Source organism: Ceratotherium simum, chromosome 8 (assembly GCF_057802395.1).
Source record: "Ceratotherium simum simum isolate JZ-2026a chromosome 8, ASM5780239v1, whole genome shotgun sequence".
NCBI lineage: Eukaryota > Metazoa > Chordata > Mammalia > Perissodactyla > Rhinocerotidae > Ceratotherium > Ceratotherium simum.
In genome coordinates, this window is record NC_141907.1 from 71,268,519 (window position 1) to 71,556,876 (window position 288,358).

The 288,358-nt window shown below is 40.0% G+C and overlaps 3 protein-coding genes across 11 annotated transcripts; 2 read left to right on the forward strand and 1 right to left on the reverse strand.

Moving 5' to 3' along the window:
• Positions 1 to 13,927: 13,927 nt before the first annotated feature.
• On the forward strand, positions 13,928 to 196,032 carry AFF1 (ALF transcription elongation factor 1). Of its 7 annotated transcripts, none has more exons than XM_014787869.2 (21): positions 13,929 to 14,167; positions 26,669 to 26,742; positions 106,979 to 107,099; positions 107,712 to 108,635; positions 139,873 to 139,917; positions 144,861 to 144,947; positions 145,974 to 146,010; positions 149,339 to 149,390; positions 160,426 to 160,480; positions 160,605 to 160,642; positions 162,736 to 162,892; positions 169,372 to 170,307; positions 180,389 to 180,492; positions 181,496 to 181,736; positions 182,681 to 182,772; positions 182,978 to 183,038; positions 185,182 to 185,318; positions 185,913 to 185,984; positions 186,445 to 186,582; positions 189,063 to 189,286; positions 190,579 to 196,032. In XM_014787869.2, the coding sequence occupies exons 2-21, from the start codon at positions 26,705 to 26,707 to the stop codon at positions 190,698 to 190,700; spliced, it is 3,681 nt and encodes a 1,226-aa protein (XP_014643355.1). In that variant the 5' UTR covers positions 13,929 to 14,167; positions 26,669 to 26,704; the 3' UTR covers positions 190,701 to 196,032. The 7 variants fall into 7 exon arrangements, with proteins under 7 accessions (XP_087290681.1, XP_014643355.1, XP_014643356.1 ...); XM_014787870.2 differs by having other exon boundaries at positions 139,876 to 139,917; XM_087434554.1 differs by lacking the exon at positions 13,929 to 14,167 and adding an exon at positions 24,738 to 24,939.
• Positions 196,033 to 214,370: 18,338 nt separating this feature from the next.
• KLHL8 (kelch like family member 8) lies at positions 214,371 to 267,794 on the reverse strand. 2 transcript variants are annotated; one of them, XM_087434558.1, is made up of 10 exons: positions 267,653 to 267,794; positions 245,953 to 246,221; positions 236,528 to 237,076; positions 234,060 to 234,246; positions 229,208 to 229,351; positions 227,865 to 227,976; positions 221,113 to 221,281; positions 220,738 to 220,897; positions 217,765 to 217,966; positions 214,371 to 217,532 (listed from the first exon to the last, which is right to left on the reverse strand). In XM_087434558.1, exons 2-10 carry the CDS (start codon positions 246,163 to 246,165, stop codon positions 217,409 to 217,411), a joined length of 1,860 nt encoding a protein of 619 aa, XP_087290684.1. In that variant the 5' UTR covers positions 246,166 to 246,221; positions 267,653 to 267,794; the 3' UTR covers positions 214,371 to 217,408. The 2 variants fall into 2 exon arrangements, with proteins under 2 accessions (XP_087290684.1, XP_087290685.1); XM_087434559.1 differs by lacking the exon at positions 236,528 to 237,076.
• LOC147916497 (uncharacterized) lies at positions 267,353 to 275,764 on the forward strand. Of its 2 annotated transcripts, XR_015552943.1 has the most exons (3): positions 267,353 to 268,143; positions 270,271 to 270,476; positions 272,266 to 275,764. XR_015552943.1 is itself a non-coding variant. In XM_087434560.1 (2 exons), coding segments are annotated over exons 1-2 (675 nt in total). In that variant the 5' UTR covers positions 267,353 to 267,470; the 3' UTR covers positions 270,273 to 271,927. The 2 variants fall into 2 exon arrangements, 1 of the variants encoding a protein (XP_087290686.1); XM_087434560.1 differs by lacking the exon at positions 272,266 to 275,764 and having other exon boundaries at positions 270,271 to 271,927.
• Positions 275,765 to 288,358: the final 12,594 nt, after the last annotated feature.

Below are 288,358 nucleotides of genomic sequence, written 5' to 3' on the forward strand. Positions count from 1 at the left end.
TGATGTCAAACAACCTCTTTCCCTAGACGCCCAGTGCTTACTCCACGGGCCCATGAACAAAATAGTCATGGCAGGGATGGAGGCTAGCCATGGACTCAATAACATGGACTTTTCCTTATCAAAGCTGACCTGGTTAATACTATTGCTGAATGCCTTATCTGCCAACAGCAGAGACCAGCACTGGCGTCTCGATAAGGCACCATTGCCCAGGGTGATCAGCAGCCATCTGGTAGCAGGTTGATTACATTGGAACTCTTCCATTGTTGAGAGTGCAGGAAATCTTCCTCATTAGAATAGACACATATTCTGGGTATAGATACCTTCCCTACCCATTATAATTCTGCCAGGACCTCCATCAATAGACTCAGAGAGTGCCTTATCCTCCATCATGGTATTCCACACAGCACTGCTTCTGGCCAAGAAACTCATGTCATAGCAGTAGAAAAGCAGCAGTGAACCTATGCCCATAGAACTAACTGGTCTTCCACCTACTCCAGCATCTAGAAGTGTCCGCTCCAACTGAAAGACGGAATTGTTTACTGAAAACTCAGTTACGGTGCCAGATGTGAGACAACACCTATAAAGACAGGATTCTGTCTTGCAAGATGCAGCACATGCTTTGAATCAGAGATCCTTATATAGTGCTACCTCCTCCACAACCAGAACACATGGATTCAGGAATCAAGGGGTGTAAGTGGCTCCTCTCACTGTTATATCAAATAACCCACTCACAAAGTTTTTGCTTCTCAGCCTGGCAACTCTGAGATTTGCTGCTTTAAAGGTTTTTGTTCCCAAGAGAGGACACAACAATGTATGCACTAAATTCGAAGATGGGGCTGTCACCTGCCATCTTGGATTTCTTATGTCACAAACCAACAGGCAGTAAAAGTGGTCTCTCTACTACTAGAGTGAGAGTAGAGATCCCAGCTACCAAGGGGGAACTTAGATTGCTGCTAACCCATGAGTACAAACGGGACTACATCTGGAACCAGAGCATGTTCTGGAGCATCTCTTAGTACTTCCATGCCCAATAGTAAGTGTTAATAGAAAACCATAACCAAAAAGGGGCAGGGATATCGAGGACTCAGATGTTTCAAGAATGAAGGTTTAGGTCACTTCACTAGGAAACTGACCAGCGGACCTTCTAGCTGAGAGCAAAGGAAATATGGAATAAGCAGTGGAAGAATCGAGTCATAAATATTAGCTATGGCCTCAGGACCAGTTACTAAAACAAGAACTGTAGTCGCTTATGTATTTTCTCTTTGCTTGTTACATGTGTGCTTATTTGTAAATATTAACCATTTTCTTCTTTTTCCCATTCCTATTTCATATACAAGTTGTTGTAGGTTAACTTTACAATGTAGTATTTAGTCTTTAGGTAACAGAATATTTAGTAGAATTGTGACTGAATTTGAGAAGCAATTAATATAGCTGGTATTAAAGTACAATTTTTTAATTTTAATTTTTTTAACTGAGGTAAGATATGCATAACATAACATTTACCACTTTTACCATTTTTAAGCATACAGTTCAGTGGCATTAAGCACATTCACATTGTTGTGCAACTGTCACCACCATCCATCCCCAGAACTTTTACATCTTCTCAAACTGATACTCTGTATCCATTAAATAACAACTCCCCATTCCTCTTCCCCCCAGGCCCTGGCAACCACCATTCTGCTTTCCAGCTCTATGACTTTGACTACTCTAGGACTGGCTTATTTAAGATGTAATTTTTTTTTTTAATTAAGATCATAACTCTCGGGGCCGGCCCCGTGGCTTAGCGGTTAAGTGCGCGCGCTCCGCTGCTGGCGGCCTGGGTTCGGATCCCTGGCGCACACCGACACACCGCTTCTCCGGCCATGCTGAGGCCGCGTCCCACATACAGCAACTAGAAGCATGTGCAACTATGACATACAACTATCTACCCGGGCTTTGGGGGAAAAAAAAAAAGGAGGAGGATTGGCAATAGATGTTAGCTCAGAGCCCGTCTTCCTCAGCAAAAAGAGGAGGATTAGCATGGATGTTAGCTCAGGGCTGATCTTCCTCACACACACAAAAAAAGACTTAAAAAAAAAAAAAAGATCATAACTCTCATACAAATATAAATGAATACGTGTCAGAGGTTTTATTTACCTCATTAATTAATGAGGAAACCAGTAAGATGCTACAACTAGATCAAAGGAGAATTCAAATAACTACACATGTATAGCTAACAAGAAATGCTAGAATGAATTTACAAAATGATACAAAATGGTCTAACCACAGGGAAATAATCAATTATATTACACGGGACACAATTCATTTCCATGTCTATGGGCTAAAATCATTTGCCTTATTATTAGTTTCTACAACTTACAGAACTGTAAAATAACCCGAAAACAATGACAGGAAAAGATTACCAGGAAGTGTGCTCAAGGCAGAATATTCGATAACTGTAGACATAGAACATGGATGAATATTGACAACATAGCACTGAGTAAAAAAAAATGAGAGAGGACTATGCCGGTTATCAATTTATTGCTTTTTCAGCTCCAAAGCCACCTGGAGCTGGACCCTGTGAACAATTTTCATTTGCCAGCTGGTACACCATTAGACCTTATCAGCAGAGGGCACTGGAGGGACACTGCAAGGCATAGCAGAGGCGGTGGCTACCCTTCCTAGATCTTCCTGTTCCTATGATGTCTCCTATGGAGACCAGGGGGGCTCACTCTCCAGAAGATTTCACCACCCTAGTGGGTAGCTTCCAGCTGACCATCCCTGGCCTGCGGGCTTCACCCCAGCTCTGGGTACAGCACTCCAGTGAACTCCTCTGTCATCTAGTGGGCTGCAGCCTCACCTGTCCAAGGAGGTCGGAATCTCAGCCTTGGGGGTGGGGCCTGTTCCAAGTTTGTTGCTCCCTTGGGTATCCTCCCTTAGCCTTCGAGGTGGCAGTGCTGCTTACGTTCGCTATTCTATGGAGTCATCGTTTATCTCTCTTAATAGTTAACCACCTTTTATTAGGTCATAACTGTTACATTAAATTTTCCCTGATAATTATTGGTGTGGTTTCTGTGTCCTGACTGATACAACCATAACCTAATTAATTTTCTCCCTGTTTACTTCTTAAACTTGTCACATCCATATTATGACCCTAAAAGAGAAATATGTATTAGCATGCTCTCCTGTCCCTTTCATTTCCTCCGAAAGCACTCATCATATTAATAATATCTAGGATTTTAATTCTATATTGAAATGGATATATTTCCTCTTTCTCTTTTCTTTGGTCCTAGTTGCTTCTTTCTTTTTTAAGGCTAAACAAACTTTACTTAAATATATGATACCCTTATTTCTGATATCTCTTAAAGCACATCTGGATTTTAAATTTTTCTTCTCATTTCTGTACTTCCTCAAAAATGTTTTCAATGTGGGTCTTTGTGTGGCAAATTTTCTGGGAACTTGTATGCCTGAAGCTGAATATCACTTTGAATATCACCATGCCTGTATATTTGAATGACACTTTGGCTGAACATAAGACGCTAGGCTCAAGTTTTTTTCAGGACTTATGTATTACTCCTTTGTCTTCCTGCAGCCATTGTGCTGTTGAGAAGTCTAATATTAATATGGTTCTGGTTCCTTTGTAGATCACATGTTGTTTCTTCGGGTGGTTTCAGACTTTTTATCTCTGGTACTCTTAAATTTCATCATAACTTGTCTAGGTCTGATTTTTCCTTATCTCTTCTCTTTGGCACTTTATGATCTGAAATCATTCATCTTTGATTAGCTATGAGAAATTTAACTTTATTATTTCTTCAAATATATCCTCCTCTTCTTATTCTTTTTTTTTTTTTTCCTGAAGAAGATTCACCCTGAGCTAACATTTGTTCCAATCTTCTTCTATTTTGTATGTGGGTCACCACCACAGCATGGCTGCCGACAAGTGGTGTAGCTCAGAGCCCAGGATCCGAACCTGGGCCGCTGAAATGGAGTGTGCCAAACTTAACCACTAGGCCACAGGGCTGGCCCCTTCCTTATTCTTTTTAATTTCATCTTTTTAGACACTTCTTACATAGATGCTAGCACTTCTACTTCTATCCTCCATATCTCTTTGCTATGTTTTATTCATTATCATTTCCTGCTAGATTTTCCATCTGTTCCATGCGAGTTTCTAGAGGAGAGGTCAGCAAACTACAGCCCATGGGTCAAATCCAGCTTGCCACATGTTTTTGTCAATAAAGTTCTATTGGAATAGCTATACTCATTCATTTATGTACTGTCTCTGGCTGCTTTTGTGCTACAATGGCAGAGTTGAGTAGTTGCAACAGAGACCATGTGACCCACAAAACTTAAAATATTTACTCTCTGGTCCTTTATGGAAAAAGTCTGCCAATCCCTACTCTAGAAGATAGGAACAATTTTGTCCTTCTTTCTATCTTGAGAGCCTAGAATGTACCTTGCCAAGGTTTGTTGAATGAATAAATAAATAAATGAGATTTGAAGGACAGATATTTCAAAAGGTAGAACTGAGAGATATTATTTCGAAAGGTGGAAATAGAGCAGTCTAGCTAAAGGGAACAGAAACAGTATAAGTAAAGACATAGAAGTGAAAGTCAACGGCAGATTTCTAGCAGAGAAAAATGTTTAACAAAAGTGAAGCCAAAAAGACTGATTTAGAACTATTCTGGGAAGTCATAAGTCTAGAATGGGGAGTTGATGCTTAATTCTCTTTGCAATTGTCAGATATGTCACATGACCAGAGATATGCTTAAGGAGGACTCATCTGCCAGCACTGTGGAGGACAGACCAGAGAGAGAATAGACGAGAGGGAGGGAGAACAGTTCAGAGGCTACCATAACAGTGAAATGACAAGGAGCTGACAGGATGGTGATAGTAAGCCTGGAGAGACAAGGCAGCTTGAGACAAAGATACTCTTCAGAGTCACAGACTTGGTCTCCATCCCCCTCTACAATCTCCCAACTGTGTGATATGAGGCAAGTTGCTCAATCTTTCTGAGTCTCAGTTTCTTCACCTGTAAAACATGGTGATTCAGTGAGGATCTGGTTAAGAAAAGAACACTCATGGGGCCAGCCTGTTGGCGCAGCAGTTAAGTTCGAGCATTCCGCTTTGGCCGCCTGGGGTTTGCCGGTTCGGATCCTGGGCGCGGACCTACTCACCAATCATCAAGCCATGCTGAGGCAGCGTCCCACAAAGAGCAACTAGAGGGATGTACAACTATGACATACAACTATCTACTGGGGCTTTGGGGAGAAAAAAGGAAAAAAGGAGGAAGATTGGCAACAGATGTTAGTTCAGGGCCAATCTTCCTCAGAAAAAAGGAAAAGAAAAGAACACTCATGTCAGAGAACTCAATAGAGAGAATTTAATAAGGGAACTGGTTAAAAGGTATAGACTGAAGAACTGAAAGACCAAATAGGGGAAGGTGGGGCTACCCAGGGATTAAGCACCACAGGAACCAATGGCCACCCCCTAAGGCTGGGATAAGGAAGGACATAGCATTACCAGAGACCAGGAGGCAGAGCCACTCATCAGGACCTGCGGGAGCTAGAGCTACGGAGGAGGTGCAGCCGGGGGTCAGAGCCCTTGCCCACAGCAGAGAGAGAAGAGACACACCCTGGGGTCTTCTCTCTTCCTGCCCTTCAATCTCCTCCCGGTCCCATCCATTGGCCAAAACTAGCCAGAAGGCAGCTTCCCAGCAAAGAAGCTGAGAGAGGTGGTTTGCGAGAATCAACCCCTTGAGAGTCACAGCAGAGAAGAGGAAGAGCGGGGACTGGATTTGAGGGAAGCAAGCTAATGTTTGGCACACACAGGTATATCCTTGGGGTTTCAGTGAATATACCTCAGTTGAGATTACACACTGGGCTACCATATAGCATACAATCAGTAAATGGTAAACGTTATTTTTTTTTAATTGATGTCTTAATAGTTTATAACTGTGAAATTTTGGTTGTACATTATTGTTTGTCAGTCACCATATACATGCCTCCCTTCACCCTTGTGCCCACCTCCCAACCCCCTAGCCCCTGGTAACCACTATACAGTTCTCTCTGCCTGTGTGTTGGTTTATATTCCACATATGAGTGAAATCATACTGTGTTTGTCTTTCTCTCTCTGGCTTATTTCACTTAACATAATACTCTCTAGGTCCCTCCATGTTGTTGCAAGTGGGACGATTTTGTCTTTTTTTTTAATGGCTGAGTAGTATTCCATTGTATATATATACCACATCTTCTTGATCCAATCATCAGTCGAGGGACCCTAGGGTCGCTTCCACTTCTTGGCTAGAGTGAATAATGCTGCAATGAGCATAGGGGTGCATAAGCCTCTTTGGATTGTTGATTTCAGGTTCGTTGGATAGATTCCCAGTAGTGGGATAGCTGGATCATAGGGTATTTCTATTTTTAATTTTTTGAGGAATCTCCATACTGTTTTCCATAGAGGCCGCTCCAGTTTGCATTCCCACCAGCTGTGTATGAGGGTTCCCATTTCTTCACATCCTCTCCAACATTTGTTGTGTTTTGTCTTGGTGATTATAGCCATTCTAGCAGGTGTAAGGTAATATCTTAACGTACTTTTGATTTGCATTTCCCTGATGATTAGTGATGTTGAACATCTTTTCATATGCCTATTGGCCATCTGTATATCTTCCTTGGGAAAGTATCTGTTCATATCCTCTGCCCATTTTTTGATTGTGTTGTTTGTTTTATTGTTGTTCAGTTGTGTGAGTTCTTTATATATTATGGAGATTAATCCCTTGTCCGATATATGATTTGCAAATATTTTCTCCCAGCTGGTGGGTTGTCTATTCATTTTGTAATTTTACTTATTTATTTTTTTCCCCCAAAGCCCCAGTAGATAGTTGTATGTCATAGCTGCACATCCTTCTAGTTGCTGTATGTGGGACGCGGCCTCAGCACGGCCAGAGAAGTGGTGCGTCGGTGCACGCCTGGGATCCAAACCCAGGCCGCCAGCAGCAGAGCGCGTGCACTTAACCGCTAAGCCACGGGGCCGGCCCTGTCTATTCATTTTGATCCTAGTTTCATTTGCCTTGTGGAAGCTCTTTAATCTGATGAAGTCCCACTTGTTTCTTTTTTATTTAGTTTCCCTTGTCTGTGTAGACACAGTATCCGAAAAGATTCCTTTATGACCAATGTCAAATAGTGTACTGCCTATGTTTTCTTCTAGGAGTTTTATAGTTTCAGGTCTCACCTTCAGGTCTTTGATCTATTTTGAGTTAATTTTTGTGAATGGTGAAAGCAGATGGTCTACTTTCATTCTTTCACATGTGGCTGTCCAAGTTTTCCAGCACCATTTATTGAAGAGACTTTCCTTTCTCCATTCTATGTTCTTAACTCCTTTGTCAAAGATTAGCTGTCCATAGATGTGTGGTTTTATTTCTGAGCTTTCAATTTTGTTCCGTTAATCTGTGTGTCTGTTTTTGTACCAGTACCATGCTGTTTTGATTACTATTGCTTTGTAGTATGTTTTGAAGTCAGGGGTTGTGATGCCTCCAGCTTTGCTCTTTTTTCTCAGGATTGCTTTAGCTATCCGGGGTCTTTTTTGCCCCATATGAATTTTAGTATTCTTTGTTCTATTTCCGTGAAGAATGTCCTTCGGATTCTGATTGGGATTGCATTGAATCTGTACATTGCTTTAGGTAACATAGACATTTTAACTATGTTTATTCTTCTAATCCATGTGCATGGGATATCTTTCCATTTCTTTATGTCATCATCGATTTCTTTCAACAATGTCTTATAGTTTTCACTGTATAGGTCTTTCACCTCCTCTGTTAAATTTATTCCTAGATAGTTTATTCTTTTTGTTGCGGTTGTAAATGGGATTATCTTTTTGAGTTCTCTTTCTGTTAGTTATTAGCATACAGAAATGCAACTGATTTTTCTAAGTTGATTTTGTACCCTGCAACTTTGCCATAGTTGTTGATTATTTCTAATAGTTTTCCAATGGATTCTTTAGGGTTTTCTGTATATAGAATCATGTCATCTGCAAATAGTGAGAGTTTCACTTCTTCGCTGACTATTTGGATTCCTTTTACTCCTTTTTCTTGCCTAATTGCTCTGGCCAAAACCTCCAGTACTATGTTGAATAAGAGTGGCAAGAGAACAAGACCCTTGTCTTGTTCTTCTTCTCAGAGGAATGGCTTTCAGACTTTCCCTGTTGAGTATGATGTTGGCTGTGGGTTTGTCATATATGGCCTTTATTATGTTGGTACTTTCCTTCTAGACCCATTTTGTTGAGAGTGGTAAATGTTATTTTTTTTTCATATCCTTTCTTACATCTTTATTGACATCTTTTACCATTCTTTCCCTAATTTCAGACATTCTGAAGTATTTCTAGTCTCTAAAATTCACCATGAACTCTATCACTTTGGGACTTGTGCATATTTAGCCCCCTCTGCCCACACAGCATTGCGCCTTCCCGTGATCACACACATTTTCACCAACTCCCTGTTTTCCTTTATGGTTCATCTTAGGTTCCACCTCTGACAGAACACCTTCCCTGAGTCCATCAATGTTTTTAAGATGTCCCTATCTGTGCTCTGATAGTGTCCTATGCATGCCTCTATCATAGCACTAAGCAGACTATATGATACTCATCTGTTGTTTCTTTTAACTCTGTATTAGTTTTCTGTTGCTGCATAAAAAATTACCACAAGCCTAGCAGCACCCATTTATTACCTCACCATTTCTGTAAATCATAAGGCCAGCACTCTACCTGGGTCCTCTGCTCAGGATCTCACCAGGCTGAAATCAAGGTGTTGGCTAGCGGTATCCTCATCTGGAGGCTTGACTAGGGGTAGATCCATTTCCAAGTTCCCTTGGCAGAATTCATTTCCTTGCAGTTGTATGACTGAGGTTCTTATTTTTCGGCCAGCTGGTGGCCAAGGACCACTCTCAGCTCCTTGTTATATGGCCCTCCCACAATGTGGTAATTTGTTCCTTCAAGGCCAACAGGAGAGTATCTGCTGTAGCTTCAAATCTATCTGACTTCTTCCTCCTTTTACCCCCAGATCCTCTTTCTAAAAAGAGCTCAGCTGATTAGGTCAGGCTCACCCACACTCAAGGAGAGGAAATTAAATAGCAAATACACACCAGGAACGGGAATCTTGGGGGCCATCTTAAAATTCTGCCTTCCACATTCTCCTCCTAGATGTGAACTCTCCAACGACAAGGCCAATCTCTTATTTGTCTTTATATCCCCAGAATTGAACAGAATTAGTACCTGACAGTAGCTATTCAATGAAAGAATGAATAAATAAAACAAAAAAGGGAAGGAAACTTGTAGAGGAGGGAGATATTTAAAAGGAAAGCTAAATATGACTTGATAGGGAGAGAAGTCAAGATGGCAGTGTAGGCGGACTGTGAACTCACCTCTTCCCACCGACATGGCCAATTTACAACTACTCTTGGAAAAATATGACTTGGTAGGTAATGGATATTTGAACTTGAATCCTGGGTCTATAACGGTATCATTAACGAAAGTTGGAAACCAAGTAGGAGGAATTGGGCCGGGTGGGTTGTGGAAGAATGGATGGACAGAGTGAAAAATTATGAGTTTCATATCAGATATGCTAAGTTTGTTTTGCCTATGGGGCAACCATGTGGAAATTTCCTGTAAACAAATGAGGGTGATGGTCTGGAACTTACAAGAGAGATAGGTGCTGAGGTGAAACGTAGTATTATTTTCTTGAAGCTGTGCCCATCGTTTTTAGGGTACTCTTACCCCCAGTCCTGCTCCCACTGGGCACCATACTCTGGCTCTTATTTTCTGGCTCTGCCTATTATTTCTTTCCCTTTCCCACTTCCCAATGATTTGGTTTTCCCATAATCACTCAGCTTTCTTTATCTTCTTATTTAACCCTCCAGATGTAACTGTTAGAATGAAAACCCAGGGGCCGGCCCGGTGGCGCAAGCGGTTGGGTGCGCGCGCTCTGCTGCAGCGGCCCGGGGTTCGCTGGGTCAGATCCCGGGTGCGCACCGACGCACTGCTTGGCAAGCCATGCTGTGGCAGCGTCCCATATAAAGTGGAGGAAGATGGGCACAGATGTTAGCCCAGGGCCTGTCTTCCTCAGCAAAAAAAGAGGAGGATTGGCGGATGTTAGCACAGGGCTGATCTCCTCACAAAAAAAAAAAAAAAAAAAAAAAAAAAAAGAATGAAAACCCATTGCCAACTCCCTTGGGCCTGCTGATGGGAATTTAACTATAAAGACATTAGTTGGGATACTCAGACTACTCTAATTCTGTGTATAGTGGTAAGAATGTGACCTTGGAAGAGCTGAGTTCAAATACTGCCTCTGCTCTTTACTTGCTGTAACATCGTGATGGAGATGAGTGATCTCTCTGAGCTATTCTGTCTTTATCCATGAACCAGAGATTTACACACATTTTCAAGGGGATTAAATAAAATTATGTGTGCAAAATGTTTGATAAATTGTAGAAACTCAGTTAAATCCCTACATTAATTTTTTTAGAGAAAAATATGGACATTGTGCTCATATTCTTTTGCTCCACATTCACTGGGATTTTTCCAAATTGCTATTTGAAATATAAAATTGATTTAACAATAATATTGCATGACTACAAAAATCAGAATCCCCACTGGGATTGGGAAGTAGCATATAGTATAAAGAGTAAAAACTTGTATGCAATATGAAACTCATATTGTACTTATTAGAAAAAGTGATGTCAGGTCACTAGGAACCATGTTTTCTGCAAAGTTTTCATGATAGAATCAAGACAGTTATTTTCATTATAATAATTGTGCACCTAGTTCTTCTGGCAGCAAAAGACAGCAGGTTTACATCTGCATTTCTACCTCCCAGGTAGAGACATAAAGCTAGGAATTTCCACCTCTGCCTACAATGTATGCCCAGGTCTCAGTAACACTTTCTTCCATGGCCTCAGGGATTATGACTGCAGCCTTACTGTGTCCTATTCATTTTTGTATGGCAGCCACAGTAGTCTTTCTCAAATGCAACCTGATCAAATCAATCTCCTACCACTTGCAGTAGGTGGGAAAGGAAAACTTCCTAGCCAACAGTTTTGGGTTGACCTTTTCTGTCTTATTTCTTATTACCGTCCCTATTAATCTTCGCCCCGAGGTCCTACTCCCTGTCTTTGTTTGTGTTCTTTTTAGGGAACCGGCTCTTCCTCCACTTCATTTTACCTGGCTTAGGCTAACCCTTCCTCCTCACTCCTCAGTGTCACCCTCTCCACATCGCCACCCTCCCCCAACTCTGGGTTGGTTGTTTTCTTTCACAAGTGTATGTTCAGCTCTCAGTTTGGTTAGGATTTATTTACATTTTGAAGAAATTAAAACTGTTTGAAATATACGTACAGTAATTTTTAAGTAACATAATTGAAACTGCTGGTTTAAAATGCTTGGGTCTTGCTGCAGAGCTTAGGAGTACTTGAGGCTGGCCAAGCAAACAGCTGTTTGCGTTGTGACGCTGGCACATTCCCCACCAGCCTCCATCTTCACATTGCGCTCCCGCCCCGTGTAGGGTTCAGGTGTCTGAGAAGACAGCCTACGAGATTCTGTGAGTCTTGGGGGGGTTCCCTTGTTTGTCTCTAAATTTTAAGTAAAATCATGGCTGAAAATTGTCACATAACATCCCAGGAGTTCTCACATGAAGAGGTAGCTAAAAAAGTACCATCACTGTATTATACAAGGGAAAAATATTTTTCCAGTTCTGTTGAAAAAAAGATCACTGATGTATGTCAGAGACATGCTTCACCTTAGCAGAAACATCATCAGAAATATATGTGACTAGGTTGTCAAGATTAAGAAAGTGCTAGAATTTCATTGAGTGTAAAAATGTAACTTAAGAATTCCTGTAACGAAGAAAGATACAGGAAAGTGTAGCTAATAAAGCTAAATATTTGCATCACTACTATATAATTACTTTTCTTTTGTTTATGGTATAAACTTAAAACAATTAGATCTAGTATACTCACTGTTTAAAATAGCCTGCTTATTAACTACTTATTTAATGTGACCTGAAGAAAAGGCAGAAAGTCAACTTAAAAAAAAAAACTCACTGGAAGGACTACCCTGCTTTTTGTTTATTTATTATGAGAAAATTAATTTTGATTTGTGGTTTTACATAACCTATCACCTTTCAGGAAATTAACTAATAGGAGTGTGCATTGGAATGCTTATTTACTCGCTTGTTTCTGCTAGTATTGGAATCTCAGGAAAACAGGAGGTGTGTCTTTGTCATTGATATGGCCCATCACCTGGCACTTTGCCTTAAGAATATTCATATAAATGGGATGAGCTACATCATCTTCAACAAAATAACTCTGCAAAATTACATCCCTCAGCTCCAAAAGCAAGAAAATAAAATTATCAAACTTCTACTGTCAACATTATTTACTAAGTTGACTACACTTTGAAGGTATTAGGAGATATTAAGGGATGAGGAAAAAGAACACAACAAAGGAAAAAGTTGTAGATAGGAGTGGTAAAAACTTTCAAATTATAAACATTGCTATGCTTATATATATTTTACAATGAAATATACTAGTTTCATAACAAAAAGGTTAAAATATCTGTTATGATAAGAATAGATGTCAGTCTTTATTAGAAACCTCTAAGTGCACAAACACCCACCTGTCAGGGGAGATTCCAGTCCCACCCGCTCAGGGAGGACCTCCAAAGCTTTCCTCTAGAGGCAGATTTCATCAGGGATACCTTCATTATTTTAGCTGTTAGGGTAAATCAAATCAACATCACGATGGGAGCCTAGGGAGTGGGGAGAAGTGTTATATTTTGGAAAACAATCTATGGGAAATTAAATCAAGTCGCTAAGGGTTTAATTTGGAAATGCAAATATCTACGGATTAGGTTTTCAGTCAAACACTGTTCATGTGGACAATGAAGGAGTCATGAGAAGCAAAGCAAAAGCCACACACACAAAAAAAGGAAAGAACAGGGCACTGGAGGGGTTATTTTCATACATAATATTAATTTACTTTGTATTACATTTGAGTAAGGTGATTTTCTTCATCCAAATAATTTCATCCACTTTAAACCATTAAGATATTGGGGAAAAAAAACCATCTGAGCCATTTGATGTAATCTTTCTGCATCTCTTGCAGGGAGGGAGGTGAACTGCGGCAAAGACGACAGTTTGATCCTTTCCTTGATATGTTCCCAGTGGGCATCGGGTAGCAACTTCAGTAGACATTACACTTTCCCTTCTTCGGTTGAGTCTGTTTACCGAAGCCCCTACACCCATTAGAACTTTTTGGGGTTGGGCTGGTGAAGAGCAAGAACCCGGAGGCTGGATTCAAGAGACCCGGTTTCCCATGCCATTTTGTAGCTTGTGACATTGGGCACAATACTTATTTTCAGTTCTTTGGTTTCATTATTTGGAAAATGACAACAATAATATATCCGTTTTATAAGGCTGTGAAGATGAGATGGGCCTGTGTGTGTAAAGCCCTTTATAAACTGTAAAACCCTCCCCAGATGTTAGTTATTATCTCCTCTAATGGGAGCAGAGTCTTTTTCAATTGTAGAGAAGACTGCAAAAAGGCTCCTTGACACTTTTAGTCAGAACTTGACCCTGAGCTTAATCTTGCTGTAAAGCGAAAGGGTTCTCGTGCCCCACACCAGCCCGGGGCAGGGTCACCCACGCTGCCGGTGCGGTCACTACCGTATCCATCCTCAGCTGCATTTCCCCCGCGATCCTCCCACCAGTCTCCCGGGGAGAGCTGCGACCTTTCTTGCCATTTGGGTGGCGCCAGCTAGAGGGCGTGGGCCGGGAAGAGCAGGGTACCGTGGCCAGGAGAGGGGGGGTCTTGGTCGGAGCTGGGCGGCGAGGGGCGTGGCCTCCCAAGGAGGGCGTGGCCTCGCTGCCCGGGCGTTCTGGGGCGGCGGGCGCGCGGAGCCTGCGAGCCAGCGAGCGGACGGGCGCGCGCGGCCCCTGCGCACTCGGCCGCCGCCTGTGCGCGTCGCGAGCACAGTTGCACTGTCGCCTCCACACCTCTGGAGGCGAGTGCCAGCGAGTCCCCGCGGAGCCCGGGAGGACGCGCTCCCCTGCGCTCTCCGCACCCGCGCCCCTTCCCCACCGCAACAGGTCGGGGGAGGGCGGAGGCGGCGAGGGCGTACGACCCGGACTGGAGGACGAAGGGTCCGGAAGGTAAGCAGAGCCCTGCGCCCCCCGCGCTAGGGTCAGCCTGGCCCCGCACGCCGCAGCCGCTGACTTCTGGGAAGCCCAGGCTCTCCCCGCCTCGCCGCTGGCTTCCCAGCACGCTGACTCAAGTCGCTGGCGTTCCCACTTTTCCGGTGGGAACCTTCGGGGAGAACCGGCGAACGAGACGCAGAGCTCGCACCGCCCTTACTTGCAAATCCGCGGCAGGTAGCGTCTAGAAAAACTGGGGAGGGGAACACAGGAGGAGACCCATCCTCCTCCGCCGCCACTCTCACCCCTCAACATCAAACATTTGCCGGTGCGCCCCGCGTCTTGTGGAAAGGTGTTCCGTTGTTGGAACCTGGTCCCCGGGTTGCGTAATAGACTAGTCCCAGAAGTTTCTCGGGAGGTAAAAACGGGGCTTTTCTCTCCTCCACACCCTCCCCCTCCTCCCGGCATTGTCACCCCTCCCCCACGCGTCTAGTGGAGAGAGATTAGTGGTTCCAATCCCATCTAAACGGGATTGAGAGGGAGGCGTGTGTCGGTGGTCCGCAGTCTCCAGAGAGGGAGGGGAAAAGTTGGAGGCACCTTCTGAGACTTGCTCCTGGGGCAGAGGGAGACGGCGTCTGCAGAACATGGGACTGGTTAATTTTCCTTGATAATAATTTTTTCCTCGGGTGTCGGATCCTCTGTGACTGCTGCATGCGAGCACTCCGACCTTGCGAGCGCCGGGGTGGGCGAATTAAAAGGGAGAGGAATTGGAGGGTTGTATGAATTGTACCTACCCTTAACGTAATGGTAGTTAAATTAATGAAACTGCGAGGGACCTTCGAGGGTCTTGGTACTTTCCTACTGGGTTTGTCTTCTAGGAGTTTCTACACACACACACACACACACACACTCCATATTGTTATGCAAATTGTCCCAGGAAGACCCTTGGCTTTGGAGGTGGAGATGTGTCCGAAATCTTCCGGGAGCTAATCTCTGGGCGGCGGGGTGGTGGGGGAGGGGTGGGGGGGGTGGGCCGGGGGAGGCCTTGTAGACAGTGTTTTGTTTTGTTTTATTAAAGGTTGGATGGGGTAATTTTAAACCTTTTTGGGGCATGTTGGAGGCTGGAGTGGGGGGTATGACATACCATCGAGGAACCAGACAGATTTAAAACCTTCAAAGTGACACCGTAGATTAAGGCGAAAACCCCGTGTTCCCTGGGACCGTTGCAAAGTGAGAACAACTCAGTAGTTGAGGCACAGAAACATCAGGCAAGAAAGCGGCCTGAGAGGTGTGGGGATTTTGCTTGTGCAAGATTATTTCAGAGCAAGGTCATGCGGCGTTCGTAGGAGACAGGCGGCAGTGGGATGCCTCTCCGGGACCTACTTGGCGTCAGACTTCGAGTGGAGACAGAAGGCATGAAAAAGAAAAAGACCTTTGGACTCGGAATCTAATTCTGCTCAGAGGTTTAAGAATACCTAGGCATGGCCCTGTTTCACTGTTTACTTCCTCTGTCTAATGTATTTCCTTAGTTTGCCTTTCATCTTTAGTGGATAGGATTCCTTGAGTGGGTATTCTGGAAATAATTCACAAGAGATTTGAAAAATTCTGGATGGTTTGCCTGGTTTCATTTAAAGGTGTTGTCTCTTGCGGGTGTCAGAAAGTATTGTATTGGACGATCAATATGCAGAAAAGGAATGGAGAAAACTAAAGGATAATGACCCAAGAGAATGAAGGAAGACGAGGAGAGCAAGAAAAGAGATAAGTAGTACTTAAAACGAGGAAAACCAGTTTGAATCAGCTAACTTAGGAGAGAGGGAACCAAGGAAAAGATTTGGGAAAGATTTGGTCACTTTAAGACAAAGAAGTATTGAAGAATGGGACACAAGGCTTTGAAAAAAATGAGTTTAGATACTGGGGACTTTTTTCCCACTTTCTTTTCTTTTTCTAAATTTAACTCACAGGGATGGTGAGGCTGAGGGTGTGGGACTTGCAGGTATGAGACTGTGAAGTCTATGCTTTCCGCTTGCCAGAAGAAAATGAACTATTACATATCAGAGTTAATATGTCTTATTCACTGTAGCAATTGAATTTCTGTAGTGTCTTTGGCATTTGTCATTTGCTTAACTCTTCAACTGTGTAAAAATAAAATTTTGAAGAATGACAGTGTGTTAAATTAGAAAATAAAGATCATCCAGAGACTGAGAATTTATGGCAAGAATAAAGCCCAGATGATTTTAAACATTGCTTTCTCTTACAAGAATATGCATGGATTTTTTTGCCACCAGAAGTCACTGTTTCACTGTGGGGTTTTAAGACAATAAGCCATTAAGACTACATCAAAACTGGCTGTCTCTTCTGTTTCCTCACTGGTTTAACTGAATTTTGCAAGGAGTTGGTTGAGCCAAAAGTTACTTTTTTATTGACTGATACTTGCCTAATTGGGTTTTGGATTAAATTAGGAAGAGGACTGTTCAGTTAAAAAAATATATCTGAGTTGCATCTTTATTAGGAACCTCTATAAATCACTGTAGCCAGTTGAAGTTATAAATTGCCTTGGGAGTTGAAAAGATGGGTTAAAAAATTAAGCTTGGAAAAGGCCAACTTGTTTTCAATATATATATATATTTTTTGAGGAAGATCAGCCCTGAGCGAACATCTGATGCTAATCCTCCTCTTTTTGCTGAGGAAGATTGGCCCTGAGCTAACATCCGTGCCCATCCTCCTCTACCTTATATGGGACGCTGCCTCAGTATGGCTCAACAAGCAGTGTGTCGATGCGTGCCCGGGATCCGAACCGGTGAACCCTGGGCCACCGCAGCGGAGCTCGAGCACCTAACTGCTTGCGCCACCGGGCTGGCCCCTGAATATTTTTTAAAAAACGAATGAAAGGAGTTTTATACTCAACTCTGTAATTTGTGCTCTTTTCAGCAAACAAATTTGCATATCCTTTATGAATTTAGCTGACTGTTAAAATTCCAAATCTTGAGATGGCCTTATGCTTTCACTTTTTAAAAAGTAGAGCTAATTTATATACAGATATTTGGATCAGTGTAAGACAAACACAGGGGACAGTATACCCTGCAGATGTCTCTTGAGGAATGGCGACATAGCTGGGATAGTCTCCTTACTTTTAAAGCCCTCCACTGAAAGCTGTCCTTCAGCTTGAATTCACTTGCTATCTTAGATGTGTCTATTGAAGGTAAAAGCCCAACATTCCCCTATTTCAAGACTCTAGACCATTAACTAATTTTTCAGGAAATCGAGAAAGTTATGTTGGAGAGAGCACAAACTAAGGAACTGCATTTACCATAAATATACAAAATTTTGTCAATAGATTATATTTTACTTATTAAATTATAAATTCAACAATGGTTTCTGTTCCCAGGTGATATTTAATTGGCACTGGTTTTCTAGCAGTCTTTCTGTTTTTATACACAGTAGTAGCTTATTTAATATTTGCTGAATTGAATCTCAGATTTTATTAAAATAAATTACATAAACTCTGTAATCTATTTATTGAAATTCTACCATAGTGCAGAAGTAAATATGAAATATGTAGTTCTTTGTAGGTGTACATCCTTTATTCCTGCCTGTGTTTATATGTGCACAGCACATCACTGTAGACTCAAAACCATGAGGCTCTAAGGCCATCAGTGTTGCTAATAAGAGTTTTTGTCTTATGCCTTAGGGCAGAACTCTTCCAACAGTGTTCTCCAGGGGAAGACAATCAGCTGATTTTCTTAAATTATCTGGCCCATTTTCAACATGACTAAGGATTTCTTGTTTGAGTGACTTTTTCCTATTAAAAGACTGAGATTATTGTGACAAGTGGAGCCCAGAGGTATCAATTACATCATTAATATAATACCTCATATTCATTCCTAATACCGCATAAGTATTGAGCATCTTCTATGTGCCAGACAATACCCTAAGCATTAGAGAAACTGTGATAACATCATGATCAAGAAAGAGAATGCGTCCGTGCAGGGGGAGTTTACATTCTCCTAGCACAAAAGCTGTTTGCCAATGGCTTTCACATGACATATCATTTAAGCCTAATTGCAACTCTGAAGTTGGAGTTCATTTTCCATTTTAAAATCAGGAAATTGAGTTGAAGAAGTTAAGTGACTTGACTCTGTGACTCAAAACCGGTGCCCTTTCTGCTGTGGTACACTCTGTTGGCTGTGTTGATATGTGGTTTCCTGTTTTTCAAGAATTACAGCTTGACTAAAATATAAATAGTGTTTCTTCTTGGCTAAGTAATTCTTTCTGATCATTTTGGGAATAAAAAAGCAGGTATTTTCATTTGGCATTCTGGATATATATTTGTGACTCCAAAGGAAAATATTATGCAGACCTATTAAGCAGACATGTGATGTTTATTTGCACCAGATAAAGATCCTTACCTTCCTAAAAATGAAGTGCAAGGGTTTAGGAACCATCTCTCTTAGTGCTTGAAATCTGTTATGCAAGTTATGAAAAGTCGGTTTACATCCCTATGTAAATCAGGATGTACCCATACCATTTCCTTCAGTCTTACAGATTCAGTGAATATATGCAGTATAGCAGTGGTTTTTCAAACTTAGAGTAAGCATCAGAATCTCCTGGAAGGCTAGTTAAAACACAGATGTGTCGTGTCTGTCCCCCCCACCCCCAAAGTTTCTGATTCAGTAGGTCTGCGGTAATGCCCAAGAATTTGCATTTATGACGTGTTTGCAGGTGATATTCGTGCTGCTAGTTTGGGAACTACTCTTTGAAAACTACTGGAGTATAGCAGAGAATTTAAAAGCATGGTTTCTGAGCCAGACAGGTTGGGCTTGAATCTTGGGATATGCCACCTACTAGCTGTCAGACCTTAGGCGAATTACTTAACTTCTTGTCAAGAACTCTGAAGGTTCTGAGATTTTACCCTACTTTCAAGCTAACAAGGTAACCTGCCACAGTGTCATGGACTCCTGGGAATGACTTTATTACTCATAATAATAGCTGTAGCCACAGTATCAACATTTTCTTACACTGGTTCCCTAAACCCCAGTTTGCAAAGGGAGATGTGGGGAGAACCAGGTGACACCTGCAAATACAGTGGGTTGCATTACAGGAGAGGAATCCTGAGCTTAGGGAATTCTAATCTTTTATAATGGGCAGTAAGCATGCCTGCCCTTTGCTCTAGAAGGAGATGCTACCTCTGTTTTCCAAGGCTGTTGTCTATACAAGCATCCTTAAAGATTGTATAGAACAAAGGCAGTTGGTGCCTTTGCTTGTATGACATGCAGGAGTGCCATAGACCCATGGAGAATTGGCTCCCAACACTTTCCATTCCCTTATAAAATGGAGTTAACAATATAGTAGTATCTCCCTTACTGGGTAGTTGAGTAGATTGAAGGTACTAAGATTTGGCGAGTTCTTGGAGCAGAGCAAAATAAGTGCTGCATAAATATTTCCAATTCTTACTCCTGAAGGAAAAAATTATGTTTTTTTTAATGGTAATTATTGCTTTATGATATGGAATAATTGCTTTACTGAGTATCCCTAACTTTGAGTTCCAAGAAACTGCTTTAATGGATCTGAATTCTAAAATGGAGATAATGCGTTGTATATTTTATCAGACCATGGGGAATGAGGCAGAAACATTTACTACCAATATTTATGTGCTTTCTCATTTGTTCTGCCTCCTTATGGTTACACAGAGTCATGTGACTAATTCTGTCCATTGGGCTGTCTGTGGGAGTAACGTATATTTCTGGGCTGAAGCATTTAAGTGGCTCTTATGAGACCCTCGAACTCCCTCTTACTACAGTAAACTCTGAAGCCATGAGCTTCTAACAGCTTGGGTTTCTCGATGTGGAGAAAAGCCTTCTGCCCTCCTCCCTACCCCAACACACCAATATGCAATGGACATAAAGAATGAGCACGTATCAAGCTGCTGAGATTTGGGGATTAATTTGCCACTATTGCATAACCTAGACCATCCTCACTGTATTCCAGTACCTATAATACCTGCCTACTGTGAGAAAGTTGACGATAATTTTAAAATATAGGCTCTAGGGGGGTTGGCCCAGTGGCGTAGTGGTTAAGTTCCTGCACTCTGCTTTGGCGGCCTGGGGTTCGCAGGTTCAGATCCCGGGTGCAGACCTACACACTGCTCATCAGCCATGCTGTGGCAGCGTCCCACATGCAAAGTGGAGGAGGATTGGCACAGATATTAGCTCAGGGACAATCTTCCTCATAAAAATATATATATATATGTATATAGGCTCTGGGGATATATATGTAAAGCTAGACATGGAGCTTGCATTGCATTGAGGGAATATAAGCAATTAACGTTTATTTCTTTATTTAGCGTAAGTTAATTTCAGATAGTGGTAAGTACTATGAAGAGATAAATGTGGTCAACCCTGTTACTTTCCTACCCAATGCCCATTCCCGTTTTTTTGTTGCTAAGAGAACCTTAATGTGTGGGACTACACTGTGCCCGACCTGCAGTGATAGATCATGTTTGTTCCCAGCCAATGATGACAATGTGTATCCTGATTTGCCTGCCTCCCCTGTAGCTTGAGGAGGCCATGTGACCTAGCTCTGGTGTTTTGATAGCCAAGGTTTGGGGAAGGATTTTCCTTCCCTGACAAAAGGAGATAGGCATGGCTGGCATAGCCACACTTTCCTCCTCTCATCTTCTTCCTGCCTTGAATGTAGATGAGATGTCTGGTTGTGGCAGCAACCTTTTTGTCTTATGAGATGACAAGCATAAAGACAACATGCTAAATATGGCAGAACAGAAAGAGCCAGAGTTCCTGATGGCCTCATTGAACAGCTACAACTATACCAGTTGCCACACTCTTCTAGACTTGCTCTAGGAGAAACATAAACCGCTGTTAATTAAGCAATTGTCACTTGCAGCTAGACACATTCCTAACCAATATAGAGTATAATGGAATAGAGTGGGTTGGTTGGAGCGTGTGGTTGAGGGCACAGCAGTGCTGTATTAGCTGTGGTGATCAGGGAAGGCCTCTCTGAGAACATATCATTGAGCTGAGACGTGAATGATGAGAAGGAGCCAATAGGATGGGGAATGTGGTATCCCAAGGGTTTGGGGTAGCCCAAGGATTTGAAGTGGAGAAGAGATAATTGGGGAAATTATGTTCCGTTATGAATTTCTAAGCTCGTGGTCTCCATATGGCATTGGAAAGCTAAAGGAACTGCCAGTGATCATTTTGGGCAAATGCAACATCGGTTGGGGCCCTGCTATCATTATGATCTGCTTGGGAGATTACAGTCCAGAGTTCTGGAGAATTCAGATGAAAACAGAGTATATGACGCATGACTCACCCCCAACCCGTTGCCTGTTACCAAGAGACTGTTACTCCTGGAGGCTATGTGTGGGGAAGGGGAAGGGAAGTAGATCTGACCTGGGACGACTGACCAGTCTGGCCTCTGGGCAGAGTCATATTCCTCATATTCGCCTTTGGAAACTGGGTCATGGTCATGGGGCTCTGAGACCTGCTTAGCCCTGCTCGTCCAGTTGAAAAGCGTCTCTAATGCACGGATTCTCCTGAGCGTGTGCTTTGATTGGCAGAAAAATAACCAGAACAACTACTGCCATTTATTGAGTGCTTACCATAAGCCAGGCATTGTGCTAAAAATATTACAAACATTATTTTATTTAACCCTAAAACAACCCCAGGAAGCCTCATGCTACTGAAGAGAAAGCTGAGACTTTAGAAAAGAACAGTAGTTTTCTTGAGGTCATGTAGCTGGTAGGTTGCAAAGGAGGGCTTTTAGCCAGCATGTCGTAAAGATTCCTAAGAGTAGGTTCCCCGGAACGTGCTAGGTTTTGGAAGCACTTAATGACCTAAAGCAGAATATTTGAAAAAATCCTGGGGCTGGCCCTGTGGCTTAGTGGTTAAGTGTGTGTGCTCCACTGCTGGCGGCCCGGGTTTGGATCCTGGGCGCACACCGACGCACCGCTTCTCCGGCCATGCTGAGGCGGCGTCCCACATACAGCAACTAGAAGGACGTGCAACTATGACATACAACTATCTACTGGGGCTTTGGGGGAAAATAAATAAATAAATAAATAAAATTATAAAAAAAAAAAGAAAAAATCCTGAATCATATTTTGTATGCCTCCTTCCTCTTTTTCTTTCCTTGTAATTATATATGTATATAGTGTGAGTGCCTGTAAAACTGAAAAAAAATTTTTTTTTTTACTTGATTTGTTTTACCTGCTATTTTGGGGAGAAAAGCAGTTTGATATACACGACATTTTTATTTCTGAATAAATTTGCATTGCAAGAGGCTGGAAGGACTATAGAAGGGTCACCTAAATATACTTGGCACAGTGCATTCATAAATGAACCATAGTCTATTTCACTTACATAAAATTTAAGATAGACATTGCTGACTTAACCAACAAGAGCAGCTGTGTATTAAATGCCTATGATGTGTCAGTGTGCTAAGCATTTTAGCTAGATTATAATTCACCCTTCTCAGTAACTCTGTAAACTAGGCTATTTTCCATTTTACAGATGGCAGTACTGAGGTTGGCAGGGTTTAATTTGCACAAAGTGATCACCTTCTCACTTGACCCTGTTCTCTTTCTGCTACTCCATTATTAAATACAGCCCAATTGGTATCTTCCTGGCTTTTTTTAATGGGAGGATTTTATTTTTTATTATTTATTTTTTTTTTTTAAAGATTTTATTTATTTTATTTTTTTCCCCCAAAGCCCCAGTAGATAGTTGTATGTCATAGCTGCACATCCTTCTAGTTGCTGTATGTGGGACTCGGCCTCAGGATGGACGGAGAAGTGGTGCCTCGATGCACACCCGGGATCCGAACCCGGGTCACCAGCATCGTAGCGCGTGCACTTAACCACCAAGCCACAGGGCCGGCCCTTATGGGAGGATTTTAAACTGCCCTCCTCCCATTTATTATTCCATTTTGTCCTTATCATCTAGTGAAAATAATATAAAAATGTATGAAAACTTCAGGAAGACCTGATTTCAATATTTATAGGCAGGTACATTCCCCCCCAACATCCACATTTAAAGAAAAAAATGTTTACACAGGTAATAAAGGATTCATAGCATACAGAATAAGGGGTGAAAGTGCCCCTTTCCAGAGAAGCCACCAGTAACAGTTGGGTATATGTGCGTGCTCACGCGTGTGTTATGCATAAATATAAAAATAAAACGTTTTCTTTTTAAACAAATTGGCTCATGTACATTTTGTTCAGCATCTTGTGTGGATGAACCTATTCTTTTTGATGTTACATTGTATCTCACTATGATGTATCATAATTGATTTAGCCATTTTTATGTTGGTATGTATTAGGTTGTTACCAGTTTTATTATAAACAATATTTTATTGCATATCTCCTTGTACACATGTGACTATATTTTTAAGAATGATTCTTTGAAGGAGAGATTAACTGCAGCATATACTAATTTCCTTTCCTCGCAGTGGTTTAAGATAATAATTACCTGACTACTGTAGACTTTCATTCTGACCTAACCTAACCTTGTATCTGAGCTGTATGGCTGCTCCAGACAGCTAGGCAAATCATACATACATCAGCACCTAAATAGCCTTTCATGGACTGATTTGGTCTTTTCTGTGAGACATAACTGAGATAACAGTCAATAATCTGGCAGTGCAGCCTCCTTGCCCCTGCCTCTGTGGAAGAGATCGTGCCTCCCAGCAAATTTAAAAATTCGAGTTGTACAGACTTGTCCCTGGCTGCGCCCAGGGGCCAGATCCCTCAGAGAATATGTCACTCTCCGTTAGTACTCCACACACGCACCAACCCATGCCAGAAGCCAGTGGTGAGATCCAGGGGTTCAGCTGACTTCTTCAGTCTTGGACTTGGCAGTCTCTAGGACCATTTTTTAAAAAACAGGCATTTTTTTCTGAGCAATTTTAGGTCCACAGCAAAATTGAGCTGAAGGTACAGAGATTTCGCATAGACCTCCTTGCTCTCACACATGCACAGCTTCTGCCATAATCAACACCTCCCACTAGAGTGGTTCATTTGTTACAAATGATGAACCTACATTGACACATCATTATCCACCAAAGTTTTAGAACCATTTTTCACTATAGATCTACGTGGCTTGCTCCTCCTCACTTGCTTTATTTATTTATTTTTTTGTGAGGAAGATCGGTCCTGAGCTAACATCCATGCCAATCCTCCTGTTTTTGCTGGGGAAGACTGGCCCTGGGCTAACATCCGTGCCCATCTTCCTCCACTTTATATGGGACGCCGCCACAGCATGGCCTGACAAGCGGTGCGTCGGTGCGTGCCCAGGATCAGAAGCTGGGCCACCAGCAGCGGAGCGTGTGCACACTTAACCCCTGTGCCACGGGGCCAGCCCCGACTCCTCACTTCCTTTAAATCTTTGCTCAAATGTTACATTTTCTGGCCACCCTGTGTAAAATTGCAACACCGTACCTTATTTTCTCTCTTGAACTTTATACTTTTGCTTTGTTTTCTTTATAGCATCTTTTTTTTTTTTTTGGTGTGGAAGATTGACCCTAAGCTGACATCTGTGCCAATCCTTCTCTGTTTTTGTGTGTTTTTGTGTGTGCGATGCTGCCACAGCATGGCTTGATGAGTGGTGTATAGGTCTGCACCTGAGATCCGAACCTGCGAACCCTGGGCCGATGAAGCAGAGTGTGCGCACTTAACCGCTATGCCACCGGGGCGGCCCCTATAGCACCTTTTAATGTCTAACATCTATATATTATGTTTCATCTTTGCTTACCTCCTGTGGTTTGTAAGCTCAGTCATGGTAAGAGTCTGTTTCCTTCACTCTTATTCTCAGTACCTGTCTTAGAGTAGATGCTCAGGAAAAATTGTTGGCTCGGTGAGTAAATGAACAAATGAATGAACTCAGGACCACTCTCTCAAGGTTGGCCTCCTCCCTCACTGCCCCTCACTCTCCAGCAACCAGCCCTAGGAGTGGGGCATCTTCATTGGGAGGGTCGTGTGGGAGACTGCCATCACAGACGCTTCAGAAGCCTTTACAGTGTTAGGAAGATTCATGTCCAAACGAATGCCTATGCTTTATTGATCACTTACTGTGTGCCGGCCCTGCCTGTCAAGAGAGAGAAAGTGAGAGAGCAGCAAAAGCTGGGGAGGAGAAGAAAGAGGGTAGGGGGAAAGAGAGAGAAAATAATGGGGGCGGGGGTGTAGGGGAGAGGGAGGGGGAAAGGAACAGGGAGAAAGAGGAACAAAAGTGTGTTTGAGAGCGAGTAAGGGAGAGGGATGATTGTCATTTGAGTTTAGGGAGTTGAGGAAACTTGCTGGGCCACTATAGTTGGCCGGAGGAGTGTCCAACTTCAAAGCACATTTGACCCAGAAAAACTTAGCTCTACTAGCGTGAGGTTAATTAGAATATTTGCAGCATCCATGTTGGCATTCTTTCAGGGGAGGAGATGGAGTGACAAATAATATCTACTAGTATGGAAACATTGTAGTCAGCAATTTTAACTTGATGGAGGGTGACATAAAAGGCCTTATCAGGAGTCAGAGTAGAGCTGAAGGACTGTATTCAGTGTTTCAGCCTTAGCCAACAGTATAACAGTTAGCCTCTTAGACATAGCAGGCAAGCTAAAATTGCTACAGATTTAATGTAGGGTTTCCATTTGTATCAAATAGTTTGTTAAATCTTTACTGATATAATTTAGTAACATACTCTTTGCCTTAAGGATGTTTGAAAAAATAGAAACTATTTAAAGCAAGTTAGGATAAGTGCAGTAAATTTACAAATACATACAAGAAAGGGAAAAGGAAACAGCTGTTGATAGTGTTAACCACAGAGAGGCTGTTTCTAGACATACACAAGATAGGACCAAGGCCATCTGCCCAGGTTGGATAACAACTTTTTTTTTTAATGCAGTACTGTTATGAGAGAATGCTCAAGAATTCCTTTGGAGATTAAGTACCTTTTAAAAGTAGAAGTAAAATCTTAAGATTGACTCTTTGTGGGCCCACTTTTTTGTTGTGTTGAATTCTTATGTGAAAATCAATGTTGGTTTCCCTTCTCGTGCATATTCTTTCTCTCTTTTGATTCTTGTGAGTATGCTGACACAACCTGTTATCTCAGGCAAATTACTTAAAACTGAGTTTTAGTCTTCTTATCTATTAGTGGAGTCGGGTATCAGGATATGGAGTATTAGTATCTACCTTGCAAGTTTATTGTAATGTTTACATGAAATGTCAGGAGTTAACACAATGCTTGGCACAAAGTAGACACTGGGGAAATGTTATTTCCTTTCTTTCTCCTCATGATAAACTTGTGCACATTTTTTTCTTGCTGAAATGGTTTTGAGTAGCAGCCTCAAAATTAGAAGAATTTGGCCCTTGATATAAGTCAGCTGGATTGTTCATGCAACTTGGGAGTTGGTGAAGAACCATTCTCTAATACAAATGAGAACTTTGAATTCTGTCTCCAATAAGATTTCTTACAGATCATGCATACCTATAAGTTTATTTATGGGTTTATGTTTCTCTTTCAGATGAATAGACTTGTCACTTTCCACTGACTGGCAGCAATGGCGTTTACTGAAAGAGTCAACAGCAGTGGCAACAGGTAACCACGAAATCCATGATTCAAAGATGACGATATTTAATTTTATAATCTGTTTTTCAAAGAATAAGTTTGGTCCTTTTGGTTTTTGCAACTTATAAACTCTCTGGTGGAGGAAAATGTGAAAATTTCAGTTGTCTCTACATGAAGTCAGATCCATTAGACTGGCTACATATTTTCTTTAAATCTAGTACTCTCTGAGTCTCAACTCATTTCTTTAAAATGTGGATGTCATATTAGATCGGCATCCTAATTCTGTGTTCAAGAAAATGGTCCATATTGCACTGATTTGGGAAAATGTGCACATATTCAGCATGTGCTGGAACAAATGTCATGGTGAAATCCACCTTATCATGAGAGCCTTGAAGGAGGGAATTCTGTCAGTTACATTTTACGACTTTCACATGTCTCCCTCCAACTTGGCACACATAGGTAACTGCCTTCTTGCATATGCTACATGATCATTGTTGGTTGAGGGGAGCATGTTAACATTCTGAAGCAGTTATTAAGAATAACTCATTTGATATCCAGAAGGAATTCTTTTTTTTTTTAATTTTGTTTATTTATTTTTTTCCCCCAAAGCCCCAGTAGATAGTTGTATGTCATAGCTGCACATCCTTTTAGTTGCTGTATGTGGGACACGGCCTCAGCATGGCCAGAGAAGCGGTGTGTCGGTGCGCACCCGGGATCCGAACCCGGGCTGCCAGCAGCGGAGCGTGCGCACTTAACCGCTAAGCCACTGGGCCGGCCCCAGAAGGAATTCTTAACATCACTGATCAGTTTTTATTTATATTATTAGATATTTAAAAACATATTAAACTATGAGATATGTAGACTCACACTTAACTAATATTTATTGAGTAATAGAGGATGGTGCCTGTAATTCTGGACCATTCTGGATACTTCCTTACTTCCTCCCCCTTTCTGGTTCATTCAGGAAACTCTTCCTCTATTCCAGGTGGTCCTGGTGGTGCTCTTGTTAAACTTGGTACACTCTCCTCCCCCACAGAGGAAGACCTGTGACCCAGGCTGCAACAGTCCACATTCTGCTAGAGCCTGGGGGGAAACTAGTCCTCTGTCTTTAGGCTTGCTCATAATGTTCGGTTACACATAAGTTTTAAATTTTTATGTAGTTAACTGTCTTGTCCTTAATGGGTTCTGGTTTTGATTGTGCTTAGAAAGGTCTTTCCTACTCCAAGATTGTGAAAATAATATCATGTGCTCTCCGCTGGCTCTTGAATGGTTTTATTTTTTTGCATTTAAATAAGAACTTGTATGCTGGTGGCCTATGGGACAGATCTGGTCAACAGATGGGTTTTGTTTGGCCCCTCACAGTGTTCTAAAAAATATATATCTGCCAATGTTTTTTGTATAACAATCTAGACTTCCATCTACTCTTGAAAAATTTCAAATTGAACAACATTGGGCTTGCATTGCCGTATAGCAACACTTTGATAGAATTGAATAGCTACTGCTCTTTTAGACAAGGCCTGAGCTTTCTAATTCAGAACTTCCCAAGTGGTATGCCATCAGTACTCTTCAGGTTTTCCGCGATGTTGATCCCTCAGCCCACAGGTCAACCAGAACTCCCACCTGATTTCCTCCCGCAGACATCTGCTTTGTCAGCTTGCCCCAGAGAGACTTGATATAAAAAAAGTGAGGAAAGCACGAATGCTTTCCAGTTCTCTACGGCTCCCACACAGCTGGATTCACACGTTTAGTTAGCTGCTCAGCCCTCTTAACTTGTGACCCATTTTAGATCTTTGACTTTTTCGTATTTTGGTCCATCTGTAATTAATTTTAGTGCAAAGTAGGTGTTTTAAATTTCCATAATTAATGAGAAAATAAAAAAGTCCGGGGGATGTTGGGGAGCCATCTTTTTTTTTTTTTTTTTTTTGTGAGGAGATCAGCCCTGTGCTAACATCCGCCAATCCTCCTCTTTTTTTTGCTGAGGAATACTGGCCCTGGGCTAACATCCGTGCCCATCCTCCTCCACTTTATATGGGACGCCGCCACAGCATGGCTTGCCACGCAGTGCGTCGGTGAGCACCCGGGATCCGAACCGGTGAACCCCGGGCCGCCGCAGTGGAGCGCACGCACTTAACCACTTGCGCCACCGGGCCGGCCCTGAGCCATCTTTTTTAAAAAGCAAAAGGCTAGCCAATTGTTTCAACATAATTTATTAAATCATCTATCTTTTCTCCACTGATTTGAGTGCCTTGCCTAAATTCCATCATGTTCTTGAGTCTATTGTTGAACTCTTTTTGTCCCATTGATTGTCTCTCCTGGCAGTGGTGCCATACTGTTTCACTGTATTTTTATAAGATCTTAATATTCAGGCAGATTCTTTGTCATTACTTTTCATTTTTAGAATTTTCACATCTGATCACATTTCCTTGTGTACTCTGAAGTCATTTGTCATTTTCTAGAAAAATTATTGTTGGCATTTTGATTGAGGTCCCTTTGAATTCATCAATTAGGGAGAGTTGAATTCTATAGAATGTTAAGAGTGGGTCTTCCTACAAAAAGAGTCTAAATAGATCAGATTGGTGAAAATTTAAGATTTTTGTGGAGGTATGATTTTTCAAAAAGTTCTAGTTATTGTATCTAGTATAATTTCTGGTAGAAGAAGATAGCATTATCAGTGGAAAGATTAAAAAGATACTTTGTATTCTGTTATTTATTTACATGTTTCCTGTTGTTGCTAATTATTAAGTTAGGATTGGTAACTGCCCTTTGTAGTTACATTCTAGCAATTACAGAACTCTTTTTATTCTTTGTTACATTTATCTTTCCAGCTCCTCACCTCCCTGGTGTGCTCCTTTTAATTTTAATACCCAGTCTAAGTGATAAGCTAGGGGAAATCCTACATGGAGCTCTATTTTTGATATATATCAATAGCTCACTTGTTAAAATGTTTAATCATGATAGGTATTTAATCTTTTAGTAGTACAGAAAAAAACACCAAACTCATGTGGAACTGATCCAGGACTAGCGCATATTTTAAAGGAAACAGATGTGTATTTCATCTGCTGCTCGAATCTCACACAAAATAGAAGTCTGGTGTGAACCGTTACTTTGCTTGGGGCTATCAGAAGTCGTGATCCTGGACAGAATATTCATGTAATGTGTAATGACAATTTTTGTTTTAGTTCTTATAAATAATAGGCTTATTCTGTGATTTCCAGATTTATCAGCATTAGACACTGAATGCTGAATCTGAGCTCCCTTACATTTCCCTCCGCCTTCCTTCCCCTCCCCTCCCCTTTCTTTTTGTTCTTTCTAAAAATTGTTATTGGAGTATAACAAACTGAAAAGGGCAGACATTATTAGTACAGTTCAGTGCATTTTTACAAAGGGAACACACTTGTGTAACCGATCAAGCGACAATACCAGCTCTCCAGAAGCCCCCTCCTGTCTCCTTTCAGCCACTACCTCCCTCAAAGGGCACCACTATTCTGCCTTCTACCACCATGAATTTGTTTGCCTGCTTTTGAATTTTATTTAGATATAATCATATAGTATCCTCTTAAGTTTTCTTTTCAGTTTTGATGTTTATGTTATTTTTATTTCTTCTATTTCATACATTTAAATATCTTTAACATTCAAATATCTTTATAATTATGTATTTTATATTAATATACTATACTGGTTATATATTATAGTCAATATTAAATATTTTCTATTTTTTTATCAGCTTTCCATAGTCTAATATGATAACATAATTATCCTTTTTTTTTTAAAGATTTTTTTTCCCCCCAAAGCCCCACTAGATAGTTGTATGTCATAGTTGCACATCCTTCTAGTTGCTGTATGTGGGACTCGGCCTCAGCGTGGCCGGAGAAGCAGCGTGTCGGTGCGAGCCTGGGATCCGAACCCGGGCCGCCAGTAGTGGAGCGGGAGCACTTAACCGGGGCTGGCCCACTAACATAATTATCCTTACTCTTTCTTCCACTTCTCTCTCTCCTACCCTCCAGCTGTTAGCTCTACTTTCAGTTTTAGATTGTCCAGATTGGTAGCACATTTTATTTTATAATTATCTGTGCCCTTGCAAGCTTTGTATTTAAATTGATAATAAAAGTTGAAAAACCAATAAGCATTATTTACATTATTTTGATTGGGAAACAGAATAGTGTTTAGGGTTTCATTTCTCCTCTGTAGGTTCAAAGCCACCCAAGTACCACTTGAAAGAGAAGATTCATATTGATCAGGACAAATGAACTCTTATGTTTAGCTGTGTAAATTGATCAAATTCATACCACATTTTAAATTGCTTCATCTTTGAATGTTTTTAGTTTTTCTGGAGTTTTTATTTTTTTTTTAAAGATTTTATTTATTTTATTTTTTCCCCCCAAAGCCCCAGTGGATAGTTGTATGTCGTAGCTGCACATCCTTCTAGTTGCTGTATGCGGGACTCGGCCTCAGGATGAACGGAGAAGTGGTGCCTCGATGCGCACCCGGGATCCGAACCCGGGCCACCAGCATCGCAGCGCGCGCACTTAACCACCAAGCCACAGGGCCGGCCCTGGAGTTTTTAATTACCTTTCTTTTTCCTTGTTGAAAAAGAGAACACACCTTTTTGCCATTTCAGATTTTATTTATTTATTTATTTTCCCCCCAAAGACCCAGTAGATAGTTGTGTGTCATAGCCTCACATCCTTCTAGTTGCTGTATGTGGGACACGGCCTCAGCACGGCCGGAGAAGCGGTGCGTCGGTGCGCGCCCGGGATCCAGGCCCAGGCCGCCAGCAGCGGAGCGCGCGCACTTAACCGCTAAGCCACGGGGCCGGCCCTGCCATTTCAATAACATGTTCCGCTTCTTACTCTATGGTATCTGTTGCTTGAAATCTCTCATTTTCTTCTTGGAATCCTGAAACTAAAATTAATTTTTACAAAGTGTGTGCTGAATTACATTCCTCTGAAATTGGGCCCAGGTAAGTGAAGCCAGAGAATAGAGGTGGGATACATTCTCGTAAAATTTTACTTGATTAGGGGAAAACATTATGATATAAAAAGGAAAGAAATTTTATTTTGGGCCGCATTACCAGATTTGTGGGACATATGAGTTTATTGTTTTCTGCCGTTAAGGGGGGGTTACTTATAAATGTTTTAGGAGATCTGCTGATATGGTTTTCAATATTTGGGAAGATTTGAGGGGTTGAATTTTGTGAACCCTGAATCATAATACTGTAGTCCTGGAAGCTTTCCTTCCCCAGGAGAGTCTGAATAACGTTACCTCTTCTAATTGAGAAGAGTCCTCAATTAGTGAGGAAGCTACAAGGTGTTAAGCTGATTAACACCTATTATATAGACAGATTTTCTTTGTGTGAGTGAATCAGGGGCCCAACTTCCAGATGCTTACTAGAGAGATTGATGGCTGTAGGACGTGTTTTCCTGAAACAGCAATTGGCCTGGGCATTGTAAATAATCCACACCTGTAATTGTGAACCAGGGAAACAGGGAGGTTTCCTGTATTTCCCAAGCAAGTCGTTTTAGGCCTGATTTACAAGTGCAATAATGTTTCTTATACAGAGCTCATTGTTTCCCTTTATTTTAGAAAGTTGTTCCTAACTGTTAAGTGTGTATCACTGTCATATGTAGTTTAAGATGAGTCACTCAGTTTGATGGGTTTAGAGGCGTGTGGTTTCAGCCTTATCCCAGACCTGTGGAAATCTTTTTCAGAATTAGTTATTTCCCAAAGGGACAGTTAAATTTTAGGGGAAAAAAGACTAAATTGTATAAATATTGAGTAATTTCACCAGTAAAATCCAGTTGACCTATTATTACCTGTGTGATACAGTGAGCTTGAGTGTGGCGGCAGCTTGTGTTTAGATCTCTGACACTTTGGTGATCCTTGAGCAAATTGCTCAGCTTTTAAAGGCTCATTAAAATGGGGATAAGGAGAATAATGCATGTAAAAGTGCTTATCATAGTGTCTGGTACATCATAAATCCTCCGTCAATGATTAATACCACCACTCTGGTGATGATGGTAGGATGTGGGGTTCAGGGGAGTCGGTAGCTTCCTTAGTTCTACTTTGAAGGGAAAGGCTTTGTTTCGAGGCAGCTTTCTGGGGGGAAGGGATTCCTTTGTGAGGTGCTCCAGGAGAAGCATCCATAGGAAGGAGAAAGATAGAGGAAACAGACCTTTAAAAACAACACACAAGCATGTTTATTTGCAGGGCATATGGATACATTTACAAGTTTTACTGTGTGGTCTGTTATACATTGAATATTGGCTATGGGGTTATCCTAAGTCAGGCACAAAGTATAAGAAAACACTGCTGTGTAGTATTTTCATTTCTACAAGTCGCATAGTCTTTAAAAAAAAAACTTTATTGAGGTATAATTTACATGCCATTTTAAGTGTACAATTTAATGATTTTTAGTAAATTTACTGTTATGCAACCATCTCTATAATCCAGTTTCAGAGTTACACTCCCAATAGATGCAGCTGACCATTTACAGTTAATCCCATTCCTACCCCAGACCCCAGGCAACCATTAATCTGCTTAATACTTTTGCTTGTTCTGGATATTTTGTATAAATGCCATCACATAATATGTGTTTTTTCTGGTTTTTTTTTGTGACTGGCTTCTTTCACTTAGCATAAAGTTTTTAAGATTCATCCGTGTTGTAGCATGTATTTCAATATTTCGTTCCTTTTTGTTGCCAAATAATGTTCCTTTGTATGGATATGCCAGTGTTTTGTTTACTGTTCACCAATTGATGGACGTTTGGGTTGTATCCACTTTTTGGCTATTATAAATAATGTTGCACTTGTGTTTTCATTTCTTTTGGGTAGATATTTAGGAGTGGAATTGCTTTCTTGTAAGGCAGATTTATGTTTGGAGTCATCTTCAGATTATTCTAAGTTCATAAATCAGTGTGCTTATGGGTCTGTTTCACAATCATTTGCATATGGTTTTTCTCTTTGCCTTCAGCCCTGAACTCTCTCCTAATGCTGAGTGGGAAGAGAATGAATTGATATTTATTTAGTGCCTTTAGCATAATGGATACTAGTCCAGGCAGTTGGCGTTATATCATTTTAGGGGAGACTTTGGTCCATGGTGGTGGATAAGAGGGACATTGAGTTGAATTGTTTAGGATTACATCTTCTTTGTAGGGATATAAATTTTATACTATCCTGATTTGGGGAAGACCCTTTTTCTTCTTTTTGGAGGACTGCAGTTATAACAGTCGTTTTCTTCTGAAGCTGTAGCAGTCGGCCTTCTTTGGAGTCTGTGGAACAGGGTTAGGAAGAAGAGAATTGCCGTTCCAGTTTCCTCTGTGTTTTCAGAAGCCTGGAGGACATTATTTCGGAATCTGAGTCTTGTTTTCTGTATCTCATGATAACCCTGTAGATTAGATGGCAGTCGGCCTCAGTGTACTGGAGGAAGCAAAGGCCTGGAGAAGTTAACAGCTGAGTGTGGGACTCAGACTGTAGGGAATGCTGGGGTAACTAGCTTGTGTGGGTCAGGAAGATTTTTAATTTCTACACTAAGGAACATTTAACGTGTGAGGTACTGTGCAGTTTCGTTTCTGCTTTTGACCAGCATGTTCTGACGCCTTCATCAGATGATGCCTTTTTCATAACCTGCAGTGCAGAGTGCCACCATTTTTGTTGCTTTTGTTTAAAAATGATTTTATAATTGTAGACATTGGATTGTATATGTTTACATAGGTAAGATGTTAATAGATATAGTTAAGTGAACAGGTCTTATTAAAACTGTTGAAAACACGAAGTGGTCCAGGACTTCTTGTTAAGGGGAAGAGGGAGTCTAAAGGGAGAGAGAAAGAGAGAAATCTTATGCATCGTAGCAGCAACAAAGAATTAATATTGGCCCTGATAACCTAATTTAGTATAGACTTAATCATAGTTCTTGCTTACTCTTTCTCCTTTTCTCTTCTTCACTTTAAAAGAAAATTTTTATCATAGAAATATTCAGACATTAGTAGAGACATTCACACATTAGTAGAAATAGAGATAATATTTCATTAACTTTCATACCCTTTCCCCTGATTAAATATTTCTCAGTATTTTGCCACAATTTTATTTTTTTATTTTTATTTATTTGTTCCCCCAAAGCCCCAGTAGATAGTTGTATGTCATAGCTGCACATCCTTCTAGTTGCTGCATGTGGGACGCAGCCTCAGCATGGCCAGAGAAGCGGTGCGTCCGTGCACACCCGGGATCCAAACCCGGGCCGCCAGCAGCGGAGTGCATGCACTCAACCACTAAGCCACGGGGCTGGCCCTGCTACAATTTTAAAAATCTATCCTTTCTCTCTTTTTTCTTTGCTGGAATGTTTTAAAGCAAATCCCAGGTGTTGTTTTCTTCACTCCTGCCTACCTTATGTGCATCTCTTTCAAAAAATATGGATATTTCCCTACATAACTGCACACCAGTCTCATACCTAATAAAATTAACATTTTGGATTGATCTAATAACTAGCCCATATCCAAACTGTCCAGATGGTTTAAAAATGTCTATTAAAGTTCTTTATATCGTGATTCAAGCAAACCAAAATGCATACATTACATTAGGTTTTGTCTCTCGAGTCTTAATCTAGAAACCTTACCCTACTTATTTTGGAGGTGGGGGAGGGTTGACTGGTTAAGGAAGCTGAGTTGAATGTATGTCCTGCTTTGGGGATTTGTCTGTTTGCTTCCTCTTAATGTGTTTCACTTGTTGCTATATACCAGTGGTTCCCAACCAGGAATAATTTTACCCCCTGGAGGGGGGCACATTTGACAAAGTCGGAGAGATTTTTAGTTGTTATAATCTAGTGAGTGGAGGCCAGGAGTGCTGTTAAACATCCTACAATGCACAGGATGGCCCCCGCCACGAGGAATTTTCTGGCTCCAAATGCCAGTAGTGCTGAGGCTGAGGATCTCTGTGGTTCTCTCTCAGGTATTTCCTGTAGAGTGGAAGTTAGCTCTAAAGCCCGTTAGAGTCAAGAGAAGTCCTTTTGCTAAAAATAGTTTGATAGTCCAAGAGAGTGGGAATTGTCCCATGATTTGATCTGGGTGCAGGTTACAAGGGTATGTCACTTTGTGAAAATGCATGTGTGAGCTGTGCACTTTTAAAATGCATGTTATCTTCTAATTTTTAAAATTTACTTGAAAAATCTTCCTAGTCCTTCTGTGTCCTTCCTCTTTTTGACTACCACCTTGGATTCTTAGATATGTGAAGAAATCTTTAAATCTTCCTCCTTTTAAAACTTCCTTAATACTCAGTTTCTTTCGATGTAAGCGTCTGGTAAAGATGGGGGAAAACGGGTTTCTTGTGACCTAATTACTGGGAAGGCTGAATGTCTGTTATGGCCAGTCAGTGGGCTGGTATATTCCTAGCTCTGGAGAGTACCCGGAAGAGAGAGAACACCTAAACAATAAGTAATGTTAGGCCTCTTGGGCTTGCTGTGAAAACTTAAAGGAGAAAGAAAGCAAGTCCTTCCAGATGGAATGGCTTCAAGAGAGAAGGTCACCTTTCATGAGCAGTGGGATTTGGGAAAGGGGCATTTTGAGCAGAAAGAACCAGCAAAGGTTGGGAATGTACTAGGGGTGTGCTGAGAACCCTTCCTGGAAAGTTGTCTTAAAGCCAGCGTCTCTACCCATCTCTGATAAATCATTGGAAGGAAAGGCAATGAATTTTTTCTGACAGTTGGTTCTTACTGGGGGCCAGGGCTTCGTTTGCAAATGAAAGGACGGCTGTTGGAGTAGTTGAAATCACAATGGGCCCTGACTCTTTTCACATCAAAGTGTAAAAGAATCTCCAGGGGTGATAAATGGGGGCTGCAGGACTCATTACTTGTAAACAAAGCAGAGGGATGACCCCTAAATTTTTTTTAATTAAAAGAAAACAGGGTTTCCTAGTGGTGAGCATGGGGCTGCTCTTCGTTTGAATTTTGACTGCTCGCGATGGAGAAGATCTTTGTTAAGGTTACAAGGAGATGGGCTCGGTTACCCCGGCTTTGCCCTGACTCCCAAATACTGGATAAATGTGCTCGGCCTGGGCCAGCCCCGCGGGTCTTCCTTCTGGTTGAGAATTGGAGGTCTCGGGGTTCAGCTGTGGTTTGTTGCAGTAAGGGGGAACAGGGCAGGATTTTTGAGCCTGTTCCTCTGGGGGACTGAGGGCTTACACTCCTTTCAAGAGAAAAACTCTCTTACTCCTGTGCAGCGCAGAAAGAGGTCAGCTTTAAAGTCAATTCTTAGAACTTTGTAAAGAAGTCCAAAGGCTATTTTCAAGTTTATGTTTAAAGTTAGTATTCCTTTTACTTGTGTAATACAGGGCTTTGCATATGATCAAAACCTTTAACCCAAATTATGGTATTTGAACACTTTATGTTCAATGTTTATGTTGAAAGCAGCACTGTTAAAACGCTAGTATTAATGCTAAGAATCGAGCATTTTGTGGAACCAAGGCTTGGAAATTGCTCTCTAAATTCCACCCTGTGGGTGAAGGTCCACCTTCAGTAAACTCCTTTCCTGTGTACCCAGCTCCCCATCAGGCTTATCTCTTGCTGTTTTTTTCACTTGGCTCCTTTGCTGCAGTCGGTCCAGGCCCTAACCAGATTTTAAACAACTAGAGGTCAGAGACGTCCCTTTGTAACCCGAGTGAAACTAGTAGGTGCTAGGCACCGAAGAATTCTAATGTATTTACTGACTTTCCAAATGTTTGGTAATCACCTTCTGAGTGTGTCTTCCAAACAAATTGTAGGACTTGAGAAAGGAGGAGAGGTCACAGCTGGAGGGGAGCATGTCCCTTGTTGGTGGGTAGAGAGAAGCCATCCTTCTGCAGACGTGTTTTCAACTATAGATAAGAGAGTATGTAAGGCCTTCCATTCCCCTGTGATACTGGAATGGTGAGAATGTGGGAGACACTCCTGGTTATCACTGCTTTGGTGAGTTCAGATGCTAACAGCAGCTAATATTTAATGAGCACAGTGACCAGATTTTGTGCTAATAAGTATTTGATAGACGTAATTTCATATCAGTCTCACAGCTCCCTATGAAGCTGTGTTTTACAGATGAAAAAAGTGAAGGGAAGGTTAACTGACTCATCAGTGGCAGATGTTCAGGTTACCTTCCTTCTGTCACCAGACGCCCAAGTCCTTAACCCCCATTCTGCATTGTCTCCGCAGACGCCGGAGGCGGGGAGACACTTTCTGAGCTCTGGTTTAAAACTCTGAGGCTCAGGCCCGAGATCCTCGGGCTGACTGTTCTTTCCTGACATCATAAAGGACGGAGTATTAGATAAAAGGTTGATCCTGGGAGATTGCTGGAGCATGGCTCCAGTGGTCAAAGTAACACGCGTCCTTCCTAGTGAAGGAACAAAGCTGGTGTCTTTACATTGTGGTGTGGAAGGTGGGGTGAGGACAAGAAAGGAAGGGAGGGGGACAGGGGCAACTGATGAGCGATGGCAGGAAAAAGATGAATTAAGTTAAAAATCAAGGGATGGAGGTGGTGGCCATCCTGAGATGTTAGAATCTCCCCGGTTTGCCCCCATCAGAGCTGTTTTCATCCTCGAAGTGAGATGACGCGTGCTCTCGCAGAGAGCGCTTCACCGTCTGCAGAGCATTGCACAGATGTCAGGTGGTGGCCTTGTTAATAAATCGAGCTCTCCAGGGTTAGAAGTTGTAGTTCTCATTTTGCATTATCTTTCAACATCCGACAGAAACTTACTTTCCTCCAGTGAGCACTTGACTGAGATATGAAATCGTCCTTCATTTAAGAATGGAGGTGTTGGTTTCCAAATGGGGCAGAGTGTTTATTTTTATTTTATTTTATTTTTTTAGGGGGGGAGGAAGATCGGCCCTAAGCTAATGTCTGCCAATCCTCCTCTTTTTTTGGCTGAGGAAGACTGGCCCTGGGCTAACATCCATGCCCATCTTCCTCCACTTTTATATGGGATGCCTGCCACAGCATGGCCTGACAGGCGGTGCATCGGTGTGTGCCTGGGATCCGAACCGGCAAACCCCCGGCCGCTGCAGCGGAGCGCGCGCTCTTAACCGCTTGCGCCACCGGGCCCGCCCCTGGGACAGAGTGTTTAATAAATGAGGTGTTCAAATGGGACAGAGTGTTTAATAAATATATCTTGTCTAAAAAATATATTTAAAAAAGTATGTGTTCCTCAGTTTGTGAAGGACAAAGAGTTGAGAGCAAAGGCAGTGGATGGAGTGCGATGGGAGGATGTTTGGGACAGTTGTTAATATCATTGTTACTTTCCCTTTCTGTCCTCTTGTCCTCTGCCTGCAGTAGTTACTCGGTGAGGAGAACACTCCTCGCCGGCTCACTGAGACCCTGCTGTTACGTTTCCACCTGGAGAGGCCGCCTGCTTTCCCGGGAAAGAAGAGTGCTTTGAAGTCAGTGAGACCTGGGCTTGAATTCTAGTGTCAGATTGTGTAATGCTGGGCGACTGACTTTTCTCTCCAAACTCTGCTTCCTTCATCTGTAAAAGAGTAATAATGAGACTTACATGAGATCATGTAATTTTTTTTTTTTAAAACCCAGCAGAGTGCCTGTACTGAGTTGGGATTTAATAAATGTTACTTTCTTCCCTTTCTGTTGACTGCCTTTGATAATTTTAGTGTTCAGGGCCTGGAGAATTTGAGCTCTGTGATGTTCCTAAAGCTCCTCAGAGGTTTAAACACTGGGCTCCGTGGGGCAGTGTGAGGGAAGTTGCCCTCCTGTACTCTGGGACCCTGTCTGTGAGTAGGGTCTGCACTGTGTGAACTGTTTCGTCAAATGTTCCTACCGACTGTGGGCTCAGGTGATTATGAGACAGATTTTTGTTTGTTATGGAATTTATATTATTAAGAGTATATTATTGGGGCCAGCCCGGTAGTGTAGCGGGTAGGTTTGCGCACTGCAGTTCGGATCCTGGGTGCGGACCTACTCACCGCTCATCAAGCCATGCTGAGGCGGCATCCCACATAGAGCAACTAGAGGGATGTGCAACTATGACATACGACTATCTGCTGGGGCTTTGGGGAGAAAAAAGGAAAAAAGAAGGAAGACTGGTAACAGATGTTAGGGCCAATCTTCCTCAAAAAAAAAAGTATATTATTAAGTTATTACTAATTATATAGTGTTATATTATTGCTCTTAATAATATACTAATATTATTGAGAATATAATTGGATAATTTAAAATAGTTTGTGACACTATGCATTCATTTCTTAATAAAATCCTTATTTCATATTTCCTATCAAAATATTACATTAAGATACAGTTTAGAGTATACATCAAGATGTGTGTGCCTAACTGTGTAGAGAAAGTCGATATTTAATTGATAATACTTTTTACACTTTTATTTTAAGTAAATAAGAAATCATGTATTTCCCTCGTTAGTTTGATTTTAAATGGAGGGTCTTCTCTGTTCTCATGATAATCCAAGATTTGCTCCTTCATTCAGCAAAGACTTGCAGAGAGCCTTGATGTCACAAGAGTCTACGAGGAACCAGGGGAGAGGGTGGGGAGGGAAGGAAGTGGGGAGGAAGTAGATTAGTCTGGGAGGAGCTCATACTGGAGCTTGTATTCTAGTTACCATGTGAAGATATTACCATCAAGTGGTTTTCATCTAATTCTTTAAACTTTTTTCAAAGTTTATTCACAGTCCACTGTTGTATTTTAACATCATAGGGATTTATAAGGTAGGTAGGCTTAAAGAGGTTGAATGGTTTCCTCAGGATCCCAGAGTTAATAATAAAACTGTCCTCTCAACCTGGAATGAGTTTTCTCTCACTTTCCCAGCCTCCAGGCACAACATGCACCACGGCCCCCCGCCCCCCCCACCAAGGCTATCAAAATCTCATCCTTCAAGGTGCAGCTGAAATACCACCTCTTTTAAAACTCTGATCCCCTGAGAAGTTCATTGCTCTTTTTGTGCACTCCCATCTTTGCCTTTACCTCTGTGCCGAATTTCAATTAATGCCTGTTTCTTCCAAATTCACCCTTCAGTACCTGCTCTGCTGTCCTGGACTCAAGCATTTGTCCTTTACAGTGAGCATGGTGTTAAACTTGGTCAGTAGAGGGCACTGGAGGGACATTGCTCGAGTTAGGTTGCTTCTCTTCCTGGTTGTGGTCACTGCTTTTTCTTACTCCTGCACAGTCTGTCAGTGCGAGCATGCACACGGGTGTGTGTGTGTGTGTATGTGTACACATCCAGTGGTGCTAGCCCTAGCCAGGCGCCGCAGAGCCGGCAGTCTCTTGGCGACTTCGCACGCCTTGCCTGGGTCCTCTCAGTGCAGACGCTGGCACACTCCAGGCTCACACTGACAGAGGCGCCCAGCTCCCTCTCTGCACCTGCCATCAGCCTTGCCTCATCTCCACCCCAGGGACCGTTTCCTGCTGCTCAGCAGTGTGGACCATTCCAGTGACCTTCTCTGCCATCCAGTGGGCTGCAACCAGACCCTCACCAGGGACATCTCAATTTCAGTTTTGGGGAGGGCCTCCTCTTCAAAGTTTGTCCTTCCGTGGGTACCCTCTCTCAGCCCAAGGTACCCGTCAGAGTTCTCTTTATGTCTTTATAGTTATTTCCCAACATAGTTTAATAGTTTTTATATTAAACTTCTGTTCACAGTACTGTGTGGTTTCCCTCTCCTCATTAGACTCAGACTTATAAGACCTCGAGTGCTTATTTCCCTCAGTCTTAGTGTTACTTCACACATCTGTGTAAATTGTAAACTTCTTTTGCACCAGAGGCCTGTTTAGTCCTTCAGCATTATCTCTGTGCTTTACAAATAACTGGTGATGAATGAGTGATTGAGTTTGCTGCTGTTGTAGTTATGGCTGTCAGAGAGAGAGGAGGATGGAGGATGGTTATAATGGGTATTTATTTGCCCTTTCTTGGAAAAACTACCCAAAGTTCTTACTGTATTACTAATGGGTTAACTCATTAGTTAGGGTTTCTGTGAAATCGTGTAACTGTTGAGGCAATTACTTGTTGACCCAACTGTTGAAAACTACATTTTAAGGCTTGTATGTAAGGTCTTCAGAATTGCATAAACAGGGATTTACTGTTACTTATTTGTCTTCATTGACTTTTTAAAAACAAATTGCTTTTGGGCCAGCCCCGTGGCTTAGCGGTTAAGTGCGCGCACTCCGCTGCTGGCGGCCCGGGTTTGGATCCCGGGCACGCACGGACACACCGCTTCTCCGGCCATGCTGGGGCCGCGTCCCACATACAGCAACTACAAGGATGTGCAGCTATGACATACAACTATCCACTGGGGCTTTGGGGGAAAAATAAATAAATAAATAAAATTAAAAAAAAAAAAAAACAAATTGCTTTAAAGTACAGCAAGCTTTATAGCTAATGGTGCTTAAAAATCACCTGTATTTCACTTCTCAGGCTGCAGGCTGTTTGTCAATGTCATCTCGCAGTAGCATTTTTGTCTGTTTTAGCCGGGGTGTTAGGCTTGGCTTAATGTTCAGGGTCTGCATACACACTTGCTAAGCCTTTTCTTTCACCAGCCGATGAGCAAAAGAGGGCGAGTGGAGGGTATAGCCCACCGAAGAAAAAAATTTTTTTCTTCGTTTGGCATTCTAATCCTGTATCTAGGAAAGCAACATGGCCAGATAAGCAGGAATATTGCCTGTATTTTGAAGGTAGGTGCTCCATTATGGCTTATAGAAAGGAAATATTGATACTTGGTATCATTGAGTCTATTTTTTTTATTTTATTTATTTTATTTTATTATTTTTTTTGTGAGGAAGATCAGCCCTGAGCTAACATCCGTGCTAATCCTCCTCTTTTTGCTGAGGAAGACTGGCTCTGAGCTAACATCTACTGCCAATCCTCCTCCTCCCCCCCCGCCCAAAGCCCCAGTAGATAATTGTATGTCATAGTTACACATCCTTCTAGTTGCTGTATGTGGGACGCAGCCTCAGCATGGCCAGAGAAGCGGTGCGTCTGTGCACGCCGGGGATCTGAACCCGGGCCGCCAGCAGCGGAGCATGCGCACTTAACCGCTAAGCCACGGGGCCGGCCCTCATTATGAGTCTAAAGGGCATTTTTAATCCTTAAGAGTGGTTTGGTTCAGCCGGTCTGCTGGTTGACCCTTTAAGATGTGTGGATTTCAGCTCGTGGGTGTTTGCATATGCCTTCCCTTCTCCCAGGCCCGGGTCTTCTCCAGCAGTGTTTGTCTGTCATTGCCCCGTTCTCTGCACCCCTCCCCCACTCCACTCAGATGACCTTTCACACTAAAGCAAGATTTCTCTTCTTTATGAAGATAGGATACATTAAAATCCCTAATTTGAAAAATTAGAGGGTAATTATTTGTGTGAAGAAAATTTTATTGTTTCTTTTCAAAAGAATTCACACCTGGCATCCTTTGAATCAGGGAGTATGTGTGGTTTTTTGAAATATCGTCCCAGGTGAGTGTGCTGTGTCCTCCCCACCTCCCCTGGGTGACAGTCTATAATAAGATAATCTGAGAAGTATGTGCAGTTTCTCTGGAATATGTATGACCTGAGCAGAGGTGCTCACTGTATTCTTTTACGCTTCATCAAATGCTCAGCACCTCCTGTGTGCAGAGTGCTGCCCAGGAAGAAGGACACGGTGTGGGCATTCCTTCCCTCCTTGCTGTTGCCCTCTTTTTTTTCTTTTTTCTTTTTTTTTTTTGTGAGGAAGATCAGCCCTGAGCTAACATCCACGCCAATCCTCCTCTTTTTGCTGAGGAAGACCGGCCCTGGGCTAACATCTATTGCCAATCCTCCTCCTTTTTTTTTTTTCCCCTTTTTCTCCCCAAAGCCCCAGTAGATAGTTGTATGTCATAGTTGCATATCCTTCTAGTTGCTGTATGTGGGATGTGGCCTCAGCATGGCTGGATAAGTGGTGCGTCGGTGCGCGCCCGGGATCCGAACCCAGGCCGCCAGCAGCGAGCGCGTGCACTCAACCGCCAAGCCGGCACCGCTGTTGCCCTCTCTGGGACACTCGTCCTGGCTCAGATGCTCCTCACCGTTCTGATGGGCCCCTCCGCCTTCACATGCAACTTCCTTATCTCCTACTTGATTAAAGTTGTCATTCCTCAAACCTTTGTCCTTGACTTGCTTCCTTCTTATACCACAAATTTCCTCTGTAGGGTCTCTCATTATGGCTTCACCACCCCCGATAGGTAACTCCTACATCTGGATTTCTAAGCCGGAACTGCTTCTGGAGTGCCATCCTTTCCCCCTGCACATTCCTCCACCCCTCTAAATGTAAGTCGTTGTCTCCCTATCCTAACTGCGTTGTTGCTGCTCTTCTGTTCCTCAACAGGAGAAGCCCCATCATGCCCAGGGGATGTCCTGTGTGTTCATTTTGCTCCTCTACTTTAAAAACATCCGGGGCTCCCTGTCATCCACAATTTAGATTGGATTCCCTTACGGTAGCATTCAAGGCTTCCGTGCCCTGGGTCTCAGTGTTTTCTTCAAGCCTCATCTCCCATCACTCCTGTCCTTCCATAAGCCCTGGTGCTGAGCTGTACAGAAGTTCTCACAATTCCGTCTTTCAAATCCCGTGCCTTGGCGTATGCTATGCCTTCCTCCCACCTCTGCTTTTGTCCATTCCTTCATCTGTAAGTGCTATCGGGGAAGTACAGGGCTTTACAGGTGCTCAGGAAGGGCACCTAAATGCAGATTTGGGGAATAATTAGGGAAGACTTCTTGGAGGAAGAGGTGGCTAGGCATAAAATTAATGTATGTCTACGAGTTAATGAATTGAAAAAAATTGGATGGTGGAATGGGGAGAAGAAAAATGTAATCCAGGTGAAAGGAAACGTACTTGTGAAGATTTGGGTTAAAAAACAAAACAAAACAGGGCCAGTTTGAGGAAGTGAATGAACTTTAGTATAGCTGGAGTATAGAGCACCAGGCCAGGAAATGATCTGGTGGGCCATGCCAAGAACTTGGACTTTATATTTAGGGGAATGGGAAGCCACCCAAGAATGTTAAGGAGATTAATGGTTGACACAGTTGACATGATTTTAGAAGGTCATTTGTCAAATGGAGAATGGAGTATAATGGGGCAGAAGTGGAAGCAGAAAACCAGTTGGGGGACTGTTAAATAGTCCATGGGAGAGCTGGAAAGAACTGAATGGATTCTGGATAATTTTGGAGAAATAGCAAAAAAGGATTTGTAGGTAGGTTGGATGTAAGGACTGTATAAAACAGAAGCATCAGGAACAATTCCTAATCATTTGGCTTGGTTATTGGGAGATACTGTTGTCAAGATGGGGAAGGCTGAAGGTGGTATAAGTTCTTTTTGGGAGAGTTTTAGGTTTGAGATACCTATAAAAATCCTTGCAAGTGAAGATGCCAAGTGGGTAGTAGGTTATCTAAGAATGGAGCTCATTGGGGAAGGTCTGGGCTTAAGATACACATTTATTCAGTAGAAATTGAATCACAATTGTACATGAGATTTCCGTAGGAGAGTGAGAAGATGTGACAGTGCCTAGGAAGAGGAAACCAAGTAGCAACGAAGTAGCAAGAAGTGTCAAGGAGATGGAGAAGGCACTGCCAAAGAAGAGGGAGGAAAACCAGGAGAGTGTTATCTTGGGGACCAGGAGAGGAGAGCCTAGGGAGGTGTGTCCAGTGTCAAATGCTGTTCAGCTACTGGTTAAGTCACCTCTGCTGTGCAACTTCCCCTCTCACCTTTAGGCAGGCCTGGTCCCCTGCCTCTCAAAGATACAGTGTTTTATTACGGCATTTGTTTCTTAATTTGCTTTTATGTTTCTCTTCCTTACAAGATTCTGCCACTGGACAGCTGATTAAGAGCTGTCATCTTTGTGTCTCCAAGGGCTGGCCTGGACTTAGAAGATATTCAATAAATTAATAAACTTAAAGGTGTATGAGAATTCGCCTCTACCATCAAGAAATGCTTATGTCCTCTTAAGTGATTGCCTGATTTTTGTCTCTGGGTTTAGGATGTGTTTTTAAATATATCAGCCTCCCTTCGTAGCCTGTTGTAGAATTTTCTGCGCTCACAATGGCAGAAGTGTGACGTTTGACTGGTTCTTCTGATGGGCCAAGACCTCAGGAACACTTGTGACCTTCCCCAGGGGGCTTACGCTAAGGGAGTATGGGAAATGGCAGCTCTTGTGAAGATGAGCTGGTCAGTGGGTGGTGGTAAGCTGAGGAAAAGATTTATGAGCAATGTCCTGTTCTGGGATCACTGCTGGGGACAGAGGAGGGGAGATACGCTGCATAAATCACGAAGGCAGCTCAGGAAATAAGTCTGCCATAGGAGGGTCTCACGGGCCCTTTATGGACATCTTTTGCATAACACATGGGTGAAGGAGAATCCATAGGTGGTACGCTTCTTAGTCTATGTGAGGGTTAGCAGTGGGTTGAGGTAATCCATCTCTCAGAAGGGGAAGAAAAGGAGCAGGAGAGAGAAATTGCACATGGGCCCCAGAATCATCTGTAGTTTTATAGATGCTTGCTGAATTGTGAAGAATAAAAGAGAGTGAAGGGCCATTTGGTGGGGAGGGAAGATGGTGTTTCTTGGTCTCCCGTCTCTCGTGGTACTGTCTGCGTGGAGTGCCTCCCTAGGCCTTCTGTAATCTGCATCACTTCTGCTCTAGGTCAGGAGTTGTAGGTGAGATCCTAATATCTTGGCGAGAGGGTGCTTTATTCGACCTGAGTTTGTTTTTTGTTTTTGGTCTTTTCAAATGAAAGACACTTGAATCGGTCCATTGATAGGGGATTGGATTCTACATTAGGACATACCTACAAAATAGAAAATTAAAAAGCTATTAAAAAGAATAAGATAATTCCATGGCATGATATGGTGTACAAATTGCAGAATAGAATCAAAGGTCTGATCCTATTGTTATGGCGAGGAATGCAGAGCCCTAGCTATCTAGACAAACGTATGCATAAAATGGGTCTGAAAGGATGTGTCCCGACCCTTGCAATATTAATTTTCTTGGGAATAGAATTATTTAAGCTGCTTAGTAGGATGACTTTTATTTTTTTAATTTATACTCTTAAGGGTAATATTTTTTCATGATGTACATATATTAATTTTATAGTTAGATTTATGATATTCAGATGAAAACATTTTCTAGAATATTATTTGAAAAACTGAAGGCATGGTCCCTCATTATGCTGCTTCCTTAAGAAAATTAAAATGTTGCTCATTCGCTTATTCAGCTAATAAATGTTTGTGTTCCTACTGCATTCCAGGCATTGGTCTATGCAGTGAAGATATAGCAGCAAATAAAACCAACATGATCCCTCTTTCCTGGAGCTTACTTATGTCCAGGGTAGGGGTAGGCAAAGAGTGAACATGTACTATGTCAGGGTTATAACACCCCCTGGTTGGTGGGGGTAAACTGTGTCAGGTGTATGAGGGAAAGGTGTGCTGTTTTATATCCAGTCATGAGGAAAGGCCTCTCTGGTAAGGTATTATCTGATCAGAGACCTGAAGGAGTATAAGCTGGACAGATGATTGGAGCTGGGGGTGGAGATAACTTTTCAGGCAGGAGGAGCATGTGCAAAGGCCCTGAGGCAGTGTGTGCTTTGAGTGTTAGAGAAATAGCAAGGCAGCCAGTGAGACTGGAGCAGTGATGGAGGGGGAGTGGTTGGGATGAGGTCTGAGAAGGCTGGCAGGAGGCCAGTTTATGGAAAGTCTTGCAGGCCACTAGAAAGTTATTGGAGTGAGACAGAAAGCCATTAGAGGGTTTTGACCAGAGGAGTAGCACTACCTGAATGTCTTTTTAACAGGGTCACTCGGGAAGCTTTGTGGAGTTGACGCTGTGGTGGGCATAAACAAGAGCAGTGGAGGGGAAGCTGGCTGCAGTGGTTGGGGATTGTCCTTCCCTCTCATTTCACACACACAGGAAGTCAGAGGTTTGGCACAGGAATATAAAACATTACAGAGTAGGGACCAGGTCGTGAGTTTTCCTGGTTGTCACTTTACTCTGTAATATAGATAAGGATATCTGATCTGGGAATTTCCATTTTCTAGTATGTTATTAGGCATGTTATTTTTGATAAATCTCTGATGAATTATTGTGAACATGGCCCATGATGCTGTATAGCGTGTCCAGGGGTTCTGGCGTCAGTCCTCTTCTTACCTGAAGATGATGCTTCTGATCTATGACATTTGCTAAAATTCTGGGTCAGAGTGTGAGTTAGGGTCACCTTTCCCAGGACAGGGTTTGGATGCCCCCACACAGTCAGTTCTGTGTTGCCGGCAGGTATGAAGCAGTGGCTTAGCTTACCTGGGAACCACCTGTGCCTGTGTGCGCGTTCATATAAGGTACCCTTGTCTATCGTGAGGCTAGTGAATTAACGAGTACACTTCATCAGAAGCATGTCAAGGGTCCCCTGTGTTTAAAGCACTGTGCTGTCTTCTCTGAGAGCTGTAATATAAATGGCAATACCATGCCTTTAAGGAGTTTACAATCTGTTGGGTACAAAAGGCGCAAGCACCGGTGTTATCACCGAGTTGCAGGATGATGTGGATGTGCAGAGGGGGTGGAGAGGAATTATGAGTGGGGGTGGAAAAGGCGTCGTGGAGGAGGTAGAGCTGGAACTGGGTGTTGAAATTTGGAGAGGAGCAGAAAAGGCACTTCATGCTTAAGGGACAGCCAGAGGGGTGACATGGAAGGCAGTGGGTTTAGGGGGTGGTCTGTTACAGCTGGATTAAAGTGTTTTCAAGAGGAGAAGAAGAGGGAGGCAGTGAGTGCAGGGACCATTCCATATAAGCCTGAACTGTTAAGAGTTCAGTACAACAGCCACTGGCCACGTGTGGCTGTCGAGCACTTGAAATGTGGCTGGTCTGAATTGAGATGTCTTGGAAAGATGCAGTTAGACACAGATTTCAAAGACTTGGTCTGGAGAAAAAATACCTTGTCATTAACTTTATATCGATTACAAGTTAAACAAGGAAAATATGTTTTGGATATATGGGTTTTAAATAAAACATTGTTAAAGTGTATTGCACTGGCTTCTTTTTACCTTTTTAATGTGGCTACTGGCAAATACAAAATTACATGTGTAGGGGCCGGCCCTGTGGCGTAGCAGTTAAGTGCACGCGCTCCGCTGATGGTGGCCTGGGGTTCGGATCCCGGGCTCACACCAACGCACCGCTTGTCAGGCCGTGCTGTGGCGGCGTCCCGTATAAAGTGGAGGAAGATAGGCACAGATGTTAGCCCAGGTCCAGTCTTCCTCAGCACAAAGAGGAGGATTGGCAGATGTTAGCTCAGGGCCGATCTTCCTCACACACACACAAAATTACACGTGTAGCCCCCATTATATTGCTTTTGGTCATAGCTGACCTAGGCTAGGCCTGGGAGCCCTAGAAGAGGGAGTGAGAGCAAGGCGAATGGGAAGAAGGAACGGATGGAAGAAGACTGGGAGCTGAGAACCTCAGGATTGACACTAGGTGGTGGGAGGGTCCAAGACTCCCCGGAGGCTTTGGTCTGATGTCGCAATCAACCTGAAGGAGTGCACGGCTGCACGGAGGCGTCGGAGGGCGGAGGTCAGTGATGATTTCATCGTGGGTCTGTTGATCACAGGCTGTGCTTTAGGGAGGTTAATTTGGCAGCAGAATGTGGAGCTGGCAGAGGCTGGAGGTGAGGAAACCAGTTAGGTTGGGTCTCATGCCCATCACACCTGGCTGCCGAGCCTCCTGGAGGGGGCAGGGTGAAAGCACGATGCCCTATGGAAATAACCTGCAGAATTGTCTGGTCGTTTATGCTGAATTTTACGTTGGGCTTCCCAATTCTGCCTCAAATGATCCCTTTTTCTTTTTTTCTTGAATTACCACACTTTTATAGTAGGCTGAAAAGGATACCAATTATGGTGTGGCCAAAAAAATTTTAATGCAAATATATAGCAACTTCTCTTTTTTCTTATTATTTCTGGAAGCAGATTGATTTGGTAAAGAGAAAGGAAGTATCCAAATAACAGATTTGCTGAGCTTCTTTCCTAGAATCAGAACGATGATGAAAGTTGTTTTGATGAAAGCCCTCCGTTTTGAGAGTTGTTTTCATTCATTTATTCAGCAAGTATTTACTGAACATTGACTGGGTCGGGTGGAACATTAAAATCTGTTATCAGAGATGATCAAGATAAAGGTCCCTGTCTGTTTAACCAGGGAGATAGGCACACAGAGAAATTATAGGCATGCAGAGAAATTATGAAACTGTGTGATAAATGCTCTAACGGAAATGTCAGTAAAGTGTCGCAGGATCAGAGAAGGCGGTGACATGTCCTGCATAAGATCTTTCTGGTGAGAACCTGGTTGTTCTGATTCATTTTCACTTTATTTTGGGGCCTTAGGGGTCATACTATCTTGCTTGAAGCAATTTTGTGGCAGAATTCGACTTGTCTAAGTTTAGTCCCACTTAAGCTTTTGCGTTTGTGTAAATGCGCTGATTTATATTAAATATATTCTTCTTGTGGCTGTTCTACCATTATGATTTTGGTTACTGTGAAGTTGCTTTTCTTCAAAGATTTTAAGTGCAGATGAAGGTATTAGACAGGAAATGCTGTCAAGAATTGCTAATTTTTGATTTCCTGTGGATAATATTTCCTCTAATTAACAGTATTCATATAAAGTATCTTAAAGGCTAATAATGTGAAACCATGGGAAAGCACTTAATATACACGTAAAAGAAAAAGCTGGACGTAATGTTTCGGGCATGTAAGTTAAGTTCAGGAAAGAACTTTGATGACTAGCTTAAAAAGGGGGGTCATGATGCAAAGAACAAGCTGTCAGGTTGTGGTCTAGGAGATTCTGCTGATCTTTCTGGTCTCAGATTCCAGGCCCCCTCTCTTTCCCTTTTGTTTGTGAATGCTGTTAACGGCACTGCCTGGATTTTTAAGGCTCCAGTTCCTTGTACCTCCAGCTAACTGCTGCCTCTCCAGCCCCCTCTGTCTGCCAGAATCATCTTACTAAAACCACAACTGCTTAATAAACTCTGCTAGACCGTTGCTGCCTAAAGAAAAACACTGCAAGTCTCTTTGCAGCCTGGTGTGCACACGATCGTTAGTGCTTTCCCACTTCTCTCTTGGGCTCCATGTAGTGCAAATCAGGTTTTCACTGTTTTCCCCCAAAAGCCACATCTTCTGTTGCCTCTGTGTGTCTGACCATTATGGTCCCAGGCATGGAATGGTCTTTCAACGCTACGTTGTTTTCCTGGGGAAATCCTGTTTATCCCACCTTAACCTTTATTTGGTTTCAATTCAACAAACATTTATTGAGGTCTTCTGTGCACTGTGTGTTGGGGATACAAACCTCATTAAGACAGTCTTTTTCTCCAGGAGCTAATAGTATAAGGAGGCAGGTATACGAATATGCCTATGTAGTAAAGTCAGGTGTTGAAAATATAATGATGAAACGCACAGTGATGCTTCCTGCCCCCACGAAGCATGTGTTGTTCTAGTGGGGGAGACAGAAATCCAGCTGTAGAAACTGATCTGTGAGAAGTACTGTGAGAGGGAAAAACTCCTTTGATCTGAGAAAGCAAGTAACTTGGGAGAGTAGGAAAATCAATTTAGATAAGAAAGGAGGGTCAGGACTGGCCTCTCTGAGGAGGTGACATTTTAAAAACGACGTTTAAACAAGTAATTACAGTAAAGCATAATGAAGGTTAAATATGGTAGGGTAAGTCAGTATAGGACGCCTCTGTAGAAATGTAAAGGCAAATGAATAGTTACAGTACAGTGTGATAAATTCAGTGAGAGAGGGATGTAACAGAACGATACTTTGCTAGTGGGAAGGACACACAAATAAAGTTTCTGTTGCCGTGCAGTGGAGGGGTTGGGTGGGGGGTGGCTGGAGGGCTTTCCATGCAGCAGAAGCACAGAGGTTTAAAACAATTTGAATTGTGTTCACAGAGTTGAAAGTAGTTTGATGTTGCTTGAAGTTTTGTAGTGCAAGGAGCCCAGAGGCAGGAAATGAGGCTGAGAAGTGGGTGGTTAAGAAGGGGACTCTGGAGCCAGAACTGGGCTCAGATCTCAGCCCCTGACATTCCCATGCCCGATATCTAGGACAAAGTTTAAGAAAAAAAACAACAACTTTCTGTGCCTCAGTTTCCTCGTCTGTAGAACTGAGCTGATGATAGCACCAACCTCATCAGGTTATTGTAAGGATTAAACAAATTAACACTTACAAAATGCCTGGAACAGCATCTAGCACATAGCAGGTACCCTGAAACTGCAGGTGGTGGTGGTTGTGAACTTTGTATCGCGTGGAGGTAAGCTTTGACCTACTGCAGACCGGTGAAGGAGTATTTGTAGTGGAATGACTGGATCATGCTTCCTTTTTTTCAAATATCACTTTAGAGTGAGTGTGAGAGTGAGTGTTGGAGGGGGGGCTGGAATTTTATTTTTATAGATTCTCTGACCTTACCTCTTCTCCTTAGTCCCTGCATGTACTTGTTCCTTCACTCGTGTTCCCACATGATTTTATCTCCACGGTGGCATTTTCCCATTGTATTTTATAGTTTGTGTTTCTCACACTAGACTGAATTCCCTCAGGGTGTTGAGGACTATGGGTTACTCATCTTTGCATGCCAGGGCCAAGAATAGTACCTCACACTGGCACATACTGGGCACTTGACAAGTGTTTGTTGAATTTATTTGAAAGGCTTACTAGGGAGTTGCCCCAACTTATAATTCAGGAGAAAGGTCCTCCCATGGAAAAGTCTGGGCATGTTGCTATGGGAAGTGTTTTCATTCCTTCATACACCAAGTATTTATTGAGTGCCTACTGCACATGGTGCTGTGGGGGATGTGAAGATGAATCAGCCGTGGACTCTGCCCTGGGTTGTGTTGACTCTCAAAGTCTTAATTGTGGGTGGAAGGGAAAAAGGTGCCTGTGCTGATAGGTTTCATGAGAAATAAGTTATAAAGTGGTCTAGTTGTATTGGGGTTTTTGTTTAGATGTGTAATTACTTCGATCAAAGAATCTCAGAATTATTTTTTTAATGCTGTCTCCTTGGTGGTAGTTTGTTTCTTGTTGTTACATTTCATTTTTATATCAGGACAGAATCTGTCTAGTAAATTGCACAGTATAAAGTTTCATAGTAATCCTGCTTGTTTCTCAGATTTTAATTCTGAGTAGAAATGACTCCGCCCATGTGGGAGGGGGGATATATCCTTGTCCTTGCACAAAATGCCTTCCTGGGCTCTTTGTTCTTGGACGACTTTTTTCTTGGACTTACTCCATAATCACTGTTGGGTATTATGTTTGATTAGAGGTACCTAGTTACAGGTTTTTATTGCAGCTGTAGCTTTAAGCTTTTGGTTGTATCCATCTCTGCTTTTCTCACCGTAGTTCTCTGGCACCTGTGGCCTACCCCACCACCCTTTTTTTTTTTTCCTTTTAAATAGAAAAGGCAGGCTTGTTCTGTTGTGACCATTTATAACTCTTTGCTCAAATCAATTCTAAAGCTCAGAACATCCTTTCTCTTTTGGCTCAATGAACTACTCCTTATTGAAAGTTTGCCTCAGATACTCTCAACTTCAGTGGTCTTCAGACTAGTGGGACTCCTGTTGAACACTTCATCCTTGGCATTCCCACAGCCCTTTGCCCGCCACTGTTAGCACACCAGGGGCAAGTCCTGGTACACCAAACCCCTGGAATGTGTGTTGATTAGGTGAACTGATACGAATAACGCCCATGGTGGGGTTGGGGGGGAGGAGGGTATTTAAATTACTCAGATTTTTAAGGGATGTGTTTAACAGTTCTTTTTTATCTTTGTGAGAAGTTTATTTGAAAACTCTTACTCTAAAATATCAAACTTGTCAAAGCAGTTACATTTTTTTAAATGTCCCTTGAATATGAAAAGATGCTCATTCATGCCTAATAAGAGATGCAAATGAAAACAGCACTAAGCCATCATATCTTGTCTATCAGGGTGGTAAAAATCAAAAGTTTGACAACATGTTTTGTTGATAAGACTGTAGGGGGAAAAGTACTGTACTTTCATACATAGCTGGTGGGAATGCAAAATGGTATAACCGTATGAGGGGAATTTGGCAGTAGGTAGCAAAATTACATTTACATTTACTCTTGGATACAGCTAGCTCACTTCTAGGAATTTATCCCCAAGATACACTGGCAAAAATATGAAAAAGACATCTACAGGTTTATTCATTACAGATTATGTGTAATAGCAAAAGACTGGAAATAATCCATATATCAGTAGGGAGTGAATTTTTTTTTTTTTTTTTTTTTTGTGAGAAAGATCAGCCCTGAGCTAACATCCATGCCAATCCTCTTTTTGCTGAGGAAGACTGGCCCTGGGCTAACATTTGTGCCCATCTTCCTCCACTTTGTATGGGATGCCACCACAGCATGGCCTGACAAGAGATGTGTTGGTGCGCCGGGGATCCGAACCTGGGCACCAGCAGCGGGGCGCGTGCACTTAACCGCTGCGCAATGTGGCCGGCCCCCAGGGAGTCAGTTTAAAAAAAAAACAAAACCCTGGTACTTCAACACAAAGGAACATTTTACAACTGTCAAAGGAAATGAGGATTCTATTTTCTACTATTGTGTGATCTCTAAGATATATTATTTTAAAAAGTAAGGTACATGGGGGGGCCCCCATGCCTTAGCGGTTAAGTGCACGCGCTCCGCTGCTGGTGGCCCAAGTTCGGATCCCGGGCGCGCACCGACGCACAGCTTCTCCGGCCATGCTGAGGCCGCGTGCCACGTACAGCAAATAGAAGGATGTGCAACTATGACATACAACTATCTACGGGGGCTTTGGGGGAAAAAAATAGAGAAATAAAAATTATTAAAAAAAAAAGTAAGGTACAGAGTAGTATGTATAATTATGCTATCTTCTATTAAGTAAGAGAAGAAGAATATGAAAACATATACCTATTTGCTTATATTAAAAGAATAAGTAATAGAAGTATAAACCGAAAACTGATGGGGGGACAAAAATAGAAGCTCTGTTTTCCTGAACATACCTTCCTTTGTGGCTCACTTCGGAAATATTAAATGTTATACACAATTATAAAACAAAATTAAATCAAAATTGGGGAGGGGAAAACCACCCCTTGAAAATGGAAAGCAACCATGAACAAATGAGTTTAATAGAGTCAAGTTGGTGGTTTATCTTTACTGAGAGGAATTATAGTTGGTCCTTATTTTGCACAGTTCCAATACACACAAATTTCAGTTATTGTGGTTTAAATAACACCAGTCCCCCAACACAGTTTTCAAATTTCAGTTAGCACAGCAGTTTAATAAAGTACAAACTTTGCTGCTAGCTCATGACTCCACGAATCACCATATAAATAATGGATGGCATCGTCATCAGTGACCAATCCTGTCACTTCTTTTAAAGCCTGTTGGTGATTGATCGCTGACTTGGTCATTTAGTTCATGCAAAGATAGCAAAGCATGTAGTTGTGTTGCTTCCCTGTCTCCCAATGATAATCTCATGTGACGTTTCACATAAATGGGTACTTGAAAGAGGGAACTGGCCAGCAAAGATGAAAGTGCAGGAAAGAAACAAAAAGTGACAGCACTGCACTGGAAGTGAAATTCTAATGGAGTATAAATGAAGTTATAGAAGAACTAGCAGACTGTGGGAATGTGCAGCCAGAGGAACACAGTGAAGGTGAACTTACTGATGTACATAAGGAAAGTGGTCGTGATGAAAAGGATGAAGATGTCCGAGAGGACCTGGTGCCTCAAGAACACCTCACGTGGGGCCAGCCCGGTGGCGCAAGCGGTTAAGTGCGAGCGCTCCGCTGCGGCGGCCCAGGGTCGCGGGTTTGGATCCCAGGCGCGCACCGACGCACTGCTTGGCAAGCCATGTTGTGGCGGCATCCCATATAAAGTGGAGGAAGATGGGCACGGATGTTAGCCCAGGGCCAGTCTTCCTCAGCAAAAAAAAAAAGGGAGGATTGGCATGGATGTTAGCACAGGGCTGATCTCACAAAAAAAAACAAAAAAAAGAACACCTCAGGTTAAAGGAACTCTCAGAGATATTTCACATTGAAAGAGTGAAGGATAAAATGTTGAAAGTTGATCCATACTTAGAAAGGAGTATGATAGTTTGTCAAGGCATAGGAAAGATATTCACTTCGTGTTGTAAGTTGGAGATGAAAAGAAGGCAGGCACTGTTCAAAGAACTCTTAAGAAGTTTTTTTTTTTAACAAAGATATAAAACCCTTTAATTCTCAATGCGTCTAATGTTTTGAATCACAGCATATTAAATAAATATTAGTTTTACTAATCTGTTCACTTCCCTATGAACTTATAACTATGTATTTGTATATGTGTTATTTATATAAAAATTATATATAACATAATGTATAACATGTTATTTATGTTATATATATAAAAGTTATATGTTATATAAGTTATATAAACTTCTAAATTATAAGCTTTTAGTGTTTGGAGAAAAATTTGTAAAGGCCATGGAACACTTGTAATTTTCCCCACTGATTATTAAGATTGTTTTGCACAGTTTCAGCCTGCACAGGCCTTTTTATGGTCCTGGACTACTCTGCCAAGTGAGGATTATATGTATTTCAAGTGACTCTCAAAAGAACAGTCATTTGATTGTACATTTGTGTGATATATCTTAAAGATAAAAAGAATGACTAAGAAACCTTAAACTGTTCTCAGCAAACACGTTAGCAATGATATAAGGAGTATTATTATTATTATTTTGTTAGGAACAAAATTTTCAGTGTAAGAGAAAAGAAATACAAACAAAATCAAAGAGGTTAAGCAAAAAAACTATAATTTTAATTTAATTGAAAATTTCAATGGAAACTAATGAAGTTTATTATCCTTTTGAAAATTTCATTTCCTTCTATCTTCATAAAAATGGCCAAGCCAGCAGCAGGGCATTCTCCCAGGCCTCGAAGTGTGGATTTTACATACCATTTCCCACTAAAAGCAATGAGGGTTCTTTGGAGTAAAGATCCATTCTAGGTCTGGGTCTGGAAATTTACGAGGTGTGCTAGAAAGTCTCATCATGACCGGAAGGCAAAAGCACTGTCCACGACTGTTGGGGTGATAGCAGAAAGTCTCCGGAAGCCGACTGGAAGGGTCTCGCACTGGCCAGAGGTCAGTCAGTGAGAGCATAAAAGAATGAAAACTGCAATGGATTAAAACACGTCAAATATGTTTAAATCCATGGGTTTAAAATGATACTACCAACAGAATCCATTAGTCACTTTGGAGTATGGTCGGGAACCAACCCATAATTGTAAAAAATGAAAATAAGGGAAAGGAAGAAGCATTTATCCTAGTTTCATAAACAAACTGGGTAATCAAATAGTTGACGAGGAAAAGTTATCTACAGGAAAAAAATAGCAAGTGAAGAGTGATAGCATTGGAATATTATTCCAACATTTGCATGCTCAAACTGGTTGGGCAGTGGCTACCAGTAGCTGTTAATACCATAGGTTAAAAGGTGGTGAGAAACTTTTTAATGGGGTGGTTTAGAGTGTCTGATAATACCTGTTTCCATTATTTAATATTACGATTTTTAAAATCCTGATGTGATTAAATGGGATACAGACAAACCACCTATGAAACAGTCTTTCCAAAAGTTTGGGGAGGAATCTGATCAAGCCAGGTTATAGGAAATACAGTGGACTGAGAAACATATTCAAGGACATTTCCTGTGTGCTGTCACCAAAATCCATAATGTGAGAACTCTACGGAAAATCATCTTTTTATTTTCAACAAATCTCAAGAAAAAAGAATATATAGATTATCAAAAAACCTGAGAGACATATCAACCCTGTGATGGAAGGATCCTGTTTGGGTCTGAGCACACAAATTAAATTTGGAGACTAACAGGATATTTGAGGCTATTAAAGGAAAATTTTATTAATATTAAATAATTAGTCATTATATTAATGGAAGAGTTTTAGATGGGATAATAGCATTGTGGTTATGTTTTTAAAAAATCTTCGTCTTAAAGTCTATTTAAACCTGCAAAACCCTGGTACTAGAATTTCTTACCTGTAATGTAGGGAAGAGGATTGGATGTCTTTTCTGTTTTCTCTCTGCTGTTATGTAATAGCCACTCCCTCTTGTTTTTCTTCTCAGAACCTTATACTATTACACGCAAACAGTGGTGTTGCTTGTGGACAAGGCTTTATTTAATCAGCGCACCTCGGGGGCAGGAACTCCAGGGCTCAGGCCGAATGGCCTGATTGACCCAAGGAAGGTGCTTTGTGCTTTTTTCCTGGCCATTTGCCCCCTCCCTAGCAGGGTCTGAATGCAGCAGTTCTGCACCTTGAGTCAGGGGTCCAACAGGGGCTTGAGAGCAAACAATTTATAGATGGGGCTGAGTCAGACTTGGCTGAGAGCCAGCCCTGTGTGTGGAAGTCCTCATTCCTCAGGAGGTGATAACTAACTAACACCTGTGTGGAAACCAGAGGCAATAACCATTGTATAGTAGTAATGATTTAACACTTCTTTAAGTCTGTATAAGTTGTACAAGACAGTAGGACCCCTTCAGGGGAAGCCGCAGGCACCCCTGCTTTGGTGATATGCAAAGAGCTTGGTTAGCTGTTGACATCAAAGAGGTGTGAAGAAAACACAAGGCCACAAGATCCATCCCCAGAGAGCTGTCCGCAGAGCTTGGGTACAACACAGCTGCCTGAAACCCCTGGTCCCTCAAGAGCAGTTTCAGACTGCCTGCAGAGAGGCCATCCCTGAGCAACACTGCTAGCCACCAACGGTGAGTAAGGAGAGTGCAAGGAGGTGCTTGCCAAAGATGTCTTGGGTAACAGGCTGTAGATATCATCAGCGTTTAACGAAAAACTAGGGCTTAAGTATTGCATGTAGGCAACGTGAGGCTGTCCAAACGGCGGCTCCCCCAGGAACTTGATTTAACTCTGAGAATAAAGGTTTGAGTGTTAGGAAAATTGTTTGGGTAGAAAATTGTTTTTTGTTTCTTTATTATTTTATCTTGGTCTCTCAGCTGTGATCTACATATTTGAGGTTATTGGAAGTATGTAACCTACACATATGGCCCCCTGCAACTATACATTTGTTAAAGGAGAAAGAGAGGAGAGGGAGGGAGGAGAGAGAAATGCTGTTAGTTGACACTGTTTCAGCCAACTTAGTTCTTATTCTAAAATCACTTTCTATTCATAAAGTGATGGTCCTAGATGACAGCACCATCAAGAACTGTATTGCTATTCCCCTTCAGACTCAGTAACGTTGACTTACAGCTCTGCATACTTCCTACCACCATCTTCTTTCAAGGATGGGAGTGGGCGTTTCTTAACTATACCTTTAGTGTGACTTGTTAATCAGATAAACGGTGGGAGACTTCCGTGTCCATGGTACCTGAAACATCAGGTAAAGACAGGACTGGAGTGCCGTGTTTACTTCAAATTGCTTTTCTATATTCTTTTCTTTAGTCATTGAGATATGGTAGATGCTCTGGTCCCAGACAGTGAATTTCTTTTTTTTTTTTTTCTTTTTTTGTGAGGAAGATCAGCCCTGAGCTAACATCCGTGCTAATCCTCCTCTTTTTGCTGAGGAAGACTGGCTCTGAGCTAACATCTATTGCTAATTCTCCTCCTTTTTTTGTTCCCCAAAGCCCCAGTAGATAGTTGTATGTCATAGTTGCACATCCTTCTAGTTGGACAGTGAATTTCTTTCAACCCCAAATACCCCTAGAGAAAACCAGACCAACCAACCATGATAATAAATCACTATTTGCCTTTTGCAGAAGCTGTCTAGCTGAGCTCAAAAGTGATGTCAAATTTGGGAGTGCTCTGATGAAACATCACTAGATATCAGGAAAAATGATTTTCTAAAAGACTGTAAAAGTGATCCTATGACTGTTTCCTGGAGAGTATAAGAGTAGCTTCTCCAGAGAGGCTGGGTGGCATCGTGAGCAAGAGCGAGGACCCTGGAGCTGGGGTGTTGGGGTCATGGCTCAGCCCCACCACTCACAGCTGCATGACTTCCAGAAAATTACCCAACTTCTTGGGCCTCACTGATCTGTAAAGCAGGGATGATGATGCTGTACTCAGCTCAGTGGCTTGTGCTGGGAGTTAATACAGGCAAAGCACTTAGTGTGGGGCCAGGTATGTTGTGGGTGTTCAGCAGACATTTGTAATTCATATCACTAACAAAATTGTTCTCAGCACCTTGTTTGCCATTGTGCCCAGACTTTGGTATCTAAGACTGCTACTGAACATCTCAGCACGTGTACTGAGGGAATATTATCGTATTTGGGGGAAAATCATCTTTCTGGAAATTTCCAAGTGGAAGTGTAGGGGCCCACTAAATTGTTAAGCATTTTAAGGGATGGTGGCCAGCCAGCCTTGAGGTGTTAAGGGCACTAACGAGTCTGTCAGCTGGGAGCAGAGTTCCCAGCTGAGAGTTCTCACCTTGACCAGTTCGAATTGGATGAGTTCTAATTGGATTAGCGGGGAGCCCCCTCCTTTCTGAGAACATAGGCAACACAGTGAACTAAAACTTCTGTAATTTTCTTAAATGAATCCTTAAACATAATGCTTGAAACTAATTATTTAATTAGCTCAATAACTTATAGATCCTTGATCATGAAAAGGTTTAATTGGTTATTAGTCAACTTTTTGTTCTTTAGATTTGTTATATTTTCAAGATATTTAGGACTTAGAAAATGGAGTAACCTTTTCTCTAAGTGCTTAGAATACACATATTTTTAAAAAATCTCCTATAAGGTTGCACAGGGCTTTGGATATACTAGGGACTTAAAAAATGTTGATTTGATTTTGTTTTAATCTTCCTGTTTTGCATGTGATCTACGTAGGAGGCAGAGCTTGTAACAAATAAACCTCAAAGTAAACACCCCTAACTTTCTGGAGGAGATCTGCAGTCTTCCAGTGGAATGTAAAACTTGTACCCCAAATTAGGTTTTCAATTGGTTTGATTCAGACATTTGCAAAGAATAAAAACAGCACATTTAGGACAGGTCTGGATATCACAGAAAAGGTCAGTAGTTGATGTAACCTCTTTTATGTGGGGGGAGATCAGATCTTAGTGTAGTTTATAAGCTGCAATTTACTGATCATTGTGGCTTGTCTATGTACGTAATTTTTTTTTTCTCTCTCACAAAAGCAAAAAACAGCCCTGCAAAGACGGGGAAATACCTCCTTTCTTCCAGTTCTTAAATCCTTGTCCTTTTCTTATATATATTCAGGAAAATGTGAGGGTAGTTTGAAGGGATGGAACAGCTCCCAACACAGAGGACTGCACCAAAACGTTGTTTTGAGATTCATGTTTTAGACTGAATGTTGGGGGAATATTGGCCACTTGTGTTTGAGAGTTTAAGGAATTCTTAAATGTTCAGTATTTTATAATGCAGTGCTTCTCAGGCTTTAGTGAGCATGTGAATCACCTAGGAATTTTGTTAAAATGGAGATTCTGATTTGGTGGATCTGGAGTGGAACCTAAGGTTCTGCATTTCTAACAAGCATCCCACGTAGGGCTGTGGCTGCAGCTGCTCGCTTGGAGTGACAAGGCTTAAAAACATTCTCAGAGCTTCTCAAACTTGGCTGCACATTAAATCACCTGAGGACATTTTAAAAATACTGATGCATGGGTCCCACCTCCAGAGATTAATTGGCGTGGGGTGTGGCCTGAGTGTCAGGAATTTATAAATTTCCCCAGGTAATTCTCATGTGTAGCCAAGGTTGGGAGCCGCTGCTCGGTCTGAAGGATCTGAATTGTTTTTCATTAGTTCACATCCATGGGGAAGTACATGTCTTCAAAGTGATGTCCTCTGTGTTGTGTGTGTGTGTTAAATTATTATTGTTTTCTATTATTTTTCCCTTCTCCTTTGGATTCCATGTTTTGAAAGAGTCCCTCTACTAAACAAACTACATTTAAACAATTTTGGTTGTTTTCCTATTTCTAAACCAGACCGCATGCAGTTATCAGTTAGACTTCCTGATCAGCATGAGCTAACTGGTGTGACCACACTGAGTTGGCATAAGCACCAGAAAGGCCTAACGCAGAGTCCTTCACACACTTTCCATGGGCAAATATGTGATTTCCTTTGGACTTTTTGAAATGTTGAAAATAGTTCACTGTGTTCCACTCGCTTCATTTGTGGACCCAGGTCAGAGTCCAATGATTACGTAATGAAAGATCTCCTCAGATTGTGCTCATTTGAGGGCAGAGCTCTCCTTGAATTCATGTGTAGGAGGAAATCTCACCAGCTGCAATTCTAGAGTTCTTCACAGTTCTCTGTGTCAATAATTATCTTTATTATTTCTTGGTTGCCCTTCTGCTCAGACAAGCAAACATTCCCCTTAATCCCACCCAACCTCATGACTTGATACACATGAGAGCTAGGAGCTTGTGCTGGGTAAAGAGTGAAAGTTAGGGTATCAGAGAAGGCTTCTGAGAAGAGCTGCATTGGTTGGGATTTGAATAATGGTATGGGGTCTCCATCTGGAGAAAAGGGGAAAGGGCATTCCAACAAAGGGAAAATACTCTGTGCAAAGATTGGTGGCATGAGAGAAGTGTCTGGCTGGAGGGCATTTGTGGTGATGGGGTGGGAGGGGATGGAGGGAGGTTGGTGGAGAAGGCGGTGACTGAAGTTGGGCCAAATGGGGAAGTGTGTTAGATACCTCTGTAGGAAGTTTAGTCTTCATCCTGGAGGCAGCAGGGAATGCACATTTTCTTTTTTTTTGTAAGAGAGTAACATCTGATGTGTATTTTAGGAATGATATATTCTATAATCTGGCAGTAGTGTTGAAGGGTGAGTGGGGAGAGAGAGTTGGCAGAGAAATAATTTTTATTAAGCTGTTGAAAAAGCATGATGATATATGAACAAGAACCTGGACTAAGAGAATGTTAGGGGTTCTAGAAAGAATGGAAGACTTTATTTTTAAGTTCCGTAAGGAACTAGATGATGGAAGTATCAGCTATGAACTGGTACAATATTGACTCTACATAGAATTTGGTAAGTTAAGGATGTATACTGTTAGCCCCAGAGTAGTGGTTTCTAAACTTTATTGTAAAACAGAATCACCTGGAGGGCTTGTTTTTTTTTTTTTAAGATTTTATTTATTTAATTTTTTGCCCCCAAAGCCCCAGTAGATAGTTGTATGCCATAGCTGCACACCCTTCTAGTTGCTGTATGTGGGACTCGGCCTCAGGATGGACAGAGAAGTGGTGCCTCGATGCGCATCCGGGATCCGAACCCGGGCCGCCAGCATCTCAGCGCACTTAACCACCAAGCCACAGGGCCAGCCCTGGAGGGCTTGTTGAAACTCTAATTCTTGGACCTCATCTACACTTTCTGATTCTGTAGGTTTGGGTGGGGCCTAAAAATTTGCAAAATAATAAAGGAGCAACGGAGGAACCCAAAGGGACAAATGGAAGACAGATAGCAAGCTGGTAGAACTTAAACCCAACCATATCAATAATTAAAATAAATGACTAAACATGTCAATTACAAGGCAGAGATCCAGCGGACTGGGTTTTATCCAGCCCAACAATCTGCTTACAATAGATGCATTTTAAATACAAAAACCTGCATAGGTATAAGGGAAAAGGATAGAACAAGATACACCATCTAACAGAAGTGTAAGAAAGCTGGACGGCTGTATCAGAATCAAGAGGGCAGAGGTAGAACCAATGGATGAGGCCTGCAGGGAAGCCAGTTTTAGCTCTGTGGAGCGCAGAACTTTCCGTGCTCATTGCTGGCCAGCAGTGGAAGTAATTACAACAGATGTGCCGGGCAATATGCAAACAGGCCTGTCTAGGGAAAGAGCCTTCTTGCATGAAGTGGATTAGATGATTATAGTTTATTTTTTATAATAATTGTGATTTTCTTTTTCATTATGACTATGAAAGCAGTGTGTGTTCATTTTATAACATTTAGAAAATTTTTAAATGGCCAGAATTAGATGAGTCATTTGATACTTCCATCCAAGAATATCTACAGCTAGCATTGTGGTGCAGAGACCCAGTCAATCTTTTTATTATGCATATTTCAGTTTTGATGAAGTGCGTTCATAACAAATGCATTGTATTGCAACTGCTTTCTTTTAAACCTTATATTATAATATTTTTCCATGTCATTAAATATTTTTGTAAAACAGGGGGTTGAAAACATATTCAACCAAGGGGGAGAAAAGGCAATTAGAGACTAGTTGTATAAATTCAAAAAAATAGAGAGCATTTCAAGTGAAGATCTCCCCACCTCCGCACCCCTGCCCTTTCACTGTCTCAAGAGACCTCTGGGATTTGGGTGGTGATAACATGTGGAGAAAGAGCCAGGAAAAGGAGTGAGTGACTGATCTTTGGTTTGGGTGACTGGTAACTGGTGGATAGCGAAGGGACCAAGGGGAGAGGGGTGGATTGGAGTTGGGTCAGTCAGATTAATTCTGGCCCTATTGAGGTTGAGTTGCTGGGGGTCACTGCCTGGGGCCATTTCTCAGGCTGACTTTGTCTCTTTCCCTCACCTGCTTGCCTTTCCTTTTTAAAGGCATCACTACCTCGCCTTGCACACTCATTATTGTGCACATGTACTGGTTTTTGCTAGTCAAAAACTTAAGGAGGCAGATCTTATTTTAAGAGGTTTATAAAGATAATGGAATTTTTAGTTTTATGTTACCCATGTCCGTCTTGATCTGCTAATTGGAAGCCCTCTTTGAATTCTGCCTTCTGCTGATATTCCCAAGAATGGAACCAGCTAAAGCCCTCCTCCCCAGTCCTTTCCCATCCCTTCTTTGGTGAAGGAGACATTGTCTCCTTTCTCTATGGAGAGACTGCCCTTTGCAGACCCGAGCAGCAGCTCAAGCTAAATGGTGGGTGTCTCTTGGCATCTCTAGGGTGACATGCTTTTCATTAAGTGAATGATCCATTTTGGACAACCTCCCAAGTGCCGTTTTATACCCAGGAAAGTGTTTTTGGGCAGTTGGAGGGAGGGACTTGGAGTTGTGGAGAGAGGTTTGGGCTGGAGTTACACTTTTGGAGAGTCACTGATGATACTGTCTAAGACAGTGTACAGATAGATAAGTTTTCTAGCATTTTATGTTACATCCTGGATGTGTGAGCAGGAAGAATTATAAAATAAAATGTGTTGCCCTCGAAATAGAGCCGTGTCCTAAAAGTCCCCGATGGAGGTCTTCAAGGAAGGTAGTTACTGGCATCTCCAAGGAAGCAGACTGCTCTTTGTTTAGAAAGTTCAGCTGTGATGGCAGTAGCATTTAAGAAGAGGAGATTGATAAGCGGGAGAAATGGCTGATTCTAGAACTGGGGTAGAGAAAATAGAAGATGAGTCTGGAACATGTAGTACCAGAAAGTAAGGAAGTGCTCAGAAGACTCAAGGATGGGAGTAAGTCAAAGGGACAAGGAGCTAACCTGAAAGAGCTCCCAATGGCGAAGGCTGGAACAATTTGAGCAACAAAATAAATCATGTAATATTGGATTATAACCCAAAGTATAAAATAAATATCCATGAGTTCATACTGGTATAAATAAATGATTGACTAAATTAGTAAGTGGAGAAGCAGCAAAGCTTTCTTACAGAAGAATTTAAAATAATATGTATAGATAGTACCGCCATGCAGAAGGTGGAGTGTAAATCCCTCGCTCCCTCCTCCGAAAGGAAAAACATGAGACAAACCCAGATGGGGGGACATTCTACAGGATACCTGGCCTAAACTCAAAACTGTCACGGTCATGAAAAACAAGGAAAAACTGAGAAACTGTCACAGATAGAGTGCAATGTGTGGTGCCCTGGATTGGATCTTGGAACAGAAGAGGACATTGATGGAAAAACTGGTGAAATCAAAATAAAGTCTTGAGTTTAGTTCATAGCAATATACCAGTGTTGATTTCTCAGTTTTGACAAATGACCAATGGTACTATAAGATGTGAAAATGGGGAAACTGGCTGGGGAGGTATATGGGAATTCTTTACAACTTTTCTGTAAATCTAAAAATATTCCAAAATAAAAAGACTATTAAAAAAATGTATGTGTGTGTGTTTGGATGGGGGCTGGGGGGAATCTTGAGCTTATCTGTAGGCTGAGAATAAGTAATTGATATGGATGGGCAGGGGTATTGGGGAGGGTAAGGAGGGATGTTTTATCAATGCACAAATAGAAGATGATATAGAAAAGTGTAGACCAGAAGTAGAGAAAAAAGCATTCATTCAGTGAAGAGGTGAAGTTGGCAGTAGTCTTTAAACATCTTTGCTTGTGTACCCCCCACCAAAATGTTGAAAAACTGCAAGTCTTCATTCTCAGACCTATCAATTGAGTGGCTTCAGAGAAAATCTGGCTCTTGATGGCCTGATCCATCTCTTTTTGTAGCTGGATAGGAAAGGCCTAGAGCCTTGCTACAGGTCGATTACCTGGATGTCTTTAATGAGGAGTCACTGAAGAATATTTCTTGATTTGAGTTCAGGGACTTCCTTTTACATAGAACTGTTCCTTTGGGGCCTCGGAGGTATTTACATCCTGGAGCAATGTAACTTTTTAAGATTGATTTGGGATAGGTGAGAGGCCTGCTTTTCTTGTTCAAGTAGCAAAAAGCAAGTGAGAAGTGAAAGGAAAGCCTGAATCCTGGTTTTAGGAAAGAGGGCATTTGGAAATTAAGGACCTGGAAATAGATTTACAAAACCTTTGCTGTCATACCTCTTGAGAATATCCGTGTACCTCTGTTGGAAGACCATGGTAGAGGATCTAAAGTGGTGTGGAGTAAAGCTCTGGAACAGTGCCTGGGGAAGTAGAGAACTTCCTCAGGATCAGTGAGAGGAGGATGCTTTGTGTTGAGGTCACAGCTGATGGGGGAGCCACTTAATTTCCAGCAATGCTTATTACCTTGGTTTCTCTGCTGTCTCTGTCCTCCGAGGACTCCTTATCTTTTTTCTCCTCCTCTGTTTCTCCTCTTTTCCTGTGTCTGATTTATTTGAGATCTTCCAGTGGCAACTGTGAGCACCCTTCAGTGGACTTAAACAACAGTCCATTGAAATGAAGTAGCAATTCTTAGTGAGGAGATTTGACCTACATAACTTTTAGACCAAAAAAGCTATTAAAGAGTAGAATCATTGAATGACCATTGTGGTACAAATGCATACATTGAATGAGGTATTTTATGGTTCTGATTAAGACAACCTGTTTACTTTTCTTTTTTTTTTAATTTAAACTTAGGTATCTTAGAAAGATTTTGCCTTCTATGAAACACTTGCAAGATTGTTCTGTTTTCAGTCTTGGATAACAATACTGGTGCACATTTGTGATTGTACTTAAGATGTGTTATGTCCTATAGTGTTGCCGCTACATGTGTGCAAGTGTCATTTATAAAGCTTATTAATTTAAAGAGCTAATAAAAAGGTACTCCTGTGATTCAAGAACCCATTTCAGATAGTAAAATAGTCTGTCCCACTCGCCTTATAAATTCTGCCCTATTTATTAAATTGTGTATCTTGCTTTTTTGGTTTTAGCTTACTTGGTCATCATAGGATTAATGAATTCGGGAAATGTAGAACTGATTAGCATATTCTCACTGTACTGAGAAAGATGTTATTTTGTTGTATTCATGATGTTTTGCTGTCATGTAACATCTTTCCATTATTTTCATTAGAAATTCTTCACTGTCCTAGGCAATTGCTAAGACAGCCCTAAGTTTCTTAAGGGGCAGTAAAGACTGACAAGGATCGTATTCCTTATTTGTAAGATAAATTGGGTCTATTAGCTGGTCCAGTTCGAGCATACTCTGGGGCCAGGGATTCTTCACCTGAAGTCTACAGGGCCTCAGGGGCTCCCTAAGTGGGCTTCAGGGGATCATGAACCACATCAAAGTATAACAAATGTTGTATGCATGGGCCTATATCCTCAAGTTTCATCAGAACGCCAAAGAATTCTGTGCCCCCAAAAGGTTAAGAATGTCTTTTTGTTCAGTTTCACTGCTGAACAAGACTGTGGGTCAGATACAATGATGTTTTCAAAACACTTGAAAATAATAACACCCATGTTTGTATTGTGGTACTTCGTCAGCCACATACAGTATCCAATTCCAGAGTAATTTCTCCCGCACTTTCCTCTAGTATTTTTAGATCTGTTACAAATCTAGTGTAATCCCACTTCTGTTTCAAATTACCCTCACTAATTTACATTATAAACGATCTTGAGAGCCCAGGGAATCTCAGGTATAGTCCTGATCTGCTGTTGATTCCATATTTCCTTTTGGGTCAACATTTGCTGTATTCTTTTATTTCCTCATCTTTAAATAGTGTCAGAACAATTAACACAGTTCACAGAGGAAAAATGTAATTTTGATATTAATGACGTTACATTTCTAGCTTGTGGTAAATGGAAAATTTGTGAGTAAATGTTACTATTATGAAATATTGTTTCAGCTTACTTGTTTAAAGCATAAGTGGCATAGTTGGTATTTAGAACAAAAGAGATCAACTTGTTTAAAGCATAAATGGCATAGTTGATATTTAGAACAAAAGAGAGAAATGGGGGGAAATGGCAAGCAAAAAATTGTTGAGAATAAACTTCTGCCTTATACATTGTTTCCTTGAAGGTTTATCACTCTACTATTGCAAAAGAATATATGTATGCGATGATTTTTATTGTTTGGTAGAGATCTCTTATGAATGAAAATAAATGCTGTCCAACCATGATCCTTAGAGTGATTGAGGGATTATAAACCGATAGTGAATCAAAATCTCTTAACTTTATTTACTAAATATGTATGATCTAGGTAAGTGGTTCTCACATATAAGCAGACAAGTACTAGCTGGAGAGTTTGTTGCAGTGCATATCCCTGGGACCTCACCCCTCAGGATTTTGATTTCAGTAGTTCTGGAGTCTGTGTTTTTAACATATGCCCCAGGTGATTTGACCACATTTTGCCAACACTATCTAGGTGCTAAGAGGTTACATGGGAATAGCTATAATATAATAATATTACCTTTAACATAAGAGAAGCCTTGATGAGTGTGGAGAGGTGAGGGAGACATGGAAGTATTAGCAGATGACATGGAATAATTTTGCACCCCAAAATTATTGAGGACCCCATTTTTGTATATGTGGATTTTATCTATTGATACTTGCTGTATTAAAAATTAAAATTGAGATATTTAAAATATTAAATTCTTTGAAATAATAATAAACCCATTACTTGTTAACTGAAATAACATTTTTATTAAAACCTATTTCCAAAATAAAAAGATTAGTAAGAAGAGTGGCACTATTTTACATTTATGCAAATGTCTTTAATGTCTAGCCTAAGAGAAGACAGCTGGATTCTCATATTTGCTTTTGTATTCAATCTGTTGCAGTGTTGTTTTGGTTGAAGTCTATGAAGAAGATCCGGCCTCACACAGAAAAGGGAGGAGTATTTTAATACCTTCTTTGATATTATACCAAAACTCCACAAGTCATCGTTTCCTAAAAGTTAGTTACAATGTGAGATCTGAAATCATATCATTGACCTTTTTTTTTTTTAACTTTGATACATTGAAATCCATTGGTCTGTCTTGCACTTTCAATGGATCTTTTAGCCATGCATGATTTTATACCATTTAGAAAATATTGGTCACTAAGTTAGGCAGATCTCCTAAAATTACATTCATTACTGTCCTTATCTCATTTGGAAAAAAGTCTTTGAGTATTGGGAAACTGTCAAGCTCACAGTGGCAGATGTAAAGTTTTCCAAAATGCTTGAAAGCTCAAATTTTATCATTGGCAGTAAATACTATCCATTGTTTTCCTTGAAGAAACAGACTTACTTTGTTCACTTTTGAGAAAATGTCTGCCAAATACCCAAGTCAGAATAACCACAGTTCAATTGTTCTTTCAAGTAAAAATGGTAGTCCATGAAAAAACAGCTGGTTCAGCTTGCAACTCAATTACACAGTGCTCTTCTAGACAGCCTTTGTACTTCCCTCTGCAGGAGCAGAGTGCTTCATGTGTACTTCCCATTTTGTGACAAAAACATCAAAATGACCTGTATTCAAGGGTCAAGATTTAATAAAAGTAGTAATTCCTACTGCTTGCTTCATCAAGGACATTCATAAAGGAAACTGGCTTTTTTTTTTTTTAACTGCTAATGTGTGGTGGTGAAGAATGCAGTGACTGCTAGTTCCATTTGCTGTCACTGCCTTGATTAGTGCTAAGGCGCCAGCAGTTTTCCCACAACTGCTTTTACACCATCAGTGCGAATGTCAGCACAGTGAAAAAGACAAATAACGTCTTTGTGTTATTCTAAAAATAGTTTTGACCTCTGAGAAGGTCTAGGAACTCCCAGGAGTCCACTGCACTTTGGGAACCGCTGATAGAGATGCAGTGGGCCTTCCTTCCACTCCACTCTCCCAGCATTGTATTTTTCATGCAAAGGTCAACGGGTCTGTATGCCATGGCTTCTTAGCAATCGTCTGGAGTATCTCTCTGTGAGATGGGCAACACTGTCATGGTTCTAGGTAGAATGGGGAGTCCACAGGGCAGGCATTCATTCAGCATTCATTTAAGGGTTTCCAGCTGGTCCCCATGAGATGCTGAAGCACAATCTCCCTCCATCTCTGTCCATCGAACTGTCTTCCTGCTTAGCCTTAGGCACAGTTTAAGTGTAAATGCCTCCCCTACTCCCCTTAGTAGGACGCGATTTCGTTTGTACTTCTTATAGTTTACTGTATTATTGGTCTGCCTCCTCAGTAATTTTAAAAATACGTCAGCTCCTTAATTACTTCTTCAAGGACCAAAATGAGTTACTGTTTTCTTTGTAATCTGAATGTTGTCCAAAAAAGGGACGGCGTTTTGTAAATATTTTTCTCGATGTGATGAATCAAAACTGAAAGCGAACAAAGTAAAACAAGTGTGCCTCAGTCGCACATTTCCTGACTGCAAGCATTGGAATGATCAAAAGGAGCGAACGGTTTAGTGCTGTGGTTTTTATGCCTTGCTCACTGCGGCCTCTCGGGGCCCAGCATTCAACAGTCACGTTGGAGCTGGAGTTCCGAGCGGCCGGGTACTGTGTGTTCCGGCGGTGTGCGTTTGTACATTGTTAAAACCTGGCAAGAGAGCACCAGCCGGGAGCCTGCAGGCGGGGCTCGGCCGCGAGCGAACGCGCCGGGCCGCCTCGGCGCTCGGGCCCGAGCCAGGGGCCCCCACCCGGCGCAGCCTGCAGCTCTGCCGGCCGAGCGCCGTGCCCATTTAAGGAGGCGGACCGTACCACCAGAACTTTCTTGACAGGGGGTGTTCGGGCGAACTCGGACAACTTGAAGTGAGCCTAAGGACGATTTCCTTTCCCTGCTAACGCGGGGCCGAGTTCTAGAGGCGCTCGGTGGGGCTGTGCGCAGGTGGGCTGTGGGTGCGGGCCCCGTCGATTTCCCTTCTCCGAAATCGCCCCGGGGGGTCTCGCTCGCTCAGAACTTGGACGCGACGGTCCGGGCCGGTCCAAAGTGTAATTCGCCTGCAGAGGCCCGGGTGCCCGGATGTCCATCAGGATTAGCGCGAGCCAATACGGTCGGAGCGCGAGGCTGCGCTGAGGACGCCCGGGCTGGGGAGCAGGTAGTCCCGTCGCGCCGGGAGTCGCGCTGGGGAACCGTCCCCGCCCGGCCCCGGCCAATGGTGAGCGCGGCGCCGGCGGGAGGGCCGCGGGGTGAAGGCTCTCATGGACTGAAGACCTGGAGCTCCACAGAGTGAATTATGGCAGCCCAGTCAAGGTAAGCCAGGCACCGAGAGAAACTTTTAAAATCTCTTAGAGGCTCGGGGACTGGAATGTTGCGGGGTGGGGTGAGGAGGGTTGGGGTGCTGCGACGAAGACGGGCAGGAAGCAGCTTTGTCATTGCTTTCTCATCATTCCTGGTGCTGTGCTACATTATTGAATGTCAGATACAAAACAGTTTGAAGAACATACCAGTTTCTGCGGAGTAGAGGAGAGGGATTGAGTTCAAGATTCAAATTAAATCTCCTCTTCCAAAAATAGTTATTTTCAGAGAGAGTAAATTGATTTAACTTGTCTGCCTTTGCCCACATTTTCATTTAGTTTCTTTATGCACCACCCTTTGGTTCCCCTGATTTTGTTTTTTGGTTTTTTTTTTCCTAATGTCTTGAGCAGAATTTTAGAAATCGATTGATGTAAAACAGTTTGCCTTGGAGAAGGTGGTTGAGAATTGGCCTGGTGATAAAATGTACGGTTCCACATAAAACGGCACAGCTTGCGTGAATCTGCTGAGTAGGCAGAGACCGGGAGTGTACCAGGTTGAAGGGGAGAGGATAATGAACTGCAGTTGCTGTCAGAGAGACACTGTTGTGAGAGCCTCAAGCTCTGACTGTCCGTAGTTTCATACCTTTTTTTGTAATGAGCGTTCAAGAGCGATGACAAGGAATTGGTGATTATTATAAGATTCAAACTTGTGTCTGATTTTATTTTAGTTGACAGCAGTTGGAGTTAAGGGAAACTTAGTTCTTTTTAAACTTTGTTTTACTAGAAAGCAGTTTGGTGTTACATAGTTAAAATAACAGGAGGGCTCTTCAAGTTGGTATTTGATGTAGTGTAGTGATTTGGGGACGTCTTAGAAGGCTAAGTGTATTTCAAGTCTGAAGACCCAGATGGATCACTGAGAGAAATAGATACTTTAATGTTGAAGTTTGGGCTAGATAAGACTTTGAAATTTTTTCCTAAGAGATAGAATTTTCTAGGGAGAAGAAGAACTTCTTTATATAGAGCACCTTCTAGGTGCTACCTGCTTTGTATATTTGTTTAATTCTCGAAGCTCAGTGGTTTATCCCCTGCCCTGTTCATTGGTTGTTCTAAGAAAGGGGTTCTTAACTTGGGGCCAAGTAGTAGGAAAACTTGGATGAAAAAAAAAGTTGCATCTTTATTTTTGCTAACCATTAGTGAAATTTAACTGCCAAAAGGGTCCATGGCCTAAAACCTTAGATTAAGATATCTTGATCAAAGAAATAAATACTCTCTAACTGAGCTCAATAATATAAAGCTGGGATTTGAACTCAGGTGTGAGTGACTTCAATGCCTGAACTCTTACACTAATTAAGAATAAAATGAGATAATAGCTAAATTAGACACTGCTGTGTGCCAGGCACAGCAACTGTAATTGGATTACCTCTTTGACTCTTCTCAGTCACCTAAATAGGTAGGTACTTTTATTTTTTGTATTCTTTAAGGAAACTGAGGCCCAGCCAGTCTGTTTCTTGCCTGAAGTCACACAGGTAAAGCAATGCCTGATGCCTGGGCTGCTCTGCAGCATTTCCTTGCTTCTAGGCTGCCTCTTTAATGTTGAGGCGAGGTGTTAAAAGGGAGCTGCAAAGCCTCAGTATAAGTGTACAAAGAGCAGTTTCTGCTAAAAGTTCTTTGCTACAAGATGAAAAAGTCTGAGTTATCAGTGTGGTAGTTCAACATGCCAGTAATTGAAATAGGGGGACTGTACATATTCTGCTCTTCTCTTTGGCCTTCCTACATGCCCTTGAACTAGGAACAAAACCGCAAGGCCATGAGGTCTGTTGTTTTCTTAGCCTGCATAATGGAAGTATATCTCACAAGTTGTTAATGTCCATTTTCTTCAGTTGCATCTGGAATGCAGTCTAAGCTCACTTAGACATTGTGTTGTGTGGGAGAGTAGGTACCCTTTGAGATTCAAAGAGAACATATGGAGAAGATGGCAGATATTTTTGAATTTCAGGGAGACTTCAAAGCTAGGCTAAGTTGCCCCGACTAGTGCTAAGAGAAACTGAACCATCACTCGTGATGTATAATCTGGGGTGGTAAAATCTTGCTCTTGTGCCACATGCAGTATCTGTTTTGAAACAATTAATTTAGATTGTTGGACTGATTGGACCTAACCCCAGTAGTTTAGTTGTATACTGTTTAAATAATTTGATTTTTTTAGTAGAAGAGGTAGGTGGAACTTAGGTGAAACTGAATTTTGTAGCACTGATAGTGCGTGAGCTGAGCATGGCACTTTTATTATGTGGCATTGCTATAGGGTAATATTCTTCATTTGACATTGATGGGTGGTGTATGACTAATTTTTCTTGTGAATAGGCTAGGCAGTGTACTCCTTCTCTATAGTCAGCTCCTTAAGACAAGATATTGTCTCACATTGTTAAGTATCCCCTGCATAAGATAGAAGTACTCTGAATGAGGCAGGGACTACCAGAGTATTTCTTTGCTTGTGAACTTTTGTAAATTGAGGTTGTATATTCCTCTCTCTCATTTTAAAACCTAAAAGTAGGAGATTGATTATTTTGTTTTGCTTTGTGGTTGATTTCTTCTGCTAGAAATGGAAGACATTTATTGAAAAGGTCAATTGCCTAAGTTTTAAAAATTAGATTTTGGGTCGGTATTTTGAAAACGTTGAATATTGAGTTTGAGTTATCCGAGTTGTGGAGAAAGGCAGTCACTTAGAAATGCAGCATCAGTTAACGCAGGACATATGCTGTGGTCCGCCCTCAGATTAGTGTGTGCTTTCTTTGGAACCTATAAACACAACAGATACTGTGACTATACTTCCTTGTGGGAACTGTAACAAACTTGCTTTCTTTACAGATCATGGCTTGAGTTTCCAAATTCTGATCTAAAGCACATGGAGACTATGCTTTTATAGAAGTATACAACCTGGCATGCCTGCCCTCTTTTGAGAACTAGTAAGCCTATGATGGATAGAGGTGGGCATGGAATCCCAACAGTTTGTAGACCTATCCTTTTCTATGAGGATTAGCTTGCTTTATATTGAGGAGTGTGTTGATGGATAAAGTAGAAAGGAGGGCTTTGTCTGGTTCCCTGTCTCCACTAACCCCTTTATTGAAGCAATCCCTGAATTCTAGAAAGGACTATATACATACCTTCAACTACCGTCAGGGATTAACCTGTTTGAAAATGCACCTTGTGCTACCGGAGAAACCCTGGCCCACCCCCACCCTGGGGGGAAGGGGTGTAAGAATGAGAGTGGGGGAGTTGAACTTGCTTCTTTAGGAGAGTAACATCTGGTGGCTGAGCACATCTCAAATGTAAGCACTTTCAGACAAACTGCAAAAGGAAATTAGGTTTAGTCAACTCTCCCACAGTTATTTGTTTGAATTTGACTAAAGTTAATGTTAATGAAGTTTGAAAAAAAAAATAAAACATAGATTGTTCACAAGTTTATGATGATGCCAGTTTTTGGTGGATCCCTTTGACTCTGGTGAGGGAAGTTTTTCCACTGCAAAAATCAGTGCTCTTAAACTGGTACAGAACCAGTTTTGCTCTTTCCTGTGCCCCCACTTCTAATTTATAAGCTACTGATTACCTTGGAAGAAAATTCATGAAAGTAAAGAAGCTCTGATTAAATATGAGCAGATATCAAAGAAGAATGCTGTGGTATTTTGGAAAGTGCAGTTCAAGGAAGTGATTTCAAGAGGGAAATAATTTATGCAATATTTTGACCCAGTGAATGTCTTTATTTTTTCCCTTGTGACACCGTTGTAAACAGTGTCCTTGACAGAAGAGAAACACAGACAGGTCTCTCAAGTGATTTCCTTCTAGTTCATCCTGACAGCCCAGCTGAACTTCCTGACTCACAGACCAGAGCTTCTTCCATGATAAAGACGGAAGCAGGAGTGAGTCATTTTTTTTTGGTCAGCTGGTTTATGGGGATGTTCCTTGGCAAAATTAATGCAAGTGATCTCTTGGGATTTAGGGGATTCTATACCATACCATGAAAAAGTATTCAATAGCTGGTTCTATTATACTCTTTTGAAAATGAAATTTAGCAAATGCTGCATTTAAGCAGTTTAAATGTCAAATATACTCAGTAATGAAAAAGTGTTATCTTAATCATGGATAAGAGAGAAATCTACTCTCTCATCTTGGTACTGTCAATTTATTTGCTTTGAACATCCAAATCTATGTATTACCTAATAGCTATAAAATGGAGGAATTATAAAGCTGATTAGCTTCATTACTGCTTTGAGGCAAAACGTACAATTTGATTGCTTCTAAATATATAAACTTAGTTTTCTATTAGGAAATTTCTCCATTTCATTTATTTTCCAAGATGGGCAAATAAACTTAATTCTAAAATCTCCTGTCTTCTGAAAGGGAAAGTCCTGTATGTGAGATGTAGCAAGAAGGACTACGAGCAATAGTGTGTTCTGATTTTCCCTCCGTACTGCTTGGAAATACAGCCTGCACCTTCAGGACAAAGTTTCTTGGCCCAGAAGTACAAACATAGCAAGCTTGGGTATCATAATCTCTTTGTTGTGGTTCAGTTACATTTTATTGATACAGGGTGGGTGCATAACTTTTATAACTTAAGTGATTACCTATTTTTTTTTACTTAAGTGAAAAAAAATTGGGGAGAAAGCTAAGGTTGTAGTATTTTAACTCTGCTTCAGATTGTCCTTAATTCATTTTATTATGAATATAATGTATTCATTTGCTTAAAATAATACAGTAAGTAGAATGCACAATAATGTGTTGCTCAAATGTAAGTGTATCAAGTGAAGTTTAGCTTTAGACTTCAGGGGGGAAAATGAGATTTATAACTTTTGGTGTTAATGCCCTGGAGACGCAAAAGTAAAAATTAACTTTAATACCATCCAAGTGCTGACTTTTTGTGTCTTGGCAGTGATCAGTGTTGAGAATCCTTCCCCTGTGCAAACTGTTCCCTTTTCCTCTCTGTCCACAGTGAGTTAAAGCTTAACCTGATGGCCACAAAGCCAGCAGACTTGATATCCTCCAAGTCTTTGCTCTGGTGAACATCTGTTGTTTTCTTGTGTTGGTTTATTGGCTTTGTTTTTAATTTAACCAGGTTGAACTCCAATCAGATTCTTAAGGCTGTTACTCAAAGCAGTAATTTGATGTCAGATTTAATATATTAAGAGGAAATCCCAATAGTGACATCTTGTCAAAAGGAACCTAAGCAAACAGCAGGGGGAACATACACTGTATTTCTGTTGACAAGTAAGTTGTCTTTATTAGGTATTAGGTGTTATATTTCAGAAGGGCACCCACAGTTTGACCACATCCTAAAAGTACTAAGAGTTGTTCTTCCTTCATAATGGCTCATATGATGATGACTACTTGGAGACCTGTAGGCCACATGATCCTTTGTTTGGGTGGGCTGGGCAGAGTTAAGGATGTGACTCTTGAGTCACTGGCTTGCCTTTATTTTACCCAAAAGAATCTTGCCTTTCCTTTCAGTATTGCTTACTGCTGGATTGGCAATTAAATAAAAGAATATTTTAGGGGCAATATGGTCAAATTAAGTTCAAGGTTCTCAAACTTGATTAGGTAGATGCAAGAATCACCATGAGTGCTTGTTAGCAGGCAGATTCTGCTCCCCCTCCTACCAGAGATTCTGATTGGCAAGTCCAGGGTGGAGCTTGGGTGGAGGCCTGCTGGCTCTGAGGCTGGAGGCCCATCTACCACCCTTTGTGAAATGTGGTGTGTGTGAGAGAGATATATCATGTAAACTATATTGTGCAATGCAATTACAGTTTGATTTAACATATACTCATATATACACACGTTTTTTCCCCCTTTTATTGAAATAGATAAGAGGTTGGTAGAGAAGGTAGATATCTACCTCTATACCTCTATAAATTTATGTATCTATTACAAACTATATTAGTTGAAATGTCCAGATGCACCTATATTTAAAAAATAAAAGGAAAAGGAAGGTCAAGCGGTAATACCCAATGTTTGATCATGCGGCACTTTCCCAAGAGTTGTTTCTTCTTAAGGACCTGGATATTTAATTTACACTTTCCTATCCACGCTGGGCTCCCTCCCAAAACTGCTAACTCCCCACACACACCTCTGTTTATCAGATGACAGTTGTTTTTGTTCCCAGGGAAAAGTTACAACTGTGAATTGGTCAGTTATACCCAAACTTGATGAAACTGAAATGAAAGTGTGTCTTGTTTTGTTTTTTTAAAAGCATTGTCTAGGTGTACTGTTGTTGAACAAATAATATTCAACAAAAAAATTTAAATGGGACTCCTACTGGGAAGTAAATGTTAAAATTATAGCAGATGTCAGTTCCCGTAGCAAAATTCAGGAAACACTTTCTGGTATGTGGGTGTTGTAACTTTTCAGTTCTTGGAACTTTCCTTCAGGAAACTGTCCTGTCAAAAGCAGAGCAGTGGATGAAATATGAAGCACAATTCACAAGCTATGTTGTGCAGTGTAATTAAATTTTGATTTGGTGCATATGTTTTTGTGGTTGTGCTAGAGCTGAGACTATCATGTGACTTTCATCCTGGATAATGTGCATCTGGATAACTTGTTAAATTGCTTCTCCCCCACCCCATTCTCGCTGCTTTAAAAATACAGGTGTATCTGATTTACTCTGAATTTATGGAAAGTATTATAAAATTAACCAGTTCCTATTGTTTTGTATGAAAGTATGAAAACTGTTTCCTACCCAGCCTTGCAGAAATTATGTATTTTTGACTCGTGATTGACAAATTAGTGTTTTACCTTAGACAGTTCTAAGTAAGATGGCCTGGCTAGTAAGTTGGTAGCTTTAGCTACCAAAACACTGGTAAAAATTTGAGTCCATGATATTATGGTTTTTTTTAAGGAAAACAGAACCTCTCACTGAGTTAATATATTGTTTTAAATAGTTTTTTTTTTAATTGGTTAAAAAGGGATATTTATTGGTACAAAGTTCTGGACAGTAACACATAGCTAAAGTTCTCGTTTTATGTTTTTTCAAGTAACTGACATAGCAATTGCACTTCTAGGAGTTATGTTTTTCTGTTATTCTTTTGTGGTCTGTGTATCTCCCTTTCTCCCTCAGTGCCCTTTTAGAGTTAGACCATACTTCTCCTAACTCTCCATTGAAAAAAAGCTGTGTAAATGTAAACTATGTACCACATGGAAGAAATTAGCAGCAACATTTACTAACTTCCATAGAAAAAGGATAGAATGAAACCCTGTTTGTTACATTTGTTTCAAAATGAAGTTCTGCTACCTGAAAATGTTGGAAAGAATAAACGGATTAGTGTTGTCCACTTGTCATGTCCCTTGGTTTTAGCAAAATTCAAAGTAAACCAATTAAACTTAGTTTTTGTTTTTAAATGGGAGCTGTGCCCAGAAGACAAAATGCCCTAGATTGGAAGTTATAAAAGATTGAGTATGATAATTTCTATCATTTTGCTGATAGTGTGGTGCTTTTTGTTTTAAGCGTCATGACAGAGGCGTATTCTTACAAACATCCTCAAATTTTTGTTTTAACAGTCATGTTTTTCTAAGGATAAAGTGAAAATCATTAGGTTTACTTAATTTGTTAAAAATTATGCTTAAAAGTTTAATTTGTAGGCTTTTAAAAAATCATGACACTTGGTCATAGATAACACTCGGTCTCTTCCTGAGGTCCCCTATATTGTGTGGTAACGCCCTTTAGGTGTTGGTATTGTCTGTGGTTGTAAAGAGAGGAGAAGCTTCACTCCTGCTTGGTCTTTTGGGAGCTTGGGAAGTGCCTTTTCTTTGGCAAGGGGAGAGGGGAAGTAGTTAGCTTTAAGCGAGGTACCTTCACTATCACCTGGATCTTTTATCTCCTATGTTATTTCTCATTTTATGAATGTTTCTTGCCAGCTTACTTTTTTTTTCTTTACAACTTTGAGGTATAGTTTACATTTCATAAAAGTCACTTGCTTCAAGTGTACAATTCAGTGATTTTTTAGTTACTTTACCGAGTGATGCAACCATCACCATAAATCAGTTTGAGAACATTTTATCCCCTCAGTGGGATCCCTCATGCCCATTTATAGGTAATCCCTGTTCCCAGCCCCATGCAACCATTAATCTACTTTCGCTCTGTTGGTGGGTACTTCATGTGCATGGAGTCTTGTGATTTCTTGCATCTGGCTTTTTTGACTCACATAATTTTTTGAGGTTCATCTGTGGTATAGCTGTGTCAGTAGCTCTGTCTTTTTAATTGCTGAATGGTATTCCATTGCCTGGATATAATAGACTGGTCATTTCCAGTGTGTTTTGGGGGAGGGAGATGAGGGGCTATTATAAATAATGCTGCTGTGAATATTTGCATGCAAGTCTTTGTGTAGACATATATTTTCGTTTTTCTTGGTTAGAGACCTAGGAGTGGAATTGCTGGGTCCTAAAATAATTTTATGCTTAACTTTTTGAGAAACCACCAAACTGTTTTCCAAACTATGCCTAGCCTAGCCCATGTTTAAACTGATCTAATTCAGTCAATTTCTTGCAAGTTATTTGCTATCTCCATAGTCAGCTGGGCTATGAAAATAGTAGTTCTGAGCTCTGATCAATTTTGCATTTGATTATTAGAAGATAATGTGATGTTTTAAATTTATATATGACTTAAAAAACACAACTCTTTTTTTTTTCTTGTAGAGAATCCTTTATAGTATTTCTTAAAGTGGTTTGGTTTTTTGAGGAAGAGACTTGTATCAAGGAATGTTTAAAGAAAACCAAATTAAAATTTAAAGTATCGGTGCATGCTGTTGTCAAAATAGCAAACAAAACTTCCAACCCACTATTCATAAACCCCTCAAATAGCAAAAATATATTAAATATAAATGCTTTATTTCATAACTGCAAAATGGCCCTAGAAATTATTTCAGTGTGCTTTTTTAATAAAAACATTCAGGCAAAAATTAGCTGTTCTCATTCACTACAGCCTCACATGCAGAGATATGTTATCTAAGTAAAGCTTCTGGAAATTATCAATAAAACTTGGGTCCTGCTGGGGGAAGGTAGTGACCATGTGCCTTCAATTGGTGATGTGTTCCAAATTTCAGGAAAAGATAGATCTATTTTATGAACAAAAATATTTCATGAGAGGCTGGCCCAGTGGCTAGTGGTTAAGTTTACGTGCTCCGCTTTGGCAGCCTGGGGTTCACAGGTTTGGATCCCGGGCACGGACCTACACACCATTCATTAAGCCATGTTGTGGCAGCATCCCACATACAAAAAACAGAGAAAGATTGGCACAGCTGTTGGCTCAGGGTCAATCTTCCTCAAGCAAAAAGGGGAAGATTGTCTCTGAGCTAACATCTGTTGCCAATCTTCTTCACACACAAAAAACATGAAATGCTCTGAAATTATCTTTAGGTGCACGTGTGATGGCAGTGAAAACAAATTGTCTTTTCAGCATTCTGTTGCTATTCTGTAAAAAAGCCATGAGGCCCTGGTTAGTTGTCCCCTACATGGCTGTCTTTAATGAGTCTGCCTGGTGTGCTTTCAGCTGGGGGCCTCAGTGTGTCATGGCATGTTATTGGAATTCACTGTTTCTGGGTATTAATTTACTGACTTAAAGATTATATTAGTATTAACAGCTTTATTACTGTGGCCAATTCACATGCATGAACAGTGCTTTTAATATTTGTTATCTGTAACATGTATTGATGAATGCCTCATTTCTCACTAAGGGCCTGCCACAGTGTGTGCAGAGCTCTAAGCTGGTTCAGACAGATACAATGTCTCCCTCCCCACAAGGAGAGGAGCTCATAGTTTGGTGGGGAGACAGACAGAAAATAAGCAAACAAATTGGCCAATAACACAACTGCAGACTGTGTTAAGTGGTATGACAGAAAAACAAATGGGGTGCCAGGACAGAGAATAATGGAGTCTGGGGAACTTGGTTTCACGGGGACCATGAGGACCTCTGAGGAAGTTGACCTGAGGTGGAGAAAAAGCAAGTTATGACATGTTAGAATTTATTGTCCTTTCAGAATGTGCATGGAAATAAGTGATGATGGTGCGAAGGATAGCATTTTTAAGCAGGGCAAATATGGTTTTAGGAAATAACCATCATGTGGTAGTTTCTCAAAATAAAAATTTAATTGTTTTTGTGGATTAATTCTACCAAAACCCAGCCCCCCCCCCCTTTTTTTGTAATTTTAATGGAGGCCAAATGATTTATATAACAGTATAACTTGAACTTTTAAAATAGAGGCTATATTTTCTAAGAGTTGGCCTTAATTGGTGCATAAATATAAACAAATTAAACATGTGGAAAAGAGATTTGAGAGGACATTTTTCTTAGTTTGGAAGCCATCAAAAAAGGGATGTGATAGAATTAGAGAAGTCCCAGCTCCAAGAGTACAGTCTTAGGGAAGTGAAGATTTAGAGTAAAGAGGATATGTAGCCTGGCTATTAAATACTAAGGTTAATTTACAAAGCAACCTTTCATGTGTGTGAAAGGCTGCAATGGGAAGTGGGGTAAGAAAGATGGCGCCCATCTCTGCCAAAAACAGATCTTGAAGAAATGAATAATTTATATATGTTAAGAGATTTAAGCAAAGCCCAGGAATGAACTTCTCACTGAGGATAATTAAACATGAAAACACAGTAGAAGGTGGTGTCTTTTTAGTAGTATATTTAGAAATAGAAAACAGATAATCTTCTACCTTGGATATTTTAGGAAGTAACAGATGGTTTAAGTAATTTTTTCTCAAGGGATTCTGTGACTTCCTGAAAAAATGTGCTCACAACAAACTACTACAGGAACTGAAAGTTCATATCCTCTGTGTGCATCACAGCTATATTTGATTACATCAAGTTGCTTCAAGGATCCTACATTCAGTGTCACCTCATCTCTTTTGTACCGCTGTTTCACAGTTATTTTCAGATAAATGTATTTAGGTGTAGAACTTGTGTGGCATAATATACGATAATTTTATGAATGTATTGTGAACGTAGAAAAGGAAGGTATATTCTTTATTTTCAGGGTCCAGAGTTAAATGTGAATTTGTACATTAGGCCTATCTTACATTATTTCTTCATTCTTATTTTTGTCCATTCTGTTGTGGACTGAGAGATGAATAAAGTCTCATACAATTAATGAGTTTCTTATTTCTCCTAGTATCTTCTGAAGTTTTTGCTTTACAAATGTTGATGCGGTGCTTTTGATGCTTACATGTTCATAATTAGGTCTTTTAAATTGCCCCCCCTTATTATTAAGGTATTAGTTTCTTATATATTCTTCCAGAAGGTTTCTTTGAGTATTGGTGATTTTTTTTGTTTTTTAAAGATATGTCTTTACACTCTTTATCCATGTGGATTTTATTTTGGTTTAAGGAGTAAGGAGGAAGGTTCCAGAGTCCCCCCACCTCCTCCCCCAAAACTAGTCATTCTGTTCTCTCTCTATTCAAGAGCCATCATCAAACTCAATCCCTCTACCTATATAATGTATTTTTTGTGTGTGTGTGTGTGTGAGGAAGATCAGCCCTGAGCTAACATCCATGAGAATCCTCCTCTTTTTGCTGAGGAAGATTGGCCCTGGGCTAACATCCATGCCCATCTTCCTCTACTTTATGTGGAACGCTGCCACAGCATGGCCTGACAAGTGGTGCGTCGGTGCGCGCCCAGATCCGAACCTGGGCCGCCAGCAGCGGAGCGCGAGCACTTAACCCCTACACCACAGGGCGGGCCCCTATATAATGTGTTTTAACATGTCATAGAGCTAATCTCCCTCCTTTACTCTTCCATGCTTTCATAATCTCCATGGATATTTTCTCATGTATACTTTTCAAGATCAACTTGAGTATGTTGTCAAAAAAGTGGTTGTGGCCTTTTAATAGAATGACTTCCTAACAAAGTTATAAAACCCTACCCTGTTTTTCAGAAGTATTAAAGTTTTAAAGAGGATTACTGTGTTTTTTGTAGATGTTCATGGGATGGAATAGGGTAAGTCAGAGTGCCAGGGACTCCTGAAGCGCTAGCCAGACACCTCGCATTTATCTTGGATACGTTGGGGAAATCCTGTTTGCCTCAGTGTCTCCAGGAAGAAGTGAAAGTGTACATTTGCTCTTGTCATAAATGTATTATTAATATAACTCTCTGAGTGGAATCATATTTCTGTAGGTGATTTACGTCTGGCTTTGGGCAGAAGGAGCATTTTGCAGTCTCTGTGTCATTGTGGATAGTATCTCATTTTCTAGCAGATTTTTTCTTCATTCACTTTCCTTTGACCATAATAGATACAATCTAGGCTCTTTTAAATCTTTTTGTGGTTCAGTAAAACAAAAGTAACAATATATTAAAGTTGTCATTAAAATGAAAGAGACACATCTTCCTTAATCTCAACAACTTGATCAAGCAAACATTTTCCTTTTGTTCCTTTTCAGCTTTTTCTTTACACATTAAATATTTTTACATAGTTGAATCATTCTTTATGTATTTTTTTTTTTTTTTTGTGAGGAAGATCAGCCCTGAGCTAACATCTGTGCCGATCCTCCTCTTTTTGCTGAGGAAGACCGGCTCTGAGCTAAAATCTATTGCCAATCCTCCTCCTTTTTTTTCCCCTTTTTCTCCCCAAAGCCCCAGTAGATAGTCGTATGTCATAATTGCACATCCTTCTAGTTGCTGTATGTGGGACGCGGCCTCAGCATGGCCGGAGAAGCGGGTGCGTCGGTGTGCGCCCGGGATCTGAACCCGGGCCGCCAGTAGCGGAGCACACGCACTTAACTGCTAAGCCACAGGGCCGGCCCCTTTATATATGTTCGATAAGTGATTTAGTCAACATATAAAGGAAAAGAAGAGGAGGTTGGGATTACTTGAGACTATTGTGATTTTTGACGTTGTCATTTTCTCTTAAATTGGAAGAGGAACTGATAAGACTTTCAGATCTTTTATGCTTAGAAATGCCATGCTAAGAATACATTTTTATTTATTTATTTATTTTTAAAGATTTTATTTATTTATTTTTTTTCCCCCCAAAACCCCAGTAGATAGTTGTATGTCACAGCTGCACATCCTTCTAGTTGCTGTATGTGGGACACGGCCTCAGTATGGCCGGAGAAGCGGTGCGTCAGTGCACGCCCGGGATCCGAACCCAGGCCGCCAGCAGCAGAGCGCATGCACTTAACCGCTAAGCCATGGGGCCGGCCCAAGAATACATTTTTAAAAGCCAAAAATATAGCCCAGTTAATATTGCCTTAAAGCAAGGTGTTATTTTACACATTGTGCTTGGAGCCAAGGTAGTAATGGAGATATAACACACTGCCACTTAGGTTTAATAGATGTTACTGTCTGTTTGTGGTGCTTGTTATGGAAACTACACTGAACACCATATTTATGAGCTTCACTCATTCGTGTTTATTTATAAGATTGTCATAGTCGAAGAAGAGCTGGTATAGCCCACAAACTCCTCATAATTGAAGACCCCCTTAGTGTTTTTTCTTTTCTATTCACACATGCAGGTATATGAACATGCATGCTCACACAGAACCCAAACATTGCCTTAGTAGGAAAAGTTGGAATTGTACATGCAGACTGAAGTCATTTTTAACTGTGCTTTTAAAAACTAGTTTAAAATTAGTTGGTGAAAAATTGCAATTTTTTTTTTTTTTTTTTTGGTTTTTGCTATCAGTCTCATTTTATTTTTTTATTTTTATTTTTTTAAAGATTTTATTGATTTTATTTTTTTCCCCCCAAAGCCCCAGTAGATAGTTGTATGTCATAGCTGCACATCCTTCTAGTTGCTGTATGTGGGACTCGGCCTCAGGATGGACGGAGAAGCGGTGCCTCGATGCGCACCCAGGATCCGAACCCGGGCCACCAGCATCGCAGCGCGCGCACTTAACCACCAAGCCACAGGGCCGGCCCATCATTTTAAAGTTGATAATGAAATAAACAGATTTTTGGCAATTGTCATTAACTTTGTAAATGATAATCTAATTTATATTTAAATTATCAGAAATAGAAAATTCAGGCACTTATATTTTTATAGCATTCCTTTAAAAATTGTGTCCAAACTGTTAGGACACCAATAGCCACTGAAATTATTCATTTATTTGAGAAAACATTTCTGCTTTAATTAGAAAATGATTTTTTTCACTATATTTTCATAGTTAAGCTGGTAAGAGTGGGTGGTTATTTCAATAGGTGTTGAGAATTTAAAAAAAAAAAGCATGGATGGTTTTCTACTTATTAACTGCTTTTCTTCCAAAAACGGGGTTTGGAGCATAGAAAATATTTTGCAGAAGCAGTGATGAAAATCATGTGATGAAGATTAGGCTCTAGGCTGAACCTAGAATGCTTCTTACTTATGGTGCCAAAATGTCAAACATTTGGAACAATAATGGAAAACAGTGTAGTTGATGAAACAAAGCGTACAAACTATGCTCGAATAAGATGGTTTATCCTACACTTAGGTTAGTTTTTTCTGGTGGAAGGGAGGAATGGTCTGAGGGATCTTTAGGTTTAATAGGAGGAGAATGTGGAAAAAATGAATTCTTTCGGGGAGTATTTCTGTTGGTAAACTTGAGCAGTTTGAAGGACAGAGGCTTTCTGTATAATTTTGACATCTGATAATAGCAATCATTTATTGAGCATTCTGTTGTGTTCTGAGCCCCAAGCCAGGAACTTGGCATATTTGATATCATTGACTCTATAAGGCAGAGATTATCACTCCCATTGTACAGATGAAGACACTGAGGCCCATGGAGATTGACTGACTGACCAAGGTTACACGGCCAGCAAGTGACAGCTGACCTACAGCCTCTACTAATGTACTCCAGACTTTCATGCAGATGTCTTCTTTGTCCTTGGTACAGTTATCCTTATGGTCTGTGCTCCTTGCTTTACTACTGGAGCAAAGGCAGGATGGGGAAAATGAAACATGAATATGTGCGTCTGTCTGTCTTTTAACTGAACTGTGACTGTGAAACAGGAAAAGGGAATGAGAGTAGGGAAATGTGGTATGTGTAAAATTCCTCTCAGAGTGAAGAAATGTGCAGAAGAAATGTGAGGCCAGTGTTTCCTAATGCCCAGCACTGGGAAGGGCCTTTTCTCCACAACTTGGTTACCACATGGGGAGTTAGGGTGAGGCCATGCAACTATTTGAAGGTGTAGGGTATTTGGAACTCAGGGAACTCCTGTGATATTCGGAAAGAGAGAACTTTCTTGGATAAGTGATGTGAAATCCCTTTTACCCTGCATCCTCCTTCAGGATGCCATTTTCTTAAAAGAAATTCATTTTGGAATGAAATGGACATCCTTCTTCTGCCTCTTCCTTTTTAGTATGACATGCATACACCCCTTTTCCTCTGCTACAGGACACACCTCACCTTTTCATGCCATCCTTGGATTCTCCTTTTCTCTGCTGTTCTCTTACCCTGTTCCATATGCTGTAAGTTTTAGGGACCATTGTCTTGTTTCATATTGAATTATCTTACTTTCTCCTTGAGGGGGAGGAGAGAGTGGAGGAGCATAGAAAGCATGGGTGTGGGGGGAGGGCACGGACCGATGACTGTGCTGCTTTGCCCAGCACGTGGACTCCAGCCGTATATATTCTTACAGCAGTTCTAAACCTTTGGCACAATTATCTCCATTTTAGAGAAAAGGAAACTAGAGCTTAGCGAGTTTGTGACTTACCCTGTTGGCCATGGCTAGTAGTGACAGCCTTGAAGCTGCCAGCTATTAGGAAAGATTTCCCATGTCTGTTTTCTACCTGCTCCGTTGTAGTGGCTGCTGTCTCAGTAGAAAAGTAACACAGTAACTTGGGAATATTGCTCATTCTCTGCAGCAGTGGTTCTCAACATGGGGGAGGAGGGGAAAGAGGAGGGTATTTTAGCATCACCCCACCCCACCTCCCGAGGGGGATATTTGGCAATGTCTGGAAACACGTTTGATTGTCACGGCTGGGAGGAGGGTGTGCTGCCATCATCTAAGATAGAGGCCAGGGATCCTGCTAAACATCCTGTAAGGCACACGGGACAGTCCCCATCACAAAGAACTGTTTGGCTCAAAATGTCAATAGTGCTGTGGTTGAGATCCTGCGCTCTACAGGTTCCTCCTGGTTCATAGGTGCGGGGGTATCTGTGCTTCAGAGACCATCTGTACATTGTAATCAGACTCCAGCTCACTCAGTGCTGGCCCCAGATATGAGTTATTTAACCTGTTTATTTAGGACACAATGTGTGCAAGACACTGCTGGGTATTATGTGGATTACAGAGCCCTATAGAAAAGGGAGAAGGGGTCAGAATTCTCATAGAAGTTAAGAAAATGGAAGAAACGCGTGGTGATGAGGAAAGGATTTGTTGAAGCAGAGGGGACATGGGGTAGGCAAAGGCTTGGATGTCTACAAGCTGTGACTTTGGAAACTAAAGCTGAGTGGGGTAGATGAAAAGCACAGCATTCTTTTTAGGGCTGGAGGTGAATCTGGGGGACATTTTCAGACTTCTCCTTTCTTACCCACTTGAGTGCTCTCTGTTTACTGTGCACTTGGACCGTCATTAGCTCACTTAATCCTCATATGAATCTTAGGGAACTGGTACTGTTACTGTCACCACCCCTTTGTAATGGCTGGTGTAACTGAGACTCAGGTTAAGTGACCTGCCCAAAGGATCACATCCAGGAAGTGTCAGAGCAGGTTTAATAAACCCTTCACTAACTCCAGAGATGTGCTCTTAACCAGCTTACTATGCCGCTAACCAGAGTGTCCCGTCCTGTCCTGTCATGTGTTGCTCTGCCGCCTCTCTGCCTTCCCCCAGTTCAACAAAGCCATGGTGGGAGATGACAAACAGCGGTGTCCATTTGGGGATCGTGAGTGGCCATCCGGTTGCTCTGTAGCAGGAGGTGATGGAGAGGTCAGAGGTGAGGAGGGCCCATTAGCAGAGAACTACGGCGAGCCTTCTAAAGGAGCAGGGAAAGAATTCTGAGTGACATGGGGCCTCAGTGTATGTGGCAGGGAAGAGGTTGATTGCAGCAGCATTTTGAACTAACTCAAGGGAGAAAACACGCAGAAAGGGAGATTGGTAGGTATACGGCAACCACCTATTGTATTACAGATTTACTTGTGTAAAATACATTTCTAAAATCTAGGCCTTTTGTATCTTAGATATCAGATGTAACTCAAACCGGGGAAAACAGATCTGTAGAAACAGGCCCTCCTTAAAGCCCAAAGCTTTCTGGCTTGGTAATTTTGTAGGGAAGGACTTGCAGGAGAAATACTTTGAAATATGAAGAAGGAAATGTGATTCTAGTGGTTCCTTTATAGGCACTAAATCAGTACAGGAAGAAATAAGACAAGAATCAGAGATTAATTTTCCAAAACCTCACCAACAACCTAGTTCTCAAATAGGGAAAAGCAACAAATTTTTTTTAAAGATGAAGATTGGGGTAGGGAGGAGGGAAAGGTGAATTAAGTCTTCAAAGTGACTGCTACTGAGATTGAAAGCTTTCCAGATGGGGATCTGAAACTGACTGCTGCAAATGTATGTATTTCTCTACTGGAACACTTGCTTGTACTTTCTCAATAGAGCAAAAAGCAGAAGCCCGAGCATGATTTTAAAGGAGTGAGGTAAGGTTTTGCTTAGTTGTGCACGCACAGATAACAGTCGTGCAGCATGCACACATACGCTCAAGCTGTTTCAGTTCTGCCAACAGGTGTAATCATGTGTCTCACGAGTTCAGGACCATTCTTGAGTTCCTTTCCTTCCAAAGATCCGCTATACTGTTTGATAGATGAATTTGTGCTTCCAAGTTATTCCTTTCTGATAAAATTTTCGATTTAACCAGAAGTCTCTAGATGTGTCTGTTGGAAAGATGTGGGAGCTCCTACTGTGTGGCAGCCTCTCAGATCCTACCATATTTACTAGTTTATTCTTATGGTTATTTTTCCTAACATAGCATTATGAAAATTTTTGCCCATTCAGAAAAGTTGAAAGAATTTCACAGTAAAAAGCCTCATTCTCAGATTATACTAATGCTTTGTTATGCTTGTGTTACCATCTATCTATTCATCTCTTCATTGCTGTATCTATCTATTAATCTGTCTTGTATGCTGCTTCTTTTTTTGTGTGTGTGTGAGGAAGACCGGCCCTGAGCTAACATCTATTGCCAATCCTCCTCCTTTTTTTCCCCCTTTTTCTCCCCAAAGCCCCAGTAGGTAGTTGTATGTCATAGTTGCACATCCTTCTAGTTGCTGTATGTGGGATGCGGCCTCAGCATGGCCGGAGAAGCGGTGCGTCGGTGCGTACCCGGGATCCGAACCCGGGCCGCCAGTAGCAGAGCGTGCGCACTCAACCGCTAGGCCACGGGGCCGGCCCCTATGCTTCTTATGATAAGTTGCAGATACGTATCAGTGTACTTTCCCCTACATACTTCAGTTTGTGTGTCATTTAAGTTAAGTAATTATTTACGGGTTTCTTTTCTTTTGCCGTAAATTTGGTAGGCAATGCAATGAACCAACCTTAAGTGTACTGGTGCGTTTTGACAGTGCAAACATCTATGTAGCCCAAACCCCTACTAAGATATAGAACTATTTTTAGGGTTATTTTCTGGTTGTATATGTGGGAAGATGATTAGAAGATGAGTAAATATACACATTCCTGTTTTATTTTTCTTCCTTTCAAGGTGGCATTTCTTTTTCTTTAACTTTTATTGTAGGATGAGTTGTATATGCTTGATAATATCTCATTTTGTAGAGATTATTTAGGTAATTTCTTGAGGTCTCAGACCAAAACGCTTGGATTCAGGTACATTTTCCTTTACTTAGATTGTCTCTCGCTGAGAATTCTCCTAGATTGCTTTATTGAGTTTCTGGGATTTTTGACACTCCTAAGATATATTGAACATTGTTTTAAAAATGACTTTTCCCAAGACTGTCACAAACAAAATTTCTTATGTGTCTATGACTAGGGATGTGGTGACTGCTTTTTTTACAGGGTGCTTTGAACACTGAGCCTGACTCCAAAATCATTAAAGATAAATTTTTTCGAACTAGCCCTTCCCCCAGTGAAGACACTGGTGGGAAGTAGATACCCCTGTGCATTCTTTAAGACTTCCCTGTTTTTCTCTCTTTTTTTGTTGTTGTTGTTGGGAAAGATTTGCCCTGAGCTAACATCTGTTGCCAATCTTCCTCTCTTTTTTCCCCCCTCCCCAAAGCCCCAGTGTATGGTTGTATATCCTAGTTGTAAGTCCTTCTAGTTCTTCTATGTGGGCAGCCGCCACAGCATGGCTACTGACAGGTGGGTGATGTGGTTCCGTGCCCAGGAACCGAACCCAGGCTGCTGAAGCAGACCGCACTGAACTTTAATTGCTAGGCCATCAGGGCAGGCTCAAGACTTCCCTATTGTTGAGTAACAGTAAAAAGCATGTGATGGAATGTAACTAAACTCCCCCCTGCTACTGGAAGAGTGCGTATATTAGAGGGATGCTGGGATGCTGGGGTCGTGTTCCAGGGTTATGCGGTGGAAGTTGCGGGTAGGGAGGTGGCGTGTCTCTCTGGAAGAGGTGGACTTAGTTGAGGTCAATCATCCTGCATGGCGGCGCTCAGGGCTCTCAGAGCCTCCCTTTTGGTCCAGAAAGAGAGAAGTCTGGGGGTAATGGAATGTCCTCCCAAGTAACCTGGCAGTGGATCTCTAGAACCAGGGGCCCCAAGCTAGAGTTGGGCAAGTTGTAATTTGTCAGTCAAATTATCTGGTTGCTTGTCACCTGTTTATTTTTATTCTTTTATCTTCCAGCTTTTGGTAGAGCCTAATGTAATTGTTCCAGCCATTTCTCAGCTATTTTATTGTAAGGAAATATGAGTCTATGATTGGGCCAGAGTTGTAAGGGAAGCAGCATTCCCCCTGAGGGCAGAGGCGGGTAGCAGCCTTAATTAGTGAGAGATCCCCTAGAAGGTTTTAACTTCAAAGGAATAAGACATAAAAATATGTAAGAGGTTCACTCTACCTCCATTTGAAGATCTTAGTTTAATTTTGTCAAGGCTGTCGATCTGTTTCCTTATACTGTCAACCTGACAGATGTCCTTTTATTTAAATAAAGATATTCAGATCTAGTGGTGCTTCTCCTATGAGACTTGTCAAGAACCAGGACATTTGAGGAACAGTAAGTTCTGACCTTTAATAGCAGCCACTGGCTTAATTCTTCATATTTTCCAAAAACCACACCCGCCTGCTGGAGTAGATAGCTCAGGGAAGTTGGATGGACACACTGTGCCTTGGGAGTTTTTTTAATCCCAGAGCTTCCCCTAATGTTTTCTTCTGCCCTGCCATCTCCCTCATAGCCTGTCTTTTTCCATTTATTTCATCCTAAAATTATAAAGAATTGTAGTGTGAAGGCCATTATTCCATTTAAGATGCAGCTGGAACTAGTGACTGGAATGGTTTTTATGCCTCGTAATCTCCCCAACTTCCACCGACGCACTTTTTACAGCATTTTTCAGGTTGTTGACCATTAGGCCAGGCAAGGTACTGCAGATGGGGAAACCGAGTCCTAGAAAGATTGGATCACATCGTGCAGTGAGTGGCACTAGGGCCCGAGGGCTGCCAGCACAGAAAAGTGGCACACTTTTCACCACCACTTTATGCTAATCTTTTGGAATTAGAGAGTAAGGCGTTAAAATTAGATAATTAGAGATAAGAATGGAGATTTTTCATCTTTTCCCCTCAAGTCAGAAAAGCTGATAAGAGAGAAATTGGGTGTTACTGAAAGACTTGTATATTGCAGAATTATTTCAGAAGCAGTCTGCATGCCACTCCTTTAAAATGAAACATCTCAAGATGAATTTAAAAATTCACACTTTATTTTTGTTAACAATTTAGGGTCTAGTCCGGGGGTTGACCAACCTTTTCTTGTAAAGGGCCAGATGGTAAATATTTTAGGCTTTGCCACCTGTGTGGTCTTGGTTGCAATGACTTTGCAGCTCCTCACCTCTGCTGTTCTAGGATCAAAGCAGCCATAGACAATTGTAAACAAATGGGCAAGGCTGTGTTCCAATAAATCTTTATTTATAAAAACAGGCAGCTGGGCCATAGTTTGCCAACCCCTGGACTAGTCCATCTTTTTGTTTCTGCTAACTTTGTGTAATGCACAATTTTAGGTTGAAATTTAAGCATTGATCAATGTTAAATAGGAATGTTTTAAAAATCTTTCCCTCTTTGCCACTGGTAGCCTTATTCTCCTTTAACTTATTTTACTCACAGGTCTGAAATTTCTGGGCTAATAAGCGTGTCAGGAAATTAGTGAACAGTTTGGGGTGGGGATGTTTAACTAAATGTTCCTTTTAAATTTGCTACCGAACTTTTTAAAATCATAGAATTTTGACTGCTGACTCGGCAAACAGAGTGACACATGGAGGTCTTGAAAACAGTGTCAAGTCATTTGAATTGGGAGGTCAGGCCAGACTTTGCACAGCAAGGCTCGTGTAATGAGTGGGCTGGTGCTCTGTGGCCCGAGACTGTGCTCTCTGGGGAAAGGAGGAGGAAAGGGGGCCTGGGAGGAGGGATCAGTTTTGCTTTTGTGATCGTCTGGGCCATAGTTAAGTCCATTTGTGTTCTAAACTTGGACATCCTCACTCTGCTCTTTCCTAAAATTGACAGTTTTCCCTGTGCACAGTAATTAAAGATCATTGCTTCAGGCAGAGGAAAGCCTACAGGCCATTATCATTATCAGGGGATTGCTGCCCTAAAAGATCACTGAGGCACTAGGCCAGCCTGTGCAGTGGATGGCTGCAAAAGGCTGTCATCCCCACAAATTATTGAGGGTTCTCTTGACCCTTCCTATGGGAGAGTTGGAGCTGGGGAAGGTGGTGAGATGGTTGCAGATCCCATGGCAAGTGATCACTCCTCCACAACTTCAGTGCTTGCTTAGCAGGGGCCTGGGGGCCCCTTCCTCCTTCCAAACTTCTGTTCGGCTGTCAAGCTCAGATGGCACCACTCTTAATTAAATCATCCCAGGCTCCTCCTTTTAGACTTGATTTTTCTCCTCATTCTTTAGCACTTGTAACCAATCTCTACAATCACTCTTAGCGGTTCCCCCCTTTTTCTATCTCTCCCACTAGATTGTGAAATCCTTGCTTCTTTTATCCTTAGGGCTAGCACATAGGAGAGAATCAATATTTACTGGAAACAAATAGATTTTCCTGTTTTCATTCTGTGAGGCTTAAGATCTTGAATTGACTACAGAAAACCATAGGTAAGTGCAGTACTGATATTAAATAACCTTAAGGAGCATAAATAATATTTAAAATGCAGTCTGAAGAAAATATTTTATGATCAGAGGCCTTGTATAATATAAATTATCACAATGTATTTGGTAGTTTTGAATGTTTGCTTATTGTTTCCTTACAATAGATATGTTAGCCTCTGCTTTTCAAAGAGAGTTAAAAATGAAAAATTTTAAAGCATTATAAAGGACAATCTCTAAAAATCCTGAAATGTACTTCTTTTATTTCTTTTTAAATTGGACTCTCAGGTTCTAGTTTACTGACATTGAAGAAGGTGGAGAGATGCTTTAATACATTTGATAAATTCCCTTTGTTTTTATGCAAGTACACTGCCTGTTGGCAGTGATGGGAAAAAGATGATATATTCTGCATATAAATGTTTATGGTTGGGCCAAAATCCAGCCCAAAGAATCCTGACAAGCTTTGTAGGACTCATAACATTGCTTAGCAGAGGTCAAAATGAAGGGAGACTTCTCCAGAAAAACAATGACTTACTGTTTAGCTTTAAGGAGGTGCCAATTATAGCGGGTGGTTGGAGGTGAGCTGGGGTTATGATGAAAATGAGAATATTTAGAAACATGTAATTGTTGCTTGTTGCCATATAAAATACCAATACACATTTCCTGCTTTCTTCTATAATAATCTCCCTGTTCTTCCTACTTGAAATGTTTGTGGAATGGAATGGAATAGAATAATGAGACTGCCTCTAGTTTTTATGACATTAAGCTTTCTTTCTGTGGAAACAAGTGTGACGTGCAATTAACCACAAGGAGAGAGAACACTGTAAGTCAAGATGTAAAGAAAAAAACTGCTGATGATTCTGTAAAAATGTTTATATGAACACTTCATTCTTACATTTTTGTTGTCTGTTTTGTGTAATGTGCAGATAAGATTAGACATCTTTGTGTTTTTATGTCCATGTGTTTGGTAGAGCCTGAAAAAAACCTTTTCAGTTGTTAGAAAGTTTCTCTCTTTGTATGTGTGTGTCCACAGCAGGCTGTTTCACTAGATGTAAAAGATAATTGGCCGTGGTTTCTACTAGAAGTTGTGTGTTGATTGGAGAATGGAAGATCTTTGAATTTAGCTTTAGATATTCTCTTCCAGAATGAGCCTCACTATATGGATAGAGGAGGAGCCCCACATTGTTCAACAACTGAAAAATGTGTGGATGAGTCTCTATGTGCTCATTTAAAGAATCAGTGTTTTCTACTATTTTCTTCCTTGGGAAATCACTTGCATCTTGCCAGTTTCCTTATTATCCCATTGTTCCCCACTCTTCTTATCAATACACAGACATTGCTTTTCCTTTCATTTTCCAAGTGTAAGCCTTTTCCTGTTGCTTTTTGCCATTGGTGAGTGAGTCTGAATGCTGCGCATTTGTTCTGGCTGAAGCTGTGTTTGGTACATTGGCCCAGTTTCAAACGGTTCTTCTTATCGTATGTGGTGCAATTGGTTCTCTGGAATGTGTGTGTTAGAAGTTCATCCGTTGGGAGGGACTCTTCCTTTTGGAATGGTAAATCCTGCACAGTTTTCCAAACTGTTCTATAGAATGTAATTCATTCAATTTGGTGTATATTGGGAATTATCTGGTGCTTAAGCTGTTAGTGACAGAAAATAATCCACTTAGTATGTTTGATCTCTTATAATTGTGGAGTTAGTCTCTTAAAACAAAACAAAAACTTGCTCCTGAATCATTTCTTAAGAGAAGAGTTGCTTTTTTTAATCCCCTTAGGGACATTTCAGCAGTCTCATGAGACAGGAGATGTATTTGGAAATGATTTGTTTTTCTCTTGCTTTCTGTGTGGTACTTGAAAATTTGATGTATTAATCAGTTATTTAGAGGATGCTGTCCATAACTGCCTAGTTTTTAAAAAATTACATACTACCTTTTGAAAATGCTTCTGTTAACTTCAAATTGTATGATTTATTTTTTAAAGAAACCACTACTTGAGTCTCTCTGCGTCTGTGTGCAGAATTCCATCCATTCAACCCATGTCCGTTTTATCCTAATGGGTAGTGCTGGGTACACAGTGAGCAGGACGGGAGGAAAGGTGACTGACCTGTAGCATCCATTCTTTGTGGCAGTGAGTGTGGGGAGCCAGTCATATTACACAGATAAATGAGTAGAGAAGATAATTTTAGATACTAATAAAAAGAGATAAAGCAGGGTGAAGTGCTAGAGAGCTCTTGCTGGTGGGGCCAAGTGACCATTTAGATCTGGGATCTCACTGAGGAGCTGATAATTAACCTGAGATGTTAGTGACAGCAGAGAGCCCATCGCCCTCAAACGAGGGACAGAGCATCCAGACACGGGGAACAGCCACACACAGCTCGACCTGTTCCGGGCATGAAAACGCCAGTGTGGTTAGTATTTGAGGAAGGGCAGGGGGCGGGGAATACATCTGGGAGTTAGCGATTACGAGGAAGTGTAGTGGGGATGGAGCCTCATAGGCCTGGCTTCTGCATTTTAATCTTGAAGACTAAGGGAAGCCTATGGACTTGCAGTGGTGGAAGGAGCCACATAATCTGATTTGCTTTTTGTTTTATTTTTTTTTTATTTTTTAATTTTTTTTGTGAGGAAGATTAGCCCTGAGCTAACATTCACGCCAGTCCTCCTCTTTTTGCTAAGGAAGAGTGGCCCTGAGCTAACATCCGTGCTGATCTTCCTCCACTTTACGTGGGACGCAGCCACAGCGTGGCCTGACAAGCGGTGCGTTGGTGCGTGCCCAGGATCAGAACCTGGGCCGCCAGCAGCGGAGTGTGCACACTTAACCCCTACACCACAGGGCCAGCCCCCTGATTTGCATTTTTAAATTCTCTCTCTGGATCTTATGTTTTCTTTGTTTTTCCCACGATGCATTTACAGCAGTACGGGGAGATTTTTCATTGTGGGATTTTTGTTGTTGGAGTTTTAGTCCTAGAGGCTGAATTGTTCTGAATCTTGTTGATTTAAAATTAAATGTGTATTTGCTATATATTTTACCCAAACATTGTTTTCTTTCTTTTTTTTGGCGGGGGGGGGGTGTAGTACACTTGGACTTGGATGACTGATTGATAAGTATAGTAAACTGAAGAATAAAAGCTGTAACATTAACTGATAAACATATGGTGTTGCCTGAGGCAGCCTTCATGGCTGATCTAGGAAAGAGTGATGTCAGCTTCCTTCTAGGTTTGAGTCATTTGATGGGTACAACAGTCTGGTAAAATCGGTTTTAGGTATCAGACAATGAATCATATTTTGTCATCAAATAGTAAACAAGACTGGCAGAATTCAGCAGAATTCTGGAATGTTTGAAATTGAGTAATGTTTGAATACAATCATTTCAGTCAAAGACGTATATTAAGCATTACTTTTTTTTTTTTTTTTTGGTGGGGAAGATCAGCCCTGAGCTAACATCCATGCCAATCCTCCTCTTTTTTTGCTGAGGAAGACTGGCCCTGAGCTAACATCTATTGCCAATACTCCTCCTTTTTCTTTTTCCCTTTTTCTCCCCAAAACCCCAGTAGATAGTTGTATGTCATAGTTGCCCATCCTTCTAGTTGCTGTATGTGGGACGTGGCCTCAGCGTGGCCAGACAAGTGGTGCGTCGGTGCGCGCCCAGGATCCTAACCCGGGCCTCCAGTAGCGGAGCGAGCACACTTAACCGCTGAGCCACTGGGCCGGCCCTAAGCGTTACTTTTTGCTAAACACTGTGCTCTCAGGAATAGTCCTTGCCCTTAAGGAGCTCACAGTCTCATAAGGAAGATTTGTAGGCACATATACAGTCCATCTCGTTTTTGTAAATGTAAACATGGACAGATTTGCAGGAACAGATGTATTCCAGAGAAAGAAAGCAATTCACAGCAGGGGATGAGAGGTGAGAGTGGAGGTCTCGGCTGGAGGCAGTGATGTTTCCAAGGCTTTGAAAGTCATGGTAGGAGTTCATTAGGGAACTGGTAGAGAGAAGGGCTGTGCTTTCCCAGAGCCTCCCATTTCCTTGTGCTCAGAGGATCTGGAGGTGAGGCACTGGGCAGAAAGAGTCTTAATCCATGAGAGTTGAGGGGTAAGTGGAGGGTGGTAAAGGGCGTGGCTTGGCATACCTATCCAGCAGCTTCTATCCTGTGGGCAGCAGGGGGCTCAGAAAGGTTGTAAATAGGTGAATAACAAGATCAGATTCATGATTTTTAGGAAGATCAGAGAGGCAGCTGTGTGGAGCTAGAGAGCCCAGAATGAGGAACCTGTTGGGGCTGTGCTCCAAGTGAGAAGTGAGGAAGTACACACAACACTTCATTTGAATTTGGATGCTTAATAGATTAATGCCCAAAACATTTTTTTTTTAAGTTGAATATGAGTTAAGTGAGGCAAGCATTAAAAAAAACAGAACTTGAAGCTTACTTGTCTACATTCTTTCTTTGTGATTGAGGATTTTTAAAATTTTTGGCTGTAATGGAACAGACTTTCGCCAGCCTCATTATTTTTTAGGTATGTGATGTGGTCCTTCATGGTCAGGTGAGTGTGTAAGAAGAATGGCATAGTAATGAGGCCAGTGCTCTGGTTGATCCTAGTACAGACCAGACTTGCAGGGGAAGAGCCGACAGCGTCTGCCCGTGTTTCTCATGGGTGCCAAATGAGCAGTGCCAACAAGGCAGGCGGTCAGAGGAGGCTCTGATCACCAGGGACCTTTACAGCTAGAGGGGAGACATAAATAACTAGTCAGGTGGCAGATTTATCTCTAGTGAGCCTGTTGCCGTTATAGGGGGTAATTTCTGCATGTCCTTTCAATTAACTGCAGGTAAGTCAGCATTTTAGGGAACTGTCAGCATATTAGGGAACACTTCTCAGAGACTGAGTTTTCTGGAAATTTGTCAGTAACATTACTATGTTCTCATTTCATGTAACAGTAAAAAAATATATATTTTATTAACCCCTAGCTGTAGATTACCAAATCTTCAAGTTTGGGAGCGATTTCTTTTCACTGGTGTGGTTTGTGTAATTGTGCCATGATGGCCTTGCTCAGTCAGTGCTAGGTTTTTATTTTTAAAGCGTGTCTGGAAGGCAGGGGACTTGGCATGCTGCACATGGGAATACATTAGTTCATCTGTCTCCTTTCCCCTTAACCCACTTCTGTGGAAGCTGTATATCCCCACCCACACAGTTTCCCCCACTCCTCTTTTAAAACCAGTTAAGGAGGAAGACAAGTTCTTGTGCTTTTCCATCTATAGGGTAAAAAATGCCTCTAAAAATATACTTATATGATCTGTTAAGAGAAACAAAACGGGTTATAGCGAGACTGCTCCAGTTAAATACAGCAGCTGCTGGTGTTTGGACTTGGGAACAGAGTCTCTAATGCACTACGTTATGCAGAGGGGTCTGTCATTACTTTTTAGTAACCATCTAAGACTAAGTTCAGGGCTCCAACTCAGCTTTCAGAGATTCCAATGGGAGTTATTGCCAAAACGATCAGTACCTCACTTTCTTTACCCCTATCTTGATGTTATGTGTATATGAGGCTATTTCTTTTGTTTTTAATCAGAACTTTTAACTACGTAAATGTGAATACTTTCTTGTTGTGAAAGGAATGTTAAAATGCTCCTTAAACCACACTATCATCTGCCTCCTCCACCCTAATCTGGTGCTCCTTCATGCTAGTTTTGCAATGTGTATCCTTTCAGACCTTTGCTACATATTAACATGCATGCAGAAGTACCTGGCAGATTCATTTTGAAAGGTAAATTAACGTGTCTCTCATTAGAACTGAAGAGACTGAGGTTTTATTCAAGTTTGCCTAGGTAGAGGCTGTTTCAATGTAAAAGTCATAGTATGCCTTTCAGGTATGTAAGGTATCTTACAGATTGATTTAATTTTGCAAAATGGAGTCACATACAACTATTTCAGTGTAATAATGAGTCTGAGTGTTCTATGGCAAGCAGAAGTGAGTAGCAGAGAGAGCTGTTACTTTGAGATGATCCCTTGAGAATTCCTCCAGGAAAACAACTGGCACCTAATGCTGTTTTGTCATTTCACTTGGCTATTTTTTATATAAATCAGATTGAAAGATTTTGTTTTAGGATTAAGTCTCTGATTTTTTTCTTCATATTTATTATGTTAGGTGGTGGGGGGAGATATTGAGGGTGAAAACCTTGGAAGGTTTCGCTGAGTGATTTTTATTTTGAGAAAACCTGTTGCGAATTCTTTCATATACATAAAGTGGGGAGGGAAAAATTCTCCATTCCTTGAAGCAGCATTTATTCTGCCTTTAAACGTGGAGCCACTTTGATTTCTCATGCTTAAATTGTATTTATGAGTGATATAGTTTAATGACCAACATAATTTTGTGCTTTGAAGTATAGTGACATTTTTTCATGAAGCCAATGTGTAAAAACTGTTTCCTGGATGTTAGATTGCAGGAATAGAAGAACGTGGAAACAAAGGGCCAGAGGATGGCCTTAAGAAGTCAATAGAGGTGGCTTCCAAAATAAAAAAGTCGCACAATGAGTAGGAACCCAAGCCTGCTGTCCTTTTGCCTCCGTGACTTTGTGACACGTATATCACCCTGAGCCAGGGTTGCCCAACTTCTGTGGACAGACTTCACTTGTGATTTTTATGTTCTGTGCTCTCCTTTATATATTCAAATCGGAAGGGCATAGTGCTTCTAAAACAGTATAAAGACTTGTTCTTTTGCAGAATTAACGTACACTGTTGATTTTAGGATTTTCCCTTTCCTTCCCGCCAAATATCTTTTCTGTGCCTACGAAGATAAACACACAGGAGAAAGTACACTCTATCCTCTAAGGGAGAATTAAACTTTTAAACGTGAGCTCTAGAGAGAGTAGGTCCCATCTATCACAGGAAGGTCTGTGTGAAGTGACCAGTCAAGGGTGATAAATGGGTAGTCAGCTGTGCACAGTGAGCCCCGTGGGCTGAGAGTTGCCATGGAAGCGCCGAATGGCATTCAGTGATCCTGCATGACTAACCTAGATTAGCAGCAGGGCCCGTGGGCTCCAGCCTGGAAGAAGGTGCTTACAGGCAGATGAGAGCAGAGCCAGCCCGCTGTCCCACATCTCACGCCCAGCTTGGGCCTTCCTATTACTGCCTTTCCTCCTTCCACCTATGCTCTTTCCTTTTTCAGTGCAAGGAGCAGAGAAAAAGGGGGATCACTCGCGCTAATCCTTACAGAGCTGTGACTTCTTCATTTTATCACAATGTTTTAACACATCCAGCCATGCCTCCTGACAGGCCCCAGCAGGGGGCTGACTAAGTGACTGCATTCAGGGGCTGAAGGGGCGGCTCTGAATTCCGCAGGAGTGTCACCAGCTCTCTCAAAGTGAGAGCATCCTGGCATGTTTTAGATTTCCAGGTTTCCTTCAGGCTGCTGTGCTGTCGAGTGGTGGCACTCTGTCGGTGAAAACGTCTGTGGCGCAGTGTACCTCAGTAACGGCTTGTGTTCTGCAGGGCGAGTCTCACATGTCACTGCTCTCTCACAGTCTGCTGGAAACTGGAGCCTGTGGTTTCCCCCGTTGGTCTTTCTAGTTCACTTAATTTAAAAAAAAAATGCGGTGGAGGAGGTGGTTTGATGCATTCTGCAGAGATCGTCTTGATGCGTCAGTGTTGAACCTTGCAGATGGTGGACAGTAGTATATGATCCAAAAGCAAGAACTTGCTTACTGAAAGTGAAATTATTCCCTATCTAAAAATATTTTTGCAAACTTCTAGGAGAATTAACTCACAGATGTCTGCCGGGTGGTCAGACTTTGCACCCTCCCCCCAGGGGCACTGCAGCACGTGGACTTGTTTTTGTATGCAGTCAGCTGCTTCAAATCACCATGTGACTTGATGTTTTTTCTCCTCAGGGCTGACCAGAAAGCTGGCACTGAGGCCCTGGAAACATGGCCCAGGTCAGCTGGCCAGACGTTAATGGGAGCAGAGCCCGATATTGGGCATATAATGGCTACTTGGGTGCAAGTTTATTTACTGCCTGTCCTTGAAAGAAATTAATGTGAAGAGCCCCATAGCACATTAGAGATGACTTGTGAATCCAGAGATTACTATGGGGTCAATGACCTCAAATCTGTAAATTTTAAAAAGGCTCTAAAATAAGAATTGTAGCACAGTTTTTATAACTTGAAGAACAACTTCATGCTGTCAGCCATCCGCTCTAAAAGGGCCCTCTGTTAGGTCCTTAGGCAAGGACAGACCTGTGTGGATACATTTAACCAAATATATGTTTTATGGCTCTGAGATTGCTCCGCTGTCAGGGATAACCTGAATTGTCGATGTGTACCTCTTTGAGACTAAGGAATTATGAGCGATTATAGATTAACGCACTTGAGTACGCCTTCTTTGTCACTGCCCTGTTGAACACAGCCTGAAAGCTTTGCTAGCAGAACCGTGATTCAGAGCACAAGCTTTGGTGTCAGGCAGACCTGCGTTTGAATTTTCAGATCTACCGTTTATTACCAAGTTAATCTCTGCGCCTTATTTTATTTTATTTTATTTTTTTGTGAGGAAGATCAGCCCTGTGCTAACATCTGCCAATCCTCCTCTTTTTTTGCTGAGAAAGACTGGCCCTGGGCTAACACCCGTGCCCATCTTCCTCCACTTTATATGGGACGCTGCCACAGCACGGCTTGCCCAAGCGGTGTGTCGGTGCGCGCCCGGGATCCAAACCGGTGAACCCCGGGCCACTGCAGCAGAGCGCACGCACTTGACTGCTTGCGCCACCGGGCCGGCCCCTGAGCCTTATTTTTTTTTAACCTGGAAAATGGGTTTAATAATCCCCCTCTCACAGAATTGTTGTGAAAATTAAATAGGAGACTGATGGGATGTCCCTAAATCAGTGCTGACTGAATAACAGATGCCAAGTGGAGGAGTCCTTGGCCCACTGCTGCTGCTGTCATCATTGCTATTGTTTTTGGTAAACCTAAAGTGATCCGTACAGCCTAAAAAGAATACTCCTCAGAACCACCTAGAAACTTGTTAAACATGCAAATCTCAGGCCCCACATCAGAACTAATGGACCAGAAACTCTGGGGGTGGGTTTCTGCAATCTGTGTTTTTAACAAGTCCTCCAGGTGGTTCTGATGCTCACTGAATTTTGAGAACGTCTTATCTAATGCAAGTGCTGTGTAGAAATCAGTGAAGGAGAACTTGTAACTTGATCCTTTGTGGAACAGTGAGAAAGTCTGACCAGGCTGTTAGGATGAGCGAGAATGCGTTTTTCCCTCTACCCCAGAGAAAAAAAGGCCACGTTTAATTAAATGAAGTGGGAGTCAACTTATAATTATTCAAAGGTAATTCCAGAGTTTGTGAATCATGTAGGACATTTACTAAAATCCCCTCATTGAAAATTCTTCCATCCACTCTCTCCTTGCCTGCATTTTGGTTTAAAAACAGTGATGTGTAAGAGGCTGAACATTGGTTTACTCGTGCTGCTAATTGTGTTAATGTTTTTTAAATTTACGTTTCCCTTGATTTCCAAGTGGAACCAAGAAAAAGAAAATATTCATGAAAAAATTTGCGTAGGAACTTTAAGAAACCGTTCCTTAAGCCATTGCAAACTTGAAGTAAGTAAAAGCCAGATAAACCAGAAAGCTACCCAGTACGGCTGGCAAAACCCTGTTAGTTGCAAGAAGATAAACAATTCAGATGAATGAGGGCTCACAGCCTCCCTGTGTAGTACTGGGAACCGAGGACCTGTCACTTCCTTTCTTTTCTGCCTTTCTCTGCCTGGCCCAGGAGCTTTGGTGTGTGAGACCCAAGAGGGAGTTGCCAACAGACAGCGTGGGTGAGTTTCAAAGTCTAGACCTCATAAAACTCATCCTACCAGTGACATACATGATGTCATGATGTCTTTCCTCACCTCACTATTTTTTGATTGTTCAGTTGAAGGGTGATGGTGAATAAGAAAAAAATATGTTCAAAGTTTGTCTCAAAGTTAGTAACATATGTCTGCCAATAAACTCTTGGTGTGGATTTAAAAAATTTTTTTTGAACTAATGAAGTAAGACCTTAATTAACCAGAATCCTTAATTTAATAGGATTTCCTCCCCATGGGAGGCACCTTGATTTTTGAATCACATAGCGATAAGCCAGCATTAGGAATTTAGTAAGATTCTGTTCTTATTTCTGTAGCAGTTTCTATTATTTTGGAATGAAAATCTCGAAGCAAGGTAAAACCTAACAGATGCTGAAGTAAGGCTGAGCTGACCGATTTGGAAATACTTCAGTCATTTTAAACCAGGGTGGCTTTTCTTAAAGACGTGGGTGGAGTTGACAAGGACATGAAGTGAGGACCCCCAGCTGCCTGAGAGCTGAGAGGCTGCCTCTCACACCCTTCACTTTTCAATCCGGGACTCAGAATCTTGCTATTTGGGGTTCCCTTTTCTGAGACAAAGGTAGCAATTACTCAGAAGTGGGCAGAACTCTGCCTTATAAAGCTGAGCCAAAGGCTATGAACATCACTGAAAGCAAATGAAGATACAGGGCCTCCACTGTTGTAACTAGCGGAATCAGAAAAGGGAGAGCTTCCTTCCTAGCGAGAAGAGCCAGGGAGTGCCCTCGGGAACCGCCTTCCCTCTGTGAGGTGAGGTGTGGGTGCCTGTACCAGGAGGCTCTGGAAAAGAGGAGCTTGGGAGTTCGAGTTGCTCAGAGGAGGGGTTGCATGCCCCACCTCTCCCTACAGACAAAGTGGCTGTAAAGCAAGTTTGAAGGAGGAAAGTAGTTAGTTCCTGATCAACCCTCTTACTTGGCTCCCATGGTTGTATGTTAATGTTATGTGATTTTTTTTTTTTTGAGCCAACAAGAGGAATTAATTACCAAAATCCTAAAATAATTGAAAAGAATTCTTGAGTGGTCATCAAGTCCATCGTGCTACTGTCAACCAGAAGGCAATCTAACTGTCCGAAACGTGTGCAATATTAAAGATGACTCCATAGCCAGTTCCTGGGTTAGTTTTTTTCCTCAACTTTTCGGTGTGTTGACTAACATAAATTGTTCACTTAAAATCTGATACTGAGATATCTATCATCAGGAAGAGTTTTTGATGCGATGGTCTAAGCAGGTAATTCTTTCCCACGTCCTAGTGAATTCAACCAGGTAGCCTCGCCTCCCCACTACCATTAGATTGAAAGCCTATGGAAATAGCAGAAGGTCATTTTTTTGAATGGTTAATTTTTTAAATGGTTTTTGCATATGTCTTCCAGAGTTAATTTTTTAAAAAAAATTACAAGTAAGTTTAAAAATATATACTATAAGCTTAGTAGCTGTTTTTTAATTTAAAAATATTTAATGATTAGCTTCTGTGCAAAGTACCATGCTTTAGCACCAGGAGAGAGATGAATATGAGAGGTTCTATTATGATGGAGTTCACGTTCTGGGGGAAAGGGAGAAGGAGGGAGAACCAGTCAGTAAGTTAAGTCAGCACGCACTTTGTGGCTTTGAGGAAGCCTTTAGAGTGGGTGACACTGGAATCACTGCAGAGATTTGCTGGTGACTGAAAATTGGGGAGGGGGTGTGTGGTTGAAAGAGAGGCAGAGGAAATTTGTGTGATTAGAGTGAAAACATCAAAGTCCAGGATATTGCTGAGGAGCGGGGAGTAGTCTGGTATGACTGGAATATAGAGGGTGGTTTGCAGGAGAATCATACTTCATAGGTAAGCTGGGCCTGGAAAAATTGGGTATCTTTCACTAAAAGGGGGTTCTAGGCTGGGGATTAGAGCAAGAGGCTGCCCTTTACAGGGTATGTTTGGGGAATGTACGTGACTGTAAAGTAGCATGCGTGTGGCAGGACTGCAGGGAGACGGTGGGATAATTTCTAGAGTAGATCTGCACCAGATTATGGGGGAATTTTAATGCCAAAGCAAGGATTTGGGGTTTATTCTGCAGCAGTAAAGAGCCATCAAACGCTTGTTATTTTAAAATATGGGTAGTGACATGAGAACCAGAGCCTTAGATTGGATTTCTTTCCATGGGAAGGCTAAATTAGAGGGACAAGATACAGGGGAGGCAGGGAGACCGGTAAGTAGGCTCTTGTCAGAGGAAATAAGAGAAGTCATGAGAGAGCAGAGAGGCCAGGAAAGGGGTTGGAGAGAGTGTCTGACATCAAGACTAGAATTTCTAAAGGTACATATAGTCCTGGCAAGACGATTGAATGTTTTTTTTCTTTTTATTCAAATAACATTGAGAGGGCCAGCCCCGTGGCTTAGCAGTTAAGTGCACGCTCCGCTACTGGTGGGCCTGGGTTCGGATCCCGGGCACGCACCAACACACTGCTTCTCTGGGCATGCTGAGGCCGCGTCCCACATACAGCAACTAGAAGGATGTGCAACTATGACATACAACTATCTACTGGGGCTTTGGGGGAAAAAAGGAAGAGGATTGGCAATAGATGTTAGCTCAGAGCAGGTCTTCCTCAGCAAAAAGAGGAGGATTAGCGTGGATGTTAGCTCAGGGCTGATCTTCCTCACACACACACAAAAAACAAATAACATTGAGGGGGAAAAGATTCAGTAGATACCTTAGAAGCAAGTCTATGAGGACAAAAGTCTTTTTATAGTTCTTATTTTCATTACTCTTATATATCACGTGTAGGAGTTGGGAGCGTGGCCTGTATTGCAGACCTGAGGCAAGCCCACTTTTGAGTTGTATGCTAGCTAAAACTCCACTCTTTGGTTTCCATCTCTGTGATTTGTTTGTCAGGAATGCATTTTAACCCCGTCGGTGCCAGGGCTGATGATTTAGGATGCATTTTTATGTGGTTTGAATAGGACAATCAGATTATGAGACTTCTCAGTAGGTAGAGCTGACATCTAAAATTGGATTTTCCCATCCTTGACATTTGAAATGAGAAACAAAAATTGTCTTTTCGGGTTTACATGCCGAGACACTCCCAGTACAGTAGACTGAGAATAAAGTAAGTGCTGTTTTGGGTGCCTGGTAATCTTTTAATTATGAAATAAGCCTTTTGATTTTAATCTTCCAAAATGTACAACAGTGATCCAGGAAAACAGCCTTTTTAAAGTTCACATCCTGCTGACTCCTTCAGATGAAAAGCTTCTACCTCTACCCCATATTTTGCAAGCTGAAAGTAAAAATACCATTAATCTTGTCTCAGTTCCACCACTGCCTATAAAAGACTGTTCCGTTTGGAGCCTGTCCTGCGCCATGAAGGCACTAGCCCAGAGTGAATGCTTAGGTTTCCGGAGCCAGGACCTGAGGCTGGAGGGTCATAGCCTGTTGACTGAGACCTTAATCTAGGAGTGGGTTGAGGAACTTAGGCTTTCTTTAAATCATCTCCCTTGTCAACGCTGCTTCTTGGCTTTTCCTTGCCTCCCTCACACATGCACATATCCACAGCAAAACTTGGATACCAATACATTTTATTGCTTTTGTTCTTTTGTGGCATCTGAAACAGCTTGTACAATGAAGACAGAAACCTGCTTCGAATTAGAGAGAAGGAAAGACGCAACCAGGAAGCTCACCAAGAGAAAGAGGCATTTCCTGAAAAGATTCCCCTTTTTGGAGAGCCCTACAAGGTATTTATTGTATACTAGCAAGTCTGATTTATCACCATGTTTAACTCTGTGATGAAAGTGAGTTGGAACAAGGGTCACAATTGTAAAAATAAGACAACTTATCCTAGAGATTGTTTTTGAAAACAAAATATGAAAATTCTCTAAACCTAGTCAAAATTACCAAAGTTTGTGGTTTTCTTTTGTAATGTTAGTCTCCTGTATTTAGTAATATTTGTCCATGACAGAATTCTCAACAGGGGAATTGAGTTTAATTTAATTTTATTTTTTACCCCCCAAAGCCCCAGTAGATAGTTGTATGTCATAGCTGCTCATTCTTCTAGTTGCTGTGTGTGGGATGTGGCCTTAGCATGGCCGGAGAAGCAGTCCGTCAGTGCGCGCCCGGGATCCGAACCCGGGCCACCAGCAGTGGAGTGCGCGCGCTTAACCGCTAAGCCAAGGGGCCGGCCCTAGGGGAATTGAGTTTAAATTGCACATTAAATTCTATTTCACACATTAAATTCAGGTGTTTCTTTTTTAATGGTATTATGTAACATGCTTTATTAAATGGTGGTTTTCCTTAGACTTTTTTTTTTTTCAGTATCTAATTCTACTGCCTTATTTTTCTTTTTTCAGACAGAAAAAGGTGATGAGCTATCCAGTCGAATACAGAACATGTTGGGAAACTATGAAGAAGTAAAGGAGTTCCTTAGTACCAAGTCCCATCCTCATCGCTTGGATGCTTCTGAAAATAGATTGGGAAAACCGAGATATCCTTTATTTCCTGAGAAGGGGAGCAGCATTCCATCCCACTCCTTCCACACTAGTGTCCACCACCAGCCTATTAACACTCCTGCCTCTGGACCACTTCCTGTTGGTAACATTAGTCACAATCCAAAGATGGCGCAGCCAAGAATGGAACCAATGCCAAGTGTCCACGTCAAAAGCTATGGCCCACCAGACAGCCAGCACCTGACCCAAGATCGCCTTGGTCAGGAGGGCTACGGCTCCACTCATCACAAAAAAGGTGACCGCAGAGCTGATGGAGACCGCTGTGCTTCAATGGCAGACTCAGCTCCAGGGAGGGAGCTTTCTCCCTTACTCTCCTCTTTGCCTTCTCCAGTGCCCCCTTTGTCACCTATACATTCCAACCAGCAAGCTCTTCCCAGGACGCAAGAAAGCAACAAGGTTCACAGCAGTAGCAATAACAATAAAGGCTACTGCCCAGCCAAATCTCCCAAGGACCTAGTGGTAAAGGTCCATGATAAAGACACCCCTCAAGACAGTTTAGTGGCAGTTGCCAGCCTTGGGGTAGCCCCTCCCCAGCCACCTTCTCAGACTTTTCCCCCACCCTCCCTCCCCTCAAAAAGCATTGCAATGCAGCAGAAGCCCACGGCTTATGTCCGGCCCATGGATGGTCAAGATCAGGCTCCTAGTGAGTCTCCTGAACTGAAACCATTGCCAGAGGACTATCGGCAACACACCTTTGAAAAAACAGACTTAAAAGTGCCTGCCAGAGCCAAGCTCACCAAGCTGAAAATGCCTTCTCAGTCAGTTGAGGTGAGTGGAATTTCATATCTAGGGCAATTCCAGTGTGAAGAAGGATTTGAGATGGAAATTTCTGGAGAATGGATGGGGAGGGATGTCAGTGAGTTTTGGATAAGGCGATTCCTTTTTGACTTTAGGATTTTGTTGACCCACAAAAAACTTAGGTCTGAGATGGATTGCTGACGACAGACACTGAAATGTGATTTGCAGAAAGATTTAAAAAAAATCTTTTTATTGAGCCATAATTTACATACAGTGAAATGTAGAGTGATTGTAAGAGTACGGTTTGCTGTGTTTTGAAAAATGTATACATCTGTATAACTCACAACCCAATCAAGGTAGAGAACATTTCTGTCATGAGCTGTCTTTGTTTGTTTTTGTTTTGGGGAACACTGGCTTCTTTAACATTGTAAAGAAAAAATTTGGTTAATACTTCCTCAGCCCCTGAGATTCAAACCATAAAGAAGTAAAAACAAGGTGTCAAAATGTTGAGGGCAAAGTATTAATTTTTAAAGGTTTGTTGCCTGTAAATTGTAAAAAACTTTGAAACTAAAGTTCTGTTCTAATATTTTTTATTTACCACCTGAAAAAGAAGAGTGGGGATGTGGTGACATCTTATTTGAGAGTGAATCACAAATATAATATAGAATGTTATTCAACTGTGGCTTTTTCAAATAACCAAAATACTGTATCTTTTTAAACAAAGAAAAAATTCATTTTTCTGCTCCGTTGATAAATGGCAGCATGTATTTGAATGAGGAGAATCAGAGCGCACATCCTAACACTGAAATTCTAGATTAGCACCAGTTACTCCAGAATTCAGAGTAGTAGTGCAAAATGAAATGTTTGAAATGAATTTTTAAAGCTTTCTGTTCAGGTAAAGTGTGTGGTTTAGTTACATCTATTGTATAAACATTCTAATTTGCATATGCATTGCTCAGAGACTTTTGTGTGCACCCAGATAGCAGTCTTACATAGTGCTGGAAGGTAGAATTCCTTAACGTTAAAAAAACAGACTCCAGGATCCTTAGCTGGAAGCAGACTCCAGGATCTCTTATCTTTAAGGAGGAGAATCTGTTCCTTTGTGGTGTCAGCTTTTGGTTTAGAAGAGGTTAGGGTTCTGTCCACGGTCAGCTGTTGTTGAGCTTGAGTGTCTCTGGATGTCTTCAGAATGTGACTTGTTTGGAGGCTGAGGGAAAAGGAGAAAGGGCACGTCAAGCAAATGGCAGGAATGACCAAGATGGCAGAACTCTTACCTTTAATCCCAAGTTATGAAGATTCACTGCAATGAGCCATTGATTGAACTTTTTGTACTGTGGTGGGAGGTAGGGGTGGGGAGCAGAACGAAGGCCCAGAGGAATAAAATGAGATCCTCCCTCCTCAAAATGTTTAGTCAGCCTGCCTTATAATTAAGGCGGTAACCTTAAACGGGATTTTCTTTGCTTTATTTATCAAATAGGGTCTGTTCTATTTTCCTAGTTTAAAAAAACAGATAAGGGGAAAATTTAACATTCTTTCTTTAAAAAATAAAACTACTATCTATTGGGGCTTTGCGGGAAAAAATAAACAAAAATAAATAAAACTAAACAACTAAAAACTGCTTTAAAACAATTTTCAGACAAATTAGCAAATATTTGCCTTGTCTACCAAATGCCCAATCATGTGCTTAAGTGCAGGGTGGGATGCCAAAGAAGTATTGGTCCTGCCCCAGGAGAGGTGACAGTCTAGTGTGGAGATCAGATTCCACACATGAAACAGAGAACAGTTGAGTGCCACCTGTCTGCTACTCTGTGCTCAGAGCAAGTTTTAAGTGTCAGCCTTAGTACAGTGAATCTATGTAAATTCAGACCTTTTAGGGGAGAGAATCCTGGTTAACTTTTTGCTTTCTTGGTGAAAAAAAGATAAGCGGAGTTGAGATTTCTCCAAGGTCTTAAAGCTCCTCAGAGGTAATGTATCTTTCAAACAGCAGACTATGTTAGGTGGCCCTTGCATATTTTCTGAGTGGACATTTGAAATGAACAAAGTCTTCTGTAAGTTTGGTGATTGGAGGATGGGGTTTTCTTGGCACAAACACATCTATAAACAATTGAGTGGATGTAAGCTTTTCATCTTTGGCCTGTGTTTGCAGTCAGCACTCCTCTTAATATGGTGGCTCCCTCTGGTCTCTGCTCAGGGCTCTCATGCTGCTGTACCGACTGCTTTGGAGCCCCTGGGCAGCGGGAGTGGGAGGGTGCAACTGAGGGGTCAGGCAGATGGAGGGATCAGGGCGACCCGTGAGAGGGGGAATTAGGAGCTAAGAGCTTGGAAGGAAGGGGGGAGTGAATCTGGGAAGCAGGGATATTGGTGCACTCTGGCTAGGTTTTGGATTTGATTTAGCTCTTTTAACTAAGATCACACATGTTACAGACTTACTAATTTTCTGTTCACACATCCAATAAAATGGTTTTTTTTTAAAAAAAAAGTCGATTGAATTTAAAATCTCAAATCTTAATATTCTGGGGAATCCAAGGAAAGTGTAGAGATGGGGGACAGAAAAAGCAGCGTGTTAACCCCAGAGCAGGTAAACTGAATATAGAACCAGAATGTTAGCAATATCCTGGGCTATTTGTGGAGTTGGGGCAGAAGGATAGAGAGGGGAAGAAGAGGAAGTTGGCTGTTGGTAGAGCTGCGAGAAGGGGGTTGGGGGTAGCTAAGTGGTTTTCCTTTATTTGCTCAATTTGGCCTAAGGCAAGTCAGGAGGTTTTCTGGCTTTCTGAGTGTGAGGGTTTTGTGGTTTTTTTCATTGCTCCCCCTTCCCCACTGCTTCCATAAAACTGTATTTTGAAAAATGAGCCAAGGGCCGGCCCCGTGGCTTAGCGGTTGAGTGCGCGCGCTCCGCTACTGGCGTCCCAGGTTCGGATCCCGGGCGCGCACCGACACACCGCTTCTCCGGCCATGCTGAGGCCGTGTCCCACATACGGCAACTAGAAGGATGTGCAGCTATGACATACAACTATCTACTGGGGCTTTGGGGGAAAAAAAAAGGAGGAAGATTGGCAATAGATGTTAGCTCAGAGCAGGTCTTCCTCAGCAAAAAGAGGAGGATTAGCACGGATGTTAGCTCAGGGCTGATCTTCCTCACAAAAAAAAAAAAAAAGAGCCAAAATGGGAAAGTCATCTTCTCTGTTTGCTGTGCCTTCATCCTCAAGCCACATTAAGTGTGGCTTCCTTGCACTGCTTTCTGTCCTTTCCCTTTGTGGGAAATACTTGGTTTGTATATTTTAGTTGGTTCTCCTAAAAAATGATATTCTTTTCTGGGAAAAGTTCATTTTCACAGTTAAAACTTAGTCTTTTCTGAAATTCTAGAGGAAAAAAATTTATCAAAACCTCAATATTCTGACTGAGTAGAGGGCTGAACCACAAAAATCTGCACGCTGTTTTGTCTGGGCGGGTCAGTTTTAGTACTGTGTCAACTGGGAGATGTATAGCAGCTTGACCTGATCCATCTGAGGCTGCAGCCAGGACTTGGTGATCTCATATGGGTACTTTCCAGCCACAGAGTTGTCCAGAGATGGACCTGCCCAAATGGAAGGTTAAGATTGCTTTACATCCTGCTTTTCTGCCTCAAGATCAGAAACGAGAGTGAGAAACCATGGCATCTCTGTGCGTGTTCATGAGCATGGACCCCGGGGGACAAGTGGGGTGCTCAGATACACACTTCATGAAATAGGCGTTCTATTGAAAGGGAGAATTGGAATAAGCCAAGGTGGGTATATCAAATTGTATACTGGAGTTAGACAATTAGAATTTTAAAGCTAAACATACAGCCCTTTCATTTTGCAAGTAAGGCCTAGGAGGGTGAAGTCACTTAAATCTGCTGAAATTTATAGTTAGTAGCAGAGCCAGAGCTAGAACTCCCAGCTCTGTGATCTTTCTATTTTTGCTTGTTGTCATGAATGGAGACCATTGGAGGATTTTGGGTAGGGGAGTGATATCTCTATTTCCTTTTTTGAAAAAGATTATTCTGGCTTCTGAGTGGAGAATGGCTTGGAGAGGGGCAAGGGTAGAAGCAGGAAGACAAGTTAGGGGGTGAGAAATGATGCTGGCTTGGAGTAGGATAGTAGCAGTGGACATAGTGAGAATGGACAAATTCTGGATATATTTGGCGGGGAACTGATAGAGCTTTGTGATTGATTGGGGATGGGAGTGTGCCTGAGGTGAGGGAAAGTGAGGCATCAAGAAGGCTTGGAGGTGTTTTTTTTTTTTTTTTGAGGAAGATTGGCCCTGAGCTAACATCTGTTGCCAGTGCTCCTCTTTTTGCTGAGGAAGATTGGCCCTGGGCTAACATCTGTGCCCATCTTCCTTTATTTAATATGTGGGACGCCTGCCACAGCATGGCTTGATGAGCGGTGCTTACGTCCACACCCGGAATCTGAACCCACAAACCCCGTGCCACCGAAGCGGAGTGTGTGAACTTAAGCACTATGCCACCTGGCCGGCCCCATCGTAGGTTTTTTTTTGTTTGAAAGGTAGGGATGGTGGGATGATACCAGCTCCTAAGATGGAGTTGACCTGGGTAGAACAGGTTTGGAGGGAAAACCAACAGCTCTGGATAGATTGTATATTAATTTTTAGATACTGTTATATATCCAGGTAGGTACAACAAATTGGCAGTCATAAATAGCAGATCCGCTTAGAGAAAATGTTAAGACTGGAAATAACAAATTTGGGATGTGTTTGCATATATGATAGGTATTTAAAGCTTTGAGACAAGTCAGATGTACCTGAGAAGGCCCTGAATCAGGCCCTTCCTAGCTCAGCTTTACCTGTGGCAAGGGGCAGTGGGTGGAAAGAAATGAAGACCTGCTGGATCTTCAGAAGCAAAAACTGAAGATCATCCTGGAAATTTGAGAATCTGCTTATAGATTATTGGAAATTACAGTTTTCTATTTTTTTTTTCACTTAGGGTTTGAAGTGTACATGTAAGTGGTACAATTATCCTAATTTACATCCCAAATAACTCCCTGGAACTTAGCAGAATTTACTATCAATTTCTTTTTTTTTTTTTAAGATTTTATTTATTTTATTTTTTCCCCCCAAAGCCCCAGTGGATAGTTGTATGTCGTAGCTGCACATCCTTCCAGTTGCCGTATGCGGGACTCGGCCTCAGGATGAACGGAGAAGTGGTGCCTCGATGCGCACCCGGGATCCGAACCCGGGCCACCAGCATTGCAGCGCGCGCACTTAACCACCAAGCCACAGGGCCGGCCCTACTATCAATTTCATTTGCCACCAATTCTGTCTCCTATGGTCCCACTCCATTCTGCTCCAGATAAATCTCGCTTTGAGTCCTGATGGTCTCTGATTTCCGTGAAGCCTTGCTCTTTTCCTTGTGGCCTCTCATGACACTGTTTAGGAATGTTTTCTGTTACCAAATCCTTCCACTCAATTTCCAAGACCGAAGTGTCACCTGCAGCTGTGAATTCATTGTTGGACCTCTTTGACTCATAGCAAGTCTTAAATTGAGCCTTCCATGTTCAGTAAACTGCCAGCCTAACAGAGTGAATTAATCCACAGTGGAAACCTGTGTGATAGTGATTCACTTTGCGTTCATGTATGCAAACAATCTTTCCTACTTCCATATTTAGCTCTTATTATCTTAAACCTTGAAAAGAGGAAGTTCCCTATTATGAAATGATCTAATCCTTCAGGCAGTTAACTTTCAGTGCGTCAGTGGTGTGTATCCTGCTGATGCACCACTCGGCATATAGTTAAGAAGCTCCCTCTCCCCCATATACATCATCAATTTGCAACTTTTAACTAAAATATCTTGAGTATCTGCTGTGCCGCCAGGTCTCATGCTGGGGATGGGGATTCAGTGGTGGGCAAAACCAGATGATTCTTCTTGAACCTTAACTTTCTTGTTAGATACTGATAACCACTCAGATCAACGTGTAAAACTTTGGCAAGTGCTGTAAAGAAATCTATAGACTATTATAAGATCCATAAAGGGGGATTGTGACTTAGAATGACAGAGCTTGGAGAAGAATTCCCTGAGGAAGTACTATTTGAGCGAGACCTGAATGGTGAGTAGAAGTGATGAAAATGAGAGGTTGTCTTAGTCCGTTCAGGCTGCTATAACAAAATACTACAGACTGGGTAGCTTATAAACAACAGAAATTTATTTCTCATAGTTCTGGAGGCTAGAAGTCCAAGATCCAGGCACTAGCATGGTCACATTCTCGTGAGAACCCCCTCTCTGGTTCCCACTTGGCACCTTGCTGTGTCCTCACGTGGTGGAAGGGGCTGGGAATCTCTCTGGAACTTCTCTTATGAGACTCTAATCCCATTCATGGGGGCTCTACCGTTATGATTTAAGCATCTCCCAAAGGCCCCACCTCTTACTATCATCGCCTTTGGAGGTTAGGATTTCAGCATGAATTTGGGGGACACATAAATGTTCAGACCATAGCAGATGTATTGGGGGTTAAGCAGCTCAATAATCCAGGCAGAGGGAACAGTATGCGCCAGTGGCTTATGCGCTATGATGTACAGAGACCATTACAACAAGTCCTCTTGGGTTATAAGCCCAGCACTGTAGATCAAAGGGAATTTTTGCATTCATTCTGAATCTTGGCTGCACATCAGAATCACCTGGGAAAGCCTGTTAAAAATACAAATTGTTAAAAGTAAAAATTCCTAGGCCTCCCTCTAGGAGATTGATTGGGCGGGTATATAGGTGGGCTCAAGAAGCTGTGTCTGTGATTCTCATGAGGTTTGTTCTAGAGCCTGGAAATTTAAACCATTCCAGAAGAGCTGATAGCAGGCCACAGGGAGTGAGAGAAGGGGGTCCCCTGCCCAGTGGTTGCAATGTCTCCCATGTGGGCCTCAGGCAAATGGATCATTCTGGATTGATGGGGTTTTTTGTCCTGAGTAGGATATGAGAAGTAGTAGCCTCAGGAAGAAACACAGGAGTGGGAGTCCCCCAGACTACACTCTTCTCTTCCTCCACAACTCATGTTTTCCTTTCTTGTGCCCCCAACATTTTCAAGCTCGTGGGGAAAGTAAAATTCTGATACTTTCTAGCTTTCCTTGGTTTTCTAAAAATGTTTTTTTATTGCAGTAACTCTAATTGACAATTTAAATTTAGTTTCTATGAGCTAGCGCTCAGTCACAGTGGGCAGACCGATATGACTTAAATGTCTGTTAGGAAAATGACAGCAAAGCAAGAAGGTTATCTGTGTACACAATTCCCTGCTGATGCTGGGTGTCTGGAGCAGGACACTTCCATTCTATGAGAAATAATGAATAGTAAGTACCGTATCTGTTTAGAGGCTGGCTAAATTTCAGACCCTAAAATATCTAAATATAGAAGTTAAAAAATAGTAGCAAGTGACTGACAGAAGTTTTAGAGCAGAAGCTGCAGACAGCCAGGCTGAGGGCTAGCTATGGCCTGCACACAATTTTGTTTTGCCTGTGTGATGTGTTTTCTTTTTCTTTTCCTTTGTGCCAGAATTTACAAACTGGAGAATTTTGGTGAAAAGTCAGATTTTCGGTTTTACCACCTAGAGCTCAGAAGAAGCTGCCGCCTTTAATTTCCTGATCCTGGCAATTTTTTGAGTTTGAAGAAACACCTCAAACTCTGAAGGAAACATTTTAAATAATATAGGCAAAATATTTTTGAAAAGCTCTAAAATGGCTAGAAATGAGTTAGTGCAAAGAATAGAGTTGCTTATAATAGCCCAAGAAAAGAAAGCTTACAGCTGAATCTTGAAAATCTTTTTGGATGGTATTAACTGGAGTTGTTTTCTGTGTATGTTTTTCTTGCTTTTCCCTCTCAAAGTGCCAAAAGTACATTTGGTACCAGGATAAGACATTCCTGTTGCTCTGTGTTGTTTTCACGCTTGAGATGTTTGCGGAGGGTTATCGGATCCCCCCTGGGTCCCTCATGTTGTGCCTCTGCCAAGACGTAGACATTGGACTCTAGAATCTTTCCAGGCTATGCGCTCTCCCAGGCTCTCACGTCGCCACCGGAGTCATATTAGTCACCCAAATCTTCTCTAGATTAATTGTGTTTTATTTTGAGCCAACTGATAATCTTTAGGGACAGAAAACCAGATATTCCAAGGGGAGTCCTGTTGATTGAGTTAGTGGTTTTGATTTTGACTGTTTGGGTGGAGGTGACCAATGCTCATGAGATGTTTAAAAAGAATTCCTTTTCAGAGAGGATCCCGGTTCATTTTATTGTAACAAGTTTATTTTTCGGCCTTGTATTTCTCCTCTCTAATTGGCAAGATCTATTTGAAAATCATTATTTTCCAAGGTTAACTTTGCTGCGTGTTCACGTTTTCCAAGAACTTTATAAGCAGCTATTTTTACGTTGATACTGTTCTTTGCTTTAATGTTGAAATCACTAGGTTGACAATTGTTCCTGCCTGCAGAGTTTCAGAATCCACACACATGCCATTAGTTTTCTCTTGAACTTCATTTCATTCCCTATTTAAGTGTGACCTACTTTCTTTCTGCATTTGTTTTTTCCTAACCCTGTGGTAATTTGTCAGGCCCATTCTAATCTCCTTAATCCCTTTGGCTGAAGGGTTTTGAGATTTAATGTTTTAATCTAGGGGCCTCATTATTTAAGTAATTAGAGGTCCTATTTCTGGCTCTGTCCCTTAGATAACTCACCTCAGGTTTTTTTGTTCCAATTTACAAATAGCAGAACTCTGAAAATTCATGTAGGACAAGAATTTGAAGCTTTGAATTGAACTGCATGAATTAAGAAAGAGAAGCATTCTATGTTGTTCAGATTTCTTGCAGTCATTCTTAGAAACTTGAGCATTATGGATTCTCCTTTTCCTTACAGCTCTATTTTTAAAATACTCCTCTCCAAAGCACATACTGGCTATTGCCTTTTAGAAAAAAATTTTTTACAGATTTTTATGCTGTGATTAGAGTTTCTTGTGTTACTTCCAACATTTTTTCATGCTTGAGAACATGTTACCTTGTGAAAAAATTTTTTCCTGTTGTCAAATAATCTGGACATTCTTACAAAATGTTAAAAAAATCTTTCCTGTCAGGAACAATTTGGTCATAGAAGGAGCCACATTTTTACATTCTGGGTTTCTGCCTTTTCAGTCAACAATAGTTGAACGTTCACTAGATATAAAGGGAGCTAATGGGACAGAAAGACCCTTGCACAGTCAATTTGTTACATAGTGTGACAAATACAAGTATGATCAGTATAAAAAAGGTGATGTGGAACTATTATTGTCGTATAATGCTCACTCTGTTCTCTTGTTCACTTTATGGTGGGAATTGTTCTAAATGCTTTATGTGTATTAACTCATTAATCCTTACAGGTATCTCATGCAGTAGGCGCTGTTACTATTGCTGTTTTACTGAGAGACTTACAGAGGTACAGAGAGATTCATTTGTCCAAGTTTCCCCAGGTCTTAAGTGCTGGATCTGGCGTCCAGATCCAAGTATTCTGGCTGGACTCCACACCCTTAACTAGACACCTACATTATGTTGCCTTTCAAAAGAGGAAGCTGTACGTTTTTTTAGAGTTGACTTTTGAAGTACTTTGGGTATTGGCGAGAGGATTAGGGAGAGAAGAGACGTGGAGGCAAGACAGCGTGAGAAGTTGAGTAGGAGTGACTGGACCTCTGGTTCAAGGAGATTGGGTAGAGGCAGAGGAGAGCTGTGGGGAGACAGCCTGCGTGGCAAGAATAGAGCCAGTTTTTGAAGTTCTCTGGTTGTTTATTGAGTAATTTATCCAAGACCCAGTCGTTAATGAAAAGGAGAAATTACTTTGGCTTCATGGCAGACAGTACATCACAGTGTTAGAATTCTCTGAGACCTTGGGCAAGGAACTTGACCTCGCTGTGTTGTCAGTTTATTCATCTGTACAGTGGGCTCCTCGACTGAGGTCGTCCATATGAAGTGCTTCGAACATTACTTGATCTGTAATAAGGGCTCATTATGGATCTCATAAGATCCAAGAGCTCAATCGGTGGTGGTAGCTGTGATTAGGGTAAAGATTTGAACTGGGCTTTAAGGAAGAAGGTAGGATTTAGAGGGTATCAAAATGAGGAATTAGTGAGGGTGGAGAAGTAGGAAGACTGAACGTATTCGTAACTTGTTTATTGGAGTATACTTAAGAAATGTAGGTGAGATCAGATCAAAGGGTCCAGGAATTCCCAGTTAAGATGTTTTAAGTGAATAAAGCCCTAAAATTTTGATTTTTAAATGTTAAAAATAAACAAATGAAAAGCCTAGGGAAAGAAAGCATTTGCTTAAGGTTATTGAGCTTTTAAAAACTGGTTTGCCAAGGTGAGGGCACGACTGCCCTCAGCAGTTCCCAGTTCCCACCCCTGCCTGATGGCATGGGGGCTGCAAGCTCACTCTTGGAGAGCAGCATTCCTGTAGCCTGGCAATCCCTTATAAAAACTTACACACACAGAAATATTTTACTGCCTCCCCCACCCCCTCTAAGTTTCCAAAGCGCTTGCTTATTTGTTTCTCTCTCAACTGTCACAGCAACCTTCTGAGTTAGGCAGGGCGGTTGGCACGAATCACCATTTCACATGCTGTAGAACTGAATCTCTAATGATTTAAGCTGGTGAGTGGCAGAGATGGGGGCACGAAACCAGGACCCTTGGCTCCTAGTTCCAGTGCTCTTTCTGCCACAAAACATGCTTTCTGTGGAGTCAGTCATTTGTGTAACACTTTTATTTAAAGCGTCGAGAGCTCTCTTTTTCTACATGGCCTTGCCTGCATGTTGGCACCTGAGAAATCATGCAGATGTTGGGTGGTTCAAATGAGAGGATGATTAAAACCCACTTTTGGTTGTGGTGGTCCTGTGGCTTGCTCTGAGGCCTTTAACTTTGCTTCTACCCAAGAAGGAGGTTCTCAGTTCTCGTCACTTATGATGACTCAAAAGAAGAAAAAAGAAAAAAAAAAACCAAAAAACCATCTGTATCTATATCCACCATTTAGCTCTTTCCCTTTGGTCTCAGAGAAGGTGTTGTTCCTCTTGCCCTTCCACTTGCACACCCTTTTTAAGGTATTAATACCTCTGATACCCTTATTAATTAGTAAATGGATACTTCTAAGGTATTAAACCTTTCTCGCATCACTTGGCTCTTTCCCAACAGTCTGTAGTTACATTCAGGCCTTTCCTAGCTGAAAGGGCAAAACAAACGCTTCCTCACTCCTGTGTCTTACTCTGATTACTTCTTTCTTGTTCCCTTCACAGCTGAATCTCTGGAGCAGAAGAGCTCTGCTTCCTCTCCTCCTGTCCACTCTCTGAACCCATTGCAGGCTGCTTTGTGCCTTCATCCCTCCACTGTGCTGCCCGCAGTGGACTCCTGATGGACGAAGTCAAGGAACGCTCTTGAGCCTAGCCTTCTTGACTTCTCTGTGGCATTTGACACTGTTGATCACCATCCCCTTAGACACCACCCTCCTTTTTTTTCTGTTTTCTCTCCTACCTCTTTTGGAGGCTGCCTTTCCCTCCCCTTGCCCAGGGCTGTACCCTCAACCATCTTTCTCCTCCTTGCCCTGGTGATCTCATCTGCACTTAAGGTTTCAACTACTGGAATACTGATGATCACCAAATTGATTTTCTTAGCCTAAAACTCCCAAAAAGTTTTCTGAGCCCTAGATCCTTTTATCCAACTGCCTGCTCGGCTTTTCTTATAGATGTTGCACAGGCTTATCAAATTCAACCCGTCTACAGCGTATTTCATTATGTCTGCCTTCCCCTGTACCTCTTCACACACACAAATGTTCTCCTCCCTCCTGGTCTCCAGTCTCAATTCCTTGCTGTCCCCTACTTTGTCTAGTTGGCAGCCCAACCCTATGGATATTACCCTGTAAGTATCTGCTGAAAGCTTCTCCTTTTCCTTGTTCCTTACTGCCCTGTCTTTAGTTCAGATTTTTATCACTTTCTTGAACTATTACAACTTCTTTCTAACCTGTCTTCCTGCCTTTTCCCTTCTCTTCAAACTATCTGCCACACTGTTCCTCAAGAGAGTGATTTTATTATGTGAAAACAGGATCAAGTCTTCCCAGTTTACGATCTTTCAGTCCCTCTTCCTTGCCTTCAGGATAAAAATCCAGCTATCTCCAATTGCCTTTCTTGACAGGACTCGTCCCTGTTCTCTCTGGGTTTGGCTGGAGGTTATGGCTCTCCTGCTTATACTTCCTTGTCCCCCCTGCAGACTTTCCACTCCGCACTCCTGGTGCCCAGACCTCTGGTCTCAGCGCTTCTCTTCGGTATCGTCCTGTGTCTTCCTCCAGGTGGTAAATGTTTGGAGGGCAGGATCATTTGTCTCATATCCTTGTTTGTCGTTTGTGTTTAAGCACAAGTGAGGACTGGGGCGAAATGGGGACTTTCTTTCACTGTGCTCGAGGAGTTCTTACCCAATTCACTTTGATCTCAAGTCTGAAAGATAATCTCTTATAAATGTTGGTTGGAGCAGGTAGGAGGAAAAATAATTTGAGGTGGGACTAAATTTCCTATTTAGGACACTTGGGTGGGAAGCAGACACTAAGTTTAACAATTTTTTAAAGGAATTGTTTGACTTACCATTTTTAGCCTGAGTATTTCCCAGGTCATTTGAGGCATTCTTACATGTGGGTTTGAAAATAAGCTACCTAATCCGATCATTAGGCATTCTTAGTAGAGTTCTAGCCTCATAATTGCTGTACTTTTCAGTATTGAGTTTAGACATTAATCAGATGGTTTTATGTACTATAAAAATTGGAAAGTAATGATTTTTATGTATCTGTCGTGTATGCAGGTGCTTTCCTCTGTATTAAATAAGATAACAGGTTTCCTTGAGTATATAATAAAATTGCTGTTAATCTTGAAAAAGATTCTCGATTTTAAAGATTTTTGCCATTGAATGAATCACATTTTTGGGAATGAGCCAACCATTTTGGGTTGGGGCTTAACTCTTCTAGACCACTAGGGTATCATTAATTGGTATCCTAGTAACTTAAGAATTATTGACCCTGAAAATGCCCGACTGGCAACCTGGGTTTAATTTTCTAGTAAGATTAATTATCTTGCAGTAAAGGGTAAAACAGAGACACCAGAGTCCTTTATATCCCTTATGTTCTCTTAAGATTCCAGTGAACTAGTTGCTAAGATGAGGGAAAACACTAGTCTGTTGTTCTGAACCTCATTGAGTCTTTTATTATGTTATGACTCATCTATAGTTCACAGATTTAGTCCATGCCCGTCATATAAAATAACTACACTGTGGTTTTTTCTGCTTACTTGGTTCGTGTCTCTAGTGACCCTTCAGGCCGCGTGTGCCTATGTGCTGGAGCAGGTTTTGGCAGGAGCTCTTGTGGCAAAGAGGAGACCATCTCAGTGCGGCACCGAGGCTGCCTGAGCCACAGGGCTGCTGTGAAAATGAAATGGGGTATATTTGCCTAGCATATAGTAGGCTGTGGAATGTCCCACCTTCCCTTGACATGCATAACTGTAAAAGCAAATTCACACTGTAGGAAAATTGTATATTACCCATCTTGAAGTTGTCTTTATTGACTTACAACTATGTTTAGAAGTCACCAGGATCCTAAGAAGTGTCCTAAAGTTTTGGATTGTTTGAAAACTCAGTTGTTTTGGTGAAGTAATAAAATTCTGGGCCGACCCCGTGGCTTAGAGGTTAAGTGCGCGCGCTCCGCTGCTGGCGGCCCGGGGTTCGGATTCCAGGCGCGCACCGACGCACTGCTTCTCCGGCCGTGCTGAGGCCGCGTCCCACATACAGCAACTAGAAGGATGTGCAACTATGACATACAACTATCTACTGGGGCTTTGGGGGAAAAAAAAAAAAAGGAGGAGGATTGGCAATAGATGTTAGCTCAGAGCCAGTCTTCCTCAGCAAAAAGAGGAGGATTAGCATGGATGTTAGCTCAGGGCTGATCTTCCTCACAAAAAAATAAATAAAATAAAATAAAATAAAAATTCTCTGTGATGGGTTTAATTTTACTCAAGTTTTAAAATATAATTTTTTTTTAACTAAGAGACTTGAATAAATATTTTGTGCCACTAATAAAGTATCGGGTACCTGCTGCATTTTCAGGATTTCAGAATTGTATTAGCTGCTGTGAGAACTGTATGGGGCCAGTTCCAGCCTGTGAAGGGCTTTTGGTTGTATTTGTGCATCAAGACACATATGGAAAAAGAATTATGGTACTGAACTGCAGATCAGATGGTGTTAATTTTGTGGTCTGGGTCACCAGTCCAGTAAGGATAGGCATGAGTAGGCATATTTTCCTGTAATTTGTGAGGGCTTCCTGAATCTGATCTAGAGGATGAGGGACATTAATTTAAGCTAATAAAGTAGGATGATTTTATGAGGTAGGGGAGTCACCACAACTTTGCTTAAAGAAAAAAAAAAAATCAAAATGCCTAAGATATCCATTCAGCTTTTGGTTCAAATAGTATTGATTAGTACGTGAACTTCCAAAAGAATATAGGGGCATCGGTCTTTATTTTATGTATGTTAATGTGAGTTAGAAAAAATATATATACTGATACCTCAAACCCAGGATTTCATAAATATTGTTACTTAGGGTGAGGCCAAGTGAAAAAGTAAGTTGATCATGAGTTGATTTAAAGAAAAGAGTACAGGTAGTATTACAATATGGTATCACTGTCAAGATAGTGTGCAAATGACTGAAGTTTGGGTAAAACTGTTTTTAGACTATACTTTGATTCGTGGAGGAAAGAATTTATAAAGTTCAGTTAGAGATGTGGCAGTGTCATAGAAGAAGAGAAGGCTTGAGGCCTGAGGTGACTTAAAACATTTCCTTGTCTTCACCAATGAAGGACCTTTTCATGCTTGAAGATGTTTCCTCAGTTCAGAACTAAATTTTGTCCATTATTTTCTTTCCTCCTTCCTTTAACCCCTCCATTCAACTGGTGCTAATGTTTCTATTACTGGTAGCTGCTGCTGCTACTACTCCCATACTGTAGAAACTTTTCTTGAGTGAAGAATATCTTTTAGAAGGCTTCTATGATAATACTGTTTGAACTTCATTTTTGACTATGCCGACAGGTTGTCCTGCATGTTATTAAGTATGTAGAATTTGAAGGAGATGGGCTGGACTCTATTTGAACATTTTCAGAGGTGAAAATAGTACAGGGACCTTAGATTTTCTTCAGGATGTCAGAACAGGGTAGAGTTTCACTACATGGTGATGAATATACAGGTGATTTTGCTAAGAGTATTACAGCCTGTGTTGTAGTTCCCTTCCTGCAGACCTAATAATTATTTATTGATTGGCACTGTGGGATAGATCATGGCATTCATCCTTAAGAGCAGGTCACATGCCAGAAGCCTCAGAAAGGAGAAATTCTCAATACTGCTCTAGTAGTTGGTTAAGTAAACTCTGGGGTTTGGCTTTCTAGTGGCCCATCAGTGACCTGTAGACTCTGTAAAGGGACAACCATGGAGAAGGGCAGTGCTGAAATAACCAGTCCCTGCTTTCCCCTTCTAGCCCTGGAACTCTTCTCAGGGGAAGCTTGCTTGTGCTTTTTCCTTGTCCAATAAATGGCTTGAGATGAGGGATATCCTGGAGGCAGTCTCACCGGAACCCTCAAGGCTTATCAGCACTTGCCTGGTGGACAGCACCACAGCCCCTGCCCTGGTTCCCACCATCCTCCTAGTCCCCAAGGCCCAGGATCTCAGCCTCTGCAAATTACCATGTTTTCCCCACACTAATTAATTCAGAATTGATTAGAAACATATTGCAAACACAGGTGTCCAGTAGGTGATGGCTTCTCCAGAGGTGAAGAGACTTCAGCTGTTTAAGGTTAAATCAGAGGGAGGTGCAAACAAGGATTGTACCATACAGTTATTAAAGGTATAAAGTTTGTTGTCAATCATTCCTTCAGCACTCCCTTCCCCCTTCCAGAGGAAGTTTTCATAGACATTCATTAAATAAAAGTTGTGATTGGGTGATGGTGTGGAGAAGTGAGAAAGTTTAGTAGAATAGAAGAAAGGGAAAAAAAGACTGAGACTTTTGTGTCATGGTTACATAGTATAATAATAAAAATGATGTCTGTGTTTTATTGAAGATGTACTGTGTACGTACTGTGTACATACTGTGTACTGTGCTTAAGCCCTTTCCATGCAGTGAGCTTAATAGTTGGTCCCTGGCAGAGCCATGTCTGGAAGCTGGTGTGTCTGACTCAGAACCTTGTTCATAAGCACTACCCTGCAAAGCAGAACCACTGGGGATGACTTGGAGGAACATTTGAGATTTTTGAGAATTCCCCAGTTTGCAAGGTCGGCTCAAGTTTCTCTCGTAAATGTGAATAAAAAGCCTAACTTTACAAGAATTACCGTGTGCATCTGGGCCAGTAATGAGTGGTGAGCTACGGTGAGAAGTGGTTTCTGGGGTGTTGGATTCACGTTTGTGGCTAAGCAGGATTACAGATCCATGCATGTTATGGAATTTCAGGGCCGTCATTAAATCCACAGAGTCAAGGACCTTTTGGATGTATTTTTAGTGTCCATAAGTATCACCCAGTCTTTTCTGCTTCTATAAGCTCCAAGTAGAAACTTGACGAGAGCAATAGGTCAGCCTGCCCTACGTAGCTGGAACTCAGTTCCTATAGAATGTCTTTGAAAACATGTGTTTCTAATATGTCAAAATTGGTTTGGCCAAAAAGAAAATTGTAGCCTTATTTGTTTAAAGGAACAAAAATATCTACACACCAAAGCTTGAATGCACAGAGCATGGTTCAGTTCTTAGTTGGCTTTTATGTTTTTTATTACTCTGATTTTTACTTCACATTGATGTGCTAGATAAAAAGTAAAATTATATGCAGAACATATATACTACCCATAAAAAGTTTTATTATGTTAGTTTTTTCCTTATGTATAAAATTATAGTATTATGAACTACTTTAGTATTAATGAGTAACCTCAGTGAAATACTAAGATGACTATGTTGAGGGATAAATTAAAAAACTTAGGAAACTTACGACCATTTGTTTTGAAATTCATAATGTTGGAATTACTTAAAAGGATTTTTTTTCTCTAGACATTTTAGATTCCTTTGCCGTTGATATGTGTGTGTGTGTGTGTGTGTGTGTGTGTGTGTGTGTGTGTGTGTCATCTGTCTTTGTATTTTTATTTACGAAGTTGGACTATAATGTGAGCATGAAAATTGCCCAACTATTCCATGAATAAATTGCCTTTGTATCTTATCTTACTAATACATATTTACACATAGTACCTGGTGATAGAGTTAGTCATATAGAAAATTATGAACTAAATGGGATTTTTAGTTCAGACACGTCCTCAGGTATAATTGTACAGACACACTATTAGGTGGGGTTTAATAGGAACTCTCATTGGTGGCTTAAATATGTGCTATCAGCTGCCTTAAATCCTGTAGATTTTTATATCGACTTTGAAAGCAGAGTGAGGATTAAACCACATTGGGGGTCTTCCCATCCCTGGTGTTGCAGGGAGGTGGGAAGAGTGGAGGATTGCCCATTTCATAAAGATGTATGTTTTTAAACCATAAGCGTGGCTCTTTGCACAAGTCAAAACTGCCAAAGGGACAGATGTTGCCAATTTCAAATGTACAGGGGGAAGGCAAATATTGCTAAGCAACGGTGTACTTGAGAGAGCATTTTTAGGAGCAGAGCCAGGGGAGTTGTGCCTGGGAGCACTCGCTGCTGCTTATGGCTCTGTACAAGGGAAGAGATTAAAAGTTCTTTCCTGTGAGGGCCGCCATTGCAGCCGCCAGCACAAAAGACAGGGACCCAGTGGCACCGATTAGGGCTGGCAAGGGGATGTATGAGAACAGGAAAGCTTTTTTGCCATGTAGGAAGGCAGTAAGACATGTTCACGGAGGTGAGTGCCCCACAGTGTACAGCAGCCCCACAGTAAGTACGAGTAAGTGCAAGCCTGAGGTTCAGGTGGGAGGACTGGGCGAGAGTGAGGTCTCAAAGGAAAACCTCTCTCTTGCCCTCTCTTTTCTCCTCTCTTTCTCTCTCTCTCCCCCCTCCCCTTCTCCCCTTCCCTGCCATCCTCTCTCCTTCTTTCCTTTTCTCTTTTGCCTCCTCTGTAGGGGCTAACATCAAAGAAGAGAAAGATCAGAGTAACCTCTGTAGTTCCGTGCTGCTGTGTGCATGACCTTATAAACAAGGTAAATAAGCTCTCCAGCCACAGGTATTCGGCCCCTCCCATGTCCCCTCCCTTGGTATACACTTGATAGGTAACAGACAGGTGGTGTGGTGTGACTTTTTTTTTCTTTTGGCTGCCACTAGAGACTTGGAATACCTCTTGAGATTTGTGTGGTTGTTGGTTTGGATTATGGATTTTCCTTTCTCTCCCTCTGTGTCTTTGTTTCTAATAAAATAATGGAGTAAGAGTAGAGAAAGTAATGTTATAGTTTTGTGTCAGTACAAAAGCACAGCCTATTTTCAACAATGCATTGTAAAGAAATTAAAAACGTTTTAAAATAGGCAATTCCTTACCACTTAGATTTTTTTGTCCTCCTTTCAAGCTCTGGTCTTGAACTGCTGGATCCCTTGGCAAGTGTTGGTATTTTCTTTTGTCTTCCTCAAGTAAAGATACGAATTGAAGTTATTGGCAGTTTAAAAGCTTAAATATGTGTGTGTACACACATGTGCTCTCGCATCCCCTGCTCTCTCCCTCTCCCTCCCTCTCTTTGTATCTTTCTCCCCACCTTTCTTCCTCTCTCCCTCAGCTTTTCTTGCTTTGTTTTTGTTTTTCAGCAGACAAATGGAATTTAAATCAAATTTAAAAGATTGTGGAGCTCCTACCCAAGTTTTAACATATAAGTAGTACTGATTTCCACTGGTCTAAGAATATTTCGAGGTAATCTTAACTTCAGTGCAGGCAGGTGTAGTAGATAAATTTAATTTTCTTATAGCGTTGTGATTCTCATTAATTCAGCATGGTTTGTGGTCACATAAATTTATGTGATGAAAGTCTAGTTAGAGAAGATGACAACGTTTCCATTTTCCTCCTCAGAAGGTAGAATTTATTTACTTTAAGGGTAAGCAGTAGTGTATCTTCTGTCAATCATGAGAGAGCTGAGAAATTGGGCAGAGGTAATGAGCAAGGAGGGAGAACCCTCAAGTTATAGTGCATACTTTTCCCTTGATTGATTTGAATTTAGGTTATACCTTTTGGCTTTTTTTAGTAGGAAGTTATGTCATAAAATGCGTTGGAGGATGTGTTACCCCCAGATTTATGAAGCAATAGAGTTTCCTAGTGACTTAAGTCCCTCACAATTAATTTTCTTTTTTAAAGATGGTGTTCTAGTTAAGTCCAAGAGAAACTGGTCTGTTTTGTCCTACAAAAAGCTTTTGACAGAATTTTATTAAGGAAACAACTTTTTGACATTGAGATGCCTTTTAAAAGTTTTACCTAAAAGAGAGAATAAAACAGAAGACTTACCTGCTCAGGAGCCAATCTAAAAGTTTTCAGGTTCATTTAATGCTGCTTGATAGACAGCATTACTGTGGCGATATAAGTAATACTGCTTATTTTTACAGAGGATTTGGCTATCTACCAATTAAAGAACTTCAACTTGAAAGGATCTTTTTTTTTTTTTTTGATGGTACACGCCCCTCTTCTCCCCCAAACTGGCAATGTGGTGATGACAATGTCTGGAAAGACGTGAAGGAGGCTCCAGAAGCGTTCTCCCAGCTGGCCGTGTGCCAGGTGTCTGAAGCCATCAGAAGGCCACAGTTGGGTTCATGTACAACTGAGATAGAATTTACTTCTGCCAGTTTCACTCTCTCATCTTTTTTTTTTTGTGAGGACGATCAGGCCTGAGCTAACATCCGTGCTAACCCTCCTCTTTTGCTGAGGAAGACCAGCTCTGAGCTAACATCTATTGCCAATCTTCCTCCTTTTTTTTTTTCTCCCCAAAGCCCCAGTAGATAGTTGTATGTCATAGCTGCACATCCTTCTAGTTGCTGCATGTGGGACGCGGCCTCAGCATGGCCGGAGAAGCGGTGCGTCGGCGCGCGCCCGGGATCCGAACCTGGGCCGCCAGTAGCGGAGCGCGCGCACTTAACCACTAAGCCATGGGGTGGCCCCTCACTCTCTCATCTTTAAAGGCAGTTTTCAAGGGGAGTTGCTTTTGTTGTTACTGTTGGAATGATTTCCTATTTTTCATACTATCTCTTCTCTGGCAGCTAGATTCTGTCGATTCTGTATTCTAGAAAAGTTTAGAAGGAAAGGGAGAACAGGAGCAACGGTAAATGTAAGAATATGGGGCGTTATGACATGTGGTTGGGCTGGAGGCTTGGGTTAAGGGCTCTGGATTCAAGTGGAGAGTACTTCTACACTGTCTTCCTTGTGTGTGTGTCAGTGTGAGGGGATGAGGAGAGTCAGGAGGAGACTGGGAGACGAATAGATTGAGATGGAGGAAGATGTGGGGAGAGGCACTGCTTCCTGTTTCCAAAATGGGCGTAAACCTCCTGTCCCCTGCTGTAACTTTTAGATTTGTGGGCATATATAATATGAACGCTTAAATGTTTTAAATTCAGCAGCTATTAGAGTTCCTTTATCTTATGAGCAAAGATAATTTTCTCCTTGGCACATATTAAATACCTATTTAAAATAAATTCAAGAATAACTTTTATATATATTTATCTACCCTGCCCCTTGTATTTATAAAAAAAAACAAATACTGGCACTTGTTGAGTGACTAAATATTTATTTTAAACTTTGTTATTAAACATATTTTCACTTTTTACCAGTTCAGTAAATCAGTTTATAAGATGAGCTTTGCTGGAAGTCTGATGCGATTTGTCTGTACTTCCAGACCAAACTTAACAAAGATAATGCAGGAAAAGGAAAAGATTAAGTCTACCTGAGATTCAGTGGAATTAGTAAGCTTTCTTTTTTTTCCCCCTAAAAAAAAATGACTGAATCTGGTTTTTAATAGATTATAGAAAACCAAAAGAGTCCTTTAGATGTAGGTGTTCTTTGATAGGATTAAATAAGTGATTTATGACTATTCGTAATGTTATAATAGTAAATGAATGGTACTTTCCCAGAATAATCTTTGGCCCTTTTTCTAGACCCTGGCGAGTAACTTGGTTGTTTGTTACCCAACATTCAAGCCAAAAAAAAAAAAAAGACTTGTTTAGAATTACAATGTAAAGGGCAAGGGCATCTTTCTTTGCCTCCTCTCCTGTGTTTATTATAGTCTCAGTAATCCCCAGGGTAGTTTGAAGCTCAGATTGCTTCCTCAGAGTATATGTGCCTCTAGCCTACCTCTTCAGTAATTTTCTTTTTCTTTTTTTTTTCCCTGGGTTCTGTTTTTTGTTTTTAAAAATCATGGATGCCAGGAGACAGACAGACAACCAACACCTAGCCCAGAGGGAACTGTTGAGATTACTGCTGGAATAAACCCAGGATAAAATCTTTATGTCCTCTTAGACAAAGCATGGATTAAATGGTTTATCTTATTTATATGACTGCAGTTTCTTTCAACCTCATCCAGAAACTGACGGAAAGTTTTTTTCTGGTGCATCTGTAGTCTTAGCTTATGCCCAGCTATGAAAAAAAATGTCCAGGCACCCTGTGAAACATAGAATTAGACATGATTCCTGCACATTATTTGCCACTTAAATTTGATAGACACAAACACTCAAAGAAGGAGCAGTAATACAGGTTTATGTATCTATAAATCCAGTCATGGTTGACAAAGTAATTTAGTAGTGTTGTTTTAGACCCAGAACCATCAGTTTATATGATTTGTGAGTGAGCAACGTGTGTGTGTGAGCTCCAGTGCGCACGTGTGAGAGAGAGAGAGAGAGAGAGAGAGAGAGAAGGGCAGGACGGAATAGAGTAAGCATGGTCACAAAACACCGTCACGCTGCCATTTAACATCCTCCCTGCAGTGATATATTTTAATTGGAAGACTACTCATGCTTTGCAAATTAAGGTACCCACTCAAAAATAAATATTAAATCCCTCTTAAAAAAACCTCTAAAGGTTGTCTTAGTGAGTAGAATTGGTTATGGAAGGCGAGACAGATCATATAGTTTGGGATGTTTGAAAGAACTTGTCAGTTTATTATCATTGGAATGGAACCAGTGTCTAGACTTGTTCTTTGTGGTGCCTTTTTAAAAAAAATTTTTTTTAAGCAGTGCCTTTTTAGCCAGCCTTACTAAATCATTCATGGCTGCTTCGCCCACAGTGGGCTTCATGGGGTCTCATGTGATCTTTCATCAAAGGCACAGTGCTGTAGAGTCTCAGACCATTAGGGATTTCTGATTCCTTATTACGTGGTGAATGGTAATGGCTCAGTCAAAAGTTAGAAAGTTGGTGAATACTTAAGATTTGACATAGTTGCTGTTAAACAATGGTAAGGTTTTTACATTTGTTTTTCATCCAAGTACTTTGTTTTTAAGTCCTTTTAAACCTATCTCAGGTATACCCCACCCCTCTTAATTTGTACACCAAGAAGCTAGTTGACATATGTCATAAGTAATATCTATTGAAAACATTTTTGCATATAATGTATCAACATAAATAGTATTTTTTTTAAAAAATAGGAACTGTTTCATGTGCTTCTACAGAAGCCTTGCGAATATATTAAAATTTACACACATGTGATCTCAGGAAATATAGTAGTAATAAAATAAATGAAATCAGCAAATTTTTTTTGCTCCCTTCATAGTCATTTGTATATTTATATCAAGTGTTTACAATTATATATGTGGAGAACAGCTACTCACTGTTCTTATTTTTATTTATGTAAACTGGATCTTAAGAACTAGATCCTAGGTTTCATAATTAAAAGATGCCTTCTTTTAATAGAGATCAAAATAGAATTTCCAGAATATTTTAAGTAGTTCAGTTAATACAAATTATGAGCTTTTATAAATATTTATATCCTTTAAAAAAATCTTTGTGATACTAATTAGAGAAATTACTGGTAAAATCAAAATGACTGGAAAAGAACAATAAACTTTAATTATTCATATTGATCTTTACAGTACTGATAGTTCAAGATACTTCTTCCTGTAAGATTTTGTAAGTTTTAATAATGATGTTTAGGGTTTTGGTTTTTTTTCCTTTTCATTTTGAGCCCATTTTTGCTTTAGTTGGTGAAAGATAGACAAGGAGGTAATATAGTTTGCCTATAAAAGAGCAGTTTACCTAAAGGTGAATTTTAAAAATATTAGGGATATTAGCTCTTATTTAATAAGTGAATTGGGGTGCTAGCACATCTTCCAAGCTTCCAGCATTCTCTTTCAGTCATTATCCTGGAGCATTTCTTGATCCCCTGTCTCAAGGAGACACACAGCCTTCTTTTACCCACTACAAGCCTGCCTGATGTACCCCCTTCCCCACCAATCATGATCTTATGTTACTGTCACATCTGAAACTTTGCTCTCTGAGAAATTCATGTACCCCAACTGTGCATAGGCAACTATTCATGGGTGAAAAACATCTGATTGGGTTGGCAGTGGTGATGGAATTTAGTTATAATAAATAGTATATATTTTTTTGAATTGAGGATTTCTGTATCTTAAAAAATATCATTATTCTGTGAAATTATCTGGAGTTTTACAAATGTGAGAAATGTATGTTGCTTCCAATATATAGAAAAAAATGGAGAATTCGCTATAAAATACTCCATAATTGGCTAGCTCGTGTTTTTCAGTTTTGTTAGAGATACCATGAGATGACAAAATCAAATTCATTCATTTCACGAGTGTTTACTTGCATATCTATGTTGGTCCAGAATTATGCTAAGGCCCCGGGAGATACAGAATGAATAAACCCCAGTCCTCTCCTGTAGGAAGCCAGGCTGGGGAGACAGAACGCCCAGGGTTACCATTCAGAGTTGAAGGTGGGTGGGGAGCCAAGGTGAAGGAATACTTTCAGAAAAGGGCAGCCGGCGTTTGTGACACTACTCCCTCTTTTCTGGATCCTCCAATGTGAGCAGAATTGCTTCGTCTTTCTACAGTAAATTTTTGTGGGATGATAAGTGTCGGTGACCTATAGATTCCTAATCATTTAAAAAAATCTTGTCCTTTATCAGTCTCTTTCCTCCTCTCCTTGAAAAATCTATTTGGAGAACTATAGAGATTTCTGCAGTTAGCATAACCTTCATTGTGGTAGCCTTCACGCCTGACAGTTTGGCATTAGAAAGAGGCTTCCAGGGAACGTATGAGTAATTTGCTACATATTAGAGCTTATCACCTTTAAAAAACTATCCAAAACCTTTCTGTTATTTGAAAATATTTGGGGAGAGAGGGAGGGTGTTTAATGTTTTGAAGGGAGAATTGAACAAAGTGGGTTTGCAATTTATATACTGCTGCTTTTCATCTTTAAGAAAACTATTAAGGGTGCCTTATTCTCTGTTTTCTAATCCATTATCCCTCCCTCCATATTAACAATCTATAGCGTTTTTTAATTTGTACTATAAATGTGCCCAGAAACATGTCCAGGGATTTTAAAAATTCTTATCCTTAGATACTGGGTGTGGAAATAGACGTTGAGATAGTTGCCCAAAGGGCACGATGCTTCTGAAGAAGTAATACTGCTGGCTCCTTTATCCCTTTTCCAGCCGAAGGAGGCACACCCACCCAGGCGGTGTTTGCGTGTTCTTGGAATAGGCCCAGCTGTTTAGGTAATTTACTGTGTATTCACAGAATAAAATTAATTTTATGTCAAAACCTTGCTCAGGCAAGCCTTTTGGTTTCCTTCTCTAATCTGTCTCTTGGCAATGCTGAATACGGCATCTTAATGATAAATGCTTGAATTTATTTGTGTGGCATTAGCTTTAATGTGTATTGTCTTATTTCTTTCTCACAACAATCCTATGTGACTTTGTATATTTCAGATGTGTCTGCTCAGTATTTAAGTGTGACTGATTAAAAAAAGAGAACCAAAAAATGCGTCTCTTTCAAGGACTTTGTAGTCTAGTTTGGGCAACAGGAGTGAATTAGCCGGCAAGCACTGGGCTGGGCCCTGACAGCAAGTCCTGGTTTTCCCCAGGAGCACCTCCCCGGCCATAAGGGAAGGCTGACTGGAAATCGGTGAACAGTTCAGTGTGCTAAGTCTTACATCGAGCAGGCCCAGGGCATCGAGAACGAAGCTGGGGACAGATTCACACAGGTGTGTGTTTGGAAGAAGGAAGGTTACACAGAGGAAGGCTAATAGAAAGTAAACACAACTGTGGCAGAAGACATTTGGCTGTGCTTTGAGTAAAAATTTTTATCCCTGTTTTTTTAATCTCAATCTAATTTTTGTGTTTTTAATTTATCGATAGATAATATAGTTCATGATTCAGAATTTAAAAGGTAAAAAGATATACAGTGAAAATCTTCCACTGCTCCACCCCCCCGGCCACGTAGTTCTCCTTTCTATGAGTAATTGACATTCCAGGCTTCTTGTGCGTTATTCCCAATGATATTTTATGCATAATAAGTAACTCTGCATACAGACATGTTCTCTTCTGACTGTCATCTTTTCATTTATACACATCCTGGCAGGTACTGGACTTGGTTTTTTTCCCTCCTGCTTAACTGTATACCTGGAGATTACCCCCAAATCAATACATGAAGAGTGTCCTGATTCTTTGTCACAGCTGCATACTATTTCTGTGTAAGGGGCAAGTACCAGTTTTCTTAGCCAGTTACCTCCAGATGGGCATTTAGATTGTTTCCAGTGTCTTACTATTTGCAGACTTGGCTGCAGTGAGTAATGTTGTACACATGTCTCTTTGTGCATGTAGGAGTTGGTGCTAGAAGGCAGATTGCTGGGGCAGAGTATGGGGCGTTGGAATTGGGCGGCTGTTGCCAAATTGCCCTCTTCAGAGGTTGTGCTGCTTGACCCTCCCACTCACCATGACGTTCAAGTGCCTGTTTCCCCATACCTGTCTCATAGACAGAGTGTTATTCTCAGTCTTTCTGTTTTGTTTTGCCAATCTGATGTGTGAAAAATAGTTTCTAAGAGTAGTCGTAATATTTTTAAGGAGAAAACAATGCAAAACCATTTCCTTTTGGTCCCTACTATGTTTGTTTCCATGTAGTTTGTTCGTTAAGATGTTGACTTACAGCTCAGACAAGCTAGTGTTTAGTAAGTCTCTAAAGCTCTAAAAATTGGAAGTTTATTTTCGTATTCTGAGTTCCAAGACTGAAAACATACCAGCAAATATTCATTGGTTGCCTCTGTGTGGCAGGCAGCGTGTGATTGGTGATTCAGCAAGGTAGAACTGGCCCCTGCTTTCATGGAACTTATCATCTAGAAGAAGCAGAGACGATATAACTTGAGGCGCTTTGACAGGGAAAGTACAGACAGCTGTGGGAGCCCACGCACAGTTTTGGGAGTGAGGGAATCAGGGAATGTTTTCCAAAAGATGTTTTTTAATCTGCGATTAAAAGTCTAAGTAGGAGTTATCATGACACAGGTGGGAGAGGGTTCCAGATAGGGGCAAGAAAGTGTGATTTATCTAGCTAGTTGGGAATAGGTGAGCAGCAAGTAGATACCACCATGCGGCGCATAACAATGTTTCGGTCAACGACGGACCGTGTATATGACGGTGGTGCCATAAGGTTGGTACCGAATAGCCTGGGTGTGTAGGAGGCTATACTATCTAGGTTTGTGTAAGTATACTCTGATGTTTGCACAGTGACGAAATCAATTAATGATGCAATTCTCAGATTGTATCCCCGTCGTTAAGCGACGTGTGACTGTACTACAGACTGAACCATAATCCAAAAGGGGGCATATATTTGAAGAAAAATACCATGGGCATTTGTTTAATCTCTTAAGAGTTAAACTGATAGAGAACCTATTGGGCTTTCTTTAAAAGCTGTCACAGTATTAAAGAATGTCTTTATAATGTTGATACCGTGTATTATTTCACGTATCGGTGGCTTTGGATAGTTTTTAAAGTTTCACATTTGACCTTCATACTAACCCTGTGGAGTTAGGACTGGTTATATTATTCCTTTATCACTATAAGGAAATAGTCCTGAGGAAGCTGAATCTTATCCAGGATTGCAGAACCAATCCTCAGCAAAGCCAGAACTAGAATCCAAGATCTTTTGGCTTCCTTCGTCAGCGGGCTGCCTCTGTGCTCCCTGCAGTTCCCAGTTAATGATAACTAAGCCTTTTTTGAGAATAGCATTGTTATAAAAGTGCTGCTCTGTTGAAACTTGAGAGACTTAAAACACAATAATGCGAGAGCCTCCTGGTCTCAGTGATGAGGTATATTCCGTCCGGTTAGCTTAATAAAACAAACTGTGTCACGCTTAGAAGACATTTACTAACATATTTTATTTTGGTGTCAGTGCGTTTCCTTATGATTACACAATGTCATTCCAAGAGGAGTGGGAAATCAGACCAAGGCAAGCACTGCTGCCTTTTCTGGTCTGAAGCACCGTAGTAGTAAGAGGCAGTTAAATCTGAATCCCAAAATGCTGCTTTGTACAAACAAAAGGAAAACATTGCTCTTAAAAAAAATGTTTTTAGTCATGCATAGGACAGCGGGGATCATATCCCCTCCTTAAAATGCTAATATATTTGTCTCTTGCCTGCAGGTTATGGTTTTTGGAGAGGTGGTGTAACAGTATCAGGAAGCCAGGCTCTGTCACTTGAGAGCCTCACGTGACCTTGGATGTGTAACTTAATTCTCTAGAATTCAGTCCCATTTTAAAAACTGGGGTAATACCTACCACAAAGGTTGGTGTGAGAATTAAATAGAGTATTATACAGAATTCTCTCAGATTTTTATTTAATTTTTAAGTTCCTATAATAAGGGATGTATCTACAGTTGGTGGGGACATTTAGTGCGGTAGTTTTTTCCCCCGGGCAAGCTGATGATGGTGCATTTTACAATAGATGGTATAAAATGGAGGAAATAACAAAATATAAAGAGTTTAATGCAATGTTGAGTACAATATGTATTCATTAAGTAACTGGTGTCATTTTTTTTTTAATTGAATAGAATTATGACCCCAGTGGGGAAGTGAGGTCTCTGCTGGGAGGTTTGTCTGTGTACAGCACACCAGATCTGTGAAGGGGCCTCAGGTAGGCAGGAGAGGAGAGCTGGTCTCCTCTGGGAACCTAGATACTGAGGGTGGGAGACAACAGTGGGATTTGTGGTTGTGAGTGCTGAAGTCCGAGTCTGCACCGCTGAAGGAGAGCTAGACAGGGAAGGACCTGCAAACGAGAGCTTCTTGATTCACGCCGCTGGCATAGATTTTTGTTGTTGTTGCTTTTTGTCATCTTTTGTTCTTTGAGGAAGTCTTACCCGAAGATCTTCAGCCTTAACTGGCTGTGCTTCAGAGAGGCTGACTGTTTACTCTTTGGCCACAGTGTTGAAGGGAGAGCCTGGCTTCTCTGAGCAGGAGTGGCAAGGCTCAGCTGGAGCCCCTGTGGGGATGGTGGATTTTCAGGAAGGGATTAGGCCATAGTGGTTTGTCGAACTACTCCTCCCTTTTTGGAAAGTCTCCTTCCAGTGGCAGACTTGGAGGTGCCGAATTGTACTGTATTAAGCAAGGCAACCTGTCCTTACGGATCTTGCTCTGCAAACACATCTGAAATACCTACACCTCAGTTTAAGAGTCTCTAATTTGGGTTGGGAAGAGTGGAGAAATGAATCTCAGGGAGATGGAGCATAAAATGGGCTCATACTGTACAGACTATCTTGTAACCTCCCCTCTTTTAAATATGGCTTTAAAACATATCTTGGTATGCACAGAAGTATTTAGGGGTAAAAAGGCATTAACTCTAACCCTCTTACTCTCAAATGATTCAGTGTAGGTGTTTGGGGTGGGAGAGAAAAATGCGAAGCAAATATGGTAGAACGCCAATATTTGGGGAATCTGGATGAAAGGTTTGTGGGAATTCCTTTTACTGTTTTTGTAATTTTTCTGTAAGTATGAAGTTATTTCTGAAGAAAAAGTTGAAAATATCTTGAGCATCTTTCCATGCAAGCACATACATTTACATTATTGTTTTAAGTCTGTGTAACACACTGCTGTATGGATGCGCTGTAAAGAGGGTTAGCTGGACTCCTATCATTGGGCATTTGATCATTTCTAGTTATTTGCCATTATAAACAGTGCTGCTTGGAGATCTTTAAATATGATACATCCTCTCGTATTTGGAATGGAAGCCCCGCACCCCTTTGAAATACTCCCACGCTCATGATGGACCTGATATGAAAATTCACAGTAAATTAACCGATTAATGCTTGAACCTAAGACCTTATTGAGAATTTTAAATGGGTTAAGTGGTGACTGTTTAACAATATTTATCTTATCCTGATACTAATAAACAATAAGCTATAGAAAAATACCTTTAGTCCTGGTTCATCTCATGTAATAAAACTTGAGAAAAAATGAATCTTTTAGTGCCATGAAACATCTTGGCTAAGTGTTGACTGCTTGAGTAATTGTGAAGATCAGAAAGTCTCTTACTGTCCTGAAGTTGTAGCTTTCTGACCTCATTTTGTTGGAAGTAGTGGGCAAATCTTTTTTGGCCCTTATTCCAACGTGCTTCACTATTTCATTGATTGCCAGATACTTTAATTGGATTCCCGTTTTCATTCCAGCAACAGACAGGATGAGGGGACTGTTTGACCAGAGTCTGTAGTCATATGCTCTGTTCTGTTGATTCACCTTCAACTTCCAGTTGCTATTTTCTCTAATGATGATGTGGACAAGTGAAACCATAGAATATAATTACATTTTACCCTCAGGTCAAAACAGCATTTGTTTTTGTTTCTGACATTTGTGCTAAAATGTTTGGTTACTAACATTTGGTCCAGTTTTTAGGTGTCCCTTAATGGTTCTGAAAAATAGAATGTGGGTAAGCATGTGTAGATGTGGACATGCCCTACTGCCTAAAGCCAGGTCTGAGAGGACCAGCAGATAAAAGGGTTACACCTCCTAACTCCAGACCCTACCTCGAAAATAACAAACTGCAAACATTTCAATAAAACCATTTCCATGAAATTTACATGTTTTAAGACCAGACCTAGGCAGATCAAATTGCCTTTGAATGTTGACATGTTCATTAGATTGAGTTCCAGGAGAGTGTGAATGTTGTATGCTCTTTTCTGTCCTTTTCCTTCCTTACAGTAAATTTCAATGAGGGAAATGGATTAATAAATCCTAGATGAGGAATTAGCAACCAATGCTGTATTAAATTATACTAAAATTAGAAACGAGAGCAGGGAAAAGAACCCTTTTCCATCTACTCTCTAGCTATAAGGCAGGTATTGGACCAAACCGGCTGGGAAGACCAGTGCTTTCTGCACAGCAGTGGCAGTAAAGGGCGGGTGCGTTTTATAGAACTTGGCCAGGGCACTTGGCTCATGAATTGACACAGAGCAAAAGTTGCTATTCCATTGAAAGCCGTGAAGTTGTGGGATTTATGTCTCTAGTTAAGCAAAGTGATTATTTTTAGATTTAACTTTTCCATTTTCTTTGCACTTAAAAATATAAAGACTATAAAATAACATTTTCTAGACACTCTCTTTGGTGGGAATACTAGGAGCAGCTGTTATTTGTTTAGCTGGAGATAAGGAAGAGGTATAAAAAGTGGCTCTTTCTTCCAAGACACTAGGTAATCTCCTCTCTCCTTAGGCTCTTTCTCTGGGGAAATATTTTGTGTGTGTGTGTGTACATGTGTGTGTATATATATGTGCATATATAAGATGAAAAGGCTGACGAAGTAGAGATAGAGATATTTAACTTTCAAATGAATTTTTGGCGGGTTAGAATATTACAAAAAAATCTCTCCTTGATTGGCTATTGGCCTCCTTACCGTGGGCTCACTAAGGTGTTCAGATGATCGCCATCTTTGTGTTCATTTAACTTGGTTCACTGGACAGATGTTGCTATGAAGCCCCAAACTGTGACACCAGTTTTATCTTTCTGCCTCCACTTTTGTTATATCTCTTATTCCCCTAGATTTCAAATGTACTAATTTTCTTTAATATACACATTTTCCATTGGAAACTTTTGACCTGAGGGTCATAATTAGTCTGCCATTGTCTCCAGCAGAATCCTTTCCTTCACGATTAACTTGGTTAATCTCTTTGGTCTTATTTCATCCAGAATGTGAAATTCCTAATATTAGCTAGTAAAGGTGGGCCCTGAGGTGATTCAATTTACCAGAGTGTTGCTGTATTAATACCAGCATCTACTAATCCCTTCACTCTAGTTGTTTATTTGGGTGCTCATCTTTTCTTTTTTGCTTTTCACCTTCAGCAGACCTACTCCAATGAAGTCCATTGTGTTGAAGAGATTCTGAAGGTGAGTTACGTTGTTACCATTTCTCACTTGAAGAAATATTTAAGTAGGCAGATATATATCCATTTATTTTGACTTTAATGAACAGTTGCCATTCCAAACCCCTTTAAATTGATCCCCACCTCACACATCCAAAAGCAAAATGAACCAGAACAATAACAAAGGGAGCCTTAGAACATTATTGAACTCTGTGACAGATTTTATTAATTAAAATGAAGTCTACAAACTGCAAGGCATTTGGACTAGAGTTTTAAGACATTTCTCTCAAGTTTTTCTGGTTGTCCATAGAGACTCAGGAGAGTTGCTCACCTCCCAGAGAGGAAGCTGCCTGTGTTGGTGCAGTACAGGAGGCACCAGGGCTTAAAGAGTGCTCATGTTACCTCTCGGTGTTTTGTAGGTGACCCCTCGTGTGTATGGCCTCATCTTTAAAAATTGTGAGATGATGAATTTTTAAAGGGTTAAACAGAAAAACAGTAGAAAGTAAATGGACTGGGCCAGCCCCATGGCTTAGTGGTTAAGTGCGCGCGCTCCGCTGCTGGCGGCCCGGGTTCGGATCCCGGGCGTGCACCAACGCACCTCTTCTCTGGCCATGCCGAGGCCGCGTCCCACATGCAGCAGCTAGAAGGATGTGCAACTGTGACATACAACTATCTACTGGGGCTTTGGGGGAAAAATAAATAAATAAAATTATAAAAAAAAAAAAAAAAGAAAGTAAATGGACATCTCTAGACCTACCTTGAAGGGTTATTTATTTGAGATCATGCCATGAACATTTCTGCTTTTTCTACATATACATCACTGAATCCATTATTCATTTGTTCAGTTTTTCTTGCAGAAGTATGACACATTCCTTCTAGAATTCAATTCCAGGAAAAAAAATTTCTACTCATGAACCCAACATGCTTTCTTTTTATCAGAGAAGTGTTATATAAACTAGCATGTTTCCCATTTTGGCTTTAATTTCCAGGAAATCTAGAGCTAAATTTAATGCTCAAATACAGTAATTGTCATAACTGAGGGTTTTGTTTATTTCTCATTCCTCCTCTATGACTTTTAATTTTCTTCCATGTCAGTTTTAATGATATTCTTGCTTTATCTTTTACTATAATGTTTCGGATTTTTTTAATTTGGAAGTAGGAGAGATATATATGACACATGTACCTATTAATTTGTAACTCTACTGCTCACTTTTTTCCCTCAAAATATCTACTTACCCAATTTTTTCCTTTAATTTTTCATTGTAAAGTATTAAGTGAGGTAGTGCTGAAACTAGTAATTAAGTATATTAATTACGTTCTGACTTGTGAAATTTTTGACAAAAGTAGCTTCTAACCAGATGTTTGGAAAACAAATCCATTATTTTTGTTTTACAATGTTTTGTCCCCTACGTTTGTAGTTAGGATTTTCTGAAAAAGAAATACCTCTAAGGAAGCGTACTTTGTACTGCTGAAAATTGAGAAATTTTTGTCAACCAGCAAGTAAGATTCATAATAAACAAGTTGGCATGATCAGGCTTTTGTTTCATCCTCTCCCTCTGGTATTTCTGAAATTCTTTGGTCTGATGAGTCATAAAAATAACAAATGACTTAGTTATAAAATGTGGCCTTAGCATTGTCTCTGAAATTGTGTGATTTGTTCTATAGTTATTGCAAAAGTAAATGCAACAAGTATAGATTAGTTGTCTTATGTATGTGTCAAATGCTTCTCTTAGGTTTTGATGTGTGTTAAATATACGACTGTGGAATCCTTTAGTTAGGATGATAGTACTAGAGCATCGGACAAGCATGTTCAATTTGATAAACTCATCTATCCTCCCTCCCCTCTCACCCAGCATCACTTTGAGTTCTTGCTTACCTGGAAATGCTTGAAAAATAAATGGTTAATGGAAGCAACAGGTGAGTATTTTCATTTGGAAATCATAAACAGGATAAGCAAATAGAAGGATGTCCTGGATTGAAGAAGGCCTGGGCCTCTGCATAGTGGAGACTTAGAGTCTGTCCCCTTCTCTTCTCCTCTATTTGTGGCCTCACTTAAGTCATGTGCTCACTAGGCCTCAGTTTCCTCATTGGTAAAATGAAGGCCCTGGGCTAGTTGATGATCTCTAGGATCCATTCCAGCTCTTACTCTCTGATGCCAATCCTGATGCTTTCCTCTGCCTCATGGTTCCTGTTCTTACCTTGTACCAGCAATTTACGAAGATTGCCAGGAATACTAACACAAATCTTTCCAATGGGTGTTAAAGGCGTTAAGTAGTTCTCTAACACAGAAAATCAATCACAGAAGATATCGTTTGGTTCTCTGGGGGAAATATTAAGGGTGGAAGTGTTTTAATGAAGGGGAAGTGGTGGCCCGTAACTCCTGCAGGCTGATGGGGTAAGACGATAGCAGACAGACACTGCAAGACACCAGGAATTGGTCATGCACAAGGGTCCAGACAGGACAGCATGCCCTCTGTGGGTGTGTGGAAACAGCTCAGGTTTTCTACTTATACAGTGGCATGACCTCAGCAGCCTCTTGGGGGAATTAATGCAGTACTCGTAGACATTACTTTGGTGCAACATTCCAGTGACACTGGTACAGTGAGTGGTAGCACTATTATGTTCATTCATTTACTCAACAATATCTGTTAAGACTCAGACACTTTTATAGTCGCTGGGGATGCAATATGAATAAGATAGAGTCCTTGCGCTCATGGAGATTGTAGTGGGGAAGATAAAATAAAATGTCAGATATTGATAAGTGCTATGAGTCATAGCAGGCAAGTGAACAGGGAGTAGGAAGAGGAAAGAGTTAGTGCAAAAGCCTCGAGGCAGGAACAAGTTGCTGTGTTAGAGGAACAGCAGGAACTAGACACTGTGTCTAGAGGAAAATGAGCAAGGGGGAGGCGGAGCAGAGACAGCAGCTGTGGTGCCTAGAAGGCCAGGACTGAGGCAAGTGTCACGTGATTGACCCCCTTATGTGATAAGTCATTGTTAAGGTAAGGATTGAATTCATGGCCTTGCGATCCTGGGCAGCCACCTCCTTATGGCCCCAATCCTCCTAAGGCCTAAGTCCCTCTAGTAAGCTAGGCATTTAGGGGAGTATATAAATTCTTTCAGACTGCTAGCAAACCACTTAGGGCCTGAAAGAGTTTATGCACCCTCCAACTGCCTGATTTAATAGCTGGGGCAGCCTTAGGCCTTGAGAGTACAATGGATGCTTTCGGGGAATAATTGATGACTAAAAGTCATAGATACCATTGGGATTCTAAAGAAATTATAGGAAAACGTAAGGGTGATACTTTCAAATACCTTCTCAATTAATTATTACATGTTTTTATATCGTAGCATTATAATGGTCCCACTCCTTAAAGTATAGTCAAATAAATAAAACAGCAGGGAACTCTCTTTGGTGCAGTATTGAAATTCCTTTAAAACTAGACTTTTAATTAAAAGTTGTAATGCTTTTAATTTATTACGTGCTTTCGATGCACCATGCATCCAAGCACTTTACATAAATTACCCTTACAACACTTTGAAAAGTAAGTGGTCCTTGTCTACCTCTTGCTGAGAACTGAGGCTCAGGGAGCCCAGGCAGCTTACGCTGACACTGCTAAGTTAGGATTCCAGTCTGGGTCTCTGGCTCCAGAGCTGTGACTCTTTCCATTATATTTTAGTACAGAATTCCTCTATTGTACTGAACAAAGCAGATGGCTAGTCAGTAGACAAGGGCATGATTTCACATTTAACAAAAATTACTCAAGAAAGCCAGCATCAGTTACTCTGTCACTGTGCCAAGTCATTTATGTCTGTCCTGGGACTACAGCAACCCAGGGAGCTGCTGTGGGGAAAGGCGAGAAGATGTGCACTGAGGTGGGAGTTGGAATGCTTGCTGGAGCTCCATCCCCAGTTGTTGCAAGGATCAGATGGCATTTCTGTGCTGATAGAGAGGCTGCTCAGCACTTGGAAAAGAGTGAAGTGTCACAGCACCCGGGGTATCATACAAGGGAGGTCACGCAGCGTCCTGGGGGTCACTGGCTTGCTCGTGGAGAGTTGCCTGTCCATCTTTAAGCCAGGTTGGCAGGCAGGTCTGACATACGTGGGAATGGACTTCTTTCTCTTAGACTGGGAAGACAAAGGAGCCGTCGGCTTCCTCAGGGACCTGATGCAGTTGTTTTAGGCCTCATTTTTCTCATCTGTATGACGAAGGGGTTGGAGTTAATGATCCCAGTGCCATTTTAGCTCTTTAACAAAGCGTGTGTGTGCACGTGCACATGTTTGCAATTAAAAAACCTTTCATCTGACATTGTTGTCCACTAGTTTTTTAGCAAAGCAGAATTCATGTATATGCTTAGAAAAAAAAGAATTCATGTCAAGAGAAATATATTAATTTGCAAGCTTTAGAAATCCTGCCTTCATGAAAATAGTGAATAGAAATTAAATTTCTGTTAATGGAAAAGGAAGGTAATTTTTTAAGGTCCTCTCCTCCAAAAAAGTTCTTATGCACTATTAGTGTGTATCAGGGAAGGGTCAAATCCATTAAAACTCTCCCAAGTGGAACAAGTGACCTGAATTACTTGTTTGCTTAAGTCAAACAGGAAAGTTCTTCTTCCTTTGAACTTAAATAATTCCAGGAAATGCAATAAAGAAGCTGAGGGAGAAAGCAAGCCTTGAGTGGAGACTCAGTTTTCACAGTTACATAAGCTCTAGTAACACCTATTACCGTTTACGTGCTTGATAATATTCAAAGTGTTAAGACCATTCATGGTCTGTGTTCTTGCTTTTCTTCTTTGAACTGATTTCTTTTCAGTTTTGTAAGTTGGAGACCTTAGCTTTTGAACATAGCCCATTAAGTGGGAACTTTTTAAAAAGTAAATGAAATCAATCCACTCTACATTAAGTTTAAACAGTTAAGTAGCAATAAATGTTTATAATTTACTTTTCTTCCCTTTCCAAATCTCTTTCCAGGAAATGACCCATTCATGGCCGCCTCCTTTGACAGCAATACACACGCCCAGTACAGCCGAGCCCTCCAAATTTCCTTTTCCCACAAAGGTAATTCCTTACAAGTGTAGCAGGCACTGCCTCCACACCAGAGAAAAGTCAGAAGTATTGCTGGGAGCCAGATTAATCAAGTACTACTTGTTGAAATCTTTGGAGATTAGGTTAAAATAGCAATTAATTTAGCTTCTGAAGTGCTTCATAATGCTTTCGAACACTTTATTCTGCAAATTATGTCAGTAAGAACATTTGGAGGTTTTGTAGCTTAGGAAAGCATTTAGGACTTTTTAATAAATTCTCTCACATGAGGATCCTTACTTAGAGGTGGGAAAACAGAGGTACAGGGAAATTAAGTGAGGTAGGTTATCTGATTCCTAGTTTAGAATTTAGATATATACATACATATATATATATACACACATACATACATATATATATATACACACACACATACATATATACATACATACATACATGTATATACACACACACACATATCTTACATTTCTCATACTGCCTAAATTTTCTTCAAGTTTAATGTGATCAGCTACATTAGTGCTGGCTTTAATAACAAGCAAATCAACTGTTGACTTACATGTTTCTGTTGAAGTATTTGTGAACAATGTATTAAAAACCCTGCCTTTTTTGGGGGGTTTGTGCTTTTGGATAACTTTGAGAATATAAAAAATATCACCTTCAGATCTGCATTCTGTCCAGCCTGGTATGCATGCACATTTTTAATATATTATAGTTATTTCTTTCCATGATATTGTTTTCAGAACAGGCTATATCTACCCAAACCAGAATTTGCCACGTTAGATACTTGACATATTTTCTAATGATAGTTTTTTTAAAGGTGATTCATTATTACTGGTTTTAAGGTGAAAACGTTATACTTTGAAAAAAAAATCTTCGCTCAACACTGAAGGAAAAATAAACTCCAGGAAAGAACAGAAGCAATAAAACCTATTTTATGTAAAAATTAGATTTATCAGTATTTATCACATTTGGCAGTGATGCAAACTTAGATTTATAAACCTTAATATTTTAATAACTAGAGATTTTTATTTTTCTTTCTAGGATTCTCAGCACATTAGTTCTGCAACCCCAAACCAAAGTAAGTAAATATATGGAACTGATTATTGCATTGGAGAACAAAGCATGGTTTTTACTGTTTTAATATAAAAAACATTAACGAAAAATGCCCCAGCAGAGATGAGGGCTTCCCGTGTCGACAGCAGAGGAAGGGAGGACAGAGGCCAAGCTGCTCTTCAGGTGGAATTTCAGATTGTGGCAAAGGGTTAGTGAAGATGACTTAGTAAAGTACTTAACAAATATGACCTGGTATTACCTGACACCTGATAAATATCTTGAACGTGACTCTCAAAGCGTTGTAACCCGGGAATTATATATAAGAATAGGTTGGGGTATATTGTGTGGTTCTTGTATTTTTTTTTAATAAAAGTAAGACATTTTTGTAAGGAATAGAGCATACAGCTTCTTTAGTCCTTCTATATGTATTTGCCATGTAATTCTTTTTTGGTCCCTTTTTTATGGATTGTAAATACTTGAGAATTCAGAGGGAAACAGAAGAAGGCTAACTGGATCCAGCTTTTCTTTTCATCAGTAACCCCTCGGCTCAATAAATTCTTGGTATCCCAACTACATGCAAGACAGTGCAAGCCTTACAAAAATGCCTAGGGTATTTGTAGTCATTCAGTTCATCAATACATGGTGAGTGCCCAAGTTATGATGTGTTAGTCTTCAGAGGGTAGGAACACCAAGGGGGGGTGCCTGGTGTGTGTGTGTGTTGGGAGAAGGTTGCTCATAGATATTCTGTGGAGGTGACTCTTCCTTCAAATCTCCCCACTTCATTCTTTTCCCTCACTTATATTTTTTCCTTGATTATTCTGTTGTTTAAAGTGCAAGGATGTGAGGAGAGTGAAAAATATGAGAAAAGCGAACAACAGAATATCCTTCCTCTAGAACAGGGGTGGGCACACTATAGCCTGAGAGTCAAATCTGTTCTGCGGCTAGTTGCAGAAAGAAGGTTTTGTTAGGACACAGCCATGCCCATTCATTGATTATTAGGCTGCAAGGGTTAGCATGCAAAGTCTACAATATTTACTATCTGTTCTTTACAGAAAAAGTTTTCTGTCCCCTGCTCTAGAGATACTGAATAAGATCTTGCAAAGAACTCATAACTAAATTTCCCCCAATTGCAGAGAAATAAACCTGACCATCTTGCCACAGTATTGTATAAGTAGCATGGTAAAATTAACAGAAATTGGTGACTTCTTAGAGAGATTGGGAAATTCTTTTTTTCCTCAACATCTTGGCAGCCTATCCAAAGACATAACAGGTGGAGTGGCACAAGTCTGCAGGTGCATCGCCGGCTCTGCTGTGGGTGGGATTGCTGCTTGCCCCTCCCCCCCCCCGCCCCCACCCCACATACCCCCCAGTTTGCTAGGGCTGCCAGTCATGCAGATTATATGCCTTCCACTAGGTCACTCACAGTTTGCGTGATTGCTAACTCTTGGTTTAGAAAGACCCTTTAATCCTTTAAACTGTTAGATTTCCCCTTTTAGCAAAATAGAGTTGAAGATGAACTGGTAAGCACTTTCTTGGCCAGGGATGGGTGGCCCTCTTAGCCTGTGGAATAGTGTGGACTGATTCCTTCAGATGCTGGCGGGTCTCCTGTGGGTCTCGGCTCGCCAGATGCTTACCCTGGAGTTTTTCTGGACTTACCCTGGAGCTGCTGCCACTTTGTCTGTTGGTGTTCAGGGGAACATTGTGAGAATCTTTGCGAGAATATGGCCTTTGTGGGGCCTAGTTGGACCCTAGAGGGGTCTAGCTTTATGTTGGTTGAAGAGGGAGTGGTGTATATGCAGATATAGCTTTCAGAAAAGTAGAGTTTGACATATATTTCTCATAGTATGCCCAGCAAGAGAATTCAGATTTCTTGAAAAGTGATTTTAAGGTTTGGGAGTCTGTAAAGAATGAAGTATAAGGGTTTTACTTGTATGCCCCAGTATTTATGTCCACATGTGCAAAACCATGGCTGCCTAAGGACAACCAGAGCCTTGTGGAGCTCAGGGCCTGTCAGGATGAGTGTCTGGGGTCCTCGTGAGTGGTCGGAGGAGTGACTGTAGTCCTGACTCTAGCTTACTAGCCAGAAGGAGAAGCAATTTAAAAATATCATATAAGAGCTGCTGCCACCATGAGGATAAAGTGATTAATTGCAAATATTCAAGGGACTCTACATGACATTCGTGGGGAATATCACTCACCCCTGTCTAAAAGGCACCCATATTTCCATTTCACTTCAAGTCCTGTTTCAGGTCCCTATTACCTCATGCCAAGACAGATACAACAGCCTCCCAACTGGTTCGTTCCCTCCAGGTTATACCAGGCAGCACCACCAGATTAGACTTTCTGAGGAATCGCTGTATCATGTCCCTGTTTAGACCTTTGGTGATGTCTCATTGCCCAACAAATAATGTCATAACTTCCCATCCTGGCATTCAGAGCCCTCTAAAATCTGATTTCCACCTGTCTTTCCATGCTGTCCGCCACACTCTGCAGCCCAGCCTTACCCTTCCCAAATGTGAGCCATTTTAACGCCTCCCTCTTCGGTATCTTCGCTCACATTGTCTCTCCTACTTAAAGCCCTTCCCTACCCCCTCTGCCTCCTGCCAGTCATTCTGTCAAAATCTCACCCATCCTTTGTGACGCAATTCCTTTTGTTCCTTTTCTAATTTGCCACCTTTAGTCATTAACCGACAGGGTGACCATTCTTCAGATTCCTGGGACAGTTAATTTTGTATGATTGATTATGTACTTATCTCACACTGCCCAGGGTTGTAAATATTTGCATGCCTGTTTCCTGTCCTTTAGTCAACTGTAAGCTCATCAAGGACAGGGTCAGATGCCTTGAACATCCTAGTATCTACTAGGCAGTCTATAAATAGCTGTTGAGTAAATGAATGGGGGGTTGTTGAATAATGGAGGGATAGGTGGGAGGGAGAACACATTTGGCCCAGGCCAGAGGCTGTAGAAAGGGATTACTTGCACATCACGGGTAGATGTCTGCAGTCAAACCAGGGGGTGTGAGAGCAGCCCTGTCCTGGTGCTTCCATGGGAGCCCCCACTGACCGACATCGAGGAAAGAACACAGGAAGGTTGCCCCCCAGTGCTTTTTCACAGTAAGTTTGCTCTAAGGATTTTTCAATTCTGAGCAAGCCCTCTCTCTAGAGGTGACATGAATGTTATTTTACAGTGTTGAGATTATTCCAAGTGCTGTGTAGCACTTTAGTTGACAAAATTAAAGTATACTAAGTGTTTAGATGAAAAGAGTGGGGGGGGGTAGCAAAAAAAAAGGGAATTTATAACTAACAGTCTCATATGTCATTGTGCTGCTCTGATCATTTTTCCCTCCTCCACAGAACAATATGATACATCTTCAAAAACCCACACTAATTCTCAGCAGGGAACGTCGTAAGTAAAACGCTTTTGTTTATTAAAAGTTTATGATATAACATTGTAATTTTCCATGTAAATCTAGTGCTCAGATTTTCCCTCCTGCTTTCAAGTAATGACGTTCATAAAATACTGCTGCACTGTGAGGGAAGAAATGACCTACATTTACATTTGGATTAAGTTCTCCTGTTGAGGGTTTTGGCACCGCACTGCAGGAGAGTTTGCTGAGGGGTTTTCTCAAAAGAAAGGCATTTGAGCCATTATTTACATATTAACTGTGGAAAATAGAAGGTTTTAGTTTTATAAATTTTAGTCTTAAACAGCTTTTTAGCTTTTGGAAACGCATTTTGGGGGATGTGCACAGTTTAAGATTTTCTGCCACTTTTTTGGCCTAGTTTTACCTAATAATGAGTCGTATTGCCCAGCTGTTCTTTATTAAGGCCAAGTAAGTCCAGATAGATTTTGGGTTTTTGGAACAGTTTAAACTACATAATAAAGATTTTCACATCAGCATTTTGACCCAATTTGTCATTTCTTGATGGTATTGAACTAATATTTCTTTTCATACAACTAGTGAGGGTTTTTAAGGACCAAGTGAGGTCCCTTTCTCTCCTTCAGTAGCTAGTCAGTTTCTAACGTGGAGTTGCTAGTCTCAGAGGACTTCAGGTTCAAGCTCCGGCTTTCCTGTTTTCTAGGCACAATATTTGTTCCATGTAATTGGAAGCGGGGATTGCTGTGTATTGAATATTTTGCAAACTGTGTAATTGAGGTAGAGAGGTTATTTTATGTCCTCTCCATGACTGAGTGCAGGGCTGGGTTGAATCATGTTCTGAAGTCCAGCTCCTTCATGCAGTGTGTTTTCATTTCTCCCTGGCAAAATAAGAAAATAAAACAATGTAGTAAGAGTTTTTTTAAAAGATGAATTTATTATAGTTTTAAAGATGGATTGTTGTATTTAATAAAAATCTGTATCATTTGTGGTACTGGCAGATGGTGAGTTGTTGCTTGGTTTTTTTTGTCCTTTATTAGAAAAAAATTAACCCTATGTCGGAGATCCTCTCGTTTTTTCTTTTCTGCCTTTTCTTTCCTTTTTTCCCTTTTCTTTTTTTAAAAAAATTTGACTGGCTCCTGAATTCTGAAAGTCTAGAATCATGACTTAGATTACATTTGAAAAAGCTGGAGGTTTGTTAAGCTGGAAACGACAGATCCTAGGACCACGACTGGAGTACTTGGGTGGAAGCTCTGAAACTTCCCTAAGGTGTGTTTACACCTTATGCTCTTTGTAATGGGTGGTGGTAAAGTCCTTCAGACCATGAAAGTCACTGGCCAGTGTCTTTAGGGGCAGCGAGGGAGGGGAAATTGAAGAGCTGCATCCACCTTGGCAATAAGAATGGAGGGAGGAGCTTTCCAGGAGCAGAGTGGGTGGAGGCAGCTGTGTCCCTGGGCCTGTGGGTAGAGGAAGGAAGGCAGTTGGGTCTGATGCAGGCCTTAGAAGTACGTACTGATAAGTGCCAACATGAAATGTGCCTCCAGGAAAAAGGAATCACTTTTATGGAGAGTGGATGAAAGCAGTGTCCCAATTAACTTGTGAAGTGCAGTCGTCATTTCAGTTGTAGCGTGGCACATCTCTTAGTGCTCTCAGGTTAATTTGATCTGGTGTCAGCGTTAGAGTTCTTTGATGTGCAGTTAAACTATGTGAGTGGCACATAGAGTGCCAGGGAGATAGTCTAATGCATTTTGAATCTCAGAAAAAAAAGTTAATTACGGGGTCATTTGTACTTTGGTTTTAAAAATCAATCTAGGTCTTAATGCTTTTTCTTTCAGAACTACTAGTACTTGGGAATCCTTAGAAAAGTGGAGTAGCACATATGAAAGGAAAAAAAAAGAGGGGCCTAACCCTAGAGAATAAGCTTGGGAGGGTCTGTGTTAACTCTTACATCCGTCCAGATTTGGAGTGGGGAGTGTAAGCCAGGTGGTAGAAGGATGTAGGTGTGCAGGAAATGTGCTGAATCCATTCCTTTTAATCGCTCTCGTTCTCAAATGATGAATTCCTTCTGCCAGGCTCTGCAGGAAAGTGATTAGTTAAGCTGTCAGTGCTGTTTGCCCCTAAGTTTAGGGGAGGGGATGTTGGTTTAAGGGCTCCTGGCTTTGGAATCCTCTTCCTTTCCAAGGCTTAGATCTGTTGAGTTCTTAGGGCAAAGTACAAAGTATTTCCTTTTTCTATACAGTTATTATGTCCTTTATATAATTGTGGACAGTTCCCTTTCTGTGCAGCCAGATACAGTTTACTGGTGTCAGTGCTTTTGTCAGCCTCTCAAAAGGGATAATGTGTTAATGTTTTAGAAACTGAGAAGCAGTTGGTGTAGGTATCCATGTGGCTAACTCCCTTTTCCCTTCCTGCCCCCTACTGTGAAATTGCCAAGTCCTGGCTAGAAGGAGTCTTCCTTTATTTTTCTTGTTTTTGCCACAGAAATCATCAGTACTTATTTAGACTAGGAGTCAGAGATCAACCATTACAGTAATCTGAAAATTTGATTGCTTATGTGGAAAGTTTCATTTGAAATGAGGGAAATACCTGGATGTGAAGGCTGGGGTTGGGATCGTTCTGCAAGTTCGATGAGAAGGAATGGTGCCAAGTTAATAAAGGCTGAGAAGAGTCTGATGAGTTTTTAAATGAGCCTGAATTTTCATCTTTTACTCAAAAACGTTACTGGTTTTTAAATATCTTGTAAAGAACTAAGGAAGACCCATTCTCTCAGTTTATTGTAATATAAAATTATCACGTCAGGACATGCATCAGCTGAAATGTCCGAGAATTAAGTCTGAAGAAATGGCTTACTTGTACCAGTTCACTTAAATCATATTAAGCCTAAGGAAATTCACAGTTCTTCAGCTCTCCTGAAAACAAGGAACAAACATTTGTGCTGGTCATTTATACATTGGTGGGTCTATATTAAACCTTCAGCATCACAGAATGTAAATAGAGGTCTTATTCTTAATAATAATTCTCAGACAACATGGATGGACATTGAGGGTATTATGCAGAGTGAAATAAGTCAGAGGGAGAAGGTCAAATACCGTATGATCTCCCTCATTAAGTAGTAGATAATAACAACAACAAACAAACACATAGAGGCAGAGATTGGATTGGTGATTACCAGAGGGGAAGGGGGGGAGGGAGGAGGGCAAAAAGGATAATTCGGCACATGTGTGTGGTGATGAGTTGTAATTAGTATTTGGGTGGTGAACATGATGTAATCTATGCAGAAATAGAAGTATAATGATGTACACCTGAAATTTATACCATGTTATAAACCAATGTTACTGCAATAAACAAAAAATAAAAATAAGTAAATAAATAAATAAAAAAAAATAATAATTCTCAGTACTCAATACCAGGCATTGCTAGAAAAGGATACAAGTGACTGAGAATCCAGGGTTATTGGTGTTCATAATAATTTTAGTAACCTAGATATATTAGGAAGTGTTTTGTTTTCAGGAGAAAAGGTAGAGGTGTAAAATGAAAGAGAATAGGGAATGTAGCTATTTTTTTTGTCAGTTCATGTTAGTCATGCTATGGAGAAATGAGAAATTGTAAGATTGAGTATTGAAGAATTTCTGTTCTTAAGTGAAAGCAAACAAAAAGAATCATTCTACGCAACATTTTAAAAAATCTGCTTATTTCAGAATTATAGTCACGAGGGCACATTAACCCAATAATTAGAAGATTTTGAAACTTGCAAATATGGAATCACCTCTTTTCCTCATCTGTTCTGTGCTATGACTAGTGCGTGGTAGAATGATAGTCTCTTGGAATAGTCAGTGTAATTCTTGGATGTCTGGCTTTAGTAGACAATACTCTAGGATCTCTTGCAGGACAGTATTTGACCTAACATTGTATACAAGTTCATGCTGGAAACTTGCATAATGTTGAAGGGATATTCTGATGAGGCTATTTTAAATAATTATAAAAATACTACAAAGGTGCTGGAGGATCGTCCCCTCAAAGTACAGTCATGCATTGCTTAACAATAGGGATACATCCTAAGAAATGCATTGTTAGGTGATTTTGTCATCGTGCGAACATCATAGAGTGCACTTACACAAACTTAGATGGTACAGCCTCCTATACACCTACGCTGTATGGTACTAATCTTATGGGACCACTGTTGTATATGTGGTCTGTCATTGACTGAAACGTCGTTATGCAGAACATGACTATCTTCACCTTGGAGCTGTACTTTCTCAAATGATACAGCCATGACTTGAACTACTTTGGGAGCACCCCTTTAGGATAATATGTACTACCATACTTGGTCTTAGGCCAAAGATCAAATAAAATGAACAAGAAGAATAGATTTATGAAGTGCCTGTTGTATAATAGGTAAGTGTTAAGTGGATGAGTTTATGTTCTACAAAAGAAAAATCACTTTCATCATTCGTTAACATGCTTTTGACCCCAATTATATAAATATCATTCTCTGGGCTTGGCTCCAGGTGGCTTGGAGATATTTCCAAAAATTGCCTCCATTCACCCATTCAGTGCATAATTACTGAACACGTGCTGTGTGCCTGGTGCTGCTTTAGGTACTTGGGGAAACGGTGGCTAATAAAACAAAATTCTTGTCTTCCACATCTTGTAACTAAATATGGGTGGCATGTAATACGAACTAGGTGATGTGATAGTGACAGCAAAGGCTTGTGGGAGGAGTTTTTTTGGGTGGTGGTGATACTTCTGGGAGGGAGGTCAGGAAAGGTCTCTCAGAGAAGGTGACATTTGATCTGAAGCCTGAATGATGAGAGGAAGGCAGAGAATGCTTGCCACCTTTAAAGGAGCTTGATAGATTATGCTGCAGGCTCTGAAGGTATTTGAAAACATCAGGGAGTAATTCTTATTGGAAGTGTCTACTTTGAAGTGGTTCATTTGCATATGCGATACATGGTTTTAAGGGAGCCCTTCAGGGTACCTTTAAGTCTCACTTTTAATCATTACTGATAATTTACTGCAATAAGTGACCCTAGACTAATTTAGACATGGATTAAGAGATTGAATAAGATATATTTTAATTCACTAAGAATCTATTAGCCCTAAATGCAGTTTGTACATTCCACCCACTCTGGGATGCTGGGCTATTAAACCAGCAAGATGTGGTCTACTTCCACAAGAAATCTCGCTCTCTCACTTGCTCTCACCCAACCTATAAAGGCCTCCAAGGCCTTCCATAACCTACCTCTCTACCTCCTCCCTTCACACACAAGTACACTTGCCGTCCTGGCCACATTGGTCTCTGCTATGTTCTGTGTCTCGATTACTCTACCCCAGTTCCTGCATTGTGTTCCCTCCTCCTCTCAGGTCTCTTGGATGTCATCCCTTACCAGTGCAGTCTTCCCCAACTACCCATGTAGAAGAACAACCCACACCCATCCTTTCTTCTACGCTTTTTTTCCCCTCTATAGGCTTCTTACCCATTGAGAAAGTATATATTTTAGTTGTTTTATTTCCCTCCTCTAGACTGTAAGTGCACAAGAGCAGGGATTTCTGTCTGCTTAGTTGTATCCATAGAGCCTAGAGCAGGGCCTGTCACATGAAGTAAGTACTCAGAGTGAATGCAGAAGGAAAAAACTTACACATAAACTTAAGTACCTATAAGCAGTATTTGATAGACATATGATTTTCAGGAATAATTTATCTAGATTTTGTTTCTAGTGTCCAATATATCAGTCTTATGGTAGTATCTTATTTGTCATACATAATGATTTAATCTTTAAATAACTTCAAATTTTCTCTCATATGTGCTCTGGTGATTTTTCTCAACTCTTATTTGACCTCAGATAATCTTCACTTCATCCATGGAGTTTAAATAATGTTTTTTTACCTCCAGCAACAATTTTTACCTTATCAACCAGAAGTTCACTTCCTATGGTAAATCATGTACTGAGTCACTTTGCCCTCTGTTTTGTTAGTCCATAATCTCCTATAGACAGTCTCTTCATGATTTTGAGTTCTGCCAACTACCTCACTGTTTGGAGAGTTCCCCTTATACAGTTGGCCCTCCATATCCATGCGTTACACATCCTCAGATTCAACCAGCTGTGGATTGAAAGGCCTACAATGTTTGCGTCTGTACTGAACATGTACAGACTTTTTTTCTTGTTATTATTCCCTAAACAATACAGTAAAGCAACTATTTACATAGTATTTACATTGTACTAAATATTATAAGTGATCTAGAGATGATTTAAAGTATAGGGGAGGATGTGTGTAGGTTATATGCAAATACTACACTATTTTATATAAAAGACTTGAATGTCTGCAGATCTGGGTATCTTGGGGGGGGGGGAGTCCTGGAACCAGCCCCTCACCACCCCCACCCCACCCCCACCCCCACATACACAGATACCAAGGGACTACTGTGTGTTGTGTCACAACTGCTTAAGGTCTGCTTTTTCATTTTCTCATTTGTTGTATGTGGAGACCTCTTCAATAATTGGTAACCTCTCATCATCTCTTAGAAAGGCTTTGCAGTCCTTATTTTTGCGCTTTATCAAAAAAGTAATCAAAACCTGATCTAATTTAAGTTTTGAGAATTGTGTGTCTGCCTTGGAGCCCAATCTCTTTCTTTTTCCCTGCACTCCATCGCCCATTCTGTCCCCAAATTAGTTTTAAGTTTGTAAGATAGTGCAAGTTTACACATTATCACATGCTTATTAGTGGTTTCTGAAAAGTATTACTTGACTTGCCATTTTAAGCACACCTAATACAAGGGTTCTGACTTATTAATTGCAAATAGCTACTGTGAGCTTGCCTCTGCTTGCTTTTTCCCAAATAAAATGTATGGCCTTATCATAGGAAACGTTAAGCCCAGGTATCAGTGTATTTGAATAGTTTTTGGGTTCTGAATTGAGATGTTACAGGATATTGGCAGTGAAAGCTTTGAGCAAGCCCAGTTTGAAGGAATGGAAAAGGAATAAAGGCTTGTCTTGTGTGTCTTCACACAGTGACAGTTGGACTCTGAGTCACTGAAGTCTGCCTGCTGGAACCTGTACTCGGCTCTTGAAGCTTTGCAGAACAGCTGCCTGAAGAATACATTAGTACAAAGGGGTTTGAGGATTGTTTGTGACTTTTAAGTAAAAAGTTTACCTAACCAATAATGTAAAATGTGGTTAAACCTGCGTGGTAGTTCAAAGAGTTGCTTTACCTGAGCATTTGGCTTCTTTTGAACGGTGCCAAGGTAGGCCATATGGTGCCATATGCTTTGAAATAGCTGGTTTGCCTTGGAGTTTGGAAATGAGTTATTTGACTAGTTTAAAAAGTATATAAGGTTTAAAATTCATTTATTTGTGTAAGGGAAAAATAGTATATCCATTTTATTCCAACAGGATAGTTATTGTTTTGTTTTAAATCGAAGTCTCCCTCAGTGGGCTCTGGAACCTAGACTCCATCAGTTAGGTTTTCTAACCATCGTGTCCTATATTGACTAGAGTAGGGGGATCATATCAGATGGAACGGCTTCTGCATCCCAGCTCCAGCCCGTAGCAGCTTCATGATCTTAGGCAAGTGAGGTGGCCATTTTGAGCCCATTTCTTCATCCTTGGAATGTGACGGGATGATCAGAGCCAGCGCACGGGGTTGTGAGGCAAGACAATGCCTGTGAGTGGGCACAGCTATGTGGTACTGTGACTGACTCAGCAAAAGGGGTGCTATTCATTCAGCCAGCTTTTTAGGGTACCTGCTAGGTTCGTTCTAGATACAGAAGAATTCAAGGTGAAAATGACTTGATCCTGGCCCAGAAAATCTTACAGTTGACTTCATCCCTTGGGCCTTATATTCTCTTCACCTAGGTTTTATTGGTATGAATGAGACTGGGTCTAAGAGATTGGATTCTCTTTTAGTGGGTGCAAAGGTGCTCATCCAGACTTGCTGTAATTAATGTTGTCCTCCTTCACATTCAAGGACCAGTTCTTCCACATGTAATATGTGAAGTATAGTATAGCATGGTATAGTAATGTGCTTGGCATCAAGTATAATTGTTTGTGGGACAAGTAGGGGATTTTAGTAGCTGATTCCTTTAAAATTTTTCCCTTATTTCTAAAAATAAAACCTTTTCCTGTCGTCAGGTTACATTTTTCCCAACTATATAGAGTTTTCTTTTTTTTTTAAATATTTATTTATTTAGAGAGAGAGAGAGTGTGTGTGTGTGTGTGTGTGTGTGTGTGTGTGTGTGTGTGTGTGTCTGTGGAAGATCAGCCCTGAGATAATATCCATGCCAATCCTCCTCTTTTTGCTGAGGAAGACTGGCCCTGAGCTAACATCCGTGCCCATCTTCCTCCACTTTATATGGGACGCCGCCACAGCATGGCCCGACAAGCAGTGTGTCAGTGCACGCCTGGGATCTGAACCCGGGCCATCAGCAGCGGAGCGTGCGCACTTAACCGCTATACCATGGGGCTGGCCCAAGAGTTTTCTTTTTTAATCACAATGGCATTTGTGATTAATTTTCTATATTAGCAAAACTTAGTTATGGTTTTTAAGTAACCTTTTTTCTTAATAGAGGTACAATACATATTTGTTATCAAAAACTTTAGAAAATATCTTTCTTTTCCCCACTAATAGCATGCTGGTTTATGTTGAGCTACCCATCTCTGGTGATAAAATGAACCATGGTTTTTGGAAGATTCTGTGGTTACTGCTGGCTGTGTTGGCAGACAGACAATACGCTATGCCTGCTGGTTCTCATGTCAAATAAATTGTACCCATGAGTTTCGATGAAATGAAGTAACCATGTGTAAGTCCCTGGGACATGCTATGTAAGTGATAGATTTTGTTTGACCCTATTGGTATATCATTTCTTTTTGAGTGAATGTTTCTTTGGAAATATCTTTAGTAATCTTCTTTCAGAGCTCACTGTCCCTCAATTCTTTATATCCTGAATAAGTTTTGTACTTGCAGGCTGATTTTGTTATTGTCTACCTAACTCTCTGAAGGGGAAATTTTCAGAATTTGGGACAGCATTTTTACAGTCCCTTTTTATTCCCTAAGAGCAAGTAGAGCTAAAAGTTAGAAAATAAACTTTCTGACTTACTTTAGGAGAGTATATTCATGGAAGCTAGGCATTCAGTAGTTAGGCAAACAACTTGGAGGGTATTTAGTCCTCCGCTTGCAATAGGAAGCATGGTTGAATTACATGATCGTTGATGTTTCAGGAAATTACAGCAAATCAATTCTATACAAAACGAACCCAATGACTAAGAAACAAAGAGGTCCATTTGCTGTGGTTTTGTTGTTAGTGGCTAATACTGAATACACTTTGCCAGATTTTTTTTTCTGGTTGTATTATACCTAACATTTATTCCAAAGATACATCTTTTATCTTTTGCTTGTGTGTACCCCAGCCAAGCCACCATTTAGCAGTAAACCTGTTGAGTGACTTTTTCTTGTACAGCATTATGATTGCTTCTTCCAAGTCCTACATCTGGATGCTGTGTTTTCTAGCCTTGCTAAAATATGAATTCAGCTTCCCTTAGGTAAATATTGAGCAAGATCTGCATTTACAAGTAGCTTTCAGTTTTCATATTTTTTAGAAACTTATCACAAGATGTTGTTAGTAAATTTGTTGGTGAAAATAATTCCTTGGCAGAATTACAACATTGCACATAGGCAGTCATTATGAAAGAGCTAAGTTTTATCATTTATTTTCATTAGGAGATATAGTGATTTTTACAAAGGATTCTCAAAGTAATCATGGCTGCTTACTTCAATGGCAGGTGGTGGGTTTGCAGTAAAAATTGTTGGTCAGATTATTGAAGAGGTATTTTTAGAAATACTGAAGGATTGTAACTTCTAATATCATTTGCTTTTTGGAGTGTCAGTAATACTCAACCAGATTTTTTTTTTCTTCTCACATTTCCTCAAATAGTCGTGCTCATAAATTTTGGGGAAAATGGGAGGGAGCAATTACTGATTCATTCCTTTGATATTTAATTATCTCCATGGAAGAAGGTAAAGGGGAAGAGATAGGATAGGGGCTAAGACTTGAGTACACTCAACATGTACAGATTGGAAAATGTTTGCTTTTAATATTTAGGTTCATCATAAACCAGAATGCCTAGAGATAAGTATTAATATAACTTTGAGGAGGTAAACTGAGTTTTTGTTTTGTTTTTTTTTCCCTAGGAGGAAGTGATATATTTTAGGTTTCTTATCTACATTTCCCTTTTAAAAATAATATATATGAACACATTTGAGAAAATTTGACAATCTAGAGAAGCAGAAAATGTTAAAAGCTATATCAACCATATAAACTGAGTTTTTATTTTCACCATAGTGATAGCAGTAAGGTTAAACATATTTTCTAGACACAATATTATTTGTATTACTACCCTTTTCACTGATTAGTGTTCAAGCAGACAAAAGAGAATGTTTTTTTGTGTGTGAAAAATAAAGTTCAGTATTAATAATGACCTTTGGACAAAACTGTAAAATAACTGTTTGCACTACTTGGTGACAGTTGCCTTGATAGCTTCATACATCTCACTCTGTATTGTATTCATATAGAGCACTTTTTAAGTGCCTGTTCCAAAGGCACTTTGGAATACTTTACAAATATTCATCCACTATTAGCACATTTAATGGTTAATCATTTATTCTAGTTGTTAGAGACTATAGAAGAAAATATTTTGTGTGTGTTGTGTATATTTTCTCTGTCTGTCTTTTTTGTTGTTGGTGGTGGTGGTTGTTTTGTTTGTGTGGACCTAAGAACTTGAGTCTCAGGGCTGGTAACAGATCCTTGTCTTGTGGTAGTTCTGCTTTTCATGCTTAGAATGTGTGAAAGGTACAGTTTTGAGATGGTAAGGAGGTTGGACTGAACTAGTTTCTGTGTTATAACTGTAAAACTTACATTTCCAGGAAAATAAAGCATTTGATAAATAAATAAAACTTATGCCTATCCCATCCCTCTTTTGTATCATTAAACATGTTTTCTATTTATATGCTAAAAGAAGTTATTAGAAATTATTTTAAATTCTCCAACATCTCTGTCTCTGCCCATTCCAGCATGCTGGAAGATGACCTTCAGCTCAGCGACAGTGAGGGTAGTGACGGCGAACAAGTAAGTGTTGTACGCCTCATGATAGCAGGAAGCCTTTTAAATCCGTCTAACGTTTCTGAGCTGCTTATCCTAACCTGTTTTTTGTTCTTTCCTGGTCCTTCTTCCCCTTACTGTGAATGCTTAGACCCCAGAGAAGCCTCCTTCCGCATCTGCACCTCCAAGGTACCGTGTGCGGGTTTCTCCCCATCTGTACAAAATGTTTGCTTTTTTTTTTTTTTTTTTACCAAATGGGAAAAATACACCTTATTTTGTGCTTTCATAGCTTCTTCACGGGGGAAGGAGATGGAGGATCACAGTTGTAAGAAAGTACCTGTTTCATATTTTAGAAACTTAAATCAGCCGTAGAGAGGTTGTTAACTCTGTAAAAGAGTCCCTGCCCCCACCTGAATCCTCAGTTTGTATGTTTAAAATTTTTGAGAGTTTAAAAATAAGCTTAAATCACTTTCATCAGTATAATGTAAACAGTATTTGAAAAGTTATGCTGAAGACCCCAATGTTTTTGTGAAAGTGACGGGTTTGCTGTGTTTTCAGAAATCATAAAGCTGAATTATTTCCAGAAATTGTTTCCCATAGTGCCCATTTTCTTAGTTGTATGAATTTTCTAATTGGTTCAGCTGCTTTTAAAAATGACCTGCAGAACATTTTAGTGTGATGGAAAATGGCACTGTTTTTACTTCGTAGACAGCTAACCATATTTTAGAAAACGTGATGCTTTAATTTTTGGAAATGGGAACTATCTGAACTACCTTGATAATATTTTCCTCTGGTACTGAATTTAGTGATTTAATATGCCAATACCGCCTTCCGTGGACAAAGAGTTAAGTTACACTGTAGCTGTTTTACTCCCTTGAGATGTGGTCATCCATTCTGAGACAAGCTCAGCAATAAAATCTTCCGTCTCCTACAGGTGATGTTATAGTTAAGATGGAGAAAGATCGTGTAATTATGTGAGGTCTTAGGGATTCATAAGCTCTGCTTATTTATTTATATCCCATTTTGTTCAGTAATTTCTAGAGGCTGATAACTCATAAAATATGACAAACTAGTCTAACTTAAAAGTGGAGGAAAAGAAAAAGCAAGGTGGGGATAAATTAGAGGCAGGAATAACATTGAAGTTGTGTCTTATTGTGATTGTTACTGGCTTAAACTCTTCAGCCCCCAGTGTGAAAGGATCACAATCTTGACACAGCAGTTCATATGAGGAAATTGTCATAGCATAGTGTTTGTGTTAAAATTACCTCAACTAGTGATTTCTTATCTAATAATTTTTGTTATTCTGCGTATTCTAATATAATAATAATTTTATTAAATTTATTGTTTTGAAAATATTCTGGGTAGATTTGGAGGCTTTAAAGGTTATAGTTACTGATTTACTGCTTTGGCTAATACCCTGTAGGGCAAGGTTTTAAGATATGCTTTGAAATTCTGTATGTGTCCAGCAGGGGGACCCGGATGTGTTTTCTCTCTGGCCTAGAGTTAATGTCCTTTTCTTAAAACTCACAGTAGTTAATCTCTACGTCAGCTGATATTTGGGGATGATCCTAAGCCACTCATAAAGAATGGCCCCTTTTATAATTATGCCCAAGAAGTGTGAGTGTATTGCCTTTGAGGTCACTTTCCAAAGGAACACCATTAATATTCAGTAGTCTTTGGCTACCAGACGGTTAGTTCTCATATAGAGGATAGAGGGAGATTTCAACGTATTGGCTTTTCCTCTAAAAATTAACTTCTTTAGGTTATATACAGGAAGGGTCAGCAGAATTAAAGGGTCAGAGAGTAAATATTTTAGGCTTGGTGGGCTGCATAGTCTTTGTTGCCACTACTCAACCCTGCTTTTGTTGTGTAAAAGCAGACATAGACAATACATAAAATAATGTGTGTGGATGTGTTCCAGTAAAACTTTATTTAGAAAAACAGGCAGCCAGCCCAGACCGTGGTTCACCAACCCCTGAAATAAAGCACCCAGCATCTAACTTAAATTTTGTGTAGCTTGAAATGTTCTTTAGAAGCAAAATTCCACAGGCTTCTCTTTTGTGCAGTTATCTGGTGAGCTGTTTTAAGGGTTTTTTTTGCTGCTTTTTGAGTCACTGTGGGCTTTTCTCTGAACGGATGATATGGTAATTTAGTAATATTAAGTATTATCGAGGCCCTTCCTTTCGAGTAGCAGAAAAATGGGCAAAGAGGGAAATGGGTAAAGAGGGAAGAAATCCACCTTGTGTGGTGACTTCTGATTCCCTCGTTCGGTTGCTTTGCAGTGCTCCACAGTCGCTTCCAGAAGCCGCGGCCTCAGCACATTCCAGCAGTGCGGAGTCAGAGAGCACCAGTGACTCAGACAGCTCCTCGGACTCGGAGAGTGAGAGCAGCTCAAGTGACAGTGAAGAGAATGAGCCCCTAGAAACTCCGGCTCCTGAGGTACTGTGTCCCCTTCAGGAGGCGATCTAAAATGGCAGCATTCTGTCTTTTGGGGCTAGAGTCTACTGTGGACCAGCACTGACCGTGGGACTGAGTGGTTCTGTCCCACGGAGCAGTGCCTTCCTGCTCCTTGGCTGTGTGCAGCCAGCTGTTTACTTATTTCTTACCAAACATTTGGTGATGGACGTTTGGGAGAAGTGTCTTCTCTCTCCTGTTTAAAATGATGGCTTCTTCTCTGTCGCTGCTGGTGGTGTTTTGAAGATGCTGTAAGAATGTTTGCACACCATTTTCTTTTTCCTTCTTTTGAAAAAGAAAACTGGTTTTCAGTAGGCTGCTGTTTTAATATTAATGAGAATTTTTTTTGAAATTTCAGGAATGCATGAATTAAGGAAATCAAAAGGAGACAGCCTGATTTAGCAAAGGGCAGGAACGTGAACCAGAAATAAGTTATCACAGGTTCTATTTTTGAATCACTAAAAGCCACGCGTTAAATTGATGGCGAAATGATTTTGCCAGGGCTGTGCTTCTTGCTGCCTCTGCCCCATGTGAATCAGGGATAATGGTGTTTGCCTGTCACCCACCCTTGGGAGATATTGTAAAGATAAACAGATGAGACTGAAAATCTCAAGCACTAAATTTATCTAGAGGATTGATGCTATTTACTGGATTGTTGAACACAAGAAATTTGTAACAACTAACAAGGTTGCCAGATGCCCTCAAAACTTGGAGTAGCGATGTAAAAATTATGCTGGGGAAGGATTCATAGTGAAAAGGGAAGGCACTTTTCGTGAACTGGACCAGCTTGTATAGAGAAAATTATTCTGGATATTTCAGATGGGAATCCCAGCAAAGGATGCTTTCTGATTAAGAAAGCATTGAACTTTTCCGTGTTTGTCTCTGCTGTTTAGAAAACAGGGCAGTTCCACCAGAGCATTGACCGAATCCATCTGGAGATCATGTAGTGAGACTCAAGAGCCAAGGCTGAGGACAAGGGAGGCTGAGAAAATAACTGAGTGTCATTTTTTGTTAGATATGAATTAATGTCTGGCACAGACTAAGTGCTTAATAAATATTTTTTGGAGTGAATAAACATGGGTCAGCATTAACTGCACTTGCAGTGCCTTACAGATTTTAGAAACTACTCTGTGTGTTTCTGGGGGCTCTCTGTTTTCTTGTTTTCCTCTGTTTCCTTGTATGATACTAATTGCTGTTGAAATAATTTTCCTACGCCTCAGAGAAAACGATATTGAATACATTCTGCAGACAAATTGTGTGATTGTTCTCACTGTTAGTGTTTATAAGACTTTGCTTTATGTCTTACCTTTTTCAGTAAGAAAAGTGCATGCTTGTTTGGTTACTGATACACGGAAGAGAATTCAATTAAATATTAAAATTCAATTCAAATAAAAGTAAAACAGCACAAATTTGGCTGACTAATTGAAACTTGAAAGAAAAACTTACTCTGCTGCTGGTATTAATGAAACAGTTATATCTTGTTGCTCAAGAGGTTACTGTAATAGATTTAGAGACTCTTAGATGAAAAATGTTCCCATCCTAGTTTATTTTTTTAAATCGCCTTACTAAATAAGCTTATATTTGTACGTTTGTGTCAGTGTGCAAATCTAGACTTGGGTATGGTTTGTATGTTATGTACTGAGGCTTGACTTCCCCAGAAATATTTTGTCTCTGTCTAGATTTTAAACCTTTAATTTTCCCCAGAGTATTTAACTACTTTCCTTTTAAAATAAATACTTGTCTTATTATAAATCTCCTGTGTGTGCTGAGAGTAACATGAATTCCATAAGAGATCATAGTTACTAGTTTTAATTTTCTCACTTTTTCTTTATTTGATGTTTTTTGTGTGTGTGAGGAAGATTGGCCCTGAGCTAACATCTGTGCTCATCTTCTATCTTGTATGTGGGACGCTGCCACAGCATGGCTTGATGAGCGGTGCGTAGGTCCAAGCCCAGGATCTGAACCTGCAAACCCTGGGCCGCCGAAGCAGAGCACATAAACTTAATTACTATGCCACTGGCCTGGCCCCCTTTGATTTTTAATGCTGAGAAATTTGCTTTTTATGGCTCCATTTTAAATTCGTTTGACAAAGTAGTCCAGTGATCTTCAAGAGATGTGGAAGGTTCTCTGCATGCCAGTAGGCTGGTGGTGAACTAGGGGAAAAGCGGCTTTCAGTGTCTGCTTTATAGTGTGAATCAAAATGTAAATCTCAGCTTTTCAAAATATATGACACATCACCTTTTTACTGCTTAAGTAAAATTCAGAAAAAAATGATTCTGTTCTTGGTTATTCAGGAATCTGCTTAGTTTTCTGAACTATTCATTGTCTGGTTCTTTGGTAGTAAAATTCCTTGGTTGATTGACTGTTAGGCTCTTGGTACTTTTTCATAAATTATTTGATTTAACCTTCCATCAACCCGAGAAGGTTGGTAGTGTGGGAGAGGAAGAAATTTTTCTCTACCCTTCTCGGTTCCTCTGGCTGGTCTAAGAATTAAATTGCTTATCACCCTCTCTTCCAACAGACCCTGCAGCAGGCAGAGATCTGGGAGCCTGATGGGCTAAGAACTCTTACCTTCTGCTGGTGCTTGTCAGATGTCCCAGGATCTCTCAGCTGCAGCAGCCTTGGAGGGAGCAGAGTCCAGCCAGGGAAGTTTATCCTGCTGATGATGCCAACTGTGGGGGAGGAAGAAATTTTCCTCTGCCCTTCTAGGTTCTTCTGGCTGGTCAAAGAATTAAATTGACATGCGACAGATTAACAGGAGAAAATCAAATTTAATTGCACATGTATGGCAACCCCACATACATGAGAGAGTCAGAGACCCCACATACATGAGAAGTTCAGAGACAGAAAGGTAAAATGAGGTATATATGACATCTTGAGCTAAAAAATGGGATAGGAGCATGGGGCTTCAGAGGGAAGGGGGCTAATTCACAGGACAATGAGAAGAGCAGATGTTCAGTAGTTAGAGGTTTGCCCTGCCATACAGATCGGTCATAAAAATGGTGTTTCTGGTAATAAGTCTTGTTATAGACAAGGTCCCCATTTAAATTCTTTAAGGGAGACATAAAAGTTTATCTTGAGCCAGCAGGGTCTCCATTGCCTTTAGCTCAAAATATTCCACACACCAAAGTGGAAATCTTGGGGAAGGCTGTTCTGAACCCCTTCAGTAGGTTTCTTTTCGCCTGTAAGGAAGTAGCAGCCCTGAGATTCAAACCCATAGGCCATGTAACTCGGAATCCTTTGTTTTCTACTACAACGTGCTACTTTTCTCCTTTCTTCTTTTTTCTCTTTTAATTTTTAGACTCATCCTCTTTCACAACTATGATGTTTTACTAAAAGAAAAGTAGTGCATAACTCAAAACTTTTCATTAAAAATCATAATTCATTCTAAAATACTGAACTTTTACCAATTTGAGAAGTTAGGAAAGGTAAAGGGACATATTGTTAAACCTTTATTAAAACACTTAGTGAGGGCCGGCCCCTTGGCATAGTGGTTAAGTGTGTGCGCTCCGCTGCTGGTGGCCAGGGTTCGGATCCCAGGTATGCACTGATGTACCACTTGTCAGGCCATGCTGTGGCGGCGTCCCATATAAAGTGGAAGAAGTTGGGCACAGATTTAGCCCAGGGCCAGTCTTCCTCAGCACAAAAAAAAAAAAAAAAGGAGGAGGATTGGCATGGATGTTAGCTCAGGGCTGATCTTCCTCACCAAAAAAAAAAAAAAAAACTTAATGAAAATGAATCGTGTTTTTTCACTTGCAATGTGCAGTGCTTGGTTTGCACCCGCACTGGGATGCAGGGGGCAGGGTGTGAGGGAAGGCAGAGGAAGAAATGCAAGTCCAAACCTTGATCCTGTCCAGCATTTGCACTCATTTTAAAATCTTTTATTTATTTATTTATTTATTTATTTTTTTGCTGTGGAAGATTTGCCCTGAGCTGACATCTGTGCCAGTCTTCCTCTATTTTATATGTGGGTTGCTGCCACAGCATGACCACCGACGAGTGGTGTAGGTCGGTACCCGAGAACCAAACCCAGGCCACCCAAGTGGAGTGCGCTGAACTTAACCAGTAGGCCACAGGGCCGGCCCCAAAATATTTTTAATCAATCCTTTGTGTAAAAGTTTACCCTATCCCAATGCCTGCATAATATCTGACCTTAAAGGAATTTTATCCATTTTACATCTTTACAGTGGGTATACTAGAAGGATTGCCCCTACCCTCTCCCCTTGTCTGGGCACACCAACTCAATACCCTGCAATTGGGCCATACACCTCCCTTCTGGACATTTTTAGGACTGCAGTGGAAGAAAATGTGTTTTATTTCTGTAACCAGGACATTCCTTTAGGGACCGCTAAATGTATCTTACACTGCCCCGTTTTGGGGTGGGGGTGGGGTGGGGAAGCAGATGTTATTTATACCGGGAATGACTTTCGTGTTTGGTTCCTGCATAAATACTCTTCTGTGGAGCATGTCAGTGATGGGAGGGCAGAGGTAAACATGGCCCTGGTGAGAGAGATCCATACCTTTCTTGAGAAAGGGCTTTTGAAGGGTTTGGTTCCTGAGGTGGTTGGCAAGTGATACATTCTAGTGCCTTGTCCCCAGTCAATTAACCACTAGTATTACCACATCCTCAAGTCTTTGCAAGAAATAATGTTTGACAAGTAGGTATTGTCTGCTAATCTTTTCTCTGCCCTTAACAATCATCCTGTCTTGTGAGAACATTGAATACCGTTTTAGATTACCTCTGACAAAATGCCTGGCACTTAAGAGTGATTTCCTTCTCCCCTCCCTCCCTGCTCTGAAGTTCCAATGAGAGCATGGGCATGGGGTTGATGTAAGTGAAGGGAGCTGTAAAGGAGATAGGTTGTCTTAGGCAGCAATATGGGGTAAGCAGAAAAAACTGAATTCTGCAGCTCTCTTTCTGGCTGAAGTATGATCCTACCTGGTTCCTTCAAGTTCCTCTTAGTTCTATTCTGTTACAATCACACTAAGCCCAAACTACCTACCTGGTCATTTTATTACCTAACCTTTTCTTGGCCAAAAAGCCTTTACGTTATATCCACATATCTTGCATGTATTAAGTTTGCAGGTTTATAGAGTTGAATTATTTGGGATCTTCCATTTGGGAAAATTGTTAGCAATCTTCCCCATAAAATATCCACCTACTGGAGTGATTTCCTTACCCATATTCTAATCAGTTAAATCCCATGTGGACTATCTTTCAATTAACTTCCTGGTGCATTGTGTATATGATTTACTCATTCATACAAACCACCTGTCAGAATGGATCTTAAACACATGTAGCATGTAAGCATGTAGCATGTGAAGGGCAGTGATATATATAAAAATATATGATCATTGCTTACTCTATGAGACACTAATATTTTTCTATATGGCATAAAACTTACAGGTATAGTAATATACCTACAGGAATGCTCAAGTAAGTATCTCATGTGTACCACTGTATGCAAGACATAACAGTAGCATTTGGAGATAGAACCATCTCTATCATTCTGTTTATAAGATCTAGTAGCCTAGTTGGAGAGAGATGGAGGGATGCATCAATAGTCAGCAACAAAGATTTAAACAGTTAAGATAACAGAAGGTAAGAACTTCTGTTTATTTGAAAAATCAGTTGTACAGATAATCAGTGTAATCTTGCTGCTCTTAATTGTGTGCTCTGGAGCCTCCTTATGTTTCTTAGAAAAATAGGTGTTATTTCAGACCAGATTGCCTGTAACAAGAGATTTAATGTTTGATTTTTAAAGAATTCAAGTGGTACTAATGCTTGGCTAATGTGACCTCACTTGACTCTTTTTACCAAGGTATAAAATTTGAAAATCACATCACAGATATATACATATATCTGTGATACACTGAAAAACCTCATCATGTATAAATGTTTATAATGTTTTTAAGTAGATAAAAGAAATGAAGTCTTGAAGAAATTCATTTTCAGTGGAAAAGTATGTCAAAAAAGGATAAAGCACGAAACCCATCGGTAATCACTAAGACTTAGTTTACTCATTAGCCTTTTTCTGAAAATCCTTGATGAAAGGATTCTTTTTATTCATTTCTCCCTGTTATTTTCTGATAGAATAGTTTACAAGCCATAATGTGTCAGTTCTGTTTGAATTATACTGTAATTACCCTTAGAGCAAGCTATTTATGTTACAAAGATTTCTCTGCAGTTGTCAGTGGGCTATAGTGGTGAATATCTAATGGTTTGTTATTAGTCGATATCTGCTACAGCAAAATTCCTGTAGCACAAAAACAAATTGGAAGATTGTTTTAAGAGTTGTTATAGAATTTGACCTGTAATTCGAGGGGGATAAAAAGGACCTGAATAATTAGGTTGGTAAGGATTGCGTCTCACCCACAGTCCTGTAGGATGGTGTGACTAACACAAAAGAGGAATTTATCATCATCGGTCAGCTAACACTTTTCTCTTTTTCCTTGTTTTTTAGCCCGAGCCTCCGACAACAAACAAATGGCAGCTGGACAACTGGCTGACCAAAGTCAGCCAGCCGGCGGCGCCCCCAGAGGCCCTGGGGGGCGCAGAGCCCCCGCCGCGCCACCTCGACGGTAAGGGCAAGGGCGACGGTGGCGGCAGCGGCGCCGGTCACGAGCACTCGGAATCCAAAGATCCTGCCCCCAAAAGCTCCAGCAAAGCTCCCCGGCTCCCCTCCGAGGGCCCCCACGCGGGCAAGAGGAGCTCTCAGAAGTCCCCTGCCCAACAGGAGCCCCCGCAGAGGCAAACTGTTGGAACCAAACAACCCAGAAAGTCCGGCAAGGCCCCCGCGCCGGCGGATGCGCGGGCGGGCTTGCAGGTGGAGAGCGAGCCGGGCCCCCCTCCCCACGGCCCTGGAGACCAGCCTGCCAAAGACAAGCCCAAGGTGAAGACGAAAGGGCGCCCCCGCGCCGCGGACGGCAGGGAGCCCAGGCCCGCGGGGCCCGCCCCCGGCGAGAGGAAGAAGCACCGGAGCGGCCCGCCCGTCCCCCCGAAGGCGCTCCCGGGCCCCGAGCCCACGAAGGACAATGTGGAGGACAGGAGCCCCGAGCACTTCGCCCTCGTCCCCCTGACTCAGAGCCAGGGGCCCCCCCGCGGCGGCGGCAGGACTAGTGGCTGTCGCCGGGCTGTGGTGGTCCAGGAGGATCGCCGGAAGGACAAGCTCCCCGTGCCTCCGAGGGACACCAAGCTGCTCTCCCCGCTCAGGGACACTCCTCCCCCGCAGACCCTGATGGTGAAGATCACCCTCGAGCTCCTCTCTCGGATACCCCAGCCGCCTGGGAAGGGGAGCCGCCAGAGGAAGCCAGAAGACAGACAGCCGCCGGCAGGGAAGAAGCTCGACTCTGAGAAGAGAAGCGCAGACAACTCAAGCAAGTTGGCCAAAAAGAGAAAGGTGAGTGTGAGGGACTGACCTCCCTCTACAGCGTGGAAAGGCCCTGCTGCTGGCTGGGGGCTGCCTTTGGCCCTTGACTCTAAGCCTGTGTTGCCTTAGGAGAGGCTGAGAGTCTTTGGGTTCACTCCTGTATCAGCCTGGCTCTCTGGCTGTGGACCGGATGCTTCCCACTGGGTGGGCAGGCATTAACAAGTGATGGATTCCTTCACAGTCTTGCTAGTTCGAAAAAGGATGAGGCAGTCATTGAAAAGGATATCTTGTTTTAGAATAATATAGTATTTAGGCATCCATTTTTATTTATTCTGGTAACATTGGTAGTATTTAGCACCTGGCTGTTAGGTTTTGCCCTAGAAATTAAAACTTTACGTGAATCCAAATGTTAGTATTCTGAATTATTGCAAGAACTGCTATACACAATTTTACTCCCATAGTATGATCTTTTTAATACCGATATTACATCCATATTTTAACTCACGGCCACCTAACACCTCATTAGTTTGAAACCACCCGATTTAAAATTTGTAACCTCCATTAATGACTTTTACTAATAAGCAGAACATTATAAAAAAAAGTTTGAGAGCTATTAAAAGTATATTTAGGACATTATTATTTTTTTTGTGTGTGAGGAAGACCAGCTCTGAGCTAACATCTATTGCCAATCCTCCTCCTTTTTTTTTTTTTCCCCTCCAAAGCCCCAGTAGCTAGTTGTATGTCATACTTGCACATCCTTCCAGTTGGTGTATGTGGGACACGGCCTCAGCATGGCCGGAGAAGCGGTGCATTGGTGCGTGCCCAGGATCCGAACCTGGGCTGCCAGTAGCGGAGCGCGAGCACTTAACCACTAAGCCACGGGGCTGGCGCCTCATCTTTTTATGTAATATAGGCTGCTATGGTACATTGTGAAGTATTGAAAATTTGTCATTTTATTTATCACAATATTTGGAAGTTTCACTGAAGGAGTGAACATAGTTAAAAATTAACAAAAAGGGGGCCAGCCCGGTGGCGTGATGGTTGGGTTCCTGTGCTCCACTTTGGCGGCCTGGGGTTCGTGGGTTCAGACCCCGGGCGTGTACCTATACAACTGCTCATCAAGCCATGCCATGGTGGCATCCCACATACAAAAGAGAGGAAGATTGGCAACAGATGTTAGCTCAGGGCCAATCTTCCTCACCAAAAAAAAAATAAAAAAATAAAAAAATCCCTGCGTTATTTCAGACCCTCAGTTACTTGGACGTAACACTTTCTTGGACAATCTCCTTCCTTCCTTTATTCTGAATCAATGAGCTCTTGATATATTTTTTTGCTGCTGCTTGATGATGAAAGACAAGTGAGTTTTTCCCTGGTGGCATTCCCAAGCCAACGTGCCCAAGGTTCAGAGTGAAAAGCATAAGAAGGGCCAACTCTTCCCTGCTGAGAAGGAATAAAATTTTTAACCCCCTTAGTAAATACACAACAAAACCTTTACTCAGTTGGAAGTTGAGCTAAGAATAACAAGGACAAAAAGATCACGAAGCCTGCTGTCATGTCTGTGATTCGACTGATTACTCCACCAGGTTAAAAATATAACATGACTTTACCAAATAGTGAAGGGCGACTGTTTTCTCCAGAACCTTGTCAAATGAGACACGAGGGTGTGTGTTGCCACCATAGTTGCCGTGGGATCAAGTGCTAATTGACAGTGCGGTTTCAGCTAGAAGAGGGCATATTCTCACGCCAGGTAACTTTTCAAACACTGTGTGTGTGAGAAAGGTGTAGAACTTTATGGAGGAAACTGTGATGGACCTGGCTAGGAAAAAGGTACCTGCGTCTAATGTACCTGGGAAAACTTCAAAAATCTGCTCAGTTTCTGCCTCCTCTTGGGAAATCTTGACCGCCTCTCCCCCAGCCACCATGGTCTTGTCTAGTCTGCACTGCTAACCTCCTGTGTTAGCTGGAGTGGGGAGAAGTATTAGCTTCTAGAATGCTTCCTAACCAGGAGGAAATGTTAGAAATTGGAGGCTTCTCCAGTCCCTTCTCTGGTGCAAATCTAGAAGCATTGCTTGCAGCTCCAAAAAGGGAAACTCAGCTCTCCCTGTTGAGTACATGAACTGTGCCCTCTAAAAAGCCATTCCCAGCCCTTGGCTGCGCTCCACTAGGGCAGCTTGTTTATCTTTCTGTTTAGAGGATGGAGAAATAATGACCCCTTCATCTTAGTCAAGTGCGTGCTTGCTTTCAAGTTCTGGCAAGCAGCTGAGAGATCTGGCTCTGGGAACAGTGTGTGTCTCTACTGTGGTACTCACAGGATCAGAGTCGGAACCAGTGGTTCCAAACCCTGGCTGCACATTACAGTCACCTGGGAGCCTTGAGTACCGATGGCAGGATGTGCTCTACCCCCCACTCCCTATCCCCTCCTTGGTGTTTTCTGAATCCTCAGGCAATCCTAATGTGTAGGGGGCTGGGAACCTCTGGAGCAGAGCCTTATCAAGAGGCCAAGTTGGTATAAAAGCTAGTTCTTTGGATCAAGAAATTCCTCCATTGTGCTATGTTTAGACATCATGGATCTAGGCAACCAGGAATTCCTTGCCTAAAGTATGTCACTAGTTAGAAACGTTACTTAGAGGCTTTCGGATAAATATAAAAATCAGCCAGTTATACTTATTTCATGATCAGAGAATTATACATTATTTGGTTTTACTTCCTGCTGGATTCCAGGTATTATTAATATTGAACATATTAACCTCAGGTCCTTCTCTGCGGGGGCAGGCTGCCGCCCTCTCCTGTCAGGACCCGGACTCCATTTGCTCAGGGCAGCGTGGCTCTTGCCTTCTGATGAGTGCAGCTGCTCCGGGGGCAGCCCAGCATGTGGCCTGGGCCCCGGGGCAGAGGCAGGGCTGTCAAGTTGTTAAGCTTGGGCGCTGTTCCCCAAATTTGGATAGTGAAAACTTGTTCATTTTCTTCATTTTTAGTGTGAACACTAGAAAAAGCTCTCTGAGGATGTATGGAGAGCAGCGGAAGAATGTGCGTGATCCTTCACCTTCACATCAGTGGAATTGAGTTGTTTTTCTTTAGAGACCTGTCCCTCTCCTGGCACAAAAGTAGCAAATATTTTCAGAGGGTTAACAGATCTTTGAAGCTATTTCAGACTTAAACGTGTGAGAAGATGAGCATAAAGAATTAACGGTGGTTAACAGCTGCGACGAAACCATCAAATATGGTGCCTATAGCAATGTACCCATATATATATATTTTTACTACTCTAAAGGAGTGGGTAGGGGACAATTCCTGAGGAAAAGTAGAGAAAATTGTGACAGTAGATAGGCATGAACTCACATTTTGCTCCTTGCATAGACTACAGAATTTCTTCAACCTGATTACAGTTTAGAATTTAAAATACAACTTATATTTTCTTTTATATAATTTTTAAACCAAGCCTATGTTTTCCAGATTAGGAAGAAAATTTGAAGTTGAGAAGCACAATATACCATAGAGTCAGGCCAGTGCAATTGAGAATATTCTAAAAACACACCAGGCATACATAGAGCTCTATGCGTGAGCTAAGCATTATTGTAGGCACTTTTTTCCTTTGTTTGGTGAGGAAGACTGACCCTGAGCTAACATCTGTTGCCAATCTTCCTCTTTTTGCTTGAGGGAGATTGTCACTGAGCTAACATCTGTGCCAGTCTTCCTCTATTTTGTATGTGGGATGCTGCCACAGCATGGCTTGATGAACAGTGCGTAGTTCTGCACCCGGGATCCGAACCCACGACCCCCGAGCTGCCAAAGCAGAGCGTACGAACTTAACCATTATGCCTCCGCACCAGCCCCTATAGGCACTATTATAGATATCTCATTTAATTTAGTAGTCTTATAGATTACCTTTTAAATAAAATGCTAGACTGTCTTAAACAGTCATTTAGACAAGTAATGGAACAGGGAGGTTCCATTTATTCAGGTCATTTCCTTTTTCTAAATAATTGCTTTACTGACCAAGAAACTTAGACACTTTTAGTAACAAATGTCAGAGCCATCATTTATGTGTGTTCTGAGGAATGAGGAAGTGAAGTTATGGGATGTGGTGGGAAAATGTGCATTGTTCTTGCTTGAGGATGGTTGGTTCAGCCCTTCCCTTCCATCCAAGCTCTGACTGTCTTTTCTTAGTTGTTTCTCCAGTTCAACATTCCCAATTATTATTCTTCAAAATCAAGGATTTGAGAAGTCATCCCTTATAATTTCCTAAAGCCACTTACATCTCATTTCTTCATGCTTGTCAGTTACCCTAAGAAGAGCACTGTAAGCATGTGTATGTGGTAGTTAAAGCTGTTCTAAGGCCATTCTAATGCCTGTGTATTCCTTCACCAAAGAGAAGAGAAGTGGGTTGATTTTCCTCTTCTGTGGTACTTATCCCAGTGAGTCTAACCTGCCTTCTCAGTGTAAGCCCCACCCTTGTTCTCGGTGCTGGCTTGGACTTGGTGTCTGCTGTGTCATCTTCTTATCAAACCTCCTGCAGAGGCAAATCCCAGAAAAGTCCCTGAATTTCCTGAAAGGCTGCTTCTCCACTTTTCCTCTGCTCTGTGTGCTCCAAGCTCACGTGCTTTCCTGTGGGAGAAGATGATAGAGCCTTAGGATTCGAGTGCTGAGACCTTCTGGTCACCTGTTCATCTGCTTTCTTTTACAGCTGAGATCCAGAAAGGCTCAGAAGTCACCTGGCTGCTTAGCGAAAGTGGGTCTGGAGCTCAGGTGTGCTCACTCCCCCCAGGCCAACGATCTTTCTTTTTCACACTTTTTTTTTTTTTTTTTTTTGCGCAAAAGTGTCTGTTGGGGGAGTTCTTGGAGAGAGGCACGACGAGGTCACAGTTCAAGATCGGTGTATGACTCTGGCAGTTAGACTACCATCCTTGGCTCGGTGCCTCCGTTGCCCCCACCCCCTCACCCCAGGGTCCCCACACATGCTCCTTCATTTTAGGCTACCTTTCAGATGCCCCTCGTTCTCCCCATCACAGCCAAGCTCCTGGTAGACTCGGTCTCTCCACCTGTTGGAAACTCTATGGCCCCAAATGAGTGTCAGTTCTGAAAAAGCCGCCTTCATTTCTGCCTGCTACCTGCAGGCACCTAGTGGGTGAGCCAGGTGCAGGGGCAGGCACCAGGCTGCCCCGGAGGTGGTCTCTTCCAGAAAGGTCTTGGCCTAGCACAGTCCATCTCTTTCTTTTATGGTCTTCATGCTTGCCCTTTCGCTCTGCTCTGGAGGTGGAGCGGCAGTTGGCAGATAATCCGAGGCTGCCTGACCTGACAGGTTAAGGAAAGCAGGCAAGTCAATTAGGACCAGGTCGGCAGCTGGCAGCCTCCTTTTGTTGTCAACGCAGGCACCATTGAGACCCTTCTCCTTCTGGAAAAAGGGGACTTCCAAAATCCAGAACTTAGGCAGGATTCCCTGAAGTGGGTGTTGATCTGTGGATAAGCCACAGGGTAAAGGAGACTCCTCTTTCCTCCTGAAGAGAGAGTGCATCACTCACATCTCATTTTCAAATGGCTTGTTGACCCAGAAAAATCTCGAGAACTCCTTGCCTCCTGTTTTCCAGTCTTGGAATTCACGTCTGCATTTCCTGCCACCCAGGACTGCCCTTTGCTAAAGCTGTCCTCTTAGAGTTGTAGTGCAGTCCTGCTTCCAGGGACATCAGCTGTGCCCCTCAGCTGCAAACCTTAATTTCCATGCCAGTTGACACATACTTAGTGAGTGCTCGCTCTGGGGGAGCCTCTGTGACTGTTCCAGACAGAAGGTGACAGGGTTCCAAGTGCATAATGTACAAACACATTAACCTCAGGCCCCAGGCCGGAACTCAGTGAAGCCAGCAGAATCGACAGAAGGGGATTTTTGCTTTATTTGGTTTGATGGCTTACTTTCTAGCTTACAGAATATTATCAGCTTCTAAGTTGCTACCTATCCGTTTAAGCATATTATTCCAGTAAGTGCCAACACAGTTGTTAAACACCAGTGTTGAAGGTGGTGTTTGGTGATCTCTTGGTTTTTGGTGTTCTCTTGAGTCACCGATTGGCACAAGCCAGAGTTGTAACCAGTGTGTGAGGACTGACTCACTATGAATCTTATCTTCATGGGTGTTTTATAACGTCTACCACTTTGGTTTATATTCATAACTAGCATGTCCTAAGTGAAGATATACAAACAAAAATTAACTCTCCTTCCACCTCTGGGGTTTGGTGTTTTCTTTAGGAAGTACCCTTGTGAATGGTTTATGCTGAGTTTTCCCCTGGGGACTTATCCTATGTGTCATTAATGGCCTGGAAATACCTTCCATTTTAAAAAGTATATATTACTAACTCCTTCATGTACAAGGTAATATCTGTCTGGATAGTTGAGCAAATTCTGACTTCTCCCAAAGATGAATTTCCATCTTCTTGGAGTGCTCGCTGGGCAGTTGTGCGGCCTTTAATCTAAAGCTGCAGAGATTCACTGGGCCTGTTAGTGGCAGAGCCTCTTGGACACAGTAGGTTTAGTGACGAGGAGGAGACCCCAGGAATAGGGCCCTGTTTTAACCCAGTCATTTCCAGTGTATTCTTTTTTCTCTGCCAATATTGAGTCTCTCTCAAGTGTTTCCATTATGACTTGTTGCATGGAGGGTTATATGCTGTGCAGAGCCCCAGCAGGCTTCTCCCAGCATGTGCCGGAGTCTGTCATTTCTCCTGAGTTGTGCTGCAGGATTCTCCTGCTGGTCTGTGCTGTGAGGAGGACGAGAAACAGCTGTGTGAAATTTCCTGCCGCATTTCAGTCGAGCCTTTAGGATGTGCTTGTGTCACGTGTCATCTCCTCCTTAGCTCCCTCAAGATATTTTTTCTCCAGTCTTCTGTAGTGAATGGTTATCTTTCTAAGCAGCTGATTTGTTTTTATCTTATCTAACTTGTACATTTTATCATTCCTTCCTCGCCTTGGCTAACTGAATTTCAGAGCCCAATGTGCAGATCACCTCTAGGAAAGTGTGTAGAAAGACGTTGTCCAGTAGAAATATAATGTGAGCCACATGTAATTTTAGTTGTTGTAGTAGCCACATTAAAATATATAAAAAGGAAAAAACAGTGAAAGTAATTTTAATAATTTTATTTAATAGATATAAAATTTACCACGTCAACATTTAATCAATATGAAAATTATTACATTTCCCTTTGTGCACTAAGTCTTTGAAATCACGTGTCACTTTGGACTAGCTGTGTCGAAGTGCTCCCTGCACACGTGGCTCTTGGAGTGGAGTGTGCGGGACAGTGCAGAATTGACCACTAGCGAGTGCAAACCTTCCCTTGGGTTTAATTTCTCTACCCACATTTTCCCTTCTTAATGTTCTCACTTGTGGGCACACCAAGAGATTAAAAACAAGTATCTTTATAAGCCACCTTCAATGACCCATTTTGAAACAAGAAATAAAGTGTTTTTCCAAAGGAGTTTGAGGGGTGAAGGGCAGTGCACACTCAGGCACACTTGTTTGCAGGATGCCAGGAGAAGGGAGGGCGTGTTTTTTCTATTTCCCCTTCTTTTGAGCAGCGCCAGGCTGCTCATTAGCATCTGGGCAGAGCTTGAGCCTACTTATCTTAATTTATTCATTTTTGTTGGAGAAATTCAGGGAACAGTGAGAGACAGTGGTAAAAACTGGGGTCTCCCCCAGTCAGTTCATTTGAAGAGTGTTTTTTTTCTTTTAAGGCTTTAAGGGAGGATTTCACGTTTTTGAGGGATTGTCCTAGACTGACTGGTGGTGTCCCAGACTTCTGTCTCATGAACTGACTTTTGGGGTAGTTCCATTCTAAATGTGCATCAGAATTAACGGGAGGCCTCCCCCCGTCACTTCACTGTCACTTGCTGGAGAGTTAGTGGCTCCTCCTTCCCATCATGTCATTATGTGAGCCCAGTCCAGTGGGAAGGAGGCCACCGTGAAGTCGTTGAGTCTACATGTTAGACTTTCGTAAACTTGGTATACATATTTACATGTTGTAAAGGAAAAACTCGGATTTTTCCTTCCTACGTAGGGGAAAAACCCAGTTCTTTCCTATTGTTTCTGTCCTCTGAGTCTCCTCTACTACTCACACAAAACACTTTACTTCTGTTACTTCTGGTCACCAAATGTGTGGAGGTTTGTGGACACCAGCAGGGTGTCCAAGAATTCAACTCTGTTCTGGCACTATCTACCCGGAGATAGGGTCAGATCCCACAGCTTAAGGACTCAGTCCCACAAGACTGCCGCCACCTACCTCCTGCCCCATGCCCGTTGCAAGATCAGGTTGTCACCTGTGCTTCTGAGCAACCGGCTGTAGATCAGAGGTTCCAACGACCCCCTCCTTGGGTCCCATTAATTTGCTAGAGTGGCTCACAGAACTCAGGAAGACAGTTTACCAACTGTTTACCAGTTTATTGTAAAAGGATATTATAGGGCCGGCCCCGTGGCTTAGCGGTTAAGTGCACGCGCTCCGCTACTGGCGGCCGGGGTTCAGATCCCGGGCGCGCACCCCCGCACCACTTCTCTGGCCATGCTGAGGCCGCGTCCCACATACAACAACTAGAAGGATGTGCAACTGTGACATGCAACTGTCTACTGGGGCTTTGGGGGAAAAAAAATAAAGTTAATAAAAAAAAAAAAAACATGATAAGGGATACAGATAAACAGCCAGATGAAGAGATATGTAGGGCGAGTTCTGGGAGGGTACCGCGCAAAGGAGCTTCTGTCCCGGTGGAGTTGGGTACGTCATCCTCCCAGTGTGGCCGTGTTCATCCACCTGGAAGCTCTGCAGACCCTCTACTATTGAGATTTTATGGAGGCTTCCTCACGTAGGCTGGATCAGTTATTAACTCCAGTTCCAGCCCCTCTCCCCTCTCTGGAGGATGGGGGGGGTGGGGCTGAAAATTGAAAGCTTCTGCTCACAGCTTGGTCTTTCTCATGACCAGCCCCCATCCAGGAGCCCACCCAGAGTTGCCTCATTAGAACAAAACATGCTCCTAGTGCTCTTATCGTTTAGGAATTCACAGGGGATTTAGGAGCTATGTGTCAGAAATTGGGGTCAAAGACCACATATTAGAATAAGAGATGCTCTTAGTGTTCTTATCATTTAGGAAATTACAGGGGTTTTAGGAGCTCTGTGCCAAGAACCCAGGGGCAGAGACCAATGTATATATTTTCTGTCATCTCACACATGTTGACAAGTGAGCCCAAGAACATGAAAAAGACTTTTGCCATAAAGAATTCTGTGTTCTCTTAATGATTACATGTATTTATCTCACACTTTAGTTGGTATAAAACAACTAAATGCTTTTGAGGTACATAACTCCTGTAGAATTGAACATCTCTTCTTCTCATCACCTTTCTCACACTAAAATCTTATTCACAATCCTTCATTTTCTATCAAATTTTTTGAAAAATAAAAACAATACATGTTTCCATTTATATAGAGAGAAATATAAAAACATTATTTTTTTTAAAGACAGAAAATTGTATCAATGGAGGAGGAAAAGAAAGCTAGAATCTCAAAGACACTATTCTTCTTTTGTTGTCTTTTTAGTCCTGTCTGTAAGATATATGGAAAGAGGATTTTGTAGCCTGTTTCTTTACCAACAATATGTTTATTTTTCATTAAAAGAAACTAAGCTTACGTACTCGACTCCTAATTTTATACAAACAATAAATCAGTGGGTGTCAGTGGATGGTTCTTTTGAAAGAAAAGGAGGAAACTTACTCATAAAGTCATCTGTTGTTACTTGATGTGAATACACGTGTTTTATTGATTCTTTTATATTTAGAAAAACACCAATGATGTGTTGGAAGACTATTATTTATTCTTGTCAGCTGTTCCTTAGAGATCCTCCCTTTCCTGGGTATGAAGAATAGTCCTTCTTCATGCAAAAATCTGTCTCAATAAAATCACATCAGATCCAGATTATCTGCTTCCTCCACGCCCCCAAGCACACACACACTGTTGGTACTTACAAGGTTGCCATGTGTGTATAGATGTCTCCAAAAGCCTAATGATGCTCATTGCCTTTGCTGTATGTTTTTTCTATTTTGTCTGTACAATTATGCTTGTAACAGTGTACTTTGTTATACTACAATAATAGGGTGAAGCAGAAAGAGACCATGATAGCAAGAAAGTCAGACTGGAGAAAGAAATCAAATCACAGGCATCGTCTTCATCCTCCCACAAAGAATCTTCTAAAACAAAGTGAGTAAAGAGATTAGGAGCAGCCCAGAAAGGTGGTTGAGCCTTCTTGGGTCTTTGACATGGCAAAGATGATTTTCTTCTGCAGTAGAACGAGTGGATGAACAAACTCGTTCATGCCCATTTTGATGATGTAAGTTTGTTTCGTGTTCTTTCATCCGTGAGGACCTTATAGGAATTAACAAGTCATTTGGCAGCAAACTTGGATTTATCAAAAGCATTTTAACAATAGGAAATTTCCTAAACACCTAGAACTAATTTATTTCTAAAGGGATTTTTACATAAAAATAAGAAAGGCGCGATTATTATCCTTACTTTGCAGAATTGGAAACAGAGGCACAGAGAGAAAATAACTTGTCCAAAGTCACAGAATTCTCGGCAGACGGAGCCAGCTCTTGACCTCTGGGAGCCTGGGTTCAGTGCTCTTCTTTTAAGTAAATGCATAAGCATTGCAGGGCTGCTCGCTGTGCGCGTTGCCCGGGGAGAGGGTAGTTCCAGGAAGGTGTAAAAAGTATAAGGTATAAATAGTAACTGTTATTCACTGTCTGATTGATTCAGGAAATCACCTCACAAAATGACCTGGCAAAAACAAGTGCATGTAGGAGCCAACAGAGACTTGAGAGAGAGAGAGAGAGAGAGAGAGAGAGAGGGAAGGGGTCAGATGTGAAGGGTGGGAGAGAAGGTGGCAGCCGAGCTTGCCTGCTTGTAGAGAAAGGTACAGGTTGGGGAGCAGCTAATACGGACCAACTTGCTTGGGTACAGTTAGGAGCACTGGCAGATTCTGCAAGCTTAGCAACAAATTATACAACTTCATTTATTACTCATTGATAGGATTAGGTTTTTCAAAGGGATCAAAAAGTCCCTGAAATTTGTCCCTTCTACAAAAATAGATTTCATGTTCTGTGATAATCTTTTGTCAGCAGCCATTTTGTTCCTATAACTAAACAGCTAAGTTATGTGGTTCATGTTCTGCTTTAACTTAGTTTTGCTTGATGTTTCTTTCCAGAACACCCAGGCCCTCCTCTGAGCCCTCAAAGAAGGAAATGCTTCCCCCTCAACTTGTGTTGTCCTCATCCTCCCAGAAGCCAGCCAAGCCTGCACAAAAGAAGCCAAGGCGGGAAGCAGACCTCGGTGGCCAGGACCCTGCCAAAAGTGCCAGCAGTACCAAGGGCAGCCATAAAGACTCTTCCGTTCCCAAGCACAGAAAAGCAGAGGGGAGGGGCTCTGAAAGCTCCACAGAACACAAAGTAAGTATGGGAAGCACCAGTTGTAGAAAATGGACTATATTGGTGTATCTTTACTTTAAATTCTCAAATAAGATCAATTCCTAATGATGGTATTTCAGAGCTATTCAGAACTTTTTTTGTGTATGAAGAAGGTTTAGCCCTGAGCTAACATCTGTTGCCAATCCTCCTCTCTTTGCTGGAGAAGATTGGCCCTGGGTCAACATCTGTGTCTCTCTTTCTCTACTTTATATGGGACGCCACCACAGCATGGCTTGATAAGCAGAGCATAGGTCCGAGCCCAGGATCCAAACCTGTGAACCCCGGGCCGTGAAAACGGACCGTGCAAACTTAACCACTGTGCTACTCAGCTGGCCCCTATTCAACACTTTTATTAAGACAGTAATGAATTATTTGTGTTTAAAGTTCTACTTTTCAGAGGGAATGTAAAAGATAGTTAATGTTACACGAAAATTTAGGTGTCAGTTTATTCTTCCTAAAGTGGTTCAAAGGGGAAAAATCAGAATAGATTTCTGTGTTGATTTTCTGTCAGTATTTTGCAGTAAAAAATGGTTACTCTGGTTAGTTCTTGGTTTGGAGATTTGATCTCAAATACTTTCATTATTGGTTATAATGGGAAGAAATTATCCATTTTCTCAAATACAAGTTCTCCTCTTCCTGTTAACCTGGGGTGGGTGGGAAGGTGTGTGTATTGACTAAGAGAATTTGGTTTTGTTGATTATCTGTTCTCTTGGACATTCTTGTCTTATATCTTTTTGAGCCCCCAATACAGTCAGAACCTACATTTTCAGCTGAATTTAGCTGGGAAAGTGCTTGACCAAGCTAAATTGTGCAATGTTTGATTTCCTCTTTTTTGAACTACTATTTTGGGCTAATTTAGAAGGATAGTACATTTAGGTCAATGATCTTAAATGTTAGAGTGTGATCTATGTAATGATTTTTTAAAGGGATCTTCTGGAGATATTGCAAATCCTTTTCCAGTGCCTTCTTTGCCAAATGGTAACTCTAAACCAGGGAAGCCTCAAGTGAAGTTTGACAAGTAAGACTTTGGATGCTTGCTTCTTATTCTTTCTTCCTCCTCCTTCCCTCCTCCTCATTTCCTCTTCCTTCTTTGCTTTCTCCCTCATCTTTGGCCCCCCTCCTCTCCTATCCATTTTCACTCTCTGTCTTCTTAAGTCATCTTGCCCCAGTCTGGTAATTTTTAGGTTCATATGACCCACGCTTGATCTTTTCTTCTCTTTCAGACAACAGGCAGATTTTCACATGAAGGAGGCCAAAAAGTTGAAGATCAAAGCAGAGACAACGGTCAGTCTTGACTCATGATCCTTTTGGTAGAATGTTTTCTGATAAGATATTTGTAGTCTCATTCTACCGCATTCCTATCCCTAGACATGGGGGTGGGCAGGAGGGAGGGGTATGTGGAGCCTGACGCTGGCCACAGTGTAAGTAGGATCTGCAGGATCTTAAAGAGTGTGAGGGGTGTGGGATTCTTGGTGAAATTATTTTCTTTGACTTCATATCAAAACAATGGTATCTTTCCAACCTCTTCCTTCCAGCTTTCCAAGGTTGTTGCTAGAACTGTATGGATCTTTTGAATTTTGAAAAAAAGTAAATATTCAATACTTTGTCAGCCAGTTATCTAAGAGTTACCTTTCGGGGGCGGGCCCCGTGGCTTAGCAGTTAAGTGCATGTGCTATGCTGCTGCCGGCCTGGGTTCGGATCCCTGGTGCGCACCGACGCACCGCTTGTCCCGCCATGGTGAGGCGGCATCCCACATATAGCAACTAGAAGGATGTGCAACTATGGCACACAACTATCTACTGGAGCTTTGGGGAGAAAAAGGGAAAAAAAGGAGGAGGATTGGCAATAGATGTTAGCTCAGGGCCAGGCTTCCTCAGCAAAAAGAGGAGGATTGGCATGGATGTTAGCCCAGGGCTGATCTTCCTCACAAAAATAAAAAAGTTACCTTCCATTGGACACTTTCAGCACTAGATTCCTAGATTAATATTCCAGGGAACTTCATTTTTGTTTTGCTTTTAATCTATACATATGCACATCTTCTTTCTCCTTACCTATGCCTGTGGCATCCCATTGTAATAATAATAGCTCATTTCACTCTCAAAATATGCCAGTTTGGACAAAACCCTGAATGGTCAGCCTCTTCCTAATATTCTCCTTTAATTGCACAATGTCTTAAAGTTGTCAATTTTGCATTTCAAATAGTTAAGTGCACAATTGAATATAGAGGAGTATATTCAATCTCTACCTTATACTTAACTGTTGAGCAGGAAAAGTTAGAACTCTGCTCCTTTAACACCGTCTCAGGAGATACACAGAGTTTTCACAGGAGTATTTTCGTCATTAGCCTTACAAAGTACTTAACTCAAGGAAGTGGATACTGAAACATTGCTTTACTGTACTTTCTTTTGTTTCTACCCTAAGGCCAATGTAAACTTTGGAAATTCCATGAAAGAGATGGTATTGCATAAGTAAATTTGAAGAGTTAAATTCCCACCAGTGAAGCAAACCAATAAGGCCCTGTACTGCTGATTAATTGGGGCATGCTAATTTGATTTTTATTCTTTCTGTCACTAATTTTCTGAGCCTGGGTTCTCCAGAAAAAATATTTTAAAATCAAGTTACTTAGAAAAATTAAAATTAGCAGCCCTAACCACCTTTCTTGGCTGGTATGTCACCATTTCCTTTTACTCCACTTGCATCTTTACTGTTTTCATTATTTCTTTTTGAACATAGCAAATTGAAAGAATTAGCAGAAACTACAGACTTGCAAATGTCGTGTTAACCAGGTACATGTGACACGTGTAGAGAAAAAGTAGAGTTGCTCATCACAGCCTTATTAGTTGAGTTGGCTGCATAGGGGCTCTGAAATGTTCATCCGTGTTGGCCTGGGGGGTAGCCAGGCCAGTACACTTAACCTAAACTTCCAGTGGAGCTTAGGTAATCTGTTGGGCTCTAAAATACATAAACCCATTATCGTTTGACATAATATCTAAGAGGCTCATAAACCATAATATTTTCTACTTATTGTAAGATGAACTTCAACACAAAGAAACTTGTGTTAGTGTTATTCTAGATGTGTAGAATAATCTGTTTCTCGGGAAAATTATATAATGAGTAATTACACACTAATTACAAGAGGACTATGTACTTATTGCCTCAGTTTGAATGTGTACTTTAATAAGATTTTGAGAGAGTAGTCTTAATACGAGATTGTTTTCTTTTTCCTACTGAATTTTTGCTAAAAGAAAATTTTCAGTAGGTCAGAGGCGACAGGCTCTGGTTATCATTTTGAGTTCATTTTTTCTCACATATCTCTCTCTCCGTAATTAAACTAAGACAGTGGAGGGAAGCTACAGTAAAGACTTGGCTGAGAAACTAAATAAAAGTGTGTCTTAGGCTTAATGATGATCGTGTTCTTCTTCGACAGACGAACAAGGTTGGGAAGGCTTTTAAGTACGTGGAAGCCGTCTTGTCCCTTATTCAGTGTGGGATCGCCATGGAGTCAGAAGGTCCAGCATCAAAGTCCGCTTACTCAGTGTACTCGGAAACTGTCGACCTCATTAAGTAAGTGCCAAGCCGTTTTGCCATCCTCCTAAATACTTTCCTTTCCTCACCTCTATTGCTTTAATCCATTTGAACCTTAGTATGAAGACAGCTTAATAAAGGAGAGCCTTAAAAAAGTTGCTGATCCAGGACCTTTTTTTTTTTTTGTCCTAAACTAAAATTGTATTCTAGGTGAAGTACTAGAACAGAAGAACTGGGTCCAGCTACCTCATTTTGTCAAGTGCACTGTGCAATGCAAACCTTTCAAAGAGAGGTTGGCTTTTCCAGTTTGGCTTTCTTATCAGATGCCCTCTCATCTCAGTTTAAGCTGCCGCCTTTATTGTCCGCATTTCAACAGCATGCTCGGTGAGGACACAAGTCTACTTGGTTTCAAGCAGGTAGACAGGCCAGAGAAGAGACATCGCCTCACCTAGTTTGCTGAAGGGCCTGAAATGTTGCTCTGTAAGCCTCATTGTTTCTCTGCATTGCTCTCATGTCATCGGAGCTTCAGGAACAATCAATATAAAACCAAGACAAACAATAAGATGTCTTTGTGTCTGGGATTTTCTAACTGCCTTTGTTTAGCTTTTGATATATTTTTATGTTTTCCTGCAGTTTCATACTATCACTAAAATCCTTCTCAGATGCCACAACACCAACACCGGGGGAAATACTTGCTGTTTTATGGTGTGTACTTTTTTCTTTGTCTAAATAGTTTTGTATTTGCTTTTGTATCTTTTGATGTTACAAAAAGATTTTGAAATCTGTTTTCTTAATATGAAAATTATAATGAAAAGCAAATTAATCCCAGATAGTAGTAGGATGTGCGGTCAAGGGGTTAATCCCACTGATAGTTAATTATTATAAACTGCCATCTATTGCCATTTTACTGCTGACTCAATAGATGCTTTGGTCTTGGGACTTAAATTATATCCTTGTTTATTTTTGTATGTTCTTCCACCATTATGTACTTCTGATGATACTGTGAACAGTGCAGTAAGCTCTTAAGATATTCTTCCTCAGGTAGATGAGGAAAACCCAGTGCGATGTGTAAAAGGCTATAAAAGGTTAGATGGCTGTCTTTCTGTGGTAGAGATACTCACGGCTAAAAGGTAAACTTCTCTTTAACTTCTGTTTGTGTTCATAGCATGCGTTGCCAGTCCATTTTGAACATGGCGATGTTTCGTTGTAAAAAAGATATAGCAATAAAGTATTCTCGTACTCTTAATGAACACTTCAAGATTTCTTCCAAAGTTGCCCAGGCACCTTCTCCATGCATTGCAAGGTAATGATAAGTCTAATTTAAATAATCTCCAAAATTGAGTTATTTACCTCTTTACTCCTATATTTACCTCTTGCTGTGACTTTGGCTTTTCAAAAATTGTATACATCTATGTGCTGATTTGCTCCTTAAACTTAAATCATTAGCATATTTCTGCCTTTTTTAGGAATCATTATAAATCAAGGTGTTTGCTGATTGGGTAACATAAAAAGATAATTACAAAGAATATAAGGTCAAAATTTTAGAGCTGTGGGATCGTTAACTGTGCTTAACAACACAGAACAGAGATAGAGCCAACAGAACCAGGACCACAGACCTTTCTCCTTCTATATGACATGCCGTCTTGGCGTTTCAGTAAACAAGAACTGTCTAGAATCATATGCCCTCCACCTTGTCCAGTATCCATAACAGTGATATAAAGAATACAAACAATTATCTCTAGCTAAATTCTTTTGCCTGCTTTGTAAACTGAAATTGTTCATCTATGCCATAAGAGAAAAACAGAATCCTTGTGTAGGTGTTTTTAAGATGAAGATAGAATTTTCTTCCCTGTAGTACTTGCCTCGTGTTTTTTTAATTTGGTCATACTCCTTGAAAAGTTCCCAGTTCTGACAGGTTTTGCTATTTTAAGAATATCACCTATAAGATTGCCCCATTTTCAGCACATTCAAAAGAAGCGATTCCTGTATGGGCTCTCTTAAAAAAGAAACTCCTGATTGAGAAGTAACTTCTTACCTCTGAACATTTTCATGACTCTCACCTCTGAGATACTATTCTAAGTTAATCGATTGTCAGTCGCATTGTTTTAGATAACTCTTTCCCCATTGTCCAGCCAATGTATACAGAGCACCTCGTCTGCACCAAACCTTGTTTTGGATGCAAGGGATACAGCAGACAAGAACCGCTGGGCTGCTGGGGTTTCCACTCTGGTCCTTCAAACGTGCACTCTGCTGGGGACGCTTAGGATCCACGCAGCCCAAAGGGCAGATGTAGCCAGATCACGAGGCTGCTGCTGGTGACCCATCTTTCCATTTTATATCCGTTACTTTTTTTTTTTTTTTTTGTGAGGGAGATCAGCCCTGAGCTAACATCCATGCTAATCCTTCTCTTTTTGCTGAGGAAGACCAGCTCTGAGCTAACATCTATTGCCAATCCTCCTCGTTTTTTTTCGTCCCCAAAGCCCCAGTAGATAGCTGTATGCCATAGATGCACATCCTTCTAGTTGCTGTATGTGGGACGCGGCCTCAGCATGACCAGAGAAGCGGTGCGTCGGTGCACGCCCGGGATCCGAACCCCGGCCGCCAGTAGCGGAGCGCACGCACTTAACCGCTAAGCCACAGGGCCTGCCCCTATCCGTTACTTTTTATGTCTAAGGGATTTCACTGGTGTTTCTCATTTGATGCACATCAGGGCGCTCGTTAACTTGCGTGTGCAGGAATAGAGTCAAGAGGAGGGTAAGGATGGGCCGGCTCCGTGGCTTAGCGGTTAAGTGCGCGCGCTCTGATGCTGGCGGCCCGGGTTCGGATTCCGGGAGCGCCCCGAGGCACCACTTCTCCGTCCAACGCGAGGCCGAGTCCCACGTACAGCAACTAGAAGGATGTGAACCTATGACATACAACTATCTACTGGGGCTTTGGGGGGAAAAAACTGAATAAATAAAATCTAAAAAAAAAAAAAAAAGAGGAGGGTAAGGAGAAGACAGTGAGTCCCCTGCTGCATGATACTTCCTTGCCCAGGCTCCTCGAAGTCTGTCCTTATTCATTCAGTCATTGATTCAGCAGATATTTATGAAGAGCCTACTCTTAGTATCTGCTGTGCCAAGTGCTAGAAACGCAAAGATTAATAATCCGTGGTCCCTGCCTTCAAGGTGCTTGTGACCCAGGAAAAGAAATAGTCGGAAAAGTGTAATGAGGTACGATAAATGCATAAGTTAAGAGGTAAATGCAGAGACAAGTTCAAGTGGTGGCTGAAAGGAAGCCGTGATGGAGCCCAGTGTCTAGAAGAGTACCAGGTGCAGAGTAGGTGCTCAGTTAATGTTTATTGAGTGGCTGAAAGAACAAATACATAGGAAATTAGGACTGTCTTCATGGGGGAAGTATTTCTTACTAGGAGAAGTTGGGATTGAGAGTGGGAGAGGAAGAGATTCCCGGCCGATTGAGCAGCAGAGGGAAATTCCATGGGAGAGTGTATTTAGACTACAGATTTGCCCGCCTGATTCCATGTCCAGTGAAGGACATCTTGCCTCCATCCGGTTACTTTTTCCATTTGGTGGGCCCCATCCCACTGTGTTTTAGGAAATAAATTCCCAAAATACTGAGGGTGAAGGGTGTCTCTTTGACCTTGTAGAAGTGATTTTAGAAGTGATTGTCATTTTGCCTCGTATACACTGAAACTTTGTGACTTGGACTGCGGTCCCAGAGATGGGAAATTTGTAATCGGGGGGTTTAGGTGATTAACCAGTTCTCTTTTCTCCCACCTTCCAGAAGCACAGGCACACCATCCCCTCTCTCTCCAATGCCTTCTCCTGCCAGCTCCGTAGGATCCCAGTCAAGTGCCGGCAGTGTGGGGAGCAGTGGGATGCATGCCACTGTCAGTACCCCAGTCACCATCCAAAATATGACATCTTCCTATGTCACCATCACTTCCCATATCCTTACTGCCTTTGATCTTTGGGAACAGGCTGAGTTCCTGGCAAGAAATAATAAAGGTAAATGGCCCTGTGGTGGTAAGTCCGGGCATGGGAATTTAGGGGGAATAACATTGTTTGTATTTTATGTTCAGTTTTTTTTTGTTTGTTTGTTTGTTTTTGGTGAGGAAGATTGGCCCTGAGCTACTATTGGTTGCCAATCTTCCTCTTTTTTGCTTCAGGAAGATTGTCGCTGAGCTAACACCCATGCCAATCTTCCCCTGTTTTTTGTATGTGGGATGCTGCCACAGCATGGCTTGATGAGTGATGTACGTCCGTGCCCAGGATCTGAACTCGCGAACCTGGGCCACCAAAGCAGAACGCGTGAACTTAACCACTACGCCACCAGGCTGGCCCTATGTTCAGTTTTTTGAAGAAAAGGAAATGTGTAGCTATTTACTCTTCTCTCATTTTCTCCATTGTGCCTCATAACCTGGTTGCAGTTCTTTCTTGAGCTCTGTGGCATGGAGCCGGATTTCTGTGGCTAGATCTTAGCAAAATTAAATTAGAAGTGGCTTCAGCACCTTCCCCTTCAGAAGCTCTGGCCTCGTTATTTCAGCCTGAACTGAAATGCAAGCAAAAGGGCAAGGCGAGTGAAGAAGGGAAGTTACTGGCTGTCCCTGGGCACAACACATTTAAGATATGAAGTAGCATAACCTGAATACTGAGTTTATTGTTTGCTTTCAGTATATGTTAAGAAAGATGGCTAGTGACAGTACGAGAAATACGGCATAGTGAATGTTCTTGAGACTTGAGGGAAGGCCCTTGGAGAAATCCCAGGTTAAGGAGATGGTGGAGCATGCTATTAGAGGAACCACTTGGGTCAGTGCCAGTGACCACTAACTAGATGCTTATATGTAAATGCCACATTAATGTCATTAACATATTTTTTCCTGGCTCTAGGGAAGAAGGCGGCCAGCTGGCTGTGGCCATGTTATTTCCTCACAGCCTCTTAGAACTTTCTTTCTTCACAAGCTAATGATGTTTTTTTTAACATGTTGGGTTTTTTTTTTTTTCCCCCATTCATGCATCCATTGTACCAAAAGTATAAATTAGGTATTTTCCAGTGCCAACCACTGTGTTAGGCATTATGGATTCAACTCTAAAACAAAAGAGTTCCTACCCTTCTAGTCTAGTGGAGAGATGTGGAGAATTGGCAAGCCATGACAGTAGATTGAGAGCTTTTGCTGTGATACATGAAGTATGGAATATTGTGGGGACATAGTTTCTGGAACCTTCACTTCTTATGTTTCCATTTTTATTTTTGTGTGTGCAAGTGTGTTTACTTGGTTTTGGTTTTGCTTTGTTTGCAGAGTTTTTTGCTCAGCTCAGCACAAGTGCGTGTGCCTTGGCCCTCAACAGCAGCTTGATGGATCTGGTGCACTACACGAGACAGGGTTTTCAGCGGCTAAAACAAGTAACCAAAACACCTTAATGGAGGCCTGAGTTGATTTGATGCCTTGGGAACTTTTTGCACATTGGAAGCCTCAAAAACAGTCCAGTTATTTGTCTCATCAGGACACCAAACTCGAGGAGTACCATGAAATGGCCAGGATATTTGTCCACTTAAACTCTCAAGAACTGTGTGATCATTGGTTGGACACGATGGTTATGCAGAAGCAGAAATGAGGAGGCTAGCCTCAGAGATGATCTTGCCTTTCCTAACTAAAGGACAAAAGTGCAATGTAGCCTAAGTGGGCGTATGAATGGTCTAGAAACATTTCCGTATTTTTTTAACCAGCAGTATGCAGGAAGCAAGTTGCAAATGAAATGAGGAGAAGCAATTTCAACTCTGAAAGCAAATTCACATCATCTCAGTAGCCACGCTAGTCCATTCCCAGAAGGAAATGTTTTTTAACAATGAATTTTGGTGTAGGGTTTTGTGGATGATTTTTTTTTTCTTTTAAGTTTTGGGGAAAATATTTGTTTAATAAATTTAATGGTCATCTATAAAACATAAGTTGTAAAGGACTCCACTGTACCCCACTTTCTGCCAATGGACAGTGGCTTTGATAATACCAAGTATTGTCATAATCTATAAAATTGAAGGCAACCCCCCCATTGCCTGGAGTAGTGCACGTTCACCCCAGCTCTGATTTCGCTGCCACTGTGGAAAGTCAGCTCAGTCAGAGCGGTGGAGAGAGGAGCTCCAGCACGCAGGGACGCCATCCCAGAATCGCCATGTACTACGGAGGACGCGGTGCTGCCATTCCCACCCCTGCTTCAGTGAAAGGCAGTCACCATTGACTATAGATTCTGAATTTTCTACCTTGGGGAAGAGGGAACCAACATTTATATGTGACCAGATGGCTAAAGTGCTTTTTAATTTTTGTTTAAGTAGAGCTGGAATCTGAGGTGCTGATCTGTGGTCTACAGTTATGTGGTAACTCATGTTGTCTAACCAACTCAGAGTTTTGTCAGTGAACAAAGAAAAATGAAATCTACTTCTTAGAGAGGCTATATTTTTCTGCTACGAATTATTTTGTATTTATAGCAAAACTAGACTTTCAGAACCCATGATTGTCTAGGGGAAATTAACTCCCTGAGAGGATGTGGAGATTTAGGGTGGTTAATTAGACTTAAAAAAAAAAAAAAAAAAAAAGTCATCACCACATGCCTTCACTCCAGAGTGTTCTCAATCAACCAGATTTGATTAGATTGAGGAGGAACTGGGGCCTTCCCGTAAGCTGTTATTGCCATATTATGTACATTAAACCAAGTTCATTTTGAATGCCCTAAAATGAAAGAACACAATCAGAATTCCCACATGTTTGTAAGCACAGATTTTCTTTTTCATTGAAACTTTGAAGGTTATTATTGGAAGCATTATTTTGAGTGCAGTGTTTTTAAAAGCCAACTCTTTTTATCCCTTTTAGAAGTAGAATTTGCACATGTATTAAAATTGAGGAGTGAGTGTTATCTCTATCTACAGTTGGTTTATTTTTCTCCCTTAGCCCCATTCTGCCCCTCTACATGTTGTTTCCTACCAAGCATGTTTGACGTTTTCATATTTATTTATTAGTGAAGAAGGGAGTGCCATCTTTATTTACAATGAAGAGGTCTAAGGTCCATATGATGAATGTAAGAACTTGGTAATTGGTAAATATATAAAGGGATGTATCGAGGATGGGAATGATGCTAATTTTTCATAGCCTAAATTGTTTGTGTGAAGCTGTTCCTTCAGTGTCTTTTCCAGCCTGTTCTTTGATCATCACGAGCTAGGGCAGAGGTCTGTTACCTCATGTTTAGGTTAAAGCCAGATAATGACAACAGTAGTAATATCTGAGCATAATAACTTGATGTGTGATCTCGATGGACCGATTTCATTTATTATGTTCTAAAGCAAAGCCATGGTCCTTTTTAAACTAGTCGTTTAAAAAGCAGCCTGTTGTGAAATGAACAGTAATTGCCTGGTAGGTTGTATGCTTGTGGCATTGTGTGTCCATCTCTTATAGGTGGAGACAGACACCAGAATCAGGATTATGTGATTATTTAGCATCTTTTCCCCCCTGTTCCCGTGGCCATTCCTCTCTCTTCCTCCCACCACACCCCAGTACAAGCCACCTGCCAGTCCAGAACGGTGCGTTCTTTAGGACAGGTTCTGATCCATGCAGACTGTGCTGGAGTGTGAGTGTGTGTGTGTCCTGTCTGTGGGCCACAGTGCTCCCTTGCCTGAAGACATTTCCAAGTCACTTTCTCATCCAATTTCAAAAGAAGTGATTGCTTTTTCAGTTGGCTTATTCTTTGTGTATGTTTTCTTGACCTTTATATTAAAAATTTATTTGTCCCTTGAAAAACTAATGAATTTGCAGAGACCAGTTTGTACTATTTTAGGTCATGGAATACTTCTGATTCTTACTGGAACATGCATTGTATCTAAAAAGAACTCCCGATGGCTCCTTTTTAAATGGGGTATGGAAAAGGGAGTGGCTGATGAATCCTTGCTATCCATAAAGTCTTTTTGCTGTTATAGTTGTATATGGAAATCTAAAGGATTTTTAAATCATGTGCACTTTTTCACTGCATGCTTAAATTCCCAAAGGCAAAATTTGTACTGAGGTAGATAATTGAAAGGACTAGATTATAAAATTAAGCCTTTGAATATGTGAAGTTCTTATAACAACAATACTAATACACACTTCACAGTGAGACAAATATGAAATATCGAGTGAAAATTGAGTGTAAAATCTTGCCTTTGGCACTACAGTTGTGTGTGTGTGTGTGTGTGTCTTTATTAGGAAAATATAAAAACACTGTTTTACTTTTTAAAATGTTGAATGTTTCTGTCCTTTCTGGAGATAATTAAAATGTGAATCACTAAACTTGAGATTTTAGCCAGACTAAGGGCTCTGCTAAACAATGAAAAACACTTTACTGAAATTTTCCAAATTAGAACTGGGTTGAGAATGTGAGAATGCAGGCCATGTGCTAGCTGGGGTGAAGAGTAGGAGGGTCCAGCAGGCATGTTATCAGAACTAGAACTACAGCAGGAGAATGACTTATCTGATATTATGATTTAATCACAATAGTGAATAGGAAAAGCATCTGCCTTTTTTGAACAAAAAGACCTTTATTTTTTGGATCTGTTTTGACCAAAATGTTTAGCTATTTCCCCTAGACAAATTGGATCACACTTATCTCCCTTGTTCTGTATCCTTTAATTCCAGATCTCAGGATATTCAGAAGCTAACGAATATTTATGGCTGAAAACTTGCCTTAGTTGGTACGTTAAATATTAATGTTAGTAGGATCAGGAGCATACTATTTTTTATGATTCCTGTTCGATAATTTTTAGAAGCAAAAAGAAACCGTTGTGCCCTCCAAAATGAACAAAACGCTTAGCTCTGATATATGAAGGGAGGTGTGTGTGTGTGTGTGTGTGTGTGTGTGTGTGTGTGTGTGTGTGTGTATATGTATGTACATACACTCACGTGCGCACAGGCACACACACAGAATGAGAGGCTGGTTGAATTGGATGTATGTATTGTGCCTTTGCTGCCCAGACCTCATTCTGGAATCACGCTCTGGCTTTAAGAGACGTCGTGTGGGTCTTGCACCTTTTGCTCTTCTGCTCCCTGAGGGTTGAGGTGTATCTGAAGATAAACGAATCAAACAAGGCTTGATTCCCTACCTCCCTCCACAGATTTTACTTTTTTCTTAAGGATTTATTTTCCCAGACACTACGCAGAATCTTGGAAAAACTCTGCCACTTCACCTATTACACTCCTAACCACTGATGAGCAGTATTTAAATCTTGCAAGAATATTTGGGCTTCTTTTAGGAACACAGATGTCGAGATCTGCTCACTGCGAGGTGAGTTGTGTGCTGTGGCTGTGGAGGGCTGTCAGGATTACAGTGGTACTTGCTCCTTGTTTCTCTTTCTCTAGTGGGTTGCCTCTTTTGCTTTTGGTCCTTTTTAGAATTTATGGATGTAAGGTTTTTCCTGTGCCTTTTTTATCTCTTGTCATTTTGTTTGCGGGAGGTGGAGTGATAGAATAACACGATGTTGGGGCTTTTCCTTCAGATGTTGCAAGTGGTATCTCGACCACGTAAATCTCAAATATGCAATCCAGTTGTGTTGGTTTCTTGGTGACTGAAAATGAATTGTGACCACTGGCCACAACTGTATGTATGATGAGTTGACAAGCACCATCTACCACCTTTCTTGAGGTGGCTGTAAATTTCCTATTGTCCTGGGGGTAGATCAGACTAGATTCTGTTCCACTGTGCATCAGATATCAACAGGTACTGTGATGGGTGAAGTGCCTGTATTTCTCTACTCAAGACGGCAAGAAGGAAACATAACAGCTCCCCGTGAGCCTAGATCTTACTATATTGGCCTGGAAGGATAGGGGAATAAGACCACTGACAGCAAGGCTGGCCGAGCTGTGCTGGTCAGACCAGGCAGTGGCTGACCTAAGGAAGATAGCTTGCTTTGCTTAAAAGTAAACGTTTAAGTGATGCTTAACACAGGCAGTATTAACTTTGCCTTTTGTTCAGACCATCAACATGTATTGTTAAAATGACTGCACATCCCCCCTCAGATATCAAGTATACACTGTTCATGTTGGTGTGTGTGTGTGTGTGTTTATACGCGTGTCCCAAATCTTGTTTTAATTTTTTCTTTTTCTGAATGTGATCGTGTTTTGGATGATACCTGAGCAGGGTTGCCTTTTTTTATTTATTACCATTATATATTATATTATATTATATATTTTTTGCTTTCTTATAACTTGAGAAGAAAGTCAAATCTTGGTATTATTAAAATTGTTGAAAAAAAGGAAAAAAATCGTCCAGTTGACGAAGATCACTGGTCTATTTCTAAAATAATATGAATTTTTCTTTATGTGGAGTAATGTGCCAGCTCTGTAGTCCACACAGTGATTGTACGTAGGGTAGGGAAGCAGTGATGCTCTCAGTGGGATGTTGTGCAACACAAGTGAGGGACTCCATGGGTTTTATCTGCTTCAGCAATGGAACTGCAACTCGGGGCTTTTGTGAATAAAATTTAGCTGCCTTGTATAGTCCTTTGAAAGAGACATATGTGATCTGTGAGAATTATAGTTTGTTTTCTTTTTTTAGAAGAAAAATTTGCAAAAGATCTTTCCAAAGATAATGTGCCACAGATCTTTTGTTTGTTGTTTTCTGTAATGAGGATTAATTGCTGTTAAAAAAAATGTAATTGACTTGTTCATCTTGAAATTCTTTCCTTTTCACTACAGGATTGAGCTGTAAAAAAAAAAATTAATAAAAATTTAGAGAAATCATTGAGGTTGAATCCATGCTTTCACTCTGCCTGAATAAAGTAATTCCTAAAATTGCTATATGTAATTACCATTTATAGCCACAGAGAGTCTCACATGCAATAATGCACCCTCGTTCACAGTATGTATGTATTGTTGAAATGGGAAAAATGGGGGCAGAGGGTAGCTCATCCTTCTGTTGACTTGATTTTCAAGATCTTGATCTCACAAATTAGCCTGATATCTCCAGTGTGGTTTCTTATCCGTCCATCATCAACTGCCAGCTGCATCAGTGATCAAGTTTGCCTATTTTCAGTTTGTTTGCCGGGTACACAGATTCGTAGAATATTGGTATTGAAAGGAATCTAAAGGCCATCTGGTCTCGCCTCCCTTTGCCACTCTGAAAGAAAGAATACTCCACCTCAATGGTTTTATGAAAGATCAGAGAGGACCTAGGTGCTGAAATCTGACTTCCTGAATTTGAATCCTGGCTCTTCAGTTTACTCTGTGACCTTGGGCAAGTTACTTAACCTGTTTCTCATTTATAAACTTGGTTGATTTGATATCTACCAAGATGGCAAGGATCACAACACAGGGTGTATGGAGAGTGCTTAGCATAGTGCCTAGCATAAACGCTTAAAAACTAGCTGCTATTTTAATTTATTCCTTCCCCTCACTGCACCACAATGTTCCAACAGCTGACCCTCCAGCCTCTGCCTGAACCCTGATAAAGATCTCACTACCCACCTCTTCCTCTCTTTTTGTTCTTCCTTAGGTTAGGTTGACCACTCCCTACCCTAGCGCACAAACAGGGGCCCACCCTTGGAAAGCTTATGGTCAAGTGGACAAGTCGGCAGTACCCGGTAAGCGTGCAATGGCAAGTGTGGGAAACGAGAGTGTTTAGTCCTGATGGGAGAGGTTACAGGGATGAGATCTCATTGAAACTAGGCCTTAAAAGATGGGTCATAAAATCTCTTCTGGGCTTTCGTTTTTTTCAAAAAGTCTTTCCATGTCATATCTTGTCTATTATTTTCAGTAGTGGTTGTCCATTGTATGGTCGTACCAGTTTATTTAACCAACCCCCTTGTTAGACACTGAGATTATTTCTAATTTGGGGATAGTATAAAGAATGCTTCCATGACCAGCCCTGAAGCAAACTATTTGGACAGATTCAACAATATTTTACCATATTTTCTTTATGTAAATATGCATATGTATACATTTATGCTGAATTATATTTCACCCCTAAAAATTTCAGCAAGCATTTCCCAGGACATTTTCCATCGTAACCACACCACCATTATATCATCTAAGCATATTTCTCAATATCTAATATTCAGTCTGTATTCAAATTTCTGCAATTGTCCACCAAAGGTCTTACAGATTATTTCTAAACTAGGATTCAGTCAAATTTCATGCATTACATTTGGTCATTTAGTCATGCAGAACAAAAAACTTTTTATACTATTCCACATCTTGGAATTGTGTGTTGCCCTAAGTGTCCTTTAATTCATTGCTCTATCTCCTGTATTTCCTGTAGACTGGGTTAGGTCTAGAGGCTTGATTATATTTGGCAAGAATCCTTCACGGGGGATGTTGTGTACTTCATATTGCGTCACATCAGGAGGTACCTAAAATCATTCTGTTAGTGATGCTAACTTGAAGTGTTTGGTTAATCTAGATCACCAGAACTGTTAATAAATATAGGTTTTTCCCTGTTCCAACAACCTTCCACTGAATGATTTTAGCATGCATTGATAATCCACTGCTTTATATGCTGGGTATTATGTTTGAAAAATGTGAAGGGGAAAAATCACCCAATTTGATAGGTGGAAATGGTGTCTTCTGATGTTTTCATTTACATTTCTATTTCTGTGGTGCTGAGGTTTTTTTGTTTTTTTGTGTCACATATCAAGTTGCCATTTGCAGTGCGTGAGTTCTGTGACCAACACCCCACTCAGCTCAAGTGCCCACCTCAGCTGTAGGAAAGGTCTTCACCTAAATCATGTGGATGAGTTCACCACCAGGAGGGGGTCTCTTCCAGAAGGAAGAGGATGCTGAGCAGCAAAAAAAAGAACAGACGACCCCGCCAGCCCATTCATCTTTTTCCTTTTGATTTATACATCCAGGATATTAACCTCTTGTTATGTTGTAAATATTTCTCTTTAAATTCTTCTGCTTTTCAGTTTTTATTATGGCACTTTTTGACAAAGTTTTTTAGTTTTAAGTAGGCTGACTTCTACCAACATCTTTGCAGTTTCTGCTTTTGGTGTCTCAAGGTACAGAAGGGCTGTTTCCCAGACATTGTGCGAGGCAGTTTTATGACCACTGAACACCACAACAACTCTGAGTAGGCAGTAATTTCCCTCTGTGTCCTTCTCAGTCTTTTTATAAGCAAGGATTTAGGCACTTTTGGAGCCTGAATTATTTAAATAGATATTTGTTCACTCTTTGCCAAGGTTGTTGGGAATGTAAACTGGCACAATCCAGGCTACTTTTAATTAGGACGCCTAGGTGGTGGTTAGAACGCTCCAATCCATTCCAAACAACTTTGAAGCCCAACGGGTCTGTACCAGAATATAATCAGAGGTTTATCTGCTGTGACTTTGGTTGTGATTAGATAACTGTACCCGTCTGGTCTGTTTTGTCTTGGAACAGGCCTCTTGCGGTGTTGGTGGTTTCCCAGTAGACCACACTCAGCTGAAAGCAAGCCTGTAGTGAGACACCAAGGCTCTGATAATAAAGACCTGTGCCCTTCTAACAGACTGCAGGGCGGCCTTGAAATACTTTCTAAACAGACAATTCTATTTTAGCTTTCAAAGACTGTGTGCCTGCCCTGGATAAGTGCTTTAAATCACCCTTCTCTATTACTGGGGCCCAGTCCTAACATCTCATTTACCTTATTTCACGTGTAGGAGGCAGAAACAATTATGGGTTTGTATCTCTCCACTGCTAAATATTCCTGTAAATTATCATCTAAGCAACAACACACACAAACAGGAGCAGACACACATATATTTCTATAGGTATACACACTACTGGACGTGGAAACCAATTGCACTCAACTGCATGGGCTTTAGAAAAATGTCTTTAGTTAACTATTCAACTGCCAGCTTTTCCATCTTTGTCCTGTAGTCTTTGAAGAAACTCCTCCTGCAGGTAGGACTCAGTACCCAGGATTGCAACTGAGGACTCAACAGGCATCTCAAGGGAATAAGTGATCTGGCAGAGTAGTTTTTCAGAGGTTCCAAAGCCTACATACACGTAAGAATCATTCAGGTTTGTTTTTTTTTTTTTGTGAGGAATACTAGCCCTGAGCTAACACCTGTTGCCAATCCTCTTTTTGCTGAGGACAATTGGCCCTGGGCTAACTAATCTGTGCCCATTTTCCTGTACTTTATATGGGACGCCGCCACAGCATGGCTTGATAAGCGGTGCATCAGTCCGCACCTGGGATCTGAACCCACAAACCCTGGGCCGCCAAAGGGGAGCATGCAAACTTAACCACTACACCACTGGGTCAGCCCCTGTTGTTGCTTTTAAATCCTGTTTTCAAACTGATTTACAAATAGACTAGTTAGAAAAAATCAAATGACACAAAAGCATATAGAGCAAAGAGTACAAAGTCTAGTATACTTGATCCCCTCCTCCCAATAGTTACCATTAGGTTTGGTGCATCTCCTTCCAGAACTTGTTTTGTGTAATTACACGTTGTTTTAAAACATAAATTTGGATATACTATATTCTCAGTTTTTTCACTTTATATCAGTCTTCTATGTTAATCATTATTTCGGCTGCAAAATACTGTGTAATAAGGACATAGCACCATTTATTTAAACATTCTCCCTTTATGCACACAAGCCACCTCTGGCCCCCGCACTATTCTGCTGTTGCCAACAATGCTGTACTGAGGAAACTTGGTACACCCATTGACATGCATTCTTATAAGTATTTCTACAGGATAAATTTTTGGATGGGGGATGTCTGGATCAAAAGATAAACCAAATTTTAAATTTTGATATTACTAAACCACTTCTCCCAAAAAGCTCTTATACCAACTGTGGGTGAGCTTACATTCTTGCCAGCTTTGGATGCAAAATGAAAACCTTACACTACTCCAATTTGCATTTCTCTGACAACTCAAGTTAACCATTTTGCCACAAATTTATTGGCCATTTGTGTTTCTGTTGTGTGGAATGCCGATTCCTGTACTTAGCTCATTTTCTATGGAATTATTTTTCCTTCTAGTTTGTAAATTAAGAAACTTGGACTAGGTTGTTGATTGCCCCTAACCCACTGCATGAATCTTCCTGAGTTTGCTCCATTGCCTGCACTTCAGAAGACATCATCCATGAGCCACTTACATTTCCCACCTCTTTTTTTCCCCAACCCTGTAGGAGGCAATGGTCAACTCCTACATGAGTGAAACTCCATGCACGTCACTGACACGGGTCTTCAGGATTTGAAGCTCCATTAGTCCTTAAAACTTATTCCTTGTCCAAGCAAATGCCATTCATCCTGGGTAAATTGGAGGTTGGAAAACATTGGCACAGTTTTGAAACCCACTGGATGTACAGAATGAATTTCATCATTGCTTTCCCTATGGCCTATAGTGATCAAATCTAAAATTTGATTGTCACGTCAGTCCTAAGCCTCAGTTGACTATAGTCCTGTTAACCTGATATTTGCTTATTTTAAGTGAAGGTAAAAAAGCAAGGGAAGGGCCGGCCCCGTGGCTTCGTGGTTAAGTGCGCGCGCTGCGATGCTGGCGGCCCGGGTTCGGATCCCGGGTGCGCATCGAGGCACCACTTCTCTGTCCATCCTGGGGCCAAGTCCCACATACAGCAACTAGAAGGGTGTGCAGCAGTGACATACAACTATCTACTGGGGCTTTGGGGGCAAAAAATAAAATAAATAAAATCTTTAAAAAAAAAAAAAGCAAGGGAAGACTGACTTCTTGTGAGATTTACTCCCATCCATTCAACAGTTTGATTCCTTTGTGCAAAGTATATGCTTCAGAAGGTATGCTGGCATAAAGTGTAGGTCGGGCACCCAGCTTCTGGACAGCTTGTCTCTTTTCCATCCAGGTGACAGGTAACTTCAGATCTGGTATTTTTCCATTCAAATAGCCATTGTCCCTGCCTTCAGTGGGTCCTGTCTAACACAGATGCTATTCTAAAGCTAACACCCTGTGGCTACACTGTACAGACTGGGTTATTTAAAGCTTCACAGTGTGGCATAAGCCAGTTTATCTGCTAGGCAGAGGACAGCATTCCTCTTGCGCCTATGTACTTGTCCTGAATTCTCCACAGCCAAACAGAGCCACTCAGTCTTTTCCTTTCATTCACGACATCCGTGATACATTTTCATCCCTATAGCACAACAGACCTAGAAAGTGAAAATATGGAGAAGGGGCAAGTGTGTGTTAAGCCATGTGTGCTGTGTACTTTCCCTAGTTTGTATTTTTAAATCCACCTTTTAAATTAGTCATTATGCTTTACAGATGATGAAATTTAAACTAAAGCTAATGTGTCCATGGTCAAGCAGCTAGTAAAAGTTGAAACCCAGATTCTGATACAGATTTGTCTGACTTCAAGTTATGGAGATTTTGCTTGAGAATGAACTGAAGGAAACGTGGCTTTTATAAGCTGTTTTGATGTCATCCGCAACCAGTATCCTAACACTGTTAACATTTAGCCATTTTTGGATTATACTAGAGACAATTAGTAAAACTGGACTGTGAGTAGCAATTAGAGGTTTTATAAACTCTAAGTCCTGAGAATCTGCAGTCATCAGAAACTTAATGACTAGCACAATAGGGGGTGGGATGGGGGGGTTCCTTGTCTGACATTGCTTAACATGTTGCCCTGTAGATTTTCTCCATGTACCTGTACTAGTTAAGACACCAGGACCTCTAGTGATTGCTGAAACTGACAGGTTTTTTTTTTTCTTATTTGTATTCTCTTTATGAGGACATGTATTATTTAATAAAGGAACATTTAACAAAATATGAAAGTAAAATTTAGTGTGATGAACCTTTAAAGAAACTAGCATAAAACAAAGTCATGAACAATGTAAACTTTTTTTTTTTTTTTGCTGAGAAAGATTAGCCCTGAGCTAACATCTGTTGCCAATCTTCCTTGTTTTTTGCTTGAGGAAGATTAGCCCTGAGCTAACATCCCTGCCAATCTCCCTCTACTTTATATGTGGGTCACCACCACAGCATGGCTGACGAGTGGTGTAGGTCTGTACCCAGGATCTGAACTAGCAAAACCAGGCCGCCAAATCAGAATGCACTGAACTTAACCACTATGCCACCAGGCTGGCCCCTTACAGTAGTAAAGTAACCTTTAAAGGGTAAATTCTCAGCAAATATGAAATAACTAAAACAGGCAACAGCATGAATTCCCCCGGGGTCCTCCAAGTTGGAGAGTAGAGGGACTGAGTAAAACTTGCTCACATACTGGTGACTCAAGGCTGAATGCCTTGGTCCCACCTGGACGTGTCTCACTTTTCACCATAAAGTGTCTTGGTAAAACAACCAAGAGGAGCCCAAACAACCATCATCCTCTACTTTGTGCAAGTTACTGAAACTGTAGTACTGTAGTTCCTCACCTGTAACAAAAAAGGAAGGAGTTGAAATAGATGATACCCCAAAGTCTATGTAGTGAAAATATTAGTAATCACATTTCCCTATTAAACAATGTTTAAAGAGATATACAGAAATTACTAAAAAAGACCACTGTCCTTCAAAGTCATCACCTGGGGGGGGGGCAGTTCTACACATTTGTTACCACTGTTCAAAACATAACACTGTCTTTAAAATTGTTTGCAGAACTAGTTGGGCAAGCATACACACGTGCCTACTTACTTTATGGTAGTTTTTCTGGGAAGAGTTAAACAATACTGTCCATACAAATAACTCACCAGACTTGGCTCCAAAACACTATTTTCAAAAGGGAGAGGATAAAAATTTATCCTTATTAAGTAATTCCAATATCTCCCTAAGTTGTTTATTTTGGCAATGATGGCAGCAATCTCCACATATTAATTCTTTAAAAAGCAATATTCCTTATAGTAACATTTTTAAAGTTCTGATACATGTTTAAAAATTATTTTAGTCCCAATATATTTCAGTTTCCCCTCCTCATATCCAATGCTTATCCTGAAGTTGAATCAGCGTTCTCCTATTGATAACATAAGTGGATTGGACCATATTTACTATGGAGTAGAATTACTGTGTACCAAAATGTCACACACAGAGGCATGGTTTGGCCTCTCCTTCCTCTTGCCTCCTTTTGACTGGAGCAGTGAATAACCATGGGCAGGTCCATCCATCGTGCTCTCTTTACTATTTCGTATTCAGGCATTGGTGTGTGCGCATATGTATTTGTGCATATGTACACACATATATACATGATCATTTCCTAGATATGGCAGGACAGTAAAATGCTTTGTTAGGTAAATGTATTATGCTAAGGCACAAGAGGTTAGGGAAATTTCACTATGTACATTCTCCGCTTTCTGTAAAATAAGCGAGATATCCTGTTGCATTAAAGCTAAACTCGTAGGTTCTTACTTTAAACCATTAAGCTTTTGGTTCTACTACCCTAATTTCCTGAAGCCACACCTCTCGTTACTTACCAAGTATACATTCCTTAAGTAAGTAGACCCCTGGCCTGGTTCCTTCCTTAGCTCCATTTCTTCCCTATTTTTAATGTACATAGTGCTCTCTCCTTTCAGCAGAGCCCTGGCAGCCTGGGGGCAGCTGATACCCATTCTCCTAAAACTTTACAACTCTCTGCAGGCACATTTACAAAGTGTTACCTGAAAATACCAAGGAGCCTCCACATTCCATTTATGTGCGATTCATTAAAAAGAATTTACATTCATTCCACTAGTAAGAATTATTTACCCTCTGGCTCTGTTTGAAAGGATGTGGTAGGTTTGAGTCAACAAAACTGTCTCTGGCCTTTTCCTCTCCTCCTTCATAGGCATTAGCTACTCCACAGGTGTAAAACCTTAAACCAAAGCTCTGCGTGCATAAAGTGGATGAGATCTGAAGCACAAAAGCTTAGTTTTGACTATAATGCACCTCCAGGGATTAAGTAAAAGCCACAGCCAACCAGCCAGCTCCTGAGGATTATTAATAGTGGTAATGAGGAAAACATTTTGAACCTGGGCCTCAAACTGCACTCAGTGTGCTAAATAATACAGGCCTAACATGAAATGAATTTAACAAGTTTTAGCTTTAGGCTTCTTATTAGTGCCCTTTTTTCCAAGTGTAATGTGCAGAATGCACCACTAGAGAGCAACCATTTCCTTTAGGAAAAAAATGCTATAGAAAATACACTGATTTAACCACAATGAGATACCACTTCACACCCAGGAGAATGGCTATACTGAAAGAAAAAGACAATACCAAGTGTTGGAGAGGATGAAGACAAACCAGAAACCTCATACTGTACTGATAGGAAGATATAGCATAGCCACTGCAGAAAACAGTTTGGTAATTTCTTAAAAAGTTCATTACCATACAACCCAGCGATTCCACTTGTATGAACCTACCCAAGATAAGTGAAAACATATGTGCACATTAAGACATGTTCATGAACATTCATGGCAGCGTTATGCATAATAGCCAAAAATTGGAAACAATCCAAATGATCAACTGGTGAATGGATAAACAAAATGTGGTATATGAATAAGATGGAATACTATTCACTAAAAATGCTACAGTATGGATGAAATGAACCTCAAAAACATGCTAAGTGGAAGCAGAGAGATGCACAAGATCATGTAGAGTATGATTTCACTTACAGGAAATACCTAGAAAAGGCGATTATAGACAGCACATTAGCTGCCTGGGGCAAAACGCAGGAAGGGGAGGAGTGGAGACTGACTGCAAGAAAGGCTCATGAGAATTTTGGGGGAACAATGAAAATGTTCTAAATTTGGATTATGGTGATAACTGACACAACTCTATTGTCGGGGGAAGAGGGAGAATCTCCCTCTGCCCTTTCCCTTAAGGTTCTTCTGGCTGGCCAAATAATCAACAAGACAGGTTAGCAGGAGAAAATAATACCAAGGTTAATAACATGTATACATGGGAGAAAGCAGGGACACTGCGTTTCTCAACACAATAGCAGAAATTCTCGTCTTAAATATCATTTTCAGCCAATGACAAAGGAGGATTTGGGGGTGGGGGGAGTCAGTTACAGGAGATTACCACTAAAGCGCAGTAAACAAGAGTAAGGTTTATTATATAGCCCCAAGGCCTCATCTTCCACATTGATAAGTTACTAGAAATGAGCTCACCCCCCCCTTTTCCCAATACAGATAGGGAGATACCTTTACAAATGGAGACTTCCCTTGTAAATGATTGTCTGACAACTCCTCGCAGGGCCATCCAAAGAATGTGGCCAGAGAGACAGAACTCCCGATAAGATGGGCTTGTTGGTGCCTTTTCTATTGTAACCTCTATCCTAAATTATCTTTTATAGCAGTCATGATAATAACCCCTTCCTAAAACAGATTTTTTGGTTTTAAATTCTTTAGGCAGTTTGGGAGGGGAAACAAATATTTTTCCTGAGCTCTCTGAGTCCTTATTGTCTTCAGCTCGAAATAATCCGCATACCAGAGTGGTGCTTCCTGGGGCAGCTTGCCCTGAGCACCATCACTATACATTTAGTAAATCAGTGTAAACACAGTGGGTGAATTTTATATAAATCATACCTCAATAAAGCTGACTCCCAAAAAAGCACATTGATTTAGCACTGCATTAGAATAGGTATTGAGAAATGAAATGAAACAAGTAGAAGAGGAAAACTAGAGCACTGTGTGTTAACCTGTAGTACAAATAGCCACTGTGTCATTTAGTCCTGAGCTCTGGTTTCCAGACAGGAAAAAAGATCATTGTTTGCAGACAAATACGGGGGAAATCAGGGAATTTATAGTCAGGTAAGAATTTTATTACTTTTGGCCAAGGGCCAAAACAAACATTTTTTTTAAGACAAGGTTGCAAAGTTTCAGGCAGAATGCAATTCTTTTCTGAATCTGCATCAGTACTCTGGAGTCATATTTATGAAAGGATTTATAACACATCAATGTGCTAAGGGACTGGCATATATAAACTGATACTTGAGACACTCGGGGCAAAGAGAGACATGAAGTGATAGACACATCTATGCAAAGTAATCTTACATTTCATGAATTATCCTTTTATAAACTCCTAGTTTAAATTTACTCAAGAAACTTCAGGTATGACAATAAATACATGGGACCAAAAAACTCATTCTGTTAAGGTCCACTAACTTAAGATATTCAACAAATTTTACAGAGGGGTCTAGTCTGCTGTACACAGGATTGCTAGGAGTCGGAATCCACTCCATGGGACTAACAACACTAACAACTGGTAGTACATAAGCGAAAGATATGTGAATATCAATTAAGACAAAACTATGCCCTTTTTCTGCTGTAGAATGGTAGTGGCAACATTCTGCTTGTGGGGCTTATGAAAGACTAGATAATCTGAAGGGCTCTCCCAGTACTATTAGTTCTTGGATAAATTACAAACAACATACTTCTAAATACTTTACTGGATTCTCAGGAAAGCAGGGAAACCTCCAAGGCCAATATTATAAGCTGGAACCTGAGCAGGAGTGGTGAGTAAACAGAAAAGCCACGGTTGCCCGGAGGACAAAGGCGATTATCAGCATTGGGACCAGGAGACTAAGCACTGGACCCACAGTAAGGACAGGAGCCAAACCTGAGCACACCAAATTAGGCCTGGAGCCAAGAAGAGAGCTAAAATGTCCCAGGGGCAGTTCCTGGTCTAGAGGAGAACATGCCCAATTTAGAACCTCTGGATTCCCACAGGTTCAACTAAGTGCGCGTTTACAAAATAAAGTCACCAAACACAGGCAAGAACGGCACCATAAGGAAAAATTCAGAGAGAACAAACAGATTTAGACCCCTAGGGACTTCAAGTACTGGTTTATCAGCCACAGGATATAAAGTTAACTATGTATGAAACACCCAAAGAAAAAAAAAAAGATAGAAAAAAGAAAGAATTAAGAGTATAAATCCACCAGAATGACAAAGCCTATCTAAAGGAGAATGAAATAGGACTTTTGGAAATGAAAAACACAGTCATTGGAATAAAAAATTCAATAATTTAATGGATTACATAGAACTGAAGTGAAAATTAGTTAATAGGAAGACAGTTTAAAGTTCCAGAAAAAGAGAACAGAAGTAATACTCAGAGTCCATGGCAGAAATTTTCAGAGCAGAAAGATAAACATCACAAATATAAGACTCACAATGCATACTAGCTGGACAAATACAAAGACATCTAGATGCGTTATAGTGAAACTACAGCTCAGAAGAGACGAGATCTTAGCAGCAGCAGAGAGAAAAAATAGAGATCTCATAGGAAGGAAAGATAACAAGACAGCAGCTGACAAAGTATAAAAGAAACCAGATGACTGTGAAATAATAACTTCAAAATATTGAGAGAAAACTAACTAGAATTGTATCTAGTAAAACTATCAAGAATAACAAGTGCTGTGTACTCGAAATTTGCTGAGGGTAAACCTTAAGCATTCTCACCATACATACCAAGAAAGGAAACTGAGAGATGATGGACGTGTTAATTAACCTGACTGTGATAATCACTTCACAAAGTATACAAATGTCAAATCATCACATTGTACACTTGAGAGATAAACAATTTTGTCAATTATACTTCAATAAAGCTGAAAAAATTAAAAATATATATAAAAAAGAATGACAGTTAAATTAAAATAAGGACATTTTCAGATGAAGAAAAATTGAAAGCGATTTCTTGAACAGAACTTCCCTAAACTAACTTCTAGAAATACATCCTTTGGCAGAAAAATTACCTCAGAAGGAATGTTTCAGATACATGAAAGAAAAGTGATCAACATAACCCCAATAAATATTTAATAATGTTTAAACATGGGTTGGGAAACAACCAAAATACTGGACAACAAAGTTGGAAGCAGGGTGACCAATTGTAGCGTTCTAAGGTCCTCAGTGTTCAGGAAGGCATTTAACATACTGGTGAACTTTAGATTGTTAAATATACATTGAAATTTTTAAGGTTAACCACTAAAAGAATAGAAAGGGGTGGAGGGGAAACACAAACCAAAAACCTTCATTAAAAAAAAGACAAAAGTTCTTGGACACTAGTAGGGGGTGCCAGTAAAATTTCTGACCACTTAATCCTACCCCCCACCAAAATAAACCAGCCAGGGCAAGCAGGATAACAAAAAACACCTATACACAACATCCTAATCAAAGTAGGTTTTTCAGGAACCCCCAAATTTGAGCAGGTATAAGAACTGTGCAATACTGGCACCTGAGCTGAGAGCAGCATGAACCACAAAAGAGCCAGAGGCACTCACTAAGAAACGCGCTAAGAAACGCGGAGGAGCAGCTCCAAGACAGCCCTGAAACTGGATGGGCTCTGCCTTCCCCAGCAGCGAGTGAGAGCAAAGGGTGTGAGACAGGGTCTGAAAGGGCTGAGGTATTTTAGGCCCCATGAACTCTTCAAAACTAACCAGTGAAAGCTTCCTTCCAGGATAAAGTCACTGGGAACAGAAACAAATACACATAAGAAAACACTACTTAAAAATAAAATGCTCAACTCTTAAATTAGCATACACATAAATCAGAAAACCTCAACACACACACAATGAAAACTAATCATAATATGGAATGTCAACACTTCCCTCTGTTGACAAGTCAAACAGCCAAAAGAAAAACATGGCAATATATAGAAGACTGAACAACTTAATTAGCTAGTCTTATATAATGCACAAACACAGTACATGCACCACATTAGTCAGGCTTTCCAAGAATACATAAAAAACAAAATTTAACTACATAATAGGCCATAAAACAAGTCTCAGTACACTTCCACGAAGTGAAATCATACAGATCATGATCAATGACCAAATGAAAGTAAAAATAAAACATTTGGTAATTTTAAAATACACTTCTAAACGCATGGGTCAAAGAAAAACTTGTAGTGAACATTTAAAAAATATTTCGAAGTGAACATTAATGAAAATATTGTATATAAAACTTCTGGGATCCAGCAAATGATGTTATTTTAAAAAATAAAACTCATCAAAACTGACTTAAATGAAAACAAAAATCTTAAAAGATCCTATAACCAATAAGATATTGAACTGGTACTTAATTTTTACATAGTTTTCTATGGGTCCAAGTGGTTTTACACGTAAGTTCTATCAACTGTTCAAGAAATAGATTTCAATGTTAAATAATTTAGAGAATAGAAAAGAGAGAATACTCCGTAACTTATCCTATGAGGCTAAAAACTATGAAAACAGATGTCATTATACGGAAAAATTACAGACCAATCTCACCCCTGAGCACAGATGCAAAAGTCCTAAGGAAAACATTAGTTATTAAAGTTCAGGAGAATATTTTAAAAAATAATCACTACTTAATGATCAAGGATTTATCCCAAGAATGTAAAGATGGCTCAACATTAAAAAAAATCTTTAGGGGCCGGCCCGGTGGCGCAAGCAGTTAAGTGCTCGCACTCCGCTGAGGCGGCCCGGGGTTCGCCGGGTCAGATCCTGAGCACGCACAGATACACCACTTGTCAAGCCATGCTGTGGTGGCGTCCCATATAAAGTGGAGGAAGGTGGGTATGGATGTTAGCCCAGGGCCAGTCTTCCTCAGCCAAAAAAGAGGAGGATTGGCAGATGTTAGCTCAGGGCGGATCTTCCTCACAAAAAAAAAAAAAAAATCTTTAAATGTAATTCCCCACATTACTAAACTGAAGTAGAAAAAAACATGTTTACCTCAAGATGAAAAAAAGTGTTTTGTAAAATCCAACCCCTATAATAAAGGCTTAGCAAACTAGAAATAGAAGGAAACTTCCTTACCTTAAAAAAGAGTAGCAAAACCTAGGAAGATTCAATATTGTAGAGCTGTCAGTAACTCCCTAATTAATTTCTATATTAAATGCAATTCTACTTAAAAAAAAAAACAACTCCCGTGGAGTTGTTTTTTCCCCCCCAAAATTTGACAAACTAATTCAAATATTTAATGAAAGAGCAAAAGGCCAAGAATACTCCTTAAAAATGAGGAAAGACTTGCTCTAACAAGTATCAAGACCTTTAATTAAGTTATAACAATTAAAATAATGTGTCATTTAGCCCTTGGTTAGACAAATTGGCCAATGGAATATTTACTTACATGGAAATTGGCCATGTAAAGTCCCTGGGGAAAGGATGGATTAGTCACTAAACAGCACAAAGAAAATTAGTTATCCACATAGCTAAGAAAAGAAATTTTTTCTATCTCACACACACACAAATCAATTCCAGGTGGACAAAAGACATATGAGAGATTTTCTGACTTTTAGAAGAGATGATAAGGGCCGGCCCCATGGCTTAGCGGTTAAGTGTGCGCACTCCACTACTGGCAGCCCGGGTTTGGATCCTGGGCGCGCACCGACGCACGGTTTCTCCGGCTATGCTGAGGCCGCATCCCACATACAGCAACTAGAAGGATGTGCAACTATGACATACAACTATCTACTGGGGCTTTGGGGGAAAAAAAGGAGGAAGATTGGCAATAGATGTTAGCTCAGAGCCGGTCTTCCTCAGCAAAAAGAGGAGGATTAGCATGGATGTTAGCTCAGGGCTGATCTTCCTCACAAAAAAAAAAAAAAGAGAAGAGATGATAAGAAATTTCTTAAGACACAAAAAATAACTACATTTGATTATGTTAAAATTAAGAAGTTTTCTTTAAAACAACGCGAAAAGCCCCAAACTTGGGAGAAGATACATGTAATAAAAATAAACAGAAATAGGGGCTGGCCCCGTAGCTTAGCGGTTAAGTGCACGCGCTCCACTACTGGCGGCCCGGGTTCGGATCCTGAGCGTGCACCGATGCACCACTTGTCCGGCCATGCTGAGGTGGCACTCCACATACAGCAACTAGAAGGATGTGCAGCTATGACATACAACTATCTACTAGGGCTTTGGGGAGAAAAAGGGGAAAAAAAGGAGGAGGATTGGCAATAGATGTTAGCTCAGAGCCAGTATTCCTCAGCAAAAAGAGGAGGATTGGCATGGATGTTAGCTCAGGGCTGACCTTCCTCACAAATAAATAAATAAACAGAAATATTAGTATCCTTACTATTATAAAAAACTCTTAAGGAAATAAGAAAAAAATAGAGCCAGCCCTGATGGCCTAGTGGTTAAATGTTGGCGCACTCCACTTCGGCAGCCCTGGTTTGGTTCCCAGGCTCAGAACCACACCACTCGTCTGTCAGTAGCCATGCTGTGGTAGTGGCTTACATAGAAAAACTAGAAGGACCTACAACTAGAATATACAGCTATGTACTGGGGCTTTGGGGAGGGAAAAAAAAAGAGAGAGCAAGAGTGGTAACATGTTAGCTCAGGGCAAATCTTTCCCAGGGGGAAAAAAAATGGACAAAAGACATCAAGAAGTATTTCACAGAAGAAACGGGAATGACTAATAATCATGGAAACATGTTCCACACATTAATAATCAGGAAAATGCACAATAAAATATTTTATACCTACTAGATTGGCAAAAATTAGGTCTTACGATAGCAAGTAAATGATAAACCATCTTGTAAACTAGCAGAACCATTTTGGAAAATAACTTTGCATTATCTTATAAAAATGTTATAAAGCTGATCAGGCATATACCTTACAACCAACTCTGCTTCTAGGTATATACTCTAAAGAAACTCTTGCACATGTGTACCAAGAAATCTGTATACCAATGTTCATTTTAGCAGTTTGTAAAAGCAAAAAAAATAGAAAACTATACCCAACATAAATTATAAAAATGAACTTGTTGAATGAAAAGATCAAGTGATGTAAGATTACATATAGTATGATACTATTTTTTGTAAAGTTCATCAACAAAAGCAAACAATATGTTGCTTAGGGATATATGTATAAAAAAAGGAAAAAAGCAAAGGAATGACTGATTCAGGACAGTACTCACCTCGGGGAAGAGGAGACCAGAGATTGGAATTGAGGAGGAACACAAAGGTAGAGTCAATACTACCAGAAATGTTCTACTTAATTAGGGAGTGGGTACATGGGTGTTATTACTATGCTTGATAACTTCCATGGTGCATTTATTTTTACATATAAAATATTACATACAGAAATATTATGACCAGTGGTTGCCAGAGGTGGTTGTAGGGGATGGGTGAAAAGGGTGGGGGGGGGGGTCAAAAGGTACAAACTTCCAGTGATAAAATAAGTCCTAAGGATGTAATGTACAACAGCACGGTGACTATAGCTAATAATACTGTATTGTATCTTTGAAAGTTGCTAAGAGAGTAAGTCTTAAAACTTCTCATCACAAGAAGAAAAATTTTTTAACTATGTGTGGTGATGGATGTTAACTAGACATTGTGGGGAGCATTTCACAAAATACATATGTATCAAGTCACATATACATGATGAAACTAATAGGTTATATGTCAATTATATCTCAATAAAATAAAATAAAAGTGACCAAAAAAAAAGAGATATAGTGATCAGAAATACTTTTATAGGGGCCGGCCCGGTGGCGCAAGCTGTTAAGTGCACGCGCTCCACTGGGGTGGCCCAGGGTTCGCAGGTTCAGATCCCAGGCGCACACCGACGCACTGCTTGGTAGGCCATGCTGTGGCGGCGTCCCATGTAAAGTGCAGGAAGATGGGCGCAGATGTTAGCCCAGGGCCAGTCTTCCTCAGCAAAAAAAGAGGAGGATTGCCAGATGTTAGCACAGGGCTGATCTTCCTCACAAAAAAAAAGAAATACTTTTATAATGCTAAGAGGAAGCTATGAAAAAGAAAATCATCTTTCCTTAAATGTAGGTATACTACCTTGTGAGAGGAGAGGTATAGCTAATGTTAGGTGAAACAGTGGAATTTTTCAGTCACAAAGAATACTTTGTGGTTAACCACTGATTAGTTGTGGATCTTGGACAAGTTACTTAATGTCTGTGAATCTATTAACTGTAAAATGCAAAATTATTGTAAAGATTAAAATGTTATAAAGTGACTGGTATAGACTATACATTTAAAAAATTAAAGTTACTAATACTCCCCATGACTATTACCCAAATTTAAGAAACCCCTTATATTCTAAAGAGTTTGTTCAGGCAGACTGAATTTAGCATCAACTCTTAAGATAATGGAAGACTGACTGACTTATTAAAACAACAACAAAAACAGAATTGAATTGAAACAGAATTGAATGCAGAATTTCTGCATTCAAATAAGGTTTCCCCTCAAAGAAGCTATATACTTCTTTCAAGGAAGTTAGTATTGCTCAGGGTAGTTTTAGAAATCTTCCATTGTGACTGTTGAAAAAATTTTTTTCCAGTGGAGGAACACCTGAATTCTTTGAGGGTAGATTTCACCTGTGATAGTCATAAAATATTTTGAATCAAGTCTGATCATAAAGTACACAGGGCCATAACCAAGATTCTGGTCAAAATTAACGTATGACTACAATGAGACTAATTCTCTTACAAACGGATTCTTCAGGCTATTTTCAAAGGGGAGTTTCGGACAAGTTTTTAGCAATGGCAACATAGCTAAAAGACAAAATTATAGCTTCACCAGGTTACTATTTGGAAGGACAACATTCATCTTTTTTGTGTGTGTGTGTGAGGAAGATCAGCCCTGAGCTAACATCCGATGCCAATCCTGCTCTTTTTGCCGAGGAAGACTGGCCCTGGGCTAACACCCACGCCCATCTTCCTCTACTTTAGATGGGACACCGCCACAGCATGGCTTGACAAGCGTGCGTCAGTCTGTACCCAGGATCCGAAGCTGCAAACCCCGGGCTGCCACAGTGGAGCACGCACACTTAACCACTGCGCCACCAGGCCGGCCCTGGAAAACATTCATCTTAATGCATAAAGAACCTCATTTCTATATAGTACAAGTCTGCAATTGCTGAAGAGACAATTGCTTAATCAGTCGCTAAGATGAGTGAAACTACTTACATAGTTGCCTTTAACCTTTAATTTTTGTAAGGGTTAACAAAAATCTTCCTACTTTCAGTTAAACATAAAGATCCCTTTCATGAAGAGAAATATATTACAGCCAACGTATTAAAATAGATTTTATATTTGAGGGATGGAGAATAAACAATCACATAGTTTTGATAGGATTCAATAAAAGCAGTCAAACGATGAGAAGCAAAGTTATACAGACCTTATAGAAAGAAGTTCCTATTCATAATAGATACACACAGTATATTTCGAATCAATAAATAGTACTGATGTGAACCCAACTCTTTGATCTCAGTACTTGGTACTATATGTGATAATTTATTATTTTGATTTGCTAGAGTATTACACAAATTTATGTATGGTTTTAAGAAAATATTACAGAGAAGTTTTATTGCCACTTGTAACTCCACATAAAGGGGAAAAAGAGACAATGCCAATGATATCCAATAATAATTTCTTTAAAAGTCTGATATGAGAAACCACAGAAAACATTCTTAATTGATAAGACATGAATTAGTTTTAAATGCATTCTCTTATCATATAAGACATGGAGAAAAAAGAACACGGAAGATTCTCAAGTTTACCATTTGCAAGAGTAGTTTATGCAATTTCAACAATCTCTTATCTAGGCATTTAACAGCATTATAAGTTCAAAATTCATTTGGGAATTAAGAGAATAAATAATACTCCCTAGGGAGAGTAGAAAGTTTACACGAACATTTAAAAAATAATCAGTTACACAGAACATAGTAAAATTAGTCAAAAACAATGTCAAGAAATAGGTTTTTAAAGTGGCAGTGCAATATAGTAAGCAGAGGCTTTAATGACCATATGGGAGAATCACACAAAAGGACCTAGAAATGTTTCTTAAAGAAATAATATGCAAATTTTTACTTTTTCTTTTTTCCATTTACAATTTCAAAATTTTAGCTTTATTTTATATCACTTTTTGGTAGGCCCTATTATCTGAGGTTAAAGTGACAGGCCTCACAATTAAGCAGCCATCTTTGAATATTTCATCTCTTTATTCCGATGAATATAATCATCTTTCAGTTGCATGATTCCTTTGATTCTCATTTCATATCTCCAAGAATGTGTTTTTAATAAAGAGACTGTGCATATTGATTCCACTATTTATCTTTTCATACCACTGTCAGGTCCTTCAAGGCTATGCTTCTGACTGTCCATACATAATGTAACAGACAGCCACATGTTCCCTTTACTTATAAGTAGTTCATATTTTATGGGTAGCTAGGGTACCAACTTAGTATGTTAGATGACTACTGTGCAGTAAAAACCAGAAATAGCAATATAACACCTCTATGCTCCTAAACTCTATACACACAACAAAGGCAGAAATATGTTAAAGAAAAAGACATTTTAAATAATCTTGAAACAATAAGATGAAGACCCTTCCCCTAGAAAAATAAATATAACAAACATACTAGTAACCATAACTAGACAAGCATTATAATACAAGAACTCCATTACACATGAGAAATAGGCAGTTGAAGCCAGGTTTTGAGACTTATTCTCCACATCCAGCCAGTGAGTGCGATCCAGTTAAATGCTTTGGGGATTGACTGCAATATGGGTATGGTTTTACAAGAGACCACTGGTTCAGATCCAGCCATAACTTATGAACTTGCCCATAGGCTGACAGCAAAAAATGGCATAATTCAGGAAGTTATAAATCTGCTCCATAAAAGACCTTTACCTGCTAGCTTGGGACCTCTTAACAATTTTCTCTTTTTCTTTTTTTGGGTCTAATATACCTAATAGGCACTGGCTTTTGTAATGTGGCTTTTTGCCCTACTGTACTGACAGGCCCAGGCTGCCATTTAATGAGGACCATTAGAGCTACTAGGCAATAAACTTTAGGGCTGGATGGATGGGTGCAGTGTTCTTCACTACCCCAGCTTCCTTGTGAACCAGATGGACTGACCAGCAGTGAATTGCACTACATTCTAAGGCATGACTAAAGGACAATTTAGGAAGGCCTGGAAGAGAGGTACCAAACTGCATTACAAATACAAAATAGAATATTTTAATATTCTTCATAAATATTTATAAAAATATATACATATAATGAATATGCCATTTTATAATGCTAGTTAAAATCATGAAGAGCTATTAAATCAGTAGGTGTGTAAATATTCTGGCTTCAAATTAATGTATAGACATATTTTCAATTAAAGTTCAATAAATATACCAGAGGGGACTGAATATAACAGGACAAACAGTACTTCAATCTTTCTCTGTTTTTACCAACACTATCTTTTATTGGTAATGATGGACTTGAACTAATCAGTAAACTATAGTTATGAAGGGTTTTTGTAAAAATGCATTCATTTTCTGATAATAAATAAATCCAGATTGTGTACAGTTAGAAAAACCAGGATGGTGGCAAACAGCAAAATAGAAAGGTAATAAATCTTGGGTTCAAAAATCAAATGATTAAATCAAAGACGAGTGTTAAACATGTTTTCAGATTCCCCTCATGAAGCAGTCATGTAATCAGCACCATTCCTTCTCAAGGTCTCTCAACTGGGCACTAAAATAACATCAACTCTAAAGCCTTCTTTAATATTTCCTCTGGTTCAATTCTTGATTATGAAACAAATCCTTTTTGCATGAGATGAAAAAATAAAAGTTTAGATTCGTTCAGATGGAATTAAGTGCAGCTAGGTCTTTTGGTGTCCTCACAATTCAAACTGAAACTAAGGGCTTCTTATAGCACTCCTATAAGCTTCTGAAAATTCAGCCAAGTGGCACTCAGAAAGATGAAACATGTTTTCTACTTTTGTAAATATCCAAGAAATTGAAAAATCAACACCAAGAAAAAAGCAAGGCATAAATTCATCAGCACCAAGTAGAAATGATCTTCAAAAGAAGCAGGTTTCTTATACGTCCTGATATCCTTGTGTTGATGAGTAGGTTCTAATCTCTCCTCCAGGAAAAACGCACTGCCTAAGGTTAACACTTTTAGGCAAAAGAAAAGGTAAAAACTCGGCAAGTGACTCCATTTTACATTTTGATTCATCCAGACCTTTTTAAAAAAGGGATTTCAAGATTTTGGCACTACTTTAAACATTTTTTGGAGGAGGGATGGTTTCAGATTAGACTGCCTTCCCTACGCCATTATCTGCTCAAGCGGGAAGTATCAAATTTAATATTATTACTAATAATTGTGCAGCTACCATTCCAAAAGTTGCACTTAATCACAATACAACAGTTTACATTTAAATAAGACTCTACTGTTCGAAGGTGGTCATACAAAATCCTGGTTGTCTTTTTTGCCTATCAGATATGACTACATTGTTGGTGACTAGAACTCAAATCACATACAGTCCACCACATTACTGGATCCGTGACCTACATCTCGAATTTGGCTAGTTAAACAGGCACACACTGCTACACCTGCTCCAGCTCTGCAGTGAGACACAGATCCAACAAGCTCCCACCTGAAAAGACAGAAGAGAATGTTATCTTAAAGCATGATTTACTTTACTTAAAATACCAACAAAGACAAAAACTCCCTATGATGGAACTGGTTTTGAAAGACAGCAAGCTTCCTCAGGGAGATAAGATATCCTAAATGTTTTTTAATAACTACATCTAGCAGTATTTTAGCATTCTGGTGTAATCTGGTACTGGAAGATCCCATTAAAAGCAGAGAGAAAACATAAAAATTACCTATTCAGCACTGGATCAAATGCTTCTACTGTATTTAAGTATGCATTGCCATTATGACCACCAACTGCAAAGATTCTGCCCATCACTGTTGCGATCCCCACTCCACCCCTAGGAGTGGTAAGTGCTGCTACATAATCCCACTTGTTGCTTCGAGGGTCATACCGCTCAACTGAACTCAGAGGAGAATTATCATCAAAACCACCTATATAAAAAAAGATTTTAAAATAGCATTACATTTCATAGCATTTAACTACTAACTCTCAATTCCATAGCTTCTACGACCCAATCTTTTAAAAACATTTTAGAAAATTGAGAAAATCAGGAAAAATAATTCACCCCAACACCTATCACCACTACCAACTCCTATTAGACATTTTCTATAATTCAGGATAATTTAAATTGTATTTTACCTCAATACTAGAATTAAAAATCTTAAAATGGGAAAAACTAGAGTCCCTGTGTCTAGGCAGATAGATAACTTAGAAGAAAAAAAAACAACCCACAGACATTCACATAATTTTTCCTTAGCCTCCTAAGGGCAAGCAAGACAGTACTGAGATTCCTTCTCTCTGTGTGTACATGTGTGTATTGTATTTTTAAACCGTAAGAGGGCTTGAGAAGAGAATAATCTACACTAAATCATTTGACTCATTTAGATACAAGTTAAAGTCTTCCCACTGTTTCCCTTAATACTATAAATGCCATCATAATTACAGAGATGGTGGACTATGATTGAATTCTTATCAATTTTTGCCAAAACTACATTTTCATGCTACATATTCTAGAAGATGACAGTCCTCTCTATATAGATCATTCTAACAATGTTACTTACTATATTCCTGAGGATTAAAAATAGAGACTGTTATTTTAACAGTGCTCTTTCCTTTAAAAATAATTGTGTCTCTTTTTAGGTTCCATCTCGGTCTACATGAGTAATAGCTCTCTCTGGTGACTAAGTCTATTTTCCTGAGGACAGGAAGTGTTGATATTATGATCAGTCTATTTAGAAACAACGTCAGTAAAAAAAATATGAAGCATCAACTTCTCTAATGGATTTAATTTTGTTAAATCAACTTAATTGAGGTAAAATTCACCGATTTTATGTGCATAATTTGATGAATTTTAACAAATGTATACAGTAGTGTCATCACCACCACAACCATGATATAGAACATTTTTTCATTATAATAAAGCGTTTAGTTTTAATTATTGTTCATGTTAATATAGAAAATTAAGCTTTTAATAGTTATATTTTTCATAGCCTTCTTTTCCACTGACGCCCTATCATTCCCCTAGGTAATGCATATAAATTTATAATAAAGAATTCAAAGCAGAGGGATAGAAAAGGCAGGATGCAATTAGCTTGTGAGACATGTACATACAGTTACCTTCAAAGTTTTCTTATTCAAATCAATTGTATCTGTTTTAAGTGGGACTTGAATGACCAAGAGGGGTTTTTATAATGTTCAGCCTGAGTCAGTCTTACTTTTACCATGTCTGTTCTAACTATAAGGGTCCAAAAGATTTAACAAGTAACAGCAACAATGATACTCCTATTGACATATAACACATGTAAATCAATGCCTGTGCTATAGGGAGCTGTGAGAGGTAGCGATGGTGTCCTGTAAGAACTCTGGTTTCTCAGACCCGAGTTCAAATTCCAGCTCCGTCACTTGTTCAGGCATGTGCCTGTGAGTAAATTATTCACTCTCTGAGTCTCTGACTACCTCACAGAGCTGCTATGATGATCAGGCAAGATCTAAAGGTAAATTATAGCATTTCTCTTCTTCCTTAATACACACAAGCACTGGAAGATTCAGCATTACTTCTATTACTTGCAGATATTTAAATACTTACAATATCCCAGTCTCTTAACAAGAACTAAAAGTTATGTAACACCAGACAATTTACATCAACCTAAGTGTGACATAAGCTAGTGACAACCTCTCTGAACTCATTTCCTCCTCTGTAAAGGAAGAGATTACTAATCACAATACAGCTGCCCATTTATTGGGTAACTACAAAGTACCAGATGCAGTTTGAGATACTTAACATACATTATCTCTAATTCTTAAAACAATTCTGAAAGATAGGCATTATTACTCCCATTTCATAGTCCTTTAAAACCTTACTACTGAAGTGTGTTGAGTGGACCAGAAGCAACATCAATTTTCACTCGGGTGCTGCTAGAAATACAAAATCTAGGCCCCTCTAAACTGTAGGCCCCCGGGGCAGGTTAACAATATCTCCATATTATTCATATGCATATTAAAGCTTGAGAAAGCACCGCCTTATTGTCCCTTCCAACTCCGCAATTCAGTATATCAAAAAGCAATATTAAGGCCGGCCCCGTGGCTTAGCGGTTAAGTGCGCACACTCTGCTGTTGGCGGCCCGGGTTCGGATCCCGGGCTCGCACCGACGCACTGCTTCTCTGGCCATGCTGAGGCCGCGTCCCATATACAGCAACTAGAAGGATGTGCAGCTATGACATACAACTATCTACTGGGGCTTTGGGGGAATAAATAAATAAATAAATAAATAAAATTATTAAAAAAATTAAAAAAGCAATATTAAGATGCCAACAGTCATGATGCATATGAAATACCTATCCGTTTCCTTAGTCAATATAATCCCCTTGAAATGAAGATGAGAAAAATGTCTTAGATCTTTAAAGATTTATTTTAGCAAAGCACATTCAATTTGTGTCCTTACATTAATAAAAAAATCTTATCTAAATGTAATCCCCTACTTTAGATATACTTGCTACTCCTAGTAAAAATATGGAGGTAGAAGTTTTACACATGAAAGGTGAAAATATAAACAAAAAAAGCATGAATGTAAACCTTAAGCAAATCTTAGAACCAATTCCCCTGGAGCCTAACTGCAATATAATTTCTGTTATTGTATTGTTTTATGACACTGTCATTGTATATCCTGTAATAAGTTAAACTAGAGAAATACCATCCACTCACCAACAACATATAAGCAACCATGCAGCTCACTGACTCCATTGCCTGCTCTTCGTTGACCCATTTCTTTAACTTCTATCCACTTATCCAGATGTGGATCATACCTCTCCACACTAGACAAAGAAGCTACTCCATCATTGCCACCTACTGCATAAACATGGTTCTAAATAAAGAAAAAATAAAAACACATGACATTAGATTTTGAATTGATTTATGTGTTGTCGTAATGGTAGACCAGAATGTGCAAGAAAGCAGTACTTATGAAATAATCTGGTGTGTAATCAATATCTGCATACTGGTGATACGAATATACCAGATCTTATTTGGTTAGGAATGTGAAGCAATGCAATCCAATAAGCAAGATGCCACATAACTTACTACTAGAGCCACAGAGCCAACTCCTCCCCGGGGAGTATTCATTGGTGCCACTGTACTCCACTGATCAGATTCTATGTCATATCTCTCCACATCATTGAAGCAAGTGTTGTCATCTAACCCTCCAATTGCATAAATTGGACCTCCTAAGGAGGCCAAGGCAATTCCTCGCCTGCAAAGACAATAAAATACACTTTAGCATCTGGGTTTGTTTCCAGAAAAAAAGGTAGCAAAAAAATTGTGCCAATGCAAAGTCATTTATCATGTTAAACCTCAATGTGTTTTTTCCCCATTATTTTTAGATTATCAAAGCTTCTAAATAGATGGCTACCGGGTTGCCAAATTGTCCAAGTCTATGTGAACAGTACCCTCTGGAGTTTTACATTGCATAGCCCACACAGGTTACTTTAAATTCAAATGAAATAATAAAGTAAAACCCAACAAAATACTATAAATAGAGTCCAAAACATTCAATTAGGAAAACACACAGTTGCATAATTGAGAGGCTGAAGAACTGACTGATGAGCAGAGATGGTTTGCTATAGAAGTCAGAAGTCAAACTCATTTCTAAATTCATGTAACTGCAGAACACGTTTTGTTGCCGAGTTTCATTATACCACACAAAAGAACATTAATTTTTATATTACACACTTTATATCACATTGCTTTACTTCTGAAGGGCATTTCTCTTCTTGCAAAGGAAGAGACTTAGCCCATGTTAAAAGCTAATTCACTGTAATGGTGATTGGAAAAAAATTATATCAATTTCTTAAAAAGCACATTATACGGGGCCGGCCCGGTGGCGTAGCTGTTAAGTTCATGTGCTCCGCTTCGGTGGCCCAGGGTTCAAGGATTTGGATCCCAGGCATGCACCTACAAACCACTCATCAAGCCATGCTGTGGTGGCATACCACATATAGAGTGGAGGAAGACTGGCACAGATGCTAGCTCAGGGCCACTCTTCTCAAGCAAAAAGAGGAAGATTGGCAATAGACGTTAGCTCAGGGCCAATCTTCCTCACAAAAAAAAAAAAACATTGCAGCAATCAAAAGTTGAACTACTCTAAGACTATTATCTGTCACTGACTTGGTATGTACTTTGCATAAAGTAGTGTATTTTATAAACTTCTACTATGTTGCTTCTTCATCTGCACCCCATTTGAGAAAGGAGTAGACACAGCTGATACTAATGTGTTAATATAGGTAAAATGACTGGCCCATATTTAGTGCTCTATGTATTACCTATTATTATTACAGGAGATAGCAGCTGCTCTACTGAGATTCTAATTTAAGTTTACCAAAAGAGTATCCTAGAAAAGAATTCTTAAGGATAATGTTGTTACTCATTTCCAGTCTCCTTAACCTCTTTTCTCTTGAGTATAAAGGAATGACTTACAAAATACTGTGGTTATAAAAATGTTCACGTATATGTGAACACGTGTGTGCACTCTAGAACATAAGGGTGTTATATCATTGCAGAAGTAAGTGTGCCTAATAATTCTCCCTCCTGCTCCACACCCCAAACCACAAGAGCATATGATATAATTGGCTATTTCCTATTCCTCAAAGCTCTCTTCTCTTGATTTTCATTTGAATTCCATCCCATATCTCTGGCTGGTGCTTTTCAGCTTCAGCAGTGCCTTGTCTACACCATCATTAAATTATGAAGTTCTCTAAGGCCTCTATCACCCTATACTCTCTCTCTGTAGGCAATCTTATTCTCTCCATGGACTTACGATAACTCTAATATATATTTCCAGACATATATCCAACTTCTACCTCAAATCTGTCTTGCTGGCTCTTCAACATTAACTTTAATCTGAAATGGAACTCACTGTCTACCTCTCTGTGGTAGGCAGAATTTTAAGATGCCCTTCCCCCTGCCAAGTTATTCACCCTCTAGTTTTACTCCTATGCTTACTCTACATTATATGGCAAAAGACAGATTACCTAAGTGAGCCTAGTCACATCACACAAGCCCTATAAAAGCAGAGGTTTCTCCAGCTGGTAGCAGAAGACAAGGCAGAAACTCAAAGGAGGAGGTGCATTCTGCATGTCACTGCTTGCCTGATGGTAGAGGGGAACGCTTGTAAAGGACCTGAGACTAGCCTCTAGGAGCTGAGAATGACCTCTGGCCAACAGCCAGTAAAAATGAGAAACTCAGTTCTGCAGTCACAAGGAACTGAATTCTATCAATAACCTACACAACCCTGGAAGCAGTTTCTACCCCAGAGCCTCCAGGTAAGTGCCTTGCCCAGACTACACATTGATTTTGGCTTTGAGAGACCCTAAGGGGAAAACCCAGTCAAACCTGCTGGACCTCTTGACCTACGGAATTGTGAGCTAATAAATGGATGTTGTTTTAAGAGGCTAAGTTTGTGGTAACTGGTTACACAGCAATAGAAAACTAATATACCCGTCACAAGACAAACAAAAATGTTATCCTGTTCACTGTCTTGTTTTCCCTAATGCAGAAAATCACACCACTATCTATATTCAGTTGCTTAAGCCAGAAACTGAAGGATTATCCTTGCCTTGTTCTTTCTAACTCCCAGATCTAATTATTATAAAATCTTGTTGTGGGCCAGCTCTGTGGCTTGGCGGTTAAGTGCATGCGCTCCGCTGCTGGCGGCCCGGGTTCGGATCCCAGGTGCGCACTGACGCACCGCTTCTCCGGCCATGCTGAGGCCGTGTCCCACATGCAGCAACTGGAAGGACGTGCAGCTATGACATACAACTATCTACTGGGGCTTTGGGGGGGGGGGGGGACCTTGTTGATTGTACACTTCTGAACTCTCTCTCAAATATGTCGTCTTTTCTCTATCCCAACTTCTACCACTGTAGTCCAAGCCACCATTACTTCCTGACTGAAATAGTACAATAAGCCTTTTGGTCTCCCAGACTGTTTTCACTCTGGTCCTCTTCAAATCCCTTCTCAATTACATATGCAGAGGATCTTTGAAAAGAGAAATCTGATTCTATCATTCCCCTGCTATTAAAAACATACATATATGTGGGAGAATATATATATATTTCGAAGCTTAGCAGATAAAAAATCTTGGCACACCTGAAAGGCCTTAATTCTTTGCCCACTGTTTCAGGCTTATTTCTTGACACTATTCCCTTTGATCTCTCAGCCCTACTGGACTTCTTTCATGCTCTCTGCTCTCATTCACCTCCAGATTTTCAAAGACTCATCATCTCTTTCCACCCATCATCCTTACACCCACCACCACTTAACCAAGCTAAATTCTTCCATTCCTTCAGATCTTAAGTGAAATGGGACTTCATTATGATCTTCTCTACGCTCAAGCACCCTTTACTTACCCGTGCTAACATTATTGCCCTTGTAATTATGTCTTTATTTGTATCTTCCCTTCTAGAATGTAAGCTCTATGGAGGTAGGGACTTGGACTGTCTCACTTATTGCTGTATCTTCAGCACTTGGTATGTCTTGCAGTGGGCACTTAAACAGTATTTGTTGAATAAATAAATCAACCCCTAGAGATGCTCTGTTAGGATGATAGGTTTCAATAAAACCACAGCTTGAACACCAGTGTCTGTTTTACTGGAAAGATGAAAAAGAAGGGGAAAAAAAATTTAAAAACCAGATATTTTACTTGTGAAAATGATCTTGGAATACACACTGAAAAAATGATTTGGGGAAATACAAATTATAAGCAAATAATATAACAAAATAATTGCAGTTCTATTATTTTTTAAACAGTTGGACAGCTATTTTATCCAACTGTTTTAAGTACTCAGGGAATATTTTAAAAGATTAAAAAACTTCAATAAAAAAAAACCTTCAACTGCTATTTTGCTAGAGAAGTTTCACTCAGTTCTTGGCTAAAAACCAACTTAGCATGACAAAGAGGCAAGGGCATAAAGATTAAAAATGTACTTTAGGATTTTCTCCCACATTTTAATCCATGCATTAGAATTTAAACTATTTATTTGTAGTTACATGTAGCATAAATCAAGCCCTATTAAAGTATTGAAATGTCATTTGTAGATAAATGGAAGGTAATAGCATATTTAAAACCAGTTTTTCTTTCCCTAGGATTCTTTCTACTTACGAGGAGGAAAAAAGGCTAAAAATCTTTTTTCAGTAGAACTTTCTTCACATTTCCATCTACTCCTTCATATTTTAACAACATGAAGAAAACCCAGTTAAAAACATTTTGTGTTTGAGCCAGCCCTGGTGGCCTAGTGGTTAAGTTCAGCACACTCTACTTCAGCGGCCCAGGTTCGGTTCCCGGGCATGGACCTACACTACTCGTCTGTCAATGGCCATGCTGTGGTGGCAGCTCACATACAAAAAGAGGAAGATTGGCAGCAGATTTTAGCTCAGGGTGAATCTTCCTCAGCAAAACACACACAAAAAAACATTTTGTGTCAAATTAATCAAGAATAGAAAATTAGATGGCAATGTATCCCCATGTGCAGTTCAATTTAAAATTGCTCATTCTGGTAACAAGAATTTTTAACTCTTACAGAATGTTGCTACAGTTTGCAAACCATACAAGCCACAATGTTTGAAGTTAGGTTTTGTTATTAGGTTTACTTGTTTTTTTAAATAAAATTGCAATAGAGATGTTTTGATTTTCACTCTCTACACAAAGCTACTCTTAAGCAGGGTTCTAAGTATTTATTCAGATAGACCTGTTTTTTTTCCTCTATTACATTTTCACTCTGAAACAGAGGCAGAATTATTCTAGTATCTAGGTTTATGTAAATTAAGCTCAGTCCTTGAAATCCTCACCGTATTTGCTGAATTTTCAATTTGAAAAAGAGAAGAATAGGTAATCTAATTTAATCTCCCATTTACTGCAAAAATATATATTATCTTTCTGACATACACATATATAATTCCAGTCACTGGGAAGAATTACAATATGCTCCATTGCTATTATACTGAACTATTAATAAATATTTACTCCTTCCTTCTAAAACACTAAAAATCTCTTAAAATATCTAGATACTCCCTTAAGTCCTCTCGTCTCCAAACCAAAACCCTTCAACAATTTTTTATATGACATGGTTTTTGGATCTCTTACTAAGCTGCTAGTCCTTACTTACATGCATCCCAGGTGATTACTCTTACATTTTTAACAATTTTTGTGCACCCTCCCACATAACCATAATTATTTTCACATTATAAACATACATTACTGTTTTAATAGGTTATGTTCATTATAAAACATCCACTCAAAAATAAATTTAAAAGGATGAAATAAAAAATACAGAGAGAGTCTAATTTTTTATTTCCATACCCCAACTGATGCTGCTTATCCCACTCTGAGACCACAGCTATAGATATGGACAGATCAGCATAAAGAACAGTATTACGACTACCATCTCCCTTGATCTAAAAGCTTCACTTCTCTAATGTAGGCAACTACCATTATATTTTCTTTTTTCTTTTTCTTTCGTTTTAAGAGCTGTGCTTCATATTGGTTCAGGTACTTTTTCCCACATAAACGTAATCACAAACCTGACTTCCCACCATGTTGCACTGGTATAACTGATTTTGTAAAATACCTAAAGCAGGTTTTAGCCTATAACTCTAATTTTAATATTTTCAGGTTTTGCCTATAGATTTAGTCTACTATGCTTTTGAATACTGATTTGGTCACGTGATATTAGCTACCCTACCACCTTAAGATATTTGAAAATTTAGTATTCAAGTCATTAAAAAAATTCTGAACAGTCTAGGCGACATTTACAAAGTTATGTTACTAAAAACCTTCCTCCTTGTTAGACTGATCCATTTATCAACAACATCTCAATTTATCATAGATGAGAATTCTAAATATTAATGTTCATAATGATAAAAAAGAATGAATAGAAATTGAGTGATATTTTCTTAACATATTAAAATACATATGCCTTAGTCCTATTAAAATACATGTGCCCAGTATCTTATCTAATCGAGAAACACTGGTGACATTTCCATTAAGATGAAGAATGAGACAAAAACACCTACCATCTCTGCTACTATTCACACTGTATTAGATTATTAGCCAAGACAATTAGACAAGAAAAACCAATCAGAAGCATAAGAATGTGTGAAAAAACTGACAAAAGTTGAATAAGGTCTAGAGATTAATTAACAGCATTGTATCACTGTCAATTTCCTCATTTCAATAATTGTACTAGGATGGGGTAAGATGTCAATATTATGGGAGCCTGGGTGTAGAGTACACAGCAGGGTTTCTCCATCTCAGCACTACTGACATTTAGGGCTGGATCATTCTTTGCTGTGGGGGGCCTTCCTGTGCATTACAGGACCTTTAGCAGCATCCTTAGCCTCTCCCAACTAGACGCCAGCAGCAATTCCCCCAACCTCCCCACCCCAAGTTGTGACAACCCAAAATGTCTCCAGACATTGCCAAGTGCTCCACAGAGGTAGCAAATATCATCTTCAGCTGAGAACCACTGGAACTCTACTATTTTTGCAAACTTTCTGAATAACTAAAATTATTTCAAAATAAAAAGGTAAAAAAAATTAATGCTCAGATGTAAGTGAAAACTACGACAATCATTATCATACTCTAAGACATGATTCCATTTTTAATTCTCAAATATAAAAAGTTATAGCAAAGCATCACACTGGACACTTTAACAAAATGTGTTTAAGAAGGTATTTAAATTTTCTAAAAACGTAAAAGTAAAAAAATTAGCCTTTTCAATTATAGGAAGGTTTATTTATTTTCCACCAACAAATCAAAATAAATTTCCATGCCGATCTACCTCTTTGTGTTCATTGATGCCTTCATCATCCATTTATTAGTGAGAGGATCAAACATCTCCATGCTACCTAAATGTTCATTTCCATCATGTCCACCCACGGCATACACTTTACCTGTCAGATAGAGAAGTATTTAAATTTGATTCCAAATAAATAAATTGATAATGTTATTTATATATATAATCAATATATAATTAGAAAAGCATGATAAATTAATTTTCAACAAGTATTCTTCTGTTCAACATTATGCCCAATGTCACTTCAGTAGTCAAATGAAAGTAAATGTCAGCTTCTACTTAACAAAATGCCGGAAACATGCTGTTCTACAATAAGTCATTTAAATGCTCAACACTATCCCTCACTTAGGGTTTCTCAACTTTTAATTTCTTAGATGAAATCACTAATCATGTTTTCAAAAAATGTTTAGTAATATAAAAAAATGCTCATGTTACATAAGGAACATAAAACTTAATACAATATGATCAAACTTTTTCTAAATAAAATAAACAAAAATAACACACATAAAAATTGGAAAGATTACACAGCAAAATGTTAACTGTGATTATTTATGGGTGTTTGGGTCAAGGATTTTTATTTTTTATTAAAATATGTTTTCATATTTTCCCAAAAAAGCATTTATACTTTGATAATCAGAAAAAAAGTGATTTTTAAAAGTCTCCTAACGACCGGCCCCATGGCTTAGCGGTTAAGTGTGTGTGCTCCGCTGCTGGCGGCCCGGGTTCGGATCCCGGGTGCACGCCAACACACCGCTTCTCCGGCCATGCTGAGGCCGCATTCCACATACAGCAAGTATAAGGATGTGCAGCTATGACATACAACTATCTGCTGGGGTTTTGGGGGAAAAAGAAAAAAACAAATAAAATTATGAACAACAACAACAACAACAAAAAAGTCTCCTAACAATTTATCCATGGTTCTGCAATTAATTCACTTGCAGTAACCAGTAAAAAAATCTCATTTCATCAATAATAATAGGATGAGTATAGAAAACTGATATATATTTATTATTTGGGTTCAATAAACACTTTTCTTTAGTTTGATTCTTTTGCAAATATAACTCAGAATAGTTTATTTGGACTCTTTCTTTTACTTCTCTTTTTCCTGATACTCCCCTCCCATTAAGCAACTATATGCAAGAGATTATACACTGAGAATCTATGGGCATAAAGCAAGTAAAATAATCACTACCCAAATATTTTATTGACATACTGAAACATATTTTATAATTTAGCAGTTTTCTTATAGAAAGAAAATTCTCAAAGTTCAGATATTTAAAAAGAGCATTATGATCACATAAAATGATTTAAGACAATAATGGACCCACCTTCCACAGAGATTACACCCACATGTCGCCTTCGACTATTCATTTCTGGTCCAAAGAACCAACTGTTTTTGTTGATAGAATAGCATTCAATACTGCGAAAGGGGTCACCAGATCCACCTCGACCACCTACACAAAACAGCACACCTAAAGGTAAAGCCACAAAATAGGGGTCAAAATCACAGTTCCCTAATTTTTTTTGAATTAGTAAGGAAAAAATATTTAAGAAATAAAAATATTAACAGCAAAAAAAAAAAATGAGTTATTTGGATAGCATTCAATGTCACTGTGTTACTAGAAATCTAATTCTCTTCTTTTTCCCCTCATTTAAATTTCTCAAAGAATAGGATACATCAGCTATCTCTGCTTGCTAATATCCCATTATAATATATGGTTTAAATCCTCACCCACTCTGTAAAATTGCTCTTGCTAAGGTCATAACAAAATCCAATAAACTCTTAAATTGATTTATTTTTTAACACAACCACAACATTTGACATGTTGATCACTCTGTTTTTTGGGAAACTCCTTAACTCTCTTGATTTCCATAATATCAAAGTCTCCTTTTGTCTCCGATCATCTCTCTTTCATGTGTTTTCCATGTTTCATCCTTAGCCTACTTCTCACATACTTCATGATTACACAGGAAAAGTTCGTTCATTCCTTTATTTTAAAGTCCATCTGTATCATAATGCCTTTCAATCTACATTTCTAAGCCACAATTTCCACTTGATGTACCCCACAGGCACCTCAAATCCAACATGTTCAAAAGCATCTCCCTTTCTCACCTACCTAAACAACCTCTTCCTTCCCTTACGTGTCCTTCCTCCCCCTCACTATTCCTCCTGCTGCCACTGTCTTAGTTCAGGCCTTCATCAGCTATTACCCAACTCCTGCAAAATCCTGTCCTGTCTTATCATTTGGTAGTCTTTTTGCTTTCAGACTGTCAACAGAGTAATCTAATTTACAGGCTCTTTCAACAGTTTTTCATTACCTACATAAGTAGTTCTTAAAAATTTTAGTGAATACCACTAAATCATACATTTAAAAATGGTTAAAATAGGGTCGGCCCAGTGGCGCAAGCGGTTAAGTGCACACACTACGCTTTGGCAGCCCAGGGTTCATGGGTTCGGATCCCGGGTATGCACCCCGGGTATGCACCGACGCACCACTTGTCAAGCCATGCTGTGGCAGCGTCCCATATAAAGCAGAGGACAATGGGGACGGATGTTAGTTCAGGGCCAAGCTTCCTCCGCAAAAAAAGAGGAGGATTGGCATCAGATGTTAGCTCAGGGCTGATCTTCCTCACCAAAAAAAAAAAAAAAAAAAAGGTTAAAATGGCAAGTTTTATGTTATAAATATTTTACTGCAATTTAAAAAAAAAATGAAAACTTGGGGCCAGCTCCATGGCCTGGTGGTTAAGTTTGGCGTGCTCTGCTTTCGTGGCCCAGGTTCGTGGGTTTGAATCCCACGCACGGACCTACACCACTTGTCAGCCATGCTGTGGTGGTGACCCACATACAAAATAGTTGGCATGGATGTTAGCTCAAGGCTAACCTTCCTCAAGCAAAAAAGAGGAAGATTGGCAACAGATGTTAGCTCAGGGCGAACCTTCCTCAGCAAAAAAATAAATAAATAAAAATCAAAACTTTAGTGTGGTTCAGAATCACTGGGAGGGCATAAAACACAGAATGCTGGGCCTGACCCCAAGAGTTTCTGATTTAGTAGGTTTAGGGTAGGTCCAAGAGTTTGTTTTTCTAACAAGTTCCCAAGTGAATGCTGATGCTGCTGGTCCAGAGGCCACCATTTCCTTTACATTATGAGAACCACTGCCTTACAAGATAAAGCCTTAGCACAGCATAGAGGCTTTGCAGTATCTCACTTCGTCTTCTCCCTCTCCTTCTCTTAAACTTCATGTTCTTAAACAACATGCATATAGTGTTCCTCCTCGATGTTCCCACAGCAACTTTAGGTAACTATCATTCACTTAATACACGATTATTGAAACGATCTATGCTGATATCTGTCTCTGGAGCCTAAGCTAGGTTAAGATTGTGTGTTAAGCATTTATGCACTAATAAGGACTAGCACAGTGCCCAGCACGTACTAGGCCTTCAATAAATGGAAAATGAACTGAATACCCCTTTCTCTAATTGGCACCCAGAAAAACATTTATTTATTACTCAAAACTAAGACTGAGGTTTACTTTCTCTATAAAACCTTTTCTCACCCTTCCAAGGTAAAAATGACCACTCTTTTCTTTGTGCTTCCCACTATACCTTGTGATTATATCAAAGTACTTGTAATACTTTACTGCATTTATTCATTTACATGTCTATTTCCCTAGATCAGACTATAAGTTCTCTCAAAATAGGGCTAGCTATATTCTATTTGTGTTTGCATTTCTAATGCTTAACCCAGAACCTGGCACACAGTAGGCAATTAACAAATGTTTGCTGAATGATTGCATAAATGAATGACCAGAATCACTTGTGCTATCTTTTCCAACTAATCCAATATTTTAAGTCATAGAAATTTAAAGGTGGAGGCGACTTACAAGATCATGCAGTCAAAACTGTTTATAAATAAACGGAGGCCTTCAGAGATTAAGAAATTGCCCCTAACATGTGTATGGTGATGGGTTGTAATTAGTATTTGGGTGGTGAACATGATGTAATCTATGCAGAAATAGAAGTATAATGATGCACACCTGAAATTTATACAATGTTATAAACCAATGTTACTACAATAAACAAAAAATTAAAAAAAAAAAAAAAGAAATTGCCCCTAAATTACAGATGTTTAATGGCACAGCTGGAATTATAATCCCAGAACATAATCCCAATCATTGATTAGATTTTCTTTAAGTGGAAACTAGTAATTGAGCTATATGGCTCATGTAGGAACATGACATGGAAGAGAAAAAAACTAAAAATGAAGTAAAAAGATCAGAATGCAAATCCTTTCTCTGTTATTTCTCCGTGTGGACTCGGGCATACTTTTACCCTCTCTGGTTCTTAGTCTCTTCATCTATAAAATGGAAAACACCATCTATCTCATAACGAGGAGCAAATTCTCACTAAAACCTACCTCATAAAGTTCTTGCAATCACGCAAGAGATCATGTATATGAGGGTCTAGTTTATGTTTGGCATATAACCTAGACTGCCAAGATGTCGTTTGGTTTCAAATCTGAATCTAAAGAAGAATTGCATTAAATACCTTTATTTCTTGAAACAGAATTCACAAATTTAAAAAATCTACACTTCAAAGAAATTTAATTCTGGGGCCAGCCCTGTGGCTTATCGGTTAAATGCTCTCGCTCCGCTACCGGTGGCCTGGGTTCGGATCCCAGGCACGCACTGACGCACCGCTTCTCTGGGCATGCTGAGGCTGCGTCCCACATACAGCAACTAGAAGGATGTGCAACTACGACATACAACTATCTACTGGGGCTTTGGGTAAAAGAAAAAAAAGGAGGAGGATTGGTGATAGATGTTAGCTCAGAGCTGGTCTTCCTCAGCAAAAAGAGGAGGATTAGCATGGATATTAGCTCAGGGCTGATCTTCCTCATAAAACAAATAAAATAAAAAAAAAAAAAAAAAAGGAAAAGAAATTTAATTCTTGGGGCCGGCCCAGTGGCATAGTGGTTAAGTTCGTGCACTCCACTTTGGCGGCCCAGGGTTCACAGGTTTGGATCTTGGGCGTGGACCTACGCACCGCTTATCAAGCCATGCTGTAGCAAGTGTCTCACGTATAAAGTAGAGGAGGATAGGCATGGATGTTAGCCCAGGGCCCATCTTTCTCAGCAAAAAGAGGAGGATTGGCAAGGGATATTAGCTCAGGGCTAATCTTCCTCACCAAAAAAAAAGGAAAATAAATAAGTAGTCCTTTTCATGTTAAACTAATTATTTATAAGAACTACTTCTTCATAGGCAGATCTATGACATTCAAACTTTCTTTATACTACCTAGATAAAATCCATATTTTATATGGATTCATATATTCATATAAAATGACTATATGACTATTCATAATCAGGTATTGTCTTTTGTTCTTGTTTTAGTTAGGCAATTCCATAGATCCCTTTATTTGATAACTATATTAAGTAGCAGCAAATGTAGAGGAAGTCACTGTCCAGAGTACCGATTCCCGAATTCCTAGACCTCATTTCTTTTCCCTCATCCCTCAAATATATTCCTTATATTTATAAAGAGTAACATAAGTGAACATGAACTATTTTCTTGGGAAAATATAGAGTCTGAAAATTGTGGCAAATAAAGGCAAAACTGCATGCCTCCTCAAATATAAGAGCTTTAGATTCTAAGAGTCTAATGTGATCTGTTACAAAATGTTAGATATATTTAGTGCCTTTCTTTTTATTTGATAAAATGCAAAAACAAATATTTAAACACGTAATACGTGTCAAGCTCCATGCTTGGCACTAGGGACACAAACCTAAATAAGATACTTTCCTGCCTTTGAAGTACACAAAACATGCTAAATAAATAAATTTCAGTGCAACATAGTAAAATAGAACCAGTGCAAACAAAGTGTTCTAAAAGCACAAATCACAGAGGAACTAATTCTGCCTAGAAGAATCAGGAAGACCTCAGAAGAAGAGATATTTCAGCAGGCTCTTCAGAGTATACAGGACTTGTAGCTTTTTTAAAAGTTGCTATTGGTAAAACTATCTGAATCATGTATAGTAAGAATTCATATATAACTTTATTTGCCAGTTATTACTTTAAGACAAATACCAATCATTTTACAATTAAGGTTGAGCATATATAACCAACTCTCAAATACATCAAAGATCCTTCCAGCAGAGTTGATAAAATGAGTAATTTAATTACCAGCAGTATGCTTCCTTGGAGTAGTCCGAATGGAGTATTCAAAGTCAGGTACTGCTCTGCTGCTCAAGTGAAGGTGGTAATTTCTTGCTTCATCCAATAAATCTCTACATTTTAGATTTTGCTTGACAATCTGTTCTTTTGCCACAACACCCATAAGAAAATCAACTGGCAACAGCGGCAAACGAACCTAAGATCATGAATAGTTGGCAGATATAAAATTTAAGTTGTAACTGGATAGCTCATTCTCTACTTCACTGCAGTATGTTCTCATTTTAAAACTCGTTTACTTCATAAAGCCTTTCTGACATGTGAATGAAGTTTAATGCGCCAGGTTCTAAAGCGATTTCTAGTATTGGCCTGCACTAATGAAATCAGATTATACGTTAAATATATCTTCCTCTTTTAAACACAGATTTAAGTAGACTGGATAAAATAATTCAATTTTCTTTATTCAAGTTACCTATTCACTTCCAAAAATTGTACTGTCACAATCACAAGGCCCCTCACTGCTAAAGAAGAGGCACCGTCAAAGCAACACTGCTGTGCTTTATTCTTTTGTCTTTTAAAGCTAAGACTGAACATACGGAAATGTGATTTATTTCTTACTTGAACAAGCAGACCTTCGTATCTGAAACAAAGAGGTGTTGTTTTCTTCAAATCAATCACCTTGGAGGGGCCGGCCCTGTGGCTTAGCGGTTAAGTGTGCACGCTCCACTACTGGCGGCCCGGGTTCGGATCCCGGGCGCGCACCGACGCACCGCTTCTCCGGCCATGCTGAGGCCGCGTCCCACATACAGCAACTAGAAGGATGTGCAGCTATGACATACAACTATCTACTGGGGCCTTGGGGAGAAAAAGGGAAAAAAAAGGAAGAGGATTGGCGATAGATGTTAGCTCAGGGCCAGTCTTCCTCAGCAAAAAAACAGAAGGATTAGCATCTCATGGCTGATCTTCCTCACCAAAAAAAAAAAAAAAAAAATCATCTTGGAAAGTTATTTACTAACTCAGAGATTATCCCCTCTTTCTGTAGAGGCACTCACCATTCTTCTCTTAAAGACGTATTGATTTTCTAGTGGATTAAAGAGATGATCAAACCAGGTAATATGATCTTGAGTTAAAAGCACACACATACATACAAATAAGATATAGCTGCAAGATAATGAAACTTTTTGCTTGTTTTTGTTGACAAATTTCTTTTCTTTTCTTTTTTTTTCTTTTTTCCCCCCAAAGCCCCAGTAGATAGTTGTATGTCATAGCTGCACATCCTTCTAGTTGCTGTATGTGGGACGCGGCCTCAGCATGGCTGGAAAAGCGGTGTGTCGGTGCGCGCCCAGGATACGAACCCGGGCCGCCAGCATCGGAACGCACACACTTAACCGCTAAGCCATGGGGCCGGCCCGACAAATTTATTTTCAAAGTAACTCTAAGGCTTATTTATTACTTCCCTATCCAAGTAACCCCTCTTGACTGTAAAAATAAATAAATACTTTAAAAAGAGACACATTTCTGAGGCTATAAAAGTAAAACTGTGGTGAGTGAAGAAACTGGCAAGTGATGTCTTGTAGTTCTATCCAGAATAAATCTATATGCATTAGTAATAAATGTACTCTCATTAGCAAAGTAATTCAGTAAAATTCAAACTTCATTATAAAACAATAGTTAAAAATTAATTTAGAGGGGCCGGCCTGGTGGCATAGTGGTTAAGTTTGGTGCACTCTGCTTTGGGGGCCTGGGTTCGAGGGTTTGGATCCTGGGCATGGACCTACACCACTCATCAAGCCATGCTGTAGCAGCGACCCACATACAAAATAGAGGAAGACTGGCACAGATGTTAGCTCAGGGCCAGTCTTCTTCACCAAAAAAAAATAAATAAATAAAATAAAATTAATTTAGAGCTGTTTCCTCAGAACCATTTCCTATCAGCATAAATCAAATATTCACTATTACTATCTCAAAGGGATATTTTAAACATTCAGGTTAAATAGCAGAGAATGAGGGGCTGGCCTGGTGGCGTAGTGGTTGAGTTAGCGCACTCCACTTCAGCAGCCCAGGGTTTGCAGGTTTGGATCCCAGACGTGGATAAGCCCGGACACTGCTTATCAAGCCATGCTGTGGCAGGCGTCCCATGTATAAAGTACAGGAAGATGGGCACGGATGTTAGCCCAGGGCCAATCTTGCTCAGCAAAAAGAGGAGGATTGGCAACAGATGTTAGCTCAGGGCTAATCTTCCTCACCAAAAAAAAAAAAAAGAAAGAAAGAAAAAAAAAGCAGAGAATGACATTTGTAATTCAAATGTAACAAATTCACACTTATCCTTAAATAGTATAGTGAGTAAATACGAACGTAAGAATCAAAGCCATTTTCACACTGTAGTACATCAATGGATAATCTATGCTTTTCATGATAAAGCATGTTGATTTGCTTTCATATCATTTCATTTCTATACACAATCTTATTTCAGTTCCTACCTGTGCAAGTGTTTCATCCAACCATTTGGAATGATGCTGAGGATTGGCAAGAAGCCACTTGATGGCTGCACTATAGACCTGCTTTTCATTCTCAATATTTAGATCACTAGAGGACAAAAGCTTATGGAGATGCTGGGGTGACACACTTACAAAGTCCTCACACTCCACTACTTCAGTAAAATGCTCACAGGCATACTGATCCGCCATGTCCATTAAGTCTATTCGATTGTGACTTTCTGCAAAGGCTCTTACTGCCAGGCAATTGGAGGGATGAAAATGTAACTTCATGTATTCACAACAAGCTCTAGCCACCAGTTCAACTTGTAGAATACAGGCTGCATACAAGAGAGGCTGCACGTTGTCAACAGTCAAAGTGAGCCGTGAAGAATAGACAAACTTGACCAAGTCTTCTATTGCATCACCATCAAAATCTCTGATCTCAATCAGTGTTTGCTTGGCTTCAGCCATTTCAGAGAGAAACATGGCTCTGAAGTAGGGAATAACACAAGCCAATACCAGTTTGTGACAAGAGATTAGCTTTGAGCCAACCTGTTCAAAACAAATAAAAAGAGACGCAGTTTAATAACAAAATCAGTTTTAGATCAGCATGGAGCATGTATTGTAGCTGGGATAAAAATTCCAGACAAATTTAGTGTATTTTTTTTTTTTAAAGATTTTATTTTTATTTATTTTTTCCCCCCAAAGCCCCAGTAGATAGTTGTGTGTCATAGCTGCACATCCTTCTAGTTGCTGTATGTGGGACGCGGCCTCAGCATGGCCGGAGAAGCAGCGCGCCGGTGGGAGCCCGGGATCCGAACCCGGGTCGCCAGCAGTGGAGCGCGCTCACTTAACCACTAAGCCACGGGGCCGGCCCGAGTGTATTTGTTTTAACACTGTAATCCTTGGGTCACTTACTTGCAATCTAGGCCAATTTCTTAAAGTCAGGCAATTTTCTTCTTCCAAATTAGCTACTTATCCTTTACCCATGCATCTATAATGTATATATAGTAAATTATGATTTTTCTATATCATCTTACATTTCAGAAGCATTCTGTGAATTAATGAGAATAGCAGCAAACATCATCTAAGCACTTACTATGTGTCAGGCACTATTCTTTTTTTGTTTTGGTCCATGAGTCCTTTCTTCTTCCTTTTTTTAAATATTTTCTTCCAGTTTTACTGATATAATTGACATATAACATTGTATAAGTTTAAGGTATATAACATAATGATTTGATATATGTATACATTGCAAAATGATTGCCACAATAAGTTTAGTAAATATCCATCACCTCACATAATTACAAATATTTTTTCTTTCCTTGAGATGAGAACTTTTAAGATCTACTTTCTTAGCAACTTTCAAATATACACTACAGTATTGTTAACTATAGTCATCATGTCAGGCACTATTCCAAGTGCTTTTCATATATTAACTCATTTAATTGTCCCAAGGTCCCTATGAATAGGTACTATTATTCTCCACAATTTATCAGTGACAAAAATTGAAGCACAGAGTAAATAAATCAGTATTTACTATGAATTTACCTGAGGTTTTTTTCATTTCCTATTTATTTTGAAATGATATATTTTATATAAAAGTGATAAAAAACACTGAAATCTTACCACCTTGATTGTTGAAAAATTAGATTGCTTACAATAGGTTGCCATTACAAAGGACATAGTAGTGAACTTTGTTGTAACTGAATCAGTGTTCACGTTCTCTATTATTTCCTACAGATAAATTCCTAAAAATAGACACGCTGCTTCAAAGGATAGGTACGGTTTGGATGCATGCCAATAAACTGTCCATTTCTGATCTACCTACAATATTTGTGCCATATTTTGAGTGTTAACTTAAGAAATATTTGCCAATTTGATGTATGAAAATATCTCATTGTTTTAGTTTATCTTTTACTACTATGATTTAAATCATTCATAAACTTTGGGCTATTTGTATTTCTCCTACGAACTTTATTCTATGACTTTTTTCTCATTTATTTGTAAGAACTCCTCATATATTTAAAGTATTAGTCATTTGTCATATATATATTTCAATATATATTTCAAACTTTTCCCTATTTTATAGTGTGCTTTTAAGTTTTATTCACCCCCTATAGATTTTTATATAATCAAATCAAGCTTTTCCTTTATGATTTCTGCCTTAGGTGCTATGCTTGAAATGGGAATCATTCTAATATTCCATAAATATTTACTTGAGGTATTTTTTCTAGTACTTTTATGGTTTTATGTTTTACACTTAAATCTTTATTTCCATCTGGAAGTTTTTGATACTGAGTAGACAGCTATCGTCTTTTTAACATAGTAGTTATATAGTTTTCCCAGTACTTTAAATAATCAATGAGTACAAGTAATAGGATAATAGTGTTTTAGCAATTTTCCTGTTTTCCTGATTATATAATATACTTATAGTTGTGTCTATTTGGGAACTAATTTTAAAATAAAAACTTCTAAAGAAAAAGGCCAGAAGAATGTTATGATGTATAAATGGTTTTGCTTATAAATGCACCTCACCCAACTTTTTTTCACTAATATAGAGAAAGAATGTCATTTATTTCAACAAGTACAAGATGGTGATTTCTGTCAGTTATACTATATTTAATTTTTTAAAAGAATTCACAAGGCAGGACTTAGATTCTGCTGAGACTCAAGTTGTAACCTAGACTAAAGCAGGAAGCTTGGCATGTTTTCAAATTCACTTCAGTCCTAAAATGGGATCTGAAATCTGATACTGAACATTTTTAAAACAGCCTAAAAATATCCTTTTTTTGGATTGTCTGTACATGCCACCACTGAGATTTAGTCTCTATGCAAATACTTGTAAATCTCAAAAGACATAAACCTGCTCAATTAAACAAATTGCCAACACTTATTACATAATAGAACTATAAAATAGGGTTCTACAATTTCCAGATAAACATTATTTTAACACTGCCTTCTCATCCAAGCTGTACAAATCAACGGCTTGCAAGTTATTTTCATGCTGTTTATAATAAGGCTCTGTCTCTCCATAACTCTATTTTAATTTCTTGATTCAAATAAACCAACATGTGCATATTTAAAACACACACACACACAATCACACCTCTATGTAGCATTTTAGAATAAATACCCAATTAACTTTGAGCCACATGTATGAAATAGGAACATCAAAACATTTGGCTTTTTATGCATTAATTCTCCTTTGACACTATACAGTTTCATTATATTCTTGAAAGTTTTATTTCTACACTTTTCTTCTCTGGTACATAAAAATAATTATTACCAAAAACATTTCATCAGAAATTTAGAATAAAAGAAATCAAAGTCCAAATACTAGATGTTTAAAGTTGGACAAAAAATACACAGACTACAAAATATTAGACATTACTATACAATTGAAAATTACATAAATACTACAGTATGTTTTTGATACTATTGAATTTTCTAATTTATATTCTTTTTTTATTGGATCAGTGAACAAGTGAATAAATCAAGATGCTCAGGGAAAAAAACATGTCAAGCTTAAACTGAAGTAGTAAAAGATGTAGAATATCAATATTAATAAAATGATTCCTTATCAAAAAAAAGATTGAAATACAAACCACTAACCAAAACCTTGAGTAATTTTCCACAGATTAACCAACAAGATGGAAATACAATGAAACGAAGGCTTTTAGATGGGTAAAGCACCTCACTTTCCAAGGGGATGTGGGAGCAGGAGGGGCACAGGGGGAAGTCAAGTATCCTTAACTTTATTGCTGATGCAACATTTAGGTCCAACCAGAAAAACTATATGACAAACTAAGTAGAACTCTGTTTGAAAACAATAAATGATCTTTTGCTGAATTATGAGGCAAAATGAACTAAAAATGACATAAAAAAAATTAACTAAACAAAGAACATTAAAAATTCCATTAACTGTCAGTTCTGACTTACAAAAGGAACCTATTATCGTCTATTAAAGGTCACTTACTTTTCAAGTTTTCTTTTTTCTTCCTGACTAAAATACATATTCAACGTGTAAAATGAAGAAAGAACAGAAAAATAAAAAGGAAAAAAATTTACTCACAATTCAACAAATACTGTCAATCTGTTGATATATTTCCTTCTAACTTTTTTTCTATGCATTTTAAAACATAACTGAGATTGTCCTAAACTTTGTCATCTTTTCCTAAGTTTCTGAAAACTTTTGTAACCTTCATATTTATTGGCTGTATGCTATTCTATACAGTGGGTGTAACAGTTTATTTAACTATTCTGATATCAGCTATTTAGATAACTTTTCCATATTTTAAATACAAACAGTATCTTAGAGCCGAAAGTTTTTTCAGCATTTCAGAATATTTCGAGATAATATCTGAAAAGCAAAATTAATAAATCAAAAAAATAAGCTTTTTATAGCTCTTGACACATACTACCAAACTGTCCATGAAACAATGAGCCAATTTACATATGCATCAGCAATATCTGAGAATACTCTCTTCATTAAAATTTCAAAAGCAATAAACACGTTTTAAATATTCAATATGTTAACAAGTGAACAATTTTCTAATTCGCCTAATTTTTAGTTCTTAGCTATTTTTAATACTTTGTAAAAATCTGGCTACTCTGTGAACTATTCTTTTACAAACCAGTTGTTCTTACATAGGTTCACTTCATTTCTAAGTATTAATTGCATAATCCATTAACAGATTGTTTAAAATCATTTACAAACATACTGAAAATTTTTTTAAATCATTAAAAACTAAAGTATATTAGGTTGAAATTTTGATAATTATGCCACTTAACAGTAACTCAAACTAACTGTTTGAGAACTACATTTAAATAAAAGTGCCAAAGACACACAGTGGAACAGAAATAAGGACGGGAGGGGAAACCCTATACACACAAGTTTCCTTTTATGTACATTTATATGCTGTTTTCTAACTTCTCAGTTTAATCCCTTGTAATTTTGCCCTTTTAACTCAATAAGCTACTCTTTTCAATAATCCACCAATTTTAATCAGTTTGAGTAGCAAAAAAAAGAGGTTTACTGCCAACGTCAAGAACGGGTTAAATGTATGACTTAAGACAATGTCTTGGCTTGTAGTGAATTTCCACGTCACAATGTCTAGCCATATTCACTGTTACACAATCTTAACTAATCTTACTACATTCATTTAAAAAAACCTGCACAATGGGGGCTGACCGGGTGGCACAGTGGTTAAGTCCACGCGCTCCGCTTCAGTGGCCCGGGGTTTGCAGGTTCGGATCCTGGGCAGAGACCTATGTACCACTCATTAAGCCATGCTGTGGCAGCATCCCACATACAAAATAGAGGAAGATGGGCACACATGTTAGCTCAGGGCTAATCCTCCTCAGCAAAAAGAGGAGGACTGGCAATGGATGTTAGCTCAGAGCCAGTCTTCCTCACACACACAAAAAAATGTTGCCTCAAAAGAAAGAAACAAACAAAAAAGCCCCTGCAGAAGGGAAACAATAATTTAGATAGCATTTTGGGGGGCAAATAAACAAGGATCTAGGGATATAAATGTTTAAATACCCCCTCTTCTGAGCAACATAAAAAAAAAATCACAATATTGACTTACTAGTTGAATGGATGAATATAAAGGTGACTGTTATTTTATTAGACTTCTTAACATTGAATGCTTAGGTGTTAAATATAGGACCACTTTCTCTTTTATCATTTCTTTTATTAGATTATGTCTGCTTTCTAGTCAGGAGTTAACTGTTACATTTTATAAGGGTAATAAGTTTATCATTTCTACCTCTTGGAAGTATAATACAATAATTTAGTTCACATATTTTGTTTCCCTGCAATCTTTCAGAGCACTTATTTTCACCTGGTCAGCTGGAAGTTTTGACAGCAAATAATTATAACACTTACAGTCTCGAAAATATTTATTAGAATCCTATAAATCTTTGTTTAAAAAAAAAAATCACAGAAACATGCACTTTCCAAAAAAAAAAGCCAAATAATATGAATGAAACATATTCAGTGGTGGCATCAAGAGGTGATGTAAGGGGTTGTCCACCTCTAATAATCTCTATTAACCTCTTCAAGTAAAATTAACCATGATCTTTAATAAAGACAATGATATTTCCTCAAACTACATAAAGCATGAATAAAAGCATCTTTGTAAATGCTACTCTTGTTGATGTATAACATAATCTAAGCATTATTAGTGCTATGCAAGATCCCTTCAAGACAATTTCCCCCTGCCCTTTCCCCAACCAAACTGTTGCCCTTACAAAGCTTCTCCCATATATAATTTTAGAGCTGCTACTGGATATACTGTCTAAAAATATTTTCACTAATAAATAAACATTATAATATAAAAACAAGTTTTACCACTCCCTGAAATGTTCTCAATATAATACAGTCAGGCGTCCCTTAATGACTGGGATCCATTCCAAGAAATGTGTCGTTAGGCGATTTCATCGTTGTGTGAACATCATAGAGTGTACTTACACAATCCTAGATGGTATAACCTACTGCACCTTAGGCTTTATGGGACCACCACTGTATATGTGGTCTGTCGTTGACTGAAACGTTGTTATGCAGCACATGACTATATATAAACTTCTGTGTGAAGCCAATCACCTTTCCAATCACCTCTCAGACATAATTAATAGATCCTCTCCCATGCTTCCATAAACATACCACAAAAATGGCAATCACTAAATTGTATTATAGTTAGCTGTTTATGTGCCTATCTCTGGCTAAATTTTAAATACCTTCAAGGCAAGTACAGCATATTATTCAAATTTACTTACACTCTCCATGTACTAGGATAAGACCTTAGTAAATATTCGCCAAATGAATTTATTTGCTGTTTCTAATATAGGTGCTCACTTTGGAATTTAAAAATGGGTTAATGGCCTTAGATATGAACAATAAAACAAATTTTGATAATTGACTTTCTAAAGTGTTTGTCCTAAAAGCGATAATGATCAAAGGAAACATACTTATAAAAGGAGATGAATTTATATCAAGGAATAATCCTCAAGCTTATATGAATACAAAATGTGACGTTTAGGGGCCGGCTCCGTGGCGTAGCAGTTGGGTGGGCACGCTCTGCTGCTGGCGGCCTGGGTTCGGATCCTGGGTGCGCACCGAGGCACCGCTTATCAGGCCATGCTGTGGCGGCATCCCACATAAAGTGGAAGAAGACCGGCATGGATGTTAGCTCAGGGCCAGTCTTCCTCAGCAAAAAGAGGAGGATTGGCATGGATGTTAGCTCAGGGCTGATTTTCCTCTCATTAAAAAAAAAAAAAAAAAATGTAAAGTTTATATTGAATAGAACATTATAAATTATCCATAATACTATTTGGTTTAGTTGTGCTGTAATAAAGTTCTGAAAGTTGAAGAAATGTTGAATTAGAATTAAGAAACAAACCCAATAATAGAGCAGCTAAAAGATTAAGCTGTAATTCTTTCTAATGAATAGGAACAGAATATACCATAGTAGAATTATCTGATACCCTTGGAACGACAATAGTAGTACACATAATGATCCTAATAGCTGATATTTATTACTTATTATGTACCATTAACTGTCATAAGGACTTTACATGCATCAATTCACTTATTCCTCACAAAAACATAATTATCGTTGTAATTTTATAGTTGAGGAAATAAAAATGAAAGTCCCTTCAAATTAGTGAGGTTTCTAAACCTCACATCCATTCCTAAATGACCTGTCACTGCTTCAAACCTAGTATTTTAGTCTTCCACCACAGATTCTTCTAAAGTTTTCATTTCAACCTATTGCTGAAATTATTCAATAAACGAAGAAGTTATGAGTTTAGTTATAATTTGCCCTAAAATGGCTGTATCCTTATTTTTCACTTAAGAAAGCTTACATGCAGTAGCTTGTAAAAGTTATTCTAAAATCAAATTATAAAATTTATAAAATCAGGGCCGGCCCCGTGGCTTGGTGGTTAAGTGAGCGCGCTCCACTGCTGGCGACCCGGGTTCGGATCCCGGGCTCGCACCGACGCGCTGCTTCTCCGGCCATGCTGAGGCCGCGTCCCACATACAGCAACTAGAAGGATGTGCAGCTATGACACACAACTATCTACTGGGGCTTTGGGGGGAAAAATAAATAAATAAAAATCTTAAAAAAAAAAATTTATAAAATCAATAATATTCTATTTAATTATTTTCCATGCATACATTGATATGCTGAATTGGTAATTGATTAAATTCAAATAATCTATTTTACATTTTTTATTTTTGTCAAAGCCAGTGTGATTACTGAATTTCACACTAGGGTTAAAAATTAGAACAATGGCATGAGAGTAAACATAATATACCATACAGATCAAAGAGTTTAAGTGTTCCTTCATTAAAACATATACACGGCTAAACTTCACACAGAGCTAGTACAATTATATAATGGTTTTCTGCATCTTAGGTCCTAGAAATATATAAGGACATCAAGAGTTTAAGTAAAGAGAATATAGGTCATGTATTTACAGTGTAACACTATACGCCCAGACATTCTGGGCCTGAAACTCAAAGCTTAGGCTTTCAGTTTCTGGAATTTTGCTGAGTGTCCTCTGATCTGAATCTCCAAGTATGCCCTCAATCTCTATGACTCTGAGCTCTAAGAACCTGTCTGATTACGAGCAGAAAGCAAAATCTAAGAGATCCCAAAGTGGCAAATCTCTGTGGAAAATGCTGCATGGATGCATCTGAATGACAAAAAAAATTTAACATTACACTGAGAGACAATAGTAATAAGAAAGTACTTTAAATTAGTAATGAGAAACAATTAGAATGCAGTACTTCCACACTACTTTGATCACTTTTCCAATTTCATTAAAACTGTCTTTTGTAGCAGAACAGTATGATCCTACAGACCATAGACTTAAAGTTTACTAATGACTTTTCATCCAAGTCTAAACAGACTCTACTTCACTATCAAGTAAAGACAATCTCACTTAACAGACGGTACTATTGAAGTAGAGATTAAATTACCAGAATAGGAACATACAGTAAAACACTAGTGCAGCTGAGTAAACAACCAAGAATTCCTGACTTCTAACCAAATCAAGAGTAAGTGAACACATCAAGATTCTTAAATTCACAAGTTAAAATCTTATCTGGTCAACAGCAATTTATTAATTTCATTAATAATAACTACTTGTTTTAGAGTTCCAGAACTCTCAGAAGTTAAATTAACTAAGAAATAATGAGTATCAACATCTAATTAGAACAATTTCATCATATGCTAATCTCCCTTTATTTATCCTCCCTTATGTCCCTTCCCCTTCAATAAAAAAGGATTGAGACTAAAATCACTCTGAGTATAATAAGTACAGCACCAAAAATTTGCCTTGTGTGGTTACAGAAACCTTCATTTTCATAATACACTGAAGAGGTTGATAAAAGTAAGAAAAAAAGACAGTCTCACCTTTAGTGTGACATCACAGAGTTCTCCATTTTCATAAAACTGAAGAAGTGAACCATGAAAATCTTTCCAAGCTTCATTTGCTTCAAAGATAAAGGAGTCTTCTCCATCACCATCACTAATGGGAGATCTGCTCTTTGTTTGCTGGTGCTGTTGCCTTTTCCCCTTTGTGAAGTGATTCCTAGCTTGTTTTGCATTCACAGAATCTGAAGCCATTTGCAACACTCTTCTTTTAATACAGCTTTCTTCTCAAACATCCCATTTATTCTTTCCTAAAAGGTGGGGAGATGACAGAAGGTGGATGCAGCCCACTAAACTTTAGACATTTTTCAAAACCCACTCAACTTCGCCTTTGTCCAGTTTGCTGAGATTAAAAAACCAACAACAAAACACACATAGAAACAAACCAAAAGAAAAAAAGCTATTGTGAGTAATTATAGTTTACCAATACTATATATGTAAAATGACCGTATAAATCATTATGGAAAAAAGAACAAGTAACTTTGTAGTTTTTATGCTAAATGTCACATAAGTTACCTCAGCTAATTATTTTATATTAATGAAGGAACCCCTTTAAAATCTAAATTGAGGGCCGGCCCCGTGGCTTAGCGGTTAAGTGCACGCGCTCCACTGCTGGCGGCCCCGGGTTCGGATCCTGGGCGCGCACCGACGCACCGCTTCTCCGGCCATGCTGAGGCCGCATCCCACATACAGCAACTAGAAGGGTGTGCAGCTATGACATACAACTATCTACTGGGGCTTTGGGGGGAAAAAAATAAATAAATAAAATCTTAAAAAAAAAAAAAATCTAAATTGAAAATTCTGGGAATATGGTGGAGTAGGAAGCACCAGGAATCTGTCCCACCTAGACAACAACTGCGCTGGCAGAATCCGTCTGCTGTAACTATTTTGGAACTCTGGAATCTGCTGAAGGCTTGCAACTTCCGGGAGGAGACTTGGATGGTAAATTTTGGTTAATTTTGGTCAATTTCAGCTGCTAGTAGCAGCTGCCCATCCCGCACTGCCGGCTTGTGGCAAGCAGCTGTGCACATGCTCCTGGAGCAGCCTGCACACAGTACACAGGAGCCACGGTGGGCAAAAAGGACCCTGTCCTCCAAGTACCAGAGATCTCTGCTCTGACTGATGACGACTGTTTCTGATCACAGAGGTGGAAAGAGGTGGGATGCCATTGTTGTTGCACTTCTCCCCATGGTTACAAGTCCCTCCCTCACTTCACTCTCAGCTGAAGTGACTTCCAGGGGATTTAAAAGGCTGGTGCCCCTTTCCCCCTTCATTTTTCACTTTTCCCCCTTTTGAAAGCAAGACATTAAAGACAAAGACATTAAAAAACAACTGCGCATACAAAGAAAATTAGAAAGTGACTGTGCAAGCCCAGGGAAAGACTCAGAAAAGAACTGAGAAGACCTTAAGTTTATACCTCAAGCTGATCTTCAGCATAGAAACAGCCTATAATAATCAAAAAAATAAAAATAAAAACAAAAAACAGCAAGCCTTAAGAAGAGGAAGAATCTGATTTCCAGTTACCACACTGTTAGATTCAAACGTCCAGTGTTCAACAAAAACATCACAAGGCATACAAACAAACAGGAAAGTATGGCCCATTCAAGGGAAAAAATACATCAACAGAAACTGTCCCTGAAAAAGAACTGATGGCATTTATACTAGACAAAGACTTTAAAACAACTGTCTTAAAGATGCTCAAAGAACTAAAGGAAGATGTGGAGAAAGTCATTGGTGTGAACAAAATGGAATGCTCAATAAAGAAAAAGAAAACCTAAAATGGAACCAAAAAGAGATTCTGGAATTGAAAAGTACAATAACCAAAATGAAAAATTCATGAGAGGGATTCAAAGGCAGATTTGAGCAGGCAGAAAAAGAGTCAGCAAACTCAAAGATAGACAATGGAAATTATCAAGTCTGAGGAAGAAAAAGAAAAGATTCAAGAAACACAAAGGAACCTGTGGTACACCACCAAAAAGACCAACATATGCATTGTGGCGTATCCTAGAAGGATGAGACAGAGAGAGAAAGGGGCAGGGAGAATATTTGAAGAAATAATGGCTGAAAACTTCCCAAATATGATACAAGACACAAACATAAACATCCAAGAAGCACCAAGAAAGATGAGCTCAAAGAGACCCACAGTGAGACACATCATAATCAAACTTTCAAAGGCAAAGATAAAGAGAGAATCTTGAAAACAAGATAGAAGTGAATTGTCACACACAAAGGATCCTCAGTAAGATTATCAGTAGATTTCTCATGAGAAACTTTGGAGGCCAGAAGACAGTGGGCAGATACGCTCAAAGTACTAAAAGACAAAATCTGTCAACCAAGAATCCTATATCCAGCAAAACTATTCTTCAAAAGCTAGGGAGAAATTAAGAAAGTCCCAGTAAACAAAAGCTGAGAGAGTTCGTGACCACTAGACATGGCCTGCAGGAATACTCAAGGGAGTCCTACAAGGGGAAATGAAAGAACACTAGACAGTAACTCAAAGCTATATGGAGAAATAAAGATCTCAATAAAAGTAAAAACATGAGTACAAAATCTAGTATTACTGTAACAATGATATGTAACTGCACTTTGTTTTCTACACAATTTAAAAGACTAATACATTTAAAGAAAAAAAAAACAATTATTAATGTAAAAGTTAGTATTACTGTAACTTTGGTTTGTAACACCCAATCTTGTTTCCTACATAATTTAAAATAATTAACATGTAAAAAATAAAAATTTAAATAAAAAAAATTTAAAATAATAATTTAAAGGAATTTTTAGTTTTTGGTTTTGGGCACATAATACATAAAGATGTAATTTTGTGACATCAACAACTGAAGGGAGTGAGATGGCGCTGTAAAGGAGAAGAGTCTTTGTCTGTCATTGACATTAAGCTGGTATACATTCAAATTAGAGTATTATAACTTTAGGATGTTAAATGTAACCCCCATGATAGCCACAAAGAAAATACCTATAGAATATACATAAAAGGAAATAAGAAAGGAATTTAAACATTTCACTATGAAACAATCAACTAAACACAAAAGAAGACAATAATGCAGGAAATGAGGGTCAAAAAAGCTATAAGGCATATAGAAAACAAACAGCACAATGACAGAAGTTAAGTCCTTCCTTATCAGTAATTACTTTAAACGTAAATGGATTAAACTCTCCAATCAAAAGACAGAGATGGCAGAATGAATAAAAACACATGATCCAACTATATGCTGTCTACAAGAGACTCACTTGAGATCCAAAGACACAAACAGGTTGAAACAGAAGGGATGGAAAAAAATATTCCATGTAAATAGTAACCAACAGAGAGTAGAAATGGCTATACTAATATCAGAGAAAATAAGACTCTAAATCAAAAAACGCTGTAAGAGACAAAGAAAGATATTATATATTAATAAAAGGTCAATACAGCAAGAACATATAACAATTACAAACATTTACACATATAATGATAGATCATGAAAATATATGAAGCAAAATCTAATAGAATTGAAGGGAGAAATAGACAGTTCTACAATAATAGTTGGAGACTTCAATACCCCATTCACGGGGCCAGCTCAGCGGCATAGCAGTTAAGTGCCCATGCTCTGCTTCAGCGGCCCAGGGTTCATAGGTTCGAATCCGGGATGCGAAATGATGCAGCACTTGTCAAAGCCATACTGTGGCGGCATCCCAAATAAAGTAGAAGAAGATGGGCACGGATGTTAGCCCAGGGCCAATCATTCTCAGAAAAAAGGACGACTGACATCGGATGTTAGCTCAGGGCTAATGCTCCTCAAAAAAAAAAAAAAAAAAAATTTTCACGATAATCGATAGAACAACCAGAAAGAAGATAAGTATGGAAATAGAGGACTTAACACAATAAACTAACTAGATCTAACAGACATACACAGAACACTCTATCTAACAACAACAGAATACACATTCTTCTCAAGTGCACATGGGACATTGTCCAGGATAGACCACATGTTAGGCCACAAATTAGGTCTCAATAGATTTAAAAAGATAGATATCGGGGCCAGCCCGGCCCACGGCAGCATAGTGGTTAAGTTCACATGCTCCACTGATAAAAGGGTCAATTCACCAAGAAGATACAATAATTCTATATGTGCAGGCACCTAACAACAAAGCTTTAAAATAGGGGCCGGCCCTGTGGCTTGGTGGTTAAGTGCGCGCGCTGCGATGCTGGTGGCCCGGGTTCAGATCCCGGGTGCGCATCGAGGCACCACTTCTCCGTTCATCCTGAGGCCGAGTCCCACATACAGCAACTAGAAGGATGTGCAGCTACAACACACAACTATCCACTGGGGCTTTGGGGGGAAAAATAAAATAAATAAAATCTTTAAAAAAAAAAAAAAAGCTTTAAAATATACAAAACAAAAAGTGATAGAACTGATAGGAGACATAGACAAATCCACAATTATAATTAAGAGATTTCAACATTCCTCTTTCAGTAATAGAATTAGTTGACCAAGAATCAGCAATGAGAATTTTGTTCAATAAGAACAAAACATCAAACTACTATATTTAATTAACATTTATAGAACAATCCTCCCCAAAACAGCAGAATGCACATTCTTTTTGAGTGAAAATGGAACATTCACCAAGATAAACCATAACCCAGGGCAATAAACAACTCTAAACAAATTTAAAAGAAAGTACATCGTACAAAATGTTCTCTGATCATAATGAAATTAAACTAGAAATAAGTAACAAAGATAAAAAAAAATCTCCAAATGCTGGGAAATTAAACAACACACCTCTAAATAATCCATGGAGCAAAGAGGAGGTCCCAAGAGAAATTAGAAAACATTCTGAGCTGAACCAAAATGAAAATACAACATATCAAAATTTGTGGGATACAGCTAAAGCAGTGCTTTGGGGGAAATGTAAAAGATTAAATGCTTATATTAGAAAACAACAAAGGTCTTAAATCAATAATCTAAGCTTTCACCTTAAGAAACTAGAAAAAGAAGAGCAAAATACACCCAAAGCAAGCATAAGGAAATAATAAAGAGCACAAACCAATAAAACTAAAAACAGAAAACAATACACAAAATCAAAACCAAAGGCTGGTTTTCGAAAAGATCAATAGAACTGGTAAACATCTAGTAAGACTGACAAAAAAGGGGGAAAAGACACAAATCACCAATATCTGGAATATCAGGGACTATCACTACAGACCCCACAGGCATTAAAAGATTAATAAGGTGAATACTATGGAAAACTCTACATCCATGTGACAATTTAGTGAGTCTAAGTTTTCTCTAGTTCAATAAGGCACGAAAAAGAAATAAAGGCACAGAGATTATGCAGAAAGAAAATCGTCCCTATTAGCATACATAATTATCTATGTAAAACATTCCCAAGAAACACCTAGAATAAGTAACTTTAGCAAAGTCACAAAATAAGAGGTGAACACACAAAAATCCACCATACTTTTATATACTAGCAACGCACAAATGGAAACTGAAATTTTACAAAGCAATATTATTAACAATGGCTCAAGAAAATTAAAATTTATCTAAAATTAAAAGCTTATTGAAAAAATGAAAATGTGATAATAGTGAATTCATAGACACATATATTAATAGTACAGAATCAAGAGTTCAGAAATAGACCCACACAAATATGGTCAATTGATTTTTGACAACATACAAAAGCAATTCAATGGAAAAAAGATAGTCTTTTCAACAAATGATGTTGAAACAATTGGACGTCGATATACAAAATAATGAACCTTGACCTAAGCCTCACACCTTATATAAAAATTAACTCAAAATGGATCAGAGACTACATATATATATTTCATATATACGTATATATATATTATATATATACGTATATATAAAACTTTCAGAAGAAAACATAGGAGAAAAACTTTATGACTGAAGTTAGGCCACTAGTCCTTAGAAAGGAATTTTTAGATACATAAAAGAAAAAATTGGTAAAATGGACTCCATCAAAATTTAAAACTTTTGCCATGAGAAAGACACTATAAGAGACTAAAAAGACAAGCTACAGACTAGGAGAAAATGTCTGCAAATAAAACATCTAACAAAAGACTTGCATCTCAAATATATAAAGAACTTTCAAAACTCAATGGTAAGAAAACAACTATCCAACTAAAATATGGGTAAAAGACTTAAGACATTTCAACAATGAGGATATGTTACCCAGCCCAATGACCCCATAAGCCAGTAACCGCAGCCCTGCTCAGAACAAGCCTGACATGTTCTCTTTAGCTTACAGGAAACCACAATGAGAGAAAAGGAGGAGATGGCTGAGACATATAGTCAAAATCAGTTAACACCAGTTGAAGGCAACATGGCAGTCTGACTTGACCTGACACAGACCCCACAGCTCATTATATGCTCATTGTATTGCATTACCATGCTACATAACACACCCATAAGCGCCATGACAGTTTACAATTGCCATGGCAATGGCAGGATATGATCAAATGAGGAAAAAAAAGAGGTGGCACCCTTGATCCCCAGAAAACCCCACCCATTTCTCTGAACACTATGAATTTTCCTCCCCTTCATTACCTGGACCCCTTATAACAGCTGCTTAGGCACCCCATATGCTGAGGAGTTGATTTGTAAACCTAGTTCCCACTTCTCCATTCTTTGGCTATTGACTAAAAGCTTGTGCCATTGACACCTCAGCTTTGGTTTCATTTCAAATCCACGACTCCGAACAGAAAAGAACTCTCCAGGGAGGGGACGGATTGTGGGTATGAGGCCCACCCACAGGTCCCTCCTCGGAGCTCCTCTGAATGTGGGTTGGAGTCCCACCAGGGTGAGGTCTATTTGGTAATATACAGATGGCAAATAAGCACATAAAAAGATGTTCAACGTCATCACCATTATGGAAATGAAAATTAAAATCATGATGAAATACCACTACACACCAATTAGAATGGCTAAAATAAAAAATACCAACACTATCAGGTGCTGGTGAGGATGTGAAACACCTGAAACTTTCATACACTGCTGGTGGGGATGCAAAATTGTATAGCCACTCTAAAAAAATCTGGCAGTTTCTTATACAGTTAAACATACACTCACCCTATGACCCAGCATTCTCACTTCTGAGTATCTACCCTAGAGAAATGAAAACTTACGTTTGCACAAAAACCTGTACATGATAATCTATAGCAGCTCTATCCATAACTGCCAAAAACTGGAAACAACCCAAACAACCTTCAACAAGTGAATGGATAAATAAACTGTGGTATACCCATACAACGGAGTACTACTACACAATAAAAAGGAATAGAACTTTGGGCCAGCCCAGTGGTGTAGTGGTTAAGTTCGCATGCTCCGCTTCAGCGGCCCAGGGTTCACAGGTTCAGATCCCTAGTACAGACCTACACAGCGCTCATCAAGGCATGTTGTGGCAGCATCCTACATACAAAAAAAAATAGAGGAAGACTGGCACAGATGTTAGCTCAAGGTGAATCTTCCTCAAGCAAAAAGAGGAAGATTGGCAATAGATGTTAGCTCAGGGCCACTCTCCCTCACCAAAAAACAAAACAAACAAACAAAAAGGAATAGAACTTAATACATCTAACAACTTGGGTGAATCTCAAAGGCATTATGTTGAGTGAAAGAAATCAGTCTCAAAATGTTATGTATTTTCCATTTATAGGATATTCTCAAAAAGACAAAACCCTAGTGACGGAAAAGAGATCAGTGGTTGCCAGGTGTTGGGGGTGGGGGAAGGCTTATATACAGCTGGCACAAGGGAGTTTTGGGAGACGACAGAACCATTTTGTATCCTGATTTTGGTGTTTAGACAAATCTATACATATATTAAAAGTCATAGAACTGTACACCAGAAGTGTCAAATTTTACTGTATGATAAAAAATAAAATAGAAAAAACTTACATTCTAACGTATTCATGATAAAATTTAAAGAACACAAAAGGCAACATAATTACAATCCACTCTATTCCCTAAGGAGATAAATCAGCCCACAGAGTAACATATAAAGGCAGATGACAACATCGACATCAACATCTTCATCATCATGATACAAAATACTACTACCCGCCAGTCACTGTTTTATGTGCTTTATGTATATTAAATCATTTAGTCCTCACTACGACTCTATGAGGCAGCTACTTTTATTTTTCCCTTTTTACAGATGAAGAAACTACGGCACAACGAGATAGAATGGAGCCCAAGTAAGTGGCGGACCCAGGATTCAAACCTAGGCAGCAGAGCTCCAAGATCTGTTGACCACTGCACTACCATTCAGAGCATTTTGCAAACGAAACAGAATTATAGAACAAAAAAATACATGAAAAATCAAGGTCCCTATGTACTCCCTTCTAAAACCAGCTATTCTTTCTAATTCGCCTACTTTTGCAAGTGGCAACACCATTTTTTTCAGTTGCCCTAGTTCAAAACCTGAGCCATATCTGACTCCTCTCTCAACTCACAAAACCTATCAGTTTCAATTCCCCTGATTTCTTCTTGGGAAAATCTCCCTTCCATTCATCCCTTTCTTCATAACTCTCACTGAACTCTACCCTCTTTCACTGTACTCTAATTCAGACCCACATCTCTTGCCAGGATTATAACAGCCTCCATTAACAAACCACCATGCCCCACCCTCCTATCCCTAAACATCTATCAAGGGCAATGCTGCCAGATTTATCTAGCTCTAAGTGTCACTTCCAAACTTCTTAATGTACACAGTTCAAACAGCTTATTCTGACATTCAAGGCCCTCCTTGCTCTGACTCCAGCCTACCTTCCAGGCTTTTTCTCACTTAATTTATGACATAAAGCAGGGGAAAGACTACTTACTAAATCACTATGTCAGATATTTTGCCAGAAATCTCACAGATACTCTCTCATTTAAGCATCACAACTACATTATAGATGGCTTAAACATCCCTGACTTGCCCAAAGTCAGACAGATAGAAAATGGTGGGAGCAGGGTTCAGCTCTGATTAAGCCCATTCTTCTTCTACTAGATCACAGCCTTCACTATTCCGTTTTCCTCAAATACACATGCAAGTACTCAAGCTATTCCTTGTGGGGAAATGATGTGAAGGCCCACCTTAAATAATGCTTCTTTCATGAAGCCTTCTCTAATTCCCCCAATGGGAAGTCATCTTCCTTCTATGAACCCACATAGTAGACTGTACTTCTCTGACTCATTCACTTTCTTCCCTTTGTGTTTTAGACCTATCTGCTTAATGCAGTGTGAACTCTTTGAGAAGACTATCTCTTAACACCATCTATATTTCTTGCCCACGTGAGCCTGGGTCATGAGTGATTGAATCAATATGATTTTTGTAGGCTGGGTGTTTTTTTCCTCCCAATATAAAAAAACTGGGTCAGCTCTTCAATACTGGTTAGTCTAATGAGTCTTCTTTCTCTAGAACTTTTATCATACCATATTTTGTGCCCTAAGTGTCTGAGTACTATAATGGCAGGCATCACTAATATCTTATTTTTAAACTTTACTAGGTTTAAGTACATAAAACACAAAATTATCACACACTTTTCCCCCTTATATCAATCTACTCTAGCTTCTGTCTAGTAAAAGGCTTTATTTATTATTGTTGTCACAAAATTATTTCCTTTGTCAGAGGACTGCTCTATGAAAAGGGTATTAATAAATATTCATTTTTACAAAATTATTTTTACATTTGTCATCAGATTTGGGCAAGCACAACAGCTCAAAAACTTTCTATACCTGAGAAAGGAAAGTCTCTTCAATAAATGGTGTTGGGAAAACGGGACAGCCACATGCAAAAGAATGAAACTGGACCATCTGCTATTGCCATTCACAAAAATTAACTCAAAATGGATCAAAGACCTGAAGGTGAGACCTGAAACTATAAAACTCATAGAAGAAAATATAGGCAACACACTATTTGACATTGGTCATAAAGGAATCTTTTCAGATGACATGCCTACCCAGACTAGGGAAACTAAAGAAAAAATAAACAAGTGGGACTTTATCAGATTAAAGAGCTTCTGTAAGACAAACGAAACCAGAATCAAGATGAACAGACAACCCACCAGCTGGGAAAGAATATTTGCAAAACATACATCTGCCAAGGGGTTGATCTCCATACTATATAAAGAACTCACACAACTGAACAACAAAAAATCAAACAACCCGATCAAAAAAATGGGCAGAGGAAATGAAGAGACACTTCTCCAAGGAAGATATACAGATGGCCAATAGGCACATGAAAAGATGTTCAACATCACTAATCATCAGGGAAATGCAAATCAAAACAACACTAAGATATGACCTCACACCTGTTAGAATGGCTATAATCACCAAGACAAAAAACAACAAGTGTTGGAGAGGATGTGGAGAAACAGGAACCCTCATACACAGCTGGTGGGAATGCAAACTGGTGCAGCCTCTATGGAAAACGGTATGGAGATTGCTCAAAGAATTAAAAATAGAGATGCCCTATGATCCAGCCATCCCACTACTGGGAATCTATCCAACGAACCTCAAATCAACAATCCAAAGAGGCTTATGCACCCCTATGTTCATTGCAGCATTATTCACCATAGCCAAGAAGTGGAAGCAACCTAAGTGTCTCTCGACTGACGACTGGATTAAGAAAATGTGGTATATATATATACAATGGAATACTACTCAGCCATAAAAAACGACACAATCGTCCCATTTGCAACAACATGGATGGGCCTGGAGCATATTATGTTAAGTGAAATAAGCCAGAAAGAGAAAGACAAACACTGTATGATCTCACTCATACAGTGAATATAAACCAACACATGGACAGAGAAAACTGTACTGTGGTTACCAGGGGCGGTGGGGGGTGGGCACAAGGGGTGAAAGGAGTCATATATATGGTGATGGACAAACAAAAATGTACAACCCAAAATTTCACAATGTTAAAAACCATTAAAACATCAATTAAATAAAAAAACTTTCTATACCAAATTCTCTTAAAATGGTCTATTTAAAGAATGCAATGTCTTCAACTTTTTAAAAAATCTATTATATATAACAGAACAGGAAGACAGAAGCAGGAAAAGAATATTTACCCTAAGACATTTCACTCTAAGGAACTTACCAACCTTTGGGACTTATAAAGACTGTATATTAATATCAAGTGAAAGTGTAACTCAGCCTAAACTCTAAACCAGAATTTTTAAAAAATGTATCTAAGATTCTGACTCTTAGGGAGAAAAACATATGATACTCCCCCTTTCCCAAATATATTAAGAGATTAAAGACACCAGGAAAAAAAAAGAGATATGGTCCATGGAAGTGTGTTTCTCTCACATCCTGGCATGTTATGACATGAAGCAGACAGGAAGTTGAGACCATTTTTTTGCTCCTCTAAGTGCCAGTAAAGTTACATCAATTAACAAAATAGGAAGTTATGAAGAAAAAAGTACGTCACACAGACGCAGATAGGCTTTACTGGTTCACTGTAGAGAATATGTAACAAAACTAATGTAGTTTTACATGTAAACACAACTTACAATGAATTACAGAAAACAGGACAGAGCAAAAGCATATACTTTTACTACTACTATGTTAAGTCAGTCTACTTTATTTTCTTTTTTCAAGCTTCTTTGCACTTATAATCTATATCACATTTTAGCATATATTATCAACATGTAATACCATTATGCAGAATACCGTATTAACTCATATTATACTACATTATTCTCATAACTAAGGTCTGTGCAAGCAAAGAGTGACTTTTATACTACACATTAATCAGAAGAGTATTAAGTAGAAAGAGGAACTCCAAATGGCACTTTGATTGAAAGCACCTCCAAAGAAACTCAATGCTATATAGCTACTGCTGCAGTACCTACTACAGGCAGCAATAGTATTAGACTCATTCTAGCTATTTCTACTATTATACAAATCAACATATACTGAAATTATTTCAATTACAATAACACTGCATTCTGGATATATATTATTTTAATCACAATCACATGTAAATATTTTAACAAAGATATTAATTTCTATTTTTGAATCATTTTATTTCAAAGGTAAATGTTTCTCGAAATTTCTTTTTTTTACATTTTTTTTTTTTGTGTGTGAGGAAGATCAGCCCTGAGCTAACATCCATGCCAATCCTCCTCTCTTGTTTTTTGCTGAGGAAGACCAGCCCTGAGCTAACATCTATTGCCAATTCTTCGCCTTTTTTTCCCCCTTTTTCTCCCCAAAGCCCCAGTAAATAGTTGTATGTCAAAGCTGCACATCCTTCTAGTTGCTGTATGTGGGACGCCGCCTCAGCATGGCTGGACAAGCAGTGTGACAGTGCGTGCCTGGGATCCAAACCCAGGCTGCCAGTGGCAGAGGGCACGCACTTAACCGCTAAGCCATGGGGCCGGCCTCTCTTTTTTTACTTTTAAGTCAGAAAAAAATTAAGTTATACTAATTATTTCCTTATAATTTACAAAAACAAAGAGTACAGATTTTAAATTTTACATTTTCAAATAGTCCAAAAGAAAATATATTGTGCCAATTGTTAAATGAGAATCTGGTGCTTTGACAAACTGGATTATAGCTTGAATAGTTCCTACTCAGTCAAGGTATACGTGACTTCCAACAATTTACTACTGTGACTTAAAAAAAAAAAAAAAGTTTTTCTTAGCATTAGCAAGTATTAGATATAATTATTATCAAAGTCTGCTTGTTAAATATTAATGCCATTTCCAGGGTCTATAAACAACATTTTCACTGCACTGAATACTTTGTAAGATGTGTCTATTTTTGGGTCTGTTTTATTAAGAAGGCATTCTATGGATGCTTCACTAACCATAATCATTTCCTTGTTTGAACTGGACCACTTAATTTATTACAGTCATAATAGTCTGAAAGGGGCCGGCCCACTGGCGCAGCGGTTAAGTGCGCGCACTCCACTATGGCAGCCCAGGGTTCGCAGATTCAGATCCCGGGTGCTCACCAACGCACCGCTTGTCAAGCCATGCTGTGGTGATGTCCCATATAAAGTAGAGGAAGAGGGCATGGATGTTAGCCCAGGGCCAATCTTCCTCAGCAAAAAGAGGAGGATTGGCATCAGATGTTAGCTCAGCGCTGATCTTCCTCACACACACACACAAAAAAAAGTCTGAAAGTCTAGTATAAAGTATTAAAAAAAAAATAAAGGACTTGAATTTTACCTAAACATGTGAACTAAATGTATGAAATCTCTCTTAGGAGGGGCCTCTATTACTTATTATTTTTATTTGACAATGTCATAGAAGTCATAGGCTTGTACTTAAGATAACAAGTGATAATCATTTGAATAAAAATATAAAGCCTACCAAAAAATAAATTTACCAGTAATTTGTCTCCCAGTGTGAAAAGATGAGATATTTCCTCCTGGATATGTGAAAAAACACAAAGCTGAATAATAATTATTACTTACTTCAGGGAGAGCTGTGCTGGTCAGGCACAGGCCCTTTGAGCAGAGCACACTGCTAATCTTTTACCAATTTGGGAGGAAGTGTGGAGTTCAAGGGCTGGCAGCACAGTTACGGAAGGGCTGTCATTGACTGGTTGGCTTGCAAAATCCTATTCACTAAAGCAAGTTGCTGATTACAATGACTTAAAACCAATTCTAAAAAACTGTCATTTACAAAGCAGGTTTAAAACTGGTTTGAGCAAACCATGGCTATACAAGAATTAGTCTTCTCCTAGGAGTTTGGGAATTTCCTTTTATTTTTATAAGGTAAACCCTATACACACATAAACCTTATACACACATAAACCAGCACACACATATATACTAAGGGTAAATACTAGGCATATGGTTTCATAACCACATTTCAAGAAACTTCAATAAAAATTAGAAATATTGTCAGTATTAAGGTGAAACCATTTGTCTTATATTAATTTAATTAATCAATCAGTCAGTCCGTCATCACATGTTACGTTGCAGGTTCTGGAAATTGAAAGACAAATATAAAAAGCAACAACCAAGTGCTTTATAGCAGTGCTATTCAAAGTGGGTCTGGTCCACAAACTTTTTTTTACAGGTCTGCAATGAGGTAAGTACAAAAATGGAGTGTTTAGAAAAGTTATATTTGACAGAGAAATTTTATGTTTGTTGAATCTAATTAAAAATAGAGCTTTGTATTTTGTGTGTCCTTTTAGTCATTTCCTTTTTCTAGTAATTCATTCTTGTTGTCTTTTACAAAAATACCGGTTCACAATCCAGCCCTTTTAGCACGCACAGTTTGAGAAGCACTACTTTAGGGATTCAAGAAAGGCAGATAGGGATTCAAGAAAGGCAGATATCCACGATAGACGAGGCTGTGTTACGTTTCGCTACTAAGATACACACAAAAGGAATGTGTATCACACACCAAGCAAGTAAACACCTGCATCAAAATTTGAACACGGTGTTGGTGGCTTAAGAGAAAATCCCTCAGAAGATGATGCAGCGTACTTAAGAAAAGCTGCATCATCGATCCTCTAGATGGACTAGGAAATTATACTGTCTGGAAAAACAAATGACTAAGATAAAAACTGCTTCACCCTAAATGTGAAGAAATTTAGGAATACCTTAGCCAATCTATCTCTTGTATTTTCTTTTAAAAAAAAATGTATGCACAAGAGTAATCTATTTTTTTTTAAAGTTATCTAAAATAAGTCCCCTCAAAAAGATGAATAAGATGTGACATAATTCCTACCATTAAGGAGCCTGAATCATCTAGATAATAATGTGGTGAAGGCAACAGTAGAGAGATATACTGAATATTATGGGGGAACCTAAAGTAGTCTGGGCGATCAAGAAGGCTCCCCATCGAATGTGATAGCTCACATGTACTCCAAGTCCCCATTCCACTCTATCCAACTATAACCAAGCTTCACATATTCTACTTCCTAAATTTCTCTCATATTTTGGCCTTGCTTCTCCTACCACATCTCTTTAGTCACAGGCCCCATCATCTTACAGCTATTATTACAGCCTTCTAACAGCCTCTTCTCTCACCAATGCATCCTTCTTACTGCTGCCAGTTACTATTCCTAAATTCAAATCTGATCACATCACCTCAATGCTTAAAACTTCCATGGATAATGTAATGGTAAGTAGAAAAAACTGGACACAACTGTATGACCTCTATTGGGTAAATACATATCTGTGGTAGGTTTCCAACTGCAAGATGGGCTCCAACTGCAACTGCCATTTTGGAATCAATTAATGAAATGATTCCAAAAGCCTCTGTTTATTACAGAGAAATTTGTGGAGGAAAATAAGGAAACATACGTTTAAAGTGGGCCACAGAACTTTAAGGCATGGCTCATACAAATATTCCCAAAGCTGTTCAAATTCTAACAAGGAAAGAGAAATGACTAAACGTTTACTGTTATTACAGCCAGCATGTCTGTTTTAACTAGGCTAAATATTCTTATATATTGTAAACATTTTATAATACTTTATAGTCCCTTATATAATGATTATATGGTACGCTTGTTGGTTTTTTTTATAGGATTTAAAAAGAGAGAGCATGGTGTGGCAGAAATAACAGTGAGTTAGGTATTAAGAGAATTGAATTTTAATAACTACATTACTAGGAAGTTACCTAATCTCTCCAAGTCTCAGTTTCTTCATTTATAAAAGAGCAGGGTTGGTCTAGTCAGGGGTCAGCAATCTTTTTTTTTTTTTTTCTGGGAAAGATTCACCCTGACCTAACATCTGTTGCCAATCTTCCTCTCTTTTTTTTTCCCTCCTCCCCAAAGCCCCAGTACATTGTTGTATATCCTTTTTTTTTTTTTTATCATTATACTTCTATTTCTGCATAGATTACATCATGTCCACCACCAAAATACTAATTACAACCCATCACCACACACATGTATCAAATCATCCCTTTCACCCTCCTCCCTCCCCCCTTCCAATTGTTGTATATCCTAATTGTCAATCCTTCTAGTTCTTCTATGTGAGCCCCTACCACAGCACGGCTACTGACAGCCAAGTGGTGTGGTTCTGTGCCCAGGAACCAAACCCAGACCACCAGAGCAGAACACACCGAACTTTCTTTAACCACTAGGCCATCAGGACTGGCTCAGCAATCTTTTTCTGTAAAGGGCCATATAGTAAATATTTTAGGTTTTGTGGGCCATCCAGACTCTGTCATGACTACTCAGCTATGCCACTGTAATACAAAAGCAAGCAAAGACAATACACAAAAGAATGAGTGTGGTTGTGTTCCAATAAAACTTTATTTACAAAACTGACAGCAACCTGAGTTTGGCTTACCCAAGATCCTCGTTTTAGGTAATCACTGTGTACTTCTACTTCTAAACGATGAAAGCACTTCTTTTGTATTTAAAATTACTTAAGCTGTTGCCTTGCTTTTTAGAGAAATCTGTTAGCCATACCTAACACAAGGCACATAAACTAGTGGTTAAACGCAGACTTTAGAGCCAGACAGTTTTGGGATTCCCTATTAGCTGTGTAGCCTTGGGCAAGTCACTTAAAGTCACTCTGAGCCTCAGATTTCTTGTAAGGTTGTTGTTAGGTTAAATGAAGTAATATATGCAAAGTACTTAGCCCTGTATCTAGCACACAGTAAGCATTCAATAAATTAACATTTTACTTTTATAAATTATGTGATCCTGAGTCCTTGGTCAGGAACACAATCCTCCAATCAATGTTTTTTACAGTAAAGAAATAAAATATGCTTTATAATGATCTACATTTGGATGCATTTTTCACTATAGGAAAAGATGACTGGCTATATTACCCTATGTCTTCCTGGGTTTTTTTATGACAACAGTCAGTATTTGTTGAGTGCTATCTACTTACTAGTTGTATGATCTTGGGTAAGTTACATAACCTTTCATTAGCCTCAGTTTTTTCATCTGTAAAAATGAGGAAAATAACAGTACCAACTTCATAGGATTGTTATAAAGATTAAATGGATTAATAAAATTGTCTGCCATATACACTCTATAAGTAATTGCTATTATTTGAGTTAGATACTTCACATTAATTCATTTCAATCCTCAGGACAACCCAAAAAGTTAGTATTCCTATATTTACAGTTGTGGATAATGAGGCTCAGAGGAGTTAAGAAACCTACCCAAGGTCACACAGCTATTAAGTGGCAACGCCCAGGACTCAACATAGGCTCTAGGCCAAAGATGGCATTAACTATATCCTTGTATGGGGAGTGTAACTACATCTTTGTACAGTATGTATAAATTACTTTTGTGTGTGTGTATGTGTGAAGAAGATCAGCCCTGAGCTAACATCCGTGCTAATCCTCCTCTTTTTACTGAGGAAGACCGGCTCTGAGCTAACATCTATTGCCAATCCTCCTTTTTTCCTTTTCCCCCAAAGCCCCAGTAGGTAGCTGTGTCATAGCTGCACATCCTTCTAGTTGCTGTATGTGGGACGCAGCCTCAGCACGGCCGGAGAAGCGGTGCATCGGTGCGCGCCCGGGATCCAAACCCGGGCAGCCAGTAGCGGAGCGCGAGCACTTAACCACTAAGCCACGGGGCCGGCCCTATAAATTACTTTATGAGAACTAAAATACAGATGTTAATAATATCCTCCCCACACAGAAAATGTTTTCTATTTTTTTAAAGTTCAAGAGTAAGAGAATACACATTAAATCACTGATCTTAAAAGGCCAGTATTCCCATAGGTAAAATTTTTGCTGAAATGATTCTTCTTTGTTTTCCATATCCAATTAATTTAACTCAAACTTTCATTATTAAAATAAAAAAGCAATCCTCTGTATTAAAGTAACTAAATATGCAACATAGTGACTTATCTTTTATACATAAAGTATTATGCAAAGGCTGGCATTCAACTCTAATTGATCTTTGAGATCCATATAGACCTTTCAGACTATTTTTATAAAGAACAAATCGAGAAAGCCAAATACAGTTCTGTTACTTGATTCTATAAATCCCCAAGTATTGATTTAGAACCTTGAACTCTGAAAAGCATTCAGATTTCAAATGAAAATACTGATCAAAATCAAACGGAAAAAGAAAAAACAAAACTCAAGGAAAAACACACAAGGACATTACTCCGCTGGGCAGATTCATTCATAAGGTTGTACAGCATCACTTGATCCACCTCATACTTTTCAGCCCTTTGACTGCTACTGGTAACCGACCCAGAAACAGAAGCTGGCTTTACCGTGTGAAGCCCTATAGCCCAGCAACCTATCACTAACAAGGAAAATACAGCTTACTTCCAAACTCTATTACAAGAATGAACTCAAACTTAGAACTCTAAGTTAATTCTGAAATTCCCAAAATGCAAATAAGATTAATTTTAAATATTATAAATTAAAATTACAAACTATAATCTAATCTACATAAATTGATTGTAAATACCATATACTTTTTATTCTTTCTAAACCAAGCAATACTGAAAGTCAAAATGATCATCAATTAAGATTTAATATAACTTTACACTCTGTGCTATACAAGAAGAAATATTATAGAACAACAAATATACTATATAAATATCATCATCTAGTTTGGAAGATAAAATACTTAATTTTCTTTAGCATTTGGTGTTTTATTGAGAAAAGAGAAAAAGTCTGAATTTCAGAATAAACAAACCAAACTATCTTTTAGCATTTCAAAATAATATTCTTACATGCTGGATTGTATTAGGGTGCCATTCTTGCCATGCATTCTATTGCCCATCAAGGCGGGGGGGGGGGCAGGACACAGTTATCTACCTAAGGATAATGGACGGATAATCAGCGGTGTCACCTCCAGATATTAAGAAGCAGCACTGTTATTCGTATGAACATTTTATATCATAAACATCAATCTCTAGTTCTGGAAGAAAACCAGGCACTCACAGTGCTTCAAAAATTACCTGTTCACTTTCTTTTATCAAAAAAACTAATTTTAAAAATAATCTGCAAAATATCTAGTAAAGAAACCTGCCTAAATAACTGAAGCTAATGGTTCCTAGAACCTTTGGGGGGAGGATGGTCACGAACCCCTTTTGAACATCTGTTGAAAGCTGTGAGTCTTCTCCCCAGAAAAGCACAGATATACACAGAGTTCACAGACTCTTGGAAGACCATTTATGGGCACAGCCATAGATCTAAGTTAAGAACCAGAGAGATGAAGTAGAAATTTTCCGAAAATCCCTTTGACTCTCTTCCATAATTTTACCTCTGAGTCACAAGAACCAACTAAATCATTCATAACCAGACAATGAACTCTCTGGTACAGGCAACCCTTTAAACAATAAAGTTTGATAGTATTTACACAAGCAGTATTCACCAGAAAATTATACTGGCAGCATTTTACAACACAGCATGTAACTAGTGATATCAAAGAATGCTATAGTACATTACAGTTTACAAAATGATTTCATATATTATAACAATTAAAATTTTTATCCCCCTTTTACAGCTAAGGAAACAGAGGTTCAGAAAATAACTTGCGGGCCGGCCCCGTGGCTTGGTGGTTAAGTGAGCGCGCTCCACTGCTGGCGACCCGGGTTCGGATCCCGGGCTCCCACCGGCGCGCTGCTTCTCCGGCCATGCTGAGGCCGCGTCCCCCATACAGCAACTAGAAGGATGTGCAGCTATGACACACAACTATCTACTGGGGCTTTGGGGGGAAAAAATAAATAAATAAAATCTTTAAAAATCTTTAAAAAAAAAAAAAAAAAAGAAAAGAAAATAACTTGCCATAGTCACATAGCCAAGATGTGGAGAGCTGGGATTCTAATCCAGAGTTGTCTAGTTCTAGAACTGAGCTCATTACATTATTATATCCCGATGCTTCTACAAAAGCCCCGCAGACAGAGAAAACATTTAAAAAAGAAAAAAAAAAAGACTGAAGGGTCACACTTTATTACAGACATATCTTGACATCAGTGAAGAAAAATTAATATACTTAAAAATGTTCGATTTCCTCTTGCTTCATTGGTTAACATAAAACATGTTTTTCAGAAAACCGATGAAATGGTCAAGCTAATGCATTTTAGGATTAAGAAATATAATATTTTGTTATTCCATGAAGCATTTCTCGTCCCTCATCTCTTTAGTTCTTAATATACAAAAATAAACGACTCTTTATTGAAAATTCAAATATAAGAAACCAAAATTTAAAAATCCAGTTTTTCTTAAAACATAAAAGCTATTTAAAATTAATTTTTAGGATGGTCAAAATATTCCCTTTAATCTTTTTAAAATGACAATACCCATTTCAGTTCTCTACAACACTTAAAAGTTCTTGATTTTTAAAAAAGAACGTGCAATTATTACAGATTATCATATTAAAAAACAATAATAGTAATCGTATCAAATGCTAAAAAAAATTAGCTTTAAATGTTAATATGATGAACTGAAATGCAATAGTTGAGTATAATATCCTGAGGTTTATTTTTATACTTATGCTCATATCGTTTGGTATCTTAAAGGCAAGATATACACTGACTAAAAAGTCTGAAGTGGGTCATGAGTTGACCGACAAACTAAAGGGGGTGCCAGGAGGAAGGAAGAGGAAAAGCAGCAGCCAATGATGAAAGCCACCGCCAAGCGGAGGTCTCTGCTCGTCCAAGTCCACCCTTCGGCAGGCTCAAGACGCGAGGGAGATAGAGGAAGAGGATTTCCTCCCAGAACGAGTGTGAAGACCAAGAGTCGAACAATTATCAGCTACACAGGAGAAAATCAACGCAAAGGAAGAAAAAGCGCAACCGGCAGATAAAATACTTGTATCAACCCAGGTTCTTTCAAAAACCTTTTCCCAAAGAACCCTCCCAAAGCGGTAATATTAGCATAGAGTAAAGGGCCAAACATAATGACGCTATGAAAACAGGTTAAAAGGAATACTGAGAAAAGTTCAATTTCCCACGAACAGTCGTCTGATTAAACATTGCCAAGCGGGAACATACACAAAAAGCTTTTCAAACCCAGACGCCCAAACGCTGGTACTGTGCAAATCCCGCAAAGGACGAGCTAGAAACGTGCGCTACGTAGACCCACAGCCCTCCTTGAAGACACCAGCAAGCGACCTCAGCCCAGGACTGAGCCGAAGGAGCAAAGAGGGGCATCTGCGGGTGCTGAAAGAGGCTGCAGTTTCCGGCGTCACCCCGGGATGCTCCTCGGTTCGGTCTCCAGCGCCCCGAGGGTGCACCTGGCGCGGGCAGCGCGCTCCGCGGACGCGCATGTCCCGACGGGCAGCGAGCCTGCGGCGGGCACGTCCAGGTGGTTCGGCAAGGCCCGAACAGGCACCAAGCCCGGAGGGCGGCGGGTCCCGGCGCAGCAGGGCCCGGGGACCGCCCCCCTGCCCCGCCCCCACAGGCCGCCCCCCCACACGCCGCACCGGCGCCTGCTCAGTCGCCGGACCCGCGGAGCACCTGCCTGGGCTTTCTTCCAAAGACCGAGGGGAGCGAGCCCAGGGGCCCCGGCGAGGCTGGGCCAGAGGCTGCGGTTCCCCTCGCGGAGCGCGACCCCGTTCCTCCCGCCAACGGGGGCGACAGAAACGGGGCACGGGGTAATGGGCCCAAACCCTCTCCGCTGCGGAGTTGTGGTTGCTGCTCTCAGGGCTGGAGGATCCCCGCGCCGGAGCACCAGCCGGGACGGCGTTACGATTTGGGGCTGGGGGCAGGGAGGGCTCGGCGCGAGCGACAGGCACCGCACAAAGGAAGAGGGGAGTGAGGGGAACGAGCGGCCGGTTACCTCGATCCTCGCCTCGTCGCTGCGCTCGCTTCCTCCCGGCCTCGCCAAGGCTGCAGCCGCGCTACCTCGCTCCCAGTCCTGCGCCGCGCCGCGCCGCGCCGCACCAGCCCGCGCGAGCATTCGACGGACGCGCGGCCTCCCCGAGCCCCGGCTGGCGCCAGGCGTCTTCTCGCCTCAGCCCCCCGAGAGCGACGGCTCCGGGGGCGGGGCGAGGAGCGCGCCCCGGGACCTGCGCACAGCACTCTGGGAAGTGTGGTTTTTGGTTACCTCCTCTGGGTGCCCGCCCCCAGCTCGCGAGGCGGCGGCGGGAGGCTTCGGGGCTGTGGATAGCGGTGTCCTGCCTGGTGAAGGCAGACCAGGGCCTCGCGGACGTCTTCGAAACGCGTTTTTAGAGGAAACACTGCATAAATACCTCAGAAGTTATCCGTTTCTTCACTTCCGTGGCTGTACAAATTTAGTTTCCTTTATATCCAGGTCTCCTCCTGCGCATTGTGAGTATTTTTAGGGTTTATATGTCTTGAAAAAAAAAAAAAGGAAAAAAAAGCTTCTGCTTTTATTCGTGCGTCACTTTCTCTACGTGCTCTACAAACAATATACAAAACAGCTTGTATTTATAAATACATACCCACAAACCTAAGGAAGCAGTTCATTGACCTAAGCGCTGGTGCTGAAAACCACTGCAAGTAAAAGTGATGTCGGAATAAACCGATTTTTCAGTGAAGTCAATGGAATGTAGGAGAGCAGAGATTAAGAGAAAGCAAAGAAAAAATTTTAAAAATAGGATATTTTCTTAAATGTGTCTTTTTGTTAGAGCAACCTCAAGCTTTCACAACCTTAGGAATCTGTCATAATAAATCCAACCCTAGGTACATTTATGAATATTAACACATAGGCATACATTGGTTTTGCCGAAAGCTTTTTTTAAAAAAATTAGCATCTTATGTAAAACCCTCAAAATGACTATTTGAATTATTTCATTTGTAGAAAAAAACTTTTTACAGAGCAGAAATAGAAATAATTTTTAACATTTCAAAATTATTTCTCTTCAGAGCATTGTTTTTCAAATTTAATGCCAATGCCCTTAGAAAAATAGAGCGAGACCAGTTTTAAACTGTGCACTAAAAAAAAAGAAATTGTAACATTTTCTGGAAGCATGATGTAATACAATATATATTTAATAAGACCATGTTCTAATAGAAATTTTTTTATGGTCTGAATTTTTCTTCTTAATTGGATGTGCTACTAAAAAAATGCTTATGGAGCAGAACTACTCTTTTTTCTCTGCTAATTGACATATACAAAACAATAGACTACTTGTAGTTACTAACTAGATCAAAGACATATAGACAATATTTCAATGTTGTTATCATTTATTTATTCAGGGATATTTACTGAGAACGTATTATATGCCAGACCCTGAGCTAGGAACTGGGAAATACACAGTGAACAAAATTAAATAGCCCCTGCACTTGTAGAGACTTAAGATCTAGTGGAGGAGACAGAGGAACTAAACAGATAATGAGAAATGAAAAGGTCTGCATAGGATGGCAAAGAGAGAGAGAGGGACTACCTAAGGTACACCAACCTAGAGCTTTTTTGGCGGGGGAAGAGAGGCAAAAATTCTGAAAATTAAATGAAATGCTCAAACCAAATGACAAACTTGGGGGGGGAAGTCCTTCCTTAAAGTGATAGATCCACAACAATGCTCTCAAATAATTATTTTTAAAAATATGTATCTTACAAAACAAGATATATCTTGATGTGGTTCAGGACACACTATCGCAAAATACAGCACTTGGCGTGTTGAATACCTTAAACTGAAGGAATTTGAGAACATACAGAAGCAGGAAGGTCATTCTGACCGCACCCTCCGCTATTTCCTCTCCCCCACCCCTTCTTCCCTGAAACAGGTCATAAAACTCTCGTGTGCAAGGTACCCTCGCTGTACCAGGAGGAAAGAAGACATTCTTATCACCAGAGATGGAATTTAGGGCCAAGAAGGCTGTATAAACAAATTTTGTTAAACCAACTCGTATCTTCCTAGTTACTTCTTCACCATTTATTACCCCTAGCCCAAACCCCTTTGTTTTGTCAATTCTTCACAAATTTATTTTTTTCTTTCTCTAAACGGTATAAAAGCTTCCTGCTATGGTTTCTTCTTTAGGTCTTCATTCTGTTGGGAAGGCTCCTATGCACATGTAAAAATTCAATAAAATTTGTATGCTTTTATCCTGTTAATCTGTCTTTGTCAGTTTAACTTTCAGACCCAGCCAGAGACCTTAGAAGGGTCAAGGAAAACTTTTTCCATCCCTACAACCTCAACTAAAAGAAAAGGACACACATTTCCTAAATCTGACAAGGAGTATCTTCTTAGCTTTTGTTCATTCCTTTCTAGCTCTGTTTGAGAATAAACAGGACTGGCCCTTAATAAGTAAGGATCTTTTGTTAGAGATGCCTTCCCTTCCCTAAAGTCCCATAAATTAAATTAAAACTAAATTAAAACTGGAAATGATTTGATATCTGTTGGCTCATTTTCTGATTGTACTTTGGTCCAAATAAATTGCAATGTTTTAACCGTAATCAACATTGGCATTTTAAGTCTTTATCTCTAATCCTAGAATAAAAGATTTTATAACTGCCGAAAGAATTGAAGATGCAGCCTGCAGAGGGATTTGGAAAGATTTATGAAGAGGACAATTTTATCTTCATTTCCAATGGAGGCAAAGCTTGTGGCCAGAGGGCAGTTCTCTGAAGAGCTGCCTGTCTAAGAACACTTCCCTAGAGAGCCTGAGAACCACCAGCAAGACCAGCCCTCCCTGTTCAGGTCAGAGTCACTGGCTGGCAGTTGCCTTTCTTCCCACCCCTCACTCCTGTCTCATCACCCTCCTCCACAGCAACCTGTACGTGGTACTTCAGTTTCCCGGTCACTTCCTGCCTTCTGCTGCAGGGCACACGGGATGGCTGTGCTTTCTGCCCTTGGCCCAGTGGCTCATCTTACACTGTTTAGTTTATGACAGTTCTTCCATCCATTCCCCTTGCTATCAATCCGACATAGGTATCTCTAAACCTTTGCTGACCTTTTTTCACTTTCATCTCTGAAATATTTGAATTTCCCTAATTTCTCTCTGGGCCATTGTAATTACTGTGCCTTCTCCCTCTTTGCCTGGCTAACTCCTACTTACCATCCACTATTAACTTAGATACTGTTTTCATCGGGGAGTCTTTCCTGGCTACAGTCTTCTCTCCTCTCATCTGGGTTAGTGCCTCCTATATATGCTCACATTGCAACCTATTTTTGCCCCTAAGGTAGCACTTATCAGTGAATATTTTAGTTACCTCTTTCATTTGTCTGAAAGCTTCTTGAATAGAAAGGAGAAGCACAGTGCTTGATATATAGCAGCTGTTCAATAAATACTCGGGCAATAAATGAATGCATATCAACTTTGTGCAGTCAAGAAGGACTCAGCAAATGTTTCTGTAAAAGGCCAGATAGTAAATATTTAAGGCTTGCAGACCATAAAGTCTCTGTTGCAACTGTTCCACTCTGCTTCCTAAAGGACGGTGGCTGGTTCTCACTGGTGGCTCCAGAATATCTCTAGATAGAATTTGAGTGGAAGGAGTAGGAGTGCAGCTCTGGGCTAGAGGATATTATTTGAGGATATATTTACGTAGCAGGTACATTGTTCCTGTTTAGAGTGATTATTTATTTTGGGTACTTTCGGGGTGGGTTGGTGGATGGAGCTGAAGCAGAAGGCATCTTGGGATGGCCACTGCTAGTTAAGTTTGTGCACTAAATTATTTCTTTTGAAAATTACTTGTGTTGGTGAGTTTTTAAAACTTATAATTTAATCCAGGTTTGGTTTTTTCCCCTCATTTTTAACATTCCACTTTTGCTGTTCCGTCCTGCCTAAGTCAAATCACTTTCCATTTCCCGTGAACCTGCCTTAGACATAGTTGAGCTTTCCAGCTGCATACGTGGGGAGCTGTGGATTCTCTCTAGAGCAAAATGTGAAATGACAAGATGAGAGCAAATTGCCTCCATCCCTACCATACTCCAGAAGTATTGTGACTTTAGCTATCAGAAAAACACATTTAAAGAAACGTGGTTTTCCAATGTCTATGTTTGAAATATGTGCAATACACTTCTGAGCAAAATTGTATCCATATGTATGGTAGAAACTGGCACAGTGAAACAAATGTAATTGCATTTCAATTCCAACATGTATTCCAAATGTAGATCTCTATGAAAAGTACTTCTTTAAGATAAAGATCTATATTACATCAGCTTTCTGATATCTTCACAGTCTCATGATAGAATCTCTCTGAAAAGTTTATTTTTTGATTTGTTTTTTTTAGTTAAAATAAATGCAGCATGGCAGATACTGCTAGCTGCTTAAACAGTGTCTTCTTGCCTTCTTCATTAACAAAAGAACCCCAGTTTTTTTGGAGGGATGATGTACCCAGCTAACATATTATTTTTCATCCTCCCTGACAGACTAAGTTCTATCCGTCAAATATGTCCAAGTGTTGCGTGGGAGTTTGGGGATGGTAGCTTAAAGGGAATTGATTCAGCTGGGAATAACTCTCTTACCCTTATTCTTTCTTCCTGGAAGGAAGGGCTTGAGTTTTAGCAGCCATCTTGGACTGTGAGGTTGTTTGAGGGGAGAAGCTGCTTATGGGATGGTGGAAGAATGACAGAAGGAGCCAGAGTCCCTGATGACCACTCAACCACCAAAACAGTCTCACTACACACCTTGAGGAGTTGGAAGTTCCAGTTGCGAAAAGGATAATATTTGTATCTGATAAACAAAATGTGGCTGCTTCCAAATTTGGGAAGTGGCACAATGGCCTGCCCAGGCTTGCAGGATTTCTTTCCTTATTTATTAGCAATTTAGGATTGCTCGTCTACTGGGTCAGTGAAGAAAGAAGGTACAACAGTCAAGAGTCATGAAGAGATCAGCAGACAAAAACCACTGGTGAAAGAGATGATCCAGGGTTGAGTAATCAGGTAGGGTATGTGAATGTGCTTCACTAGGCCTTCACCATTTTGCACAGAATCTTTAAGACAGAAACCTCAATACTTTGAGGTTATCATGTTGTAACCTTTTGTAGATGATGTAATTCTTTTCCCGAAATGGTTGCTGGCTGCCGCATAGCCACAATCTATAACTCATGCCCCCATAATCTTTGCACAGACGGTGCAGAAAGAAGCTCAAATTTTCAGATCCTATTCCTAAGTGACTCTCTTTGGGAGTTCATAAGCCAACATAGAACAACGTTGAGAAAAGAGAAGTTGTTATAATTGCATTTCTTTTTCAAGGAAGGGGAATCAGAAGAAAAACTTTCAGCCAATTTCCTCAGAGGCAAAACTGGATTATTAGAATAGAATGGCCTGTTGTTCAGCTATTTGGAAGGTTTCAGCTGCTACTTTTATCATCAATTGAGCTTTGAATCCTAGAAGCCCAGAGGGTAATTGGATATGTGCCTACCTGTGGACATGTGGTGGAGGTACCACAAAAAGTCTCTTCCTGGGCTGGCCCCGTAGCTTAGCGGTTAGGTACGCACGCTCTGCTACTGGCTGGCCTGGGTTCGGATCCCGGGCGCGCACCAATGCACCGCTTCTCCAGCCATGCTGAGGCGGCATCCCACATACAGCAACTAGAAGGATGTGCATCTATGACATACAACTATCTACTGGGGCTTTGGGGAGAAAAAAAGGAGGAGAATTGGCAATAGATGTTAGCTCAGAGCCAGTCTTCCTCAGCAAAAAGAGGAGGATTAGCATGGATGTTAGCTCAGGGCTGACCTTCCTCACAAAAAAAAAAACTCTTCCTTTGTGCTCGCAACTGTTGAGTAGAAAACAGACAAGGACAAAGAGAGCTCAAGATAGAAGTATGTGATCACCTTTGCTGCATGCTTGTTGGCAAGCAGCCAATCACGTCAGTTAAGAATTTTTAAACTTCACTCAGAATATTGTCCTCGAATCTGGACTACCATTTTTCTTTAGAAAAAAATGAAAAAGAAATGTCCATCTTGAGGCCGGCCCCGTGGCACAGCAGTTAAGTGCACGCTCCACTTTGGTGGCCCAGGGCTCGCAGGTTCGGATTCCGGGCACGCACCAATGCACCACTTGTCAAGCCATGCTGTGGCGGTGTCCCATATAAATTAGAGGAAGATGGGCACAGATGTTAGCTCAGGGCCAATCTTCCTCAGCAGAAAGAGGAGGATTGGCATCGGATGTTAGCTCAGGGCTGATCTTCCTTACAAAAAAAAAAAAAAAAGAAAGAAATGTCCATCTTACCTGCCTCTACTTCCCAACGAGAACTCTTTCCTCAAGTTCTGCCAAGTGTTTCTTTCTTCTCTCCTCTCATGGAGCCCATTCCCACCCTCTCAGTCAGGCCGCTGGCAGAAAACTCATGGTACGTTAAAGAGTGATCTGAGGAGACTTTAATACAGGTGTGAACAGGCTCTAGGAACAGCTACAAGGAACAGCGCAGTGCTCCTGAGCTAGTAGGATAGCAGTTATCAGAATCTGGAGAGGAGAGAAAGCTGTGAGTAGAGGCCTGCTGACTATAATAAAGCCTTGATGAAGGAAAGCAGCTAACTTGTGGTGACGCTACAAGAAGGGAGCTGGGATCGAAATACCCAATCTCCCTCTCCTTTCTCTTTGACCACAAGTGACAGTGCCTGCCTAAGGCAGCTGCTGGAAGCCAGAAGGACAAGGAAGTCTGTTAATTTTGTCCATAAAGGTCAGCTTTTCTGGTACAAAGCAGAATAGAGAAGGGTGAAGAGGGATCTGGAGAGACAACTTGAAGGTATTCAGCACGCGTGCTACTACATTTTTGCTCATGTTGGGCTTATCACCTAGAACGCCCTCATTTTCCACTGTCATATAATCCTCTGGTCTCATCTAGGATTCAGTGCATGACCTACTTTTAAATACAGAAATGCCTCTCTCCTCAGTTGGCATTTTTATCTGTATCACTCACACTGACACTTAACTATCTGCATCCTTTATTGCCACTTAAATGTTTAATATGTATAAGTATTGTGTTGTCTTGTAAGCTCTATGTTCCAGGATGTATGAGTTACACTTCTTTTCTATTTCCACAGTACCTAACATGGTGTTCAGCACAGACCCGTTGAACTGTAGTCTTCTTAGTTCCCTCTTTTTTTAATCCCCACGCCCTAACTGTCCCAGAGAAGGCTTTTACCTTCATATTATTGTGCAGGCACTCAAGGGAAAAAAATAATTTCAAATCAGTACTAGAAAGCACAAGAAAGGGAGCCCTGGTATTAAGTTTGGCGTGTTCTGCTTCTGTGGCCCAGGTTCAGTTCCCAGGTGTGGACCTACACCACTTGCCTGTCAGTGGCCATGCTGTGGTGGTGGCTCACATACAAAAAGAGGAAGATTAGCAGCAGATGTTAGCTCAGGGCGAATCTTCCTCACCAAAAAAAAAAAAAAAAAAAACCCACAAGAAGTCTAGATGTTAGGATTTTTTACACAGCTGTGTCAGTAGGGGTGTTCCTGAAGTTGGCCAGCGGGGCCTGCAGGTGGAACCTAAGCTTCTATCTGCAGACACCTGCAACTCTTTACCTGAGGGTTTTTTCTGTCTGCCTGACTAGCCCAAAGGCAGGGGAGGCTAGAAGTGCTGGCAAGTTTGCTGTCTCCCCTGTCCCCTCAAGCAGCTCTCAACCAGTGACAAGGGAGTTGGTGGCTAAAAATCACAGCTGACCTCACCTACCTGGTGGAGGGCAACTCTGAGGTACCTTCTACACAGTTTCCCAGAATTCCCCAGAGGACTGAGCCCAGCTGCCCACAGGGATAATCTGCACGATAATGCACCCTGAACTAGCTTCCTTCCCTTTCTTTCTCACTCTCCTCTTTGTTACTACTGCTTCTTGGAATCACCTCCCAAATGAAATACTGACTTAAATTCTTATCTTCAGGTTTACTTCTAGGGTAGAATAATGTGATATCACCAGTAATATTCAACTCACCTGTGGCAGGAATATACAAGGATGTGCTTTGCTTGCTATAACTTCTCTGTCCTGATATTTTCTTCTTTCTTTGCTGGATATCTAAACATATTTTTGATCCACCTGAGAAAAAATGACAGACATTTTCTAAAACTAAAAGTAAATGTTAGTGTTGTTTTGTCTTATTATAAAAGCAACATATGCTTATTATTGAAAAATTGGAAAATAAAAATAACACCACTCCTAAAATAGCAACTGTTAATATCTTGCTGTGTATCCTTTTGGAATATTTTCTTTACATGACAATGTTTTTTTAAAAATTGCTTTTTTTCCCCACTTACAAATGTATGCTGAATAACTTGCCAAGTCAAAAATATTTATATTTAACAACATTTAAAAATGATTGCAGAGTATTTCACTGTATGGACTTACTACTACTGTTCCTTTCATCAAGCTTTCATTTGTAGTTGTTTTGAGTTTTTCAGTTTCAAAAAAGAAATTGCTAGGTGCTATAACTTGTAGCTACATCATCAAGATGTTTCCCAAAAAGTGAATCTGCTACATCAGAGGGCACACAAATTCAAAAGATTTCTGATGTTGATGCAATTTACCAATAACCATTTTATAGGTAGGAGAGAGAAGGTGTGTTTTACTTGAGCCAAGCTGAGGATTATAACCTGGGAAGGCAGTCTCCACAAAGGAGGAAAGCGTTCTGGAGAAGCATGGTTTTCCATACAGTTTTATACTTTTTTAGAACAAAGAACATACATTAAACATGCCCAGGATACATATTCATCAAAGTTTCAAAGAGGTATTCAGTTGCAAATTAGCAGATCAACAGGACCCTGACATCAGGGAAAGGGAACTTATCTTTAGGAGTCCTGATACCAGTATTGTAAGAGGGGAAGTATGCATCTTATCTTCAAAGACTGCACTCTTTTATTTTGAGATAATGTTTAATGCATTCTGTACTTTAATGGTTGAAGCAGATGTGCAATGTATGTTTGAAAGACCATAAGTCAGGCTTCTTTAGTTCAAGCTGAATTAGTTTTAAACCAGAATATCTACCCCATATACCTCAATATGTGAAAATTTCTTGTCACTGACATCTCAGCTAAGTAGCCCCTTGGAAGGTTTACACTCCTACCAGCAATGTATGAAATTGTTTATTTCCTGACAACTCTATTAACTTTATTTTCCAAGTCTTTGCCAATACTTAATTTTATTTATTTGATTAATAATAAGAGAACTTTTAATATTCCCATTGGTCATCCTTTTCCTTTTTTAATGAACTGCCTTGTTTCTGTACATAAGGACAGTTGTAGGAAGATGCTGCTGCTGTAATACTAGCTGAAGGTCATGCTGTTACTGCTCTTTGTTAGTTGGTTATTCTTCCTCCAAGAACAGACGTTAAGAGAGCCTCTGACATCTCCTTGCTTCAGGTATCTAATTCACACTTAAGTTTAACCTTGACCCCTGTACCAATGACCTCTCACCTCAGTCTTTCTGGTAACCTACTGGATCTCTCCATTGGCTCTCTTATCAATAATGGATTTCAGCATGTTGAGTCCTGATTTCCAATCTGTTACTACTCCCAACTTCCTCAGTGCCACCCAAATTCTCTTGGCTTCCAAAATTTGAAATAGTGAAACTTCTTTTTAATCTTTTTTCTTTTTTGTACCCAAATCCAATCAAACATGATTTTGCAGTTTCTTTGTTCCCAATATCTCACAGATTTTCTCCTAAAACTTTATTTCTACAACTATTACTCTAATTTAGAGCTATCACTTTCTATCAGGATGGCATCTCCCTTCAGAGCTAATAGAGTTTTAAACATACAATTTTTAATATTTTAAAATAATTAAATTTATCCTGCACCTAACAGTATAGGTGTATATGTATATACAAGGAAAATTAGGGGCCGGCCTGGTGGCATAGCGGTTAAGTGCACGCGCTTCGCTGCTGGCAGCCCGGGTTCGGATCCCAGGTGCTCACCGCCACACCGCTTGTCAGGCCATGCTGTGGCAGCATCCCACATAAAGTGGAGGAACATGGGCACGGATGTTAGCTCAGGGCCAGTCTTCCTCAGCAAAAAGAGGAGGATTGGCATGGATCTTAGCTCAGGGCTGATCTTCCTCACCAAAAAAAAAAAAAAAAAAAAGGACAATTAACTCTGTGGGCTCCATTCCAAACACATCCTTCTCTTTGTTCCACAGAGGTAAACACTATCTTGAATGTAATGTTTATCATTCTCATATATTTCATTGGAGTTTTACCCTATATGTATTTAGTTTGCATGTTTTTGAGCTTTAAATAAATGGTATCATATATGTATTTTTCTGCAACTTGCTTTTCTTGCTCAACATTGTATTGTGAGATTTGTCCTTGTTGTATTTGGCTGTGGTTTATTCATTTTTTACTACTATGTTGTATTGCATTGGATGCATATACCATAATTTACACATCTATCCTGTTGATAGGTATTGAGTTGTTTCCAGTTTTTTATTATTACAGACAACACTGCTATGAACACTTGTGACATGTACAAGTTTGTATAGCAAATGCAAGAGTTTCTCTAGAAGTGGAATTGGTGATTTCACAGTATTCATGACTTTGATGTCACTAGATAATGCCAAATTGTTTTCCAAGGTGATTATATCAATTTATACTTTTAAGAAAAGTTTCTGAGGATTCCAGTTGTCCCACATTCTGGTCAACATTTAGTTTTGCCAGACTTCTTAATTTTTGCCAGTCTGGTAGATTTAAAATAGTATCTCCTGGTTTTAATTTGCATTTATCTAGTTGTGAATGAGGTTTTAGTGTTTCATATGTTTATTACCAATTCAGATTTCCTTTTCTGCAAAATTCCTGTTCAATATTTTGCCCATTTTTCTATTGGGTTTTTGTTCTTTTTCTGATTAGTTTTTGGGAATAATTTTTAATATTCTAAACAGTAATCCTCTGTTCATTACATGAGTATTAAATATCTTCTTCCAGTTTGTGGCTTGTCTTCTTACTTTTTAATGGTATCTTTAATTATCAGAAGTTCTTAATTAGAATGTAATAAAATTTATCAATCTTTACCTAATGGGTTGAAGTTTTTATATCTTCTTTAAGAAACACTTTCCTATTCCTGAGACATAAAGATATTTTCTTCTAAAATTTTTTAGTTTTATATTTTATATTTAAATCCTTTGCCTACCTGAATTGATTTCTATAAATGAAATTTTTATCCTGTTACCATTTATGCCTACACCATAGCCAGCCTGTAGAAGATACTCAATATCTTCTCTTTTTTCATTCTTTTATTATTTTAAATATGGACTTAAAAAAATGCTTATTTCAAGCTAAATGTATCTTTTAGAAGAATCCTACAATGCATTCTTTGTCATTGTTTAAACGTTGCATAAATTACCAAAAAACACAGGCAAGCCAACAATTTGCCACAATCAGCATTCAATTCTTGGATGGATCACTAAATTTAGAGTGGCGTGAGTTTGGGGTCCATATTGTAGATATAGAGATATTTTTAAGTATTTTACCTGCTAAATGAAGAAAACATAAAAATATCCTTGTGTCATCCTTTGAGATGAATTGGATAAGCTACATCTTTGGGGGGAAAAGACATGGTTGTTATTATTTAATCATCATCTATCACTATCTCTATAGCAAATCAAACATTAAAAATTATGCTCTATACCTCATACTACATATTTAAATATGACATTCTTACTTGAATATGGAGATGTATGATAAACTACAGAGTCTCTCTCTTCAGGTTTTTCAAACCCTACAGCTCCTAAATGTACCCCCAGGGGAAAGCCAAACCCATTCAATGATCTGGCACCAGAAATAGGCCAAAACTTATCTTTGGAATAGGCAGAGTGGGATGAAAGGAAAGCACCATAGGAATAGTTGCAAAACTCTAGGGGCTCCCTCTGCTGGAATATCTTGGTGAAGGAGCAGTAGTGAAGGAAGTGCTCCACCTCCAACGTGGAAGGAACGGAAACAAGAGGAAACAAATGGCTTTATCTCAAAGTTACCTTTGACACTAGGTTAAAGGGAAAGGTGGTTTTGTTTTTTTTGTGAGAAAGATCAGCCCTGAGCTAACATCTGCCAACCCTCCTCTTTTTGCTGAGGAAGACTGGCCCTGGGCTAACATCCGTGCCCATCTTCCTCCACTTTATATGGGACGCCGCCACAGCATGGCCTGACAAGCACGTGGGTGCACACCCAGGATCCGAACCCGGGCTGCTGCCAGCGGAGCACCCGCACTTAACAGCTTGTGCCAGGGGGCCAGCCCCAAAGGGAAAGTTTAAAACAACAGTAGTCTTTTTTCTTGGATTTTATGTAAAGTGTGTTACTTTTGCTTCTACTTTAGGAATATTTTCCTCATAGCAGGAAAAAGCATGAACTTGATTCGTTAATTGGCGCTTTATGGGAGTGGCCTCAGGGAAGAGCATAATATCCTTTCGAATGCTGATGACAAAATTTATTTAGAGCCTAGACTTTTATTTCTTATGTAACTTTTGAAAAGTCATTTAACTGTTCTGTACTACGTCTCTCTAGTTTTAAAGTGAAGGTGACAATAACAATTCCAAATTCTTTGATAATGGGAGGGTAACAAGAAGGCAACATATGTGAAACACACTTCCAAAGTGCCACATATCCTCACGGCTGAAATCCCAGAACAGGTGGGCAGCCACGTTCCCAGAGGAACACAGTGTTGAGTCCCAGGCAGTGTCAGACCCAGGTGACACACTGATGAATAAAGCATGCTTGTCAGCCTCCCAGAACTCACAGTTTATCAGGCTACTGGGGAAAACACTATAATATCACAGACAATAACAATAAAACATGGCAAATCCTATAAAAGAAGAATGTATTGGGACATTAGGGAGACATAATTTTCTGGATGATCAGAAAAGGCTTCAAAGAAAATTGTATTTGAGCTGAGACCTAAATGATGAGGTGCTTGTCAGTACATCTTTCTTTCTTAAAATTGTTTATTTAGCTGTTCTCAGTAGAAATTCTCTTTCAAAAATTTTTTTAAAAAAACATAATAATCAGGAGAATGGAAAGTTAGCCTAGTTCTAGTTTATTTCATTGAAGACTTAACAAATAACATACTGATGTAACCATTAGTTTAAAAACCAAATCATTAGGCTGAGACAAATATATCAGCATGGGCATAAGGAAAATATTGGCTGATCTACAGGGAGAAATTAATGGAGTGATAGATTATAAGTTATGTATTTATATCCTACTTCTAAAAATAACATTAGGCTTGATAGCTTTCAGTTGATATATGGAAGATAATAATAATATATTATTATTATATATAATATAATAATATATTGAAGATAAATAATAATAAATAATATATTGAAGATAAATAATAATATAGATAATGAGTTCTGGTTTTGCTCCCCCTTCTGAAAAAAGAAAATCTGTGTCCTGCTAATATCTTTTAGGTCTTTGGATGCTAAGCATTACATCTTATATTCCATGCATTTAGCCCTTGATGACTTCTCAACAAACGTATTCTTAGAGCAGGAAAAAAATGTTTGTACCTGCGATTACCTACATTAGAAAAGAATATCTTAAATCAATAACCTAATTGTATGCATTAAAGAACCAAAAAAAATGAAGAGAAAATTAAAAGCAAGCAGAGGGAAGGAAATAATAAATGAGTGGAATTATATGAAATAGAGAATATAAAAACAAAAGAGAAAAATCAAAGAAAGCTAAACTTGTTTTTTTGAAAAAGATCAACAAAATGACAAAGCTTTAGCAAGACTGACCAAGAACAAAAGAAGAAAGACTCAAATTACTAAAATCACGAATGAAAGCAGGGACTCTCAACCTTACAGAAATAAAAAAGGATCATAAGGGAATACTATGAAAATTATACGCCAATTATACGTCTAGATAACCTATATGAAATGGACAGATTCCTAGATCTGTCCCAACTTCCCAACTCACTCTATGAGGCTAGTATTACTCTGCTAACAACAAAGACATCATAAGAAAATAAAACTATAGACCAATATCCCTTCTGAGTATAGATGAAAAAATCCTCAACAAAATACTAGTGAACTGAAGCCAGCATCATATTAAAAAGATTATAAACCATGACCAAGTGGGATTTTTCTCAGGAATGCTAGGATAGTTCAAAATAAGAAAATCAAGCAAATTTAATATACCATATTAGCAAACGAAGGAGAAAAAAACACGATCATCTCAATAGATGCAGAAAAAGCACTTGACAAAATCCAACACCATTTCATGATAAAAACACACAACAAACTGGAAATAAAAGAGAACTTCCTCATCCCAACAAAGGGTATCTATGAAAAACCCACAACTAACATCACACTTAATGATGAAAGACTAAAAGCTTTCTCCTAAGATCAGGAACAAGAATGTTCCCTCTTGCCACTTCTATTCAACATTGTACTGGAGGTTTACCTAGGGCAATTAGCCAAGAAAAAGAAATAAAAGGCATCCAAATTGGAAAGGAAAAGTAAAAGTTTCTCTTTCACAGATGACATGATTTTCTATACAGAAAATCCTAAGGAATCAACACACACACAAAATTATTAGAGCTAATGAGTTCAGCAAGTTTGCAGGCTACAAGATCAATATGTGAAAATCAGTTGTATTTCTATACACTAGAATGAACCATCCAAAAACAAAATTTAGAAAACAATTCCATTTATAATAGCATCAAAAGAAATACAAGACTTGTACACTGAAAAATATAAAACATTGTTGAATGAAATGGAAGAAGACCTAAATAAATGGAAAATCTATGTTCATAGATTGGAAGATTTAATATCATTAAGATGACAATACTTCCCAAATTGATCTAGAGATTCAATATAATCCCAGCTGCCTTTTTTGCAGAAATTGACAAGCTGATCCTAAAATTCATATGGAAATGCAAGGCACACAGAATAGCCAAAACAATCTTTAAAAGAAGAACAAATTTGGAGGATTCACTCTTCCGAATTTTAAAACTGACTATAAAGCTACGGTAATCAAGACAGTGCGGTACTGGTAGAAGGATAGACACATTGGATATTCACATTGTGGGAGATCAAGATTTGGCCACCCTGAAATCTATCTCTTTACCTTGGTTGTTTTCTCTAGGGACATTTGACCTCCCCCATTAACTGCCTAAAGAATTTGACATGGTAGCTCCTTCCTGGAACAGATCTATCATGATGGCTGTAAAGATAACGTAGGGTAAATGTTACTATAGGAAAGGCACCAACAAGCCCCTCTTATCAAAAGTTCTGTCTCTCTGGCCACATTCTCTGGATGACGCTTCGAAGAGTTGCCAGACAATCATTTACATTTATAAGGGAAATCTCCATTTGTAAAGGTATCTCCCTCTCTGTTTAGAGAAGAGAGGGGGATGAGCTCATTTCTAGTGACTTATCAATGTGGAAGGTGAGGCCTTGAGCTACATAATAAACCTTACTCTTGTTTACTGTGCTTTAGTGGTAATCTCCTGTAACTGACTCCCCCCACCCCCAAAATCCTCCTTTGTCATTGGCTGAAAATGATATTTAAGATGAGAATTTCTGCTATTGTGTTGAGAAATGCAGTGTCCCTGCTTTCTCCCATGTATACATGTTATTAAACTTGGTATTATTTTCTCCTACTAACCTGTCGTGTTGATTATTTGGCCAGCCAGAAGAACCTTAAGGGAAAGGGCAGAGGGAGATTCTCCCTCTTCCCCCGACAACATACAGGAGAATGAATTTGGACCCCTATCTTGTACCATATACAAAAGTTAACTCAAAATGGATCAAAGACCTAAGTGTAAAAAGTAAAATTATAAAACTCTTAGAAGAAAAACTAGGCATAATAAATCTTTGTGGCTTTGGATTAGGCAATGGTTTTTAGATATGACACCAAAAGTACAAATAATGAAAGACAAAATTAAAAAAAAATGGGCTTCCTCAACAATAAAAACTTTTGTGCTTCAAAGAACACCATCAAGAAAGTGAAAAGACAACTTACAGAATGGGAGAAAATATTTACAAATCATGTATTTGATTAGGGACTAGTATCCAGAGGTATAAGAAATGATTACATTCCCACAATAAAAAGACAGATGAGCAAAGGACTTGAATAAAAATTTTTCCAAAGAAGGTATACAAATGACCAATAAGCATGTGAAAAGATGCTTAACATCCTTAGTCATCAGCAAAATTGCAAATCAAAACCACAGGAGATACCACTTCACACCCACTAGGATGGCTGTAATCAAAAAGACAGACAACAACAAGTGTTGACAGGAATGTAGAGAAGTTGGAACCCTCAGACATTGCTGGTGGGAATATAAAATGGTGCAACCACCCTGGGAAACAGTTTGGTATTCCTCAAAAAGTTAAAAATAGAGTTTTCATATGACACAGCAATTCTACTCTTAGATATTTAACCAGGAGAACTGGAAACTTACATCCATACAAAAATTTGTATATGAATATTCACAGCAGCATTATTTGTAACAGCCCCAAAATGGAAACAACCCAAATGTCTATCAATGGACAAATGGAAAAACAAAATGTAGTATGTCCATACAAAGAATATTATTCAGCCATAAAAAGAAATGAAGTACCCAAACAGGCTACAACATAGATGAACTTTGAAAATATTTGCTAAGTGAAAGAAGTCAGACACAAAAGGCTATATATTCCATGATTCCATTTATATGTAATGTCCAGAACAGGCAAATCCACAGAGACCAAAAATAGATTAGTGATTGCCAGGGAGTGGGAAGTGACTGTTAACATGCATGAGTTTCTTTTTGAGGTGATGAAAATGGTCTGGAATTAGTGGTGATGGTTGCACAACTTTGTGTGAATATACTAAAAACCACTGAATTGTGCGCTTAAAAAGTTAAACTAAAAAAAAATACAAAGAATCATAGAGTCAACAACATTTTAAAACTTTGGAGGTAGCTAATAATACCTAATACTTTATAGCACTAATTATTGTTAGTGTTCAAAATCCATTACAGATATTAATTCATTTAGTCCTTGTTACAAGCCTATTACTATCTCTACTTTTTAGAGGAGGAGGAAACGGGAACTCAGAGAGGTTAAGTAACTTGCCTAAGGTTAAGAAAGGGACAGAGCTGAGATGCAAACACAAGCAGTCTGACATTCAAGTACATTATTTGACTTGTCATTGTGACTATGAAACAAAGTTCCAAAGGGACTGATAAACAGGAAATAACTTTCTGAAAAATAATTCATAGTAACAAAAATTATTGTGCCTTCTAGAGGATATTGGAAAATTTAACCTTTTTAAACAGAAGAATAAAACAATATTTTATTATTAATTATCCTGGGTTAGGAAAGGCCCCTTTCCTGGCACTTACATTTCAGATATTATTGGCAGCATGCAAACCCCAAAGCTTCTATATGAATTCTCTTTGAAAAGTGTGTTTTATTGAATCTTTGAGTTCTATTTGCAGCACTCAATAGAATTAGAAATATTCACTTTATTTTGAAGTGGAAGCTGGAAAAAAACAAGATGGGACATTTGGCTCTGATAATTAACAAGGGCCAAGTTTCTTTGAAGGCTGCCAACTCAAGCAGATTCAATGAGGCTTGTGTCGCAAGCTGCTGTTAACAGTGGGATACAGTTCATACTGGTGAGTCTGGCCAAGGTCCACTTTGTCCCTGCACAGAGGGGAGCACTTCAGAGCAAGTGAGGGCTTATTCTCTGGCATGCTAAAATTAATCTGCTATATGTTCATTCATGTTCATTATCAAGAATCCCGAAAAGAAGATTGTCTCTTGTCCCAAAGAGAGCTGTTTGGCGGAAAATGTCTACATCCAATGTAGTCATTGACTATCTTGAAAATAGGAACTTCTTCATGTGGAGTCATAGCAGAGACACAAGGTGAAGGGCAGTGCCTAAGTGTTGGAGATGGCAATGACTCTGCCTGTTTCCACTCTTGCCCTCTATAATCCATTGTCAGCAGAATGAGAATGAGGGTAGAAAAAATGGAGATCACAATATTTTATTGTCCCAATGGCTTTCCATCGCACTTAAAACCCAAAGTTCTTACAAAGGCCTATAAAGCCCTACAAAATCTAGCTCCTGGCTCCATATATGAGCCAGTCTCCTACTTCTAGTTTCTTCAACAAATTGGAAAGAAAAGAAGAGTTGGAGGGAGAACTATAAGTTTGAAGAAACTTAGGAGACCTATAAACCACATGCAATGTATGAATTCTGGTTGGATTCTGAATTGAACAAAACAATTATAAAAAAATTATGAGGCAATTGGAGTAACTTTTTTTTTTTCTGAGGAAGATCAGCCCTGAGCTGACATCTGTGCTAATCCTCCTCTTTTTGCTGAGGAAGACCAGCTCTGAGCTAACATCTATTGGCGATTCTCCTCCTTTTTTTTCCCCAAAGCCCCAGAAGATAGTTGTATGTCATAGTTGCACATCCTTCTAGTTGCTGTATGTGGGACGCGGCCTCAGCATGGCCGGACAAGCGGTGCATCGGTGCGCGCCTGGGATCCGAACCCGGGGCGCCAGTAGCGGAGCACATGCACTTAACCACTAAGCCACAGGGCCGGCCCAACAATTGGAGTAACTTGAACATGAACTGGACAATTGTATTAAGAATTATTGTTAATTTTTCAGGTGTAATAATGGTATTGTGATTATGGTTTTTTTAAAGAGCCTTTATCTTTTAGAGATATATACTAAAATCCAGATGAAATAATATGATAACTGGGGTTTGCTTCAAAATAATCTGAGTGGTGGTGGAGTGTGGAGGTATAAATAAAACAAGACTGACTATGAGGAGATTATTGAAGATGGACCATGAGCACATGGGAGTTTATTATACTTTCTCTCTACTTTCCCAGGGGTCCTTGACTTTTCTGCCCATGTGCCATTTCTATTAGTTATCTCCAAGCCCAGGACACTATCATTGTTCTCTTTATTGATTCTGAAACTTTATAAAACCCTGTTGATTGGGATTACCGCGAATTTCTGCTTGATCACTTTCATGTCCTCTTAAATTATTCTTAACTTCTCCATTGTGGTTCTCCAAAATTCACCCACATTCTCAGGCCCTCAGATCCTGGGACTCCCCTACTGCTACAGAAGATGTGGTCTTTTATTTTACCTTTGAAGACTTAAGTCATCCAGCATAAAATCTCTTGCTTCATCTTGGCCTTCTAAAAACCTTTCTTTCACCATATTTTCTTGAAATTTACCATGGATAAATTTTACTTTGACTTTTTTATTTGATTGATCTTCTACTATATGTAGTACTTGTCCATTTCAAAAATAATTCTGATAGGACCAAAATCCAAAATTCAAGGATAAGAAGTGTATATCATTAAAAAAATCTTTTTATATACATATATATGCAAACATGTATCAAAGATCATAAAACCTGTTTTTACAGCAGACATGGAGGATAGTCACAGCACTCTCCCGAAAGAAGAAAACATTTGGGTAACTGCATCTGGAAAAACTCAATGAGAGAACAAAATCAGTTTGCACAATGGAAAAGGATCTTTGAATTAAGCTTTATTGTTAATGTCCTTATTGATTTAATTCTTGATTTAGCAATCCTGTGTCGAAGCTGGTATTTTTGAGTTGGTATGTTAAGATTTCTGTAAGCATCTAAAACAGCAGTCCTTTTTCTACTGAAAGGAGAGCAATGTAAGGCTGTAACTTGTCTTCTGTTCATCTTTGCATGACCAGTGCTTAGCACATAATAGATGACTAAAAAGTATTAGCTGAATTAATTAAATATGACCAACTCTAATCTTTACCATCTACCTTTATTCATTTAACAGATATTTATCAATAGCCTACCATGTGCTAATGACAGATCGTATCACATGACCACCTACGGAAAATGTTGGAGCTGGAGGGAAACGCACATGTAAAGGTTTGGTGGAGGGCGGCCAGCTCCCTGGCCGAGTGGAGTGGTTAAAGTTCCGCGTGATCCACTTCCATGGCTGGGGTTCGCCAGTTTAGATCCAGAGCGAGGACCTACTCCACTCATCAGCCACACTGATTAGTGGCATCCCACACACAAAACAGAGAAGGATTGGCACAGATGTTAGCTCTGGTCTAATCTTCCTCAAGCAAACAAAAAAAAAACAGGAAGATTGCCAATGGATGTTAGCTCAGGGTGAATCTTCCTCACACACACAAAAAAAGAGCTCTGGTGGTGTGAAGAAACTTGGTGTGTTGAGAAACAGAAAAAAGGCAAGTTTGGCTGGAATGTAGTAACAAAGTGGGAGAGAAGTAGGAAAGGAGGTCAGATGTGTAGCCAGGGGCCAGATCCTGTCAGGCTTTATAGGCCATTGCAAGGACTTTGTGTTTTAAGTGCCATGAGAAGTCATTAAGAAAGCAAAATATTATGATCTGATTTTTTTTTTCTAGTCTCATTCTCATTCTCACTGCTGTGTAGACAATGGATTGTAGTGGGACAAGAGGGGAAATGAGTGGAGTTCTTGCTGCCTCCGGTATTTAGGCACTGCCCTTAAACTTATGTCCCTCAGTTCTGACTTCACATGGTGATTTTCCTGTTCTAAAGATAAACCTGAGTGATACAGAAGAAGATTATAATACAGGGGAGTAAAAAAATGCTTAACCACATGTAGCACACAAGTCAGGAGTGAAAGAAAACCCAGAAGAGGCAAGAGGAGGTAAAATAGAAAGC

Excerpts from the sequence above, each read along its gene's own strand:
- AFF1 (XM_014787869.2), top strand. The coding sequence starts at position 26,705 with ATGGCGTTTACTGAAAGAGTCAACAGCAGTGGCAACAG. Across the intron at positions 108,636-139,872 it reads TGCCTTCTCAGTCAGTTGAG|CAGACCTACTCCAATGAAGT; the intron begins GTGAGTGGAATT and ends TTTCACCTTCAG. Across the intron at positions 183,039-185,181 it reads AGATCAAAGCAGAGACAACG|ACGAACAAGGTTGGGAAGGC; the intron begins GTCAGTCTTGAC and ends CTTCTTCGACAG.
- KLHL8 (XM_087434558.1), bottom strand. The coding sequence starts at position 246,165 with ATGGCTTCAGATTCTGTGAATGCAAAACAAGCTAGGAATCACTTCACA. Across the intron at positions 220,898-221,112 it reads TTGGCTCTGTGGCTCTAGTA|AACCATGTTTATGCAGTAGG; the intron begins GTAAGTTATGTG and ends TTCTTTATTTAG. Across the intron at positions 217,967-220,737 it reads TGGTTGCTTATATGTTGTTG|GTGGTTTTGATGATAATTCT; the intron begins GTGAGTGGATGG and ends TTTTTTATATAG.
- LOC147916497 (XM_087434560.1), top strand. The coding sequence starts at position 267,471 with ATGGGCCCAAACCCTCTCCGCTGCGGAGTTGTGGTTGCTGCTCTCAGG.